Source organism: Mya arenaria, chromosome 8 (assembly GCF_026914265.1).
Source record: "Mya arenaria isolate MELC-2E11 chromosome 8, ASM2691426v1".
NCBI classification, from domain to species: domain Eukaryota; kingdom Metazoa; phylum Mollusca; class Bivalvia; order Myida; family Myidae; genus Mya; species Mya arenaria.
This window is the reverse complement of record NC_069129.1, coordinates 73,949,031-74,204,548: the sequence shown is the minus strand read 5'-3', so window position 1 is coordinate 74,204,548 and position 255,518 is coordinate 73,949,031. Positions and strand designations below refer to the sequence as shown.

The 255,518-nt window shown below is 36.5% G+C and overlaps 7 protein-coding genes and 2 long non-coding RNA genes across 16 annotated transcripts; 4 read left to right on the top strand and 5 right to left on the bottom strand.

Annotated features, from left to right (window-relative positions):
• Positions 1–33,191: 33,191 nt before the first annotated feature.
• LOC128242283 (uncharacterized) lies at positions 33,192–43,832 on the bottom strand. Its single transcript, XR_008262572.1, has 8 exons — positions 43,085–43,832; positions 42,665–42,778; positions 41,404–41,512; positions 40,623–40,751; positions 40,202–40,316; positions 38,942–39,047; positions 38,160–38,288; positions 33,192–37,853 (listed from the first exon to the last, which is right to left on the bottom strand). It is a non-coding gene; the product is annotated as an uncharacterized LOC128242283 (long non-coding RNA).
• A 125-nt stretch (positions 43,833–43,957) lies between these two features.
• Positions 43,958–47,780, bottom strand: LOC128242284 (uncharacterized). Its single transcript, XR_008262573.1, has 4 exons — positions 47,552–47,780; positions 46,648–46,755; positions 45,870–45,995; positions 43,958–45,563 (listed from the first exon to the last, which is right to left on the bottom strand). It is a non-coding gene; the product is annotated as an uncharacterized LOC128242284 (long non-coding RNA).
• Positions 47,781–48,987: 1,207 nt separating this feature from the next.
• On the top strand, positions 48,988–72,397 carry LOC128243008 (sodium/hydrogen exchanger 8-like). Of its 3 annotated transcripts, none has more exons than XM_052960475.1 (16): positions 48,988–49,307; positions 53,853–53,983; positions 55,015–55,095; positions 55,480–55,526; positions 56,028–56,111; positions 56,388–56,489; positions 58,065–58,243; positions 58,600–58,738; positions 59,115–59,220; positions 59,733–59,849; positions 62,264–62,346; positions 64,842–64,953; positions 65,512–65,657; positions 67,916–67,999; positions 70,359–70,505; positions 70,816–72,397. In XM_052960475.1, the coding sequence occupies exons 1-16, from the start codon at positions 49,150–49,152 to the stop codon at positions 70,993–70,995; spliced, it is 1,896 nt and encodes a 631-aa protein (XP_052816435.1). In that variant the 5' UTR covers positions 48,988–49,149; the 3' UTR covers positions 70,996–72,397. The 3 variants fall into 3 exon arrangements, with proteins under 3 accessions (XP_052816435.1, XP_052816436.1, XP_052816437.1); XM_052960476.1 differs by lacking the exon at positions 62,264–62,346 and adding an exon at positions 61,015–61,097; XM_052960477.1 differs by lacking the exons at positions 48,988–49,307; positions 62,264–62,346 and adding exons at positions 49,339–52,911; positions 61,015–61,097.
• A 9,069-nt stretch (positions 72,398–81,466) lies between these two features.
• On the top strand, positions 81,467–84,532 carry LOC128245117 (uncharacterized). The gene is made up of 2 exons (XM_052963354.1): positions 81,467–83,914; positions 84,296–84,532. The coding sequence occupies exons 1-2, from the start codon at positions 82,382–82,384 to the stop codon at positions 84,530–84,532; spliced, it is 1,770 nt and encodes a 589-aa protein (XP_052819314.1). The 5' UTR covers positions 81,467–82,381.
• A 6,352-nt stretch (positions 84,533–90,884) lies between these two features.
• LOC128245121 (calpain-D-like) lies at positions 90,885–106,273 on the bottom strand. 2 transcript variants are annotated; one of them, XM_052963357.1, is made up of 13 exons: positions 106,064–106,273; positions 101,644–102,341; positions 99,894–100,090; positions 99,290–99,473; positions 97,918–98,062; positions 97,501–97,573; positions 96,458–96,583; positions 95,820–95,981; positions 95,305–95,466; positions 93,533–93,720; positions 93,113–93,258; positions 92,461–92,639; positions 90,885–92,094 (listed from the first exon to the last, which is right to left on the bottom strand). In XM_052963357.1, the coding sequence occupies exons 2-13, from the start codon at positions 102,334–102,336 to the stop codon at positions 91,917–91,919; spliced, it is 2,433 nt and encodes an 810-aa protein (XP_052819317.1). In that variant the 5' UTR covers positions 102,337–102,341; positions 106,064–106,273; the 3' UTR covers positions 90,885–91,916. The 2 variants fall into 2 exon arrangements, with proteins under 2 accessions (XP_052819317.1, XP_052819318.1); XM_052963358.1 differs by lacking the exon at positions 92,461–92,639 and having other exon boundaries at positions 91,921–92,094; positions 106,064–106,271.
• Positions 106,274–111,443: 5,170 nt separating this feature from the next.
• On the bottom strand, positions 111,444–159,433 carry LOC128244787 (cleavage and polyadenylation specificity factor subunit 1-like). Of its 2 annotated transcripts, XM_052962866.1 has the most exons (39): positions 159,368–159,433; positions 158,642–158,807; positions 155,544–155,642; positions 149,575–149,747; positions 146,522–146,674; positions 145,787–145,867; positions 145,342–145,511; positions 143,943–144,083; positions 143,522–143,661; positions 142,637–142,747; positions 141,995–142,088; positions 138,554–138,641; positions 138,122–138,223; positions 137,699–137,747; positions 136,825–136,922; positions 136,243–136,398; positions 135,609–135,770; positions 133,506–133,647; positions 132,215–132,384; positions 131,656–131,804; positions 128,682–128,777; positions 127,957–128,029; positions 126,651–126,760; positions 125,960–126,062; positions 124,863–125,096; positions 121,955–122,107; positions 121,457–121,573; positions 120,982–121,072; positions 119,293–119,377; positions 118,810–118,951; positions 118,508–118,576; positions 117,806–117,889; positions 117,223–117,399; positions 115,013–115,079; positions 114,120–114,167; positions 113,636–113,794; positions 113,175–113,304; positions 112,418–112,556; positions 111,444–111,833 (listed from the first exon to the last, which is right to left on the bottom strand). In XM_052962866.1, the coding sequence occupies exons 2-39, from the start codon at positions 158,709–158,711 to the stop codon at positions 111,786–111,788; spliced, it is 4,473 nt and encodes a 1,490-aa protein (XP_052818826.1). In that variant the 5' UTR covers positions 158,712–158,807; positions 159,368–159,433; the 3' UTR covers positions 111,444–111,785. The 2 variants fall into 2 exon arrangements, with proteins under 2 accessions (XP_052818826.1, XP_052818827.1); XM_052962867.1 differs by lacking the exons at positions 155,544–155,642; positions 158,642–158,807; positions 159,368–159,433 and adding an exon at positions 153,675–153,697.
• A 1,941-nt stretch (positions 159,434–161,374) lies between these two features.
• LOC128243344 (terminal nucleotidyltransferase 4B-like) lies at positions 161,375–181,533 on the top strand. The gene is made up of 11 exons (XM_052961056.1): positions 161,375–161,859; positions 167,737–167,860; positions 169,125–169,171; positions 169,881–170,001; positions 170,773–170,868; positions 171,854–171,994; positions 172,708–172,921; positions 173,496–173,619; positions 174,153–174,335; positions 174,514–174,646; positions 174,948–181,533. The coding sequence occupies exons 1-11, from the start codon at positions 161,495–161,497 to the stop codon at positions 175,590–175,592; spliced, it is 2,193 nt and encodes a 730-aa protein (XP_052817016.1). The 5' UTR covers positions 161,375–161,494; the 3' UTR covers positions 175,593–181,533.
• An 8,521-nt stretch (positions 181,534–190,054) lies between these two features.
• On the top strand, positions 190,055–211,801 carry LOC128242868 (serine/threonine-protein phosphatase 4 regulatory subunit 1-like). 4 transcript variants are annotated; one of them, XM_052960266.1, is made up of 21 exons: positions 190,055–190,100; positions 190,180–190,224; positions 191,152–191,263; positions 191,951–192,057; positions 193,191–193,333; positions 194,135–194,195; positions 194,575–194,660; positions 196,591–196,695; positions 197,912–197,977; positions 198,849–199,007; positions 199,259–199,329; positions 199,615–200,489; positions 202,083–202,252; positions 203,484–203,669; positions 203,765–203,926; positions 204,329–204,429; positions 204,982–205,102; positions 206,020–206,135; positions 206,594–206,754; positions 207,323–207,492; positions 209,386–211,801. In XM_052960266.1, the coding sequence occupies exons 1-21, from the start codon at positions 190,094–190,096 to the stop codon at positions 209,398–209,400; spliced, it is 3,039 nt and encodes a 1,012-aa protein (XP_052816226.1). In that variant the 5' UTR covers positions 190,055–190,093; the 3' UTR covers positions 209,401–211,801. The 4 variants fall into 4 exon arrangements, with proteins under 4 accessions (XP_052816226.1, XP_052816225.1, XP_052816224.1 ...); XM_052960265.1 differs by having other exon boundaries at positions 199,259–199,386; positions 202,140–202,252; XM_052960264.1 differs by having other exon boundaries at positions 199,259–199,386; positions 207,323–207,486.
• Positions 211,802–224,690: 12,889 nt separating this feature from the next.
• On the bottom strand, positions 224,691–232,996 carry LOC128242410 (protein snail-like). Its single transcript, XM_052959551.1, has 2 exons — positions 232,457–232,996; positions 224,691–228,321 (listed from the first exon to the last, which is right to left on the bottom strand). Exons 1-2 carry the CDS (start codon positions 232,650–232,652, stop codon positions 227,504–227,506), a joined length of 1,014 nt encoding a protein of 337 aa, XP_052815511.1. The 5' UTR covers positions 232,653–232,996; the 3' UTR covers positions 224,691–227,503.
• Between the last annotated feature and the right edge of the window lie 22,522 nt (positions 232,997–255,518).

The window sequence follows — 255,518 nt, the reverse complement described above, 5'->3', positions numbered from 1 at the left end:
ATTATAAAAGCTTTACCATTTTCCTTTAAAGAATAACCCTAAATAATGGCTTACTGAATACTTCTTAAAATAAAACCCGGGTTATTTCCGACTTTTTATGACAACACCATACATATTATAGTTAAAAGTGAAGGATAGTTTAAAGAGCAGTGGAAAACTAAGTAAAGAAATTTTATCCTTCACAAAATAGTTCTTTGCTCAGGCAATTTCTAACTGAAATTCCCCCCATACAATCAGCCATAAATTAATAATAATACTTACGAGTCAGTTGAAACTGCATTGCATCTTTTTAATTACCAAATTATCCACAGACGACAAATACAAAGAAAGTTTATTTAATAATAACACACAACATCACTTCACCAGATTTTCCATATTATCATAAATTCATTTTAGTAAATAATCCACAATTGTAATATTACTATTATCACTTTTCACAACTCTGGACAGGTATTCAATATTGGTCTTAATAAGATCCAACCACGATGTAGCCTGACTGAAACCGCATGTTGAATGCCTCCCCTGATGTAAGAAATCCGCCAAAAGTAATATAATAGCATCTCTGCTTAAATGACTTCGGTCAGGTGATCGACCACATGACCAAATTGGCGGCAAAACGTTACACCATAAGCCCTAGATTTAGTTACCTACGACTAATAGCATAAGCATAGCAAATCGGTTAAACACAACGAATAAAACACTGATAATGTGTACCATAGTTATTGAAGAGTGTTTTTTATTCCTTTATAAATTAATTCTTAAATCATAATTTTAAGTAGCAACTGTGAGTTAGCAAATAAGCAGCTAAGCAACTAAATATCCTTCAAAGACTTAGCAAATTTGGACAATTAATACTGAGCTTACTATCTTTAAATATTTTATTAAATACAATTTTAACTACTATGCTGTCGTTTGGCATTTTTGTAGGATTAACAAGACCAACAAAGCAAAAAATAGAAAAAAGTCTATACAGGGCTTTAGAAATGTTTTTAATCATCACACCTCACCTAATGAAAATCTTCATCATAGAGTTGCCAATATTACAACTCATGAGCAGGGTAAAATGCATCGCTATTGAAACTTACAAATGTCTGTACGATATATCACCAGATTGTTTGTATTTAAATGAGAAGAAGCTGAGAATTATTATGTATGTAGCCCACTTGAAATTGTAATTGTTTAAGGGAAACAATCCATGAAGACTGATCTTACTTTTTACCAGTTATTGGTTATTGTTTCCCTTAGACCATTATATGTTATATGGTTGGTAGATTTTTTTGGATTTGGGTCAGTTGATTGTAATTATCATTGCTGCAAAGATTTTGCCTCCATTGTTGAAAATGTGTTGCATTGTGTTGGAAATGTAATCATCTTCCAGAGAGCATAGTCAACGTCTCCTCCCTCGATGTATTCAAGACTGGGATAGCGGCTGCTCTCTCCATTTAGACTGTTGAGAGCGATGTTTTTAACCTGTTTTGAACTTTAACTATGGAACCCCCTTCACGTGCCTGCAGAATCATGTATTTTTATGGTATTAGACTATGTCATTGTATGTGTTATGTCATTTTAACGCCACTAGACAATTACTTGACATATGTGAAATATTATATTTAAGTAACGCAAAAAGTATGTTTAATACATTATGTTTATATTACAAAAACAGTTATAATAAATATTGTTACTTTTTTCTATTTTCAGAACCTGCTCTAATGTTATATGGACTACTATATGGATAACGTTTATTCGAAATATATTACATAAAAGTAATCCATATAATTAATATTATAATTTATATTTAATATATATATAATTATATTCGTATAAATAAAATATTTTTACAAACTACACATTACTATACTATGCTGTAATTTCCATGTACATAATGCTACTTACACGTTGCGGTTTAATATGTATATTACTGCTATCCTCAATTTATACTCCTGAAAGAACTTACTATTTAACAGTAGTATATCAAACGATGATGATGATGATGATGATGATGATGATGATGATGATGATGATGATAATGATGATGATTATGATGATGATGATGACGAGGACGACGATGATGATGATGATTGTCTTCTTCATTTCCGTTGCGTTCTTTCAGCTTCTTCTTATGATGATGAAGTTATGATGTTGATAATGGAAATAATGCTGATGATATTGATGATAGATACAACAGCAGCGACCTGTTCATGAAAAGTTTGTTTCTGACGATATACGCCGACTTTAAGCGGCTTGCTTGGCGAGAGACATAAAAAGCGCGTGTGGCGTCGGTACTTTTGTTTACAAGCAGTTGATTTTTTTTAGCATGTTGGATGTATGACTGCCAATGGGAGCATTTGATGGAAGGTTTCACTTTCAAATCCAAATGTTAACAATCACTATTAAATCAATATGTTAAACTGATGACATGGAAGACAATATGTCATAGAAAGAAGATTCACGTAAATTGACTCAAGGTCGTTTAAGGTTAAAGCTGCATGTAATAAAACTTAAAGGTTTCTGTTCTATATAATAATAACAAGGTAATTTCCATAGAGGCCGCACGTAAACTATAGCCTCAATATGATGTCCCGAACATTATTATCACCGGAAAATGAATGAATACAAATAATTTGTGAACATATACCTTCGTAAAGCTTTTGAAAAGATTTTTTGACAAACACGTAGTAAACATGTAAAACGATGGAAGCTTTGACTCGTCGTCAGAGTGTATGAATTCCTTGACTCTTCAGGAGAGCTAATGAATATCTTGACTCTTCGTGAGAGCAGAATAATGCTTTAACTCGTCGTGAGAGCAGATGAATGCACTAACTCGTCGTGAGAGCAGATGAATGCACTGACTCGTCGTGAGAGCGGATGGATGCCTTAACTCGTCGCGAGAGCGGATGAATGCCTTGACTCGTCATCAAAGCGGATGAATGCCTTAACTCGTCGTGAGAGCGAATAAATGCCTTGACTCGTCTTGAGAGCGGATGAATGCCTTGACTAGTCGTGAGAGCGGATTAATGCCCTTACTCGTCGTGAGAGGGGATGAATGCCCTTACTCGTCGTGAGAGCGGATTAATGCCCTGACTCTTCGTGAGAGCGGATTAATGCCCTTACTAGTCGTGAGAGCGGATTAATGCCCTTACTAGTCGTGAAAGCGGATGAATGCCTTGACAAGTCGTGAGAGCGGATTAATGCCCTTACTCGTCGTGAGAGGGGATGAATGCCTTGACTAGTCGTGAGAGCGGATTAATGCCCTTACTCGTCGTGAGAGGGGATGAATGCCCTTACTCGTCGTGAGAGCGGATGAATCCCTTGACTCGTCGTGAGAGCGGATGAATGCCTTGACTAGTCGTGAAAGCGGATGAATGCATTGACTAGTCGTGAGAGCGGATGAATCCTTTTACTCGTCGTGAGAGCGGATGAATGCCTTAACTAGCCGTGACAGCGAATTAATGCCCTTACTCGTCGTGAGAGCGGATGAATCCCTTGACTAGTCATGAGAGCGGATGAATCCCTTTACTCGTCGTGAGAGCGGATGAATCCCTTGACTAGTCGTGAGAGTGGATTAATGCCTTAACTAGCCGTGACAGCGGATTAATGCCCTTACTCGTCGTGAGAGTGGATGAATCCCTTGACTAGTCATGAGAGCGGATGAATGCCTTGACTAGTCATGAGAGCGGATGAACGCCTTGACTAGTCGTTAGAGCGGATGAATGCATTGACTATTCGTGAGAGCGGATGAATCCCTTGACTAGTCGTGAGGGTGGATTAATGCCTTAACTCGTCGTGACAGCGGATTAATGCCCTTACTCGTCGTGAGAGGGGATGAATCCCTTGACTAGTCATGAGAGCGGATGAATGCCTTAAATTGGCTTAAGAGCGGATGAATGTCTTAACACGTCATGAAAGCGGATGAAAGTCTTGACTAGTCGTTAGAGCGGATAAATGTCTTGACTTATTGTGAGGAGAGGGGATGAATGCCTTTACTCGTGGTTATAGCGATTTAATTATTTAACTCGTCGTGAGAGCGGATGAATGTTTTACATGCGCTGACTGTTTCAACATATTCCAGAAAAGTTATTATGTCTATATTGCTCCAAAGTTTTTTGTTCTGTCGGCGAGGTATGTTTTCTTACAGGATTGTATAGTACATTTGTATTCCGACCGAGCTTTAACAAGTAACAATCTATTTCCACTTGAAGGCCAATTGCGATATTTGTTTTAAAATGTTAAAAATATGTTTATTTTTTGATAGCATTCATCAGTAAACCAAGGCTATTACCAGGCTGTCTTTTATTCGAGTTGTTAGCATTATGATAAATAGAAGTTTTAAAAAGACCATCAGTAACATCCTCTCGACCATACAAAAGTATTTTACCAATCCCCGCGTCCTCGCCACAACGACCATTCATTATGCAAATATCTGTTTGTTAACAAAAATCTATAAAAGCAGTACCGTTACTATTGATGTGACCTTTATCTTGAGGAAATCTAGGACGAGATATGTCAACCGTTTAATCGTCAGGTAGTATAGACAGGTCATTATTTAGATCAAAATCAATACAATCGGAGTTATCCGATGTACGGCTGTTAAAATCACCAGACAATAATATATTACACTGACCATCCGTATTAAATTATGATTGAATGCTACAGAGTTTAACAATCCACCAAAAACAGTTTCTAACTGTTAATTAAATCTACCCTACTCTCTGGTACAACATAACACAAACCGATAAATAAATCCTTATCTAGATAGACAATATTGCCGTCAGCCGTATCCATAAAACATTGTCTTCACTTTGGAAAAACATTTTTTTTTATCATTGACATAATTATGTATCTTTTACATAAATAATTATTCCACCGGAATCACGTTTAGAGTTTGTACTTTTTTCCCTATGTAAACAAAAATGCTGAAAGTTACGTACATTGAAATCAATAGATTCAAAAGACCATGTCTCAGTAAGTATAACTATGTCATTATTATCAAATATGGAAATAATTTCAGGACAATGCAGTTTATTGCAATATTTAGACACTAAACACTGTACATTAAGGACGTTTAAGGTTAACCTTCTCCTGCCATTCCTAGCCAGAGTCATCACCTCCTAAGGCCAAAGATTCACCACCAGGGGTAGAATTAATGTTTGTATCCGGAGTGTGTTGTAGGTTTACACGAGCTGAAATTGACTGTGTCAGACATGGACCCGGTTTACGTCTGGTTGTTGATCTATGAGTAAAGGAACCATCCTTACTCCCCGGTTGGGTTTTAGACTTCACAGTTGTGAATTTTGTGACATTTTGTTTAGGGGCGTCCCGTGTTTCATTATGTTTTAAAAGTGATCGAACAACAGTGTCACGTGGCCGTGGAAAGTCGATAACCACGTCCTTTTCGTGACTTTTGGCTCGTGCCGTCGGACGGGTTACATCAGGCGTAATTTGAGGTGTATTTCCGGAGGCATCAGCAGACGGTACACTCTCTGCCGCACGACATTATCTGGCATGACATCAAACGCAGTGTAGGGTGGGTTTGGGGAGGAAGAAACAGGTTTCCTGTCCATTGGCGTCAAAGCATTGTTTGACGTGATGTCACATTCCCCATGTGTGTCCAGTATCGAGAAGTCAACTAACCTGGACTGATTTAGTACAGAGTACCAGTCAGGAAACTCATCTTGAATCACGAGGTTACCACAGAGGAGTTTGGCCGTATAAACGATACGTACACTGGACCCAGGATGTTTTCTGGCGTCAACCGTTTCCTTTGGCATATCTCGATAAATTGAATAACCAGGGCAGTGTTTAAGTGTTTTGGAATTTTGGAATAATATCTTCTACATCATTGTAATTCATAAAGTTTGCAATAATCGGTCTAGTATGGTTTCGCCACATCTTGATGGGGCCTCATCGATGTGCACGAGTAATCACTACTTCAGTTCTATAAATTTACAACGAATGAGCTAAAAACTGCATTAAAAGAGCCGCAATGTCTTCATAACGGACCTCCTTGATCCCTCGAAGATTATTTCGTCTGCCACGTGCAGAAAAATGGTTGTAACACCAAAACAAGGAGCTTATAATTATTCCAATATTAAACACACGACTCCTTTAATTGATGTCGAACATTCGTCGGAAAACCTAACATATCCATAACGGTGTATTCCATGTCGGGCATCAGTCAGAACGTTAACATATGCATTACGATGTATTTCATGTCGGGCATCCGTCAGAACGATAACATATGCATAACGCTGTATTTCATGTTAACCATCCGTCAGAACGTTATCATATGCATTACGGTGTATTTAATGTTAGGCATCCGTCAGAACGATAACATATGCATAACGCTGTATTTCATGTTAAGCATCCGTCAGAACGTTATCATATGCATTACGGTGTATTTAATGTTAGGCATCCTTCAGAACGTTAACATACGCATTACGGTGAATTTTATGTCGGGCATCCGTCAGAACGTTTACATACGCATAACGGTGTATTTCATGCCGGGCATCAGTCAGAACGTTATCACATGCATAATGGTGCATTTCATGCCGGGCATCCGTCAGAACGTTATCACATGCATTACGGTGTATTTCTTGTCGGGGATCCGTCAAAACGTTAACATATGCATTACGGTGTATTTCTTGTCGGGCATCCGTCAGAACGTTAACATACGCATTACGTTGTATTTCATGTAGGGCATCCGTCAGATCGTTAACATATGCATTACGGTGTATTTCATGTTAGGCATCCGTCAGAACGTTAACATATGCATTACGGTGTATTTCATGTCGGGCATCCGTCAGAACGTCAATTTATGTATATCGTTGTATTCCATATTGGGCATCAATCAGAACGTTAACATACGCATTACGGTGTATTTCATGTCGGGCATCCGTCAGAACGTTATCATATGCATTACGGTGTATTTCATATAAGGTATCCGTCAGAACATTAACATATGCATTACGGTGTATTTCATGTCGGGCATCCTTCAGAACGTTAACATATCCATAACGGTGTCTTTCATGTCGGGCATCCGTCAAAACGTTAACATACGCATTACGGTGTATTTCATGTCGGGCATCCGTCAGAACGTAAACATACGCATTACGGTGTATTTCATGTCGGGCATCCGTCAGAACGTTATCATATGCATTACGGTGTATTTCATGTCGGGCATCCGTCAGAACGTTATCATATGCATAACGGTGTATTTCATGTCGGGCATCCGTCAGAACGTTAACATATGCATTACGGTGTATTTAATGTCGGGCATCCGTCAGAACGTAAACATATGCATTACGGTGTATTTCATGTCGGGCATCCGTCAGAACGTTATCATATGCATTATGGTGTATTGCATGTCGGGCATCCGTCAGAACGTTAACATACGCATTACGGTGTATTTCATGTCGGGCATCCGTCAGAACGTAAACATACGCATTACGGTGTATTTCATGTCGGGCATCCGTCAGAACGTTATCATACGCATAACGGTGTATTTCATGTCGGGCATCCGTCAGAACGTTAACATATGCATTACGGTGTATTTCATGGTAGGCATCCGTTAGAAGGTCAACATATGCATAACGATGTATTTCATGTCGGGCATCCGTCAGAACGTCAATTTATGTATACCGTTGTATTCCATGTTGGGAATCAATCAGAACGTTAATATACGCATTACGGTGTATTTCATGTTAGGCATCCGTCAGAACGTTATCATATGCATTACGGTGTATTTCATGTTAGGTCTCAGTCAGAACGTTAACATATGCATTACGGTGTATTTCATGTTAGGCATCCGTCAAAACGTTATGATATGCATTACAGTGTATTTCCTGTGAGGCATCCGTCAGAACGTTATCATATGCATTACGGTGTATTTCATGTCAGGCATCCGTCAAAACGTTATCATATGCATTACGGTGTATTTCCTGTGAGGCATCCGTCAGAACGTTATCATATGCATTGCGGTGTATTTCATGTCGGGCATCCGTCAGAACGTTAACATATGCATTACGGTGTATTTCATGTCGGGCGTCCGTCAGAACGTTAACATAAGCATTACGGTGCATTTCATGTCGGGCGTCCGTGAGAACGTTAACATAAGCATTACGGTGCATTTCATGTCAGGCATCCGTCAGAACGTTAACAAATGCATTACGTTGTATTTCATATCGGGCATCCCTCAGAACGTTTACATATGCATTACGGTGTATTTCTTATCGGGCATCCGTCAGAACGTTAACAAATGCATTACGGTGTATTTCCTGTGAGGCATCCGTCAGAACGTTATCATATGCATATACGATGTATTTGATGATGGGCATCAGTCAGAACGTTAACATATGCATATATGATGTATTTCATGTCGGGCATAAGTCAGAACGTTATCATATGCATTACGGTGTATTTCATGTCGGGCATCCTTCAGAACTTTATCATATGCTTTACGGTGTATTACATGTCGAGCATCAATCAGAACGTTAACATATGCATTACGGTGTATTTCATATTGGGCATCCGTCAGAAAGTTAACATATGCATAACGGTGTATTTCATGTCGAGCATCCGTCAGAACGTTAACATATGCATTACGGTGTTTTTCATGTCGGGCATCCTTCAGAACGTTATCATATGCAGTACGGTGTATATAATGTTAGGCATCCTTCAGAACGTTAACATACGCATTACCGTGAATTTCATGTCGGGCATCCGTCAGAACGTTAGCATACGCATAACGGTGTATTTCATGTCGGGCAATCGTCAGAACGTTATCACATGCATAACGGTGTATATCATGCCGGGCATCCGTCAGAACGTTAACATATGCATTACGGTGTATTTCATGTCGGGGATCCGTCAAAACGTTAACATATGCATTACGTTGTATTTCATGTCGGGCATCCGTCAGAACGTTAACATACGCATTACGGTAAGGGCGTCCATCAGAACATTAACATATGCATTACGGTATATTTCATGTCGGGCATCCGTCAGAACGTTAACATATGCAAAAAGGTGTATTTCATGTCGGGCATCCGTCAGAACGTTAACATATGCATTACGGTGTATTTCATGTCGGGCATCCGTCAGAACGTTAACATATGCATTACGGTGTATTTCATGTCGGGCATCAGTCAGAACGTTAACATATGCATTAAGGTGTATTTCATGTCGGGCATCCGTCAGAACGTTAACATATGCATTACGGTGTATTTCATGTCGGGCATCCGTCAGAACGTTATCATATGCATTGCGGTGTATTTCATGTCGGGCATCCGTCAGAACGTTAACATATGCATTACGGTGTATTTCATGTCGGGCGTCCGTCAGAACGTTAACATAAGCATTACGGTGCATTTCATGTCGGGCGTCCGTCAGAACGTTAACATAAGCATTACGGTGCATTTCATGTCAGGCATCCGTCAGAACGTTAACAAATGCATTACGTTGTATTTCATATCGGGCATCCCTCAGAACGTTTACATATGCATTACGGTGTATTTCTTATCGGGCATCCGTCAGAACGTTAACAAATGCATTACGGTGTATTTCATACCGGTCATCCGTCAGAACCCTAACATATGCATAACGGTGTATTTCATATCGCGTACCCGTCAGAACGTTAACATATGCATTAAGGTGTAATTCATGTTAGGCATCTCTCAGAACGTAAACATATGCATTACGGTGTATTTCATGTTAGGCATCCGTCAGAATGTTAACATATGCATTACGGTGTATTTCATTTTAGGCATCCGTCAGAACGTTAACATATGCATTACGGTGTATTTCATGTCGGGCATCCGTCAGAACGTTAGCATATGCATTACGGTATATTTCATGTTAGGCTTCCGTCAGAACGTTAACATATGCATTACGGTGTATTTCATGTCGGGCGTCCATCAGAACGTTAACATACGATAACGGTGTATTATATGTCAAGCATCCGTCAGAACGTAACATACGATAACGGTGTATTATATGTCAAACATCCGTCAGAACGTAAACATACGATAACGGTGTCTTATATGTCAAGCTTCCGTCAGAACGTAACACATGATTAATGGTGTATTTCATGTCGGGTATTTGTCAGAACGTAGCATATGCATATACAGTGGATTTCAAGTCGGTCATTCATCAGAACGTAAACATATGCATAACGGTGTATTACATGTCGGGCATCAGTCAAACGTTAACATTTGCATAACGATGTATTTTATGTCGGGCATCCGTCAGAACGTAAATTTATGTATATCGTTGTATTCCATGTTGGGCATCAATCACAACGTTAACATACGGTTTACGGTGTATTTCATGTTAGGCATCCGTCAGAACGTTATCATATGCATTACGGTGTATTTCATGTTTGGCATCCGTCAGAACTTTATCTTATTCATTACGATGTATTTCATGTCGGGTGCCCATCATAACGTTAACATACGCATTACTTTGTATATCATGTCGGGCATCCGTCAGAACGTTAACATATGCATTACGGTCTATTTTATAATGGGCATCCGTCAGAACGTAAACATATGCATAACGGTGTATTTCATGTCGGGCATCCATCAGAACGTAATCATATGCATAACGGTGTATTTCATGTAAGGCATCCGTCAGAACGTTATCATATTCATTACGGTGTATTTCATACCGGACATCCGTCAAAACGTTAACAAATCCATAACGGTGTATTTCATGTAAGACTTCAGTCAGAACGTTTACATATGCATTACGGTGTATTTCATGTAAGGCATCCGTCAGAACGTTAACATATGCATTACGGTGTATTTCATGTCAGGCATCCGTCAGAACGTTAACATATTCAAAAAGGTGTACTACATAACTGGCATCCGTCAAAACGTTAACATATGAATAACGGTGTATTTCATGTCAGGCATCCATCAGAACGCTAACATATGCATTACGGTGTATTCCATGTCGGACATCCGTCAGATCGTTAACATATGCATTACGGTGTACTGCATGTCGGGCATCCGTCAGAATGTTAACATTTCCATAACGGTGTATTTCATGTAAGACTTCAGTCAGAGCGTTAACATATGCATTACGTTGAATTTCATGTCGGGCATCCGTCAGAACGTTAACATATGCATAACGGTGTATTTCATGTCGGACATCCGTCAGAACGTTAACATATCCATAACGGCGTATTTCATACCGGGCTTCCGTCAGAACGTTAACATATGCATTACGGTGTATCTCATGTTAGGCATCCGTCAGAACGTTATCATATGCATTACGGTGTATTTCATAGCGGGCATCCCTCATAACGTTAACATATGCATTACGGTGTATTTCTTATCGGGCATCCGTCAGAACGTTAACAAATGCATTAAGGTGTATTTCATATCGGGCATCCGTCAGAACGTTATTTTATGCATAACGGTTATTTCATGTCGGGCATCCGTCAGAACGTTATCATATGCATAACTGTTATTTCATGTCGAGCATCCGTCAGAACGTAAACATATGCATAACGGTGTATTTCATGTCGGGCATCCGTCAGAATGTTATCATATGCATAACGGTTATTTCATGTCGGGCATCCGTCAGAACGTTATCATATACATAACGGTGTATTTCATGTCGGGCATTCGTCAGAACTTTATCATATGCATAACGGTTATTTCATGTCGAGCATCCGTCAGAATGTGTCATATCCATAACGGTGTATTTCATGTCGGACATCCGTCAGAACGTTAACATATACATAACGGTGTATTTCATTCATGTCGGGCATCAATCATAACGTAACTAATGCATAACGGTTATTTCATGTCGGGCATCCATCAGAACGTTATCATATGCATAACGGTTATTTCATGTTTAGCATCCATCAGAACGTTATCATATGCATTGCGGTGTATTTCATGTCGGGCATCCGTCAGAACGTTATCATATGCATTACGGTGTATTTCATGCCGGGCATCCGTCAGAACGTTAACATATACATAACGGTGTATTTCATGTCGGGCGTCCATCAGAACGTTAACATTCGCATTACGTTGTATTTCTTGTCGGGCATCCATCAGAACGATAACATATACTTAACGGTATATTTCATGTCGGGCGTCCATCAGAACGTTAACATATACATAACGGTGTATTTCATGTCGGGCATCCATCAGAACGTTAACATACGATAACGGTGTATTATATGTCAAGCTTCCGTCTGAACGTAACACATGATTAATGGTGTATTTCATGTCGGGTATTTGTCAGAACGTAGCATACGCATTACGGTGTATTTTATGTCGGGCTTCAGTCAGAACGTAACATACGATAACGGTGTATTATATGTCAAGCATCCGTCAGAACGTTAACATACGATAACGGTGTATTATATGTCAAGCATCCGTCAGAACGTTAACATACGATAACGGTGTATTATATGTCAAGCTTCCGTCAGAACGTAACACATGATTAATGGTGTATTTCATGTTGGGTATTTGTCAGAACGTAGCATATGCATATACAGTGGATTTCAAGTCGGTCATTCGTCAGAACGTAAACATATGCATAATGGTGTATTGCATGTCAATCATCCGCCAGAACGTTATATATACGCATATACGATGTATTTCATGTTGCGACCCTCTCGTTTCTATGACGACGTAAAAATATAACCCAGTCTTTTACAATCGTGATCGCAGTTTAACAGGAAACTATACTTCCAGTTATTCTTGATAAATATAATAACTCAACAAGTCCGTATACGTTTAACACTTATTTATTCTTTGTTGATATATGTTGTCCACAATTATTAAAGTAAAGATATTTATGATATTAACAATACGAATATATTTTCCGTATTTTTGGTATCTCGAACCCTCGTGACGCACAGATGAGCGGTTCTTCAAATCTTGCGCTCCGACCGAAAGATGTCAAAACGTTTTTATACCACAGCTCAGCCAAATGAGAACAATTTCCTTATGGTTAGTCGTTACACTATTTCATCCTGCAGGGACAATAAAATTTGCATGGCGTAAATAATTTATAACGTCCTTCCTTCTTAATATAGCCAAACAGCTGGAAATATACTGATTTGAAATGTTAAACAGGAAATATGAGAGGAACCTTTATATCAGCAAATATAGAAAATTTCAATTTCTGCAAATTCATGCAGAAACACTTGTATGTTTACACGCCCCTTTCAAGACAAATAATTAAGTATGTTAATTATTTTTTCCAATTTGCTGAAATTTGTGCGTCGGGATTCGAGATATCATTTAAACAGTATACATCAATTCATCATTTACTAATAAAAGAAGAATTAAATTTCTATTAAATAAATAAAATAACAGCATAATCGACAATCATTGATTACACATCGTATCATTAATTGATGACTGACACAGGCATTATTCATCAAAATAGCAGAAATAACATTGACAGCTTATACATGGAATGTACATAACACACATTGGTAGTTTCATCCAGAGTTCACGTGTTACACAGTTTTTTGTTGTTGTTTTTGTGCAACCAAATCGTCCTGGCAGGTTTAACACACGTGGCTCTCCATGGGATATGCAAATAGATCAAAATTAATAACATGATTATACAATTATATATACAACATCTTCATATCTTACTACACCAATACTTACTTGTTAAATATGCTTGTTTAACTTGTTTGTCGTCCATCCGATTTAACCATTGGATATAATGCAACATATTCAACTGTTTCTTTTAGTGGCCCTGCCATGCCGGCAGTGTTCTCCATTTCCGGAGCGGAAGCAATAGTGCTCGCCACCAAGTTAGAGCCTCCAACTCTAGACCTAGAACCAACAGGCAATTTCCTAAGTATTCCGGAAAACCTACTTGTTCCTTTCCTGCGTTTACACAAACAGTAAACGAAGACTGTTACACCAGTTACCAAGTTTATAACAAATATGGTCGCTAAAATGTACAGTATATAGTTAGGTGAGGACTTTTTCTTATTCAACCCCTCTAAAATCATTTCATAAATCAAAAACTGCATAGGGATATATGTAAATGCGGCTAGCCCTTTTGGAAGGTGGGTATGATTAAAGTAAGGAAGTTTCTTATTGAAGTCTTCCCAGATAGCTAATCTAGACATGTTAATTGATGTCTTTATTCTGCTCACAAGGTCAGTTGTAATTTCATGTCGCATGTAACTGTCATAAACGGCCGGTAGGGCGATAAAATCACTCTCTGCCGTACATTCACAACGTCGAATGGTACAGAAGTTTCCTTAAACGTGTTTGTGATATCGTGTTCAGTCTTTAACGTATTGTTAACCTGACAGGCTGTTATAACGCTATAAGCCATCGGCCGTCGGAGATGTGTATACCTAACGGTAATTGGGTGTTAGACTGTTCGATCTTATTACAATACTGATTGATTTTCTCCCTGTCATTCAAAAAACATTAATAATACACTGTTCTGACAGTGTTGCATAGAGTGGTTTGGCAAAGTGAAAAAATGGCGTATCGGGGCATGAATTTAATTCAATTTCGGACAGTACTGCATAACGTGTTCTCTTTGCGTTTATTGCAAATCCGTCATCATTAATGTCATATTTAGATAAAGTCGTCGTTCGTGCTTTATTCCCTATAGTTACAGTTGTGCATTAAACCGGAATAATGTAAACCTTAAATACGTCATACACCTCGTATTGTTCATTCAACGGAACCTTGACATACATTATTATTTGATTGTTTGCAAGTAAGTTTACCAACTAAAGGAAGGTGATTATAGCATGATAATAAATCCACTACATGATCAAACGGCAAAGAAGTTAAAGAAGTTAGATCTTCTTGAATTTTAGTCAAAATAGATTTTAACTCACTCGGTGATATAAAGGTTAGATGACAATTTTCCTAGAGTTAATGCAGCTAGTTGATTATCGTAATGTTCAGACAGCAACTTAGCCCTTGATAATAAATCACGAACCTCTTGAATCATTAAATCTAAATGCAAATATGTTTGGTAGAAGTTGTTTGTTTCAATCAGTAGTGCTTGTAAATTAGATCCTATAGAATCGAGTTTTAGTCCTAATGTCTCAATGACTTTATTAATGGCATTTCTGTTTTCATTTACTGCGGTTCTAGTCAAATCCACTACTGTAATTGCCTCAGTTCTTTCATGCATGAGTCTTAATTATCTTTGGTGAAGAGTGGCCAAAACTGATTGAATTCATTCAATATCTGAATCTTTTGCAACGCCAAAAACTGATTTGAGAATTGTAGAGCCGAAATCATATAATGCTCTCTTACGTCTCATCCTTACGAATTTGTAAGACATAACTCTATTATGTAATGCCATATAGGAAATATACAAATTTTGTATTTCAGAGTTCAAGCCCTCCGTAGCTCTTACATACAATTCAATAAATTTGTAATTACTCGATGGACGATACTTATTAACATTCTTCATTATAAGCTTCTCCGTTTTATCAATATCTTGCTGTCAAGTATCAAAGAATTGATCGTATGGGTTTAAGTCACAAAATTTATGGTCCATGTAGATTGGGTAAACGAAACCTTGTTTACAGGTGAAAATACCAAGTTGTTCTGAATCGTTAAAATGTCTGTCTCATAACTCAATAATAACATCGTTATTATCGTCGTAGGCCATTGTTCCGTCCTCGTTAGTCCGTCTAGTCCGGTTGTTTTATGGGAGCTAGTCATCATGACCTGTAATAGTTAAGCAATTAAATCTAATGACTCCGCAAAAAAACATTCTCTCTCTCTCTCTCTCTCTCTCTCTCTCTCTCTCTCTCTCTCATTAGATTTATATGTATAGGTGATTCAGTTTTATGACAAACTCATCAACGATTGACACTTGATATCAAATATATATATATGTTTAAATTTTATTTACAGAAAGTTTTTTTTCTACAATATACATGCAAAATTATTCGTCCTAGATGTCCTATATTTTATCATTGTATATTTGGTATTACTTTACGAAAAATAATTCAATTTCCTTTTTAAAAATAAGAACACATACATTTAATAGTATATTGACTCTTTTTTTAAAATTCAGATAATTATACAGGTTGACGGTCACTTATTAGATTTTTCATTGCTTCCATTAGAATAGCAATGGTGCGACTTTGTCTCTGACTATTTGAATCATTTGTATAAGCACTTGATTTTTATCGCTCGGTTTACGCTTCGCTAGGGTGCTAACTCGCTGTAGTTTTCCTTGTTGGTCTGGCTTATTCCGAATTTTACTTACCTGGTTGACCTCCATTTCTTCCATAATCAGGGGTCACCGTGGTATCCCTCTCTTGGGGTTCGGAATAAAAAAAATCGCCTATATCTGAGTCTGGTGAGGGTTGTCGTTCGCGTTTCCGACGAATCTTTAAGATCTTTTACTTTTAATTTGCCTTGTATAGTAATTGCCAAATATGGTTTTAAGAATACTTTATTGCATGTGCGTACTAATGAAGCCATATGAATATCACCTTGCAACGGTATGTATTCCCTATTTATTCTGATTCGTTTTAGGTCATAATAAATTTGTGCATTGAAGTGGCTGTTTCATCGCTTCTGGATCGCCAGGCTTTCTAAGGCTGCTCAATGCTTCACTATGTATGTCATGTTGACCACATACTTAATCATGCCTATATTAAAGACTGTACTATATACTGTGTTTTCCACGCATTCGTGTAATTTAAAGGTATACTTTTCAAATGTCTTACACTGACAGGAACGAACATCACGTTGTCTGATTCCCTCATTACTGTTATTCCAGCATTCGTGTCATTTAAAAGCATTCTATACAAAACATCTCACTCTGACAGGAACGAACATCACGATGTTTGGTTCCCTGATTACCGATATTCAAGCATTCGTGTAATTTAAAGGCATACTTTACAAATATCTCACACTGACATGAACGAGGATCACGTTGTCTGGTTCCCTGCCTACTGATATTACATACAATACTGATAGTGTTAGGGCAGGGAACTCTAGACTTCGATAGTGTCAGGGGGAAAACTCAGACTAGAATATCATGCTGCTAGGAACCACCCCTCGCTGCCAGGAACCAAATTCATGATGCAAAAAACCAACATCACGCTGTCAGGAACAAACATTTCGCTTCCATGATGCCCATTTCACGGACATTAGCATTGAACAGTCAAATAATGCAAATAAATACACACACACGTTTTAAGGGACACCAGTCTTTTTTTCTTTAAGTGTTGTATCGTGTATGATCATGCGATTTAGCTTTTGTATGTCACATTGTCAACGCCAGTTTTTGTTTGAATGCGAGTGGAAAACGATTTATGTTACGCACATCTATTCATAATGTTCAGTCGCTGTGCGAGGGTAGACGGATATTCATGAGCTCATGTTCTGGACGTTTCGTGCAGTGCATTAAAATAATGTAAAACATCAAAAGCTCATAACTTGAGAAGCACATGCCGATGTCATTGCATGACCAGACTTAGCCTTTATCATTTCTATCAGGTTTCATTAAAACACATCAGGAAACAATAACCTGAGCAAACCATGCCAATATAAATGCACGACAATAGTTGTTTTTTGTCATTCCTGTGTTTCATAAAAAACCCTCGAGCAGTTTTGGTGGTATTAAGTGTTAACAAAAAATATTGACATTCATCAGATGACATGCACAGAATCAAAATGTTTTCAACCCTTTTGGGGGAGGACATAGTAGATTATGGTTACTATCAATTCATTGGAAATCTCGGCAAAATATAAAATAATTTAAGTGATAAATAATAAGTGAAAGATTGAAGATTCAAGACACACATAGAAATTTATTCTTGAAAAATTAACATGAGCACGGCTTACAATAGATATTAATCAATTAAAATTTAGACGGCTTATACTCGAACATCACATTAAGAATAATTTCATTTATAAAGAGAAGTATTAGATATTAGGACTAAACATATCGAGTTTCATCTGCACAGTTGTTCGATTATATTTATGTTAAACACAGGGACGGCCAAAGGGTTTTAAATAAAAGGGGACATAACTTATCAGCGCAATTCTAAATGCGCCCCCTCACCCCGGATACCAAATGTTGATTGGTTGGCGCCACGAGCATCCCCTACCTCTTCTGTCTTGTCCGCTAGTGACATATATTTTTTTATAAAGGTCACCATAACCAATGTCCATACCAGGTTTGAACACTCTACACAAGGTCCTTCAAAAGTAACTGCTCAAAAAAACAAGCGCCTACAACTTTTCTAGTCACGATCACCATGACCTTGATCTTTGACCCATAAATCGACATGGTCATCTACTTACCATACTCAAAATTTATATTAAAATCTGGTAGTTTTGGTGGCAGATAAAACACAGCAAAATACATCTGTATTTTTTTTTTTTTTTTTTTTTTTTTTTTTTAAGTGTTTTGCCAAACATGAGTTAAGTATACTATACAAATATGTTCACTCATGTCCTACGATGATTTTGGAATGTACGCTGGATGCACTTTTTTTTTTTATAAAATCTATGTCCGTAACCCTAGCCTAACCCTAGGTGTATTTTGCTTTTAAAATAAATTGCCTGCCTGCCAACTGTTAGCTGTTAACAGGCTGCCAGCTGGCTTCCAACTGTTAGCTGGCTGCCAATTGCCAGCTGGCAGCCGTACACAAGGCGGCTGCCAAAGGTCGAGCTAGGCTCTTCATGGCTAAGTTTAAAGTGGCTGCCAACTGTTAGCTGGCTGTCAATTGCCAGCTGGCTGCCAACTGTTAGCTGTTAACAGGCTGCCAGCTGGCTGCCAACTGTTAGCTGGCTGCCAATTGCAAGCTGGCAGCCGTACACAAGGCGGCTGCCAAAGGTCGAGCTAGGCTCTTCATGGCTAAGTTTAAAGTGGCTGCCAACTGTCAGCCGGCTGCCAATTGCCAGCTGGCTGCCAACTGTTAGCTGTTAACAGCTGGTTGCCAACTGTTAGCTGGCTGCCGATTGCCAGCTGGCAGCCGTTCACAAGGCGGCTGCCAAAGCGGCTGTATACTGTCAACTGGCTGCCAATTGCCAGCTGCCAATTGGCAGCCGGCTGCCAATTGCCAGCTGGATGCCAACTGTTAGCTGTTAACAGCTGGTTGCCAACTGTTAGCTGGCTGCCAATTGCCAGCTGGCAGACGTTCACAAGGCGGCTGCCAAAGCGGCTGTATACTGTCAACTGGCTGCCAATTGCCAGCTGCCAATTGTCAGCCGGCTGCCAATTGCCAGCTGGCTGCCAACTGTTAGCTGTTAACAGCTGGTTGCCAACTGTTAGCTGGCATATCAATTTGTATGGAATAAAACATTGAATTACAAAAAAGAACGAAAATATCTTCCTTCTATAGAGTGTAGTTAAATAAATCACTTGCAACTATTTGATGTGAAAGTAACTGTGTAAAAAGTTAAACAAAGGTATCTTGAAAAAGAAACACATGTGGTTAGAGGTGTGCCAGTTTGTTTGCCCCTGTTGGGCCAATGTAGACAGTGACATTGGTTTGCCCTGCTCACTGGCCGCCGCTTCGAACCTGTATCGTGAATATACCTGCAATACAAAGAATATAAACACTTTTCAAATAAAATTGCTTTCAAAGGTCTTGCGTCATTATTTGTTTACTGAAGTTGATCTTATACTTTTGAAGGATGACAAGTTAAATGCCATGGTTAAAATATGCCATGAGGTATATTTTGAACTTCCAAACGCTTCATACGGTTGCGAGGTTTGGAATAGTATCCCAGTAACACAAATAAACTCCCTTAATCGTGTCCATAAACAATGTATTTAGTCGATTCAAGGATTTTCACGCGCATGTAGATCAGACGTAGCACTAGGCTCTATCGGTATTTTATCTATTAACTACATAATAGACAAAAGAAAACTTGTGTTCTTCGGACAACTCTGCAAACTGGACCCCGCGAAAACAGTTAAATGAATATTTGCGCTGACATCCTGAATTCCTTGAGAATCCAAGTCAAAAAACAGGATTTTCCCCGATTTATATAAAATATTGTGCAAATACAATACTTTGGTTTATGTAAACCAATATCTAGAAAATGGCATGTTTCCAGAAATGTGTACGTGAAAAAACATCGTTAATAAATCTATTTTCGGTGTTGCTAACGCAGAATATCAATCAAGGCTATTAAGTGAAGGCAGTTTGCGTGGTTTTCTGTCTATAAATAATGAAATATCACCATGTATTATATGGATGGTTCAGTCAAATATATCGTGAGCAACTTAAATATTGCAGGACGGTGGCTCTAGCTCTAAGAAAAAAAATTCAGCAGACCTTACGTTACTAAGTGCACACTATGTTCTGATCAAACGTATTTCATTTCAGAACATATTCTATTATTTTGATGTTCGAACGATTCTACTAGGCAGTGCCTTTGGCGAAAATTAAGTTTATTGTTCACAGCAAAACAGTATGATGAATTTTGTCAAATGCAATATTCAAAACAATTATTAGAAATGAGGTCCGGTTTTCGATCATTTACGCTCAGCGACCATAGTCGAGTAAATATTTTCAAGACGGTGCTACGATGGTGTGTTCCCACTTTCCAAACCGCTATTTTTTTCTGTAGAAATTGAGGTTGGGGTTGGGGAGATGTATTGTGTGTTGTAACAATGGAGTTGATAGGTTATAATTGGTGAAATTGCTACACTTTTCTGAAAAAGTTGCGTGTTTGGTTTTCAGAAAGTTGTTCTTAGATTTCATAAAATACACAAATATAGAGCTGATTTTTATTTGCAATATATATGCAAAGCTACAGAAACATGTTCAGTAGCAATAAGTTTAAACATAAACCCGGTTTAGTGGCAATGGGCAAACGCCAAAGACATAGAACACAAAATCACAAACAAGAAACATAGAACAGCACAAAACTCTACAAACAGCACATTGCATAAATACTATATATATATATATATATATTCATAAAAGTTTATATAATAAAAAATGCTATAATATAATAAATATATGGAAACCATAAGAATTGATATTGAATAATGAATATATACTTACACAGCACACTATAAATATAATTATATTCTTCAATAACACATTTTAAATAGTATAAATAAACAACACATATTCAAATATTAAAAATTTATGTATTGATTGATATGAAATCAAAACATATATTAACTTATAATACAAAACTTTTATGCTACCTTTCCACACACATTAACTTTAGTTTTACTAAATAAGCAGCAGCATCAACATATGTTATTATATCCATATGGCCAGTTTTCAGCTGGTGCTTGAGCCTGATGAGTCTTTGCTCCAGCTCACGGTTGACCCGCTTCCCCGGCCGCTGCTTTCAACCATTGGCGTGCTGGAATATCTTGGCCGCGTTAGCAGCCTGTTCTTCCTGGACAATATCTATCAGGGTGTATACATTAGAGTGGCAGTTTAAATCAATTTGATGGTGCCAACCCTCAACATGATTTGTAGTGCGTGAACCTTCATTGTCGTAGTGGATCCCACTTATTCTGGTTTTCAAGTTGTACATGTAGCGATTAAGAACTAGAGCCTGGCCTCCTCTGCTATTCTCAATGAGCCGTATATTTACTATGGCGTTTACCATATTAGGTGGATGATGAATACTGAGGAAACTGACCCTCTTTTTATACTATGCTGAACAATGAGACTTACAGTTAGTTATTCTGAGTTTTAAACTGTTGATTACCAGGAATACCTGCATTTCATTAATTAGGACTCATCCGTATTGTTTCCAGAATAATTATTAATTAATGTTAATAATAATATTTTTTGACAATTTGTATTTTATCTATACCCAATTAAAGAAATTATGTTTATTTTTTATAGATATGCATTGCAAACAAATGACAATTTTATAGTTATATTTTACAACGAATATGCATTTCAAACAGATTGAAGCAAGATATCCGAAATAGAACTAACAGTGAAATAATATTCTGCAAGTATAAAACTTTACGACGGTCATTAAATTTCGGTGCAAGTTTAATGACATATTTCTGTCTACAAAAAACTGCGGACAGAGAGGTTTCATTTTCGCTGATGGTATGGCTAGATTTGTCATTCGTTTTGATCATAATAAACGCACCTGGGTAATATTTCAAAAACTGCTCACAATAAAATTGCTTCAAATAACCTATTGCCTGACACACTGGCTTCCATGTTTTTAATATGGTACAAAACTAGTGTTACGCTGTTATCTGATCTTAATGTTATCCCATCATGCAAGGTGCTTAGGTAAAATTTAATCCATACTCTGAAACAAATTACGTTGTGTCATGAAACTGTTCATACGTGTATGTATCTCTCTCTGCCCCTTGCTTCATCGTGACATCGGGTTTCCGTTTTATCACTTGTTTGATAGCTGTTTTATAACCAACGTTGGGTGCGCTCAATTTGTTTAAAAGTTGCACCCGATAAAGTAAATTTGAACTAATTTCAACTTTATTTATAAATAAGCCACCATGTACATGCGAAAACTTCATCGTTTTGAAACCTGTTGTGCATAATGTATGTAATCCCAAGTAAATGCAAAAACATAATTATAATGTTTAAAGCCGGAATGGATGTTTATGTCAATGAAACTCCACATACAGTTAGATAAAAACTTCTTTCGAGACAATATCCCTTCAATGTAAAGATGTATTACCGGAAACCAATTAAAGGTAATTCGTACACCTTTCAAAACTGAGTACGGTCTTACCTAGTTCAACTGGCAAATAGGTCATGGTCAGGTACCCGCGAGTCCGTTTCGTTTCAGATTGCATGGTTACTATTAAATATTGTATGTCGAGCGATAATGCATATACGGACACACGCGGATAATTGACGAGTGTGTACCAGGGTTAATGCATATACGGATACACGCGATTGGATGGCGAGTGGGTATCAAAGTAAATGCGTATAAGTAATCACGAGGGTAATTGACGAGTGGGTACCAGGGTTAATGCATATACGGATACACGCGATTGGTTTGCGAGTGCGTACCAAGATTAATGCATATACGGACACACGCGATTGGTTGGCGAGCGGGTACCAAGGTTAATGCATATACGGAAACATGCGGGTGTCTGGCGAGTTGTAACTAGCGTTAATTCATATACGGATACAGGCGAGTAATTGACGAGTGGGTACCAAGGTAAATGCATATACGGATACACACGGGTAATTGACGAATGTTTACCAGGGTTAATGCGTACACGGAAACATGCGGGTTGTTGGCGAGCGTGTACCAAGGTTAATGCATACACGGAAACTGACGGTTATTGACGAGTGGGGACCAAAGTTAATGCGTACACGTAAACATGCGGGAGTGTGGCAAGTGGTAATTCAAAAACGGATTCAGGTGAGTAATTACGAGTGGCCAGCGTTAATTCATAAACGGATTCAGGTGAGTTATTACGAGTGGGTTCCAGGGTAAATGCATATACGGATACACGCGGGTAATTGGCGAGCGGGTACCAGGGTTAATTAATGCATATACGGATACAAGCGGGTAATTGGTGAGCGGGTACCAGGGTTAATGCATATACGGATACACGCGGGTAATTGGCGAGCAGGTACCAGGGTTAATTAATGCATATACGGATACACGCGGGTAATCGACGAGTGGGTACCAGGGTTAAAGCATATACGGATACACGCGGATACTTGGTGAGTGGGTACCAGGGTAAATGCATATATGGAGACACGAGGGTAATTTACGAGTGGGTACCAGGGTTCATGCATATACGAATACACGCGGGTAATTGGCGAGTGGGTACCAGTGATAATGCATATACGGGTACACGCGGGTATTGGCGAGTGGGCACAAGAGTTATTGCATATACCGATACACGCGGGTAATTGACGAATGTGTACCAGGTGTTATGCATATACGGATACACGCTGGTAATTGGCGAGAGGGTACCAGGGTGAATGCATATACGGATGCATGCAGGTAATTAGGGAGTATGTTCCTTGGTTAATGCATATACGGATACACAAAGGTAATTGGCGAGTGAGAACAAGGGGTAATGCATATACTGATACAAAGAGACATTTCGAGAGTGTGTTCCATGGTTAATGCATATACGGATACACGCAGTAAATTTGCGAGTGGGTACCAGTGTTAATGCAGGGTTCATGCATATACGAATACACGCGGGTAATTGGCGAGGGTGTACCAGTGATAATGCATATACGGTTACACGCGGGATATTGGCGAGTGGGCACAAGAGTTATTGCATATACCGATACACGCGGGTAATTGACGAATGTGTACCATGGTTATTGCATATACGGATACACGCGGGTAATTGGCGAGTGTGTTCCATGGTTAATGCATATACGGATACACGCAGGTAGTTGACGAGTCTGTTCCATGGTTAATACATATACGGTTACACGCAGGTAATTAGCGACTGTGTTCCAGGGTTAATGCATATACGGATACACGCAGGTAGTTGACGAGTGTGTTCCATGGTTAATACATATACGGATACACGCGGGTAATTGGCGAGTGTGTTCCATGGTTAATACATATACGGATACACTCAGGTAATTGGCGAGTGGGTACCAGGGGTAATGCATATACGGATACACGTGGGTGATTGATGAGTGGGTACCAGGGGTAATGCATATACAAATACACGCGGGTAATTGGCGAGTGGGTACCAGGGTTAATGCACATACGAATACACGCGGGTAATTGGCGCGTGGGTACCTGGGTTTATGCATATACGGATACACGTGGGCGATTGACGAGTGGGTACCAGGGGTAATATGCGAGTCGGTTCCAGGGTTAATGCATATACGGACACACGCGGGTAATCGGTAAGTGGGTACCAGGGGTAATATGCGAGTCGGTTCCAAGGTTAATGCATATACGGACACACGCGGGTAATTGGTGAGTGGGTACCAGGGGTAATATGCGAGTCGGTTCCAGGGTTAATGCATATACGGATACACGCGGGTAATTGGTGAGTGGGTACCAGGGGTAATATGCGAGTCGGTTCCAGGGTTAATGCATATATGGATACACGCGGGTAATTCGTGAGTGGGTACCAGGGGTAATATGCGAGTCGGTTCCAGGGTTAATGCATATACGGATACACGCGGGTAATTGGTGAGTGGGTACCAGGGTCCAGTATTTTAACCCGTACACGTCCTTCTGGTGAAAGTCTTAATGTCTTCAATAGCACATGTTTGAATCTGTTTCAGATCCTTATCTTTTTTATCAAAATACGATCGCCTCAGTTTTTTAATTATTTATTATTCATCTAAGTAATCGGCAACAATACAGTCTATCTTTTTAAAACAGAATATATTTCAATAGACGTTTGTTTATGTTGCTCTTTTAAAATCTTATTTTCGCGAGAAATTGCGAATTTAAGTTAACATAAATACTTTTGCGAAAAAAAACTTTATCTTCGTATTTAATTCATACCGTTTTTACCTGCATTTTAATTACATTTAGACATTTTAAAACATTTAAATCACACACAAAATAGACATAGAATAACAAAAGACGTCACAGTAACTTGACATACTTTTTGCTACTGAACTTGTTTATGTAGTTTTTCACATAAGTATTGAAGCAGTGCATAATCTAAAAGGAACTCAATTACAACTCTTAGTCAAAGCATTTGAATGTAACAATAAAGACCTTAACAACACACAAACAACAAATAGTACAATATAACTCTGATTTGACAAAATTTTAAGTGTGATCTTGATCTTTGAGATAGTAGTACAAATGCGTCGAGTGACACACCTTGCCAGTTGCTCTACAGTTATATAAGTTTGATTAAATTCCCATGGTATACCATCGACCTCCAAAGACCACAAGCTTTAAACGTGACACTCCAACTCATTGTGCTACAATTCTGTGAGGTTTAATTGCATTATCATTAATAGTTAAATAGTTCATAAACTATCACTGTCACAGAGACAGCGTGCTCGACTTACATCGTTTTTAAGATGCAATTATTAGCATTGTATGCATGATCGAGTTTACTTGCATATCGGCCGTGTTTTTCCAGGCATGTGACCAGTGCTGGAAAAGCCCATTTTACACCCCTACCCCCACCTATGTAAGATGAGACACGCGCAACAACGCGCCACTTCTTATTTTTTTATTGTATGGTTTATAAAAGTATATTTTGCCATTTCAATGAAGCGCAATGAAAAATATATGTATGCAAGACTTTTGATTTAAATTGAAAACAAATAATCGTAAAAAACGCGATTTTCAGTCATCTTTAATTACTGCGCTATATGACGTCAGTAAACGTCGTCTCACGCACTTTTTGGTGTAATTGTACGAAAGTTTGTTTTCTGCGTAATATTTTCCACAATTGATAATATCAGATATGCAAGAAAAATATCAATCATGTGCTTCCGGTACGGATAAAAACAATCCGACCCTCGGTCACGCTGCGTGGCTGGTAACTCGGCAAGCCTCGTTACCGGCTTACGCGCCTAGCCTCAGGTCGGTTTTATATATCGTACCAGAAACACATGATATATATTTATAATCTTTCCGAATTAATTATATAGGTTGGATAGTTGCGAATACATGTCTTAAGTTTCAGTGCAATACATGATGCATTTGCTGAGATATTGGCTTGAATGTGGTTGCATGCAAAACCTTAACTAGGAGTCTATCTAGTGTATGTACCAAAGACATGTGTCAAAATATTGTAATATCCCTCCGTGCTTAAAGTGACACTCTTATTCAAAATCAGTACATACACATTTACCAACATATTACAAACATCAGTTTTGAGTGATGAACATTTAACTACTTACTAAATAATGCATTTATGGAAAATATTAATTTCTGATAACAAGAGTCTAGCCCTGAATTTAATAGCGTGTATGTAATAGCTAAAAACGCAAAAAATATTTAATGACAGGTGAATGCTAAAAGATTTAGTGTGATCTTCTATCATGTCATAAGGTAAAAATACCGTGTTTTTGCACCTTTCTTTCAAAAATAAACTCATCCTTCATAAGAACCATTGTTTTCAACATTTATTCATCCTTTTTGATACATTAAAACAATTGTTTAATTGTGGTAAATAAGAGTGCACCTTTAACATAAGTAACGGCGCATAAACGGAAAAAGTGGAAGGACACTGATCGAGAGACGCGAACATACAAACGCCACACGACAAAATTAAAGCCGAGGAACAAACGTCTTTTCTTTATCAAGCCATGGAGATTTACCTATAAGAGTGACCTTGACGTTTGAGGCCGGTTGACGTGACACATTGCTTTTATGTACCGAACACATGTGCCATCCAGCATGCCAAAGATGCAGTCCCGACACGACCAGCTATACTATCTATGCGCATATAAGAAACATTGCATAATGATTAAACTCTAAGTGTGACTCTTACTAAAGTAGGGCCGTGGATCTTGCATGTGACTCAACGCCCTATAAATGAATCAAACACATGTGCATATTTAATTTAAATCCCTTCATAAACTACCTCTTTAAACGCGAAACTAGAAGAACAGTGAGGATAGAATGAACTCACGGATAGTGTGTAATTAATATGCCCACAAGTCGGTTAAAATAAAATATGTGAAAGGTACATGGCATAGAGATGACATTTTTTATATCTTGGTCGCGACTTACTAGCCTGTCTCCACGTCTTATTTTGTCGTTGCTAAGAGTGTCATATTTTGTTCCCACGACTTAGTAATATGATAATTCGTTCTCAATAACAGTATGTTTCGGCCACAACTTAGACATTATTAAGTTGAGGAAAGGAGAACGCAAGTTGTGGCCACGACATACTAAGTTGTAGAAACGAGTTATAAAGTCGTGATCACGGGATAAAATATATTCACACATATCGACTCTATGCCACCGTGAAAAGCATGAAATACTTAGATAAAATATAGATTTCAAAGTTTTACTTTTTAATGCAGATATTTTTATTTTACTTATAACAGAGTATAATTTGATAATAACAATTTAAGTAACCATTTTATTTCAATAATTATGCTAGATATAAAGCAGAACGTTACAATGTAAATTATATGCAGGGTTCAAATTGCACGAAATTATATCTACATATACAAGCATATCGTCCGATTGAGTTTAATGCGATAAATTTTAAAATAAATTATTCGGCCACGCGTATTTGCAACAAAATAGTTCAAAAATGCCAATTTTTGGTAAGTAAAGGGCAACTTAGGGCAAGGGGGATCTAAAGTACATCGAGACGTAAGACTATGGGAAAACCTAAAATACATCCGAAGTTATGCTTCACGCTCAGGATAAAGTGCGATGGACCTATAGTACGTCATGGGGACACATAAAAGACATAAAATCCACTTCTAAAAAGTACTCGCCTACATTGGTCTCGCGTCATTATTTGTCTACTGAAAGTGACCAAATACTTTTGAATGATGACATTTAGTCAAGGCAATAGTAATATACCATGGCTAAAATATACCATAAGGTATTTTTGTAAGAATATGTAATTCTACGTTAAACATTGTTTTTATTCTATTTTGCAATCACGAACAAAGGTACACAGAAATTCATTATTTTCAAAGTGCCTGTTTTATCGGGTTTGTCATCAGACTTGAAGTTGCAAACATTTTAGTTGTCGTCTGTAAAACTAACGGTCCTTAAATTTTGTTGCAAGTTTTATGACATATTTCTGTCTACAAAAAAATCCGGACAGAAAGGACGGTACGGCTAGATTTTGCATCTGTTTTAATCATAATAAAAACATCTGGATATTATATCAAACTCTAAAGAAAATTCAAAATATTCTCACAATCAAATTGCATCGAATAACCCATTGCATGACAGCCTGGCCCCCATATGATATTCTTTGCTTCTAAGGCGAAGATAGTGTTACGTTGTTATTTTATTTTAATGTTATTTTATCTATCAAAAGCGTCATTAAAGCGTCAGTAGCATTCAGTTCATTTCCATATTACTTAAAGTATCGAATGAAAGGTTTAACGCCTTTGTTTTTGGTCTAACAATCGCTTATAAAAGAGGTTCTATATATATTATTGTTACAAAGATTTGTGAACTATGAAAGGTATATAGGTGAAATTTAAGCCATATTCTAAAACAAATAACGTTTTGTCATGAATGTGTTATTACATGTGTGTATGTTTGTCTCTTTGACATAGTCGCCCCTTTTTTCATCGTGACATCGGGGTCTGTTTGTCACTTGTTTGATGGTTGTTTTATAATCAACGTCGGATATGCTCACTTTGTTTAAAAGTTGCACTCGATAAAGTAAATTTAAGTAACTAATCTTAACTTTATATATAAATAAAAAACATAATCTAAGTATAATTATAACGTTTTGGGCCGAAATGGATGTTTATGTCAATGATACTCCACATAGAGTTAGATAAATCTTATATCGAGACAATATCCCGTCAATGTCAAAATGTATTACAGTAACTCAATTAAAGGTCATTCCTATACCTTTCAAAACTGAGTACGGTTTTATCTCGTTTAATTGGCAAATAGGTCATAGCCAGATATCCGTTTTGTTTGAGATGATATGGTTACAATTATGCATTGTATGTCGAGCTTATTCTGCAGCGTTAACGCATATACGGACACACGCGGATAATTGGACGAGTGGGTACCAGGGTAAATGCATATACGGACACATGCGGGTAATTGGCGAGTGGGTACCAGGGTAAATGCATATACGGACACACGCGGGTAATTGGCAAGTGGGTACCAAAGCGAATGCATATACAGAAACACGGGGGTATTTGCCGAGTGGGTACCAGGGTAAATGCATATACGGACACATGCGGGTAATTGGACGAGTGGGTACCAGGGTAAATGCATATACGAAAACACGGGGGTATTTGGCGAGTGGGTACCAGGGTAAATGCATATACGGACACACGCGGGTAATTGGCGAGTGGGTACCAGGGTAAATGCATATACGGACATGCGCGGGTAATTGGCAAGTGGATCAGGGTTAATGCATATACGGACATACGCGGGTAATTGGCGAGTGGGTACCAGGGTAAATGCATATAGGGACACACGCGTGTAATTGGCGAGTGGATACCCGGGTTAATGCATATACGGACACACGCGGGTAATTGGCAAGTGGGTCAGGGTTAATGCATAAACGGGCACTCGCGGGTAATTGGCGAGTGGGTACCAGGGTTAATGCATATACGGGCACACGCGGGAAATTGGTAAGTGGGTACCAGGGTCAATGCACAAACGATACACGCTGGTTATTGGCGATTGTGTACCAGGGTTAATGCATATACGGATACACGCGGGTAATTGATGAGTGGGTACCAGGGTTAATGCACATACGATACACGCGGGTAATTGGCGAGTGGATACCAGGGTTAATGCACATACGATACACGCGGGTAATTGGCGAGTGGATACCAGGGTTAATGCATATACCAATACATGCATGCAATTGGCGAGTGGGTACCAGGGTAAATGCACATACGATACACGCGGGTAATTGGCGAGTGGGTGCCAGGGTAAATGCACATACGAAACACGCGGGTAATTGGCGAGTAGGTCAGGAATAATGCATATACGGACACATGCGTGTAATTGGCGAGTGGGTACCAGGGTTAATGCATATACGGACACACGCGGGTAATTGGCGAGTGTGTACCAGGGTTAATGCATATACGATACACGCGGGTAATTGGCGAGTGGGTCAGGGATAATGCATATACGGACACATTCGTGTAATTGGCGAGTGGGTTCCAGGGTTAATGCATATACGGATACACGCGGGTAATTGGCGAGTGGGTCGGGGATAATGCATATACGGACACATGCGTATAATTGGCGAGTGAGTATCAGGGGTAATGCATATACGGACACATGCGGGTAATTGGCGAGTGGGTACCAGGGTTAATGCATATACGGACACACGCAGGTAATTGGCAAGTGGGTATCAGGGTTAATGCATATACGGACACATGCGTGTTATTGGCAAGTGGGTCAGGGTTAATGCACATACGAATACGTGCGGGTAATTGGCGAGTGGGTACCAGGGTTAATGCATATACGGACACACGCGGGTAATTGGCGAGTGGGTACCAGGGTAAATACATATACGGACACACGCGGGAAATTGGCAATTGGGTACCAGGGTAAATGCATATATGGACACACGCAGGTAATTGGCGAGTGGGTACCAGGGTAAATGCATATACGGACACACGCGGGTAATTGGCGAGTGGGTACCAGGGTAAATGCATATACGGACACACGCGGGTAATTGGCGAGTGGGTCAGGGATAATGCATATACGGACACATGCGTGTAATTGACGAATGGTAACCAGGGGTAATGCATGTACGGATACACGCGCGTAATTGACGAGTTGGTCAGGGTTAATGCATATACGGATACACGCGGGTAAATGACGAGTGGGAACAAGGGTTAATGCATATACGGACACGCGCGGGTAATTGACGAGTGTGTACAAGGGTAAATGCATATACGGATACACGCGGGTAATTGGCGAGTGGGTACCAGGGTTAATGCATATACGGATACACGCGGGTGATTGACGAGTGGGTACCAGGGGTAATGCATATACGGACACACGCCGGTAATTGGCGACTTGGTACCAGGGTCCAGTATTTTTACCCGTCCATGTCCTACTGGCGAAAGCCTAAATGTCTTTGGTAGCACATGTTTTAAACTGTTTCAAAGCCTTATCTTTTTTTATCAAAATAAGATCGCCCTTAGTTCTTTAATGATAAATAACAGAGTATTTATAATGCATCGGCAACAATACTCTTAATCTTACTTTCTCGAAAAATTTCTTGTTTTGCGAAAATAACTTTATCTTCGTATTTTAGACATACCGTTCTTACCTGATGATAAAGGTGAAGATGATAAGTTGTTTTTTATCTATGATGATATAGAGTTATTCAACCTAATTGGTCGATGGTCTTGAACACCTGTTTTAAGTTTGAATTTTATTGAATGAAAGTTATTGAACCATAATTTGTATTTAGGATAATATGGAGTAATGCAACCTGGATTGAATGAAGGGTATTGAAGCAATTAGTGAAAATCCCAACTTGCCCTAAAACTTGAACCGCGCACAATGTGCCCTTAAACTTTAACCTTAGTTCCTAAGTTAATCAGGAGATACAATTTGTATCTAGGATGATATGGAGTTATGCAACCTAATTGTGTGATGTTCGCCTTCTAGTTTTTAAAGATGAATTCCTGAAACAAAATATAGGGTTGAATATAGCATACTTATTTAACTAAGCGTTCAGTCCTTTGATTTTATGAAAATTTTGCTAATTCATGTTATCTTTAAAACCTTTTTGACTGACTCGGAGTATTTTCGCATGTAATGTAATTTTCTTCAAATATTTTACATAGGTAATCATTTGGAAGAAAAGATAAGCAAATATATGTTGCTTTTGAATCAAATCACATGTTTTGGAATTGTTTATGTAGTTCTAGCTCTGATCGGTATGTCTGGCCCAGGGTATACCAATAAAAGTAATTTTATTTCAGATTATCCAAGAGTATCACAGTCCACCTAAATGGTCGTCAAGAAGTCGTTTGACAATGTTATATCTATGATGTCTTGAACGCTCACAATTATAGCTAAACAGTACAATTAACTTAAGGCCCTAAATCGCTCACTTGTGTATTTTTTATATTATAAACGTTCCGTTCATGGAATTTTCAACTTTTGTCAAAAGGTACACGTTATTTGGGGTCTTCGAAACAAATTATACATTGATAATGATATATATACTATGAAAAAAGGGAATCCGATTAAGTTTTTATTTACATAATCATCAAAATCTTCAGACGCTCCATGTCATGATGGGGGGTGGTGGTAAAACCCGTAACCCAATCGCCCGGTACGCGGTATCACTTTCCGATACCGGGTAGGGTGACAATCAGATGACGAATCTCGGTATGGCATGCTATTTATTGCCTAATAAAGGGATAATTATCGGTTAAAGAGCTCTGGTGTTGTCGGTATATTTCATTGTTCTGTTTTACCTGGTTTGTATTGAAGTTTGAGGTATAACGCCATAACTGTTTTGCGGAGTGCAAAATAATACAATATATAATATACGTAATATGTGTATGTAGCTAGATCTTTCGTTTGTCTTGACCGTGGGTTGGGGGGTTGGGTGGGGAGGTTCACAACCACACACGAGCAAACAGGATTCGGATTATTTTGTTTATTACAAAAACACAACTTAAAAACCTGCAATACTACAAAATGCAATTATAATAAACAATTCAAGCAATACAAGATTACATAGTATTAACATGTGGCATAAAATGGTGCACGTGACATGCACGTGGAAAGACAAATCTCAAATCTTTCAATTTGAAATAAATCGTTATTTGTTAAAGTAATGATATACTCATGTAATGTAATTGTGCTTACCAGGTACGCCGTTGTTGCTTTATCTTAATCAAATTGTATAACAAACTTTTGTTTAATGATTGAAATATATTCAGAAATCGGACACTGCTTCATTAATCAACTTGCGTCGAGAAGAGCGTAAAATATCAGAAAGGGGTGTAGAAATTGAAAAGTGCGTGTGTTTGTAAGCTTATTTATACTCGCACTCGGGCCTTGCCCATTCGGTGTGTGCTCCGTTAAGATTTGAGGGTTAAGAGGGTTTGTCATTTTAGGTGGTGCAAATTGCTGTCACTTCTATCTCATGTCACTTATGGCATTTAAACACAATTTAAGTCGTGATGGCGTCACGGCGGGGTCAAGCCATAATGCAGCCAATGGGCGCGGGCAGACCTTGATAAACTCAAATAAACAAAAATATCCCATAGTACCATGAAGTCATGTGACTTTGACAGTTATCATGTGACTGACAGTTGTCAATTGACAAGTATAAATGTAAATACTACTGCAATTTAAAAGTAGGGGAGAAATAATACACCTGTCTACATACAGCAGGTTAAAATGACTCCGAGATTTAAAAAAACTATTTTAACAAAAAACACTTATAGAAATTATGAAGATTCCTGATTCCTTAAACTGAAAGACTTAATGTTTTTAATTAACTAAAACATCTAAATGTGTATTCAAACTACAAAGTTATGTGAACAATTCAAGTTAGATTTTTAAAAATAATTTTAGATGAAATTTTATACGATAACCTTACTAAATAATACAAGGGCTGATACTGCACGGTGAATGTAGACAGACTATTTGAGTATTCTCCCTTATACTATTAACTGAACATATATTTATATTTATAAATACAGTAAAATATCTGCCAGTCAGAACATGCAGATGTACGGTAATAATTATGACTTGAGAAATAAATATAACTTAAGCAAAATCATAGTTTTTACTAAATATGGAACATTGAATACTAAATCAAAGAGGTACCAAAACAAATCCTCAAAGAAATAAATATATGAATTTCAGCACATATTAACATTTTCTACAAATAACACTGAAATAATACACCAGTCAATTGTAACCACGCCTCACCCCCCACCCCTCCGGTCCGGGTGTATACCGGGGATAGCGGGGGATATGGGTCGTGTTTTAACTTCCAGGTGGCCCCGCAATACCGAGTGAATGAGGTCGCTTTTTTTCGCGCCGAAAATAGCGGAGAATTGGGCGTGGCTTTGTACCGGGAAATATTCGTTCTTTTAGGGTTAAAATGTAAAGTTAATACCTACGATATCCCCGGAACCACAAATGCGGCGCGGTCGACACCGGTATTGCTATTGACGTATCTACGTTCCCTACGTGTGGCGACAGTCGGCGCTTCTCTGGTGTGCAGGCGTCAACGTTTCCTAACGCGCGCAACTTTCGCGCTTACAATCAAAATGGCGCAAAAATGCCGTAAAATGGGGTACCTCGTGTCGAAGATGGCTTAGCACCCCTGCACGTGCCGAAGTTAAACCAGGTTTATATTAAAACGTTTTTCTACTGAGCATGTTTCTGTTGTTTATCACATAAGTATTGGGACCACTTTGCCTGTGTAGGGTTTGCAAATACCTACGTGGCGCAAGTTTCGGTGTGCCTGGGACGTGTTTCGGTCACCGGTTTCTAAGGCCGCAAAGAGCGTCCAAAACCGTAGTTTTTCAGCGGTTTTTGCCATACCTTATAATGTAAAGTTAATGCCGACGATTTCTCCGGAATCACTCAAGCGGGCCGGTCGGCATCGGTATTGCCGTTAAGGTATCTCCAATCCCTACGTGGCGCGACCGTCGGCGCATTTAACACATGCCGGGGTCAACGTTTCCTAACGCATGCAACTTTCTCGTTTACGATCAAAATGGTCCGAAAATACCACAAAATGAGTCACCTCGTGTCGAAGATAGCTAAGCATCTCTGCACGTGCGAAAGTAAAGAACAATTTTGCTGTATGGGGTTTGCTTATACCTATGTGGCGCAATTTGTGGTATGCCTGGGACGTTATTCGGTTACCGGTTTCTAAGGCCGCAAAGTGCGTCCAAAACCGGTGTTTTTCAGCTTTTTTTCAATACCTTATAATGTAAAGTTAATGCCGACGATTACTCCGGAACCACACTTGCGGGGCGGTCGGGACCGGTTTTGCAGTTAAGGTATTTTTATTCCCTACGTGGCGCGACCGTCGGCGCATCTCTGACGTGCCGGCGTCAACGTTTCCTAACGCGTGCAACTTTCTCGTTTACGATCAAAATGGCGCTAAAATTCTGTAAAATGAGGTACCTCGTGTCGAAGATAGCTAAGCATCTCTGCACGTGCGGAAGTTGGGACCAATTTGCCTGTATACGGTTTGCTAATACCTACGTGGCGCAATTTTCGGTGTTGCTGGGACGTTATTCAGTCACCGGTTTCTAAAGTCGCAAAGTGCGTCCAAAACCGTAGTTTTAGCGGGTTTTGCCATACCTTATAATGTTAAGTAAATGCCGACGACTAGCATGATGATCTAATTTATTTAGAGAGCTATATTAGTGAACAGGCATCCAATTATGTGCCATTTCATTGAGCTGATTGTTACCAACACCCACACTACAATATTGATGAATACATATATTTAAATATGTCACTGACAGTCAAAGATTATATTTGGAGAAGAGGTATGTTTTAGCACGTACATATAAACCAAACGTCCCTGGTTAAAGAAATGTAAATTTTAGTTATAAAAAATGAGTTTGTAAATACAGTGAGTTAAGAAAGTCTAACCTTTTTCTCAATCTTAGTAAAGTCAGATTCAGACTTATTTATATTTCAAAGAAATAAAATGAAGTATTCGTGTTCTTAATTTTTGCCACTGATCACAGTCACTATCTCAGAAAGAGTCAATTGGAAGCAGACTTAACCCCACCCACTAAAAATAAATGACATTTCCACTTAGTTTCTCATTAGGGGACTTTTTGGACTATTTTATAATAACCCGTATTATTTTCGAGGTCATATCTGTTTGATACTAGCCGAGGTGTTCCGATTGGCGGTTTGGTATCTAACGTTAATGGCGTGAGACCACAGTTATGTTTCATATAGACACTAACCTGGCTTTTGACTTTATGCACATCCAAATTGGAAAACAAGGACATGGCATCTCTAGAACAATTCAAGACACAAAATATAATCACAAGAAAACACCATGTTGACCATTGACCCGACTGTCAAAATTGAGTTCAAATACAGAACCCTTCCGCCAAGGAGTCAATCGGCTATAAACAACTAATTTTCAGACTTCCACAAGCTATGATTTTTTCAATATTTACACTGAAAACTATCAATTTCTGCAATAGAGTGTCAAATTCAGTCAAGTTCTCTGCAAAAAGAACATTTTTTGCTTCTTTTTCATTCAATTTTAATAAAATATTGATACTTGAATACAAGCACTCTTTTTTCTGTATTAACATCCGGATCTTGGTCAACGGGGGGCAGATAACTGTGGTCTTGAGCCTATTTAAGCAACATTTTTTCAGAAACAGACTTCAAAACTCCTAATGTTCAGCTGCAGGCTATATGCAACACATACTGAAAGTTTGGCAATGATATATCAAACACTCAATGAATCAGACAAGTATTAGCACCTGTGGTATTTTCATAAAAAGCAGAAACAGCCATTTCCCTCAAATGTTAAGCCGCAAACCTTTGAAGAGCCATTATTTCCTTATGTATTGGAATCATTTGACCAAGTAAAGTTTTCCTTGTAGCTTTCAACGGTGTCAATAGAACAGCACCACAAAAATGGCCTACCTACTCTTTTAAGATTTTTTTCTAAGCAAAATAAGGTTTTTCCACTTCATCGGCTTAGTGTTTTATATAAAAAATGACAAAGAGCCAAACTGAAATGCCTCAACTTGTCAAAATTTTGCTTTTCTGGTCCAGTTATATACATTTAGGTAACAGAACTGTTCAGTTTAACACAAGAAATTTAGTGATCATGTGTTAATAGACAGTCTAAACAACACTATATGCCAAATTGTTGGCTTCCAGGACAAATGGAGCAACAAAGAAAATGGCAAAAAACACACCAAAACTTAAAGATTCATGACAACTGCTAGTGTTTTCATGTATGAGGTGGCTACATGATGTAGAAAATGCAGAGATAGCATTATTATGCCCATTTTTAAAAATAAAAAAAATACTTTAAGAATCTGTTTTGAAGGCTAGATTTGGCATTAAATTCAGAGTACAGCACTTCACCATTGTCTATAAGATGCTTATTTACACCTGATTTGCTATAAATCTCACTCATTGGAATCATTTACACACAAACAAGTACTACAGAGTTGACTAACATCTTCATTCTTCTGAAATATTGGATTCAGAGCTGCATCTCCTGGATTCAGATTGCAGGACTACCGCCTGGGGAAAAAGGCCACAGCTAACTGCAGCTTATTGGCACATCATGATCTGCAAGCAAGACACAAAAGCAATGTTTTACACAAATAAAACTATCTGCCACTACTGTTAAAGTTTGAAAAAGGCCTGTAAACACTCATTTGAGGCATACACAACCTTTAATATAGTCATAAATGTGATAAATATGCAGAAAAGTTCATGAATTCAAAGATTTTCAGGACAGATTTAATAAAATATATAGTCTTTTGGACATTTTGCAATCAGTTTTTAACAACTCTAAGGTAAATCTCATCTTATTGAGTACCCAGATGCATTTTGAAAGCATTCAAACCAGACATGCTTAGAATTTCTTCTTACTTGGAGATGATATTCCTTTCTTGAAAATCCTTGCAGAGAGCCAGTATGGAAAACCACACGAGAACACAGTTTAACTAGCACTGGTTCTTGTCCATAAAAATTCCTCTGTGGCTACAGCAACCAGGCTAGCTATTAAAATAAGCACAAAATTAGGGTTTTTAAAACATTTATAATGTATTAAGGTTGTGTTTTTTAATGCATGCAGGGAAAAGGCTCTATTCTTTATGAAAGCTGCTCATTTTTTATTTCTTTTGCCTTGAGAAATGTCAAGTTTTCCAATGAATAAACTGAATTATCAGAATAAATGTATGAATTAATGAATATATATGAATGATTGATAGAATGAATTAATGATTTAATGAAAGGTGGCATTATTTCTTTAAAATTGGGATCTCATTGTGTTGCTGTGATTGTTGAAGTAGATGTTTTCTTGTCCATAAGCTGAAAATCATATGCACACTAAATAAAACATCATTCTGCATCCTATGTACAGTAAGTTTTGTTTAATTGCTTATAGAATTTGTAATTAATGTAATGTTTGCTTAAAAGAACAAACAAAATGTGTGAATAGATGCACAATTCAGACCAAAGACTGATACAAGTCAGCAGTTTCATTAGAAAATAATATTATTATCAAAGCCACATCAGAAATGATTGACAACATGAAAGAAATTCATTTAGGAATGGAACAAACAGTCTCAATGGGCTTATTTGACCAAACTTACTCACTTTGTACTTCAGTTTGGATACAATTTTCCATTATATAATCTTGAAGTACTTACAAATTACAGCATGTTGGCAAACACCAAGTACAGCTCAGCCTGATGGGCAGCTGGGGGGGGGGGGCTGTCTGGCTTGTTCTTCAACAGTTCCTTCTGGGTCTGCTTCCTATGTTTAAAAATCCCTCCATTATACTTTGGAATTGAAAGTGAGGCTTTCATTCATTTGTTACCATCATTTGGAACTATTTTCAAACATTAAATTGAAAGTGAAAGTAGTTTGTTGTTTTTTAAAATGTCAAAATATATAAGAGAATTATATATTATTAATTTATATTATGTAATATAAGATTTTAAAATTTCATACTCAAACACAAATATTCTATGGCTAAGCACTGTCAACTGGCCAAATTTCAACCAGATAGCTGTATAAATTAAGAATTTATAACAATTTAAAATAGGCCACCCCTCCAAAAGCTTCCTCTATATCAAAGCAACATTTTTTCAGAAACACACTTCAAAACTCCTAATGTTCAGCTGCAGACTATATGCAACACATACTGAAAGTTTGGCAATGATATATCAAACACTCAATGAATCAGACAAGTATTAGCACCTGTGGTATTGTCATAAAAAGCAGAAACAGCCATTTCCCTCAAATGTTAAGCCGCAAACCTTTGAAGAGCCATTATTTCCTTATGTATTGGAATCATTTGACCAAGTAAAGTTTTCCTTGTAGCTTTCAACGCTGTCTATAGAACAGCACCACAAAAATGGCCTGCCTACTCTTTTAAGATTTTTTTCTAAGCAAAATAAGGTTTTTCCACTTCATCTGCTTAGTGTTTTATATAAAAAATGACAAAGAGCCAAACTGAAATGCCTCAACTTGTCAAACTTTTGCTTTTCTGGTCTAGTTATATACAAAGGTAACAGAACTGTTCAGTTTAACACAAGAAATTTAGTGACCATGTGTTAATAGACAGTCTAAACAACACTTATATGCCAAATTGTTGGCTTCCAAGGACAAATGGAGCAACAAAGAAAATGGCAAAAAACACACCAAAACTTAAAGATTCATGTCAACTGCTAGTGTTTTCATGTATGAGGTGGCTACATGATGTAGAAAATGCAGAGATAGCATTATTATGCCCATTTTTAAAAAAAAAATACTTTAAGAATCTGTTTTAAAGGCTAGATTTGGCATTAAATTCAGAGTACAGCACTTCACCATTGTCTATAAGATGCTTATTTACACCTGATTTGCTATAAATCTCACTCATTGGAATCATTTACACACAAACAAGTACTACAGAGTTGACTAACATCTTCATTCTTCTGAAATATTGGATTCAAAGCTGCATCTCCTGGATTCAGATTGCAGGACTACCGCCTGGGGAAAAAGGCCACAGCTAACTGCAGCTTATTGGCACATCATGATCTGCAAGCAAGACACAAAAGCAATGTTTTACACAAATAAAACTATCTGCCACTACTGTTAAAGTTTGAAAAAGGCCTGTAAACACTCATTTGAGGCATACACAACCTTTAATATAGTCATAAATGTGATAAATATGCAGAAAAGTTCATGAATTCAAAGATTTTCAGGACAGATTTAATAAAATATATAGTCTTTTGGACATTTTGCAATCAGTTTTTAACAACTCAAAGGTAAATCTCATCTTATTGAGTACCCAGATGCATTTTGAAAGCATTCAAACCAGACATGCTTAGAATTTCTTCTTACTTGGAGATGATATTCCTTTCTTGAAAATCCTTGCAGAGAGGCAGTATGGAAAACCACACGAGAACACAGTTTAACTAGCACTGGTTCTTGTCCTTGAAAATTCCTCTGTGGCTACAGCAACCAGGCTAGCTATTAAAATAAGCACAAAATTAGGGTTTTTAAAACATTTATAATGTATTAAGGTTGTGTTTTTTAATGCATGAAGGGAAAAGGCTCTATTCTTTATGAAAGCTGCTCATTTTTTATTTCTTTTGCCTTGAGAAATGTCAAGTTTTCCAATGAATAAACTGAATTATCAGATAAATGTATGAATTAATGAATATATATGAATGATTGATAGAATGAATTAATGATTTAATGAAAGGTGGCATTATTTCTTTAAAATTGGGATCTCATTGTGTTGCTGTGATTGTTGAAGTAGATGTTTTCTTGTCCATAAGCTGAAAATCATATGCACACTAAATAAAACATCATTCTGCATCCTATGTGCAGTAAGTTTTGTTTAATTGCTTATAGAATTTGTAATTAATGTAATGTTTGCTTAAAAGAACAAACAAAATGTGTGAATAGATGCACAATTCAGACCAAAGACTGATACAAGTCAGCAGTTTCATTAGAAAATAATATTATTATCAAAGCCACATCAGAAATGATTGACAACATGAAAGAAATTCATTTAGGAATGGAACAAACAGTCTCAATGGGCTTATTTGACCAAACTTACTCACTTTGTACTTCAGTTTGGATACAATTTTCCATTATATAATCTTGAAGTACTTACAAATTACAGCATGTTGGCAAACACCAAGTACAGCTCAGCCTGATGGGCAGCTTGGGGGGGGGGGGGGCTGTCTGGCTTGTTCTTCAACAGTTCCTTCTGGGTCTGCTTCCTATGTTTAAAAATCCCTCCATTATACTTTGGAATTGAAAGTGAGGCTTTCATTCATTTGTTACCATCATTTGGAACTATTTTCAAACATTAAATTGAAAGTGAAAGTAGTTTGTTCTTTTTTTAAAATGTCAAAATATATAAGAGAATTATATATTATTAATTTATATTATGTAATATAAGATTTTAAAATTTCATACTCAAACACAAATATTCTATGGCTAAGCACTGTCAACTGGCCAAATTTCAACCAGATAGCTGTATAAATTAAGAATTTATAACAATTTAAAATAGGCCACCCCTCCAAAGCTTCCTCTATATCAAAGCAACATTTTTTCAGAAACAGACTTCAAAACTCCTAATGTTCAGCTGCAGGCTATATGCAACACATACTGAAAGTTTGGCAATGATATATCAAACATTCAATGAATCAGACAAGTATTAGCACCTGTGGTATTTTCATAAAAAGCAGAAACAGCCATTTCCCTCAAATGTTAAGCCGCAAACCTTTGAAGAGCCATTATTTCCTTATGTATTGGAATCATTTGACCAAGTAAAGTTTTCCTTGTAGCTTTCAACGGTGTCAATAGAACAGCACCACAAAAATGGCCTACCTACTCTTTTAAGATTTTTTTCTAAGCAAAATAAGGTTTTTCCACTTCATCGGCTTAGTGTTTTATATAAAAAATGACAAAGAGCCAAACTGAAATGCCTCAACTTGTCAAACTTTTGCTTTTCTGGTCTAGTTATATACAAAGGTAACAGAACTGTTCAGTTTAACACAAGAAATTTAGTGATCATGTGTTAATAGACAGTCTAAACAACACTATATGCCAAATTGTTGGCTTCCAGGACAAATGGCGCAACAAAGAAAATGGCAAAAAACACACCAAAACTTAGAGATTCATGTCAACTGCTAGTGTTTTCATGTATGAGGTGGCTACATGATGTAGAAAATGCAGAGATAGCATTATTATGCCCATTTTAAAAAAAAAAATACTTTAAGAATCTGTTTTGAAGGCTAGATTTGGCATTAAATTCAGAGTACAGCACTTCACCATTGTCTATAAGATGCTTACTTACACCTGATTTGCTATAAATCTCACTCATTGGAATCATTTACACACAAACAAGTACTACAGAGTTGACTAACATCTTCATTCTTCTGAAATATTGGATTCAGAGCTGCATCTCCTGGATTCAGATTGCAGGACTACCGCCTGGGGAAAAGGCCACAGCTAACTGCAGCTTATTGGCACATCATGATCTGCAAGCAAGACACAAAAGCAATGTTTTACACAAATAAAACTATCTGCCACTACTGTTCAAGTTTGAAAAAGGCCTGTAAACACTCATTTGAGGCATACACAACCTTTAATATAGTCATAAATGTGATAAATATGCAGAAAAGTTCATGAATTCAAAGATTTTCAGGACAGATTTAATAAAATATATAGTCTTTTGGACATTTTGCAATCAGTTTTTAACAACTCAAAGGTAAATCTCATCTTATTGAGTACCCAGATGCATTTTGAAAGCATTCAAACCAGACATGCTTAGAATTTCTTCTTACTTGGAGATGATATTCCTTTCTTGAAAATCCTTGCCGAGAGCCGGTATGGAAAACCACACGAGAACACAGTTTAACTAGCACTGGTTCTTGTCCTTGAAAATTCCTCTGTGGCTACAGCAACCAGGCTAGCTATTAAAATAAGCACAAAATTAGGGTTTTTAAAACATTTATAATGTATTAAGGTTGTGTTTTTAATGCATGAAGGGAAAAGGCTCTATTCTTTATGAAAGCTGCTCATTTTTTATTTCTTTTGCCTTGAGAAATGTCAAGTTTTCCAATGAATAAACTGAATTATCAGAATAAATGTATTAATTAATGAATATATATGAATGATTGATAGAATGAATTAATGATTTAATGAAAGGTGGCATTATTTCTTTAAAATTGGGATCTCATTGTGTTGCTGTGATTGTTGAAGTAGATGTTTTCTTGTCCATAAGCTGAAAATCATATGCACACTAAATAAAACATCATTCTGCATCCTATGTGAAGTAAGTTTTGTTTAATTGCTTATAGAATTTGTGATTAATGTAATGTTTGCTTAAAAGAACAAACAAAATGTGTGAATAGATGCACAATTCAGACCAAAGACTGATACAAGTCAGCAGTTTCATTAGAAAATAATATTATTATCAAAGCCATATCAGAAATGATTGACAACATGAAAGAAATTCATTTAGGAATGGAACAAACAGTCTCAATGGGCTTATTTGACCAAACTTACTCACTTTGTACTTCAGTTTGGATACAATTTTCCATTATATAATCTTGAAGTACTTACAAATTACAGCATGTTGGCAAACACCAAGTACAGCTCAGCCTGGTGGGCAGCTGGGGGGGGGGGGGGGGGGGGGGGGGGGGGGCTGTCTGGCTTGTTCTTCAACAGTTCCTCCTGGGTCTACTTCCTATGTTTAAAAATCCCTCCATTATACTTTAGAATTGAAAGTGAGGCTTTCATTCATTAGTTACCATCATTTGGAACTATTTTCAAACATTAAATTGAAAGTGAAAGTAGTTTGTTGTTTTTTTTTAAATGTCAAAATATATAAGAGAATTATATATTATTAATTTATATTATGTAATATAAGATTTTAAAATTTCATACTCAAACACAAATATTCTATGGCTAAGCACTGTCAACTGGCCATATTTCAACCAGATAGCTGTATAAATTAAGAATTTATAACAATTTAAAATAGGCCACCCCTCCAAAAGCTTCCTCTATATCATTTAAGCAACATTTTTTCAGAAACAGACTGCAAAACTCCTAATGTTCAGCTGCAGGCTATATGCACCACATACTGAAAGTTTGGCAATGATATATCAAACACTCAATGAATCAGACAAGTATTAGCACCTGTGGTATTTTCATAAAAAGCAGAAACAGCCATTTCCCTCAAATGTTAAGCCGCAAACCTTTGAAGAGCCATTATTTCCTTATGTATTGGAATAATTTGACCAAGTAAAGTTTTCGTTGTAGCGTTCAACGGTGTCTATAGAACAGCACCACAAAAATGGCCTGCCTACTCTTTAAAGATTTTTTTCTAAGCAAAATAAGGTTTTTCCACTTCATCGGCTTAGTGTTTTATATAAACAAGAGCACCGCGGAGTGGGTGCCAACGCTCGTCTGATGAAATTCCAAGTCGAAAAGGGGGGATAACTCAATATTAATTAAAGGCAAAATTATATGACCTGCTATAAACATGCATAGTGTTAATAGGAACACGTGTAGCAAGTTTAATGTGAAAATGTTGAACGGTTTTTGAGTTATGAGGTAAGGTTAAAGTTTTTGGACGACGACGACGACGCAGACGCAGACGCAGACGCAGACGACGCCGACGACGCCAAGGCTATCACAATAACTCGACTTTTTTTCTTCGAAAAACAGACGAGCTAAAAATGACAAAGAGCCAAACTGAAAAGCCTCAACTTGTCAAAATTTTGCTTTTCTGGTCCAGTTATATACAAAGGTAACAGAACTGTTCAGTTTAACACAAGAAATTTAGTGACCATGTGTTAATAGACAGTCTAAACAACACTATATGCCAAATTGTTGGCTTCCAGGACAAATGGCGCAACAAAGAAAATGGCAAAAAACACACCAAAACTTAAAGATTCATGACAACTGCTAGTGTTTTCATGTATGAGGTGGCTACATGATGTAGAAAATGCAGAGATAACATTATTATGCCCATTTTTTAAAAAAAAATACTTCAAGAATATGTTTTGAAGGCTAGATTTGGCATTAAATTCAGAGTACAGCACTTCACCATAGTCTATAAGATGCTTATTTACACCTGATTTGCTATAAATCTCACTCATTGGAATCATTTACACACAAACAAGTACTACAGAGTTGACTAACATCTTCATTCTTCTGCAATATTGGATTCAGAGCTGCATCTCCTGGATTCAGATTGCAGGACTACCGCCTGGGGAAAAGGCCACAGCTAACTGGAGCATATTGGCACATCATGATCTGCAAGCAAGACACAAAAGCAATGTTTTACACAAATAAAACTATCTGCCACTACTGTTAAAGTTTGAAAAAGTCCTGTAAACACTCATTTGAGGCATACACAACCTTTAATATAGTCATAAATGTGATAAATATGCAGAAAAGTTCATGAATTCAAAGATTTTCAGGACAGATTTAATAAAATATATAGTCTTTTGGACATTTTACAATCAGTTTTTAACAACACAAAGGTAAATCTCATCTTATTGAGTACCCAGATGCATTTTGAAAGCATTCAAACCAGACATGCTTAGAATTTCTTCTTACTTGGAGATGATATTCCTTTCTGGAAAACCCTGCCGAGAGCCAGTATGGAAAACCACACGAGAACAGTTTTACCAGCACTGGTTCTTGTCCTTGAAAATTCCTCTGTGGCTACAGCAACCAGGCTAGCTATTAAAATAAGCACAAAATTAGGGTTTTTAAAATATTTATAATGTATTAAGGTTGTGTTTTTAATGCATGAAGGGAAAAGGCTCTATTCTTTATGAAAGCTGCTCATTTTTTATTTCTTTTGCCTTGAGAAATGTCAAGTTTTTCAATGAATAAACTGAATTATCAGAATAAATGTATTAATTAATGAATATATATGAATGATTGATAGAATGAATTAATGATTTAATGAAAGGTGGCATTATTTCTTTAAAATTGGGATCTCATTGTGTTGCTGTGATTGTTGAAGTAGATGTTTTCTTGTCCATAAGCTGAAAATCATATGCACACTAAATAAAACATCATTCTGCATCCTATGTGCAGTAAGTTTTGTTTAATTGCTTATAGAATTTGTGATTAATGTAATGTTTGCTTAAAAGAACAAACAAAATGTGTGAATAGATGCACAATTCAGACCAAAGACTGATACAAGTCAGCAGTTTCATTAGAAAATAATATTATTATCAAAGCCATATCAGAAATGATGGACAACATGAAAGAAATTCATTTAGGAATGGAACAAACAGTCTCAATGGGCTTATATGACCAAATTTACTCACTTTGTACTTCAGTTTGGATACAATTTTCCATTATATAATCTTGAAGTACTTACAAATTACAGCATGTTGGCAAACACCAAGTACAGCTCAGCCTGATGGGCAGCTTGGGGGGGGGGGGGCTGTCTGGCTTGTTCTTCGACATGTCCTCCTGGGTCTGCTTCCTATGTTTAAAAATCCCTCCATTATACTTTGGAATTGAAAGTGAGGCTTTCATTCATTAGTTACCATCATTTGGAACTATTTTCAAACATTAAATTGAAAGTGAAAGTAGTTTTGTTTTTTAAAATGTCAAAATATATCAGAGAATTATATATTTTTAATTTATATTATGTAATATAAGATTTTAAAATTTCATACTCAAACACCAATATTCTATGGCTAAGCACTGTCAACTGGCCAAATTTCAACCAGATAGCTGTATAAATTAAGAATTTATAACAATTTAAAATAGGCCACCCCTCCAAAAGCTTCCTCTATACAGTATCAGGCGTGAGACCACAGTTATTTTTACTCTATGTTTCATATAGACACTAACCTGGCTTTTGACTTTATACACACCCCAATTGAAAAACAAGGACATGGCATCTCTAGAACATTGAGTTCAAATACAGAACCCCCCATTCGGAACTCCTTGGCCATTTTTTCAAAAACAACCAGGTTGTCAAACTCCGCGCAGTGTTACTTCCCTTGCAGTACAGTAATCACTGCCACCACAAGATTTTCATCCAAAATTGGATGAAAACTTTTAATGGCATTTTTTTTAATCATATATATTTATTCTTATATCCTTTCTTAAATAATTACTTTACGCCAGTTGATAGGCATAATATGTTTTATAAAAAAATAACAATTAAAAAAAAACATTCGGAAATGTTCGGTCTTTTTTCAAATTGAAAGCCCTACAAAGTCCATATCGTGTTGAAGGATGTACGGAAAAGAAATCTCGGAAATTTTTACCTGATATTGAACTTAGTTTTTGGATGATTTCGTCTTCCGTTGCATTTTTTCCTTTTATGGAATAAAATCGTTTATTTTCTAAACAAATGAAACATGTTGCTGGAATTTCTTTTAAAGGTGTTCCGTCCATTTTGTAAATTGCAATCACGTGCCGTTTTATCTATCATCACGTGATATTTGTGAAGGCAGTGATTACTGTACTGCAAGGGAAGTAACACTGCGCGGAGTTTGCCAGGTTGTTTTCGATAAAATGGCCGAGGAGCTCCGAATGACCAACCCAAGGAGTCAATCGGCTACAAACAACTAATTTTCAGACTTCCACAAGCTATGATTTTTCCTATATTTACACTGAAAACTATCAATTTCTGCAATAGAGTGTCAAATTCGGTCAAGTTCTCTGCAAAAAGAACATTTTTTGCTTCTTTTTCATTAAATTTCATTAAATTTTAATAAAATATTGATACTTGAACACAAGCACTCTTTTTCTGTATTAACATCCGGATCTTCCGGTCAACGGGGGGCAGATAACTGTGGTCTTGAGCCAGTGTAATAACTCGCTAGTTTGAAATTCATCAATTTGAACGTACCTCATATCATGCTAGCAATTAAGTTACTCTTTAAACCTCCCTTTAGTGCAATCAATGATAGGGGCGGTGATTGCTGGTTTGCACTGAGGACTATTCCTATTCGACAGCGACACGTTAGGAATGAAAAGTGATGTCCCGTTTAGTATTTCATCTATTATATTATATTTTTCCCTCTTCTTTTTTTGGTGGCGGGACTTTAATTTTTATCTGGAGCTACCCATGGGGTTGGCATAATGTGTTGTTGTTGTTGTTTTTTCATTTTTCTTACTAACGAAGGGTGGATATGTGGCGCCTGTACATAACAATGTGATAATGTCGAGATAATTATAACCAACCACACCCGCCCCGGGTTAGATTAAACATTATGAATAGAGAAATAAATACAAATTATCAGATACATATCTTATTAACAAAAATGTACATGTCGCTATATTGCCAGGCAAACCAGAGTGGAGAAGGTAACCAGTCCCAGTATAAGACTCCATGCACCCTTTAATGTAAGCCGAGGCTTCAGTCAGGAAAGTTCTACAATCATTGCTATAAATAATTCTGACAACTTTGTTCTGAGTGACCTATAATCTATTCTTGAATTGATTTGATATACCATTGTACCAAGATATCGATGCATAGTCAAAGTGACATTGTATTAAGGATTTCCATAACATTCTTCTTAGATTCATATCATACAAACGATTTTGTCTATATAAAATTGTTAACCTAGAATTAACTTTACTGACAATATTGTTAACAATAGATGCAGCACTTGGATAACAGTTTATGCAAAGGGGGATAACTGCTGCGGCTTCTATTAATGATAACTGCAACTTAATCGATTAACATTTACCTCTACAGCAATCAAGGATGTCTTTATGCCAATGTTTACTTCCTGTAAAGATGAGGAGAAAATTGTCACAAGCGGCTGTCGTTTTCTGATTGATTTGTTCATAAATATGTTTGAAACATATAAATTATGCTAAGATAAGTCATAACTCTTTAAGCTACCGAGCAAGTATGAAGCTGGAAGTGTTGTTGTTGCTGGTGAGCGTGTCATATGTCAGTCTTGCAGACCCCGCAGATTCCCAGGATGCCGAGGCCACTGACAAGGGAGGCAAAAACACTCAACTCGCTAACGTCATACAGAACGTAATAGAGTCACAAAATGATACAAGGTATAGATCATTAAAACACTGCAAGCCTGGTGAGATTTTGATGATCTGTGTGTTACTGTTAAAATAGAATTAAGTCAAAGCTGACAAGGCATATCTAGGCAGAAGAACAGGAGGATTTAGACAATTCATGTTGTCTAAATCCCACGTCTCCCAGTCCTTGAGCAAGGAGGTTGGTTTAAATATCTGATGTGTAAGAAGCTTAATAAGGGCAGGATTCAAATTTAGCAGTTGCTATCTTGCTAAATGCAAATCAAATTCAGAAAGTGCTAGTAGAATTTTATGCCCACTCCATATTTTTGGGAGTCACCTTTTTCCAAGTTCAAACTTAAGTTATTTAAAAAAAAAATCGGATAAGTTAACAACACCTCCCACAATTGTTTCTGTGATATGCACTTTCTGCAATATTAAATCGATCATGCACCTGTCCCGTGTTTTTCTAAAACCCGTTTGCACATGTGACGTCAAACTCCCAGAATACTGAGAATGTCTGTGGTCAATTCATGTAGATTTTTTAGTTGGTGATGACTTCTCTATTTTCAAAGATCAAATCAAAGTAAGATTCACTTAAATTTACAATACTCAAAGAATGATATGCTCTGCGATTTAGAGCTGCAAGCCATGTGCAGCGTTCCACACTAACAGGAGTCTGGCAGTCTGACACTCCTAAAATTCGGCTCAGACTACCGCATTTTCCATCTATGCAGTTCATTTGACTCCTCCAATAAAAAATCCATTGTACACATAACCCTTTAGCGCATGTATACGAGATAGGTTGACATAGCCCATTAGCAGATGTATACGCATCTGGCCGACCCTATCCACTACTGGATGTAAATAAACGCCCACATAATTCAATAGAGTCATTTCAATATTTCAATTTTGCATCTTTCTTTTTGTAAACAATATCCCGGATGTTTATAAAAATAAAGCTTAACCTTTTGGGTATTGTTTTCCCTTGAAAATGTCTTCTGCTAAAATTAGAAGGTAAATATTTTTCTGCCAATCGCAGGTGTGATATCCCATTGTGACAAAATAAGACCATGAGGCCGAGTACTGTATGGAAAATCCCCCAAATTCATTGTTGTGTAAATCATTAAATATATTATGTCAGTTCAGTTTACCATTAAAATCAATAAAGATTATAATTATTTGAAGATAATATTTTGTGTACAAACAATAGAAACGATAAGGAGTTGAGAAAATGATGAGTAAATTTTCTGTGGAGCTGATTTCCAGCAAGGTTCCGGCCGTAAAATGTATGAGGTAAACGCATTTATGAAAGCGTTTGGTAGTCTAGATGCATTATTCATAACGGAAAAAACATTTATCGGCTTTCTTTTTGTAAACAATTTTATAAGGGGGTAATAAAGTTAAACAGACACCCTGGACTGGATTTCTCTTTTTTTGATAGGGGTAATAAAAAAAAATTACCCTTTGATTTAATGAAATTATGACATTTCAAAGAAATGTTACAATACCATCTTGGAAATACATTCACAGATTAAATAAAATAATTTAATATTTCATCATTGACACCATTTATTAGATAATTTAATTATCTACAAAAAATGTATTCACATAAAAAAGATTTGGCCACAATTATTTGGAGTAATATTGATTTTTAGGTCATACTGCTGTATAAGCTCTTTTTCATGACCCCTAAAATGCCTATACAGATAAGGAATGCTTATCAGTAAGTTGGCTATTGACTGGGAGGTGTAATCTAGCCACTTGCCATTGTGCAAAAGGGTTAAGGAAGTAAGTGACATCACAGACTGGTATTGTTTAATGTTTGTAATATGGTAAGTAAATAGTTAAACCTGTTGAACGGTGTTTAAAAAAATATTCCTCGTAAATTTTAGTTGTAAACAATGTTCATGTCAATGGTAAAATGGAAATATTTTTTTATCAATTTTCGCGACCGGCAGCGAAAAATAGAAGAACTGAAAAAGAAAAACAGAAAGAGTTTGTAATTTGTAGAGAAAGAACATTCAGCAAGCATGGTTAAAACAATTGTTTTGGCTGTTGTTAGAATCTGACCTCTGGATATGAGTTATGAGACTGTTGGGAGCTTTGTCACTGGGTGCTCTAATGTGCGATTGAAAGCCATCAAAAAGCTTCTAAGGGCCATGCTAATAATGTAAGCAAAGAAAATGCAAAAAAAGGAAAAACAATTAAGTTCACCGCTCGTTAATTCAGCTAAACAAAGCTATCTTTGACAGGTAGTGCATTCTGTTTATGAATGCTCACATGGTTCAGAAATAAGTATGGTCCAACACAGACTATGTCACCATGTGCCAAGCTGATATTGCAAAGTTTGTTAGCATTGGCATGACATATAAGGCATGTCAGTGTCTCATTGCACTGCTTGAAGATGACTGTTCCAAAAAAAAAAATTATGTATTTGATAATGCCTCGTTCATTTCCCTTATATCTAATGGCTCAACAGATGCTACCTCACAAGGGGCCAAGATTCTATATGCCAGATCATCAGTTCATGGCAAAGTTATATTAGAATATATTAGACAAATAGTTTCAGTCATGTTCATGTTATTTTTATAAAACAATAAAAGAAAACTTGAATGTGCACTCAGTTTGCTATTCAGAAAAGCAATACCAAATACTCTGTGAAAACATTGAATAAATAGTCATTAGTGCGCCAGCCAGGATTTGAAAAGGGCAGGGTGCTAGGTCAGAAATGGCACTTTTGATGTGCATTAAATGAGCCTTGATGGGGCACTTGCAAGGGCCAATGTTCAACTTATTATGTATGTGAACTTCTTCCAATGCTAACAATGTTACCTCAGCTGTTATCTTTAAGTTAGTGTCAAAAGTATGTATATTTATTAATCATTTCTGGACATTGACTGGCAAACAAATGTTCACACATCTTCTTAAAATTGTCTTTTCTATACCTTTTTACTGCTTTGCCATTAATTTAAAAGGACAATTATTGACCATGTGGTATTGCAACGTTTCTTCCCTGGCTAGCTTGGCCAAGCTATCTTAAATCAAACTACATACCTATTCTCAGACTGCATTGTCCCAAAAATTAAATATGAAATCAGTAATATATACACAGGATAAACAATGATTGCTTACAAAATCAAATGATAAGAAATTATTATTATTATGGTTCAAGAATCAATGTTTAATTGTCCCAAAACCAAGAGTGCTCAAATAGAAACACTACAACACCTACCCCTTATCTTACAGGACCAGCTTACATGATGCTTATAAACCAATCTCACAATATATCAGTGAAACCCACAGTCCACGGACGTCCAAACCTGGAAACTAGAAGCTGTAGGGCAATGCTTCACCTAGTTTCCAATAGTTCAGATACTTCAAAGCTTCCCTATATATTAACGTGATGATCTCCCATCGCTGTCGAAACACGAACTAACCATTTCTACACCTTTCGCTGCTTTTATACCCTAACATTACTTGACCAAAACGGAATGATCCATTATAACAAACCATATGAGTGAAACCATTATATATGACTTATATTACAGACTAAGGGTGTCAAGTTCATTCGTTTTTAGAAAAAGTAGAAAACCATTAAGAGTATAACTTCTTACGTATCAATATGATTTACCAGGTAAGTTTAGACATTTTATACTAAAATCATGACATTAATATTAAATACACAAAATCATCCTACAGAAGTAATAGCAATAACAGCATAACTTGTAAAAAAATCAAATACATATTAAATTTCACTAAAACAGAAATGTATACAGTATACAGTTTTACTGCCATTGAGTTGAAGTGTTTATTTAAGTTGGCAGTAGGATTTGTTATTGATCCCAGAAGTGAGGAATAATGGTCTTTTACCTTTTTGTACATTAATAAACACATTCATCACAAGACTAATTAAAATCAAAATAAAATTGAAAGTCATGTGATTTATGGTAACGATTTTTTTTAAAAAGCAAGTAGTTTTGACAATTTAGCAAGTAAGTTTTGGGCCCACTTGCTTTATTTAGCAAGTGACAAAAAAGTTAAATCTCAACCCTGAAGGGGGCTTATTCTTCTGACTGTTCATTTCTTCTCCTTTAGAGTATTGCACAACAACATTGACCTCAACCTCTTGACCTCTTTCAGCTTACTGTAGTTTCGGGGATGAATTGTGTATAAAAATGGTAGAAGTTTTGTGTCAGTACAATAAAACTTAGCTTATTTCCATGGTAATTTGTTCATGGTAATTATTCATTAAATAGACAAAAATCAATTTTATTTTATTTTAAATATTTGAAGGAGGTACCAATGATTGAATGTGCCTATTTTTATTGCCATTCTTTAAAAAAATGACATTTTTTTTATGAAAGCCTTCAAAGAGTGGCCAAGTTTATGGACCTAACCAGTACACGGATTCTGGCAGTGATATATTTCTCAATTTCAAATATCTTCATGGGAAAATTCCCATTTCCTCTGGGTATGGTTCAGCTTCTCAAAATAGCAAACAATGGTCTCACTGTATCAATGCTTTGATATAGATGATTACACCTCTTTTCCTCAATCAACATTATGAAATTTCAGTGATAATAACACAGAGACTACAACACCAGTATTAGTCCCCAAGCCGCCATCTAGTGGCCACACAAATACAGAAGAGGCAGAAGAGGAACACAAGAAGAGTCTCACAATCTTCTTCATCCTCATTGTTGTTGGTAAGAGGGCTGATGAAGCACATATTTCTATACTCTATGTATCTATTTTAGCTTAAGTATTATGGTATATTAATCATTGATGTTTGATTGTTTGGTACTCTGCAATTTTGAGATATCAAAGTTTGAATTTAATACTTGTTACAAGGATGATCGTCTATGACAGGGATATATGGTTTACTTGTGCTGTTATTAAATTGTAATCTTGTATTTATCAAACATTCACTTAAAACAATGAATGTTTAATCATTACAACAGCTCCCGGTATCTTTGACTATTTCCTACACTGGTGTGTTCCGTGTTTATTTTTTACACTGATATGTATGGTTTTTACTGTAACCCTACACTGGCGTGTAAGGTGTTTACTGTAACCCTACACTGGCGTGTATGGTGTTTACTGTAACCCTACACTGGCGTGTATGGTGTTTACTGTAACCCTACACTGGGTTGTATGGTGTTTACTGTAACCCTACACTGGGTTGTATGGTGTTTACTGTAACCCTACACTGGCGTGTAAGGTGTTTACTGTAACCCTACACTGGCGTGTAAGGTGTTTACTGTAACCCTACACTGGCGTGTAAGGTGTTTACTGTAACCCTACACTGGCGTGTATGGTGTTTACTGTAACCCTACACTGGCGTGTAAGGTGTTTACTGTAACCCTACACTGGCGTGTAAGGTGTTTACTGTAACCCTACACTGGCGTGTATGGTGTTTACTGTAACCCTACACTGGGTTGTATGGTGTTTACTGTAACCCTACACTGGCGTGTATGGTGTTTACTGTAACCCTACACTGGGTTGTATGGTGTTTACTGTAACCCTACACTGGGTTGTATGGTGTTTACTGTAACCCTACACTGGCGTGTAAGGTGTTTACTGTAACCCTACACTGGCGTGTAAGGTGTTTACTGTAACCCTACACTGGCGTGTATGGTGTTTACTGTAACCCTACACTGGCATGTATGGTGTTTGTATGGTGTTTACTATTACACTGCACTCATGTGTATGATGTTTATTATTTTTCTACTTTCAGCAATATGTATCCTAATGACTCATCTGCTACTGATCACAAAGTTTCACTACCTGCCGGAAAGTATAGCTGTTGTTCTTGTAGGTATGGAATCACAAACATGCAGTAGAACTACAAATATTTTATGCAAAAGAACGTTTTGTTTGGGTATTGTTTAATTGTAAAATATATTATGCATACAATGTACATGTATACTGTGGGGTTTATACCAGTGTACTAAGCCACATTAAAATATAGAAGATTTTGGAACCAGGCCTTCTCACCACAAGTTTTCATCATGAAAGAGTGATTTTAAGTATTGGGATCCTTTTATGGAGGCTTAAAGTGCTGCTGATATAGTTACATGCATAAAGCAATCAAAGCATTTTATCTGGTAGCTGTATTTTTTGACGATATTTTAACAACAAGCTCGGCATATTTTTCCTATTATAGGGTGAGCAAATCAGCGTAACTATTTCTCTGTTCCAGGGGCTTTCATAGGACTGGTGTTAAAGATATTTAAACTGGACTGGAGTGTAAGTTATACAGTTTGTTTGCTATCAAATCTCTATAAAAGAAAACAATGTTAACTTTGACTATTTAAACATATTTGATGTGCATAACTGTCAGTCAATGATTTATCAAGCCCAGTATACAGATCTTCTTTTAATCATGTGTTTAAGCAGCTACATGTATCATTAGAGAGGTTGCTAAACACTACTTGGACTGGTATTTGTGAACTACTTTTTGAGTGCTACTTTATCTAGTGAATTTTCTACATTTTTGAAACGTGTAATCAGTATCCTGGGCACATGTACAAATTGTGATCTATGCCTTACAGGAATTAGTAGGCTCATGCAAGGTTAACAGTGATAACATATGCAAAGTACAAGTACAAGTGGTATAACACAACCTCTCAATTATGTATATAATATCTTTTTTTGTCATCTTTCACGATCCTTGATATAAGACATTTGCAACACTTGCTCTGTGACTGTTTGATGGAAGGTGATACTAAATGTCATTTCCCTTTGCAGAAAGAAGAGGAGTTCTCTCCAACCATATTCTTCATCGTTTTATTGCCGCCAATTATATTTGAATCGGGATACAATTTGCACAAGGTATAATCATTTAAATGAAAGGTTTTGTTTCATGGAAATTTGCCATGTATAATAAATGTACTGACTGCTTTGAGTAATTTTTGTTTTTTCTTACAAGTATAACATAGATGGAAATGCATGTTAAAAATTTGTTATGATATTATAAGAAAGTAAAATTATTTCTGTTTACAAGGTTCTTTGAACAGAATGAAAGGTTTTGTTTCATGAAGCTTTGAAAAGCTTTTTGTCAAATACACATGACACCCACATGGAGATAATTTTATATTTTATTTTCAGGGCAACTTTTTCCAGAACATTGGTTCCATCCTGGTATTTGCTATCGTTGGTACTGCAATATCTGCCATGGTTGTGGGAGGGGGAATTTATCTGCTGGGACAGGTAGGATGTACTGCAATATCTGCCATGGTTATTGGAGGTTGATTTATCTGCTGGGACAGGTAGGATGTACTGCAATATCTGCCATGGTTATTGGAGGTTGATCTATCTGCTGGGACAGGTAGGATGTACTGCAATATCTGCCATGGTTGTGGGAGGGGGGATTTATCTGCTGGGAAAGGTAGGATGTACTGCAATATCTGCCATGGTTGTGGGAGGGGGATTTATCTATTGGGACAGGTAGGATGTACTGCAATATATGCCATGGTTGTGGGAGGGGGATTTATCTACTGGGACAGGTAGGATGTATTGCAATATATGCCATGGTTGTGGGAGGGGGATTTATCTACTGGGACAGGTAGGATGTATTGCAATATCTGCCATGGTTGTGGGAGGGGGGATTTATCTATTGGGACAGGTAGGATGTACTGCAATATCTGCCATGGTTGTGGGAGGGGGATTTATCTATTGGGACAGGTAGGATGTACTGCAATATATGCCATGGTTGTGGGAGGGGGGATTTATCTATTGGGACAGGTAGGATGTACTGCAATATCTGCCATGGTTGTGGGAGGGGGATTTATCTATTGGGACAGGTAGGATGTACTGCAATATCTGCCATGGTTGTGGGAGGGGGGATTTATCTATTGGGACAGGTAGGATGTACTGCAATATATGCCATGGTTGTGGGAGGGGGGATTTATCTATTGGGACAGGTAGGATGTATTGCAATATCTGCCATGGTTGTGGGACGGGGATTTATCTATTGGGACAGGTAGGATGTACTGCAATATATGCCATGGTTGTGGGAGGGGGATTTATCTACTGGGACAGGAAGGATGTATTGCAATATCTGCCATGGTAATGTGAGGGGGATTTATTTGCTGGGACAGGTAGGATATCTACCATGGTAATGTGAGGGGGATCTATTTGCTTGGCCAAGTAGGATATCTGCCATGGTAATGTGAGGGGGATCTATTTGCTGGGCCAGGTAGGATATCTACCATGGTAATGTGAGGGGGATCTATTTGCTTGGCCAAGTAGGATATCTGCCATGGTAATGTGAGGGGGATCTATTTGCTTGGCCAAGTAGGATATCTGCCATGGTAATGTGAGGGGGATCTATTTGCTGGGCCAAGTAGGATATCTACCATGGTAATGTGAGGGGGATCTATTTGCTGGGCCAAGTAGGATATCTGCCATCTGCTTGGACAGTTATGATGTGTGTGTGAAGTTACCAAAGCTGAGGAGATGTTGTTGCAGATGTTTGATCATGAAAAAATGTCCAACTGAAGAATTAGTGAACATATTAGATTTTTTCTGTCAAAGCTCTCTCTCAGTAAAATAGAAAAGTTCTCCCCTCAAACGAATTGCAAAGGCTGTGCATTTTTACACAGAAAAACTCAATTTAGGCATTACTTCATTTGTTTGATATGCATTTATATGTGTTCAGCTTATCAATAATTTGTTTTTACATTTATAAGCTTTTAGTTTCTATTAGTATTACCAGTAGATAATATGCAGTTCTATGATTAAAATGATTGATTAAATGGTAAAACTGGAATTGTAATATTTCAGGCAAAAGTTGCATATGAGTTTACAGTAGTACAGAGTTTTGCGTTTGGTTCCCTGATATCCGCGGTAGATCCAGTGGCCACGCTCGCGATATTCCACTCTCTAAATGTTGATACGGTGCTGTACATGTTGGTGTTCGGGGAAAGCATTCTCAATGACGCTGTGGCTATCACTCTAACAATGTAAGTACAGGAAGCTGATTTGGATGTTACATTTTTAGCAGTTTCCTTTTTGCCATAATTTCTTCTTCAATTGTTGGCTTTAGAGGATCTGTCTGTGTGTTTTTGTCTAATTCTTCATCATACAAGATCATCTGAGTAGAAACTTGCTGTTGTGCAGTTAATTTCTCTGTCAGCATAATTTCAGTTGGCATTTGGTCACAACACATCTAATGTTGTATATGTACCACCAACCCGAGTGTACTATGTTATGTTATACAAATACAATATAAACAACATTTTGCTTCATTAACAGTGTGCATAAGTATTTAATTTGACACATGCAGGGCTTGTCATGTTAACTAAGTTTTTGTTTGCAGAACGGTGTTGGAGTTTGAGAACCCTGCGATGGCGGAGGTAACAGGTTCGGCGGCATTCTTCAGAGCCGTGTGGAGGTTTCTAGTCATGTTCTTCGGCTCAAGTCTTATAGGGATGATCTCAGGATTAGTTAGCGCTCTTGTATCCTTTATGAGTGAGTTGAATGGTATGGAGGGGGTGTGGGTGGAAAGTAATTAAGCTTGCAGGAACATGTGTACTTGCATAGCACTATTTTCATTAGGGTAGTGGTAAATAAATGTACTTACACATGTAGGATCAAATTGTTTATGATATAAAAAGGCTAAATTTTTGTAAAAGAAAGATATTGACATGGGTAATTGGGTAATTTGAATGTTTGTGAAAACATAACAGTATTTGGAATTAAATATACTGCATTTTATTGGTCTCTTATCATCAGTGGGAATCTTGATTGCATAACTTTACGTTAACTTATAGGAAACATGTAACTATGACTCTGTGGAAAAGAAATAAGTATTTTCCTTAACAAGTTGATCAGTTACTTAAATTTCTCGACCTACGTAAGACGCCATCATTAGAAATCGGACTGATGTTGGTCTTCTCCTATCTTCCATATGGGCTGGCCGAGGGATTGCATCTTTCAGGTAACATTGAGTGATTTCAAATAGGTGTATGCTTTAGTCTGAATATTAACAAATAAATTAACATGTGTTTGTAAAATGAGTTATTTTGTTTGGTTATTGCCATTGTAAAGGATGGGATGGAGATATATGTCAAGGTTCTACTGTTCTGTCTGTCATGGAGTAGAACGTTTCTGAAACTTTAGCCTGGAGTAAAAACTTACTTTCTGTCTGTCATAGAGCAAAATGATTTTGCCAGCATTTATTTTACAGTACTAAAACACATGTGAAGTCTCAAAGCATGACATAAATATTGACTCTTTACGACATTCTACTATACCTTTTCTTACATTTGGTAACCAATTGTAACTGCCTTTTTTTCATTCACAGTACATGTACATTGTTGTTTTTTTAACAAATTTATATGAAATTGATTATGGACTCAATGAAAGCCATTCAATGATTTTTTAATGGAAAATTGAAAGCTTACCAACAATGCTGTTTTAAGCTCGCTACATATGTTTGTAATTGTGCAGGCATCATGGCAATTTTAATGAGCGGTATCGTGATGTCCCACTACACGCATCACAACCTGTCACCCGTCACCCAGATAACCGTACAACACACATTCCGTACCATTGCCTTCATGGCAGGTAAGTACAGATAGACAAATACATGCATTGTTATAGATATTACAAATTCCTAAGCTAGTTTGTTCTTTTTCAAAGAACAATAGTGAAGATATTTCATAGACTTTGTGCTGTTGTTGCCGTCATCTTGCAAAAACTTGACCTTTGCCATTGCTCAAAAACCTTCCAAGACATACCATGAAATTTGTATATAGTACTAGTGTTAGAGTAGTGAGTGAAAATATTCCTGTGTATAAAGGCCCATAACTCTGGCTTGAATAAGTATCGGGTTATGCCCCTTAATTGTGCAAGAGCATTTGCTACAGTTTGCAGTGCTCCCACAGTCATTCATTTGAGCAGTTTTTTTCTTACATGAACCATGCTTCAGTCTGTTTCTGGGTAGGAACAAGTAATCTGGCTATTTTCATTGAGCTTCTTAGTGGAAGATTTTGACTTCGTGAATTTTTTTCTTAATTTTAAATATGAATCTTGCAAATACCCTCTATATGTCATCGAATTTATTCTTAGGCATTTATTATTGGAACATTTTTCTTGTTGTTTTTTCATAATTTTGGTGTTAATCCATTGTTAGTTCTGTTGAACTTAGAAGAAAAAAAGCATTCATTTACTTGAAATACTCACTAAGATGTAAGAATACTGCACCTTGTGTCTATTTTTGTGTCTATTTTGAGAGGGCATAAAAACTGCCCATGATTGGAATTGTACTGACCACCTGTAGAATGGTGAGAGCTGGACACCTTCACAAGTCTGACATAGGTTTTGATAGATAATAACACCCAGTTAAATTATTCATGTAGCCTTAATGTGAATTACTGTTTGCTGATGATATGGTTCCTGAGGTAATTTGTTTTTTTAATGTAGATAATTCACCCTGTTATTACCAATAATTGCTATAATTAATTTTAGATAAAGAAAAGGAATTATTTTGGAAAATATTCTTATAACAGTGTAAACAGAACAAAAAAAATCTATAAATGTTTACAATTTGTATTCTACTTAATGTTTATTGTTTTATCATATATCTTGGGCCTGAGGCCAATAACAAATTAACTATTGAATTTATTGCATAACACAAGTTCTTCCCTTGGTCACTTCTATGTACGGCTTTGTTATAATGTTATGAACTTTTAATGTATAATTATTCATGAACCATCTGTTTTTCTTTCAGAGACATGCATGTTTGCGTATTTAGGGATGGCTATATTTAGCTTTAAGTTAGTGGTGAAGCCCTCATTGATTATTTGGGCCATCGTAAGTGTCTGATGATGTAGTGGTCTTGCCATTTGTTGTCATGGTTACAGCTCATTGTTGTGTTTTCTTTTTTTTGTGTCACATCACAGGATGTTTTGCTGACAGCCAAAAGCCTTAATTTGGAAGAGCAACAGAAAAATGTTGCACCCAGAATAAATGAAATTTAATAATATTTCAATAAAACATATTCGCACCAAACCATTGACATTGGTCATACATCCTGTGATGCGACACATTGGTTGCTACAAGACCCGTCAGATGGCTTATTAGTGTAGACTTTTGTTTCATTGCCAAAGTTATATAGTCAGTTTTTAATAAATTAAGTATACAAAATTATTAATAGAAATTTAATATGAAATTTCTTTAATTATCGAACAATCATTATATTAGAACAAAATACTGCGCGTAATCAACTGAACAAAGATATTTTTAGGCTAAGTCAAACTGCCGTCTCTTATTCGACTAGTGTAACTATGATTAAATCTGTTTTGTACCCCCGGACTCCCGCCGTATGTTTTTTAAGCAAATCATTTGGGAGAGATCTAATTTTATTTTGGTTTAATATCTTTCTACATATCAAAGCAGTCTGATACAAGCTAATATACCCTTTAAAGTTTAATTACTAGTGAGCTTATTAGGTTTAAAACCAAGCATTATGCCCATTTGCACTTCAGTGAGGTCTATATGTTGATTTATCGACCTGGTTAAGGGATATAATTTTTAACAAAGATTATTATCAAGTTACAATTTTCTGCAATGAAATTAATACGTATATACTTGTAACTTTTGCCTATTTTCCTTTCATGCACTCTTCACTGACATTTTCACTATGTGTGATTTTTAACTCTTGAATAATCGTTTAAAAAAGGTGTTTCAACTCAGACTACCAAAACACCAGTTGGGTTATGGCAAAACTAAATTCAGGGGGCATGTTCTTTTCTACTCAAGATTGTATCGCTTTAAAACATCAGTACTGTGGTTTGTTGCAAACTGTTATTAAAGGAGGCAAATTTTATTATCGCTTTTTTCATTGGCATATTTCTTGTAGGCTCTTTTGAATAAATGGAGCTTATTCTAGAACTGAGACAATCTATGGAGACAAGAAAACAAGGACATGCGTTCTGGTTGAGGGCACATTTACTAACCATGTGACTTTTTGCTTGCAGAAACATGCGTGTTTGCATACATAGGCCTGGCATTTTTTAGTATCAAGCTAGTATTCCAGCCCTCTCTTATAATATGGAGCATAGTAAGTGTGGCGGTTTCTCAATATAAGGATTTGGACATACCGTAATAATAAAGTAGGACACTGCCTTGCTAATAGATTTTAACTCCATATTCACTTGTTTCTATCAGCAAGAAATAACTTACTGTAACATGTAACCCAACACCACCACAATGTGTTACAAAGATACATGTATGTAACAATTTAGTTATAACAATGAAGAAGCTTCCACAAGTATGAATGAGTTGCATCTCACAATGAACCTCAATGTAGACAATATACAGAAAAAATGATTGTGTGGTTGACTTAATAAAGCAGTTAAGTTCAAAATATAATATTATACAAATCATATAGTAATGTATTGAAGTAGCAAAAACAATTAAATATTTAATATCAATTAACATTTTAACATTCAAAGCACTTGCAGCCGACAACCATTCAATCTTCTGGCTTTAACGTGTCATTACAGTCTTAACCCATTGGCTCGATATTGCTTGAATTGATTTCTTTGTTAACTCAAAGTATTTTGGCCCTGGGATATCGAGCCAACAGGTTTCGACTGTATATAAGAAAGAAAAAACACCATTATATGACACAGTTTAATTTTAAAACAAAATGTAGCCATATTTTAAGGCTATGTTCAGCGGTTTTATAAGTCACTATTAAAACTGTAGCCAAAAAAAGCATGTGCTTATGTAATCAACTACAATATTTGTGAAGGCCGAAGGCTTGATCGAAATTAGCACAAGCATACTAGTATTGCACTGGTAAAATGCTTTTTGGGCTTACTCAAATTCTGGATTTTATAAATCAGGGCTTGTTTAAAAATTTGATCTAAAATTATAATCTATATAACTGAGGTGGGCTTTAGACCAAGTCATTTGACCACCCTTTAATGTGATGTTAGTGAACGATTTTTGCATGATTGAATAAACGTTGTTATACGAAGTTTGAGGGGGTATATAGGAGTGAGCTTGTCGGTCGGTCGGTCGGTCTGTCTGTCGGTCGGTCTGTCGGTTTTCATGGTTTCCAGACGATAACTCATGAAAGACTAGACAGATTTGAAATTTGTTTGGTACACAGGTGTAACATCAGAAGAAACAGGTCAAGTTCAATATTGGGCAAGGTCACTGTTACTAAAAATAGAAAAACGGTTTCCGGACGATAACTCATGAAAGGCTTGACAGATTTTAACAATTTTTGGTACACAGGTGTAACATCAGAAGATACAGGTCAAGTTTGATATTGGGGCTGGTGGGGCCAAGGTCAAGGTCATTGTTACTAAAAATAGAAAAACGGTTTCCGGACGATAACTCATGAAAGGCTAGACAGATTTTAACAATTTTTGGTACACAGGTGTAACATCAGAAGATACAGGTCAAGTTTGATATTGGGGCTGGTAGGGCCAAGGTCAAGGTCACTGTTACTAAAAATAGAAAAACGGTTTCCGGACTCATGAAAGGTTAGTTTTTCTTGTCAGCAGTGTTACTTCCAAATTACTCAACAGATTTAAATTAAACAATACATGCATGATAAAAGAAGATGCAGTGTGCAGTAACCTTGGAGTTTTGGCCTCTTTTCAAAGGAATGGTTTGCCATTCCTGTGTCCAGGTGGCATTTGGGGGTATTGGTCACTCCTGTGACAGTTCTAGTTGTTGTTGTTGTATCTTACCTGGTACACTAACTTACATGTTTCGTACACTGATATTGTTCTGTATTTGTGTCAGTTCTAAAGCTTTCAAATTCAAATTGTGTTTAGTAATTAAATTGAAAAGTAAATACTTATGTTAAGTAGACCCGAGTATAGTATAGTATGTAGACTAAAAACTTTTATTAAAAAAATATTAATCTGATATTAATATTAATAAAATAATTGTTGTATACTAGATTGTGTATATCTCCTTGTTTGCATTGTAATTCATATTTTACAGACATGTCTTTATAGTAATTCTGTTTGCAAATGAACTAAGCATTCGAAGGTGTTGAAGCATCAAGTGATCGTGGCTTTTGCTCTGACAAAAAATGCCCAAGTGAATTCCGAATTAAGTGCAACATCTGTCAATCAATTTCACACATGAAAGAATGTTGACTGCCACCGTCAGCAATTATTATATGTATTCTTTTATATAACAAGGTTGATATTTCTATTAAGGGCGGAATGATACATGCCAAAAAGGATCCAAAAATGTACAGCATTGGTTTCATATCAACCAGCTAATTAATTTGTAGCCTTATGTTATGCTCTGAAGTGCTGAAAAATTACTGTTTAAACTCTCTTATGGGGTGGTACAATTTGACTGTCTCCTCATCGCAAAAGGCATTATGATCATGCTTTCATTAGCTCATTGACCAGTATGCTTTTGTAAGTTGATTTGTAAACAGAAAAATTATTAATTTTCTGAATGAACCTTATTTAATGAATACTAGAAAATGTTAGGCCATGTTGATATTTTGAAATTTCAAGAGATAAATTACCAGATTTATGTCCACAATATGCACCAGTGTTTTCTGTGTTTCAGGTGCTGATTCTACTGGGAAGAGCTGTAAATATTTTCCCCCTGTCTTTCATTTCAAACTATTTCCGTGAGCACAAAATCACAAAGAAACAGCAATTCATCATGTGGTTTAGTGGTAAGAATATTTTTTACGTTTAATAATTGGAATTGGTTTTAATTTGGATTTTTTCATCATTTTAAGAAGTTGTTACCTTAAAAATAATATTCCATGCAAGGGCTTCCGTAACTTGTTTGTTGTTATACTACTAGAAGATAACAGGTCTTAGGATTAACCTAAAGACTCTATAACACTTATAACTCGGTATTACTCTTAACTGTTTACATTCAATGTTGAAGAGCCAGCAATGAGGACTTGTATAAACTTGCATAAGCAGGTACAGACCCTGTATATTAACTTAAGAATGAAGCCATTTATTTCATAATTTAAACGTGTTTAGAGTTATTTGATCTTCTATTGTAATTTCTCAACAATATTTGGTCCCTTACCTTACGAGCTATAATACCAAACCTTTTGGCAATTCTGAACAAGTCTACCCCAACATGGAAAGGAACTTGTATATACATTTAAGATACTTCCTATCAATTCAGAAACATTCAATATTTAATAATTTGCATTAATTATGTATATGAATGAGCTGAATAAGTATGTTTGAACTATACCATTTTGTGGTAGGTTTACGTGGAGCAATTGCGTTTGCTCTGAGTCTTCATCTGGAGTTTGAGTCTCGAGAGAAGAAGAATGTGATCGTTACCACGACACTCATCATCGTTCTGTTCACCATTCTCTTCCTGGGGGGATCCACAATGCCGCTCATGAAGGTCAGTCACCATTCAAATCGAGGGACGAAAATGCACGAGGTTGTTTTTAAATAATGATAATAAAGCTGTTTTGTTTACACCCACTAACAATGTTTATGAGTGTTTTTTTTTTTTTTTAGTAATGCACATTTGCAGGTGAAATTGTCAGATTTTGGTTGAAATAAAGAGCAAAAGTACCAACTGTAATAACTTAATGTATAATGTGTTCTTAGTTATTAATTTACTTATTTGAAATCAGCAAGAAATTACCAAGCACATTACTGATATTAGTGGGTTGGACTGCTTAAAGGGGCTGGACACCAGATGGTCCCAGAATGTGCAAATACATTATTTCCACAAAACAAGCCAAGAATCCTCAATTATAAGTTAGTATGAGGCCAATAATACATCAGAATTTAGAGTTTACCTGCTTAAAAATAGCGCAATGTTTTGGAAAAATACACAAAAACTGCGAAAGACGCATTTGTGGTAAGTGATGTTATATATCAGTAAGTAATATTCAATGAGTTGTAGACAACGATATCAATTTTATGTAAGTTTGTGTCAATTTCTTTTTTTCTTGTAATTGCATCATCTTGTGTCTAGTCCGTTAAAGGAATTATCTTGAATGACCTGAATAATTATTTGATGTTTAGCTCTTTTTTTTAGTTCTACTGGCCAAAGGCCAGAAGAGCTTATGCGATGGTAATGTGTACGTAGTATGTTCGTCCGTGCGTCTGTAAACAATTGGTTGTGAACATGATACAGTCTTCAGTTTTGATTGTATCTCGATGAAACTTGTACAGTATCTAGATATCCATTAGAGCTCGGTTCCTTTCGAAAACCAGCCAGATCCGCCCATGCATGCCTAGATTATGGCCCTTGATAGTATAAAAAAATGCTATTGTGTAAACACTAGCTTGTGAACAAGATACAGTCTTCAGTTTTGTTTGTATCTCGATGAAACTTGTACAGTATTTAGATATCCATTAGAGCTTGGTTCCTTTCGAAAACCAGCCAGATCCGATTATGCATGCCTAGATTATGGGCCTTGAAAGTATTAAAAAGTCAGTTTGTCTGTAAACAATTGCTTGTGAACATGATACAGTCTTCAGTTTTGATTGTATCTCGACGAAACTTGTACAGTATTTAGATATCCATAAGAACTCGGTTCCTTTTGAAAACCATCCAGGACTGCCCATGCATGCCTGGATTATGGGTCTTGAAAGTATAAAAAATTCTATTTGAAGCCAAGTCTATTTTTAGCCAAGTCCACATGTAAAGTCACAAATGCTTGTGAAGGTTTGTTCAAATTATGCCCCTGGGGTCATTACTCCCCCCCCCCCCCCCCACGGAGATTGTCCCACATGGGACCAGTGCGGCAAATGCAAACGACCTCGGTGATGTTGTCGGAGGCCCAGGGAAGAGTTCTCTTTTCTTTGTAAGGGATGGAACCCCCCCCCCCCCCCCCCCCCCCTTAAATTGGGAAATGTTAAAAACCTTTTTGTCTGAAACCACTATGCAAATCCTTGCTATTTTGAACAAGGCTTTATTTAGTGGCCCACTACCATGGTTGTTCAAATTATGCCCCTTGGGTCAAAACTGGCACTGCCCTGGGTGTCACAATTTTCCTAGAGACTTATTTAAGAAATATTTTCAAAATCTTCTTGTTTCAAACCACAAGGCCCATACCTTTGATATTTGTTGTGGAGCATTATATGATGTAATTGAAAACATTTGAAATAATGCCCCTTGGGCAAAAGCTGGCCCAACCCCTTTTTACTTACTTATTAAGTTTTAAAGCTACAGTAATGAAATTTTGACCATGTGAACAGTTTTTCAAACAAGCATTAATGTTGTCCTTGGATGTCCTTGACTTTGACCGACTTTATTTTTAAAGCTACAGAAATGAAATTTTGATGATGAGTACAGTTTTGAAAGCAAATATTTTTTACCCTCAGATTACCTTTACTTGGCACATATTAAAATAGTTCATGCAACTAATCTGCTTACAACACTTCCTGTCCTCAGATGTTGAACGTGCAGCGTTTTCAGCTAACCCAAACACTAAAAGTGAACTATATATTTGTTGCCTATTACTCAAACGTACATGCTCTGGATTGAAAATGACCACAAGAGCCATGCCAGTAGAGCATAGGCCCTTTTGGGCCTCTTTTTTTACAGAACTATGATTTTACATTCTGTGATTTTATAAATATGCATGCTGGAGTTATTATCACATCTTGATAGACACATGCACTGAATATTTGATTTTACAGCTTTTAAAAGCAGAGAAAAAAGAGAAAAAGAGCAGACGGAAAAAGACTGACAGGGAAATTTCGCTTAGTAAAACAAAAGAAATGGTAAGTCACAACACTCTTATATGCATATATCATGCCTCCAATATAAATGACGCAACTCCATTGGTCCAGGATTGGTCACGCGTTGACCCCATATGAACCAAAATGGCATCTTTTTTCTGATTCTGATGAATATTCCGATGAATAAAAGAAACATTTAAACATGTAAACAGGTTGTCGACGTGATATATACGTTACAGCATTAATAGGTGACCAGATGTGGGATATACGGGGCGCAGGAAACCATATTCGCTTTGCTCTCACCGGATATGGTTTCCTTTGCCCTCTGTATCCCATATAACACAAAATATACATATATCCTTTTGAGTTAATAAACACAAAAGCAAAAAAATGAGAAAATTGTCAGTGTAATTTTGAGTCATATGAAGACTTGCCATCAATACATTAATTCTTTCTTGCAGATGTTGGCCTTATGTAGACCCATTGACATTGTATTGATTGTAGGATGAATGAATAAGTGCAAGACAGTCATTTAGAATGTTATTTCTAAGTGCCTGCTTTGTCCATTTTTGAAGCCAAAATCGGTTAAAAACAAGGAAATTGATGTGGGCGTAAACAATTTTTCCCTTTTTGTAGCAATACTTTATGCTTATGACCAGTTTTATTGCAATAAATCTGGCTTATATATATGTACATGTTCACATCAATGGAAGCAATGCATAATATTACAATCTGCAACCAAACGAAAATACAATGATAACCCTTGTAGCAAAAAACGCCCAAAAATTCCAGACGTTTCACAGCACTGAGACACCAACAGAATTTCTTGTCTCTAGAGGTAAGGTGCGGGTATAAAATTTGGCTGTGGACGAGGTATTGAAATTGTGATGTTTCATAAAAAACAACTGTTGAAATAAGATGTTGGAGGAAATTTGAAATATTACTGGAATAATTCCAAGATTTTCATGTTGTGGGGTGATAAACATGAAAATAGTGAAATATCAATTTTACATTCAGAAAATCTATATAAAAGTTATATTGAACAAAATAGTTGCTTTAAAAATACATTCACATACAACACATCAAATGCATGCTTGAAATTGGGTAATCATATATAAATGCTGTCAAATTGTTTTAAAATGTGGGCACGATGTTTACTAACATTAATTATTCATACAAATTTGGTATTTCTAAATAACTTCTTAGCTTTGACCTCTTTGGTTTATGTATTGGAGAGAGTATTTGTCAAATTTACATCTGAAACAAGTATCAAAATATGTGAAAATTTAGACTTACTGTATAAAAAATCCTCATAAATTTTTTTTATAAAATCCTCATAAAAAATCTTCGCAAGCCTGCTTTTATATGTATTTTTACAACCAATGGTAGAGCTCACTTCTCATTGTCTCTGCTTAGGACGAATTTTTGTTCCAGCTCATAGTATATGCTTTGTCATGTTCGCAACAACTATCAGACCATTGAAGAGTTGGACTATACACAGTAAAAACATCCCTTGCCATTTATATCATAGGGAACCATCCCTTGCCATTACAGTCATAGGGAACCATCCCTTGCCATTTCAGTAGTAGGGAACCATCTCTTGCCATTTCATCCCTTACCATTTCAGTAGTAGGGAACCATCCCTTGCCATTTCATCCCTTACCATTTCAGTAGTAGGGAACCATCCCTTGCCATTTCAGTAGTAGGGAACCATCCCTTGCCATTTCAGTAGTAGGGAACCATCTCTTGCCATTTCATCCCTTACCATTTCAGTAGTAGGGAACCATCTCTTGCCATTTCATCCCTTACCATTTCAGTAGTAGGGAACCATCCCTTGCCATTACAGTCATAGGGAACCATCCCTTACCATTTTATCCCTTACAATTTCAGTAGTAGGGAACCATCTCTTGCCATTACAGTCATAGGGAACCATCCCTTACCATTTTATCCCTTACCATTTCAGTAGTAGGGAACCATCCCTTGCCATTTCAGTCTTAGGGAACCACCCCTTGCCATTTCAGTCTTAGGGAACCACCCCTTGCCATTTCAGTCTTAGGGAACCATCTCTTGCCATTTCAGTCTTAAGGAACCACCCCTTGCCATTTCAGTCTTAGGGAACCATCACTTGCCATTTCAGTCTTAGGTAACCATCCCTTGCCATTTCAGTCTTAGGGAACCACCCCTTGCCATTTCAGTCTTAGGGAACCATCTCTTGCCATTTCAGTCTTAGGTAACCATCCCTTGCCATTTCAGTCAAAAAAAACATTTATTGCTTTAACTAAACCACTGTTGTTTCACTTCTGATGAATGACCTAATTCAATACTTGCACCTGTCCTTAATAAAATGTAGAATATTACCAGCAGTACAAAAAACCTAAGAAATCATTGTATTTACCCCCAGGGTGACACAGTCGACTCAGAGCACCTATCAGAGTACACAGAGAGTGAGGCGGAGGTCAGTTTTGCCCGCCCATCCCAGCAGACAGGGTTTGTGAGGCTGGACGCACGCTACCTCAAACCGTTCTTCACCAGGAGATTTACACAGCAGGTTTGTGTTTTGTAAAATTAAGCTTGGAGCAAGGTGGCAGTAAGTAAGATGTGTAAAATCATCATTGGCATGCAAAAACATTAAACATCATCCCTGGCCAGAACTCATAAAACTTGAATGAAACTTGGTACCTATGTTGCCAAAGACAATAAACACATGTAAAGCAAAGCACATGACTCTGGCTTCATTAATTGTTAAGTTATGCCCCTTTTTTGAGTACATAAATAGTGACCGACAAATGTTGATGTTTGCTCTTGCGTTTATGAATCAAAGTTCCAAATTTTAAACCTGTTCAAATATATCCCTGCAGGAGGTGAGAGATGCCAAGACTCAGATGACGAATCTCACGAAGCAGTGGTATAATGACGTGCGTGCGGCCCCGGACGAGTCTCTGTCAGAAAACGATGACGACGAAGAGGAGACATTATTCATAAACTCTTCCCGCCACAATTCGGAGAGCAGCCCACAAAATGAGCCTCTTTTACAGTGAAAAGCTTTAATAGAATGTTACGGTTGTTAATGGTATTGAATTATTTACTTAAGTTTTAATAGTTGCATAGACTTAAACAAAAAACAGAATTGTTTATATTATATATACCTGAAGATGCATACTGCTTTGTGATTAATATAACAGTTCTTCTTTCAACATAAACTATTAATCCCACCTGTTCTGGGTTATAACTATATATACATGTACAGTGTACATGTTCGTTATAAGTGTATGGTGCGGTGAATTGGGTTTGTTCATAAAGGTTTTTATAAACAAATATTTTAGGAATGTTTTATTGAATATTTTGAATACAGCAGTGTAAGACATAACATAACTGTTGTATAGTGGATATACATGCACTGTTGAATAAGTTATTTGATGAATATTTAATCAAAAGCTTAATAAATATTAAATCAAAATCACATTATTTATGAAATTTTGAGGTACTTAAAGTTTATTATGGATAAATTGAGGAAGCTGAGTACAAAATAAGAAATCATTTTCTTCTCTAAGCTTTGAATGTATTTAATGTTTTGAACATTGGTTACACTAGGGAAAGTATTTTGTCAATGAGAGGGTTCTTAAATACAAATGTATTCTGGGATTGTACAATGTGTATAAATGTATTTTATTGGGGTATTACCATTGAAGGTATGTATAGATTTGTCTTATCAAATTGAGTGCAGTTGCACAGGTATATAAAACTTGACAATTCAAGCACTACTTGTCGTTTTTTGTTGTTGTTTTCTTGTCATAAACGTGTGCACAAAATTTAATATGATCATGTTTCTTAAATATATCTTCATTTAATGCAGTTTAAATCAAAACTAGAAATAACAGCCCTTGTTTGGTACTTTGGTTAATATTGTTGTTTTATTTTCATTGTTTTAAAATAATTTGCTTTTTAATGTTCTCCGTCATTGTATTTAATAGCTGAAAACTCACAAATATCAAACTGATTGGTGAGTGCTTAAAAGATTTACTGTGATCTACTATGTCTCATAAGGTAGAAATACCATGTTTTCTGCACCTTTCTTCCAAATTGAACTTGGTAACCTTCATAAGAACAATTGTTTTTTATATTCATTCATGCTTTTCGGTATATTAAAACAATTGTATTAATTGTGGATAATCTTATTTGGGAGTGAGAGTGCATCTTAACTTTAAGTGTCAAGCATTATTTTCCTGTCATATGTTTTAATTGTCTGTTGAAATCCATTTCAATTGAGATTTTACCCCGAGGGTATATTGTACTAAGTGTTGTTATTTGTTTTGGCAGAATCATGTTAATATTGAAACATGTTTTTTGCATTTTGTTGTTTTAGTGCATTTAAATTGTTTTATTTAAATGGATATTTATTGTTTCACATAAATTATTTAAAAAATAAAGTATGAACTATCATGTGCTGTTAGTTTTTCACCTGTGTCTGTTCATTACAGTATGCATACCGTGTATTTATAGTCACTCTTGTATTTGGCATTCAGGGGCCAATTTATCGAAACTCTTTTATAACAAGATTAAGCTATAAAGCTCATTATTTTTGTTCTTCTGTGATTTTTGAATTCTTTTGTCTTCAGTTTATTGAAGTTATTTTTTTTTGATTATCTTGAAAAACTATTTTTTATTAATCAAAATCAGGTAAAAGTTAAAAATTAAAACAGAAATAAGCCACTTAAGTCTGTTAATCTGAAGACGTTTTGAGAAATCAGAGCCTCTTCTTCGTAAATCGTTGTATAATCATGTTAAAAGTTTTTCAGTAGTGTTATGCACACCAACTTTGTGACGGTTATGCATTTGAAAACGTTTTTGGAAAGCCATGTTTGGTACAGAAAGTGGAACAAAGCGTTGTTCACTCAAGTTAGGTTTGGGGAGAACGCCACCTGTGGTCAAAAGTGTTGTTCACTAAAGTTTGTTTTAGGGAGAACGCCACCTGTGGTCAAAAGCGTTGTTCACTCAAGTTTGGTTTAGGGAGAACGCCACCTGTGGTCAAAAGTGTTGTTCACTCAAGTTTGGTTTGGGGAGAACGCCACCTGTGGTCAAAAGCGTTGTTCACTCAAGTTTGGTTTGGGGAGAACGCCACCTGTGGTCAAAAGCGTTGTTCACTCAAGTTAGGTTTGGGGAGAACGCCACCTGTGGTCAAAAGCGTTGTTCACTCAAGTTAGGTTTGGGGAGAACGCCACCTGTGGTCAAAAGCGTTGTTCACTCAAGTTTGGTTTAGGGAGAACGCCACCTGTGGTCAAAAGCGTTGTTCACTCAAGTTTGGTTTAGGGAGAACGCCACCTGTGGTCAAAAGTGTTGTTCACTAAAGTAAGGTTTAGGGAGAACGCCACCTGTGGTCAAAAGTGTTGTTCACTAAAGTAAGGTTTAGGGAGAACGCCACCTGTGGTCAAAAGTGTTGTTCACTAAAGTAAGGTTTAGGGAGAACGCCACCTGTGGTCAAAAGCGTTGTTCACTAAAGTAAGGTTTAGGGAGAACGCCACCTGTGGTCAAAAGTGTTGTTCACTAAAGTAAGGTTTAGGGAGAACGCCACCTGTGGTCAAAAGTGTTGTTCACTAAAGTAAGGTTTAGGGAGAACGCCACCTGTGGTCAAAAGTGTTGTTCACTCAAGTTTGGTTTAGGGAGAACGCCACCTGTGGTCAAAAGTGTTGTTCACTAAAGTAAGGTTTAGGGAGAACGCCACCTGTGGTCAAAAGTAGCAATGTCCACTAAATTAATAAAATGAGGAAACTTTATTTTGAAATTGTTGGACGTCTTTGGGTCTTTAACCGGATTCCTAGTGAAGTAATTTAGGCAACTCGCCTTAATGCACATATGGTTTGGCACAATGGGGTTTCTGGCAGGCATATATGGACTTCAGACAGTGAGTGATTCTAGACAGGAGGAATTTCGACAGGTCCGGTTAGAGCGCCAACCAGGGGGAAAAGACTGGCTGGACTTTTTTCCAAAGATTTTTAATACCTTGAACACTTTCGACCCCTGGGATATCAATGACTTTCCTCGTGGTGGAATTCAGACAACAAAATGAGCGTCTTTTTAAATCCCCTGGATGTGTCAGCGGCATACCTCCCACCTCCCCCAGGGGACCAAACTGTGATAGGTGCATAGCTCCGGGATCTTAAAGTGGAATTGTTTACAATGTCAAAGGTTGGTTTTCAATTATTTAATAGAACCAAAACAAAGTATGCATGTACCATCAAGCAAAGTATGACTTATTTTGTGACAAGATTCAAACTATTCCACTATACCGTTTACATGTAATAATTATTTACGATGGGTTTATGAACTTTTCATCATGTTCAAAGTGTTGGTTCAGACATCCGTCGTCACTCATCTATATCAAAATTTGATGGGTGACATGCAATTATAATTTCAAGCGCAATTTTTTTCCACTTCTTCCCCTCATTTTTGGGACAATTAAATGACATGGGTTTCAGACAATTACGTACATTTTTGGCTCACCAGAGCACGAAGTGCTTAAGGTGAGCTATTGTGATCGGTCTTTGTCCGTCCGTCCGTCAACAATTGCTGAAAAAAACATCTCCTCTGAAACTACCAGTCCAAATTCAATGGAACTTTACAGGAAGCTTCCTTGGGTGTCCCTTTGCAATAATACAACAAGGGATCACGATTGATCAACAACAACAGCAACAACACCAAAATGGCTGACTTCCTGTTTTGCTTTAAAAAACATCTCTGAAACTACCAATCCAAATTCAGTGAAACTTTACAGGAAGCTTCTTTGGGTGACCCTCTAGAGAAATACAACAAGGGATTACGATTGAACAACAACAACAACAACACAATGGCCAACTTCCTGTTTTGCTTTAAAAAAACATCTTCTCTGAAACTACCAGTCCAAATTCAATGAAACTTTACAGGAATCTTTCTTGGGTGACTCTCTACACAAATACAACAAGGGGTCACGATTGATCAACAAAAACAACAACAAAATAGCTAACTTCCTGTTTTGCTTTGAAAACCCCATCTCCTCTGAAACTACCACTCCAAATTCAATGAAACTTTACAGGAAGCTTCCTTTGGTGACCTTCTACACAAAAACAACAAGGGGTCGCGATTGATCAACAACAACAACAATCTTGCCAACTTCCTGTTTTGCTTTAAAAAAACATCTCCTCTAAAACTACCAGGCCAAATTTACTAAAACTTTACAGGAAGTGTCATTTCATGACCCTCTACAAAATATCAAAAAGGCATTGAGATTGATCAACAATAACATCAACAACAAAATGGCCGACTTACTGTTTTGCTATAAAAAAAAATCTTTGAAACTACCAGGCCAAATTCAATGAAACTTTACAGGTAGCTTCATTGCATAACCCTTTACAAAATAAAACCAGGCATCGTCATCAGTAAAGATTTGTTTAAATTGCAACATTTTTATTAATGCTTTATCACAGAGTTGTGGCCCTTTGCTTGGGTGAGCGTTTTAGGGCCATCATTGGCCTCCTCTTATTTGTGCTTACGGACTCTTAGTAGGGTATAAAGTTCGGCTAATTTTTTTATCACGTTAAAAATAATCTGAAACTTCACATCATTCTGCCTTGTTGACAACTGTGCAAGTATGTTTGGTACCCAAAATCTCTCTTGAAGCGTTGACTTTCATCACTAGACTGTATTACCGTAGTATAAACTCTTGGATCAGTAATGTAAGAATGTGAACTCGTATAGATTCTACGTGGTATTTCTCCCTTGAAATGAATGTAATATTTTGACTAGAAACAAATAGATCACTTTTCATCGTTGTTTTTAGTTTCGACATTTCGCCGACCAAAAATCCCCCTGAAAACCAAAACACTTATATGACAGCGACCGTTGTGAAAGGATGCGTGTATACAAGGGAAAAGACAAGCTTACGAAAACGATCACTTTTGTGCTCATTTACATGTTGGCTCATACGTGGTTTATGCTACAGTGTATACCCTATTTTAATTCAAACTCATAATAATTCGTTGGATATTTATTTTTTGAGTACGGAACTAATATAAAATAACATTATCTGGTAATATTTCTTGTTTTTATGATATCTTATTGAAGCAATATGCTTTAACCCGTAATCCCGATCGGAATAACTAGCGACTTTTGATACAAAACAATTTGTACGTGAAGGATTTGCCATATCAAAAATCGTAAAAAAGATCCGTCAACGTACAATTATTTGGACTATTTCCTCCTACCAAACATTATTGAATAAAACCGGTGACAGAAAAACGCCCAATAAACTTGCAGGAGGAAGTTAAATACAATTAAATGCTGACCTACATTCTTAAACTGCGTTCAACAAATACTGAATATCAAAAGGAAAAAAGGAACATGTACTCGGGTATATATATAGTTACACATTTTTATGGATACGAATTATAATTAATAACCAATTGCAACTTGTTATGTGAATTTGCACTATATGGCATTAACCCCGTGACTGCTCGCTTTCTGATAAGCATGCTCAATGAACTGTCATAAATAACATCAGCTTAAACATCGCAAACCTGGATAATACGAGAATGGCAACATCAAACGGTTCCGATGACGCTGTTTTTGAGCTAATTTGCGAAACTTGCAAAGAAATTGGTCAGAGTTTACCTGTCGAAGGATTTTGTGTTGACTGCAATGATTACATTTGTAAAGCATGTGTGGATTATCACCGAATTTCGCGCCCTTCAAAACATCATGTTATAAAAACAGGCGAAAACATGCCAAGTGTTAAACCCAGCCAGGCTGCTTCAAAAAGGGTCCCTTTCAAATGTCCAGTGCACGACAAAAAGGAGGCGACATCTTTCTGTAAATTCCACAACCAGGTCTGTTGTGACGACTGTGTGACTACTGGTCATATAGTTTGTACAGATGTGAAGAACATCAGCCAGGGTGCCAAGGGGATCACAGATGGAAAGGAGTTTTTAACATTCTGTGAGAAACTGAAGAGTTTGAAAAAGGTGTACACAGAAAAGCAAAACAAAGCACAATCAAACCTAAAAAAAAAACTGACTTTTATTACAACACTGCCATGGCAGAGTACAAAGATAAACTTGACAAGATCAAAACAAACGACACGAGCAAGCTCAAGACAATCACTAGTACGTATGAGTCGGTGATTGCACAGTTTACCGCTTGGCTGAACGATATTGATTCATGTGTTTCGGACAAGGCGAATGACGATCTGTTCCTTCTGATGTTGAGGACACAGCCACAAATTGATGCTATCGAAACGAACGTAAACGAACTTTGCAGAGACGATGATATCGTAAAGTACGCTTTTTTACCAAATGGAGTATCGCTAGGCCGACTGCTAAATGTGCCTTTCTTAGTGGGAAAAATCAACGTTAAACATGAGAGAGAAACAAAACAATGTTGTATTCATAGCTTGCGAATATCCCAAGATGGTTCTATGTTGATAGCAGATGACAGCAATAACAGTCTAAAAGTATGCCAGCTTGACAATTACAAGATAACTTCACACGCAACGTTCAAGTCAAAACCCTGGCAGATTTGTGTTACTGATGAGATGGAGGCATATGTTTCTTTGTCAAGAAGTAAAAACATCCTCCATTTTAAGTCACCAACTACCGATTTAAGCAACTTCACAGAGATAACTGTAGACGGAACGTGTACGACAATGGAGAAGGTAAATGAGGCCCTGATGGTGCAGTGCGAATCTCCAGCAAAACTGTTGAAGCTTGACAAAGGTGGAAAAGTTGTTGAGGTTTTGTGTGAAGACGTTTCAAACCTTACAACACGCAATGGAGAATCGTTTGTCACAAATCCAAAATGGTCAACAAGGGATCTATCAACTGGTTCGGTCTACCTTTCATGCAACTCAAAAGGATCTATCACTGAAGTCACTGTTGACGGGCGAATTGAATTATTTACCAAGGTAAAAAGCCCCGAGGGTCTTTGTATGGACACGGACGGTTCCATCCTTGTATGTAGCAACGGTGGAAAAAATGTGTTTAAGGTGGATAAAAGCAATCGAATTAACAGTGTTCTGCCGGAGGCGCTGGATTTTAAACCATCAGCATTGGCTTTAGATGCACAAAGAAGATTGTATGTTGGAGGTTACGCCAACAATAACATTTATGTTTTCCAAATCTAACATGGATTCGGTAACTGTCTTGTTGTTCAAATACTAAAACATTGTTTTAACTAAACACACACACATTTGTTCTTAAAATAAATGATACCTACAACTAAACAGTACTCTCGGGACAGATAAGGACAACATATTAATATACGTCACTTAAGGAAGTGTTAAATACAGACTTTGCTATCGAATCGCAAGAAAAAGAAGATTAACAAGAAAAAGGCTTTTTTTTTTGTAAAAAATTACAAAAGTATCATTTTTACAAGGATGGAAAGCGCTTGAAGGACAGGAATAACAGAGATCAGCTGTGCCGGTGTTCTTGAAACATCACAAGTCATTTCTTATCTAAGAATTTCAAATTCCATTAAAATCAAATTTAATGAAAAGTACAAGCTTTTTTTTTTTCACATTACACAACATTAATGAGAATAATTGAGATATTATTAAGTTATCATATTATTTTGACCAGTGGTATACTTTACGTAGGAAAATGACTTAAGTTAGGAAATGACCTAAGATGTTTTATTAGTAACGGCCTAATACATAAACTTAATAATTGTGTATAACTGAAATGAATCACATGTACATTTTTGTTATTTGAAAACTGTCGTTGCGTAAATGTATATATTAAGATCGTGTGACCCTTATCGCAAAATCAATAAACTCTACCTATATTTCCCATAAATTCGTGTTATATCTGTATTAGGCTAGGTCTGTCCGTACGACTCGTGTGAAATGTTACGATCACGTCCTGGTTGTATCGAATATACTTATATCACTGGCATTTGTATGAAAAAATATTAATGCTTTCCGTTTCCTTTAAGTATTTTACCTGATAATAATCAGTAACAACTGATGTACAGCAAATTTGAAAAATACTGCCATAAAATTGGACAAAATATAATTGCGAACACTATCGCCCGATTTAGATCCGTGACCTTTGCGGTTGTTCTATTGTTACATACAAAAACATTTACATCGTGTGAATTTTGAATGATGACCGTTACTAACTCTATTGAAAACAGTGAATTTTTAAACTTGTGTTATATTTATTTGACAAATGGAGCGCAGGTTTTATGTCAAGCTATTTAGAGGTTGCTTGTTCGAAGCCTTAAACATCTTGTGTTTGTATTTTCATTTATAGACATAAATAAATCAGACATAAAAACTTAGCGTTGATATGTTCTTATCATTTAATAATGTAATTAATGATTTATGTCTCATACCATTTATTTTCTTTCATACCTGTTAACAATTTATTACGAAATATAGAACAGTAGTCAGTATACGTAATAGGCAATAAACTCGGGTTTATTGACCAAATCTAGACGAATCTGACGCGTGCACCAACGCACTATGGTTGTTCACACTTGGTATTTATTTTTATAAGTGTCATTAATTCATAACAAGTAGTTACATATAAAGGACAGTGGACGTACATATTGTTTCGACTTTTCTTTTCTTAATTAAAGGGCAATAACACTAACGAATGGTCCAGACGAATCATTCGCGTGCACTAAAGCGCTCGACACACGACACACATTACATTCATTTCTGTCCAGAAGTTAAACAGTAAAGGCTTCCGACGGACGGACAACGCCCAGTTCATGTCCTTCCATCGAAAACTTTCGGCGGAAAATAACCGCCGAATACTTGCTGGTGAATTGGCTTAACTCCTAGTTGGCTACCAGACTGGACGATACACTAGTGGATTGGCTTTACTCCTAGTTGGCTACCAGACTGGACGATACACTAGTGGATTGGCTTTACTCCTAGTTGGCTACCAGACTGCTCCTAGGTAGCTACCATACTGGATGATACACTCGCAGTTTGGCTTTACTCCTAGTTGGCTAACAGACTGCTCCTGGGTAGCTACCATACTGGATGATACACTCGCAGTTTGGCTTTACTCCTAGTTGGCTAACAGACTGCTCCTGGGTAGCTACCATACTGGATGATACACTCGCAGTTTGGCTTTACTCCTAGTTGGCTAACAGACTGCTCCTGGGTAGCTACCATACTGGATGATACACTCGCAGTTTGGCTTTACTCCTAGTTGGCTAACAGACTGCTCCTGGGTAGCTACCAGACTGGATGATACACTCGCAGTTTGGCTTTACTCCTAGTTGGCTAACAGAGTGCTCCTAGGTAGCTACCAGACTGGATGATACACTCGCAGTTTGGCTTTACTCCTAGTTGGCTAACAGAGTGCTCCTAGGTAGCTACCAGACTGGATGATACACTCGCAGTTTGGCTTTACTTCTAGTTGGCTAACAGACTGCTCCTAGGTAGCTACCAGACTGGATGATACACTCGCAGTTTGGCTTTACTCCTAGTTGGCTAACAGAGTGCTCCTAGGTAGCTACCAGACTGGATGATACACTCGCAGTTTGGCTTTACTCCTAGTTGGCTAACAGACTGCTCCTAGGTAGCTACCATACTGGATGATACACTCGCAGATTGGCTTTACCCCTAGTTGGCTAACAGACTGCTGCTAGTCGGCTACTAGACTGGATAATATACTCCAGACTGGGAGATACACTTGCGGTTTGGCCTTCCTCACTAGTTGTTACCAGACTGAACGATACACTAGCAGAATGGCCTTACGGAACTTTTGAAGTACGTGTAAATAAAATATGTGAAATCTCTTCCACATACGACTTATCGTGTAGAAATAACGCTGCGGTTCCTGACGATATCACGTTTAAGTCGAGTATCAACTGGTGTTTTTCAAATTGGTGATTGATATTTTTGCAAATCATTCTTGTTATTTCTATAGATATTAAATCTGAGATATGAACCAACTATGTTTACAAATTAATGTCGTGAATTTTACTATATTGTGAACAGAAATAGCCTATTGTACAGCTAGATTTAACTTTTTGGAATTAAAATGATGTATTAAGAGTATGCCTAATGTAGCTTCACCGATTAATGACGATTTGAACTGATTATCTAGAGCGGTATGTTTCACTCTGTAATATAGTGCAATTTATGCAGAGATAGTTTGGTAAATATTGGATAAGACAGTAATGAGTAAGGGAGAATTTATGGTAAATTTGGTCAAAAGTTTGATGGTTGTTCATTGAAATCAGTAGAGATATTATTCGAAATGAAAAGAAGGGCCACACATTGTCAAGATTGAATAAAATATACTAAAGTAAAAAAGTGGACAAAGTGAAACGTAGTTAAATTTTAAGAAAAGAGGCATACATCGCATTCCAAAATTCCAATCTGTTATCAATATTAAAGAGCATACCATTAACTATTGAATGTGAAAAAAGAAGTTTATCCAGTATTGATCATATTAGAAGGCTGCTTATAGTGTAAATCTTTAAAACTTTATAAGGGATAATGTTACATGATTTTGAAAGCCATGAATTGGAAATTGGAATTATTGGGAGTTTTAAGTGTCTGTTTGGCCTTAGCATTGTGCTTCTTAATATGCTCTTCGTGCTCTTTGGGCAACTTGGCTGGTCCCTGTAATTTCAATTGTACTACTTGAAGAAAGATATTGTGTTAATATAAATTCATTCCTGACTGAACTGTATTTGAACACGGATTACTTTACAACAAATGTCGAATCAACGGAATATGGAAACGTTAGAAGAAAATATTTATTTCAATAAAACGAATATAAAATTAATGAGAACAAACATAATATCATGTTTCCAGCGTATTGTAGTTATACAATTAATTTCATAATGAAAACAAAGAATCAGTGCAGGTCAGGATCAAAACCTGCTTTAATAGTGGTTATATTCGAAGTGTAATAACATACATATACACTCTGAAAATGGAACCTTTCTCAAACTTAACATAACGAACCACAGAAACTGTTAAGTCAGAAACTACACATATTGATAAACATAAATGAAATATGGAAGCTAATCAAGGCAAAGTTGGAAAAGTTGTTGGAGTTATAGAGGTAGCGGAAACATACTCCAGGCATATGATCCAATACACAATTGGTGGAAGTAACACACCAACACAAGTTATATCAGAAAAACACCCATACGTTTTTGATCTGAATTCCGATAAATCAATCAGCCAGTACTGAGAACAATACAGGTTACAATAGTCAGTATCTATTTAACAACGTTTGTGATTACTTCAGCTTGAGAACTCATCCGACTGGAAAACTTTTGTTGACAGATATAACTGGGAAAACAATAGCTTTCGAAGAAGTCTTCGAATTAATATTATTTTTCCACAAAGTGCAAGTTGAACGAAGCGTTAAAAGAGTTTTTCAAAAACGTTTCGGGAATCTTCAGTTTAAGTGGATAATTATGTTGGAGACAAACACAGAGCAACATCTTTCACCTTTCATGAAATCAGCAGCAAATTCTGTGCTACAAAATGTGAATGTCACATTTCTCTTTTCGTATACAGATGCTATCTCATTGTTCATAAGGCAACAGTATTTAGATCAGATCTTTCATCCGTCCAGTAAACGATTTGCCGTTCTTTACATTCACTCTTCAAGAGCTGCATTTGGTACGTATGATATTATTGAGGGTGACGTTGTTTGCAGGAATTCAAGGGATTTAAATATTCATGATGATTGCCTGAGATATAACATTGAGCAGTTCATTCAGGATTGTTTTGGTGAAACAGTGTGGACAAAGTACAGACACACTCACCCCTATCATCACCACAGACTATGTTCAGATTTTGAAGACAATTTATTTAACAGCACATCTCAAAACATAACTCTGGAATGTGCCCACCTCATTATTTACGTTAAGCAGTTTCATAATGTGAAACTACAGGGTGTAATTGCGCAATCACAATCCAGACATGTGACCTTCAACGAAGAGCATAGTGCACTTGTCATACCAAGTAACGTTGTGCAACAACTCAGAGAAGCTGTATTCGACGATATGGCTTGCGATCTTTGCAATGTTATTGTTGACTCATACAGCCATGACCATTTGACTTTGTATATCACAGGGGATAGGTTGAAACACCAACACTTCCGAGAACATCTTAGAAGATATCTTCAAGTTGTCAAAAGCGACATAAAACGTTATTTGATGCCTGAAGGTCGTGCATTCTATACATATGGCTTCACCAGTACTACTCGTTTTGATGAAAAAATACACTTTGATGAGATGAGGATCTGTGTCGATGTTAACGGGGAAGACGAGACTGTCATGTGGCCTTTAAACATTCTGATTAAAAACCACGACAAGATTTACAGTGGTTTGGAAATCATCTGGGGCGAAAGAGCTACATTTTATTCAAACAGGAGGAAACACTCTGAACACCAAGTCCTGTTATTTAGATCAAAATTAAACGCACCTTGTTACATAAATGATGTAAGCTGCCATCATATTGCAACAATAGAGATCCATCCTCCTCCTGAGGGTTGGCCTGATGAAGTCAATTTTCACTACTCATTGGTCTTTACAGATAACGGACCCCGAATCAATGCCACTGATTTCATATCAAAAAAGAAACATAAAGCTGAACTCATCGATAGTAAGTTAAATGTTTCCGCAATTTTTATTGAAGAACCCACTGTTCCAGTATTGAAAGGTGCTGTCTCATTCCGCCCAAACACTTTCGTGAGGAAAGCAGTATTTTCATATGGGGTTATGCACGATCCACGTGCTTCGCAGGGACAGTGTCCGGATCACCTCAGAATAACTATTGAAATTGGGAACTCCCGAAGGTGTAGAGCGTTCCACAAAATCATCAAAAAAGGCCAGCTTCTGCATCATCAACAAGTTTTCTCCATAGAATTCGATTTAATTGTGTTACCATTTTCTACTCCTCAAAGGTCCAGTAATGGTTTCCCAGTTTTCCATAAACCAACAGTAAGTACTGAATGATGGTTTTCAATGCTGTGAGGAATGCAGTCATTATTGTGAAAACATGCTTTTATATGTACTGCAATGATGTAGCTGCACATAGGCCCTGTACTGCTTATAATTATTGATGGTGTTGGTTGTTTAGTCTTAAATGAGCAAGAACATGTCTCAATGCACACATAAGTAAATAAAGGGGACATTGCTGGTGTAATTATGTAACCAAAGGCGGAAACCCCGATTCGATTTTCTATATAAAAAGGTAAAAATACATTCAATTGTGTATAACCATTAAAGTATTAGGGATGGGTTAATGATTCATTGTTCATATATCAGACACCTTTTCCGGGTAATATAGAACCAACTCTATATTTTAACACCTTTTTTCAGTTGATCCTTGAACTGTATCGCACCCAAATGAAGGATCCTATGTTGAATTGGAGACCAGAGGACGACCAGTGTGAGTGGGTCGCAAATATATGTAGCATACCTGTGGATGAGGGAGACCCCTACCACAAGGGCATACGTTACGAGTTAAAATTGATCGTGAAATATATAGGACTTGAGTTTGTTGTTACCCGTAAGGATACAAAGGAAATGTGGAAGAATACAATTATAGAACTATAAAGTGGAAGTGATGTAATTACAATGTTTTTGTTTTGCGTTTAAGTTGTTCCGCAAATATTATATTGTAATATTAAAAATGAGGTTAAACCGAATATTTTAACATTGTGTCATGATTAACAATGTAACAATAGTAATACATGCATACCTAATGAAAAGATGTATGACAATTTTTTTACATGTTTAAAAAAAACTTATACTTTGATAAATGTGTAAATTAAATATTGAATAAGTTTTCTTTTACACTGATGGATATAAGTACTTGCAGTATCAAAAGGATGATTTGAAAGGATCCGAATGTTTCATTTCCATATGTACGTGAAGTTAGCGGCCAAGCGGCCTAGCGGCCTAGCGGCGTGAAGTTAGCGGCCTAGCGGCGTGAAGTTAGCGGCCTGGCGCCCTAGCGGCCTAGCGACGTGAAGTTGGCGGCCTAGCGGCCTGGCGGCCTAATTATTTTTTTTTCTATTTCAAAGCAATTGTTAATGTGTTTTTTTTAAAAACAATGATAAATAAGTTTTAAAAAAAAAAGTCGATCAAGCACTTCAGCGGCCTAGCGGCGTGAAGTTAGCGGCCTAGCGGCCTAGCGGCCTAAAATGGTTTCCTATTTCAAACCATGTATACATGCATTTTCTTCTAAATCAATGACATATGAACTGTTTGAATGCACAAATTAACACTTTGAAGCTATTAGCGATAATCAACATATTTTTTTCAAAAAGTCGATTAAGCAGTCAGCTATTTCAAAGCATTAAACATGCCTGATCTTCTAAAACAATGATATATTTACTGTTTTTATGCACAAATTATCACTCTGAAGCGTTTTTCAACTTTTCTTCAAAAAGTCGATCGAGCACTTCAGCGGCCTAGCGGCCTAGCGGCGTGAAGTTAGCGGCCTGGCGGCCTAGCGGCCTAGCAGCCTAAAATGGTTTCCTATTTCAAACCATGTATACATGCATTTTCTTCTAAATCAATGACATATTAACTGTTTGAATGCACAAATTAACACTTTGAAGCTATTAGCGATAATCAACATATTTTTTTCAAAAAAGTCGATTAAGCAGTCAGCTATTTCAAAGCATTAAACATGCCTGATCTTCTAAAACAATGACATATTTACTGTTTTTATGCACAAATTATCACTCTGAAGCGTTTTTCTTTCTTTTTTCAAAAAAGTCGATCGAGCACTTCTGCGGTCTAGCGGCCTAGCGGCCTAGCGGCGTGAAGTTAGCGGCCTAGCGGCCTAGCGGCCTAAAATGGTTTCCTATTTTAAACCATGTATACATGCATTTTCTTCTAAAACAATGACATATTAACTGTTTGAATGCACAAATTAACACTTTGAAGCTATTAGCGATAATCAACATATTTTTTTCAAAAATGTCGATTAAGCAGTCAACTATTTCAAAGCATTAAACATGCCTGATCTTCTAAAACAATGATATATTTACTGTTTTTATGCACAAATTATCACTCTGAAGCGGTTTTTATTTATTATTTTTTTCAAAAAAGTCGATCGAGCACTTCAGCGGCCTAGCGGCGTGAAATTAGCGGCCTGGCGGCCTAGCGGCCTAAAATGGTTTCCTATTTCAAACATTGTATACATGCATTTTATTCTAAAACAATGATATATTAACTTTTTAAGCACACACTATCACTCTGAGGCGATTATCAACCTTTTTTTCAAAAAGTCGAACAAGCTGTCAGCTTTTCAAAGCATGTGAACATGCCTCTCTTTCTAATTTTTTTTATATATATTTTCTGATTTTATGCACAAATTATCACTCTTAAGCAATTATAAACATTTTTTAAAGAAAAAAATGTATGTATACATGGTTTGAAATAGGAAACCATTTTAGGCCGCTAGGCCGCCAGGCCGCTAACTTCACGCCGCTAGGCCGCTAGGCCGCTGAAGTGCTCGATCGACTTTTTTGAAAAAAAGTTTTAGAAGAAAATGCATGTATACATGGTTTGAAATAGGAAACCATTTTAGGCCGCTAGGCCGCCAGGCCGCTAACTTCACGCCGCTAGGCCGCTAACTTCACGCCGCTAGGCCGCTAACTTCACGCCGCTAGGCCGCTAGGCCGCTAACTTCACGTACATCATTTCCATCCCTTGTTTATGCTTTAGGAAGTAGAGGTACTAAGATAATTTTCATTGGTATCTTGAGGGTCCGTACTTCAGTGTCACATCATATTCGCAATGCATTGAGACGTGAGACGGCGAATAATACCATAGCGCATGGGAGTCCGATTATCAGTATCTCATCATTTTCGCATTGCATTGAGACGACGTGTTGTACCATAGTTCAAGTATTGCCGCCAGAGGATAAATTCGTCAGTGATTCATCATTTCGCACTGAATTAAGACGACGTCAAGTATTGCCGTCAGAAGGTCAGTTCTTAAAGCTGCACTCTCACAGATTGAACGTTTTAACAACGTTTTTATTTTTTGTCTTGAAACGAGTCATTTTTTGCAAACATCAATGGAAACAAGTGACATAAGACTGCTGACAAAAAAAATCGCGGATTTTTATATTGCATTCCAAAAATTAATGTTTTATGCAGTTTTCTTAAACCGTTTGTAACGGTTTAAGCCATTAAACATTAATTTTCGAACGGAAATATGCAAATCTGCGATCTGATCTTTTGTCGGCAATCTTTTATTATTGGTTTGCAGATATTTACGCAAAAATACGCTCTTTCCAAGACAAAAAATAAAAAAAATGTAAAAACGGTCAATCTGTGAGAGTGCAGCTTTAAGAGCCACAACTTATGCGCACTGCATTTAGACGACGTGTACTACCATAACTCAGGTATTGCCTCCAGAGGGTCAGTTCTTAAGTGCCACAACATATTCGCACTGTATTAGGAGGCCGTGTACTACCATAACGCAAGTATTGCGCCAGAGGGTCAGTTCTAAAGTGCCATGTGCAACATTATCGCACAGAATTGAGACGACGTGAACTACCATAACTCAAGTATTGCCGTCAGAGGATCAATTCTTAAGTGCCACGACATTTGCGCACTAAATTAAGACAACGTGTTCTGCCATAACTCAAATATTGGCGTCAGATGGTTAGTTCTTAAAGGGACTGTACTCCATAAATTGAAATAGCGAAAAAAATAATTTCGAAAACTGACATAGACTTGGTATCGATGTGTACAATGCGTTGAAACTTACTAACTGAAGTACCACATAGTTTAAAATGAATTAATTTTTCGCAGTTTTTTTGTATTTTATCATAAAAAAGTTACTAGGTATGTCTACCTAGTAGAATTCATTCCTCATGCGTGATTGGCTAGTCGATGTTATCACGTGATATTACCAAGTTAGGTATACAGCTTAAATATTCCGATTGTTTAGGGTACGTCTTCGTAGCATAATGGATACACCGCTGGACAGCAATTTTGGCGACACGGGTTCGAACCCGGTCTCAGACTTTCTTTTTTTTGGTATTTTTTTACACATATGAAAGCAAAGAGTGGAACATTTTATTAAATAATTGTCCTGAGTATCGTTACAGAAAAAATAAATTGGTGCCAATCTGGTGTACAGTCCCTTTAAGTGCCACGACATATTCGCACTGCATTAAGACGACCTGCTCTACCATAAATCAAGTTTTGCCTTCAGAGGGTCAAATCTGAAGTACCACATCATTTTTGCACTTCATTAAGACGACGTATACTGCAAAAACTCAAGGATTGCCGTCAGAGGGTCAGTTTTTCTGTGATACAACATTATCGCTTGAATTGAGACAACGTTCAACCATAGCTGAATAATAGACATCGCCTGGATCCGCTTTTCTGACTTTCAGCATTTTTGCACTGATGTGAGACGACGCGGAAAACCATAGCCAAATGAATAACATCTAGTATGTCAAGTTTTCAGTGTCATATCATTTACACACTTTTTACACTGTATTGAGACGGCAAATAGAACCAGAGATCAATGTTTTGCGTCATTAGTTTCCGGCCTTCGGTGTCACACTAGTTATATACTGTAAAGAGACAGCATGTAGTACCAGAGATCAATCAATTGCGTCATGAGTGTAACATCATTTTCAAACTGAAAAAGGACGACAGGTAGCATAATAGATTTATTATTTGCGTCATGAGGCTCCGCCCTTCTGATAGCTGATAGAACCACTCTCGAGTCCGCCTCCTTTGTAGGAACCTACTGGTGTCCATTTTGAGAGGCCGTGAGAAAGTACCCCTGGTTGGGAATCGAACTCAAAAACTCTTGTGTGAAAGGCGGACACCTAAACCACTGGACCACTCACACTTTCATAAAAAATACTGATATTGTTGTCAACATAAGTTGGTCGGTATAGGTTACTAGTAAATCAAAGTGAAACAATTACTTTGATACGGAAAACTTTTGAAGTGACAAACAGCGTTTAAAACTTCACAACATAAGGTTGCTATAATGGTTAATGTCATTTATATAAAATTCGAATCCCAACGTTATCAGTTTTATTTTCGTTTTTATTCAATTTTAAAAATTGATATAATTTGGTCTTAAATATGTATATTTAGGTTTACTTATATAAGACCTTTTCTCTCAAACATTGACAAAGAATTTTGTTGTTCCTTTTTTTTACATTGCTTTTCGGCATACAGAGATTAATTAGGTAACAAAACACCCACATAAAGAAATTATTAGAAATTATTAATGATTATATTTTACATTGACTGGAATTTAATGGAAGATTTATTATTTATTAAACAATCCAATAGATAAAGTAAAATAACTTTCTCATCACGTGGCTTGTACATAAATATGTTTTATAATGGGATATTTATCTTAACAACGCCGACATGACCATTACACTATCAAAACACTGTAATATTTTCATGTGTTGTTGGTGGGTAATAATTAAATGCAGACGAAAGATAACCTTAAAAGGGCATAACTAACCATTTTTAATATGCTGTACGACTGCAAGTGTAATACTGTTCAAAGACTTTTACCAGACGATACAGAAGAAACAATCATCGGGCATGCCTATGAAACATATGCATGGGGTTCAAAGTAAATTATTTTTTGCGGAAATATAAGTGAGGGAAATGTTAAATGCGAAACAATATGGCGGGTTATGAAAGTATGCTGGTGTTTTGGGTAGATATTTTTACCTGGTTAGTGAAACTTTATAGCAATATAAATATGCCTTGTCGGAGGCCCGACGTGTAAGCTTCTCTTGTTTTTTAACCTTTGTTTCTTGTAGCCTTAGCAAAAAGTTATTAAAAGTAAAAGCTGAAAGCTTGCTTGTTTACAAAGTGATAATAGAAAATTGCGTGATTAGAAACTGTGTTTTAGTCAAAGTGTACCATTTTTGTACATAATTTAGCTATTTCCATTGAATGTTTGCATTGTTTTGCCATATGAATATCTGCTACATTCGTGGTTTGGCTTCATAAGACAACGTCGTCTTGTAAAAAGCCGATAACAGCAATCTCTCTCTGAAATGGTTTCAACTCAATAGTTGCGAAATAACTTCTTGTGTAAAGTGTCAGTCCTCTTCGTGTAAGTTATGTTTTACAAATCGGAATAAGGTCTATGTAACCTTCTTTGTGACAACAACCTTCGTGTCCATTTTCAAACTACAGATTTATTTTGATTTTTTTATATTAACTTTTGTATATATATTTTGCAAAACCTTATTTAAAGTATTTTATAGACAGTTTATTTTTGAATTTATAAATTTTCAATAACATACAAGATGAAGGTTTTGTTAATGTGTAGCTTTTGGTCCCCTAACCCTATCCCCACCAACACTCACAACTAAAGAAATGTATCTTTGATTTGTCCCTCTTTTTTGCCAATCATTTAAGTATTATCATTAAAAAAAACATCGGCAAATAATGACGGCAAATCTAAATTACATTCTGGTGCTATCTAGAACTGTAAATATAGTACAACGCTGACCCTTCTTCCTGCCTTTGTCGCAAAAGCAAGGCAAGGTCGATGATTGTTCACCAAAATAACATGTTGCACATTGAAATAATATGAAGTAAAAACCTATTGTCTATTGTTAGTAGCAGTGACCTTGACCTTGTCCCTAGGCTTACAAATTCGCATGCAGACTTACGTCAAAGAACATCTGAGTGAAGAGTTATAACTTTTTTCTTAGATAAGTGTGACACCAACTTCCATGCTGCTTTATAATTCCTGTAAAGTTTCACCAATCTATAGAACTTTCGAGATATCGGAAATACAAGGGAAGATCTAAATCCCCCTCTCCATGTAGTTGTGGGAATCAGTCAACACATACTAAGTTGAATTAGGTGACAATAACAACTTTTCAAGTTATATGTCCAGCTTAGTCCAACTTTACACAGGAAACAGAAGCAACCAATACAAACATATATTTTATTCACATCACGTAATACGGATATATAGAATAGAATGGATAATAAAGAATAAGAGAACAACAAACATGTACAATCGACTATATGCATATGCATATTAAATAGCGTCGTTATATGTATTACAAATTTATGTATGTTAAGAGTGTAAACAAGTGGCAGGTTCAAGTCTAGTCCGCGCAACATGCTATGTTACAATAACTTTACACTCAAACTTTTCTTCGGACCAAAATAATCCACTGTTTATTCTTCCTATTACCAAGTTGTTGTTTTTTGCCCCAACAATGCACTGTTTAATCTTTCTTTTTGTCTTTAATCCAGCCATCTCAGAACAGTTGGAATGCAAAATGCATGTAATACAAAAGTTTACACCTTCTAATCCTTCATACAAGGATCATTTAGCCATGCCAAGAGGAATTAAAAACTCTTCATATTGAGTTCATTGATAGGACCACATTTTAAGCTGTATTACCTCCCCTGGGAGTATGATTAAACTATCAAAATATGTCGATCAGAAGTCTCCGTGTGACTTGGAATTATAGTCACTTGTATTTGCTGCCCTTATTGGCGCTTAAAATGCTTCCAGACGTGACGGGATACACGGCTGGGTCAAATATTAATGCAGACAATGGCTGCGGTCGGACCTTTCAAACAACATGCAAAAAATAGTTGGAGAGTTCCTGATATTGCCACTCAGGTGCTATGTTGGACGATCTCCGTAAAACCATATCAAGCTGTAATGATACTTAGTGCACAATGGTGACGATTGTTTTACAATGAAAAACAGTTATTGAATAAAGGTCATATTGGCCATTTCAGCTTGTCATATGCTTAGATCGACACTAATGGACAACAGCGTGTTATCCAGTTATGGATTTACAACATCACTTTCCCAGCAACAAGTCAGGTAACACTAATAATTGAGATATATATATATATAGTCATTATAGTACACAGTACACTCATAATGTTCACACTAATATATATATATAGTTATGGTGAGGTCCATCACCGGAGTAGTATTACATCGGTACTGACATATGCAGTCCGGCAACGGATGGATCGATGTCTGGATCATGGTTTAATCCAGGCTTTCCCCAACAGTCTAGACCGGTGTTACTTGTAACGTTGTATTCTCTATGTTCGGAAAAAGAGCACCCTGCCCGTCTGTCATCTTGTGTATACACCATGACAACTTGTCTGAAAATGTCATAGCAGAATGACATTCTTAATCAAGATGGTACTCTATTTACGGTATAAAGGGCGTGTTTTTAACCATGTTAGATTTTCTTCGGACTTTGATGTTATCATGTGTGACTTCATATAATACAATTTGGGTGATAATGAATATAATTATATGTGTTTTTGCCTTCTAAATCAAAACATTTAAATGCAAATGCTGCCAATCGCTTCTTTAATTCAAATTTTAATTTCACATGAATAATAAAATTGTTCTTTTTTTATAAACTTGTTGAAAGAGAAAGGGAATCATAGTAAACGTTATTCCATCATACATGAACGAACTGGCAAACACAGTTCCACGTTAACTAAAATCACGTGACCGACCTATGACGTGGTGGGATGCTATCTAGCGTAAGAAGTGTGTCTCGTGTTGGTATGACGTTCTTGCTTCTATTACAGTCCAGCTTGATTTGTATTCGTTTGTTGGACATTCCATTTTCAACAACATACATCCTTCCCCACAAACCTTTACTAACTGTGTACATGGTTACATTGTCCTTCAACTACAATTTAAATAATGTTTGACTAATTCGTTGAGTAATTGACTTAATAATGCAAAATAATTAACCGAAGCAATGCCTGTGTAAATAAAGGGAAATTATATTTATTCAGCTCAGCTTAAAAATAAGGTATGAACAATGGAAAAGACGTATAAGTAATACTTGGGTCGGCTTAGCCAGAACGCAATATTGTCACTGTTCATTTTAGTTTTGTATCACTCAGATCTGAATGAGTTCCTAGTAGCTGACTATCAAATACTTCCTAAACCAATGAAATGTACACACGAGCCCCGATAAACAATCCAGTTAAACTTATTTTGTTAAAAACATCGACATCTTCAATTAGGCGGATGTATATTTTGTCCGGTGTAAAAAGTCATTACCACATTAATGACATGTAGTTCTTCAATAATTACACATGGTACACACTATTGCAGCATAGTTTAATCTGAAAACATCTCAATTCAGTCACAAACCTTGTCCATGGAACCATTGCTGATAGCTAGCTGCATGACCACATCGGCAAAAGCATGTTTGTATTTCTTCATACAGTCCTCTACGAAAATGTCCTTGGAGCTATGTATGGACAGCATGAACTTCTTACTTTTTTCTAGACAAGCAACTGCAATGTTCCAGATGAATAAATCAACAGTAACCAAAATGAAAACAAACAGAAAACTCGCTTAACTTCAGAACATTTATTACAATTGTGAAGCAAATCGCAATATCCAAGCGTATATTGCCTCTTTTGCAAGTTGTATACATTGTCTGCATTATCATTTTGTGTTAGGCTACAGCTTAGGGTCTAAATACCATCAACTTATTCATTCGACATAAATCGGGTTGCTTAAAATTAGGTAATGCGCAGATATAAATCGAACATGTTTTCTACGTACTTGACCAGTGGTTGAAAGAAACAGGGACAATGGCGTATTTGCCGGGTTTGAGCATAGCATTGCATCCCACATAGCTTTTCAAATGATGCCTGCTCCAAGTCACAAAACTGCCCACCGCTTTGTCCTCAGTAGGGGACTCTTTAAACACCAAGATACAGAGGTCCGACAAATCTTTATTCTCGCTACCCCTGAAGTGAATAAAAACCAACTCCGATTTCCTTTACAATATATGACATTTTTAAAGCATACATTTCTTTCCTGTATTTACATGTGTTTTAAATTTCTTCGAAATTTTACGGAAGTAAAATCGATCTTTTAACATCATTGACGTGTATCAAAACCAAGTCAGTTTTTAATAACATATTTCATTTTCATCAGAGGCTTCTAAATAGCTAAGCAAACACATTTGCCGAACTATAATAATCATATCAATAACTCACTAACTCACTATTAAGCTGATTTCAGCGCAGAAGGGAGAAAATCGCATTGAATAGATTAGGTATTGTATATCTGAGTTCCCTCCCCTGTAGTATCTTAATTATAGAAATATTTTGCAATATTGTTACAATGAGATTAAACCCAGAACTGTAATGAGTTTACTAGTTTATACATTTGCCGAATCATAATTATCCTATCTACAACTCACTTACTCACCATTTAGCTAATCTCAGCGCAGAAGGGAAAAGATCGCATTGAATAAATTAGGTATTGTATACATGAGTTCCCTCACCTGTAGTATCTTATTTATAGAAATATTATGCAATATTGCTCCAATGTGTTCAAAACCAGACCAGACGGAGTTTTCTTGTTTATAGGAAGGTTTCTAGATTAAAATGAGTGTTTTCCTTTCATATCCGTGTTTTATAAGTTTTTAACTGTTAATATACGCAAAATATTACGCACTCTTACTTTTAACTAAACATGAACTTATTTTATAAATCAAACAATATTCCAGGTATGTTTCACAAACTGATTTTTATTGAAATCTGATATTCTGGTATAGTTTTCAACTATATATATTTCATGGACTATGTTGATTTTTTTTTGGTCTTCTACAAAAGCCTTGAGCTATAGCTCAAGCCAAAAAATAATAATCGACTGAAAACTGTAGCGTATTGTTATACGCAATAGTGGTTCCATGCGGGGCGCCCTCCCCACAAAAATCGTCGCTAAAATAGTTTACTTTTGATGTTAATATCGCAGAAAAAAGGTTATTACATACGTAATAAATGCACCATTTCGAACTAGAATATTTTTTAATGTGTGTGGGGGAGTACCCAAAAAACTGCCAACAATTTAAACTATTTCAAGTTCGGCTCTGATTGGGAGGCGAATTTCAAAAGATTGTGCCCCTAACGTACACCCCCTCTTGCGTCAATTCCTGGATCCGCCCCTGATAAGTACCTTGCATTTTTTTTTTATCTAAGATCGATGTAGCCAATCGGTTATCGTTGTACGAGAAACATCATTTACAACTAATAAATTTAATTAAGTAATACCGTATGATTGACTTAGTTTGATTTTGGATATAAACATTGATCACCTTTCAACGAGGTATTGTGCATTGAACCAATTTTATTTCTTTCAGTTATACAGTAAAGCCCATGATATTTGTATTTTAGCTTTTATTAAAGCGGTACCTATCAAAGTCAATGCATAGTATAAGTCCGGTTTAAGCTAAATTCTTTAACCAGGATAAAATAAACTATATATATTACATGTATATTTCTTCATTTGAATGGGTCATCTCAAATAGGTTAAGTCATATTTACCTATTTCCCTCCTGGTACAACCCTATCTCTAATTCGGTTGTCTCAGCAACTGTCACCTTAACCAGTTTAGGGGAATGACTTGCGTTCTGCGGGAAAACTCCTTTTATACGAACTTCCCGCCAATCTGGACGTACTTTGCACACATCAACACATTGGAAATACCTACAAATATAATTCTGTATCAATATCATGACGTTGTCAATCAGACTATAATTCTTATCACCCATATTTGAAATAGATAATTCGAACAACCAGCCTAGATCTAAACTTTAGCGGGTCGCTGCAAATAATAATATCCACATCCCTGTTACACAACAAAATATTAGGATGTGTTCGTTATCAGACCCACACGACGAACTATTGCCTCTTCATATTGTTCAAAACGTTTGTTGAAGAGCCATTCATCATTTTGAACAACATAGTATCAATATAAATCACAACGAGAAATAGAATTGATATTTCTTTAAGAGCATGGCCCTCGACTTGAGTTTGCCATAAAATGAGATATTCATTACTTGAAGAGATCTTCAAAGGACATCCAAAATACTCCAGGCGTTCCTCCATTGGGTACAAGCTCCATTTTAAACTTAGAATTGACGCTTTGCCACGTGGCTGATTGATCACTCCAATCGCCTTTCCAAGAGTGGCGGCCCCAGGGGTTACGCAGGCGCAACAGTCTGTAGGTAAATTATAAGCAATGGTAAGATTCAATTTCATAAAATTATTGTTCAATAAATACATGTAGTTATATGTAGATAACATTAATCGAACATGCAATGAATTTCACTGTCTCCTAGTCACCAGTTTGCAAGGAATATCCCACATCTCAAACAAATATAAAATATACACAATATGAAAGGAGAAACCACAACATATTTCATAATGTTTTCGTTTTGCCGTGGAATATTGCAAATAAAATATAAGGCTTTAAAAAGCATCGGTGCAGTATTTAATTATCACATGTACACAGAGGAACAAGAAACGTTTAGATAAACACAACCACCGTGACCAATTGTATATTCCATCAATACATAAATAAACTGAATCCGTTCTGCGAAGTGTTTTAGTTCACTTAAAGCCTGTTTGCGTCTCGTGGTCATGCAGACGGATGAACAAATTGTGTATACGGCTATTGCATTAAAAGTGAGCATACTTGTGTCCTTCTATTTCCCTCACGTCAAGAATCGAGTAAGCATGGTTATACACCAGTCCCACAGACTTGTACGAATCCTCGTCTCCGTCGGCTTTCCCCACGCCACACGGCGCCCCCATTAAAAACCTTGGGAGAAGTCAATAAAATGTTATTAGAGTATACGAGATAATAAGTTAGACATGTTTTATTTTTTAACCAAGGTGTTGCTAATGGATAATAATGGGTTGGTAGGTAGGAAGTTAGAGTATGTATGTAGATCGGTAGATAGGTAACTGACGATTACATGTGCATACGATTCGTTATTCAATACAGGTAGTCTTTACAATTATAACTGTGTTAAATTGACATTCATATGTATATTCTATTCTGTATCTGCATTACATTTTAATACTATACACTACATGGCTGTCTCTATAAGTCGCCTTCATGGGTAATCATTGTAAAGTTAATAATAGTTTAAACTTCTTAATTTTACAACGAGTGTGAAACAAGTTATTACAACATTATATCAATTACTCTCGTTGAAACGATGTTTAATGTGCGAGAGTGTGGTCTTGTGTTGTGGGGGGAACCGGAGTACCCGGAGGAAAACCACTTGTCCGACTTGGTGAGTACAAACCAAACTCACATGCGCCCTGCCTAGCCTTGGAATTGAACCCGGGTCGCATAGGTGAGAAACGAGCGCGCTAACCGGACAACCAAAACAAATTAATTATAATGGATGTATACAACAACGATATCTATGGTCACGATTTCTAATAATTTAGAATGTTCGATCTTTATTCAGTAGTACTTTTGTTTTGTGACCGCCTGAAATGTATAAAAACGACTTAATGAAAATCGTTTCATATCATATATAACATACCTGAAAGGAAGTATGATATTCATTAAGTTTTGCGTTTTTAGAATGTTGTGAATTAGAATTGTTGTAAATGTATCATGTGAAGAGCCACCCTCTAGAAATCCTATTTGTTCTAATTAGCTTGAAACTAATTCTATTAAACGAAATGAGCTGCATTAAAGTAACAACCATAAAAAGGTACCTTGTTTCTCTACAACTAAGAAGTCGAGCCCAGATGAAGTTTTTATCAATTGGGTATCCTCGCCTGCTGCTCCCTTCAACAAATAGTAGTTTAGTTGCCATATCTCCTTGTGTGTGAAAGCATTGCATATTTAAGGCATGTGTTTTAAAAATTGGCTACAATGCGCTTTTATGAAACGGTCGCAGAAATATTTGTACGCAAGTTCGTGCGAAGTGATTCGTAGGGACAACTTCGTAAGAAGTTTTAATAAAACTCACAGACCATACACCACTATTGCATATACCACAGAGCAAAAGATGGTTCAATCTGCTACAATACTGTATCGTACTGGTTAGACTCCTTATTAGCACACCCTTAATCTAATGTAAAGCACCAAACAAAAAGACGATGGGAGGTCATAGTTAAATTAACATTTACCTTGTAATGATATTGTCTCACACGGTTCACCAGTCAATATAGACAGTCCTTCAACACAGTGTCCTGCCTCTACCGCTTTGTAGCAGCCATGTAGTTTTGCCATTGCCTTCTCTATCAATGGTACCCACAATTGTCTTCGCTTTGCCTATTTAAATGAAAGCCAGTTGTTGTACACAAAAACCCGGCTAAGTCTTTTTGATATATATGCGAATGTCAGGCGACATTTCCGTTACAAGGCGGGTTCTTTATTAACTGGATGTCGGAGAATTGTAAACAATTAATTTCCCTTTCTAAACAAATGTTTTGGCTTGATAATCGGTGCCTTGTCAATATAGTGTACAGTTAAAGCACTCGTATGCACACATAAACTACTCGTTTGCACAAATAGCTTCTCGTTGCAAAGTTAAACTCTTGTTTGAACAATATAACCACCCGTTTGTACAATTAAACTACTCGTTTTCACAATGAAGCCACTCATTTTTTAAAATAAAAAACTTCTTGTTTTTTTACAATAATAACTGCTTCATTTGTCAAGAATGTACTCTTTCAAACATGGTCTATGTTAAGTATCAGTTATATGTATAATTAGTCGGCGCCCTCTTCCATGTATATAATTATTAGTCGGCGCCCAAAATGTAGCTTGAACGTACGGACCAGTTCATAAATTGCAGGAAAATAGTTTCTTATTTTTCCACGTTGCACGTTAAAGTGTTGTTGTTATTTAAATATTGATTTTAAATACCAACTATTACCCGAATAGATGAATGTTACACGGTACGATTTCCTACGTAGTAATCTCCATTGGCAAGTAGCGACGAAGGGAAAAAAACATTTAGCTTAAGTGTTTGTTTTGCAAATGTCAGACAAAAGAATAAATTCTGAATTATTACCTTAGTTTTCTTCTGTTATTTTCATCCCCGTTCAATTTACTCATAACAGTAAAACAAATGAAATTGTTTGAGTATCATCAACAAATATGTATAACTAACATGTTATCATTGAATAAACTTTTTTTAGTGATCCACATGCATGTTTTTTTCTTCAACTTTTATCGCGCCGACTTTATTCTATGCATCATTGTGTCATATACTGTTTTCATAGATGGGATATACTGGATGTTTCAAATGGATATATTCAAGAATATGATTATACTTAAATCTCTGTGTTTTTATATAAATTAATAAATTAGGTTAATAGCTTAAAATAAATTGGAAATTGCAACTGTTATGTATACTGTCCAAGAACAAATACCGTTTGGTAGGGTCTACAGCAGAACCAGAACCGTGTAACAACCTTCATAAAACAGACAACAGAAGGGTACATCGCATCACAGTACAGTGAGTAGACAATATATTACATCATGTATTGATACCTGTGAAAAAAGGAGGCGTGAATATTGATCGCAAGGAAATACGTCATCAAGCAGAACAATCTGCCAAACTCCATCTTTGCACAGCCTCACTTGATATATCCCTTCCGGACAGAACTCCTTCGTCGGTATTATCTTCTTGATGAGTTCAGGTCGTTCGGCCAGAACGGCCAAGGCACTCAAAAACCTGTCAAAATAGTATTCCAGATACACAGCAGTAAGGCAAAGATATGTTTTAAAAATAAACCATTGGAGTATATTATAAGATTATTCAAATCCAACGACTGCTGTATAACGTATCCAACATTACAACGAACTGATAGTCTATTATATATTTGAGAAGTTTTGTTGAATAATCACAGTACAAATGAACTTAAATATCTGACAATAAGACATAGGTTTAGTTTGAGACATACATGCAGTTATAATATGACATTAAAATAAAAGACTCGAAACCGACCTGTTGCAACATTGCAGTATGATTTTATAATATTTGTATTACTTCTTCATTTTTCAAAATCTTCTTTGGTGTATTCAGTTTTATAATTTTTTAGTTTAATCAGCCATATTCTCAATCGCAGACAGTTATTGCTTAACATTATCTTACCAGCAGTCTCCTAACTGACCCTGAGATATATCGTCTGGCGTAGGCGACCTATATACCACCCATGGTTCCTTGTGATTCGAGACAATCTGCTGACAGCGTAGCCATTTAACTTTGAGTCCTGCAAGTTTGCACTTTGGATCTTTGTATAAAGACCTTGAGTCTGGAGCAAACGAGTCGTCAATAAATTCAACACGATTCTGAAAAAGATATATTTTCATAACGTCACTGTTCAGAAATATACATATGTACACACGCAATAAATCGTTTTATATTCAGTTCATCGTAAGGGCTTTCGTGATATTCGACAGATAAATATGCTTTAGACCCGTTTAAAATCGAATAATGGCGCCATTTATGATAGTTGAATATAGTTGGTTATGATTGCGATAATCAAGTATACGGTTTTGTTTTCACAGTCGGCGTCGACTATATTTGTGTCCAAACTGTAGCCTTAATTCAGGGACTAGTTCATACATTGCAAAAGAATACTTTTGATATTTTCCACGTTGCACGATCAAATGTGAAGTACAGTACGTGTGTTGTAAAAGTTTTTACTTTAATTTGCAACGAAGTTTAAGTATTGATTCTAAATACCAACTTTTTCCCGAATATATGAAGATTGCACGGTACTATTATAAGTATCTTCCATGGCCGAGAGTGTAAGATAGGCTCATTCCGACCCGAGCGTAGGGTGTTTTGCGGAAACGAGGTTTACCGAGTTTCCGCAAAACACCCTGGGCGAGGGTCGGGATGAACCTATCTTACACGAGCGGCTTTGGCAGATGCTTTTTCTCCCATCTCAGTTAAACTTAATTAAGTCAAAATGTATTCTTTTGCTGGAACTCTTTTGTGCTTAATGCAAATAATTGCGTATGGATATGCGATAATTCGTGGTCGTCATGGATATACGCGCAGTGATTCCGATAATGTTAATAGTCAAATCGGTCTCAGTTAAATAGTTCTTTTGAGAGTGACGCATTATTTTTTGAAAGGTGCGTGAAAACTGTTTTATGGTGACATTTGAAGCGAGAAATAGTCAACTAACTAACTAAATATTGCCACAAGACAAGGTTTCCATGACGACAGTCTTCAACAAGGGAGGTAATTACAATGTGGTGACCATTAAAAAGGAGTTCCATACGGGCATGTTATCTTCGCCCGTGGGCAAGAATTTCTAGCCTGGTTAAATGATTGGATTTACTTATCTGAGGTGGGAGAAAACACTTTCTCAATCCCCTACGCAGTAATCTCCCTTGGCAAACAGCGACAAAGGGAGTTTTGAAAAACTAGCATTAAACTTGATTGTTTGTTTTACAAATGTCATTCAAAAGAATAAAGTCAAGAATATTGCCTCACAATGCATAATCATTTTTAGTCCCGTTTACTCATTACTCATAGCAATAAAGTGTGTCCACAAAACAAATATAAGTGTTACTGTATTATCAACAATAATGTCTTTCGAACATATGCATACGTAACATATTATCGATGAAAACAATAACAACTTTTTATTGGTGATCTACATGCATATTTTTTATCTATTTTTATCGCATCGACTTGATGATATGTATTATTCCTTTCATACAGTTTTAGTGATGAGCTAGCAATGCTTTTTTCCTAGAAAGACTGATAACTGTGTTATCGATATTGTATAATAATGTTTTATAATAATAATAATAGATAAACGAATAAATAGACTGTACTTAAATAAAGGGTACAGAAGAATATTTAGGTGGAATCTTGGTGTTACCTTTTTGCAGAAAGAGATTATGTTTCGCCACCTTTGAATCGCCTCATCATCTTCGATTTGTCGCAAATGGCTTGCGAGGAAAGATTTTCCGCCATTGAAGGGATGCTTCAGCTTAATTGTACCACGGAGCCCTTTGTGCGACTGTTTTGATTTGATGGCAGAACCGCATATCTGACAATGGTCTGATTTAGCTGGATTTATAAAAGTGCAAACATGACACTGGCATTCTGACTTCGGCGTGTCTGACTGTTGTTGTGTTTTTGACAACATTTTATCAAGTCCAATAACTCTTCTCTTTCCATCTTTTGCCAATGTTATTGCGTTGTTGTCCGAAGCCATAATGTTGTGATCACCCTGCTTCTTGTCCTTGTCCTTCTGAGTTATATTAGCTAATTGCAGAGTCGGTTTTTCGTCGCCTTTTGTTAATTTATTTTTATAATAAGGATTGTTTGGTAGGTTGTCATTCTTATCTTTATATTTTTGTTGTTTAAGTACTGATTTACAAACGGAACAGTCTGTCTCGGAGAAATTGTCAGCCCAACAAGTCCATGTACCAGATTTCAGGTCAGTACTGGCAGTCTTCTTATCAGAACCCTCGGATGATTCAGGCCTCGATGTTTTACATATCTCGCAGTGAGGCAAATATTCACAGTTTTGAAATGTACACTTGACACACCCCCATTTTACTTCCATGACATCTGTACGTGTATTGAGAAACATTTTAAATAGTGTTCTATAATAAATACAAGTTATAGACATCTACATTACCACAAGATATCAGTACAAAGACAACACTTAATATTAGACATTAATTCTCAAGTAAAAAGTTATTGTAATTTAGGACTAAACTTAAAGCAGATATTGATTGTATAACCATGCACGAAGTTAAATATATAATATATATATATATATATATCAATTATATGTAAGTTTTTTTATAACATAGTATTGTTCATTATAGCATTGCATATATATTACATATATATAATAACCTACATGTGTTAACATGTCATGAGATATATTTCGAGGTACTGCGTCTTAATCATGTTTACACACACAAAAATGTACACGTGTATTTAACATTCTTAAAAAATGTGATGACTGGAATTGTTTATAAATATGCACATGGCATATGGAACTTCTTGTATTACTTTACCCCTGCCGCCTCCTTCTTTTAGAGTTTTTAAAGGTCTGGGTTGACCCCGTCACATCTCCCAGTGTGTCGTAAACAAAGAATTGAAGTCATATAAGAGGAATTTTACCCGCCCCCCCCCCCACCCCCACCCCCACACTCTCTCTCCGGTTGGTAGGGGTTTCGCCAAAGCATGTAAGAGTAATTCTGGACCCGCGAGACTTGCGACGAATGACATTTAGAGTGGTCCCACAGCTCCGACTATTTCATATTTACGCTCTCACCATTTCCGGAGTTCATTTATGGGGTAAGAACTACGAACAGCTATTGGATTGAAAAGGGCTGGTGCATTTACATCAGCCAATATTTATTGAATGATTATATAAATAAGAATATGAGTGAAATAATAAATACAAGTCCCATAACGTTGGGCGTACAAAAAAGTCCCAAACCAAGTCCAACCGAAGGAGGGGAGAGCGCAAGGACATTTGTATGCAATAATGACTAGACAATTATAATCTGATCAGTGAAGCAAAAACTACAAACAAAAATCTAAAATATAAATCGATAAGAGATGATAAGTTCAGAATGAATTACCGAAGTTGACAATGTACAAAACATGTGAACCTATACAAACACGTAGTACAGGAAAGTAAAGAGCAAAATTGAAGTGTAATTTATAATTCCTTGGTCTCATAAATTATATTTGTATAGGGTTTTATATTTGTATGGGGTTTTATTTCTCTGGGCTTGATTACATGTAAGTTAAGAAATAGACCATAATAAAAAATCAACACGTTTAAATGGTCATACTTAGCTTCATGCATCAAGTTATATGCAATGCTCTCTATTTCCTGACTGGTTTAAAGCTGCACTCTCACAGATTGGCCGATTTGACAAGATTTTTTTTTGACAACTTGATCAGCTGAGTTTGGCTTCAGTGTTTTCAAATCAGTCATATAGGATAACACACAATAGAACAGATCTCAATTGATTGGAAAACTGCCAAAATTTGCATTTTTCTTAAAGTGTAAGTAACGCTTTTAGCCATAAATCATCATTTTCAAGCGTAAATATTAAAACCTGTTATCTGATCTGTTATTAGCAGTCTTATTATATAATCGGTTTTCAGATACTCACGCAAAATTTGGCTCATTCTAAGACAAAAAAAATGAAAGGTTGTCAAAACGGTAAATCTGTGAGAGTGCATATTTAACATTTGCATTTCAAGATAGAAATTGTTTTATAAGAAAATGGGAAGATTATGTTTGGTCGCTTCACATTCACGTTAACGGTGCGTATATAAGAGACTGGGCTGGAATATATCTTTGATTATATGATCTGGAAACATATGGGGTGTTTTCCATCCGCCCTTCAAATGATAGTGTTGAATTCATGAGTGCATTAACGCAAAGCCCGTAAGAAGGTCATGATGTCTCTCGCTAGAGTTCATTCGTAAGAAAATATTTTTTCTGCTTCGTCGTGATGTTAAAGCAGTCAATATGACCAAGCGTTGAAAGGGGCCATTACCAAAGAAGCGCGGCCGTGGATTTTATAAGTGGCATTTTAGTGTCATAGGTTTTCTGTGAGTGTATTTGTAGTTATGTTTTGATTTGAATGTTAATTTCTTAATTCTCAAAACTGTGCTCGAGTGTATACATTTCAAAGTCTCTCACATATTTGGTTTTCGTTAGTTTCTTTTCTTCAGCCGTATGATTCAAGGACGCTTATTTTGATTTAAATTCCTATAAATCTACAAAGAAATTATATAGTTATTATTATTACTGTAAAAGTGCTATAATGCGTGATCTGTAAACAAAAGTGTCCATGGATATAAGGGCATTTAAAGAGTCTGATAATATTGTTACTGTGCTGAGTATATTGTGTGCTTCTGTTGTGCAGATTTATTGCTTACATCATGAGTAGTGATGTTTGCTGTTTATGTGATTATTTACTTGTTGGCGGTCAATGTATAAGGGTCCTCTAAGTTTTGTTAAGCTTACTTACGTCTATATTGAGCTTTTGTTTGTTTGTTTAAAAATGGGATCGTACAAGTTTATATTTTGTGAGAGTACATGCTTCTACTAGTGGGACTTATTGGCTGTATGTCACTTTAATGTGTTTTAGTTTCTTGGCTGTGTTTAAGATAGTGTCAATGTTAGAAATGTTATTTTCTGTTGGTCATCGCTTTGCGGATCCAACCCAAACAATAAACATAGTTATCTCCTTTTTGATTGAGGGAGGGGGTGGGGGTGGGGGTGGGGTAAATGGACGTCCGGAGTTCCAGTGCTATTCACTAATGCACGTTAAAGAACCAGGATAGCTCTTACCAGGGTTACATTATGTCTGTGTATATTACTCCAAAAACCACATACGACTTACAACTATTTCGGATCACACGCCGATTGGGCCGAGTGCGAGTATAAATTATCGCATCTCATCATCTATCACACCTTCTAGTAACCTTCTAGTACTTCGAATTACATGAATAACATTTAAACGTGTTAACTTGAAGTAAAATCAACTTGTTAACTTACATTATTGAAAAGTTACAGCTTTGGGACCACTCCAGATGTCACTCGTATGCCTCGCGGCATTATTGATCCAAAACTATTTCCGCGACACCCCACCAACCGGTGAGGTGGGGTTAAACTCAGGGTGTGACGCACGGGCTCGAACCATAATGCAACCATAAGGGCGCGGGCAGACCTTTAAAACTCAAAAAGATGAATGCACCTGGTCGTCAGACTGGTGTAAGTGTGTTATACTAGATTTATTTCCCATGTTTCTATACAATCATGTATATTTAATGTCAATGAGCTCTTTAAAGTGACTCGCTCATGTTTTTGGATCAAAAACAAGTTTTTTCCGGTAATGCGTCTGAAAACACTTATTTTATCATTATTTTACTCTATGATATAAAAATTGCAGAAAAAAATACAGGTATAGCAAAAAAAGTCGTTTGATTTTGGTGGGGTTCGAACCCACGCCGATAAACTCAAGAAAAAAAAATGAAATAAGCCAACGAAATTGCTGAATATGTTGACCCAGCTTTTGTTATTTTTGTTTTTAACACTCCTTCTGATTTGCCACATTTTATTTCGCAATTAAAAAATTGCGTTTAACAAACCATGAGCGAATTACTTTAAATATATGAGTGTATCTTGATTTGGCTGTCCATAACTTCAAGTCAAGAATGTTTAAACAGTGTACCTCAAGGTTAACATATAATACACCATACAATATATAAACAAAAGCTTTGTGAATATGAATCAAATTGAGACATACCTTAGAATTCCTGTAGCTTGTACTGCACCTATAACTTCCTTCAACCAGCATTTTCTGACACTATGAATGTCACATCACAAAATAATTTTCCATGAATATAAACATGTGTGATACCTCATATAACCGTTTAGATATACTCTCGTGAGCCTCTGAACCCGGAAGTAATTTCAGCTGAACCTAGCTAGATATCCTATATCCTAACAAAATTGTGTGGGTTAACATGTTGACAGTTTGCCGATATGATTGTTGTATTTTCATTATAATATAAAAAAAACTATCTTGTTTTTCACCACGAGTACTTTAAAGATTATATTTGATTTCTTCCGTAATAGAATAATATTGTAAGAATTCGGATTGGTTGTTTCATGTGACGGCACATTTGAAGTACAATAACCTGTGATTAATTCAATTCGTTCATTGTTTGTCATGCCAGTAAGTAGACGTTTAAAATTTAAACAAAATGGATCGATTTGCTTAAGCAGGTTTTGCTGATAGTTGTTTTATGTATAGTATTATGGCTTAAAAGATCCGTTCAAATGAAATTATCTGATCTTTTCATAAACGAGTGGTATTCTACTTTAAATACGTCAAGAAAATGTTGTAGCTATAGATTGTTTAAAGAGAATTTTGAATTCGAAGAATATTTAGTTAAAACACCTGCTAAGTTTTTAAAATATTTAGTAAAATTCAGAACAAGAAATAATAGACTACCAATTGAAGTAGGAAGCTGGAACAATATAGAACTGAATGATAGAAAATGCGAACTTTGTGATAAAAACAGTATTGGTGATGAATTTCATTATTTATTAGAATGTAGCTATTTTGCCGAATATAGAATAAGATTTATTGACAGACAATTATACCGATATCCTAATGTTTTGAAATTTAAAGATATTATGAATATCAATCCCAATGATTATCACCTTATCAAACTTCTGTAATAACACGAAGGCGGAGCTCTGTTAGCGGCATAGACTGCCCTTTGTTTGATTTAAAATGGTACAGTAAAAGAAAAGTTATCTTTGATTTAAGTCTTTTTTTAGGAAAAATGTTGCCTTCCGACGTAGCATATATGACGTAGTTTATCACGTGGTACCATGCATGCCATATCCCCCGGAATTTCGATCCATCCCTTGGTCCCCCGCCGGGGGATCAATATCCCCTGGAATCAAAAAAAAAAAAATTTTTTTCTCAAAACTTGCTTAAGGTTGACAGTGGAAAGCTTCAATAATATTATGAGGTTGAATCTCAATGAAGGACCATGATGACTAAGTACAAAAATTATTGAAAGTTGAGTGTATTTCTGTATTTATTCTTATATTATAAATGCAGATATTGCGCAAATTTTCGTCGCGTAAAAATCCTCTGGTGTAATATCAAAATCCCCTGGAATTCAGACCAAAATCCCCTGGGAAGCCTCTCAGAAATATGGCATGTATGTGGTACACACGCACACACTGGTATAAGGGATGAAACCGGACGAGAAAAAGAATACGGCCTGACAGAAGGGTAATAAACAATATTCTTTTGATTCTTCTGATATAAGAGGGGAATTTGATAAGAAGTCAACAAAGATGGTTTCAGCATTTTCCAGATTTAAAAATGTGAGGTTGCAAAACAGTTAAGGAAGCTTGATTTGTCGGTGTCGAAATATAACTCAAATGGCAATTGCGTCATTTCAAATGATTAAGATGTTACGGACGATTCTTCGTCCAAATCTAAACAAATCTAAAAATATAACCCTAAAGTAGTCCAAAGCTGCTGACAGTGTTCAAACACACAAAGATATCCTCATTCTCAATTAAGGTGCGAATTTGTAACACAGAAAATTAGTATCAAAGATTCTAATTTCAATTTACAGTGGCGGGTGAAGTCGAAATCATACCGGAGATTGAATAGGAGAAAAAAGGACATGATTTTTCCTATTACGAAACATGCATTCGAAAGAAACCATTTCCCTCCGGGGCGAAACCCGGCCTGGTTTCGAACCCTCGCTCTCCAAACTTTAAGCCATCAGATAGTGTCGGTGTTGAAGGTGTCAAGACTGTTTTGTTCCTTTTTTCCAAAAAATAAATACATGTTCGCACAAATGATGGCACGCATTGGTGCTCATTTGAAGGCAAGTTGAAAAAGGCACAACGTATATGTGCAGCTTGCCGGATGAAGGACAAGAAAATAATTGAGCATCCTGAAGATATTTGGAAATATAGAGCTGAGAATTTGTCCTCTTCATGTCACTTATTCGTGATTTGAAGAGTTGAAATGTAATTCTGTTATTGGTCCTTTTAAAATAATCCTATATGTGAGGTTATCGTCTTTTTTGGGGCGTTCTTTTTAAAAGTCCTGACATGTCAAATGGAAATACTGACCAGCGAGGTTAATAAAAATAAGATTTTAGTAAAAGATCGGTTATTATCATTAAGATACAAACATTATTAGAGAAATTCAATTTTTATCCGTGCATGTGTGTCAGTGGATATTTGGTAAGAACCTAAACACATTTTAAGTGTTGATAGTGGTTTGACAGTTTATGGAGGAGTTTACATTAGGGCATATTTTTTACTCTGCATACCCAAAGGCATAACACGAACTTCACTAAGTCGTGGCCATAAGTTACTAAGTTGCGGCCCCAATTTACTCAGTTGTGGTCACAATATAAATATAAAAGTGTTGCGGATGTCACCTCTGTGCCGCTGTACATAAGAGCATTAGAGGTGTTAACTTTAAACGTAGTCCTGCAATAGTTACAATGTTTCGTTTAGGATTAGTATTCAACTCATTTTTCACTCTGCATATCCAAAGGCACGACACGAATTTACATATAAAAGCATTAGAGGTTTTAACGTTAAACATAGACAATATTTCCAACATGTTGTTAAGGCTTGTACAAATCATATGTTCAGTGTCCTGTCATCGAGAATTTTGCAGCAACTTTTACCTTTGCCACAGGGGTTACACGTGGACCATATCATCGTCCCCACCTGTAACCGATTGGTATAACACCGTAAGCTAAATATCACGTGTCAACACACCGATTGGAGAACACGGGACGAGACAAACTAGCGACTGGATCTATCATTAAGCTTACTTCGACAGCTAACCCAGTGTTCGGTGTCTTGTAGGTAGAAGCAATGCCCAAATTTAATAACGGCTTGAGTCTATGAGTTTGAGTCTCAAGACTCCAAACTGCACAGTCAATTGTTTTTGTTGGAAAATAAGAATGAGCAAACTGATGAAAAAACAAATAGGTGTCGTGTATGTATGAACGAACAGTGGGTGTCCTGTGGGTAGACTCCAGTATAACGTGTACTTTGGATTGAAATTGGATTGAAGTCAGTACTACTTGTTCTTATGGGTATAATCCAGTTTCAGGTGTCCTGTTGGTTAAATCCAGTATAAGGTGTCCTGTTGGTTTAATCCAGTATAAGGTGTCCTGTTGGTTAAATCCAGTATAAGGTGTCCTGTTGGTTTAATCCAGTATAAGGTGTCCTGTTGGTTTAATCCAGTATAAGGTGTCCTGTTGATTTAATCCAGTATAAGTGTCCTGTTGGTTTAATCCAGTATAAGTGTCCTGTTGGATTAATCCAGTATAAGGTGTCCTGTTGGTTTAATCCAGTATAAGTGTCCTGTTGGTTTAATCCAGTATAAGTGTCCTGTTGGTTAAATCCAGTATAAGGTGTCCTGTTGGTTAAATCCAGTATAAGGTGTCCTGTTGGTTAAATCCAGTATAAGGTGTCCTGTTGGTTTAATCCAGTATAAGGTGTCCTGTTGGTTTAATCCAGTATAAGGTGTCCTGTTGGTTTAATCCAGTATAAGTGTCCTGTTGGTTTAATCCAGTATAAGTGTCCTGTTGGATTAATCCAGTATAAGGTGTCCTGTTGGTTTAATCCAGTATAAGTGTCCTGTTGGTTTAATCCAGTATAAGTGTCCTGTTGGATAAATCCAGTATAAGGTGTCCTGTTGGTTTAATCCAGTTTAAGGTGTCCTGTTGGTTTAATCCAGTATAAGGTGTCCTGTTGGTTAAATCCAGTATAAGTGCCCTGTTGGTTTAATCCAGTTTAAGGTGTCCTGTTGGTTTAATCCAGTATAAGGTGTCCTGTTGGTTTAATCCAGTATAAGGTGTCCTGTTGGTTTAATCCAGTATAAGGTGTCCTGTTGGTTTAATCCAGTATAAGGTGTCCTGTTGGTTTAATCCAGTATAAGGTCCTGTTGGATTAATCCAGTATAAGGTGTCCTGTTGGTTTAATCCAGTATAAGTGTCCTGTATGTTTAATCCAGTATAAGGTTTCCTGTTGGTTTAATCCAGTATAAGTGTCCTGTTGGATTAATCCAGTATAAGGTGTCCTGTTGGTTTAATCCAGTATAAGGTGTCCTGTTGGTTTAATCCAGTATAAGGTGTCCTGTTGGTTAAATCCAGTATAAGGTGTCCTGTTGATTTAATCCAGTATAAGGTGTCCTGTTGGTTAAATCCAGTATAAGGTGTCCTGTTGGTTAAATCCAGTATAAGGTGTCCTGTTGGTTAAATATGGTATAAGGTGTCCTGTTGGTTAAATCCAGTATAAGGTGTCCTGTTGGTTTAATCCAGTATAAGTGTCCTGTTGGTTAAATCCAGTATAAGTGTCCTGTTGGTTAAATCCAGTATAAGGTGTCCTGTTGGTTAAATCCAGTATAAGGTGTCCTGTTGGTTAAATCCAGTATAAGGTGTCCTGTTGGTTAAATCCAGTACAAGGTGTCCTGTTGGTAAATTCCAGTATAAGGTGTCCTGTTGGTTAACTCCAGAATAAGGTGTTCTGTTGGTAAATTCCAGTATAAGGTGTCCTGTTGGTTAACTCCAGTATATTGTGTCCTGTTTTTATCCAGTATAAGTGCCCTGTGGTTGGAATCCAGCAATAGATAGCTGTCCATATTGATTGAACTCAGTATTAGACCTATGTAAATATAATACAGTTGCATGTGTCCTATGGTCAAGGGGGAGGACGTAAATTCATTTCATGCAAACATTTAGTAAGAAAAATGTTTCATGGCAAACAAAATAGCGGATTTAGAATGAAAAGTACCGATTCTGGTACCAATTTTTGCCTGGTAAGTGGATTTTTTCTTTAAATTTTGAAAAAAGAAAAAAAAAAACACATGACATTCTACATGGTCAACTCTTGTTTATTTTATTGTTTGAATACAAGTTAGCACGCATGCCAAGTTGTACACTGCAGTCCCTCTCACACTGACCTCTTCCTGTTCATATTGATATTCATTGGACGGGATGGATGATTCCAGTTGCATTATATGTAGATTTGTTGTACATTATTGGAGATGGGTAATCGACCACTTCCTGGAAAACACTAAGAGACAGTCTAATTACTAATTCAAAAAACACATTAGACTGTTTTCATATTTAATATGCAATGTACATGTACATCAAAACAATAATATCTAAGCTTGAACATACAAAAGTAATACAAAACATAAGTTCCAAACCATAACTGGTCTGATTCCTCTCAGAGAATCTATAACAACAGTTCATGCTGCCTATTCTCAGATTATAATATCCACACAAAATGACGATGATGATTATGATTTAAAATGAGGTGTTAAAAATGACAGCACATTTAATAGATTGTAACATGAGAATGATGCCTGCACAGTTATTGATCAGAAATTTACGGTAATTTCAAATCAAATCATAAAAGCTGCCTCTAGTCCACATATTGAAACAATGTAACCCTCAGAAATGGGCTGTCAGTCGGTCAATTTCCATCAAGTCTTCCACAAGCTGAAAGGAGAAAATAGCTGTTATATTGCTATACTTTCATAAAAACAAAAACTTGCATAGACATATATACAGATATGTTGCAGTGTTTGATGTGTGGATATGGGTATGCATGTTGTCCACAAAACAGGATAAAACAGTTGATTCACAATAAATTACTTTTCCAGAACCGAAGGCTTGAAATTTGAGCCTCTACAATTTGGGGCAATAAGAAATTAATTCTTTCATGTTTTAATGCGTATTTCAATTAAGTGAGAACAGCTCATTAAGCTTATTTTTAAGCAATAATGAGCATTTCACAGCAATATCTAGAATTGAGTAAGATACATGGCAACATGCATGACCATGTCATGTGATTCTTGTTATTTGATGTCATCACATATGACATCACCATAAAAGAACATCATTGAAATGGTATGAGTAATTAACATGCATCATTTTTCCAACAAGCTTTCATTATAGTTTTTATCTTTGCATGGAATATTTATGAAACATGAATTTAGAAAAGTTTAATCAGATCATTTAATAATTAGTTCATGTAGGCCAATATTCAAAAATTAAAATTAGTTAGATTTGCAATACAGTACCTGTTCCACCGTTGTACCGATTCGTTTTGCCATTTCATTTCTCTCGAGAACACTGAGGTGCAAAAACTTCCACAATAGCTCACCATCCAGGATGTTTTTGTGAGAGTTAAACAAATCTATTGCATCAGTCTTCATTGCTCTGTAAAATGTACAATTTGAATTGTCATCAACTTGTCTTTACTGTTCAGTTTGTTATCTATCAACAATATAAATATCTATAAAAGTACAAAAGGAGTCATCTTTTAGTTATGAATAACTGGCACACCGAGTATGAAGTTCCTGTGTGCAAGCGTTCTTAAGTTTTTGAGTGGAAAACATTTTTCAGCCCAAGGTCACCGCCAACAAATATTTTTTCACCTGAATGTTACCGAGACCTTGACCTTTGACCTACTTCTCTCAAAGTCAATAGTCATCAACTAGTCACAACCAAATTCTTGGACCATTAGGATCTTCAGGTATTGAGGGGAAACCAATTTTTTACCTAAAAATTACACGACCTTGACCGTTGACCTACTGATCTCAAAATCAATAGCTTTAATTGACCGCAGAAGCATCGTAATCATGAATAATTTATGAAGTCAAAGCAGACATTTGGTTGGATTACTACATTAAACTTTAGGCAATACGAAAATTGACAAGCATTAAATAAATACTCATACATTATCTAGTTACCTGTATTAAGTTTATTTTCCCACAATTGTCAATATATTATGTAACCAGAATAATAAAGAGTTAGTTACATGAATGGTATATATACCTGTAAGACTTTGGGTTGAGTCCCGCTGTGTGTGGCATCTGTATACTTAGGGCGTTCTGCAACATCAGCAGTCGTCTGTACGTCTTCTCATTGATTGGGAGAAGCAGGCCTATGCTGCCATCCAATGTGGCTGAAATCATATCAAACAGGTTCAATTATGATGTTTATAGCTCTATTTACGGCTATATGTTTGTATTTGGAGCACCATCTTCCAAAAGATTTACAATCATTAAAGACAATAATTAAGAAATTATGGGTTTCAAAACAAATAATATACCGTACAAGTACAAGTTTTTGATAAGTTTTAAACTATCACCAGTTTATTTGAAGTTAGTTAAGAAGATTAAGAAGGTTAGTTTCACAAAATATCATGTCTTGAAGTTTTGACCATGTTTTTTAACAAAGCAACAGGCAAAGTTTATTCATAGATGAGAAGTTATCCAACTTTCAAGCACCCTCACCAAAGTAAGTGACATGTCTCCGCTCCACTGGTCCCGACAGTTTCTTCTCAGTTGATGGATCAGTGAGTTTACACCGAACCCTAAACATCGTGTTTATATGAGATCCTGCGTTGAAATCTGCTCTTCTTATCAGCCTTGTGCCACCATGACTTTCTCGTGCTGAATATAAAAATTGCATGTTTTATGGGTTAACCTCAACATGTAAGTGGGGCATAAAACAAAATGTTCATGTCAAGTTATATGGCTTTGCAATTAATTCTGAGAATAAATGGCAACCAAATAGGAGCCACCAAATGCCAATGTTCTATAGTTCGTTAAAAAGAGACATAACTTAAGGAAAATTGAGCAGACAGACTGCAAAACAAACATGGGTTATTGAACACATTTTCTTATTGCTAACATAGTAATCAGTATCTTGAGATAAATGCGTAAGTAAATCATTTAATACTATGGCATTTACTTTTATAAGTATGAATGTACTTACTTTCTGGTAAATAGTGGTATATTATGATGTTTTTCAATTTATCTGTCACTGAAACAAAAAGTAAATGATTAAGTTTCATGCCTGTTAATTAACAGCATTTCATAAAGGACACCATTACTTGTAAACCAAGAATTAACAATTCTTCTAACCCAGGACACTTACTACAGCATGATTCTTAAAGCTATCAATTTTCTTCAGCAAAAATCTCACTTCAAAGAGATTACAGTAAAATAACTACATGTTGATCAAATCACAGACTGTATAAAAATGTCTGTTAAATTGTAAAAAACTTATTTCATTTGACTGTTTTCAGTATTAACTATTAGAAATGTGTTGGCTGTGAAGACAAAGATATGATAACAATATCTTATTCTTGTCAATTAATTTCCCATGATTAGGCCCCAATATCACGAAAATACTTCAGTCAAATCTCAAACTCAATTTCAACTCGTTTAACCATATTATATCGAATTTATTAACAAAAATATATGTTTTTACAAATTTTTAAACCGCATTCTATCATTGAATATGTTGATAAAAACCTTTGGTCTGGATTCCAATGGAAAATATTCTACAGCAAAAAATATACTTGAGTACTATTCATTGCCTTTTAACAACAACTCAAGTATATTTTTTGCTCTAGAATAAGTTTTCTTTGAAAAATTGTCAAAATCCTTCAATAACATATTCTATGAGAAAATTCATTTTCAAAAAGTATAAAAACATACAAGATTTTGAACAATACTATGCTTTTACGTGTTAAAATGATTTAAGACTGGGTTTGAGATTTGACTTAAGTATTTTTGAGATATTTGGGCCTGGCCTTTAAGCATAAAATGGTAGCTTCCGACTAAAATATCCAATTTTTGTTTAATAAAAAAATGACAACTAACCCGCAAAAGACAGCTGTGCTCCATCAACAACAAAATCTAGAGTGTAGACCTCCAATGGTTTCACATCCTGGAAAGGGAAGTGTAAATGTAACCTATCAATCCTACAAGTACATGTATGTCTGTGAAACAAGTTACCTAGGTGCTGATGGCAATGCCTATCCCATTAGCAAGCTGCAAAAGTAAGCCATGCTCCGCCTGGTCACTTGTCGGAGATGGTTAAGCTCTGGTTGTTAAAGTAATCTATTGGATCATATCATAAACCATGTCACCATGATCTGCCATTATGACCTGACAAAATATGAAATCCTTGGCACGTTAAATTGTTGAATGACAAGCAGTGTTATGTTAACTGTCTTTATTGAATGAACAGCATACAGTTACTCATTATTGATTTGCGTAAGAGATGGATTCAGCTTAAAAATAATACAGTCTCTTCATCAACTTGAGAATCAAGTACCATATGACCTTAAATTAAGCTAAACACTAGTACCATAAGCCATTACCATAGTAGCCTACACTGTATTCAATAAGCAACTTATATTGAACTATATTGAACTTAATTTTAAGATTAGAATCAAAGTCAGGTGATTGGCATATATATGTGATTGCCATATCCCCCGGAATTTCGATCCATCCCCCGATCTCCCGGTGGGAGATAAAAATCCCCAAGAATTAAAAAAAATAAAAAATAAATAAATAAAAAAAAATAATAATAATTTTACATCAGGCAATAATGACAAAGTGAAACCACAGTATGTGAGTGAAACTCTCCAAAAGGAAACTTTTACAACAAGTGATCAATTAATTTGTAATAATTATCAAAGGCAAAGAAATATTACTCTTTTGGAAGGAAGAATTTAATAATATTTATTCTATTCTCTTATTGTCTGAAAGTCATCAAAGCTGATAGAATTAAGCACAATTTTTTTAAAGACTTTGGAGGAAGGTATATTTAATTTAATTGTCTCGAAAACATATTTTTCAATGACGTATTTTGTTCTGCAAGTGCATTACAGTATGACATGACAGTGTATCATAAAAATATGATAAATCATGACATAAAATAATTCTGTATAATGAAAAAGTTAAGAGGTTTTCAAAGCAAACTATATGTGAATACATTTTTTCATACTAAAAATACTTATAATAATATACTAATAATAGGCTGAATGGAATCACTGAAATATGTCTAAGCATAAAGATCTGGGGCCGTATTCAATAAACATCTTAGTAAATATTTCAACTTTTGAGAATTTTGTAATTTTTGACATTTATTATTTTAATTACGCGCTATTTTTCATATGCATATATTGTTTAGACCATTTTTTGCTTATTTTCATATTTTTGATGTACAAACAAAAAGCAAAATTGAAAATTGTTACTAAGATGATAATTGAATACAGCGCAAGATCAATATTGAATACTGGCCCAGATACACTCCTCCTCATAATATCTGTATATTATGATGGGTTTCTGTACATCCATGGAAACTATTATATTATAATACTTGATGTGCTAGAAACTAGTAAACCCTGACCATTGAGACCTACCCTGGATACTTGTGATAGGACCCTCTCCTCAACTAGTAAACCCTGACCATAAAGACCTACCCTGGATACTTATGATAGGACCCTCTCCTCAACTAGTAAACCCTGCCAATAGAGACCTTCCCTGGATACTTGTGATAGGACCCTCTCCTCAACTAGTAAACCCTGCCAAAAGAGACCTTCCCTGGATACTTGTGATAGGACCCTCTCCTCAACTAGTAAACCCTGACCATAGAGACCTACCCTGGATACTTGTGATAGGACCCTCTCCTCAACTAGTAAACCCTGACCATAGAGACCTACCCTGGATACTTGTGATAGGACCCTCTCCTCAACTAGTAAACCCTGACCATAGAGACCTACCCTGGATACTTGTGATAGGACCCTCTCCTCAACTAGTAAACCCTGACCATAGAGACCTACCCTGGATACTTGTGATAGGACCCTCTCCTCAACTAGTAAACCCTGCCAATAGAGACCTTCCCTGGATACTTGTGATAGGACCCTCTCCTCAACTAGTAAACCCTGACCATAGAGACCTACCCTGGATACTTGTGATAGGACCCTCTCCTCAACTAGTAAACCCTGCCAATAGAGACCTACCCTGGATACTTGTGATAGGACCCTCTCCTCAACTAGTAAACCCTGACCATAGAGACCTACCCTGGATACTTGTGATAGGACCCGCTCCTCCTCCTGGTACCTGTACAGGGTAACAGACTTCTGAACATCTGCCGCAAATATCAGGGACTTGAGGGTGACTAGCTGGTGTATGTAGATGTGTGTGTCAATGAACGCGATCCCTACCAGATCATTGTCCTTCAACGTCCACATGAACAGCTGCCGTGATAAAAGGAAAAGTGCTATTAATGAATCATATCAAGAGACAAAAGTTGACAATGTTAACATTATCTAACAAACCACCATCCACACCCGGTGTAAAAACCTCTTTATATATCTGGTTTGGTTCAAGTTGGGCAAATGTTTCAGTGGTCAAAATTATCATATAACCATATTTGGCCAATCAAATTGTTTAAATATGCAAACCAACATTTATGCAAGAAAACAAATGGAAAACAAAATCATTTACAACAAGGTTCAGTCTTAGATTGGTGATCTTATTGATAAATGACATAATGATAAATAGGAATACTTAAGGCAAATAGATAAGTGATTTTTAAAAATGGCTCCTTGTGTTGCAGTTTCAGGAAACTTGGCCTTAAGCTTAATAGTAAGACCTTCTTACCTTTTGTCCAATAGCGGACACGAGGAAGCCTGCACAGTGTGTGAGAGCTGTCACTGGCCCCTTCTGTTCCTTGTCATAGATCACCTGAACAGGGAAAACAAGATTAAGTGGTGCTTTGGAGATATATCAAAGAACAAAGGCACTGCAAGGAAAGCCAACATTTGTCTGTTGCTTGCTATTATTTGGTCAGCCAGGCATATGTGTGTTGATTTAAATGTGCATATTGTCTCTGGGAAATTTGTACCATGTTTCGTGCAAATATCTTGTTCTTTTCTAAATTATTGCCAAGTTTAATAGTTATTTTGCACTATGACAATGCCGACGACAACAATTCAATCAAAATACCTGACTGTACTTATACAGAAGAGAAAAGCTAAAATGGATGCACAGATATTTATAGCGTTTTTTCAGCAATGTTAAATAACTCAACAACTGATAAAAGCAATACCAAGACATCCTTTTATTGTAATCTACACATGTCCTGTTGTTGTTGTTTTTTTCCATTTTTGCAATGGAGAATAATTTTTTTAAAAAGTAGGCAAACTGATGGGACATGCAACAAATTAATCATATTTTCATTGATAATGTTCCGATGAACAGTTTTGTAATTATGCAAATTTTTCAAGACTTCAATAGATTAAAATGTGGAAAATATCTCTAGATTATCTCGATACAATTAGCAAAAAAACACTTAAAGAATACCTTTATTTTGTTTTTGGTCAACGGCTGGCCTGGTTCTGGCACAACTTCAATCACATCGAAGATGATTATCTGAAATAACAACAGCAACTGAATTCAAATCGGAGAGAAGTCAAGTCTTTTTTTAGCTATCATTTCTGCACATGTGTGTCTAAGACTAAGTATTTAAACAATTACTACATGTTTACACATACAAAAAAACTTAATGTATCAATAGCTTTATAGTTATCAATCACAGTAAGACCATGTCAATAACAAAAGCAAGTTTTTTCCGATAATCATTCAGTTTAAACTTCATAGCCTACCCTTCCCCTGCCAAGAATATCTTCCCCCAAGCAGTGGTTGGTTCCTATGGCAATGTATCCCTTGTACCCAGACACGGTCTCCTCAGACTTGAGGGGAACATACTTAATACCGGTCACATGCTCAAACTCCTCCATCTCAATCCTGAAAACAGAAGTACAGACAAGCTTTAGATGTTTTTCTCGGATGCAACAATAAGAGTGGAGATTTTATTACTTTATTCCAGTCTCATTCAGAAAAAAATCTCATTATAATAGATACAGTTAGGCTGCAATCAGAATGATTTGTTTCACATTGTTTGCATATATCAAACTTATTCGCAAGTTTTACCATTTGGTAGTAAGTTCTCTATACATAGTCAAAGGTTTAAAGTTTTAGAGGTCCACAAATATACCATACCCACTGATGTTTGTTTAAGGGACTACTGTTTAATTTCTTATTACTGTGTGCATGCATATAAAGGTTACACAATACCATATACTCACTGAGTGTTGGGTATGACCTCCCAGGAGGTGGGGCTGTACAGCTGACACATAAACTTTTCCACCACCGGGTACACAAACCTCTCATCTAGAAAAGATCAGATAAATACATGTGAAAACACCATTGATGCTCAAAGTGTTTATACTGAGAGTGGTGTAGAGTTTAAGTTATCCCAATTTCACCAATTCTATAGCCTCTTATACTTGCATTTATCTAGGATAAAAATCTTTGGGTGATACATATTGGCTTATAGCTGTCTTAACTAGCCAATATTATGTAGTACAGTAAAACTGCGATCGCTCGAGGTCGCCAGGGACCGAGCCAAAACCTCCAGGGAACCGATGTTTCGAACGACCCGATTTTCAATTTTCCAGTTTGATATGAAATATCTTTCAGTGTATTTTAAGTTTGAAGACTGTTTACTAAGACACCGATTATGTGTTACGTTGAGGAAATCGCTAATATGTTCAAAAGTTGACGTAAAATAAATGTAAAATGCAAAAGGAAAAACAATAAATGAATAAATAGACATTTCTATTTTAACAAAAAAGCACATTTTCGCAGCAAGCAACATTTAAATGACAGTTCATATTTTGGAATTAGTCAGATTTAAGTTTCGCAAAATCAAGGATTGTTGATTGGCGCATCTTGTCGTAACTGTTCAATCGTAATGTGACGTGACAGCGTGCAAAGCGTCTGAAGATCACGGTCAGCATCGGCAGTGAATTCAAAGAACCTTCTGACCACATCTAAATCGTTAACTCCTCGTCATTAACTTCTCATAATTATCATCTCAAATGCCCATATCAACTAATATCGGTCATGCGTTAACAGTGAAAAACGGTTTTTCACACCTTATCAAATTGCCTTTCAACTGTCATTGCAGTTTTTACAACTTGCGAAAATTTTAACACCTAGCAATTGTTTGTTTATTTTGGAACATGCGTTCGGGAAAAAGTATGAAATTATGTCCTCGAGGGAGCCATAAGGTTTTGTGCACGATTTGTGTACTTGGGACCGAGGATATTGCTCGACTGCTCGACATAATTAGGTTTCGATGCAGCGTGGGTATATTTTATATGAAAATAGAAGGAAAAAAGATCGGGACCAAGCTCCGACCTCGAGGGAAAGCCGGTTCTCGAACGACCGCTTGTTTGAGGGAACGCAGTTTCACTGTATAAACTAATATTGACATACAGGAAATAAAATATCATAGACATGAGCTAATAAGTTGAACCTGACATTACAATTCCGAAATAGCTTCATAGTGAGCTGTGTGTGACCTTGACCTTACACAGACATGGCAAAAACAAATGTCTAGCATACTGTCCCCATGAGGTGAGCATAAAATTCATTTGTGCCAATTATTTGATTTGTAAATCCTTCAGCTGCTTTGAAAACATGAAATGGACAGGAAGAACAGCATTTCACCTCTTGAGTCTGACTTTAACCTTGAACCAATTGGATAACTCTGCCCCTTGTATTGATGTGTACAGTTAGACGATGAAGTTTGGAAGTACAAGAAGCACTTCATGCAGATTTATTTTCTTTCAACTGATCAAAAGGCAAATTTAAAACGTATGTTTAAGCTGGAGATATAAATTATGCTTTATGCCATAATGATTACTTGTGGCATGTACGTATACGACACACAAGAACATGCGATGAGACAGAAATCAGCCACCACAAACCTTTTTCAAACACTTCAAACTCTTTATCATCTGATGTTGCCTTGGGCAGTTTGTTACAGATGTCTGGATTATGCATTACAACAGCATATGTCTGTAAATACAAAGGAAAGACCATCTAACATTGCAAACACCCTATTTCTTTTGGCAGGAATTTTTAACAACATATTTCTCTAAGTAGGATTTTTTATTCATAATTTTTGAATATTAATTCTGTATTTTGAATTCTACAATAAACAAATTGTTCACAACAATGCATCATGTAGAAGGCAAATTCAGCTTGTATTTCTTTCAGCTTAAATTTAATCATCTATAAATTATTTCAGCTTAAATTTAATCATCTATAAAGTACAAGAAAGTCTCATGGCTCGGTGACTGTCTTTTGTTGTTTAAATTTATCTTCCTAAATGAGGTGAGAAACAAGTTCTGCAAAACTGGTCCCTGAAGAACATGAATTACGATGAACAAGCATGGTTACCTTGCTGTCCATATGATATACAATGAAGTGAGGCGTGCATCTGAGGGGTACTTTACGTATGGGCCAGGGGGCGTCGTATGTGAGATGGGTGGGTAACACTGAGATTCGCATCTCACCCTGCAAGTACATATATCATTATAGTTTAATAAGCATACACTCATTTCCTAACTACAATTCATGCAAAATTGACATAAATATGTCAAAGACAATTTTTAAATCAGAATTAACCTTTAATTACGTGTATAGTTTTAGTAACTTTTGCAAAGTCACTCTCCTTGGCATGAAGTTGCATGAGTGTGTTGGCTTGTTCTGGTGGAGGAACCTGACTACCTGGCAACTTGCTGACCACAAACCAAACGCACATATGCACATGGGATGCCTTAGTGGGAAGCGAGAAAACTAGCCACTGTGCAAAGCAGACAACCTCATACCTTTTGTGTAGTAGTAAACACATGATACAAAGACTGAACACTTGACAATAATGCAAATACAACTCACCTGCTTATTGAAGTATAGGAACCCCTTGGGGCAGTTTACATTATGGAAGGGGGCAAAACAAGTCACGGCTCCATCGATACCCATTGGGTGGATTCGCAAGGAGCCCCTCTGAGTCATGAACAACCAGTGGGGGTACGGCCCACAGATAAAAACCTGAAAATGACAAGACATTGACCTTTAAACGCTTTTTGATATTAGACCATTATATAAGCTTCTTTGTAAAGATGAGTCTGTTTCAAATCTGTTTAAAAACTGGCTGCCCCTTTTAAAATAAATAGAGTGTCACCTTGGTAGGACTTAAACCCACAACCTCTTTGATTATATGCAGACACCAATATCACTAGACAGCTCAAACCCTGTGACCTTGTAAACATATAGAGTCTGAGGTTATAACAAGAGCTGTCACAGTATGTGACGAATGCCCCCGAATGTGACATTGACCTACGAACAAGGTCAGTACATGAAAAGTTGATCTTGCCTTTATGTGTCAAATACATATGGCAAGTTATTTTAAATTGCCTCTGAACATAAAAAAATACCATCCATACTTGACAACCTACACTGTTATGTCCTTATATTCAGAATTCCCTTGTGAATAAACACTTAGTGTATCTTTCACCTTAGAGGTAGGGACATGGGTCTTGCACACGACACGTCGTCTTCGTATGTGGAACACATGTAGCAAGTGATTTTAAAATCTGTCCATACAAGGGAAAGTAACAGCCCTGACACGACAACCTATAATCTATGTTCTTATATGCAGCACTCCATTGTGAATAAACACTAAGTGTGACCTTGACCTTTGAGGCAGGGACACGAGTCTTGCACGCGACACGTCGTCTTGGTATGTGGAACACATGTGGCAAGTTATTTTAAAATCTGTCCATACAAGGGAAAGTTACAGCCCGGACACGACAACCTATACTCTATGTCCTTATATGCAGCACTCTATTGTGAATAAACACTAAGTGTGACCTTGACCTTTGAGGCAGGGACACGGGTCTTGCACGCGACACGTCGTCTTGGTATGTGGAACACATGTGGCAAGTTATTTTAAAATCTGTCCATACAAGAGAAAGTTACAGCCCGGACACGACAACTTATACTCTATGTCCTTATATGCAGCACTTCATTGTGAATAACCACTAAGTGTGACCTTGACCTTTGAGGTAGGGACACGGGTCTTGCACGCGACACGTCGTCTTGGTATGTGGAACACATGTGGCAAGTTATTTTAAAATCTGTCAATACAAGGGAAAGTTACAACTCGGACACGACAACCTATACTCTATGTCCTTATATGCAGCACTCCATTGTGAATAAACACTATGTGTGACCTTGACCTTTGAGGTAGGGACACGGGTCTTGCACGCGACACGTCGTCTTGGTATGTGGAACACATGTGGCAAGTTATTTTAATATCTGTCAATACAAGGGAAAGTTACAGCCCGGACACGACAACTTATACTCTATGTCCTTATATGCAGCATTCCATTGTAAATAAACACTAAGTGAGACCTTGACCTTTGAGGTAAGGGCACTGGTCTTGCACGCCACACGTCGTCTTGGTATGTGGAACACATTTGGCAAGTTATTTTAAAATCTGTCCATACAAGTGAAAGTTACAGCCCGGACACGACAACCTATACTCTATGTCCTTATATGCAGCACTCCATTGTAAATAAACACTAAGTGAGACCTTGACCTTTGAGGTAAGGGCACTGGTCTTGCACGCGACACGTCGTCTTGGTATGTGGAACACATGTGGCAAGTTATTTTAAAATCTGTCCATACAAGAGAAAGTTACAGCCCGGACACGACAACCTATACTCTATGCCCTTATATGCAGCACTCCATTGTGAATAAACACTAAGTGTGACCTTGACCTTTGAGGTAGGGACACGGGTTTTGCACGCGACACGTAGTCTTTGTATGTGGAACACATTTGGCAAGTTATTTTAAAATCTGTCCATACAAGGGAAAGTTACAGCCCGGACACGACAACCTATACTCTATGTCCTTATATGCAGCACTCCATTGTGAATAAACACTAAGTGTGACCTTGACCTTTGCGGTAGGGACACGGGTCTTGCACGCGACACGTCATCTTGGTATGTGGAACACATGTGGCAAGTTATTTTATAATCTGTCCATAAAAGAGAAAGTTACAGCCCTGACGCGACAACCTATACTCTATGTCCTTATATGCAGCACTCCATTGTGAATAAACACTAAGTGTGACCTTGACCATTGAGGTAGGGACACTGGTCTTGCACGCGACACGTCGTCTTGGTATGTGGAACACATGTGGCAAGTTCTTTTAAAATCTGTCCATACAAGGGAAAGTTACAGCCCGGACACGACAACCTATACTCTATGTCCTTATATGCAGCACTCCATTGTGAATAAACACTAAGTGTGACCTTGACCTTTGAGGAAGGGACACGGGTCTTGCACGCGACACATCTTCTTGGTATGTGGTACACATGTGGCAAGTTATTTTAAAACCTGTCCATACAAGAGAAAGTTACAGCCCGGACACGACAATCTATTCTCTATGTCCTTATATGCAGCACTCCATTGTGAATAAACACTAAGTGTGACCTTGACCTTTGAGGTAGGGGACACGAGTCTTGCACGCCACACCTCCTCTTGGTATGTGGAACACATGTGGAAAGTTATTTTAAAATCTGTCCATACAAGGGAAAGTTACAGAGCCGGACGGACAAACGGACGGACAGACAGACGGACGGATGGTGCGATTTTAATATGCCCACCTTCGGGGGCATAATAAATGCTGTGTATTGAATTTTCAATTTTCAATAAGATTGAACATAGGTTAGTTACCAAGCTCTTACCCCCACAGTACCCGGAGATATCATCGCAACATTAGCTACCAAGCACTTACCCCACTGTAACCGGAGATATCATTGAAGTATCGGAACCACTGTCCCCTTTCATCTTTCAGTTCATCAAACTCATCAATAATCTCCACATCCCCACGTTTCCGGTACTTCACTTTTCTCTCCTTCAGAATGAGGTTATGTTGCACCTTCTTGAAGCGGATCTTCAGGTGGTTGTCAGCCTTTGCTTGGTAATAGGGGAACGCCTCATAGATCAGTACCCCATCATCACTTCTTGCCTGTTGTACAGAGAATTTGCACAATGCACATATATAAAACAATACTAAATAGTGAAAAAAACATGGCCTCCAAAGTTTGCAATCATCTATTATGATTTTCAAAAATCAATTATGTGCTCAGATTTAAACCTTCATTGAAATTAAAATGATAAAATCTCATTGGGATCTTGACCAAAAGCAAGTGTTTTAAACCATTTATGTCATACTTTGTGATTTCAATTTCCAATTAGAGTTTTAAAGTCTGCCAGGCGCCTGGCATATGGGATAGGAATAGGGGTAAAGATGTTCACCAATGTAGGTGTCCCATAAGCCCGGCAGGCTGGCCATTAACTGACAGTGGTGACACTCAAATAAACAGGCACTTAACTTTTTGAAGCAAAGGTGATATTTCTGATTGGCCACTTTTTATAATTCATGGATAGTAGTCAGCAACAAATTTTGACAAATGCTCCTTTTTGTGCATTTCTTCAGGGTTTTTTTTAGATTGATTGATCGAAATAACCACTCTGATTGTTTCCAATTTAGTCCAACATTCTAAATACAAATTCAATATTTTTTTCAATGAAATAAGTCATGACAACTCCTCTTACTCGCTATTAGATTTCCTGAATTGTTCTTGTTAGCTACTATGGAAGAAATTTTACAAGAAAACTTCAATGGCCTTTCTTCATGAATTTGTGCCTTCTAAAATAATAGCTTCATCAGAAACTTCATGAGCTCACAGTAAAAGGCATATCAAATTAATACGGCTATTTCATTTTCTCTAAGGTGCACAAACAATAAAGCCCGAACACATGGCGTCAGCCGTCGAAGCAAATCAGAAAACAAGCCAATCATAAAGCCGATAATCAGTGTTCACCCACCAGTAGGTATGGCCTTGACTTCTGGTGCCCTAGTCCGACAAGCAGTATCTCATTAATGCTGCTCATGTTCTCTGCCTGTATTTTGTCCTGAGCTGTCGATGAACTGCAAAATAGGAACACTGTTTAACCTACATGTACATGAACAACAAACATATTCTGGAATCACCCTAAAGCACTCAATGTAGCTGTAATAGTTTGCCACAAGAAAAATATTCACGAACATAAATAATCATTCTTACTAGCAGTAATGTATTATGTACAAAGTGGACTTGAGATTTTATCACCAAGAACATGAATACGGTTTCAGCTTAAGAGTTATGGAAGGATGCTGCCTGGTGTCCTTTCTTGATAGCACCTTCTGCCCCCATGGAGACCAGCATGTGAACCTTCCCGTCTTCATACAATTAAATGCTTTAGATAGTAAAAATATTTCTTTCTTTTTTTTGTTAAGTCTTATAATAGGAAACAATACATATAAACTTCACATATTTGGCAGTTGAAACCTAAAATTGTATCGGACTGTGAAGAACATTTTCTGTCAAATTATAATCTTCAAGTTCTTCACAGTCCGATACAATATGTAGCATTTACCCTTCGCACCCTTTACCCTTTAATTGCATTGACCTGCCTTTTTTGAAAACCTTGCTAGATCCCCAATTTAAATCAAAAGTGACCAAAGAAAATAACTTACCTAGACCTGCTAGCGTGGAGCTCAGACTGCAGCGTATCCACGAGGACCTTTTGACCAATAGGAAACATCTTCACATAGTAGCAGATCTTGAAGTCTGGCAGGCTCACAATCTACGAACACAAAACGGGCTATGAAGTATTCAAGTATAAATATATGTATGTGCCCAAGAGCCTAGAGGTTGTAATCAAAATAAGACTTAAATGAACAAGCCCCAATTCAAGATAATGCTTTGCCTGAAATATTGCCAACAAGCCCTGCTATAGTAAATCCAGATTTTGAGTAAGCATTTCTAGTGCAGTGCTAGCAGGCTTGTACTTTTTTGACCACTGCAGAGGAAGTAGATTTTGAGTAAGCATTTCTAGTGCAGTGCTAGCAGGCATGTACTATTTTTGACCACTGTAGAGGAAGTATGATGAAAGACTTCTGGGGGATTTTAATAAAATGCCTTCCTAGAATCAGACTTGAGTCTATGTTATCATTGTTAATGAACAGACTCAAGTCTGAGTTCAGACTCAAGACTCATAACGGCAATTTTAAAGAGACTTGTTGGTGAAAACTGCTGTATATATTTCAATGTATTTTCCTCTATTCTTTGCACAGATCATTTTAGTAAGAATGTACTGTAAACTTTTTTTCTTCACATTTAAAATTTCATTTAACTCGAATTGGAGCCTAGTGTCAGACTTGAGACTGTTCGTTAACATGCAACCTTGGGCCATGATTACAAACAGTATCAGGTGGCAAAACTGCAAATCTTCATTTCATTGTTACTTCCATTCTAGTTGAATATTGACTTTTTGAAACTTCACAAATATTTATGGAAAACAAACAGAATAATGATAATTGTAATTTAATTAGTACTTTTTAAAGTCTAGACTTGAACTTGAGACTTCCAAATCATGGCACAGGCACTTTTTTCTTTGAAAATCACACAAACAGAACAGCTGCTCATAAACAAAGAGTGTAATGACTATGAACAACATGATGTATCAATTCTTAATAGATCCATTAAGTTGAATTAACTGATAAAGAGATCGCCCTTAGTTTAAACATTATATATTTTACAACAATTGTGAAGAAAGCTATGATAGCTTGTACTGAGTCACTCTCGTTGGCACGATGTTGCGCAAGAGTGTGGCCTTGTGGGGGAAACCGGAGGACCTGGAGAAAACCTTGTCCGGCTTGGTGACCACTAACCATACTCACATGCGCCCAGGCCGGAACTCGAACCTGGGTCGCCTTGGTGAGAGGCGAGTGCGCTAACCACTGCGCTAACCTGACAACCTTAACATGACCAACTACCTACCTCCAATGCACCATTTTCTCTGCACACTGTAAGCCAGTATGTGATTTTCTTCTCCTTCTTTTGCGTATTTTTTCTGTATATGAAAATTATAAAACAATGCAATTATGCACATTTTGTACGTTAGAAAGCATTTTGGTTCAATCCTTCATAGGTATCTAAATGCCATGCCAAATTCAACTTTTATTTTCAAATGCTAAGTCCCATTTTACATGGGAAACATTTACAAATAAATATTCACATCACATAATGCAATGCAAAATGGCTGTTTAATATAGATTGATTCCGGAAAAAAGAAAAGAGGACAACTCAACAAAAACATGTAATTGAGAAAGAAAAGATTATTTACATCTGCATGTTTAATAGCAACTACATGATTGTTTAACAATGATATGTAAATTACCAATATTTATGCATTGTCCATTAAGTTATTATTTTAATTAGTATTACCATTTTCTTCCTGCTTTATATAACAAGATAAAACAAATATAGAGAATTATTGTTCCAAACTAAATTTATATCGTATACAATTGATTGTGCATAAAAGTGTGAAACCTGACAAATGAATCATTTTAGATATGTAACATTTTTTACATATATATACATTTGATTTATTTTATATCAAAATCAAACAAACTGATACTAAGTCTAGTGTTCTCATCAAGAGGGAAGACTTCCAGCCTTCAAAAACAAAACATTGTGCTCAGGTGAGCTAAACGGCATCTTACCTTTGTTTGTCATCCCTGATGCTGGTGTTGACGGAGGTGTCTAATGTGGAGGTGTCCGCATCCCCATACAGCAGCTCGTCCTCATCATCCACAGTGCTGAAAACATCATGTTTGGGGTCATAGTGTCATAGATAACTCCATACCAGTGTTTCCTCGCTGGGCTTATCATCACCACCCAACTTCAGGCTGGTTTTCAGGGTAATGCTTCACCTTTATTTTACTTATTTTTTATTCATGTCTATATGTTTTTAAATCCCATTCTCATTAAGCAAGTATAAACTACACTATGAAAATATACAACAGGAAAATGCTTTATCCTAACACTATATGAAACACAGTTATAAATGAAACATCTCTTTTTCATGTTGGAAATGACACTTATGTTATTCAGATATAAGATAAAATCATTATTGTGTTGTTGTTTTTCTCTTTTATTCACATTGTGTTTCGTTTCTTATTTAACCCTTAGGCTACTGATGGCGATTTTAAAGGTTTTGCAAACAGCTTGGAACCAGACCAGGCGCCGAGTAACTCGGCGCCTGGTCAGGTTCCAAGCTGTTTGCCACTCAGTCAATATATGCCCAAAGTTTTAAGTAAATTGAAAGAAATTTAGAATAAACCAGACGACATTTTTGAGCAGACGACAATTTACCCAGCATGCAAAGGGTTAAGGTACCAAAATAGGTAACAAAGTTTCAGTCATGTCATGTTTGCTTTTATATTCAAAAGTGTTGTTAAATGTGTTTCATATAGTGCAAAATTCCGAAGATCAACATTCATATTTTTATAAGCAAACTTGACTGAAACAAGAAAGTTTGGGGAGAAGAAATGGAACAGTTACCGGCAACCAAAATGTCATGTGTTCTTTTTGTATTTCAACAGACCAGTGTGTGCATACCACGTGATAAATTGCCTCATAAATGCTGCTTCGGTAGGCAAAATGGAGTAGTAAAGAAAAGTTATCTTTGTTTAAATCTTCATTTTAAGCAAAATAATGCCTTCTGACGTAGCATATATGATGTAATTTATCACATGGTGTACACACACTGCAGACAAATCCTTCCTAAGAATAAAGTCAAATCAATTTGTTACTTATTTTTGAACCTTAAATCGAAAAATAAACACAATGTGAATTAAAGAAAAACAAGAGCTGTCACAGAGACAGCGCGCTCGACTATTCCGCTGCTTTTCAGTGTAAGGATTGAAAAGTTTTGGCGAAACATGCATGGATCACTGTTAGATTAGATTCCAATGCAATACATGATGTGCTGAGATATTAACATAAATGTGGTTACATGCAAAATTTTAACCAGAATTTTTAAGTGTAATAATAAAGGGCCAATATTTGCAAAACACAGTTATCTAACTTGGTTATTCAATTAGGTTGGGTGGTTGAATACCATTGTATAAAGGCTTAATGCAATACATCAAGTAGTTGGTGAGATATTATCCTATGTGTGCTAACATGCAAGACCTTAACCAGAATTTCTAAGTCGCATAATAAAGGGGTAAAAATTATATAATATGAAAGATAGAGTTATCTTTCTGATTTTGATTGAATAAGAAGGTTAAATGGTTGGGAGCCTGTGTGTAAAGTTTCAATGCAATACATGATGTATTTGCTGAGGTATTGACTTAAAAGTGGTTACAGGCAAAACCTTAACCAGAATTTCTATGTTGAATAAAAAAGGGGCAATTATTTGAATTTAATGCAAACTAGAGTTATCTTACTTGGTTATTTAAGTAGATTGGATGGTTGAGTACCATTTTATAAAGTCTCAATGCAATACATCCAGTAGTTGCTGAGATATTAACCTATGTGTGCTTACATGCAAAACCTTAACCAGAATTTCTGAGTCGAATAATAAAGGGCAATTATTTTGCATTAAATGCAAACTAGAGTTATCTAACTTGGTTTATTAAGTAGGTTGGATGGTTGAGTACCATTGTATCAAGTCTCAATGCAATACCTCAAGCAGTTGCTGAGATATTAACCTCTGTGTGCTTGCACGCAAAACCTTAACCAGAATTTCTAAGTCGAATAATAAAGGGCAATTATTTGCATTAAATGCAAAGTAGAGTTATCTAACTTGGTAAATTAAGTAGGTTGGATGGTTGAGTACCATTGTATCAAGTCTCAATGCAATATCTCAAGCAGTTGCTGAGATATTAACCTATGTGTGCTTGCACGCAAAACCTTAACCAGAATTTCTAAGTCAAATAATAAAGGCCTATTATTGGCATTAAATGCAAAGTAGAGTTATCAAACTTGGTTAATTAGGTAGGTTGGTTGGTTGAGTACCATTGTATAAAGTCTCAATGCGATACCTCAAGTAGTTGCTGAGATATTAACGCATGCAAAACCTTAACCAAGGGGTGACGCCGACGCCAATGCTTGGGTGAGTAGTATAGCTCTCCTTATTCTTCGAATAGTCAAGCTAAAAATGATTTTATCTTGAATCTCAACAACATTGGTGTCATCTACAACATGAAAAAGAGATGTTTTATGAATAAATATGAGTGAAGTTCTTCGAAATTCAGCATGTACAGCTTATATACTAGTAGATAACCTATGTCACTACCAAACCTTTTGTATCTGAAAATATATTCAACTCTTAAAAGGGGACTCCATCACAGATTTATAGGGTCAGACAACTAAAATTAAATTGTATGTAGAAGTGAACACATTACTTGTAACAATGGAACGTTGTTAGTCATTACTTAAAAATCAACCAGAGAGTTCTATTCTTCTTAATCATTTGAAAATATAGCAAATTATAGGCTTAAATTTATGAATTTCTGTTAAATCAGTATCTATTAATATCAGTATATGTCAATAACAGTGTGGAGTTTATTCATGACAATAAATAATTATAAAATTACTCAATTTTAACACATTTAAACACCAAAAAATTGCCAACATGAAACCTGTGAGAGAGACTCTTTAAAGTAGCATAATCCCGAAACCTGGTACCTATTCTCCATGTTGAAGACTTTCTCTATCGATGTGTTCATGTTTTCACGATGTTCAGTCCCGGTCACTACCTCGTCCAGCTCTATAGGTGTGGTGGAGAACAGCCCACTCTCGTCCCGGTACGCGCACATTGTCAGTATACGCGGTTTCTACAGGGTAACATGAGGAAAACATCTAGTTGAATTAAAAAAAGTATTTTCTGCACTTATAATGTACAGTACATTACATTAAGTGTATTAAGTGTTAAGAAAAAAAGAAATTGAAATAAAATGCAATACTGCCATCCCTAAAGTGCACATTTGATATTCAATTTTTAAAATAGAATTTGAATTGCATGAACAAAGTATATGTAATGGTAAGGATAACAGCTACAATTGTTAGCTGATTAATTTCTCAAGGAGACAATTAATAAATGTATCATACGTTTTCCAATAAAAATAAAATATCCTTTCTGCAGGTGGTGGCATAAAATGTTGATCAGGTATATTTAATGATTTTTTATTGCATTCCCTTACAAAGACTGAATACATTATTCAGTACAGTGCTAACACTGACTCACATTGGCAATGAGTGGTTTTGTGAGCACAAGCCTGGCCCCTGCCTGCTCCTGTTTCAGCGTCAACATCATGACCAGGCCTTCCTCGCTCATTATCAGGATGTAGGGGTCGGCCACAGAGCAGTAGACTATTGGCGTGCCCATCTCGATAGGAATGTGCTGCAGCTGTTGGACTACAACAACAAAAAATCCCATGTATATTTTTGACACAAGTCATGTTCAGTATCATCTGCACTATCAGAAGATACATACTGTGATATCATTTATATTCGTTGGCATGAAATTTCGTGGTTTGCCGAAAAGTTACAATTTCTTGGGTACTTGAATTCGTGGTTTTTCATTTTTGAAAATTTTTCGAAACTGCGATCGTCCTATAACGTCTGCGTTATCTCCATGCGCTGGCCTGTGATTTCCGTCTTCTACGTCACACGGTTTATGACACTTGCTATTGTGGTACAACATGCCAATTAGTGCATATACCCATGTCCATTATCGATTTAATTGGAAAATAAGGTCATAAAAGATGATGTACCCTGATTATAAATACAGATAGGCGAAGCCATTGAATGCCAATTAGGAATTTTGCAAACTGTGAGAACACCGAGAAGGTCTGTATATTTGAGAAAACAATCCCAAAAGATAGCTGATGTTCAATATTTGTTCACATATTTTTGTTTAATAAGTGTATTGAATGTGTTGTTTTGTACATTGTCACATTGGGTACTCAAAACCTCCAATATAATCGATTAATTGTTTCATTGAAGAACAAAATCGAGAACTGACACTCATCACTCACATCTTGTTAGCCTGGAGATTTTCATGAACAGCACACGTCTAGGCACGCGCTTCAGTCATTTGGTTAATAATACACATTAAAATGATTTGGTTTATTATTTTTTAAAGGCAGATACAATATATTAACAAAACGATGATAATAAGAAATACAGTGAGACGTATATTAACCTGTATACTGCGGCCTCTGTAATGAAAATCTAGAGTATGTACATAACATGGCAATTGAAAAAGTGAATAACGGGTCTATATTTCGTCGGATCTTGAATTCGTGGATCACCCAACCCACGAAAACCACGAACATTAATGCCCCACGAACATTAATGATTTCACAGTAATTTAGTAACAACATTACATTTGATGACACATAATAAGTTTCCTATGCTAAATCTTAGCATCCTTTTTCCATTGGTATAACAGGATTTTGCCAGTCTAATAGCCTTATGTGCATATTAAAATGATGAGAACAATCAAGTAACTTGGGTATCTTGTAATGGCCTACCCCCATCCAGCAGCCGGACTCCCCCAGAAGAGACCTGGAGTATAAACCTTCCTTCTCCCACATTCCCTGCGTAGATGGTGGCCGTCTGTGTGCTAAACCCACTATGGTCAAGCTCCTGTATCTCCTGGCCGGTCTGTAGAATCTGAGGAATAAAAAGGAGAGATAAGATGAACAAACATCAGCAGTAACAGAGACAGCACGCTCGACTATAACGCCACTTTTCAGTGTGAGAATTGAAAAGTTTTGGAGAAACGTGGATCACTGTAAAATTAGATTAGATTTCAATGCAAAACATGATGTATTTGCTGAGATATGAACTTGTCAAATAATAAAGAGCCATTATTTTTTTGCAAAATACAGTTATCTAACTTGGTTATTCAAGTAGATTGGGTGGTTAAGTACCATTGTATATAGTCTCAATGCAATACATCAAGTAGTTGCTGGAATATTAACGTATGAGTGCCAACATGCATAACCTAAACAGAATTTCTAAGTAGCATAAAAAAGGGGCAAAAATGATAAAATATGCAAGATAGAGTTATCTTTCCTGATTAATTAAGAAGGTTGAATGTTTGGGAGCCTGTGTATAAAGTTTCAATGCAATACATGATGTATTCGAATTTCTATGTAGAATGAAAAAGGACCATAATTTGATTTAATGCAAAATAGAGTTATCTTACTTGGTTAGTTAAGTAGATTGGATGGTTGAGTATAAAGTCTCAATGCAATACATCATGTAGTTGCAGAGATACCAACCTATGTGTGCTTACATGCAAAACCTTATCCAGAATTTCTAAGTCAAATAATAAAGGCCCATAATTTGCATTCATTAATTTAGTAGGTTATATAGTTGGGAATACATATCTAAAGTTTCAATGCAATACATGTGTTTGCTGAAATATTGACTTTAATGTGGTAACATGCAAAACCTTAACCAGAATTTTTAAGTCAAATAATGAAGGGAAATTATTTTGCATTAAATGCAAACCAGAGTTATCTAACTTGGTTAATTAAGTAAATTGGATGGTTCAGTACCATTGTGTAAAGTCTCAATGCAATACATCAAGTAGTTGCTGAGATATTAACCTATGTGTGCTTACATGCAAAACCTTAACCAGAATTTTAAGTCAAATAATAAAGGGAAATTATTTTGCATTAAATGCAAACTAGAGTTATCTAACTTGGTTTATTAAGTAAGATGGATGGTTGAGTACCATTGTGTAAAGTCTCAATGCAATACATCAAGTAGTTGCTGAGATATTTACCTATGTGTGCTTACATGCAAAACCTTAACCAGATTTCTAAGTCAAATAATAAAGGCCCATTATTTGCATTATTAAAATTCAAATAAGTGTTATCTTACTTCATTAATTAAGTACGTTAGATAGTTGGGAATACATATCTAAAGTTTAAATGCAATACATAATGTATTTACTGAGATATTGACTTGCATGCAAAACCTTAGCCAAGGTGTGACGCCGACGCAGCCCCTGACGCTTGGGTGAGTTGTATAGTTCTCTTTATTCTTTGAATAGTCAAGCTAAAAAGGGCTTAGGTTCCTATTACATTCATAGTAAGCTGGAGCTTTTATCAACAGTTGAAAAAATCTCAAGACAAGACAAGACAAACATTTTCAGGTTAACCATACATCATTTCATTAAATCATCTTGAATCATCATGCTGGGTCTGGCTATAAAAATTGAAAGTATTTTTTGTGTTGTTGTTTCTGAAAAAGCGCTGACCACTTTTCATGCTGTAGTCAGGTCTGGTGAGTATGAAAAAGGCCTGTCCCTCTGTTTCCTCCTCGCTCTTTTTCCCTCTTCCTGAACACTCCTCTCTCCCCCTTCAAACACACACTCACACATACCATGCTGGAGACAGGCCGGAAGAATCAGGAAGGCGTGTCCATCCATCTCATCACGCTCCTCTTCCCCCTGCTCTTCCTCTTGACCACTCACCACTCCCCCCTTCCAACACACACACTCACCATGCTGGAGACAGGCCTGATGAGAATCAGGAAGGTGTGTCCATCCATCTCATCCTCTTCCCCCTTCTCTCCCTCTTGACCACTCCCCTCCCCCTTCAAAACACACACACACTCACCATGCTGGAGTCGGGCCTGGTGAGAATCAGAAAGGCGTGTCCATCAGTCTCATCCTCATCATCTTCCCCCTTCTCTCCCTCCTGAGGGGGCCCAGTCACAGTCCACATGTTAATGCAGCTTGGCAGTTCAAATGTTGTCACCACCTGGGGACGTATGCTTCGCTGGAAGGAGAAATGAAATTATAACGAAAAGTGTCGTCATATGTGGAGTATTGAACCATTCACAGTGAAATAACCCATTTTGCTTTCAATTCAAGGGTAAAATAATATTTATCTTGGATGAAAAAATATATATATAAAAAAAATTCATACAAGTACAATGTTTATTTTGATAATGATCTCATTCTTTATAAAAGGCACTTTTAAGTACAAAATATCTGCTGCTATGCTTTTACCACTTTTGCTTTTGAAGGTAAAAATATTTCATTCTCATTCTCAGATATATCAAACATATGTGCTATATAGACATTGATGACCAAGCAACAATATATTTGTACTGCTATTCTAAATATCTATACAATTTTGTTACAAAGGTTCCATTATTGACAATATAAATAAAATAGTATCATAAGACTTTGTCAATTGATAATGATTCAAATAATTCACAAGCTCACATTTACACATGTATATATACCTGCAGCACAGAGAGAGCCCCATTCTTCCCATACCCTGATGTAGTAACAAGCTCAAGGTCAGGGTCCACTGTGTTGTTAAACTCCTCAGACAGGAAGGCCGGCTCACCCATCACTGTCACTCCACACGGGGCAATGTTCCAGATGTTGTCACACACCTACCAGGGAAACAAACTTAGTTCATTCTAATTTAGTTGTGCTTCATTGTGAATCTCATCCTAATAGATGACTGAGACGAAAAAGTTGCTTTACCAACAGTGATTTCGCTTTTTAAAAGATCAAAGTGAAGTGAACTTGCCAACATTTCAGAAGCTGATCGTTTAGAAAACATCAAGCAGGCCAATTTCACCTCTTTTCCCATAGGTCATAATCATAATCTGATTCTATCAATACCCCTATCCCCCATCTGACACATTTCAAAAGGTGCCCCTCAAAAAAGTGCACATTGTGAAATCCAACCCACAACCTCTTTAAGTTTAACCTAAACCCCAGCCCAAATAAAGATTAAAGTATTTAAATGAATGGTTTTAATAGAAGTTAGAGAGATACTTAGTTTAACAGAAGGATGTAATTCACAAGCCTACTTCAAACACGTAAGATGTGATGGTAGTGCCGCTGGGGTTCTCGCTGGCACCGTACACTTCCAGCTCATCAAGGTTCTCAACCAGTGACACGTCAGATGCTGCAATATAGACATCATATCTTACAAGGCATCAACATAGTGAAAAATTAAATTTTGTTAATTTAATTGAAATACAGTTGGACATATAATTATTTCAAACAGATCATTCTATTACACATTTATTTAAAAAAATAATTAAAAATACGGGTCAAACAGACAAATCCCTTCAACACACAAGAGGCCAAAACTGGAAAGTGCATGGATAATAATAAAATCCTTTTCATGGTCAGTTGAATAACAACAAGTGTCGTGTTCATTGACATGTGTGTGCGGACAAGAATACATCTTTATTATAAACCCTTCAAAAATCCACACGCAATACATATCGCAAAATACGGTAGTCTGTATTCCACTTCAGTGCAATACGGTCGTATTCCACTCTTGTGACGTCACATCATAACAAATATTGTTGCACCATGTTAAAAAGTTAAAAAGACACAATTAAACAAAATAGTGTGTCTTTAAAATGACATTTATTATGAAAACATGTGGCTTTTAAGTGATCTAGCCAGTAATGTATATAATAAAATGGTTATTAGTGAATAGTACTGGTTTTTGATCTGGAACTCGTGAAATCCAAACCTGCAAAAATCCAATCAAGACGAATACAACCTCCCAGATCAAAACGCAGTACTAATAACCCTATTATATTCCATTAATCCAACATAGAACATGGTTGTAAAATCCAATGGCTTACTTTGACGGACAAACAACATGACTAGAGACCTAGCTGAGCAGGGCTCCTATTCGCATCATGTGACATGTAAATGGCTTACCCATATCAGTCGGCCCATCGGTCTTTTTTTTCTTAGCTGGTGGTTCATTCTGGAAGGGATATACAAATTTACATCAGAATTAAAACCCAGCAATTCTAACAAGGCCAGCAATTTAATATCAGATTTTAAAGTCTAGTTTACATTTTACCATTTCAGGGCTTGCTGGCTTGAGCTAACTACCACCACTGAGACACACTTCTCAATCATAAATTGTAATTTTATACATCTATATAATATATAAATATATAATATAAAATTTAATTTATCCAAACCACTTATGAGAAACTCCATACAGTAATTCTTCACAGAATTGAATTCTAAGTATACTGAAATTCAATTAGAATAGTTTGTTAAATTCAATATCAGCAATTTTTCAGTTTATATCTGAATATCATCATACATTGGACCCCATTGTTCACGTACAGTTTTCTCCTTGTCTGTTGATGCCTTCTCTGTGTATCTAAGGAGGAGGGAGTTACCAAGCCGGGAACCAAGGAACAGGTACCCATCCTCACACAGGCACATCTGTAATACAGGAACACAGGCAGATGGGAACAAGTCACACTCATAACCTTCAAGTTACAATATGAAAGATGCAAACAACAAAGCACACTGAAACATACATGCTACTGAATGGATTAAAAGATGGACAACATCCTAATTGATTATCGCAAAGTATCAGAGAGGTCATTTCAATCGTAGGTTAATAGGCAAAATGTATGCTTGATAGAGAACTGTAAATCTAACATTAAGTTAAAATGTTGCTAAGTCATTTTGGTGGAAAACAAGTGATTTTAAACAAAACTCAATCATTGTTTGTCTCTATCTTAATGTACTTCAAGATGACAGACTTACACAAGTGGTAAGAACACTGGCTGCAGACTTGTCAAAGTTGAAGCTACGGACACTTCTCATCCCATCTACGCATAAGGTGAGTACATACCTAGGAACAAGTAAGAATTAGAAATCAGATAGTTCATTTACATATATCATGAAATTTATAACAATTTTGATGGCCACTATAAAACTGCCATAAACCGTTGAATAGTGTAAACTCAAATTCTTGTTCCTATAAGCATACATAAGTATTTCGCTTTTACAATTAAATGTATACTACCATTACAAGCATAATTAATAAAGATAAATGTGTACAATTTCTACATACACAAAATACTCTAATTGATGTGTACAATATGTTTCATCATGGAATATCTACTGTAAATGAATAAATGTATGTATCATGTTGTTAAAGCATTTGAAAACATTTAAAAAAGACACCAAAATGAACATGTGTATAGTATGATGTAAGAAATTACAAGTTTAAGTAATATCCAATTCCGACACATGCTTCAAATCAATAAATTTAAGAAGTAGTAACTAACCATCTAGAAGATAATGGTAAGTGCAGTGTGCATGGCAACAACATAGCGCAGAATGAGCACTTTCACAAGTCTGTTATTTTCCAGTCAAAAAGGGGTATAACTTAACAATAATTGAAGCCAGATTTGCTGACCTTGTTCTGCACCTGTTTATTGTCTCGGGCAGCACGTGTACCAAGTTTCATTTGAATATCTAAAACAATATTTGAGTTATGGCTATGGTTAAAGTTTTTGCACTATGACAAGGACAAAGACGACGACACTTATGACACCAAGACTAAAACAATTACTTCATCAAAAAACAGACTAAGCTAAAACTGAGATTCTATTCCTGAATAAAAGGAATACAATGCAGATTGAAAAAGAGCATAGCAAGTAGATGTCAATTCTTGTATGTCTGTTTTACCTGAGTAAAGGGCATAACTCAAATGACATTTAAGCCACAGTGATGCATATACACTAAGTTTCATGCGGATATCTTCAATTAAAACAGTTTCGAATATGTCAAATATGAATAAAACAAGAGCTGTCACAGAGACAGCTCGCTCGACTATTCCGCCGCTTTTCAGTGTAAGGATTGAAAAGTTTTGGCAAAACATGCATGGATCACTGTTAGATTATATTCCAATGCAATACATGATGTGCTGAGATATTAACATAAATGTGGTTACATGCAAAATTTTAACCAGAATTTTTAAGTGTAATAATAAAGGCCCATTATTTGCAAAATACAGTTATCTAACTTGGTTATTCAATTAGGTTGGGTGGTTGAATACCATTGTATAAAGTCTCAATGCAATACATCAAGTAATTGCTGAGATAATATCCTATGTGTGCTAACATGCAAGACCTTAACCAGAATTTCTATGTCGCATAATAAAGGGGCAAAAGTTAAATAATATGAAAGATAGAGTTATCTAACTTGATTCAATAAGAAGGTTAAATGGTTGGGCGCCTGTGTGTAAAGCTTCAATGTAATACATGATGTATTCGCTGAGGTATTGACTTAAAAGTGGTGACATGCAAAACCTTAACAAGAATTTCTATGTCGAATAAAAAAGGGGCCATTATTAAATGCAATGAATTTAATGCAAACTAGAGTTATCTTACTTTGTTATTTAAGTAGATTGGATGGTTGAGTACCATTTTATAAAGTCTCAATGCAATACATCCAGTAGTTGCTGAGATATTAACTTAAATGTGGTTACATGCAAAACCTTAACCAGAATTTCTAAGTCAAATAATAAAGGGCTTTTATTTTGCAATAAATGCAAACTAGAGTTATCTAACTTGATAATTCTAGTAGGCTGGATGGTTGAGTACCATTGCATCAAGTCTCAATGCAATACCTCAAGCAGTTGCTGAGATATTAACCTATATTAACCTATGTGTTCCTACACGCAAAACCTTAACCAGAATTTCTAAGTCGAATAATAAAGGGCAATTATTTGCATTAAATGCAAATTAAAGTTATCTTACTTGGTTAATTAAGTAGGTTGGATGGTTGTGTACCATTGTATCAAGTCTCAATGCAATACCTCAAGCAGTTGCTGCACGCAAAACCTTAACCAGAATTTCTAAGTCAAATAATAAAGGCCTATTATTTGCATTAAATGCAAACTAAAGTTATCTAACTTGGTTAATTAAGTAGGTTGGATGGTTGAGTACCATTGTATAAAGTCTCAATGCAATACCTCAAGCAGTTGCTGCACGCAAAACCTTAACCAGAATTTCTAAGTCAAATAATAAAGGCCTATTATTTGCATTAAATGCAAACTAAATTTATCTAACTTGGTTAATTAAGTAGGTTGGATGGTTGAGTACCATTGTATAAAGTCTTAATGCAATACCTCAAGTTGTTACTGAGATATTAACCTATGTGTGCTTGCACGCAAAACCTTAACCAAGGGGTGACGCCGAAGCCGAAGACGCTTTGGTGAGTAGTATAGCTCTCCTTATTCTTCGAATAGTCGAGCTAAAAATTAAGATGGCACCAACGGCCATGACAGTGTGAACACTGTGACAATACCTTAATGATTTGTTTCTAAACAAAAGCCGTCATAAGACAGCGCGCTCGACTACGCCCCTTTGACTTAGAATACAATAATGATGTAATATTACCAAGTTTGATCTCTTTATGTCAAACCTAACTAAAATTATTCGATACATAATGTGACTTTAAATGCTGCCCTCCCACCAGCCCGCCCAAACAGGGACGCAAGTCATTCAAATAACTTGATTTCCCATTATGAAAATGTGGTTAAGAATATACAAATATGCCTTTCAAAAGAAATTATAAAAAAAAATCAAGGGCCATAATTTGTATTTAGGGTTAAAATGGAGTTTCTTGTTGTAAGATGGTCGTAAATAATTTGGAATTTTATTAAGTGCATTTAATGAACGGTATAGAAGTTTTTTTTATTAAAGTCCCAACTTGCCCTTGACTTTTATTTGCCTAAAACTTTAACCTAAGTCAATCAGGGGCCATAACTTGTATTAAAGATATGGAGTTATGTAACCTCATTGGGTGATGGTCCTGAACAATTGTGTGAAGTATTAAGTCAATTGAATGAAGGGTATAGAAGTATTTATAAATAAATATCCCAACCTGCCCTAAAACTTTAACCTAAGTTCCATAGTCAATCAGGGGCCATAATCTGTGTAAAGAATAATATGGAGTTATCTAACCTCATCATGTGATGGCCCTGAACAACTGTGTGAAGTATTAAGTCAATTGAATGAATGGTATTGGAGTTTTAAGTGAAAATCCCAACTTGCCCTAAAACTTTAACCGGACGCCGACACCGACGCCGACACCGACGCCGACACCGACGCTGGGGCGAGTAGTATAGCACACCTATTCTTCGAATGGTCGAGCTAAAAACAGGAAATCACCCAAAGAATAAATACAACATACAGTTCTCCTCCTTTTAGAGACAGGACGATCTTGTCAGAGGAGATGAAGGCTGCCTGGGCGCAATCCAGCGTGATCCTGACATTCTCCTGTGTTCCTGTCACAATCGAACATTTTATGTTGAAGTAATAGTACAACCATCAACATTTCTGCTATTTCTTGTCATCAAAGCCATATGAGTAACACTTTGAAAGGCATGTAATGGAAATGCCCTTTGCAAAAGCTGAATATAAAGACAGTGCCATCATATTGCAATTGACAGCTTATCATATACGGTGTTTCAACCAAGATATTATCTTAGTGTCATGTTATTATCATTTTTGCTATATATTTTAGTTGTATGTTTTTGCTCTATATTTTTGCTCTATATTTTCTATATATTTATGGTAATTGAACTTGACTTAGTCTTGAAATTGAACACTAAGTAAAAGTTGGAGAAAAGAAAAAAAACCAACACATATTGCCAAATGTTATGTTCCTACAAATTTATAATTTTGGTAGTTAGGAACAAATTCTTTAATTAAAACTGCACCTAGGTGACAACTTTACTATGCTTTATCATCCCACTATATATCTTAACACCAAAATTTGATCATTATCATTATAGTAACATATTTTACATCTTAATTTCATCAAAGAACTCACTGAGTGGGAAAGCGCTGCATGTGGCAGTGATGCTGTTGAGGGAGACACCATAGGGAGGTACACTCTGGTTGAGATAGAGCAGGGAGTTAGTTGCAAACACCAACACACCGCCTGCAATACAAAAAACATTGTACATGAACATTAACACCTGACATTCAATGAGGTTGATCAATGCTCAATGACTTTGACCTTCGACCAAATGACCCCCAAAAACAATAGTTATCATCTACTAGCTAATTAAGAATCAACTATCAGTACCAACCAACTTACAAACACTTACAAACGGTACATGTATATTCAAAGATGTAAAATAAAACAAATCTTTAAAAACAAATAGTGACCTTTAAGGATATGCTCAAGTGATCAATAACGTTGCTAAATTTACCTGTGTTTAAATTTTTCATTAAAGTGGTAATATGTTAAACTTATAACTTATATTATAAAGAATCAAAATGTGGACACCAGGATCTGCCAAATCAGAAGGAAACAAACAATATTTCACATTTCCATCAATACAAGGCCATGTTTTAAAAACAAAAATGTTTCTAACAAGGTTATTGTCTTAAATAATTACAAATCTAAAGACCCCTCTACCTCTTTTATTATATCTTCACAAAATTTAAAAGTCTAAAGTACATACTGCAATGAGAATCAGACTTTTGGGGGGAAAATCTGCTTTTTGCACAAACTACCAAAAAAATGTTAAAAAGCTACAAAGATTTTGCATGCCATCAAGCTGATCATACCGAATGTTTTGGTGTAATTTTGTATGATACCTAATAGAAGTGCAAATTAAATTTCATTTGGGCATATAGTTAAAGATTGACATTATTTTTCGATTGGAATAAAGTTTTTAAGTATGTCTTAAAATCTTCTTTTTGTTACCGATAGGTTTGGGCACAGGGAGACACTGTATGCAGTCAAACGGGAGATGAGACATGGACCAGATGATTGGGTGGACTTTCTCAGGGATGTTTAATGATATGGCCACTATACTGCATGTGTCCGACCGCACTGCAACTCGTCTGCAACACATTCATTCCACTTTCTTAAATTGTTACATATAAGAACAAATATATATATATATGTTATATAAACCATTAATATATGCTTAGTTGTTGTTGTTTTTAAATTCTTTTTTAACTTACAAATTTTTTTACTTAATAACAAACCATTGTAAAATGCATGTACTCATAATACAGGTAGTGAAATTTCAGACTCAAAACCAATATATGTTTCTCAAAGTGAATTAAGTGCTTCATTCAAAGACTTTCTCAATTTATTGACCAATTTCTGTATAACTCACCCTGCCCAGGTTGGATATGGCTCATATAGGATGAACACAGTTGGCTCATAATACCCATGTAAAAACTGGAAGTCGAGGATATTTGTTATCTTCTCGTCAAAACTCCTCATGTCAATGATGTATGAATTCTGAATGGGGTATCTGAAGAAGGCAAAATATGGAGGTGACTTTCAATCTGCCATGCTTATGTACCCCATACTGTTAACTATTCAATAGGTTGTTCAGGTTAAAGTAACTCTCTAACAAGGTAACCTGTTACATGAGAAAGCTGTCAGATTACAGGCTGTCATTACTGTTAGAATGCTAAGGTAACAAATAATGATACAAATAAAAAAAATGTCACAGCTTTGAACATTTAACACATCCATCCAAAAAATCCCAAAATGATACTATGGGATTAATTAACAATATCAGTAATACCATTCAGTTATTTCCCAATAAAACCATGCACTTAATTTGCAATTACATGGTGTTGTTATTTCACAATTATGACATAAAATTATTTTACAATCAAACCATGCAAGTATTTCAAAACCACACCATGTTGTTATTTCACAATCATACACTGCAAGTATTTCACAATCATACCATGCAAGTATTTCAAAATCACACCATGTTGTTATTTCAAAATCATACCATGCAGTTATTTCACAATCATATCATGCAAGTATTTCACAATCATACCATCTTGTTATTTCACAATCATACCATGCAATTTCACAATCATACCATGCACACATTTCACAATCATACCATGCAATTTCACAATCATACCATGCAAGTATTTCGCAATCACACCATGTTGTTCTTTCACAATCACACCATGTTGTTCTTTCAAAATCATACCATGCAAGTATTTCACAATCACACCATGTTGTTCTTTCACAATCACACCATGTTGTTATTTAAAAATCATACCATGCAAGTATTTCACAATCACACCATGTTGTTATTTCAAAATCATACCATGTTGTTATTTCAAAATCATACCATGCAAGTATTTCACAATCACACCATGTTGTTATTTCACAATAACACCATGTTTATATTTCAAAATCATACCATGCAAGTATTTCACAATCACACCATGTTGTTATTTCAAAATCATACCATGCAAGTATTTCACAATTACACCATGTTGTTATTTCACAATCACACCTTGTTGTTATTTCACAATCATACCTTGTTGTTATTTCACATTCATACCATGCAGATATTTCACCATCATACCATGCAAGTATTTCACAATCAAACCATAGGGTTATTTCACAATTCCTATGTAGCATCTCAATGTTGCCAAGAACAGCAGAAAACAAGCGAAAAGTAGTTTAATGAGTGATTTTTTATCAAGTAACAGCGACACCGCACTCCTTCCTTCTTTCCTACATTGTACATGTACCTAGTTTTGTGAGCGTGATCATCTCCATCAATCATGACATCGACATCTTCACTGTACACATCCTTCCTGAACGGTAAAACAACAAGCTTTGTGCCGTATATGAGCATGGCTGCACATCGCCCATCAGGGTCAACACGAACTGTCGGCATGGCAACAGGGTCTTGAAAGTCCTGTGTCAGACGTAAGAAATAGGTAAAACAAGGCTAAATTTTATATTACTTTATTTATATTTAATGTTCAAAAAAGTTTTCATTTTACAAGCAGTAACAAAGCATACCTTAATCAAAATAAAAGCTATAGAAGAGCAGCCAAGCCAACTATGACCCAACATCTATGACTGTCAAAACAAGCCATAGAGCAAATAAGTACAACTGTATACATGAATTTAATAATGAAAACCATATGAGCAAAACAGATCATTTTCAAAATAAGACTTAGTACCAACCTGAAGTTTAGTATCTTCAAAATGGTGGAGTGATGTTGTTTGCAGGTCGTGCATCCCTGGGTCATACTCCACAACTGACAACTGCAATACCATACACAATATAACTACATGTATATACTTCAAAATTCAATGTAATAAAACATCAGTCTATGTTACTAGAAGTAACTTTGTAAAGTAACTTAATTTTATGCATAGGCACCCCACAGAAACAGAATTACATGTATATCACATTGGTCGAAATGAGAACAAGTCTACAAACCAAGCACTGGTAATATGCTTTCTGGTTTTGCTCAAATTCTGGATTTTATATGGCAAAGCTTGTTAAACGTTTCGGTGCCGGGCACTAGCCCATGAGTTTGGGCTTGTCTATCAAAAAAAAAATTCCAATGACTAACATTATCATACTTTTTAAGCATTACAACTAACTTCTTAACATTTTTTATTTATTTACTTTTAAAAAAGGTAAACATGTTCTTGGATAATTTATTGAAATATGTTTTTTTGTCCTTAAAATGGAACTTTATTTCATTGTAATTATATTTTATGGACACCACTTAGTTTCCTTCGTAGGATTACAAACTACTACTAAATGTTTATGTCAAACATGTTATGTTATTAATTGCATTATGTAATTAATCATAAAAAAAAACTCAAAACAATTGCAACGTATGATATCCACACATGCTTGATAAATATTTTAACATTTTCATAAAACAGACCATATACCACTCTTACTTTTGCATCGGAGAAGGCGAGGAGGAGGGCATCCCTGGTTGCCCCAGGGAGCCGAACTGACTTCATAGACATCACATTGCCAAACAGGCTGAAGGAAGCCAAGCATTCCAACTTCTGTTTGACACCTGAGTCCTCCTTGTCAGTAGTTGAAGCCTGCAGGAATTAGAATTTTGTGAGAAAAGTTTTCCACCAAGCATGATAGATAGCATTATTTAAAACAATTTAACATTGTAAAAGCATGTTAATTGTAAATTTATTCTGAACAATGGGCCAATTTTTTAGACATTATTAAACTTAAAAACATTGTTAACATCACCATTGTTAACTTTCAAATCTTACTGCTCTGAAAAGTATAATGTTTAATGTTTAATATTTGCATCTGGAAGACTTCTTACACATTTTGAGACAACTGTTTAAACTGCGCTAGTTCAATGGAAATATACAACCACATAAAACGATGTATCACCTTCAAAGGTCAACACAATGATGCCCTTAACATCGTTACTAACTTTAACACAGTTCTGAACAATAGGCCCAATAGTGGCTGTTCAAGTCTAAAATTGCTTTATCTTTAGTCATTACATGGTTATTATTTATAATGCCCATGAATCTACATTGTATATAGTTATAAATGAAGTAACACAGAATACTAAGGCTACATAGTGTGAATTGAAATTATTCTATACAAAATGCACAGCTTAAACTAGAGTTCTGCAAATTGAATATAAATGTTGCTTGCTTGGAGCAACCTCTTTTTGAAATGGAAAAACAATTACATGTAGGACTGATGTAAGTAGAATAATAAGTTTTACTTTTTAAGTTAGTTCAAACATACCAGTATGATCAAATTAAAAAATTCAAGGCCCATAACTCAACAAGAGCTGTTATAAGACAGCGCACTCGACTACACCGCTTTGACTTAGAAAAGAATACAGTAACGATGTAATATGTGCCTGTCAAAAGCAATAAAACAATAATATTAAAAAGTGAATAAGAAATTGTGATGTGACAAAACTGGGTATTTAATGAATGGCAGAAGAGATTCAGTTTCAACTGCTTTCTTCTATTTCTTGTAGCAGTGACCTTGATCCTAGGGGTCCAAAACACAATCCCATCGAAGTCCTCCATTAAGACTTCCTACATATCAAGTTCGGTCACAGTATATCAACCATAACTTTAAGTTTTTCAGTACCAAACAGTAATCTATTTTTAGTAACAGTGACCTTGACCCTAGAGGGCCAAAAGGTTATCCAATAAAATCTCCGCATAAACTTGTCCTATATACCAAGTTTGGTCGCACTATGTCAGCCACTCCTTAAGTCATTCAGTACTAACCATATTTCTATTTTTAGCAACAGTGACCTTGACCTAGACCATAACTCTCGGGCCAAAAACACAATCTCAGGAAAGGTCTTTATAAACTCTTCCTATATACCAAGTTTGGTCACAATATGTAGAACTTTACTTATTATTAGAAAAGTTATTCAATACCAACCATTTTCTTATTAATAGTAACTTTGACCTTGACCTTGATCATAGGGGCCTCAAACGCATTCCTAAGAAAGGTCTTCATAAACTCTTCGTATATACCAAGTTTCATCATTTATGTCAACCAAGTTAAAATTATTCGATACACAAGGTGACTTTGACGCTGCCCTCCCACCAGCCCGCCCAAACAATGACGCAAGTCATTCTACTTAAATGTTTTTCCTTTCCTTCAAAAGAAATTTAAAGAAAAAAAAAGAAAAAAAGAAAAAGAAAAAACATTAAAAAAAAAATCAATCAAGGGCCATAATTTGTATTAAGGATTAAAATGGAGTTATGTGACCTTATTGTAAGATCGTCGTCATTATTTATGCAAAGTATTTACTGCATTGAATGAAGGGTATAGAAGTTTTTTTTATTAAAATCCCAACTTGCCTTAAACCGTTAACCTGCCCTCAAACTTTAACCTAAGTTTCTAAGTCATTCAGGGGCCATTACTTCTATTAAGGAAAATATGGAGTTATGTAACCTCGTTGGGTGATGGTCCTGAACAACTGTGTGAAGTATTAAGTCCACTGAATAATGGTTATAAAAGTTATTAATAAATATCCCAAACTGCCCTAAAACTTAAACCTAAGTTCCATAGTTAATCAGGGGCCATAATTTGTATAAAGGATAATATGGAGTTTTCTAACCTCATAATGTGATGGCCCTGAACAACTGAGTGAAGTATTAAGTGAAAGGAATGAAGGGTATTGAAGTTATAAGTGAAAATCCTAACTTGCCCTCAAACTTTCACCTAAGTTTGTAAGTCAATCAGGGGCCATAACTTGTATGAAAAATAATAAGGAGTTATCTAACCTTAGTATATGATGGCCCTGAACAACTGTGTGAAGTATTAAGTGAATTGAATAAGTGGTATTCAAGTTATAAAGTGAAAATCTCAACTTGCCCTAAAACTTTAACCGGACAACGACACCGATGCCGACGCTGGGGCGAGTAGTAAAGCCCTCCTTATTCTTCGAATAGTTGAGCTGAAAATGAATGTTGCAATTTCGCAGACGCTAGATATATGTGATATATTATGCCTATAAACATCGCTATCCATTTTTGGAAAGACTAAATAAGACATGGTACAGTGTGGGAGCATACACGGTGAATAGGGCAAATTTTAAAAAAATTATGATGACCTGATTGTTGATACAGCTTGGGCGCGATATTATACTCATCAACACTGTAACTAAGTTTAGATAATAATTGCTCAAGAGAATTATGTCAAATTTGACAAATCAAGGGGCATAACTCTAGCCAAGATATTACAAATGCTAAAGTGAGAGCTGACATCAAAATGAAATGCAGATAATGCATGAGAATGTGGACAACATGATCTCGGCATGGCTGCCATTCTACACTCGTGACATAAAAACGTCAGTGTGTAGATCAAGGCTCAAATAGTAAAAATCAAAAGCTTTCGTTTTTCCAAAGATCCAATAACCCTAGAATTCATTGGATCTCTTCCAAATACAGCACACAACAGAATTAAAACTATTCATTGTTAGAAACACTACCTCTGCCTCTGGATTGAGTCGGTATACATGTATCTGATTTACTGCCGCAATGACAAGGTTCTGTTCCTGTCCGTTAAGGAAGTTACAGTAGAGGCAGTGTTCCACACCCGTGGGAGGGTGCAGCTGCTTGTACACTGTGTACATTATATAAACACACAATGTAGCCTGGTTATCTGAAAAATAAAAAAAAAATAAAAATAGCCTTATTCTCATGCTTTTAGAACTGCAGTGTTGGGGAACTTTGTATCTCCATAACAGCAGGGCTTAAATTTCTAAAAGCTTAGAATTATAGCTGATGTACTTTAATTCCACCAGTGAAAAGAAATTCCAATGACAAAAACTGCTGCTGGGCGCATTAAGGCACAAGTTGCACAAGCTTTCAATTGTTTGCTTTGAAAAAGATAAAGATAAAAATGATAAAGCATATATTATGGGTGTGTCAAAACTCGCAGTTTGTTGTTTCTTGATAAACAAAGCACAAAATATTTATTCTTTGTTCATATAATTGCTTAATCAGGCAAAAATTTCCAAACGGAGCAATATTGACCAATTCGACAATTCAAAAGATTCTACAAACATTCTTGTTCTTTTCACTATGTACATACTAGGCTGCATAAAAAATTTTTTATGTAGTTATTGCATTTTAGGCTAATTTAGGTTTTGAACTATTTTAATCACATGTCAAGCTTACCTGGGTTGGTTGAGTAGCTTGGGTGACTTGACATCCTTACTCAATTTTTTACCCACCCCTCCCACCCCCACCCCACACATGGCCATAATAGTCATATATGACAGTTAGCCATTAACAAAGAAGAAGTTTCATCGGTAACTGGTACTTTTGGTAATTCCCCAGTTCGATAAACTGATTATAGCGTTTGATTTATCCAGTTGTTTTGGTGAAAAGGATAATTGTATACATTGAATTGTCAATCATAAGTGACCTCAGCTTACTAATCTAGGCACAAACACAAGCACATTGCTAATTAATGTTGTCACTTTATTGCAATTAAAATTAAATTAATTGCACCATCATTCTTTATTACCAATGGGAAATTGTTTAACTGTTGATTATCAATGTTTAATTTTTTAATTAGGTAGTGCAATAAAGCCTGTTCTCTTGATAATATACTCTATGAGTATTTTACGGCATCAATACCCATCCTAGTATAGTAGGGTGGGCCAAAATAGGGGTATGGTGCTTTCTTAAATGGGAAAACAAAGCGCACAATATTAGCTTTGTATTGTTGTAAAACGACCATGTACCTTACCAAAGTACATGCATGTTCATGCACACATTGTAGTAATATCCCTACAGAATACTCTTAATTCTTCTTTCTTGTTCATTTTCACTTTAGACACTTTCTTTAACATCTCGGGTTGTAATGTCACCAGGGCTCTCACAAGGCTGATTTTTTGGGGAGAAGTCACTTCTCCCACCAGTCAAATTAGGGAGAAGTGGGGAGACTTTTAGGAGAAGAAATACTTATCGTAAAACCTGAGATAAATATCATGCCATGCCAAAAAACTTTTCCCATTAACTATTATTGCTTTTACTAGATGGAATGTTAAAAAAAGTGTTCTTTTATGGCCTATCAAAAGTGTACTTGTCTAGAGTCTCCTTTTTGCAATGTATAGTTTACCTCCAAAAAGCGTCTAAAATAAAAACAGACATTTAAAAACAAAACATTTCAAACAATCAGAATGGCCTTATATATGAGCTGTTATTTAAGTGCAGGGGGCGAATCTTGTTTTGGTACGATCAGGATAGGCTACGAATGTCACATTCAGCTTTGCTGTTGTTTACTTGTCTTTGGTTAAATAAATTTCAATATGCTGACATTTTAAAACAAAATAACATTTAAAATCTCTATCCTTCATTAAAAACCCACTAACACTTAATAATAGAACTAGAAAATCGAGAAATAAACTCCGAAAAATGTTATGACAAAATGGCGGTGACTCGCCGAATCTTCTACTTTTAAACATCGTACAAATGAGGAAAAATTCTGTAAGTAAACGCTATATAAAGCAAATAAAAAGGTTTTGAGATTACAAAACAAATTTTCATTATGAACATTCAACACAAAGACTATCAAATATTGGTCATGAAGTTTTGAGTATTTGATTTTCTTAGCGCCACCGTCTGTTTTTCAATGACCGTCTGCTTCAAACGAAACAATGTTCTAAAAAGTGTGCCTTGTTTTTACACTGCAAGTATCAATTGTTTACTAATGCTTGACAACATTTTTCATCAATTCTTCGCTTTTTCTATCGCAATTTAACAAACTTATATCATTTGACCAGTGTCTTCTCTGATTGGTTAACATGGGACGTTTCAATAATTGGACGATAGACGACCCAATTATGTGATTAGGAGATTACAGATTATTAATGGCTAAATTAATTAAATTTGTAACAACATCGGCATCAAAGATCCACATTTAGAGGTACAACTTCGATGTCTCAGAAAAGGAATAATGTGTCATAAAGAACAGCAATTAGCACCCTGATTATAAGCGTGAATTACCTTTAATCTGACCCGCGGTGATGACGGTCGTGTGCCTTAGCACGCACTGATCTTTGACAGATTAGGAAACGGGGACATTGACCAATTAAATACTTTTAGGGAGTAACTTTGTGATAAACAACGATCTGAATGGCCAGAAGGGCGCAAGGGGGTGGGAAAAATATGACAGAGCGTGTAAAAAGGGGCAATGGGGCGGGGTCAAAAAAGGGCAGGGCGGGCCGCTCTTCCATTCCGCTTTAGCTAAAACACTAGATATATAAAAAAACATGGGTACCATATGAAAAATTATTATTCATCTAAAGCATACATTACTACATACAATTGATACTAAATTTTATTATTTTATCTTATAAAAGTAAAGATATATTATTATTTTCCACATTCAATTATAATTATTCCTTCTTTAAAAACTGTAAAACAAACGTTTTTTATTTGATGGAAACCTGCGCACCTTTCACACTATTAAATGAATTTACCGAACTGGGGATTTACCGAAACCTCCATATATCGTTTCATCACCCTGTTGAAAAACTTTTTCAAGTGTCATAGATCTATTCTCTAGTCTAAAATAAAAGACGTGTTATACGGGATTCTTTCAATCCGTAACGTCTAAACGGGAATGTGCAAAAAACGGGGGTGTTTTAAAATTATTGAAATTGTTTTAAGTGAAGTATTTTATGGTTGAAATTGATCATAAAGAGTTATATTCATATTTTACAATGTAAGTGAAATGTTATTTTGCACTAAACAAGCATTTAATGCATTAAAACAAGTTGTTTACCTTTCCAATAAAACGAAAGTTGACTGACACAGATAACAATTATGCGAAGGGGAACAACTTGATACAATCGTAATAACTCGGCCTCCTCCGACAAAGCTTCGAGATAGACCTCGTTACACAATCGTAACCACTCGGCCATGACCGAAATGTTCTGAGCCATTTAAAACTGTGCCCTGAAGCCTTGCAGGTACCCTTCATGTATATATCGTTATGTTTTGACAGAATGAAATGAAGAAAAGCTGTCAAACTCATAATTATAAGTTGGATATTTATTTTTTGTGTATGAAACTAATATAAAATAACATTTTCTGGTAATATTTCTTGTTTTTATGATATTTTATAGACGCTATATGCTTTAACCCAGAATCCTGATCGGAACAACTACCCACTTTTGATACTAAACAATTTGTACATGAAGGATTTACCATATCAAATATCTAAAAAAATCCGTCAACATACAATTATTTGGACCAATCTATTCTCCAACTGGTAATAAATATCAAATTGATTTCCATTCAAAAATAAAACACAAGTTTTTAAAAGACACTGTTTTATCTTGTAAAACCCTGTTCTTGTTTAAGCTGGATTGTATTTAATGTCAGTGGTCTGTAACCTTCAGTTATTGTATAAAATGCCGAAAGTTTTGACAATTGTTTGGCAGTTTCAAACCATTTAGCTTATATGAATACGCAAATAACTTACATGCACCATCAAATTAGTGATCAAAATAAAATCAAGACATTCACTCTTCAAAATGTCATTTAATTTGACTAACAAATCTTATAAATATACCTAAGAATTTATTTCTCTGTGGACGCCGCCATGTTGTATAATAAATTTTGTACGTAAAAATTGCGATGGTTATATTCAACTAAATTGATTGTTGTACTAATGAACTTATTTTAGACATTTAGTATGTTTGTGAACAAAGCTTATTTAATGCTGCTACATGAATCAATGTGTGCAGAAACCAGTACGGTGGGTTTTTTTAATTGCCAAGAAAACGTTCCCCTAATTGAGATCGAACCCACGACCTTTGGCGTAAGAGGCGGACGCCACTGTCTCACTTCTCAACTGAACAACTAGTAGTGTACATGTAGGAAGATTGATTTATGGGAGGAATCTTGACTTGCCCTCGCTTAAAAACTTATCTACCAGTATCTGTCCGATACAATTATAACGATATTCAAAAGTGTTTTCCTGTTCTTTTCAGACGCATTGTTGCAATCGTTGTAAAATAAATAAGATTAAACTAAAATGCGTAGCAGCTAGGCAATGTGGAATGCGTATAACTATTCCGAGTCCATATATATGTTCTTTTAGCAAAGCAACTCAACGACTAAGTAGCAAAACTAAAACATAACTTCATTTAATTTAATGCATGTACATTTTAAAGGAAAACAGAGTGTATAGTGGGTCTTAATTACAAAACCTTTCAAAGAGTAAGAACCTTTATTTGGCAGCGAACAGGCACTGAGCATTCCTTTTATACCTCGCCGTCAGGTAAATCAGGTAAAAACATTATTAAATAATTATTACGGAAAATGCAAAAAAAAAACAGTTATAGGGCGGTGGATCCGTCGTCTAGCGTAACAGTGTAACACACTTGGCTGTCAATCCAGGGGTCACAGGTTCAACTCCCCGCCTAAACAATAAACATACTTATCGTCTTCCGGGATGTAAATTGGGGTCCCTGTGTGCTAAACACACGCCAGGGTAGCTCTAACCAGCGTTACATTTTGTCTGTGCTCCAAAAAAACTAAAATGACTAACAATCTTATCGGAGCACACGCCGAATAATAAAGGCCAGCATCGCGAGAATAAATAAGCTTACACACCATCACCCAAAAGTTATATGCTTTTAGTTGCCCACAACTCCAAACCAGGGGTATTGCTCAAGGCTCTGGATTGGTCCTAATCTTTATTTCCCAGTGGTATCTGCATGTGCGAATATCTGTACACTCATACAGATTTCAGACCGGGCAATATGTTCAATGCACGTGTCTTATTGTTATTTATCAATACTTTTTAACTTCATGAACGTTATTGTATTTGTTTTAACATAATTCAAATGATTGCAAAAGTGTTTATATATAAACTTTTCTACAAGTCCTTAAAGTCGGTTCTGTCCTATTCTGTTGTCATTGATAAAATCTCATATTCAGCTATGCATATTGATCTGTCAACGCAAAACCGGTGCAGACCTTTTCACTTATTTAAATGACAATTAGCCAATAAACAATACAAATGAAATTTTGCACCTTTCTGTGCCACTAGGGGCTCAACCTCGGGAAATATTTTGGGATTTTTTACTGCGAAATCAATTAAGACACTGCAGCAACAGATGTTTAAAACAATCATGTTCAAAGGCAACCGGCACTGTTTGTTTAAGTCCAAGAGAAAAGGGATCATTCCTCTTTGTAGGAAATGCATGTGTTACCTCACTAAAATTACCTCAATCTTAATTTTAAAGTTACCTTTTTATAGCTTTTTTTCTACTTCAAGGACAAAATAAATAATTTTAAAGAATAACAACTAAATATTACGTTTGCATCCGTATGCACGTATTTCAATAACTTTATACGCGTATTATTGATTTGCGGGTATTTGGGCAAATTATGGTAAAATGTCAGAAAATGACCAAAAAATCACAACACTGACCTTTAGTTTTGTAAATAAGAACGCCCACATCCACCACCGGAAGACACACTGTAGCACAGACGATGCTTGAGTTGTGCGTCGAGCAGGAATGTGTATAAGCTACGAATAAAGCAACCAACTTTAGCTTATATTGGTATCGTAGTTTGGTATTAATATGGATAATATTTCAAAACTTATAAGGAAATGTTGCATTTAACTAGAGATTGCTTTTTTAAAAAAGCGCTTGTCTCCCCTATTGTGTGGTCGTATCTGAGAAGATATAAATGATGGGCAAGAAATTTGTAATTTTTGACTGGAGACGAACCAACAGTGAAATTTGGTTTATTCACCCGAATTAAATAGTGAATATCTACTGCGACCTTGACCGTTGATCTACTGATCTCAAAATCAATAGGGGTCTTCTACTAGTCATGACCAACGTGCATACCAAGTATGAAGTTCCTGGGTGCAAGCGTCTTGAGTTACTAAGCAGTAACCGTTACTTCTCCTCAAGGTCACGGCGACCTTGACCTTTGACCTACTGATCTCAAAATCAATAGGAGTCATCTACTAGTCATGACATAACTAGCATATCAAGTATGAAGTTCCTGGGTGCAAGCTTTCTTTAGACCGGAAACTGTTTTCTTTACCTCAAGGTCAGGGTGACCATGACCTTTGACCTACTGATCTCAAAATCAATAGGAGTCATCTACTAGCCATGACTAACTAGCATACCAAGTATGAAGTTCCTGGGTGCAAGCGTTCTTTATTTATTGAGCGGAAACTGTTTCATTACCTAAAGGTCACGGCGACCTTGACCTTTGACCTACTGATCTCACAATCAAACGGAGTCATCTACTAGTCATGGGCAAACAGCATACCAAGTATGAAGTTCCTGGGCCTAACGGATCTTAAGTTATTGAGCGGAAACCGTTTCTTTACCTCAAGGTCACGGCGACCTTGAGCTTTGACCTAGTGATCTCAAAATCAATAGGGGTCATCTACTAGTCATTATCAACTAGTGTACCAAGTAAGATTCCTGGGTGCAAGTGTTCTTTACTTATTGAGCGGAAACCGTTTCTTCATCTCAAGGTCACGGCGACCTTGACCTTTGACCTACTGATGTCAAAATCAATAGGATTCATCTACTAGTCATGACCAACTAGCATACCAAGTATGAAATTCCTGGGTACAAGCGTTCTTTAGTTATTGAGCAGAAACAATTTTTAAGCTAAAGGACACCGCCAACATATCGTTTTTCTATCTGAAGGTAACCTTGACCTTTGACCCTATGATCTCAAAATCAATAGGGGTCATCTACTAGTCATGACCAACTAGCATACCAAGTATGAAGTTCCTGGACCCAAACTAACTTTAGTTATTGAGCGGAAACCGTTTCTCCATCTCAAGGTCACGGCGACCTTGACCTTTGACCTACTGATCTCACAATCAATAGGGGTCATCTACTAGTCATTACCAACTAGCATACCAAGTATGAAGTTCATGGGTGCAAACGTTTTTAAGTTATTGAGCGGAAACCGTTTCTTCACTTCAAGGTCACGGCGACCTTGACCTTTGACCTACTGATCTCAAAATCTATAGAAGTCATATACTTGCCATGACCAACTAGCATACCAAGTATTAAATTCCGGGGTACAAGCGTTCTAAAGTTATTGAGCAGAAACCATTTTTAAGCTAAAGGCCACGGCCAACATATCCTTTTTTGACCTGAAGGTAACCTTGACCTTTGACCTAGTGATCTCAAAATCAATAGGGGTCATCTACTTGTCATGATCAACTAGCATACCAAGTATGAAGTTCCTGGACCCAAAGGATCTTTAGTTGTTGGACGGAAACCATTTTATCACCTCAAGGTCACGGCGACCTTGACCTTTGACCTAGTGATCTCAAAATCAATAGAGTTCGTCTACTAGACATGGCCAACAAGCATACCAAGTATGAAGCTCCTGGGTGCAAGCGTTCTTTAGTTATTGAGCGGAAACGAAGTGTGACGTACGGACGGATAGACTGACTGACGGTAAGGGCGAAAACAATATGTCTCCCCATTAATGCTCGGACAAATTATTGCCGTCTGCTAGTTAGGCATTCATCCAAGTTCTGTTTTTATATCAAGACGAAGTTTTCGTTACGCTGCAATTTGCTTAAGATACTGATATGTATACACCAATCCTATTGTTCAATTATTATTTTTTTAAATATTAATTGCTTATAAGTTTAGGACTTATTATGTAGTTCACGATAACAATTATATAATGAATACTCGTTGAACATGTTGCTTTGTGAGGAAGAATTAAAACTTTAGTTGGATTGTTTTTAAAATAAAATACACAGGTTAGTGACCATTTTTCGTCTGTACCAATCATTCGCAAACGTCAGCAATTCCAATAAGATTATTTCTCATAAAATAGATGTTTTGTGTTGAAGTGAAACTTGGTCCTGGGGGAGGGGGTCAACGTTTGACTTCCGGCGGGAAGAACCCGAGTGGTGAAAGATGACGAAAGGAGGAAGACATGTGATATATGTGACGAATACAAGCCAATGCGATTACGGAATGGAATTATAAATGCATAATTGCTTATTGATTAATATCATGTTAAATATACAGGAAAGGTAGCTTGTCATATAACATCGTTGTATTAAAGGGGCTATACACCGTATGATGAAATAACGAAAAATTGTTGAAAACTTACATAAACTTGGTATCGATGTGTACAATGCATTGAAACTAACTAACTGAAGTACCACATAGTTTACAATTAATTTATTTTTCGCAGTTTGTTCGTATTTTTCCATTAAAAAAGATTACTAGGTATATATACCTAGTAGAATTCATTCTTATGCGTGATTGGCTAGTCGATGTTAGTTATATAGCTTAAATATTCCAACGGTGAAGGGTAAGCCTTCGTAGCACAGTAGATACAACACTGGACTGCAATTTTGCCGCCACCGGTTCGAACCCGGTATTTTTTTTACAAGTATGATATCAAAGAGTAAAACACTTTATTAAATAATTGTCCTGAGATTCGTTACAGAAAAAAAACATTTTTTTTTTGTGCCAATCTGGTGTCTAGTCCCTTTAATATGTGTAACAAAGTTACCTCTAACCACTGTGTGCGTTCTTTTTTCCAGGTGCCTCAGCTGTCCAGCCAACATGTGTTTCACGTGCATACAACATCACCGCCTCATGCGGATATGCGTCGACCACAACCCCCACAAACTGAGGAAAATACAAGCTCAAAGATGTGCCCACGCCGCCAAGCAGCGCTGTAACACAAACAGAAAAGATACCTGCATTTATACTGCAAGGCATGTACTTTCATGTACGAACTGCAAACTGACGAGACACGAGGGCCGCAATCTACGGGATGAGATTGCTTTGCAGAGGGAAACTTTTCCGTTCAAGCTGAGTCAGATGAGGGCCAGCTTATTCGTGTTAATACAACTCTTGAAGCAACAATTGAAAGAGCTCGAGGAAAGTAGCAAACAGTGTGTGCTTTCATACAATGTCAAGGGAGCGGTGGAGAACATTGAAAATCTAGCAGAAGATAAAAAGGAAAAAAACCAGATAGGTTTAGCACTAGGCATGTCCAAACGTTAAAAAAATAGAAAAGAGCAAGGGGTCAAATAGAGATGCACGCAAAAAGTGAACTACCAGTACTGCGTCAAAGTTCAAATACAACATGAACGTCTGGTGAACGTTTTTTGCTATGATATGACCATTCTGTATTGAAAAGAAAATCAGGCAAAACATTTCAACCGTTGTTTGGGAACAACCTTCAGCAAGGACTGAATGATGAAAAGCAACATTTCTTAATTCTGTTTACCTTCATCGGAAACGTGGTCCGCACTTCAGGTACGTGGCTTCTCACAGAGCCTACTGATATTCCGCTGGCTGACGGGATCGGGCACTGGGGAAACCATAGTGTGTGGTGTTGGCATATGCACGCGCATCCAACCACCATTGAAATGATTCGTATTATTAACCACACGAGACGAAAAAAGACACTAGACTGGACACCTGGCTCCAATATCACGAAAATACTTAAATCAAATCTCAATCTCAGACTCGACTCATTTCACCACATAAAAGCATGGTATGATTTAAAATGTTGCTTGTTTTATACTTTATGAAAAAAATGGAATGTATTGCTGAAATGAAATGTCAATTTTTCCAAAAAAAATCATATCTAGAGAAAAAAATATACTTGAGTTATTATTAAAAAATAGTGAATTGTACTCAAATTTTTTTTTGGCTGAATATATTTTCATTGAAATCTTGACTGGAGGTTTAAATCAACGTATTTTATGATGGGATGCGCTCTTATAAGGTGTAAAACATATACGAATTTTAATAACGTTTGATTTTATTTGCTTAAATGAGTTGAGACTGAGATTGAAGTAATTTCGTTATATTTGGGCCTTGTCAGAGATAAAGTCAGACGGCTTGTCGTGAACCCGTGTCGCGTCGCCACGATCACCAACGGTTCAATCGTCTTATACTGGGTAAGCGATAAAGAGGGCCACAATGTCGTCTTCGGGTATGATGGTAAAGTGTGGAATATGCGTTGATAAGAGTCAAGAGTTCCTCTTACGGGACGCAAAGAGTAACTTTATTTGCGTTCAGATCTGGCCATCAAATGGCCCTACAACTGACAGTTGATCGCATGGGGACCGTCGTGGCTGAATGTCGGGAATCAATTAAGATCAGCCAGTCCCATATAGTGTAAGCGCGTTTGTTGTCCTTACTTTTTATATATGTCCCTGGCATGTAATTATTATTGGATCTACGTGCCATGAATTCCGCCTATCAAAATGCATCTTTGCATTTTACCTATTCAAAAGCTTTCCGGAACAGTCAAAAACGGCATGAACATCTAAGTTTAAAACCTCTTTCGCGGCTAGATTTCTGACCAGGGCCGGTATTCATAAAACATCTTAAGTAATTTCATTACTTAAGTTATATTCTTCAGGTAAAAGTATCTCACTTATCATAGTTTGGTATAATAAACTATATATTGTCTTAAATACTTTATTTGCATTGATTTGGTTCACAATATAAAATATGTAGATATATAGATAGATATATCTATTTCTGAGTAAGAAAAGCATATACATCAATATTTAAAAACAAACAAAATAACATGAATAGTAAATAAAACATAATACATACATGCTATTATAAATAGCCATGACAGGCACATCCGGCCAAGGATGACACAACAAAGAGAAAACCCTTATTTCCATTGTGGTCCTTTGTTTTGGCGGCATCGCATAGGCATTGCATAATTTAAATAATTAATTGGCTGTAATTGAAATTGCACAACTGTATTAAAAGTAAGTCTTAATGGATTAAAATAAATATTACAGAAGGACTATTATAGTATGAATATGACGGTATGCAGTACTAATAAAAATTCGAGCTTAAGTTAAAATTACATATACCGAAAATCTTTGAATAAATAAATGAAAAAAAATAATATATATATATATATATATATATATATATATATATATATATATATATACTGATAAATCTATATATCTATCTATAAATGAATTAGACATGTATATATTATATGTTAAAAACACTAATTCTTTTCTTTAAATTTTACTAAGAAATTGACTAAACTTAGGGTTTATGAATACCGCCCCAACATTCCGTAATGGGTTTCAAGCCCCCATTAAAGGTTGTTATTCATGAATGATAAAACCACAACAAAAACATTTCCACCACAACGACCCGGTTATTTTCCACCATATCGTGCTAAAAATATTTTTCGTTCAATCTTTAAATTCTATTTTTAGCTTGACGTACGCATGCGCAGGAAGACCATTAATTGTGAAATTCGAACATGCTGAGTGTAGCATCTTGACAACTTTTAACCAGTTTTTATGTGAATAAGTTTAGTGGACAGTGTATTTGAATCATATCAAATTTTGAAGCAGGTTGCATGGATCCAAGAATTGCTTGGTATCCGCCTGAACAATTGGGATTGGCGCATGATATTTGGACCAGTATCTGGGAGGCAGAAATAGGCGTGGACAACATGTCCCTAAACAATTCAAACCCTAATTTGGACCAGAGACCTCAGGATTACATTCCACTTGACAATTCGGGCAATATTGATCATAAAACTGCAGCAAACAATCGTGAAAACATTTTAAAAAATATACAAAACCAGCACAAGAGAAAAAGAGACAACAAGGCGAGTACGTACTGGCTAAACCATTCCTGCTACAAACATCATTTGAGAGACGGAGGGCTAACACCATGGAAACCAAGGGAAACGAGATATAGTTTCCCAGGACATATAGGGTAAATGTGGTTTCATTCATTTTTATTCTTTTTAACAATAATTTTCAAAAAATGAATGAAAAAGTAAGGTCAAGGTCATTTTACATGAGCAATTGGTTCCCTGCTTCGATCATTTTTTATTAAAATATATATTCTGAACAACTGTTTCATTGTGTTAATTATCACATAGAACTGTATTATAAAATCTGTTTCCATTTTTTTCCATCCAATGCTTAGTTTTCTCATGTACCAATAAGTCTCAATTTTATAGAATTACATAATTTAATTCTTTGTTACAGTATGGAAACGGGTTCATTTCTACCCAGAGACAAACTTAAATATTTTTGAAAAATAAACAGAAAAAATACCTTTTATTAACTTTTAATCCTTAATCAGAAATATTCACTGTCATAGTAAACTGTTATTAATTATACATAATAGTCTTTCAGTTCTAGTAAATACTCATGTTTGTGGGTATTTAATGTGAGGTTATTTTTCATCGATTTGAAACATATGAACCAAAACCTGGAACATTCTGGACTCAATTTACTTAAATAAGTAAAACTCAAAGGGATGCTCAATTTACTTCTTTATCATACAAAACTTCTCCAAATATAGAACATATGTTCGTAGTCAGAAATGGTAACTGGACTGAATTGACTTGATATCATGTCAAATGTAACAATTGCCTGTGATCATAATCAGTAAATTTAGTGATTGATCAATATGGAAAGTGTGTCTGTAAGACTGAACAAAGTAATATGTTTGGTGCTGGAGAACAGAACGACCCTTAAGTTGAACCGCTGACCTTACTTTTTTCCTTAATTTTGGTTCAAATAGAGAGGACTTACGGGTATGAATTGGAGTGGTCTGATAATGGTGATCAAGAATCTTAACGGATCTGTTCAGATTTTTTTGTAGAACTGATATAACAAAATAAGAGCCACCTTGATTGCTTCATTTCTTCAAGCTGTAGTTTTAAAAATGTTTTCCACCTAAAAGTTTCACCTGAAATGGAACCATATCCCCAAAATAGGACATTTGTAGAATATTTACACACCTTTCATCCACCTTCCAAGTATCATGTCAACTGTCAGAGGATTGGTACAAAAGTCTGTGAATCGGGATGATTCTTATGATTTTCTTTTCGTTTTTGTTTTTAAATTATGTCCTATGTTTTTAAGCAGTTTTAACCATAAGAGGTCAAGGTTGCGCAGTAGCATTTCATTTAAAACTATTGAGTAAGACCGTTTAGCTAGTTATTAAAATTGTGTGTAAGAAATGATTGATAAGCTAATACAAGTTAATGTGGAATAAATTGGATGTCAGATATTTATACATTTGTCAATTATTTGTAGCTCAGATGTGCTCGGAATTGAAGTTACTAGTCTGTTTTCTGGATAAAGGTTTGAGCGGCCAGAAGAAATATCAAAACACCCTGTACTCTCATTGTTGTTTTCCTGGTAAACCAGTTCTTATAGCATCAATCATCATTGGTCAGCTGCCTAAGATTTTATGTGAAACTACTTATGTTTTTATGTGACAAGCTTTCTTACATGAATCCCGGGGTTCATAGATTGTGCAAAAAAAACTCACTGTGCAGCTATGTTACTAATCAGGTTTAAAAGCATGCTGCAGAGTGCCAGTCAAAGCCAAACTGTAAATAAAAGCATTGTTTTACTTTAGTATACTATACATACAGTCAGAAGTTGTAAAAAATACATGCTTGTGAAATTTGATAAAGGCCATGTTACTTAATTTAGAAAAGGAAGACAAAACCGACCTACCTAGCCTATTTTTCAGACATGTCACAGGAACATATTATGTTCTAACATAATTTTTGTTGGCATATAGTTGGCAGACAATTTGCAAACTTATCTCTACTGTCATAACTGTATCTGTATTGAATTTCTTTTGACATGGAATTTAATTTAGTAACGTAGGGGACAGATAGATAGGTCTGACACTGAAACAGGTACCGGGAATAGACTGACCCAGGTAATTTGTTGGTTGTAAAGATATTTGATATCTGAAACTTTACTGTCCTGAGATGCTCAGATTGCTGGATGAAGTACTGAATGTTTGTCACTAAAATTTCAATAAGTTTTCAAAAAATTCAATTCAAGTTTGCAGAATTGTAGAACACTTTTAGCTCTAAGGTTTAGGTCATTGCAGCAAGACAGTCATTTTTGGTCTACCATTTATGTACCAATATAAATGAGATTTAATTCAATGAAATACAAATGACTGACCAGTCTGGGACATTCGTAACTTTCCTGTTAACAGTTAATAAGAAATAAATAGACATGGACTATTTAGTGCTCTCTATAAGAACCGGCTGCCGGCCAAAATAGAGGGCTCAAATGACAATTGGGCCGGTTCAAATTTGGAAAACTAAATAAATTATAAATAGGATAAAAAGTAGCTGGTCGGTTACTTTACATTTTGAGACGGTTCAACTGAAACTTATTGAGAACCCTGACTGTTAGTTTCTTAGAAGAAAGACATTTTTACTTGAGAATCCTGTGTGTGTATTTAAACTAAACGATACCAGTCTTCAAAATTATACTTTGAATTAACAAGTCTGAAAACTAGTGCTTGGCATGAAAATGTTTCAACAAGCCTTGCAGTATTTACAAATTGTAAATGATTTCCAGACTTGTCAAATTTTGAATTTTTATACTGCAAGGCTTGTTTTGTAACAATATAACATTGCAGGGCTTGCAGACTTGTTCATATTTCGACCCCTGAGATACAGATATGTTTTAATTGCAAATTCTTTCATATATGTAAGCAGAATACTTGTACAGTAATTGAAAACTTATTTGTGTTTCAGAGACTTGAGCTTTTATGTTCCATATTGATGGCAACAAGTTCAAACTCCCAATTTCAAATTCTTGATGGAAGCCTTGTGTATATAATTGTTACTTATAACTGTAACAGACATTCACACACACTTAAGAACAGTTTAGTCAGAATGACCTTACTGAAGAAGCTGTGGGTTTCAAGCCTCACAAGAGGCACTTGCTCAAAGCCTCTCAAAAAGGATGTCCCAACTGGTTTTCCAAACAGACATGCAGAATCAGCTTCTGCCTGTCTTCACGAACAAACTAAGATAAATTCATAATACAATTGAAACTACAATACATTGACAAGCTCAGCCAATTTTAAATCTACTGTCCATACCTCTTTTAGAAATTTTCAGACGAAAAATAATGTTTTTCCATATGTATGTTGTTTGTGATGTAATCTCATTCAACAGGCATGATTGGAATGGCTTTTCTCCTGAGGCAAGCAGTGGGCTGTGCTTGGAAACATGGCATGTTGACTTGCTGGGAAAGTTGGTTTCACAGGTGGCAGAAAATAAAACTATCTGCTGTTATGAGTATTGAGAAACTGTGTTCTTTTCCTTTAATAGGGAAAATAGGTTGCAATCATAGTTCTATTTTTTGTATTTAAACAAATCCTAGCTTCTTGTGGCCGCACATCCTCAGGATGTGCCTGCTTTGAATATCATGTACCTAACAATCTGATGTACTTTAATATCGCTTCACAAAAGGTGCTTATTAAAATCATGTTGTGTATAGTGGTGTATATTTTTGACAATTTTGGTCAAATCCCATAAATTCATTATCTGACAGTAAGTCTGAGAACATGAAGGTTCTTCTTGTGTGGACAGAAGAGTTTGTGTGTGGCTGTTGAGGTAGCCAGACTATAGAAAGTGTAGGTGGCTGAGACAAGCACAGAATCTCATGCAGAGAATTTTGCAAGTACTAGTAGTGCATATTCTGTAAACAGGTTGTATTTTATACAAAAAATGTCATTTGTGAATACGAATACAAATTTACACATGTTTCTTCAAATTTGATTTCATTTACACATATTTGTTTAAAAAAAATCCTAAATTCAAAGACTGGTATTGAAACAATAAACACCTCATATCATCTTAACATTTTAATAACATAACAAATTACAAAATACTACCATAAAAAAGCATCATTTTTTGTTCATTTATTAAAACACTATCTCAAAGTGGTCTCAGACTTATAATGTGCATTTTATAAACTTTCATCAAGTAAAAGTAACGCATTTAAATGTAATGAACTTGTACATACAGGCCTAGCCTTTAATTTGTACAAGTCTTTACCATACTTCTGGTCCCATACATGGACTTCAGTTTTGATTATTAGGTCAGCATGTACTAGTCTAAAGATAACCATTGATAGTTTTTAAAAATGTTTTTTAAAATTTCAGTGATTTTTTGTTTTCATTTTTTGAAAATTATGTGTACATGGTGAGCTATTCTTATCAACAGCGCAATTATATATTGATTTCAATTCCTGGTGTAATACCAGCATGTGAATACAGTTACAACTCACTTCTGTCAATGAATGATATGATGACGATAGTGAAATATCTATACGCTAGATTAAACTCTACATTGATAACTTTACATACAAGTCATAAGTATAATGTTATTAATGAATGCAGATATTTCTCATTCATCTTCCCTTTACGTCATAGCTATCACGACTTACTTATTTTGATTGTATGTTAGAATGGACAATTTAACCTATAAATGATATGTGTTCTTACTAATCTTCACTGTCACATTTAAACATTGTAGTCATTTTATACTTAAAATTTGATGAGAAAGTTGTTCATGTTTTCATTTTAGAAAAAATAATGGGTTTTGGCATATTTTTTTCCTTTACAGGCAAGGCTCCCAAGGTTTGGTTTCATGCTACATCTAATGACGACATATTTATAATAATACATAGTTTTACTGTAAGATGCACAATGCCCATGTGATAATAATTGTGGCTTACGAAGGCCCTGTTAAAATCAATTTGTATGGAAAATGTGTCTTAAAGATATTGGCAATAAGCTATCACAATTGATTAATAAAAAGAAGATCTGGATAAATGAACTATGTAATAGTTATATGACATGGAGTGAATTCTTAATGATTAAGAATGGGTGGAGTGAGCCTAGCGAATTCATTAAGAATTCACTTCAGGTCATCTAACTGACGTAGAATACAACCTTAATGGCTGATACATACAACCTTAATGGCTGATACATTGTCGACGCAAAATCTGACGCAGGGAGTGTGTATCGGATGATTGGCAGTAGGCGATCTTTCTAAACACGTGCGGAAGTTGAAATTGTTAATGATTAAGTCTACTACTGTTTGCCTACATGTATCTGCATTGGCTGAAAATGTAGGTTATATTCTAAGAGGGCCTTCAATATTTGAATTAGTGATGAGTGAAATACATATATTCCATGAGACTGTATGGGGATCTTTACCTTTAAATTGTACATTTTCCTTTGGCGAGCATGACGTTTTGACAATAAAACCAAGAGGGAAATACAGATACAGATTCTCATAAAAGTATGTAGGAGGAATTAATTAAATGAAGACTTAACTGTAGAATGAATCATCTAGTCACCAATATAGAATATAAGTGCCAGTATTTACAATGTACTTTTGGTTTCATTTGATAGCTTTAAAGTTGATTTTTGTGGTTTATATAAAACATTGAAGCTAACAAGTAACTTTTCGTTCAGAGCTTCAGTCAAGGGCAATATGTTGGTATACTCCATTGTAAAGGTCTTTGTTAGTGTTCTGTGATTTTAATTGTTTTTATGGAGAAAATTAAAGCCAAATATCACTACCCTGGTTTTTAAGGATTTTTTTTCACCCTCTAGTGCCAAGAATGGTAATTTCCTCAACTTAACCTGTTTGTAATAAACATTTATTCACTATGCATCACCACATTGGTGTATCACCAATGTTCCTAAAATGAAGGCCATGGCAGTATTTGTCCTCCCTAGAAGCACAAAAAGATGTCAGTAATGTAAAATACATGTTTTATGTTTTGTCTTTTCCAGGCTCCATGAGGAGATTAAAGACTTCTTTAACTACATGTCTCCAACACCGGAGGAGGACAACATGCGGTCCGATGTCGTCAAGCGCATTACCGATGTGATCAATGAGCTCTGGGATTCTGCCAAGGTAAGCAGATTACTCTCCATTCACACTGGCATGATTCTGTCGAACAATCTGATATTCTCAGCTGGCTGCTGTTAGTTTTTAAAAAGAAATGCTGTAATTATTCCATTATAACTGATGAAAGACCTTGAATTATATGACAAGTAAATATAACAACTATTATAAGCTTTAGATCATATTGATCAATATTATTATATTAATTTACCCTTGCTAAAAACATCACTATCTGTTCCAAGATTTAAAGTGGAAAAATTTCAGCCACATATTAAGTAAAATAATCATGTTCTTATTTTCCAAATTTTAGGAAGTGTCACGCTTATTTTCCCAATTGAAAATGGACAGGCAGTAAAATTATTTTAACTCACATTTTTATTCCCTAACAAAAGGCTAGGGAATATAGTAATGGTAGACTAGGCAATCTTGTCCAGAGCATCACTTTAAAAGTCTTGGAGGTATTGACGTCAAACGTGTAGTGCACAAGAACCATTACTCTGGCTTAAGGATTGTTATCTTGACTATTCGAAGACTAAGGAGGGCTATTCTACTCACCCAGTGTTGGCATCTGTCAGCTTAGAGTTTTAGGGCAAGATGGCATTATGTTATTCTTTATAAATTATGTTTGTTGATCACCTTTTTGAGCAACTTGGCATTTTCACCAATAACATTCATTGAATTGAATTCATACTTCACACAGTAACTGTTGTCCAAGGCCATCACACAATTGGTTTACATAACTCCATATTATCCTAAATACAAAATATGGCCATTGATCAACTTAAAAGTTCAATGGTTTAAGTTTAAGGGCAACTTGATGTTTTAACCCAGATCTCAAGCATTGTTCATTAAATGGACTTCATACTTCAAACAGTACCTGTTCTTCAGGACCATCACAATAAGGTTACGTAACCCAATATTTACCTAAATATAAATTTTGGCCCTTGATTGCCCTTTTTTCAATGTTTTTTCTTGATTGTTGCAGGAGATATGGCAGTCGATGACTGCTCTTGTTACAAACTGCTTTAAACCTTGTGGCCCCTAATATTTGACAGCCTGGGAGACTGCTGATATCGCATTTTTGCACATTAAAATGATAGAATGTACTTTAAAAGATATATTTGGTACCAAGGGGTTAGACTATATAAAATAATTAAGCAATGTGTAAGCCTTTATTTAGAACTGTTGAAGAAGTCAATCATTTATTGTGTGCTTGTACTTTCATTGGTCTCTGTATACTGTATAAAACTTATTGTTTTGTCTTGAATTACAGGTAGAAATCTTCGGTAGTTTTCGGACAGGCCTATATCTGCCAACAAGGTATGTAAATTTCTACTCCATTGTGAGAATTCTAGACAGGTTAAAAGTGCTTTTAAATATTATGTAGCAGAGTTTTATTGTGCCCAGACTTAACAGTTTACTCTTGTCAAAGTATAACTGTGAAAATACCTCGAGCCATGTCAGTCATATTTTATTAGGTGTGCATGGAGAACTTGTTGACATACTGTATATAGATTTTCTGCTAATAAAGAAATCATGGAAGATGTAATCTATGCTTACAAGGATGTACAAAAAAAAAGATCCTGTATAATAATTTGTTGTGCGTCATACTAAACCAACTTGGTTGTATGTGCATGTACATTTATTCTTGGTTTCCATTTATAGACAATTATAAAACAATCTCTGCAAAAATAAGGCCAAATATGCACAATGTTGTGGTTCCAATTAGGGTTTTAGCCCGGTTTTAAAAAGAGCAGGGTGCTTTAGACATACTTCAAAAGGGACCGGGTGCTGAGGGTGAAAATGTCACATTCTATGATTGTGTCAGAACTTGAAAATGATTGATTTGTAAAAAAAATCACCATTTGTAATGGGGCCAGGGTTGAAAAAAGAAAGTAAAATTATTTTTGGTGAGTAAACAGGGCCAAATTTCAGTAATATTGATCTGGTGGTGTTTGATCTGGTGGTGTTTTAAGGGTTGGAGAGATTGACCTGTTCACCCTTGTCCATGCTGTATATTAAATTTCAGTGATATTGACCTGGTGGTGTTTGGTGATTGGAAAAAGCTTCCCCTGTTCATCCTGGAGAAGGCCCTGCTAGAGAAGGGCATCACAGACAAGGAGAACATCAAGGTCCTCGACAAGGCCTCCGTATGTAGACATAGTCTTGCGCATACATTATAACAATATTTAATATATTTAACATAGCACTTGTGTGGCAGCATCTTTATTCTCTTTATTTATCATTTTATTCTTGCCACAAGAGTGACTTTAAGTTAGCTCAGAGACTGGGAGGTTATTATACAGAATTGCAATCATAATCAATTTAATACGAGAATTGAGATAATATGTTTGTCAATACATACATCAATCAAACTGGAATATAGTTTCCTTAAATGATAGGGCTGTAGCTTTATTTTTTCTGCCTTGACCTGTAACACTTTTGCATGGTCAGAAAATGGCAAACAAACAATTTGGTATTTAAAATGGCAATAGTTTTATATGGACCCACAAAGGCTAGGATATTTTCCCTAAAAAAGGAACTGAATTTGTTTGTACTGTGATTATTGTGTGGGTTTATTCTGATCTTTCTCAAACTCATTAATCATACATCATGTATTGAAGTCCAGTTTCTTGAATTCATAACAATCCAAATATGAAGTTGAAATCAATACATGAAGTAGTGCTGTTTGTTGGCAAAATGCTGAAACCTTTTCATCAAGATTCATATGAAAAGGAAGTTGAAACACTTTATTCTATTTATTGATAATCCTGAATTTATACATAAAAGTCATGTCCTATAATCAATAAAAAGGGTTTCTGTCTGTTTTCCCCATTATTAAGTATGATATTTTCATCAGATATTTATCTTTAAGACCGTCATCTCTATTTATTAACATACCCTATCTCGTGTGTTTCCAGGTGCCGATTGTGAAGCTGACCGATATAAAGACTGACGTGAAGGTTGACATCAGCTTTAACGTCCATAACAGTGTGAAGAGTGCACAATTAATCAAGGTAGAATTTGCTACCATAATGATATTTTCTATAGCATAACATAAATCTCCAACTCTTCAAATCTGATATTATTGCAAATTAATTATAGAGACAAAATGCATATATATATATATGTATATATATAACGCTTTATTGTCTCAAAATTATTAATATATTCTGTCATAAAGCAGCCCTTATGTTCAGTGTGTGTATACCACGTGATAAATGACGTCATACATGCTATGTCGGAAGGCAAAAAATTGCTTAAAATGAAAACTTAAATCAAAGATAACTTTTCATTTACAACACTATTTTAAATTAAACAAAGGGCAGTCTATGCCGCTTAAAGAGCCCCGCATTTGTTTTAATACCAAAATTTGATGAGGTCATTAGTTTCATCAAACACTTGGACAAACCTGTTTCCAAAATAATGTTTTGACAGTGCTCCGTCAGATGGCCGTATTGTGAAAAGGTTTGTCGAAGTGTCTTAAGAAACTAAACTCACGATCAAATTCTGGTAAAAGACCAAAGGTGGGGCTCCATAAGCAGCGTAGACTGCGCTATGTTTTATTTAAAATGGTGACAAAATAGTGAAGTTATTTTTGTTTAAAGTCTTTTTTTCAAATCAAAATATTGCCTTCCGACGTAGCATTTATGACGCAATTTATCACGTGGTATACACACACTGATGTTGCCATACTTGAAGTATTTATGAACGCCTGTTCATAGAACAGGACATCTTATAGCTTCACTTTCATCGCGGGTAGCGTCCTTCCAGTATGTTTTCCAATCAATAACTTGAAAAGCATTTGTCAAATTGTATCCAAATTTGGACAGAATGTGTATGGGCATTATATCTTGGAAGGAAGATTTTTAATAAATATTAAATAAATCATTGAAGAATTTAAAGGGCAGTATAATGGAATATTGAAGATAGAATACTATCACAAAAGCTTGCTTCCAATACCAGTATATCATTCACAGCACATAACCATTGTTATTGCAGAAGTTCATGAAGGAATATCCGATCCTGCGTTACCTTGTGCTGGTTCTAAAGCAGTTCCTTCTACAGCGAGATCTAAATGAAGTGTTCACTGGTGGAATCTCCTCGTATAGTCTCATTCTTCTCACCGTCAGCTTCCTGCAGGTGATATAATCTAGTATATTAAAATAAGGCCTTTGCTATAATTTAAGTCTAGGGCTAAGGAAGCCATTTTTCAAAGAAAAAGTAAAAGCATTTCCATGTTGTTTGCAGCAGTATCATTGTATAAAACCTTGGCCAAGAGATTCACATACAACTTGATAAACATGTGTTCAGTGAAAATTGCTTATGTTGAGCTAGTCCCCTAGATCTAGCTCAACTGTTTCTTGAATTATGCCCATTGATAATCGGAGAAAAACGGACTAGCATTCTCATCCACTTGCAGTGCTTATGCATGTTTGTTATATTCACCTCTCAAGTGGCCGATTAACTTATGATCTGCAGTATTTCTAACCAGATTTGAGGCAACTATTTTAGCTGCACCCTAATTTATATAAACGAGCACATAATAAAATATTTCAACTTTACAAGAAGTTAGCAATGATTCGGTTAATCCTTTTGTTAACTTAAACAAAGTTCTGAACAATCAGGCCATTGAGGATCTGTTTCTGAACTTCATGCCTTCATGAAGTGTCTGTGAAAACTCGCTTTCAAGTTTATTAATTTTAGCAAGCATAGTTCAATGACGGAGTACAGATTTTACCTTTAATGAAGATACAGTTAGAACTTTCAATGTCTGTTTATTATTTTGTGTACTCTTAATGCAAAGGGAACCGTACATAGCTATTTTTACATATTAGATGCTGTTGCTATTCCAGTTACACCCACGTGAAGACGCTACAGATCCAAACGTGAATCTCGGCATCATGTTGATAGAGTTCTTTGAGCTTTATGGGAGACATTTCAATTACCTCAACACTGGAATCCGTATCAAGAACGGTGGTGCTTATGTACCAAAAGAGCAAATAACAAGGGAGATGGACAACGGTCATCGGCCTTCCATCCTGTGTATAGAGGATCCTCTCACCCCAGGTAGAAACTTAGACAGGCTTATTACACATGGGTTATAGTGGTGATAGAGGCTCTTATGATAAGACATTGGTGTTAGAATCAAAAGTTTCTCATGTAGTCTTTGAAAGATTAGCTGTGATAGTTATAGAATCAGTGAAAACTAAATATTTAGCAGAATGATGTGTAAAGGGCTTATATATATTCTATTTTAGGCATTTGACTTCAGGCAATGTAAATGCCTGTTATGTTTTGCTTCAAATGCCCTCTATATAATTCAAATTAGGTCAAATCATTGCATTAAAATGACTTGTAAATTATAACAATGGTCATAACTAATTAAAGCCTGCAAGCGCTGCACCTGTTATTGCTGTCGAGGCTTTCACTTTTTTTAAATTTTATACTTGATGGCCAGCACTAGCTAAGGAATTTAGGCTTGTTCATCCAAAGTCTGACTGTCCAATGCAAACACATTTGATAACCATATTTTAGTAGACAAGGATTATTCAACTTATTTAGTAAAATAAATGGAGAGCTACCAAGGAATATAAATTAGAATATATGTATGCAATAAATTTATGTGTAATGATAATTTCAGGAAATGATATTGGTAGAAGTTCCTACGGTGCCATGCAGGTGAAGCAAGCATTTGAGTATGCCTACCTGGTACTGAAATATGCCCTTGCACCACAGAATGCCCACCTCCTCAAAGGAAACCAAAGGTAAGACAGGTTTTTTTTATGATCATTAAATTTTATATAAAATTTTAAACCCCTGGCGCTTGTTTCAATAAGATGAATTATTCATAAACCTTATGCTGCATTGGAGTGCTCAGGTACTTTGGTACCTTAAAGAAAGAATCTATGGGATGATTTACTTTATACAATATTTTTTATTGAAATGCAGTTTAAGCAACTAAAAAGGAAATTTACAATCTTGAGCCTTAACATCTTTATTCCGAAGGGGCCATCGTACCTCTACAGGGCAGTATGAGGTATTAAAACCCTCCAAAGTATGAAATCACTCCTGGAATTGACCCCCAAATTTAAGCCAGTAAATGATGGTTGTATTTATAAAATCAGTTGATCACACCTTATTATGTCCCATCTTGTTACTACTGTCTCTTCTTATGCTGTGATGTAACCATAAATATGCATTCTTCCATTGAGGAAACAAAGATTGCTTGAGTATAAATATATGAAAACATGTAAAAATGTGGTTGTAAAGATATGAGCACGTCCTTTGTTCTCCTCAGCATCCTGGCTCGTATAGTGCGTGTAACAGACGAGGTGGTTGAATACCGACGGTGGATACGTGAAGCATTCCCACTCTGTGACAGTCCGCTCGCCTCCATCCCCAGTGAGCGCACGTACGCAAGTGTGGCAACGTCTACCAGCAGCCCGCGGGGAAAACAACCTGATGAGGAGAATAACAACGAGTAAGTAGACAAACTATGTGTCGAATTGTAAGGTATTGTTATTGCCATTCACTGCCATATTGTAACTTTAATCTGAAAAATATCTATATGTAGTCCCATTTTATTAAAATGATTGGTTGATAGATATATTTGGAAAAAGGTGATAAAAATCTTTACCATGTGTGCTGTACATTTTCAGCCCAGAGTTGTTGGTATCTGATAAGCTGATAGCTGTAGAGGAGCACTCGGACTCGAGTGAGAACAGTTCTATGGATCCCTCCTCCTCATCCAGTGCTTCTACAAGCTCGAGCACCAGCCTCGCCAGCGAGTCGGTATGTATAAACATGGGAAAGAAGTTTTATAAACTTCCCTGTTTTTTAAAGGAAGTATTTATTGTGATAACCTTGTAGTCATGATTTCCAAAGGAAATTCGTCATGTTATAGTCTTGTTTTTATCATCATTACATGCAATAACTAAAATGTTCACCAAAGAACAAGGCTTTAAAAATTTACAAAGGGGATTTTGAAAACGTTTTATAAATGACATTGCACGTTGTTCTTGTTTTTAAATTTACCTTTAGCAGCATGAACAGTACTATTCACAGTATAAGACATGTTTTACATGTATTTCAGGATTCAGAAACTGAGGCAATATCGAGCGAGAAGAAATCTCGGACACCAAGTGGTGGTGGTAAACCATGCCGCACCATAGTTAACAAGGAGTTTCACAACAGCAGAGAGCAACTGAAGCAGCAGAACCACCTGGGCAGTCCCAAGAGTCGGGACGGAAGCTCTAGTAGTGTCTCATCAAACCGATCCTCAAACGCTGCACCCATGTACCCCCCACAAACTGTCACTAGTAACTATAGCAACAACTTTCCCTACTACGAGCATAATCAGAGGAGAAATAATGACTCCGGCCATGGTCACGGTGGTCAAGGACACAGTGGTGGTAGTAGTGGTCACTACAATGGTCAATACAATCCGGACATGTCCAGATCTCAAAGGGGTGGGCAGGGTAAACACTACAGTGGTGTGAACAGATCCCATGGTCATGGTGGCCATGGACCGTGGGGACAGTGTAAAGGGGGCGTGAAATCAAAACCTAAGACGCGCAAAAATAGTTCAAGCAGCAATAAATCCCCTAAGGATGGCCACAAACATTCGTCTGGTCATCAATCATCTGGTTCTAGTTCAAAAACAGCCACGCAGGGTTCCAGTTCAAATACAGCCACCCAAGGTTCTAGTTCTAACACAGCCACGAATGTCTCTAGGTAACAAATAAATTGCATCCTACTGCGGTAGGGACTGTAGTGAGTTTTATCTGTAAATAGTAACTGTTATATCATTGCAAGCAGAAAGCAAGAAAAGAGAGAACAAAGGAGATATCCACTTCATCAAGTAAAAAGAGTATAGATATGTGGAAACAATGTTAAAATCAGGGTTTTTTGCGTATTAAATGAGAAATTTAACAGCATGAAAAACAGCGTGAAAAAACAATGTTTGAGAAACAAAAAAATAGTATTTTATTATCAAATTGTCACAAATCATTTCTAATTTGTTCATTTGTTTATGGTCATGTAAGAGTGATATTTAAATCTCGGTGTGTAGTTTACACACATGCATTTCGTTGGATTGAAGGAATTCTCATTATATATTTTATTTGCTCATTTTAGATAGGGTTGTCACATTTACATATTTTAAATTTGCCATGATTGTAAAAAAAAATACATTTTAAACAAAAAATAAAAATTCAATATTCTTTCTTTTTGAAATCTCATCTTGTCAAATTATAAATAATTGCATGATTTTGTAAAAATGCCATGTGCTTTTGTTAAAAAGTGCTGCTATTTTACCACGGAGAAAAAAATAATTACAAAATATCTTGTCTATGATGATGATGTGAGGTGTTAGCTATACCATTATGTTCATCCTGTTTCTAGTCGTATTTTTTCTGTATTAACTTATCATACTGAGACACTAGACCCTGTCTCATGGATATTTAAAGTCATTGTAATTATCATTTCATACAACAATTAACACAAACCTGCTTTACATTCAACCGTTCAACTGACTAATAAAGGGATTTTGTTCCATAAATAATCAATAACATGTGGTTGTTTAATCCAATGGATTATTTCACCACCTCTGACAAATAACCTGACAAGAGACAAGCTCCCATTTATGTCATGTTGATTAAGAACTCTGCATGATTTGGATATGACGCAATTAGTGTTCAATGTTTTACTATTGTTTGAAATGTTTTCTTAGATACAGGTATAGAATCTACAGCAAATGTGTAAAAAGTGTACATGCAGCTTTAAATCACCAGATATATAATGTACATGAATAGCTGTATTTGAAGGGAATGATTATTTATACGAAACTGTGAAACTCATAACTTATGTAATGTTTATGTTGCCTGATACCTTGTAAATATAAATCCTGTAATTTATTGTCCGTAATTAATTTTTTAATTCACTATATGTTGAAGGTGTAAACTGGTACCAAAAATTAATTATTAAAATCTTTTGAATCACTTCTATTTAACACATTAAAATGATTCTATGCAATGCTCTTTGCTAAGATTAGTGTCCTGTAAACCTGATTATTTCAAATTGTTTTTAGTTCCACTGTTTTTGAACGGAAAAAATAAGTTATTGTCATAGCCTTTGCCTCCCCATTGTCATAGTCATTAAAACAACTACCTCGGCCATAACTCAAAAAACATTAAAGACGTGCATCAACTTGAAAGCTCTCACAGATTGAACGTTGGACAACTTTTATATTTTTTGTCTTGGAACGAGCCAATTTTGCAAAAATCCATGGAAACCAGTTTATAAAACTGCTGACAAAAAATAATATGGCAAATTTTATGCATTTTCTTAAACCGTTTAAGCCATAAAACATTGATTTTCAAATGGAAATATGAAAAAACTATGATTTGATTTTTTGTAAGCTACCTATATCAATGGTTATCAGATATTTACGCAAAAATTTGCTCTTTCCAAGACAAAAAATAAAAAAGTTGTAAAAATGATATATCTGTGAGAGAGCAGTTTTGACAACACAAGTTACACATGTCTAGCAAGACTCATCACTCAGGGTGGAATGATTTGTGAGTTATGCCTCGTGGCTTACAGAAAGATGGACGAGCAACCGTCTGCTTTGTGCACTCGTTGTTGCTGTTTATCATGCAAAGCACAGTAAGGTGATTTTGATTTTATTTTATTGTTGAATGCTCAACTATGTTTTAATTTGCTGTGAATGTGTTTGATTATGGTTGAAGTAGTATGTGTTATCTGTTTTTTGTGAAGTAGACTAATTTTATGGATAAAAATTATGTATAGCATGTTAGAGTTTTAGCTAAAGAGTTTAGGAAGGGTGCTGCACACGGCCTCTTTTTGGTAGCAAACCTCATGGAGACAAGCAGGTGCACCATTTAGTATTCCTAGAACTGAACGCTTAAGATATTCTTATATTGATTTTGTTTTATTTAAAAACTTATAAATATAATATATGAATTCATTTTGAAGTTATAACCTTAAAAACTCTAAATAAACACAATTTCTAGTTTCTATCATTTTCTGTCAAATTAAAAATATTTCAGTTCCTCACGTCTAATATGATGTGCTCTTTTCACCCATAGCACCATGCCCATTTTGCAGCACCCTACCAGCACCTTTAAATACTGGCTAAAACCCTTCAAGTAATTGAGAAACATTACCTTATGTATGTGTATTTAAGAGCAAAACTGTTTTTGTCCATCATTTAACGATTTTGTGATATTTTTGAACTTTTCATTTTTTAAATCAATCATTGTTTAATATGTTTAAATTATTTTGTATGAAAGAAATGTAAGCTATTTCTTTTCAGTATATATGAAAGATGTTGCCTTGTAAGTGTGAGATATTTCTTCTGTGATTGAATTCTTTTCCCCAAAAATGCACTTTACTTTTTTCTCAGCAAATAACTTGATAAGTGTATATGTATATAGAACATTATGTAGCAATGCGTATTCCGTTGTCAGACGCCATTGCCGGCATAGTTTTTATTTATATAGATGAATTAAACATTTACCATACAGAGTTAAGCCACATAAAAGACTTTTGCCTTTGTATTAGTTTTTGTTAAAAGTAAGATGATTTTCAAAGTCAGGGTTCTCAATAAGGTTGAATTGAACCATCTCATATAGTAAACAAACAGCTACAACTAATTTCCACTTAAACAATCACTCTTTTGCCTAGTTGAACCAGCCTATTGCAATTTGAAGCGCCATTTCGTCTATTTTACTGAGGTTCTTATTGAGAACAAGGCAGTGTTTCAAAAGTTGCACAACTTTGTATCTTATTAAGTTTAACATTAGTGTCATACACAAATGCTGACTCTGAGTCACCTCCGTAAGCAGGTATCACAGGTATCACGATAGCCAAAGACTTTTTATTGTTTTAGGACAAGGTGCCATACCTTCCATTATCTCATGCTAGTAATGTGCTTTTATCTTTGTTTTATTGCTTTGTTGTAATTGTTACATGTAGCTATATTGCGCAATAATAAAGCATCTTTTAGATTCCCTAGTGCTAGACATGGCCTAAAAGGACTGTGATGTTGTGTAAATGGCAGGAAATCTTACTTTAACTAGCCTTATTCATTTCTCCTTTGGGTTCGTCCTGTGAAAGTAGTTCTAAATTGTTGCAGTACCATGAAAGATTTTACAGCATACACTTATGTGTGAGTTTTTTTGGAGAGATTATATACATGTATGTCTATATATTGTAATAGTTGAATGAAAAAATGAACACATTGTATTGGACTGTCAAACTTTATGCAGGGACATATGAACACAGGCAGTGGGGCAATAGTGAAATCATCTTTGGCCACACAGCATATATATTCATAACTGTGTTCACTGGCAAAATGGGGGAATATTTTTTTTTTACAATATAAAAACAACTGCTCTTTGGAATCAACACCAATCAACACTTTTTATGGGTTTATAAATGCGTTACTTGTTATTCATATGTTCCTGGTTAGAATCATGATACAAAGTCTTTCAAATGTATTAGCGCATTTCACTGTATCAGTAGGTCTTAATCCAGTGAATATTGCAAGTTAGTATTATACATAGTTATTTGTCATATTCTGTGCAATACTGTTTGTCATGAAATGATGTCCTCTATCGACATATGTTTCGTAGATGATGTTGTGTTGATTATATTTTGTGTTTATGTTTCCATGGAATTAGCAATAGCTGAAGGCATGCAAGGAAAAAATAATGGCATTTACACACAAAATCAGTCTTTCATGAGTGGGATGATAAGAGCACATGGTTGTTTAATACAGTATTAGGGTAATCCATCCATCAGTAATACAAAATATTGCTACTGGTAAAGTTTTGTTAAAATGTCAAGTTTGAATATTTTTTCGACATTATTTTATTTATGAAACTTAATCATATTAATTTAATTGCTATACAATAAAAATAAAAATTACCCGCCTTTTATGTATCCTATCATAATAGTACTGTTATTATGGCGTTATTCAAAAATGTAAACATAATATGACAGTTAATCAATATAAATTAAACATACCAATAATCTCATGTTAATATCTAAAGTGCTCTAACACATCTTTGCATCCTTACGATGGATGGCTTACCTTAAAACAAATTCTTTACAGTTTAAAAAATCCTACATTGTGTAATTTTATTGCTAGTAGCATACCAACATGATGTATTTTTTGCATTTATTGTAATACTGTTAAAGTTTTCACTTCTAAAATATGTTACATGTAGTGAACTTACAAGATATTGTCTTATTGTTTTCAGTTATTTTTACTTTCTTTTAAATGTATTTCATGAACTAATTTCACATAGATGCTCTTATCATTTCTTGAACTATTTTAGTCAGTCATTAACCTGGAATACAAAGAAGAGACTCTTATTATTTCTTGAAATATTTTAGTCAGTCATTAACCTGGAATACAAAGAAGAGACTCTTATTATTTCTTGAAATATTTTAGTCCATCATTAACCTTGAATACGAAGAAGAGACTCTTATCATTTCTTGAACTATTTGAGTCCATCATTGACCTAATTGAATATAAAGAGACTCTGATCATTTCTTGAACTATTTGAGTCAATCATTAACCTTGCATATAAAGAAGAGACTCTTATCATTTCTTGAACTATTTGAGTCCATCATTAACCTTGAATATAAAGACGAGACTCTTGTCATTTCTTGAACTATTTTAGTCTGTCATTAACCTTGCATATAAAGAAGAGACTCTTATCATTTCTTGAACTATTTGAGTCCATCATTAACCTAATTGAATATAAAGAAGAGACTCTGATCATTTCTTGAACTATTTTAGTCAATCATTAACCTTGCATATAAAGAAGAGACTCTTATCATTTCTTGAACTATTTGAGTCCATCATTAACCTTGAATATAAAGACGAGACTCTTATCATTTCTTGAACTATTTTAGTCCATCATTAACCTTGCATATAAAGAAGAGACTCTTGTCATCTCTTGAACTATTTTAGTCCATCATTAACCTTAAATACGAAGAATCCTTTAAGAAGAAAATATACATTTTGAAACTCTGAATTTGAATCAAGTATTTTAATAATGTATTGCTTAGTAGTTTACTGCTAAGTTTTATACATTTTACTGGATTTAAATTGATAGGAAATAATTATTACCCTCCTTCAAATATTTTACTCTGTTCTGATTTTTCTTTTATCTACCAAGCTCTGTTATGGACATTTTTACTTACAAAACTGTTATTTCAACATTTAACTGACATTCAACAATAACCATAAAGTGGTTGTTGGTAGTCATTTAATTAAGTAACCCCATTAGGTTTAAGATTAAACTTAAAAAAAACATCATTTGTATCTGAAGGAGCGGAAGTTTAAAATCCCATAGTGAAACATGAAGAAAACTAATATTTATAGATATAAACAAACAGAAAGTAAATGTTAAAGTGACATATATTTCATTTTGAACCTTAGTTTTTCATTATTTCATATTAGAACATGTTGTATATACTGCCATCTCATGTGCTGTCTGCACAGTGTCATGTGAACATTCAATAATTTGACATTAATTGTATCTGTTGACTCAAATGTTAAAAGATTGTGATGTAAGTAAAGAATAAAAATCATAAAATTTTGTAAAATGTGACCAAAAAAAATAATAAAATAAAAAACTTGACAGCTGATTTATGTGTTTTTTTCAAAGAAGGCCCTACCAACATGCAAACGATGAGAGTCGGATGCTTAAAATGAGCTAATAAGCAAATTGGTGAATTGAATATAGGGTCAAGGAAGCATGAATTTTAGCAAAACTCTGTAAAAAATAATGAAACCTGATTTTTTCTGAAGACTGGTTTATTCGGAGGATGTCGTTGGGTGAGCAGACGTCTGGACTGGTATTCATAAAACATCTTAACTTCTTACCTCATTTCTCAACTTGAGTCTATTTCCTATATTTTTCATAGTCAAAGAAAAGTGTAAGTGTTTTAATAAGAACGTATTTATTTTTATAAAATCAATGATAATAAAATAGTTCAGATACTTATTGTAGCATCCGATAAGTGAGATACTCAACTTATGAAAATGACTTAAGTTTGGAAATGACTTAAGTTTGGAAATGACTTAAGATAATTTATGAAAACTCTAGTCGCCAAAATTGAGGTTTCCGATTTAGTTAAGATAAAAAAGATAAAACTTGGTACTCGCATGGAGACGGAGGATGGGATTGCCCTGATGGGGTCAAGGTCACTGTTACTAAAAATAGAGAAGCAGTTTTCATGTGATAACTCTTGTAAAACTGATTTAGAATGTACCCTTAATCTAACTTTAAATTGAGTTCTGCTTATAGTTTTTTATAGAATGTGAATACATCTGGCTTATGTTGGAATTGTAATTTGGAAAAGTCACTTAAATTTAATGGTATTAAGGTCATAATTGCTGCTACTAAAAAGTAGAATATCCAAGAACAAGGTCATAGATAATATGAATAGACAAAACGTTTTTTACTCAATCAATGAGATGTAGATACCAGAAGCTTGGTATGAAGGAGGCTCATGTGAAATGTTCCCTGGGATAGGACAAAAACGGTTTGGGCTCAATATCTTGAATCAATTTTGAAAACAGCAAACTATTTTATGAGGGGTTGGTTATAAAAGGTGAAAAGCACTGGTGGTATTTAGAATTTTAGACAGCCAAAACTTTAACAGTTCAAATGTCCTGATTACACTTACTAGTAAACTCTTAGGTATGAGATTGGTTGTTGTGAGCTCACAGTTTTGCTGTAGCATAGATTGATATTCAATAGTTGCTAATGGTTGTACGTATACACACCATGTACACATAAAAAGGCTGCACTAATTAAAGGGCAACAACTCTTGTAAAACTGATCTGGTCAAGCCAAATATATATACTGTTGTTTTATACACTTCACTTATGCGCAACATAACGAAACATTTATTCAACGTTAAATGTTATAACGTTTAATAATCATTGGATGCCTGCCTAATTCACCATATAACACGGTTAGATTCGTACCTTTCCCGACGTTTTTCTCATAAATTTGCAACCAATTAACTCAATGTCTTTTGCCGGATGATATCCAATGATTTCTGAACCATAATTTAGAATTAATCAAATGAGACTGTTAAAAATATTCGTTTTTTCTTTGATATTAAAGTTAAGTTGATTATAAGCGATAAACAAATTTTGTAAGGCATAGCGGGATTATTGTGCAATGTGTTTTGCGTCCTATTCCGGTTTCCATTCTTGGACAAAGGTTATACCCAAATATTAAAATGATTCAACTATTTCTAGATTTGTTTTATTCAAGTTAAAGGAACATGAAGTATAATAAAGTTCTGTCAATTAGCTGCATAGCAAAGACCCCGGACAGACAGTTCTAATTTAATTTTAACAGTTTGGTTGTTATTAAGTGAATGGCAATTACTCTTTAATTTGCCCGATCTTAACGACTCTTGCACCGCCGCACTGTGGTGTTAACACTTCACATATACGTTTCATTCAAGGTTTGGTAGCATTTTTCTTGCGTTTATCCTGTATGAACGCAGTATGACACGCGAGCAAATTCCATGAAGCGCATTAGCGGTTCTTGGTCATTAGCTCGCTTGCCCTACTGCGTTCATAACAGCATAAACGCAAGAAAAATACGACCAAAACTTGAAAATATATTTACAAAAAATATTCATTGCGATTAGAAAATAGCAGTATCTTCTGCAAATGATTATGTGTTCAAAAAGAAGTGTAACCGACAACATACGTTTGTACAAAGGAACAGCCGATTTTTGTAACGGCGTATATCATTGGTTAAAAGAGTTGCACTTTTTCAATCAGAGCGCATTATTGAAGTAAACAATGACATCATGTATTCATGCGTGTGTTACAATATGAACGTTTTATCTATACAAAGGACTAGGCGAATGTAAATATTAGGTTTTGTCGACTAGTTATGGATATATATAGACACAGTTGCTCATTTCAGTAATAATTGTCCTTTTAAAACATAAGTTACACACCGGCGTATTTTAAAAGACCCGTCCCATGTTCCGACGACCTTTGTCATTTTCACCGCTAATTTTGTGTCGGAAATTATCAAGTCATTTACGTTTCTTCTGATCACATTGTCTTTATACGATGGCGTTTTATGCGGCAACGTTGAAATCATGATGACGTTCATCATTTTAATGTGACGCGGTATATATTCCAGGGTTTTGGTGAAGGGTAATTATCCGTAGGAGTAATACTGCACTGTTTCAAATAGTTCATATGTACAAAGTTGCTCCTAGAATTCTTTATGAAGCGGCCCCCTGATCTTTATTATTTGCTTCTGCCGTACGTATTTAACGTTGAGTTGCACAAAACACACACTTTCCACTGGTTTTGTGTTTGACGTATACGGACTCAATTTTATTTCTGCCGTACGTATTTAACGTTGAGTTGCACAAAACACACACTTTCCACTGGTTTTGTGTTTGACGTATACGGACTCAATTTTATTGAAAAGGCTAAGTCAAAATTAAATAACTGCGGTATTTGTGGTGCGTTTTCATTGGCTGTGAGTATATGCCCCGTTCGTTTCACCAGCACACTTGGTAGGAATTCGTTTTTCGGCCGAGGAATAAAATCGATGTGTTGTCATAGCTTTGGTTGTGGTGGACCTGGAAGACGTTTGAACCCTTGGTCGAAATATGCATTGTAAACATATATATATTGTTTAGTAAGAAACAGAAATAAATTAAACACTCATTTTGTAGCAAAGTATGTTTAATAAAATGTTCAGTTACATGTTTTTTTTAAATGAATAAATAGTTCGATTTTTTTAACTGCGATGGGAAAATGCTGAGAACGTATTTAATGTGGAACTGGTAAATTTGTCATTAAGGCCTTTTTCATCTAACAGGTTGAAGTAGGTAAACTAATATTCGTATTGACATACAATTGTTGATATTCTTCATAAGTATACTAAAGAACTGCCTTCTGTATGTCATGTTCCTGCAATAAAATACATGTTGTATATATGTGTCGGTTTTAAAACAATACGTACAGACATTTCATATCTAAACAAATTGCCAGTTAATTTGTCTGTTACATGTGTCTAACTACAGGGGCGGTCCAGTAATCGACGTGAAAGGGGGCGTAATTTAGGGAAGGTACCCTTTTCACTTGCGCCCCTCCCTCAGAAACGAAATTTATTTGGTTTAGAGTGTTGGCAGTGCCCCCCCCCCTCCCCCCACCCACCACCCACAAGAAAATTTTAACAATTTCTAGTCCGAAATGGTGCATTTTGGGCGTATTTTATTTCTTTTTTAAACTTGGACGATTTTGAATCCGCTAGTGAACTATAATATAGAGCCATAAATAGCAATTAAATAATAACTAATCCAACCATTGGCAGAATCATGCCCTTGTTCCATAAGAGCCCCAACATCCACCACTATGTTTGATATCTGATTTGAGCCTTTCGAGATGTTGGTAGTCATTTGTTCGCACAGGCCGAAGGACATGTTGGGAGTCCGTAAGAAAGCACACGTCTGTGATGAGCACTGTACACATAGTGACATGTATATATTACGTTCTACTGACTTGAACACGATTTCTTGGGCGACGGGATAGCAACAGTACATGAAAAGAATGCACACATTTTGTTTCAATGCACAAAGTGAGTTTGGTTCGTGGTCACCAAGCTGGACAAGTGGGTTTTCTCCAGGTACCCACCCCACCCCCACCCCCACCCAAAAATAAAAACCACACAAACACGTACATCAAAAGAAGACCACACACTCGCGTAGCATCGTGCTAACGACGTAGTATAAGTAAATTGGGCTTCAGGATCAAAACATATATTGACATTGTACTCTCTTAACCCCTCCCCCCACCCACCCCACCCCAACTACCGATTAGACTATCTACAGATGTAGTTTGAACTTTTGCGAATGGCATACGAGTTGGAAACACCCCGGTACGCATTAGATCATCCGCCAACGTGCTGTAATTAGTCGCAATTGTCCGTTGGAATGCCGTGTCTAAAGGTTGTGTATTCTTTAATAATGTTGAGACAAGGGCTATACAGCGCTCTAGCTAATGCAGGGGTCCATCGTAACGCAACTTATTTTTGAATCTTAAGTGAGGGGCATGTTGGATGCGGAACTAAATGGCGGGATGTTTGAGTATTTTGGTGAGTTTGAAAGATATTTTGACCTGGTATTTAAGTAAATTTATATCACGTTTGTCGCAATATAAATACCCCTAACCGGAGACCATGGTATAAGCTTCCCTCGTTTTTTTAAACCTATGTTTCTAGAGGCCTTGACAAAATATATGAATGTATAAGCAGAACGAGTGTTTGTTTACAAAGTGAAAATGGAAAAATGCGTGACTTGAGACGGTGTTTTGTGGCAAAATATACGATTCTTGGACATGCTTTAGCTAAATTTGATTGAGTCTTGCATCTATTTCTATACGACGGTTTGTGCAGTTAACATGGGTACTATATGGCCATTTTAAATGCCTTTAAACACCTTTTATGTTTGTCGTATATATTTGGTAAAATAGTATCAGCTAGACTGACATTTTAATTGTTTTTCTATTTGCCGTAATTATATGAGTTCTATTACCTATTACACGTAGAGTTCTAACATTGATTAAAAGAGTAACAATTAAATGAGCACATGTACATGAAGAGTTAGAATAGTATACCGTAAAAGTGAATTTGGTAGGTAATTTTGCATAACAAACAAGCGAGACGTTCTTATCGGGTAGCAAATTGCTTTTTGTTACAATTATCAACAGTTACAGCTCGTGTCTTATTTACAATTATAATAACGCATTATGATTCTGCAGCGAACAAAAACTGCATAAATTTCCACGGCAAACATAGAAGGTGTTTAAAATGTAACTTATGTAGGTATTTGCTAAATGTACTTATATACAATAAACATTGTTTAAACCAAACATACCAACATACTCAAACAATCCACCATTTTGTTCCGCATCCAACATATATGTCCCTCACTTAAATTTCCTCAAAAATATGTTACGTTGGACCCCCGTTATGTTTCCAAAAATGTATGGACATTCGCACGCGGTCCTAACGGATTCACAGAGTTTAAGACCTTACGGAGACACTGAATAAACTGCCCCTATTGCCATTCATCTGCTCTTGTCATCAAACAGGTCGTTAGGGAACCGCGTAGGGTTAGCCTGTCAGACTAGGGATTACAAACCCACATTCCCGAAGATTTTTTTGGAAATAAACAAAACTATGTTAACCGTTTATTATTACGGAAATGGCTGAATGCGCGAACATTCGCTTTTGTTCAAAACATCAAACGAAAACAAACAAAAGTTTGAGCATATATTAGTTCGATGTTATATTGTCTATTTCATAATGAATCTTTATAAAATGTTTTACTGAATCACGAGAAAATAATAAATGTCCAAGAAACTTTGCTTGTTCATGAAAAAAAGTTTCATCACTCAAACATGAACATAAACTTGATATATGGTTTGCTTCTTAGCGTTTTATGATTGCATATATTGCCAGATAAAACAATTATCTAAACATCAAACAGTTAATGCCTTTAATTCCTTCATGTAAAGCTGCATTTTCACAGATTTACCGTTTTGACATCTTTTTATTACTTTTGTCTTGAAAAAAAGTTTAGCGTAAATATCTGAAAACCAATGATATAAGACTGCTGACAATAGATCAGATCGCAGTTTTTGTCCATATTTTCGTTCAAAATAATGATTTGATTTTTATCATCAGCATGATCAACACTGATGCAACTTGCAATCTGATTTTTTGTCTGCAGTCTTATATCACTGGTTTCCATGCATTTCCGAAAACAAGAGGCTCGTTCATGTCGTTCCAGGTCAAAAAATAAAATAAGTTGTCAAAACATCCAATCTGTGAGAGTGCAGCTTTAAAAGAATACCATCATTTAAATATGTTCACGACGAGGTCGATATAAGGAAATTAATTAAGAATTGGCAGTCCATCGATCATGAAGGGCCAAATTAAATGATGACATGGTGACTGATAGTGTTGTGCCGATGATCGATTATAATCGACAATTGATCGGAAAGGCCTACGTCGGCGACAATCGATAGTGAAATTTAAACAATCGATTATAGAAACAAGGGACGTAACCGCTTCCGATTACCAGTAAAACATAATTATGTCATGAAATATTTATTGTTTCTGGTTAATGCTAGTTAATGTTGAAATGTTAAAGTGTTTCTAGTCTATGTTAAGTTATCAAGTCATATTCCTATCAAATCAGTAAGTCACTACAATTCCTTAATACAAATTGTCTTTGTAATTTAATTGCTAAAGGATTGGTTCTCAACTTCTCATGTTTGTGGTTTAAAAGTGATTTTTAAAACATGTTACCGTTTACTTCATATCATGTAAGAAGTTAGTTTTCTCAGTTTTCTTTAAAAAAAGTTCTTGTAAAACACATAAAATATTCAACTACTTGTTGTTCTTGTTACTGACTGATTATAAAAAAAAGGAATGTATATATACATGTGTACACATTCTTTACAAGTGTTTTATTTTACACCGTGATGTATACAATACTAAATGTTAGACAAATATAAGAGCTTGACAGTCAGTGTGGTCTCATGTTCTGTAATAGTAACTTGTTAACACTAAAGGATAGTAGCGCTCTGAACAGATAGTAATTTATACAAAGATCGAAATGTACAAATTATATTGTAAGGGAGCATTGGTGCTAAATACTGGTGCATGTACTGTATCTGTATGCCTTAAATGATGACCAAAGGTAACTAAATAATGATTAAATCGATTAATAATCAATCATTGATCAGTTTCATAAACCGATTATCGATTGTATTTTTTCTGTCCGATTCCCAACACTAGTGACTATGTTGATCCATATCATGCAGGGCGCACGCGTTAGAACTGCTCGTAAAGACCATACCTGTAACCGACGGAATAATAAAGCGTGTGTCAGTTTCTGCTATATCTGACATTATTATGGACCCGCTAGATTTATCGAAATCGTCGTCAAATCGGGGATATAGTAGATCCCTTGGATTTTATTTGAAGAATTATAATAATTTGTTATAATACACCAACTCAATAAATGTTCTGCCCCGAAGTGGTGGTGGGGTGGGAGTGCACACACAATAACTGTTTTAGACAGAATTACTAGTATGTCAAAATCCCGGGGTCTGGTCAGGGTAAGAGTACCATGCAAAATAATCAGTCACTGAGTATCTTTCCGGGTTGTGGTCTCACTGGGTATGTCGAACCGTCCCGTCCGCTTCATTTCACCCTTGGGACTTGGACAGAGTGTAAATGTTTCAAGATGTTTAAATCCCATCCCGACCTTGATGTAAATTTGTCAAAATCTCCGGCCGGGTCGTGAACCTACCATGCAATAAAAACAACAACTTGACAAAATATGGTATCTTTTCATGGATCATTCGGGTCTGACTCTCACTGGGGAACGTCGAAACCGTCCAACCAGCCCCCCCCCCCCCCCCCCCCCCACCAAGCAATAATAAAAACATTCGGTGATTTTCTGTGCTGTACTTCCGACTTCCGCATTCTCACGACTGACAATGTCGTACAGCGGAATGGAACTGTGTCACAGTATCGGAAAAGGGTCAGTTGGCTGAACTAAGTTATTGTATAATTATATCTGATCTTTATAAAGTTCTAATAAAATTAATTCAATTGCTTCATTTTCAGTTTAAACAGGATAAATGGAGTTAACAGCGCTTACAGTTATTAAAAACCCAAACATAACAATAGCAGAACGTTATTTCATGCTATATTCTACGAACTATTTTTTAGACGCATTAATATAACCAGACAACCATCTGGCACGCTTTGTGACAATGTCAATGATCAAAGCCAAATCAATTAATTGCCGGATAAGATTAGAAACCGAAATGCTTAGATCCCACTGAATCGAAAATATATAACAGTATGCCGTACTCAACATCAATCTATTACGAAACGACACTTGTTAAAATTGATTTCACGGGAAAACTCGGTAGAAAATTATAATTCATGAAATTATGCGGACGAATATTTTAGTCGCCATGAATAAATTAATGTTCGGTAGAACCCGCCAAAAGCCGAAACTTACCGAACGTGAAAAATAATCGTGACCAATGAAATTAAAGCAATTTATCGGTACTGGCCAATGAAATAACTGCATCACTACCACGAGGCCTTTTCCAATATGGCGGGTGAGTCCACCTCACATTATTTATTTCGTCGTATAATTTCACTTTTTGACCACAATTCATTATTTTTCTGTGTTTTCAGATATAGACCTATATCAACAAGATAGCGACGATGGCGCAGAAGACGGTAAGTTTTACTCTTATTTTATAATTTGACCCTATGACACCCACGAAGATGCTGCGAAGTAAAAAAGTGTGTCACCGTGCTATACATCATTATACTTTCATATTTTACAGCTATTTGACGCATTTTTAAACTGAAATAAGCCCGTAATATTTGTCCATACATATCTCTGTCTTTGTTTATGTAAAATTTACTCGTAAGCCTTTTGCAACATGGAAAACCCACGTGTGTATTCTCTGAAATTTCAAACATGACGCCAAGGTTGAGCCAGAAGTCGATAACCATGATATTAGAATGGGTCACGTGACCGATTGGGCCAAGCGGAAAGGGGTTCCCGCCGAACTGTTGTAGGGATTTTCGGCCCTTTTCTTTAATATCAAGTTTATTCTTCGACATTCGCCAATTACTATATTCATTTTATTGATTAAATATTGGAACTTGAGTCACATGTGAGTAAGCATTAATCCAAGGATAACTAAGCGTGTGTATTCTTGGAAAGTAGGTCATGTTGTTGTTGATTTTTTTTTACTTCTTGTCTTTAAGGCATTTGTGTTGAGGCTTTCCACATTTACATGCGTCTTGATTTTTGCATTCTATTTTTGGTTGTTCTACTAACTGTTAGATTTGATCAATGAAAATGTAGAGTGGAAGCAAAATTGAAACCTTTTAAGAAGTCCTTTGTTTGGAATGGAACTATTTATGGCTTTATGCATTTCATGACTAGAAAAAAGGAGTTTTAAAAGTAAGAATATTAAGATCTTGTACTTGGGTAAATATTTATATAATATCAGTTTTTCTACAATATTGCGACTATACCATGCAGAATGATGCAATCACTTGAGATGATGAGATATGCAATGGTGCTGTTTCTTTTCAGTTCTGTTTAATAAATCTGCTTGTGTGAGTAAATCATTCTTTTTGTACATTTAGGGTACGGCCTTGACGACGGACTTGATTGTGATGAGCCGTTTGGTGCGGACGATAATTTATCACCATTGCAAAAGCTAGAAAAGTACATGGAAAGCGATAATGTTTATACAAGGTAACATAAGTTTCATTACTGTTACAGGTGATTAGCAGTGAAGTCTGGTTGGTGGAGTAGTTTCTCAAATTTAGTCTGTTTTTAAATATGGCAGGATGTAGCCGAGAAGGGATAGTTTGAAGAGTGGAAAGAATTTTAAAAAATACAAAACTGACAGAAAATATTAAAGAATGTGTTTCATTTTAGTAATATAAGGTTTCAACTGCAAATTTATGTAAAGTCTGTATGTAGTTATATTCATTCTATTATGAATCAAATTTTGATAACTTTAAGTATTTAATTATAAATGCAGAAAGGTGTACCTGCTGGTCTCCATTAGGGCAGAAGGGTGCTACCAAAAATGACATGGTGCAGCACCCTTTCATTACTCTTTTTGCTAAAACGCTTTAGTTACATTCTCACTGAGGCATCCAGGGTTAATTTCAAGGCTTGGCACATAACTGATATTTTCCAAGCCTGACAAATCAGCTTTTCTGTCTACAGGGGTTCAACCACAATGTTCAAACGTCATCTTGTGTTATGTGCCGACAAAAGATTGATATAGTGTTGTAATGTATTCCGCACAATATATATTTTTAAAGAAATCATCTTCAACCATTTATTCTCTTGCACATGCTTAATTTTGCAAGCATCGTTTGTTACTGTGTCTCATTGATAAATATTTGTGCGTCTGAATTCGCATTATAGACAAATGGTGGCGAAGGGATTGTTGGACACGCTCCGGGCAGTTGGGGATTCAGAGGAGCAGACAACAGCAGTGCTCACAGCGATGGTCAAACTTTCTGAGGATTCAGGTATGCTCAAATCTATTACTGTTAAAAAGTGTTCCAATTTGTTTTGAATTTCAAGTCATTACTTATTATAAATTAGCAGGGTTTGTTCACATTTATCCCAAGTGCACGGCCTCTAAACGCCAGCTCCACCACTTAACGGTGGTTCAAAGAAAAAGAGCTGTCAACACTTTCGTGGTGGAGCTGTGCCCTATGTTTACATGAACAAACGTGAGTACGACTTATATTTTATAATTTCATTAAACGGACATATTTCGAATATGTGGTACCGTGTAAGAACACTTCTACTGTAGGCTGGTTACTATTTTGTTTCAATAGTGTGCAAACTGTGGTGCCAGGAGCTTTTCTCCCGAATCAGACTTGTGCAAATTTTGAGATCTGATTGCATAGCAAGTACACATTGGTGCTTACACACCCCGTAAGAACATTCTCACGCATGCAACCAAAACTGTTATGTATAGAACCTATGCCGGAACACAACAAAACTAATAAGAACTTCTTAAATAGGAAAAATGCACATATTTATAAAAGTGGTGGCGCTGTTGCCCTAGTGGTGGCGCTATCGAGTATGTTTTGCGCTACAGTAGAAGTGTTCTTACACGGTACCACATTCTCCGATTTTCGAAATATGTCCGTTCAATGAAATTATCAAATAAAATATAAATCATACTCACGTTTGTTCAGGTAAACATAGGGCACAGCTCCACCACGTAAATGTCGACAGCTCTTTTTCTTAGCACCACCATAAAGTGGTGGAGCTGGTGTTTAGAGGCCGTGAAGTGTGAGTCTTGCAGTCAAATTTAGCATGAGATGAAGGGAGTAAGAGTTGTTTAATGCTATAGTTGTGGGCTCGATCTCCATGAGGGCTATATCATAGGGTCTTCAAATGGACATTATTACATTTCTTCTCAGTTATACAGATAACAATTAGATTACAATCAAGCTTTATAAAGAAAGTTATATAAATTTCATAAAATAATGAGAAAAACTGCAGGTAGTAATACTGATGGGCCTGGAAAATGTGAAATATATTAAAAGCCTGGACAGACATTTTCAGTTCTGCTTGATTACAGTTACAGTGTATCGCAGAAGATAGAGCAAGTGCATGCTCTAAATGATATGTTTTGATATTTCAGATCCAATAGTTCGGTCAGAGCTGATGGAACAAATACCACACATAGCTGTTTATTGTCACGACAATGAAGACATTTTTCAAAATGCCATCTCTGTGTATATTTTGCCAATGGTTGTGCGCTATCTAGATGATGCCAATAACCAGGTATCATTTCATTTTGGAAAGTTTTCACATTCCATACAGTGGTTTTTAAGTATAGTTCAATATGACCATTTTCCAACTTGCTTGATGTGAGCAATATGGAAAAAAATGACTTATAACTTAGGCTTAGTACAGACACAAGTACTGTTATGTCTATATCAGTCTATATCAGTAATTTCAATACTGACTGGCATTGAAATTTAACTTATGGACGAAATTGCCCGAATTCTCTCACTAGTACTTGCATCAATTTGCCAAGCTGTGCTATACAAAATCCACATTTTAGAGGGTCCTTGAAAGCATTTTAACTGCAGGGCAAACAGGATTTGCATATGTATTTTTTAATGAAATAAAATTATTTCCTTTAGAATGTGATCAAGAATCCCCATATATCGCTTTAAAAAACACACAAAAAGAGCAAGATATTTATCATTATGTGTATTATAAACAAAACTTATCAATGCAATGTTTCTGTTTTATAACAAATGCAACTAAATATGAAACATGACTAGCTTAAGTTCTTGAATCCGACCAGCAAAGTGTTACAAATATAAAGTTAGTTTCAATTCTTATCAATACTGTTTTCAAGGAAAGTAGCAGAGGTGTGGTCATAGCATTGTGTGGTTCAGTATTGATGTTATAGTCTTAAAAATTTCACCTGAAAGTGAGAACTGACCTGAGACTTGGACATCATGTCAGTTCTTTACACAGATTGGTGACCATTGACATTATCCAGGCAGAATTTATTTTTTTATTTAGCCTGCTTCTGTTTTGTAAATGGTAATGAACAAAAATGCTTTTCAGGTTCGTAAAACTAGCCAGGCAGCCTTGTTGGTCTTGCTGGAACAAGAATTAATCACCAGAGGTGAGTAAATAGCTTTCCATTAAAAGATCTGAGGTGTGTGTATAGGCCAAATTTTGCAAATAAAGGACTTTAAAGTTTGGGGAGAGAAGCAATGTAATATGTGAAATGTATTTTTTTGCATTCATATAGGCTTTACATACAAACATTCAGAAAATATGACATTTTAGGGTTTTATGGAAGCTATGAATAAAAATAATAATTTGCTCATAATCCAGACATCTTGTCATATGTTACATTTTTCATTCGTACAGTGCGCTTGTTGTAAAATTGTGAATTAACATATTTAATTTCTTCATTGATAAACATATTTAATCATTAACTGTGGTTTATGCTTTAAAAAGCTGCTCACCTGCAGTAACATTCCCCTGTGTTCCTACAGATCATATAGAGGAACAAGTGGTTAGTGTGATTCTAGAGTTGGCTGGAGTGGACAGTCTCGATGAGTATCGGACAGAGGCAGTAGCTGTAAGTACTCGCACATTGTACATTCTCACAGGCTTGTAACTAACTGTGTAGGAAAAATGACAGGGGTAAAAGAATGAGTTCCATGCTATTTGTAATGTTTCTTGGAACTTGTTTACTCACACAAAATGTACTGCAAGTGAACCCAAGGGAATTTTCCTTCTTAAAATAAACATTTGATTAAAAAAAATGAAACAAATTTGACTATTGAAATTGATGTACATGCAAATGATTTATTTTTGCACTGGTAAACACTTCAATGAAGTAATAAAGCTGTAGTATTAAGATGAATATATTCCAAGTTATACAATATTCCTATAGAAAATTTTCTGGAAAAATGAAAACACTGGACCTAATTTGAATCTGGTTTGAAAGACATGGGTAGTGAGATGTTGACATCAATCACCTTGCTACCTTGTCTTTTTAATCATGTCAGATGCTAGTTTAAGGAAGAAATCTAGGCTGCAATATCTGTGAGAGATCAAAGACAGGAAAGGCCTATCACTATGGTCCCAGTGGCTGTTATGCATTGTTGTTGCCTGTATCACAGCCTGCTTGGATCAGTAGGGGCAAGTCTCAAACAACCAGTGCTGCACCGAGAAAACATGGGACAATTTCAAAATTAAAGAAATTGGTAAAAGACTGTTATAGTGTGAATGTGGATGCAAATCATTGATTTTGCATACAACTAGTGTTTTACCAGACTTCATAGCATGACATTCGAAGAACTGTCAGGTTAATTGCATGAACTAATAAGTGGAAACAGCAAACTGATGAAAATGCATGCTCAGAGAGGAGGTTATTGGAGCCATCAAAGTGACTGTGGCATGTAGATTACAAATCATATCACAGCCAGCTTTGATGAGCTCTCAATACCGCTAACCACCAAACATAGGATCATGGTCACAAGAGCTTCAACCATATGTTGCAAATGGATGTGAAGAAACCAGGATGAAATATTCAAGAGAAGAACATAATAGTGAATGCTTAGAATGATGTAAATGGTGCTGATACTGAAAATTGCAAGACAGTGAAAGAAGCATTGTGTTGAGGCTCACAGAGTGGGTGTGGTGTGCTGTTGTTCCTCATATCACAGCCAGCTTTGATGAGCCTTGCCATGTGCCAGAACTGCAATAGTTGGTTGGAACTTCCTCTTTTGGACTACAACATTCTGAAATGACAAAAAGGAGTGGGAAAACTGTATAGATGGAACACTTTCATGTTATGTTTTATATATAAAAGTGTACATCGAAACAGACTCTTGAACCAAAAATGGAGTGTGGAAAACAATTGTTTACAACCTTGAATTCATTTTTACAAGGGCATGCTTTCAGAATTGATACTGAGGGATGAAGATCAAGTTGATGAGTTGAGCCATCTAAGTGGCTTTGATGTGCTGAATGATATTCGTATCACAGCCAGCTTTGATGAGCTTTACCTGCAACAGACACTAAAATAGGATGATGATATAGCAAGCACAGGATTGATGGAAGAATATCACGTATTTTTCGATTGTCGTTTCAACCTCTGAAATATTAGTATCCTATTTTAAAACAACATGTCAGGCTTTGGATGAACAAACCAGGTTTATTTCACTACTCGTAGCTTGTTTGGACATGGTTGCAGATAACGTAATTCTAACCTTTTCAATGTGTTGGAGCTTTTTGATGGCATTGCCGTTGAGTCAAAGTTGTTGTGATTTGTTGATACATTCATATCACAGCCAGCTTTGATGACATGGCTCTCCATATATGTTACCTTCAGAAAATAAACACAAATTTTTGAAAGAAACATAGATACTGATCAAGTACCTTGGCCATGTTTCAATGAAAAATAACCGTTCAGGACCTACTCTTATCATAATAAATGTTGAATGCATACTTCATCGAAGCCTTTTTTGTGAGTCTATGAAGCCTTTGTTGTGTGTTTGTAGTTGATGAGCAAGATGGCTCCCTTGCTGGGCAAGGATATGACAGAGCGGGTTTTCCTGGACAGGTTCTGTGAAATGTGCTGTGATCCGCTGTTTCATGTTCGAAAGGTATGTTGCTAATTTGCATCATAAAAGAGGATGATAAACACCTGTCTATGTTTTAACATTTTCTTTAGTTTTGATAACTTGCTTTTATATTAAGTCTTTAATCTTTATGCTTAATTAACTCTTCTGGTGCTGCATTGTGAATTTTTTATGCCCCCACAAAGTGGCGGCATATAGGGTTGCCCTTGTCCGTACGTACGTCTGTCTGTACGTACGTACGTCCCGAAGATTGTTTCCAATCTAATTCTTGAAAACCGTTTGTCCAATCCTCACCAAACTTTAAACACATGTTTGTGACCATAATATCTTGATCAAGTTCGATAGTCATGGAAATCGCTTTAGTCATTTAGGAGTTACGGCCCTTTTTTGCCAAAAATACTTCAAAAATATATGTTTCCAATCTAATTCTTGAAAACTGTTTGTCCAATCTTCACCAAACTTTAAACACATGTTTGTGACCATAATATCTTGATCAAGTTCGATAGTCATGGAAATCGCTTTAGTCATTTAGGAGTTACGGCCCTTTTTTGCCAAAAATACTTCAAAAATATATGTTTCCAATCTAATTCTTGAAAAGTATGTGTCCAATGTGGATCCAACAAGTTTTTTCCTGCCTGAATGGCGCCATATAACCTATACAGTCTTGCGATGCCGTAAAACCCAACTCAACTCAACTTATCCTATATGTGCAGATTATCCTGAATAATCATTATGGCTTATTTTCTGTGACAAAAAATCGAAGTGGGGGCATCCGTGTCCTATGGACACATTTCTAGTTTTTTTCAATTTTAGCTCATGTTTTTATGAAAATAAAAGATGCCATTATGTGTCAATCATTGACATGCAAAGCTTTAGTCACAACTTGTTAATCTGTTGAACCCGTTCACATCACAGGATATACGCCCAAAAGTTTAAAATCTCCATTAAAAAAGCCTTGTAAATCAAACAACAACAAAAATACCATGGTAACAATATCTAATTTCTGCTGCAGAAAAATGGGTTAAAAATACTGGATGAAATATAGAATGATTTTCAGCATAATAATCTGCTCCTGAGTGTCATTGTACCACAACTGACCAAAGAAATTGTTGGGAGTTATGTCCCTTGATCAACATGTGTTTATTGCTAGCTGTTTTAAATTTATGACGAGGGCTGCATTTGAGAATATCCATATTGTCTACTTGATTTCTGTTAATGGAATGATGTTGTTCTTATGTAGGTCTGCGCAGCTAATTTTGGAGACTTCTGTTCTGTAGTCAGTCAGCATAGTACAGAAAAGAAATTGGTGAGTTGAAAGGGATCGAAGTTTTGTCGTGGAATATTCTAAATGCACTTTAAAAACCAGTATTGGTATATGTTTTGATGTCTGAAAAAATGGCGTATCTTTGTTAAAGAACCACTAGTAGTTTAAGATATTTAAGGAATGAATTGCGGGGTTGATGTCATTATCAGGGTATGAACGCAATTGGGCTGGTCTAAGTGTGTGGAGTCCAAAGGACTCCACGCGTACTTTGACCAGCATAATTGTGTTCGTATCCCAGATAATGACATTATATATATTTACACCAAATGTTCATTATTTTATTCAAGAAACGTTAAAAAAATGCTTCATTTCATTTTGGATTACCTTTTAGTAATCATTTCTTACCCATTCTGTAAATAGGACGACTCGACTGTTACCGGAAACATTTTTTTCAAATGACGTCACCATAACGCGGGAAAAGATCAACCACTTGAAATTACTTTTAAACGTAAAATTGAAACACTTGGCAACAAAACATTCAAAATATAATAACCTAGCACTTTCTAAAATGTTGATTTGTATTTTACGGGACCTGCTGACACAATACAAACAATAATGAGATCAATAGTTTTCATGTATATTGTTATGCGATGAATTGTGATCCGAACATATCCGAAGATGTTGCGTTCATCGATTGCTGAAAGACAGTTCATTTAAGGAATGGAAGTTGAGGTGTTAATATTCTGATATATAATTTACATTTGAACTTCTGCTTGAGCAATTAATATTCTTGCGTTCATTTGGTTAAAAAAATCTGGTTTGTGTGTTGAAACCTTAAATATTGATATATATTTTTATTTTATTTTACTTATATAGCATTCAGATTTCACAGAGTGAAGATATTCTCTTGCAGTTGCCAAAGTTCTTCTACTTGTGTGAAGATGGTGTGTGGGGTGTGAGGAAAGCATGTGCGGAATGTTTCATGACTGTCTCGTGTACATGTTCATCTGATGTGCGGAAAGCGGAACTGGCACATCTTTTTGTTAGTCTTCTCTGTGATCAGTCCAGATGGGTAAGTCTCACAGATCATGAGATGTTGTTGGCTTAAGTCTTTTTAAGTTCTCTTTCTTCAGAAGTTGTATGATGTCTGATATTCAAGTCACCAGAACTACTGTGGCATTGGTCTATATTAAAGCAATTGACCATTCGCCAACTATTCTGGGTTTGATTGAAGTTGTTTTTATTGTGATGATCACTAAGTAAGACAAAAAAAAATTGATGAGGTTTAACCTGCTTGCAGTTCAGTTGTTTTTATTTTTGTAGGTACGAATGGCTGCGTTTCAGCAGCTGGGGCCTTTCATTTCGACATTTGCTGACTCAGATAGCACTGGAATGTATGTTGAAGAAGATGGAACATTAGTTTTCAAACCAACTGAGAAAATGTTAAACAGGTTATTATCATTACTTGATACTGATTTCTCAGTATCCTATCAAACTTTCATGCAGATTTTAATTATGAGTCTAAACTCTTGCATCTTGTGTTGTCATGATCAATTTGAGCATATGCATTTTGAGAATTGCTACCTATATAAATCTTTGAACAGAATTTACAAAATTGTAGTGATTGTGTAAATGGTTGTTTGTTGAAAAAGCGTTGAACATTAAATGTGAAATTTCAGAGGAAATGAGGATGAGGAAACTGTGGTCTCTGAGATTATAGACTGTGATACCAAAACCCTGCCTGATCTCATTCCTGCCACAGTGTCAGAGGGGAACCAGTCCAGCTGTGATATCACTGCTAACCTCTCTGCGGTCGACAATGACAGCACATCAGAGAACAACGCTGAAGACCAATCTGGTGAAAGTGGTCCACTAACTAGTTTTATGGACATATCTGAGGAACAAGGCAGTAACCAGTCCGAGACTGGAATGGTCCAGCGAGACGATAACCAGTCAACGGAAGAGAAAAGAGCCGAGTTTTATTTTAATAATGAACCTAAAGAAACAGTTAAAGAAGATGAACCAAATGAAGACAAAAGTATATCTGGTACAGATGACAGTGCTCAAAATAATTCTAACTGTAATAATGATAATCACCAAAAAGATATTAATGTTGATGTAGAAGAATCATCAACTGATGTAGTTAAAACGAGTCCAGAACAATCAGAAAGTAATGAAAATAATGTTGAAAGAACATTAGAAACTCAAAATGTAAATATACAGGTTGACAGTACTAGTGACTTTGATTCCTTTAATTACTGGCGTACACCAATACCTGCTGTAGAATTAGGCTTAGATATACTTCAAGAATCCAGTACAGATGAAGAGCTGCAAGCTCGGAGATATTTCGCTGATGACAATGAACAACATGCTGACTTGTGTGCGGCGCTGTCAAATACCCTGGATGACTTAAGTGTCTGTGATAACCAAGCCACATCTGTGATTGAACATTCCTCCCCGGAATCAAATGAGATTGATCTGTCCAATATAGCTCCGATTATGCCCGAAGGAGGGATGGAAACAACCATGCCAGTGATTGATGGAGTCATACAAGGTACGGCACTTCAACATGTAAATTTTACTCTCATTTATACCATGTTTTTACAGTTGGCTGTTTTTTGTTGTTATCTTAAGAACTATTCAGAAGTTTTTGCTTGTTATCTATTGCATGTTTTTGTGGCCGATAGGAATATGACACATTTATGTTGAAAGTAACTTTTTTCTGTATGCAATCTTGCCATTGAATTCCATTATGTAACTGTGAGTAGTGTAGAAGTATAATTTGAATGACTTTATTCAGAAATGTGTTGTTTTCTTATTCATGACATAATCAGTCGGTTGCTTTGTTTCAGCATTTGCATGATATATTTTTACCAAGCTCTTCTCATTTTTATCAACTACGGGGAAGACTTGAATAGCATCACTTATAAAGATTTTATGAGCACTTTTTCATAGAATTTTGTCAGTTTAAAGTCTTTGTAGTTGTTGAGATGACTTACTGTTACGCCCTCAGCACCTTTTAGATAGTGAATGAAAATGCTTTGTTTTGACTTAAATTGCAAATTCCCATTTTTCTTCAAATTAACAATTCTGCTATAAAAAGACAGAGATTTAGTTGAAGACTTCAACCAGGTTTGTTCCCAGTGTTAAAGTTTTTTCTCTCACTGTTTTGTAAACGATTGTTTCTGATTGTGAAATGTGGGTCATTTTGATCAAAATTGGAAATTCGTCCAATTTTGCGTAGAAATGAAAAGAATGCTATTGAAAGTAGACAGAAAATAGAAATAAAAGAGAGGAGTTTTGATTTTAAGATTTCACCAAATACATTTTCTGTACCCAAGTTTTGGGGGTTCTCATATTTGTATTGCGATGTTTCGACATTTGGAATTAAGCCAAATTTGTCCAGAAACTCCCTACATATTTTCACATCAAAAAAAGTTTCTCACAAAAATTTGCACTTCAACGAGTGTTTTCTATAAATATTCCTATGAAGAGTATTTTGTGATGTTACAGGGCATGTTCACAGAATATGTTCCATGACTTTCAAACAAAAGAAATAAAATTGACAAAAAAAGAAGAAAATATTTCACTTACCTATTAAACAAAAAACTTGACATATGACCAGAAACACAAAAGGTGTTATCTACATGTATTTCTGTTGACTCCTTTATGTCTGTACATAATGCTAATATTGGTGAGGAATTATCCTTTGCTTTCTCTTTGTTTGCTGTTTATGTGTTCTTTGTTTAAGGTTGAACCTCTTAACCTTTTTATTTAAAGCTAAACATATAAGTATGCTAGATCATAACCATAATAACCATTAGAACTTCTTTCTACTGTCCATTTATCTGTTTATTATTTATAAATCACTTAGTTCTTCATCATTTTGTAAACAGATAGCTAATACTTTTTCTAATATTACCTAGCTAATTAACAGTCCTATGAACACTACTATTAAATTGATGTGACTTAACTAACATTAATTAGACATTTTATCTTAATTCTTAATATCAATGTAACTAAATGTCTCTGATTGAATGTGTGTTTATTAACTCGATATAACTGTGATGTCATGTAACTCTGAACTCTCACGTCGATTTTGTGTGGATACTCTACTAACCATCTCCCCTTGGTTTGTTTATTCCAGATTTTAACATTGGCCATATAGACAGTAATCTCCTGCTGTCCCTATTGCCTCTTGCAGATTTGGGCTGTGGGGAACACACCTTCACGTACATGGACAGTGATTTTTCCGCCATGTCCCCATCTAGTCTCAGGGATGTTCTGCTCGATGATGCTACTTTAGCGCAGCAACAGGTAGAAAAGATTGTGTGTTAACTAGACATGACATGTTCTTGAGATTTTAAATACAATAGGTAAAAACAATAATCCATGCACACTGGCATTGTTTAGTGATTTCATATACAATACATAGAAAAGGTTGTGTGAGCACACTGGCATTCTGATCAGATTTTAAATGCAATAGAAAGGTGGTTTGTTTTTATGGCCCCAAAATTGGCATATTAAATTGCACTCTGCATCCATCCTTTCTCATTTCTGTGTCAAGGCATAACTTTGTCTTGCCAAGTGGGTTTTGAACTTACTACTAACTAGTTACATAAATTTGTTCAGTACATAAGGAGGATGTGTTGTGTGCAAGACCTGTGTCCCATCCTCAATAGTAACATGTAGAGGTGTATTTTTGTATTGATTCCTTCTGTCTTGAAAACAGAAACAAGATGAGATAAAGGTGCCTAAAAATGTTAGAGGTCAGTTAGACAAATAATGGCAGGTCATAACCAATAATTTAATAGATTGTTATAACAGTGCAAAATGCCTACAAATTGTGTTTTAAAAGAATTTTTCATGCATTCACTGATCAATGACTTGCAGGGACCAACACTTACGGAAAAATGATACTCCTTATTTTATCTTGGACTCCCTTGTTTTTTGGTATGGGGGTCAGTAATAAAACTAAGGTTTAAGTCTAAAAAGAATGTTTGTTTTGGGTTGCCAGACCCTACCTAATAAAATTTCGTCGAGAGATGAATATAAATATATAAAAAAAATCATTTTTTTACACTGCCATTAATTTTTGACAATAAAGCTTCATATGAACAATATATATACAGTAGCTTTTGTAAGACATAGCATTTTTTTGCAAGAAAATGATATTTACATGCATTATATTTGAGAGAGAAAATCATTACCTAGTATTTTTGTGGATATAACCTACAGTATAACCTTCAACAATTATTTTTTAATGTCTAATATTAAATGCTATTTTTCAAGTATCAGTTTCCAAAAATCAATATTTATTAGATAATTGCCTTCAACCAATTAAATACACATTTTTTTCTTTCCAAAAGATAAAGTGAATTGCCATGTTGAGAGTATTTGAGTGCTTGTCTTGTGTTTTGTATTTTACGGTTGATCTGATTAGATGATTTAAGGTAAAATAGATTTTTCTGGGCATGTTCCGTTTCTGAAGCAAGAAACTTGCTTCACAATTTTACAATAACTCACCTGACAAGTTACTTTCTGTTAGAACATAGTGCCGCAGAGTCTGTTGGAGAACTACCTGGGTATGATTGACCCATCCCGTGCACAGACAGTGGACACAGAAATCACCAAGTACTGTGCATACAACTTGCCAGCAGTTGCATACACACTCGGACGGGAGAACTGGCACTGCATTAAGAACTTGTACGAGACATTGGCTGCAGATATGCAGGTACAACATTTAAAAAAAAAAGTACTTTTATTTTAGTGTATTTTAAAGCCAACACTGTCTTTAAAAAATTAATTAAAAAATAATATACATTTTAGTGGAAAGTGCGCCGAACGCTGGCATTCTCTATCCATGAGCTGGCCCTGATTCTTGGCGAGGAGATCACACATCGAGATCTGGTTCCTGTGTTTGACGGCTTCCTCAAAGACCTGGATGAAGTACGGATAGGAATCCTGCGACATCTGGCCGATTTTCTACGGGTAGGTGATTCAATGCATAAATTGAAGTAAATATGTACAGCCAACTGGTAATAGCTCTTGAAGATAAACATATTTTTGCTAGATCAAAGCATTTACAAATGTTAAGAGTATTGTCTGAAATGAGACGGATCTTGCATTTATAGATATATTTGTGTTTGTTTTAAAGCTTATGCAATATATGAAACTTTGGACCACTAAGAAGTTATTTAAAAATATGCAAGCAGGTGTTTTTCATTTTGTTCATGTAATTATTGCCGAAGCATGCACTGGTTCGCAGTAAAATATGATGAAATGATTCAAAATAGACCAGAAAGGATTTTAACTTGTAATTATTTGAATATATATACTGGTAGTGACTCAACTGTGATGTAATGCCATTACTTGTACGTTGTCATTGTTCAGCTCTTGCGGCGTGATGTACGGAGACAGTACCTGATCAAGATTCAGGATTTTATGAACGTGGACAACAATAGGAACTGGCGCTTTAGGCAGGAGGTGGCTGAGTGAGTGTCCTCCTTAGTTTTTCTTTCAGGTGGCAGCAAATTGTATAAAGCTTTGTTAAGTTGTCAGCAAAATGTCCACAGAGTATCTTTTTGCCAGTTTGCACATTTAAATTATTTGATTGTTTATAAGCAATTATTGGAAAATTATTAATTAATTTATAAAAAAATTGCCTAACTAGGACAAAACCAAAGCATTTATTGTTTTAAACTGTTTTGGCCTCTGGAGGGGTAGAAGTGTTTGCCTACAATTAACACATTGTAAATTGAAATGAAGATCGTGTTGAATTTTGGTAATTATATAAAAAAAATCCTAAAGATTAGGGTGATAAAGGGTGATGACATTGTATTGAACACAACAAAGACTGGCATCACAATTAAACATACACAAGGCTACACTCACCTAACACTTTATCATTTAAAAGTTGGTTGTTCTGGCCTACTGACTGATGTTTTATAAAGCAAACATGGAATATCTGTATAGAACTGGGTTATTAATACTATTACTAGGACATTAAAAAGTGTAGTTTTGCAGAATTGGCATTTGTCTTTCAGACAGCTTGTGTTAATATCAGAGCTATATTCAGCTTCTGAGATTAGCGACCACTTGTTACCCATGGCCTTGTCACTGGCAGAGGACAGAGTAGCTGAGGTTCGCATAGACGCCTACCACCTGGTGAGTGTAGAATCTTATTCAGTCCATGGATATTTATAAAATGCAGAAACTAACTTAAGATCTTATAAGCCATGCTAAAAACCTGCTTCAAATTATACTTGCTAGTTGATAGTTTTGATGCATTATTCAGGGTTCGAATTTAGCACTCGCACACTCGCAAAATGCGAGTTTAATTAAAAGACACTCTCAAAAATTTGCAAGTTCAAATTTGCAGAAAGTGCAATCCTCGATATATATGTTTTTGTAGACTGGTTTTTCGTTTCCATTTTTGCCGGTGGTATTTAGCGATAATCGTATCGAGACACAGTCTGTATAATGATGAAAAGCAAAAAGATAAGTTTTTTTACGCGTGTTGATTTTAAAACCGCAGACAGCTGATGGCAATGATAAACCAGTTCCAAACAAAGAAGCCAAAATGAAATAATTTGTCCGTTAAAACTGTTTCGATGTGGAAGAGGGAGTTGAACATTATATTGACCCTCAACACAGATGACGAAAAGAACGTTTTCAAAATATTTCGCACATACCAATACTTGCCTAATCAAGACTTCCTCAGTACGCAATGTCAGTGTTTCATATATGATAATATTGTTTAATGTACAATTACATGATCTCTCATTAAAACAATTACACTATACCTTCAACCACTGTTTTTCATACTATATATACTTTTGCCTTGCAAACACAAAGGTTTGCCTTAAAAAAATATGAGTGAGTGTCTGGTTTTGCGAGTTAAAAATTTTAGCACTTGCAAAAATTGTGAGTGTCAAAAAAGTTACAATCAAACCCTGTTATTGTAACAATGTTCTTTAAAACATTCTCTATTCGTTTGGCAATATCAGATGGTGATCATTTTTTTACCCTCCCACCTGATTATTTATGTGAACACACATACTAAATACCTTACCTGTTCCCAGGTTAGTGTGATGATCAAGCGTATGCGTATGGAAGGGGACGAAAGACTTGTGCAGTACCTCATCAACCAGCTCATTGGCCGCTTTGCCCACAACCACAAGTGGGCTCGCAGGCAAATGTGAGTAAACTGTATTGTTAATCAGCCAGACTTGGCTTTCACGAGTTCATTTGATTAAATCTAGGAATAAAAAATCATGGGTTGGAAACTTCACAGCACCAATCTACTTAATTTCAAAAAGTGATTTTTATCACATAATTATTAAAGAATGTTGGTGTCTCAACTTGTCATCTTTTTATTTTTGGAATGTTAAGAAGAAGAAAAAAGCACATTTAAAAACAACAGCTTATGTGGTTGAAGCCTAACAGGACCTTTTTATTAAAATGAAGACTTGAACCAGTCCTAAAACAACTGTTTTATGTGTATTTTAGTCTGTGAAATTCCCTATAAATGTTAATTTACAGGCTCAAATGGCTTAAAAAGTTCATAAGTTTTTCTCTTATAACAGTTATAACAATTCTCTGAAAATAATGTAGCATCCACTTTGTGTCATAGATGCATATCTCTTGTCTTTACAGATTCACTCAGCTGTGTTTGGGTATGGTTCGGGAAGAGTCATTGACACCGGAGCAGTTCGCCCAAGAGTTGCTTCCCCATCTTCTTCACATGGTGAATGATCAAGTGCCAAATGTCCGCATTACCCTTGCCAAAACCATGTACGCCTACATGGCCAATGAAAGTATGTGAATTCAGTCGCTAATCAGGACTTTTGTACATTTAAACGCAGGGTTTTGACTCGAAAGGAATGCTCAAATTTCTTGTGTTGTTCTCAGAAGGTTAAATTATGGTACTTTTTAGAAATGATGTTCCGATGATCGATAATAATCGAAACTGGATTGGTCGGCCTGAAATCTGCAAAAACTGATTGTTTTTGGTTATAATGGATCATCGAGAGAAAAAAATAAATAATAATAATAATAATAAAAACAAAATGTTAGTGTTCTGATGTTATCTTTAACAAAATGGCTGATGAAAGCCACAATGAGCATGAAAATGAACTATTTTTACACAACAACACATAATAATTTCAATCATAAACACAATGCATATGCATATAATGATTAATACTGTACATGAATTAAACTACAATTCAGGTACTATCTCGTATTTAAAAAAAACAAAAACGCTTGTACTATCGATAATGGGTTACTTGAGTGAAATCAATTATCGATAGTAAAATTGGAACCGATTTCCAACACTACTTTTTAGTGTTATACCTACATTGTCATCTATGCCTTATTCTACAGAGTTCAGTCAGTATGAAGAGCATCCATGTGGCCAGGAGCTTGAAGAGGGAGTGTCCAAGCTTCAGACTGACCAAGACCGAGATGTCCGCTTTTACTGCTCACCAGAGGCTTACATGGAAACACCTGCGTATTCCGATGATGGTAACAGCCTCTGTGATTATCAGGTATGGGTTAGTAACATTTTATTATATCTTTTCCTTATAGCTACTAGCTAAACATGTTAAACATAGTTTCTATTTTGTTTGTTATAAACTCCATTATTAATATTTGGTAATGTTCAATAATAATAGACTAGATTAATTATATTCAAGGAATGGAGACATTTCAATCAAGATTATACTTGTTAACTGAAATTATCTTTGTGTCACTGTTTATCATTTTGCTATATTTGAGTGAAGTAAACTTGAGACAGTATTAAGATTGAACATTTAAGTATATATTTAGGTGTTGTCAATTTTGACAAAACCGATTTCATATAATTGAACACCTATAATCCTGATGTTTTGCAAATGAGCTTAACAAAGCATACACTTGAAACAATAAATAGAATCCGGCTCACAATGTTATTTTTCAATGGAAAAGCCATCCATTTGTACTTCCCCAGGAGTGGCTTCGAACAGCAAGATTTCATAGTATATAAATGGTTGGTTAATGCAAACTGTACATGTATGGATACTTTGCTTTATGTCATGAGCCTACCTCTTATTTATTTAGTAGTTAGTTCCTGGTGGCAAGTGAAGGTTCATGCCAAATCACTGATGAAAAATGTCTGTTTACATGGATTTGGGTGGACGTACAGCCATGATCATTCATTGCATGAGCCATCAAATACTCAAAACTGCTAAGATCATTTGCCAACAGAAGTATCGACCAAAGATATTCAATAAACAAAGCAACAGTTGAAGATGTACTCATTTTTATGTAATTTGCATTTTGTATGCTCTAAATTGTTTGTTTAAAGCAACCAAGTGTTTGTTGAATACTAATTTAACCAAATTCAAATTAGTGATACACTTTTGTACTGTACATTTGATAACATAATCATTGCAAAAGTTGAAAGGAAAGAACAATGACAGAAGACGTCAAAAACTGTCTTCGAAATTTGCTTTCACAATAACTCAGCAAATTGGGCTGACTGTCTTTAACAATTTACCTGCCTGAATAATGCATGTTATGTAGACTGGTAATGCTCAAAAAGACAAATGGTTACGTATAGAATCATTTTACACCAGCTTAACATCCATCTACTGTCCAATATGATCAAAAACTCGCCCTTAAGCATTGCTTCACACTGGTGTTTTATGTTTTTCTTATTCTCACCATGTGCATTTCTTTTATTCAATAAACTAGACTGGGCCCTATCCACAGAATTCAATTTGCATAAAAATGACACAAATTGGAGACTAAATAATCATGACCTTGCTACCTTTATAATTATTGGTTCCCATCTGATCATTATATGCTGACCTCGCACAAAGCTCTATTCTATAAATGGAATATTGTAACCTTTGGAGAACTATATGTTCCTAAAGCTCAGAAGCGGATGCCGGAATTTGATGTTCGGCTCTTTCAATACATAATGTAGTATACTTTCAGTATACTTTCATGTGAAAATTATTGTCTATAAAAAGGACATAAGAAACCAGATTTCCACCTCAAAATTCACCTGCTAGTCGGACCACTAAGTTACTACGAGTTGCTGCCCAAGCAAAGACTCCAGCCACAGGTGGTCAGGCGGGTGCTAATTTAGTAGACAGCAAAAATCCAACACTTTTAAGAAGTTGAACTTCATATGGAGTTCCCAGTTCTTTTTTAAAATGAAATACTTGAAAAACCGTATGTTTCATAAACATCGTAATATAGATAATTTCGAACTTGGCCATAAATTGAAAAAAAATACAATAATTTAAACTTGTTGTTTGGGTGGGTTGAACTGTGCCAATTCCAAATGATATTTTTTTTTAGTTTCCCCATTGAAAAAATAGCTTAATTAATATATTTTGTTAGATGAACTTGTCTGCTTTTAAAGTTACAAAAGTCTTATTTGCAACATTTTTTTTCAGCTTTCTGGATTGTAAAGAGCAGAAAACAAGGAGAATGAATATATGCAACATGGCTGGACCATATCTAGAATCAACAATGAAGAACGGCTGCCTGGAATATGAGGACCAAATACTTAAGACGATTTTTAATTGATTTGACATTGCTGTTACATAGTTGAAACTTTCAATAATAAAGGGTATTTGCATTATTCCTTAGTCAGAAATTTTAAACTAGTCTTTCAGTAGATAAGGTTTATATCTTGGTTTAACCAGACCTGTATAAATGGGGACTCCTGTATGGAATACAGATCATGTGTTTGGGTCCAAGACTAATGGTGTATTGTTGCTATTTTAATCTTGAAATGCAAGTGAAAAAAGAGTATGTAAACTCCCTGCTGTAGAATAAACATCCGATTCTAAATTTCCTTTGAATGTCTTAAATAAAATTTGAATGTACTGAAAGAAGTGATTTTCTCACCTAATAAAAGCATCTTGCTATGACCAGTACATAAATGATGTCTGTTCTGAAGATAAAGTGCTAGAGAAAATGAGACAGAAATCTACATGGTTGCCTTTGATATACGTCACTGTGATTTTCATTTATAAGCAAATGCATAATTGTGGTTTTTGGAAGTGTTTTTTTCTTTTCTTTTTTATAATTTGTGTTGTAATGAAAACCATGATTTTGATATAATCAGATCAGACTCAGTTTTATTTAAATAATTTACCCGTTAAATTACATTGTTTAAAAACCTGGTCTCTTGGTGGTCATAACCGAAGAGTTCAATATTGTATAGTATTAAAAAAAATATTTGGCTGATTCTCCGAAGCTTTCCCGCTGAATGTGTTTATAGTTTGATGTTGACACAAAATATGCCAAAATTTTATTGGTAAGTGTGTGTTTTTCTCTTTCTGTGATACTTTTGTATGTAATTCCTGAATGATATTTATTTAACATGTGCAAGTTACTTAATACTGCTTTGTATAATATGCACACACTGTTGATGCCTCAGAGGATAAAAATGCTCAACGAGATTCAATGTATCAAACAAGGGGGACCACTGACTGACTGTTGTTTATGCTCTTGTATTTTTTTTAAGTGGAAGCTCCTCTGTGCCTCTTTGTTTCAAGTTTGATTCAGCATTCATGAATATTTTTAGTTTTATGACATTTACGTGAATGTGCGACTTAATTGATTTTGAGACATTTACCTGTGACATTTGTCTGTGTGTGTTACCTAAGGAATTATGTGATATATATCTGTATGTGTTCACGTGAGGAATTATGTGACATTTGCCTGTATGTGTTACCTAAGGAATTATGTGACATGTACCTGTATGTTAGTTGTTGCCTATGGAATTATGTGACATGTACCTGTATATGTTACCTAAGGAATTTTGTGACATATATCTGCATGTGTTCACATGTCAGAGATATTATGTGACATTATACTGTTTGTGTGACTTAATGAAATATGCTAATACACTCATGTGATATCTCTTGCTAAACTTGTCTATTGTTTATAATAATGATTTTACCGTGGTCCGTGTTAAACTTGAGCAGACTTTTGAAAAGCATTTTTTTTTTATGATTTGAATCATTTCAATTCATTCTCCTTGTAATCAATTCAGTCTTAAACTAGATGGAAGGGAATAATTCTATGTGTGTATGTAGTTGTTTATTGAGGGATCATGTCTTTCAGTTTTTGGTGCCAGAATCGTTGTTTTTAACAAGATATTATTTATAAAATTGTTTGTGTGCAGATAAACGTGAACTAAAGTCAGTTTTTCACCAAGATGCGGAAGTATTGAGTGGTTGTCAGTTTTAACTTGTTTATCAACAGTTCAAAATAAAAGTTCATATTGAAATCCAGATTATTTTACTTTTAACGGAAACAATTTAGTTAGACAAGGATGAAAGTTAATAGACTCATTATGTTTTGATTTAAGGTTATTAGAATACATTTACCAAAATAAATGGACCTACACTAGATCACTGTTTAATTCGGTATTAAAATGCATTCTAACATTGTAACCTTTGAAACAGGTTGTGTTTGAATTTATATTTTCTCTATATGAACCAGCTAAGTGTTTGAATTTATATATATTCTACTGACCCAGCGCCTGTTTAAATCTACCGATTCACCTGATTAAAATCTTAAAAGGCTGACTGTTGAATTACCAAAATAATTGTACGGCATATTTGAAAAATACTGTTGTCCCATTGGACAAAATATAATTTCGAACACGTTATAAAATTGATGATTTTGTAATGCTGCTTATGTGCTGTAAATTAATTTTATGGTGTGTTATTTTAATATAGAGCTGTTATATAGCTATTTATTTTATTCTATTATCAGATTATATAGGAAAACTTGTAATTGAAAAAATGAATTTTTCAAGAAAAAATCTGAATAACAATAAATGTACTGAATGGAGGTATGTTTATTTTATTTGAATCCTAATATAGTGCCAGTTAAGTGTGTCCTGGTTAATCTGTTCATGGTCAGATTATGAATAGTCGTTCATCGCTCCAGGTAGCATCATGCTCGTATGATATCCTCTTCTTTCATCGTTACCAGTGCCGTTCATGGCCGTGATTACTTATAATCGTTCATCGCTCTAGTAGCGTTCATGGCCATTATTGATAATACTCGTTCATGGCCGTAATTTTTAATGTTCTTTCATCGTTACCAGTACCGTTCATGGCCGTGATTATTTATAATTGTTCATCACTAGTAGCGTTCATGGCTATTATTTACAATACTCGTTCATCGCTCGAGTAGCGTTCATGGCCATTATTGATAATACTCGCTCATGGCCGTATTTTTTTAATATTCTTATATCGCCCCCAGTATCGTTCATGGCCGTGTTTATTGATTTTAAGAAAGTATCTTATAGTAATGATAGAAGGGCCTCGAGGAAATAAAACTGATAGAAGGGCCTCGAGGAAATAAAACTGATAGAAGGGCCTCGAGGAAATAAAACTGATAGAAGGGCCTCGAGGAAATAAAACTATCAATACATTTTTGAATCGGGCCAACATGACTCGTGCTCAATACGATCACTGTTAAATCACTCGCATCAGGTTCCCTTCAGACTCTTGTTTAGTCTTTTTAATTGAGTTTTTTTTCTAGGTAATCTTTCAGCATTCAGGGACACGTTGTAAAACATCATAGCACAACAATTATTCACGAGCTGCCCCCTCCTCCCCCGTAATCGGTCAGTCACAGCTCGTTGCATTTTTCCTTGTCCGAATGATAACTTGAAAACTACTGGACGGAATTTAACCTAATTCAAACTTCATACGACGATAGAACATAATGAGAGGAAGTGCAGTGTACAAAAACCATAACTCTGTTTTAGCTAATTACTGAGTTTTTTTCACTTTGCTTCTTTTCCCTGTCTGGAGCATTACTTGAAAACTACTGGATGGAATTTAATAATTCTTAATACAATGGTAAAGCAAAACGAGGGGAAGGGCAGTGTTGAACACAAAAATAACTTTATTTCGGCGTTTTACAGAGTAATTGTCCTTTGTTATATATTCTTGCCCAGAGCATAACTTCAAAACTATTGATGGGATTGAAATAAAACTTGGTATATAGATAGATGGCAATGGGAGAAGGTGCAGTGTACAAGAACCATAATCCTATCAAGTTTATTAAGGTAGCACACCCCAAAAATGAAAATGACAACCTAAACATGAAATTGTTTAATTTCAATGCTTTAGCACAGGACTACGAATATTTTGAGTGGTTCAAGATAGCGGTTCGAATCCAACCAGAAGTATTTTTCTTCTTTTTCAGTAGCTAACTCAATGAGAGGACGTGCAGTGTACAAGAACCATAACTCTATCTCAGCCACAAATTGTTGCCATTTGTTACGTTTTCTCGTTTACAGCATTACTTCTTAATGACTCAATGGCGTTTAATTAAAAAAAACACACATTCGTTTAGCTTGATAAGTGGATATCCAGTGTGCAATAAACTCTTATGTGCCTCTTTTCAAAGAAATATTTAGCCATTCCTGTGTCCAGGCGGCAATCGGGGGTATGCGTCACTCCTGTGACAGCTCCAGCTTTTCTTTACTATCAAATGATCAAGCGTAATAACTGTTTACAGACGGTACTAAAATAAATGAAGTTCCAATTTGTCTGCCACTACAAACGTGTTTCAAGCAATGTTTATATTTTGCGAGTCGACTGTTTGACGTTTTCGCTCTTGCGACGCCGATTTCCTGCAGTGTATTTGGTAGACGAACGACAAAAAGGCTATTATTCGTAAAGGAATTTTACTACAACTGTAGTTGATGCATTCTTCGGATGCTCTTTTATATTACTTTGAAGTTGATATAAATCAGAATTGAGAATTTGAGAACGCGATCCGATAGATCTCGATGGAAACAGGTTGTAACGCGGAGGAATACGCGATAAAAGCCAAGTCGTACACCTCTGATGGATCACGTGACTCCACAAAGATTTGTTCCAGCGTGGGAAAACTTTACCGTTACCTCACGGGATGCTTATTTTTTGTTTTGAGTCAAAATGCTTCTTCCATGGATGTATCAGTCAGTATACTACACGGCACTATATGCCGCGTTGGCCACGAATTTGCACAATTGTCTGAATCGTTTGTCATCTTGTTTTGGAATTATTCCTTGTCCAAATCCTTTGACTCCTGACACGTTTGCTTAGAAAAATTAAATTAAGTTAAAATATATCTGATATCCGCTTTTGATCTTATACGGGTTTTAGTAAATAAAGAACAAACCGAATGACTTCCTCAAATTTCAAATTCTTAACCTGGTATTATTTTGACGCGATACTATTCTGACTTGCAAAATGTAATGCACCACTCGTATTTCGATCTTTATAATATTTACAGAATTTGCCAGATTGGGTTTCCCTCCAAGCATCTCACTGTTAAGTCTAAATTTTTTCACACTCTTTAGGGGACAAATTGTCATGTAAATTATTTTAATTTAACTATAAATAACAGACGTTTATCAAACTTCTGCTTTGTATACACATCTTCTCGGTCTTGTTTCTCAGGAAATTATACGGGCGCTCTATTTGATTTGCAGTGTAACGTGCAGCACGTGCTAATGTAATTGGTTCCCTGCAGCGAGTACCATGCCAGAGGAATGAAAACCAGTTGAAATTAATATCAAAACTCGTAAAGTCTTAAGCATTTTACCCATCAGTTTCCTTGACAGATATTGAGTAACACAACGGCGTCTCGCGGCGAAAAAATGCCGATTTTTATGATAATACCGACAAGAAGTACGCATCATTTGCTGAAGGTTATTTGTCTTATACACTGTTAATAATGATACGAAACTGTTCATGATGATACGAATTACTCATAGAGCTTGTATCTTATTACTCCAATGCTTTTATGCTATTTTGCTTTTTATTATTATTATTATTATTATTATTATTATTATTATTATTATTATTATTATTATTATTATTATTATTAAGGTAGTACATTTGACAAAGCAACTTAATTTCGGTCTAACATATCATGACGATATGCACAATCAAATTGATCAAGTTGAAACAATTAAACATGGCAAATCAAATGTCGGATGCAAACATAAAGTTTGCCGTCTTTCCACATTTGCTCCTGTAAGAATGATCCGGATCTGCACGATTTAGGTTGTCCGGTAAGCGTAGTGGTGAGCGCACTAATTTCTCACCCAGGCGACCCTGTCGGGTTGTCCGGTAAGCTCAGTGGTAAGTGCTCCTCACCAAGGCGACCTGGATGTTCGGTTAGGGCAGTAGTAACTCGCTTCTTTTTACGGCGACCCGAGTTGTCCGGTAAGCACAGTCGTTAGCGCAGTCGCTTCTCACCAAGGCGACCAGGGTTGTCCAGTAAGCGCAGTGGTGAGCGCACTCGCTTCTCACCAATGCGAGCTGGGTGTCCGGTTAGCGCAGCGGTACGTGTACTCGCTTCTCACCAAGGCGACCAGGGTTGTCCAGTAAGCGCAGTGGTGAGCGCACTCGCTTCTCACAAATGCGAGCTGGGTGTCCGGTTAGCGCAACGGTACGTGCAGTCGCTTCTCACCAAGGCGACCAGGGTTGTCCAGTAAACGCAGTGGTTAGTGCTTTCGCTGCTCACCAAGGCTACCCGGGTTGTCCAGTAAGCGCAGTGGTGAGCGCACTCGCTTCTCACCAATGCGAGCTGAGTTGTCCGGTTAGCGCAGCGGTACGTGCACTCGCTTCTTAACAAGGCGACCCGGGTTGTCCGGTAAGCACAGTGTTACATGCAATCGCTTCTCACCCTGGCGACTCGGGTTGTCCGGTAAGCGCAGGGGTAAGTGCAGCCGCTTGTCACCAAGGCGACCCGGGTTGTCCGGTTAGAGCAGTGGTAAGTGCACTCGCTTCTTACGAAACACCCGCGGGCTGTCCGGGAAGCACAGTAGTAAGCGCACACGCTTCTTACTATGGCGACCCGAGTTGTCCGGTAAGCACAGTGGTAAGCGCAGTCGCTTCTCACCAAGTCGACCCGAGTTGTCCGGTAAGCGCAGTCGCTTCTCACCAAGATGACCCGGATTGTCCAGTTAGCGCAGTGGTACGTGCACTCGCTTCACACCAAGACGACCCGGGCTGTTCGGTAAGCGCATTTGTTCGCTTCTCTCCCAGGCGACCCAAGTTGTCCGGTAAGCGTAGTGGTAAGCGCACTCGCTTCTAACCCAGGCGACCCGGGTTGTCCTGTAGCGCAGTAGTAAGCGCACTAGCTTCTCACTAAGGCGAGCTGGGTTGTCCGGTTAGCGCAGTGGTTAGCGCAGTCGCTTCTCTCCAAGGCGACCTGAGTTGTCCAGTTAGCACAGTGGTTAGCGCAGTCGCTCTCATTAAGGCGAGCTGAGTTGTCCGGTAAGCGAAGTGGAACGGCATTCGACTATCACACAGGCGACCCGGGTTGTCTGGTAAGCGCAGTGGTGAGCGTACTTGCTTCTCACCCAGGCGAACTGGGTGGTCCGTTGAGCGCAGTCGTTAGAGCATTCGCTTCTCACCCAGGCGACCTGGGTTGTCCGGTAGGCGCAGTGGTTTGCGCATTCGATTCTCACCAAGGCAACCCGGGCTATCCGGTAAGCGCGGTGGTTTGCGCACTCGCTTCTCACCAAGGCAACCCGGGCTATCCGGTAAGCGCAGTGGTTTGCGCACTCGCTTTTCACCAAGGCGACCCGGGCTGTCTGGTAAGCGCAGTGGTTAGAGCACTCGCTTCTCACCAAGTCGTTCCGGGTTGTCCGTTGAGCGCAGTCTTTGGTGCATTCGCCTCTCACCAAAGCGACCCGGGCTGTCCGGTTAGCGCAGTGGAAAGTACACACGCTTCTCACCTAGGTGACCCTGGCTATCCGGTTAGCGCATTGGTACGTGCACTCGCTTCCCACCAAGGCGAACCGGGCTGTCCGGTTAGCGCAGTGGTACGTGCACTCGCTTCTCACCAAGGCGACCCGGGCTGTCCAGTAAGCGCAGTGGTAAGTGCACTCGCTTTTCACCAATGCGACCTGGGTTGTCCTTTAAGCGCAGTGGTAAGTGCACTCGCTTCTCACCAAAACGAACCTAATTGTCCGGTAAGCGTAGTGGTCAGTGCACTCGCTTCGCACCCAGGCACCCCGGGTTGTCCGGTAAGCGCAGTAGTAAGCGCACTCGCTTCTCACTAAGGCAAGCTGGGTTGTCCGGTTAGCGCAGTCGCTTCTCACCAAGGCGACCCGAGTTGTCCGGTAAGCACAGTGGTTAGCGCAGTCGCTTCTCACCGAGGCGACCCGGCTTGTCCTGTAAGCGAAGTGGTGAGCGCACCCGATTCTCACCAAGGCGAGCTGAGTTGTCCGGTAAGCGCCAAAGCTGTCCGTTTAGCGCAGTCTTTAGTGCATTCGCCTCTCACCAAAGCGACCCGAGCTGTCCGGTGAGCGCAGTGGTTAGCGCAGTCGCTTCTCACCAAGGCGACCCGAGTTGTCCGGTAAGCACAGTGGTTAGCGCAGTCGCTTTTCACCGAGGCGACCCGGCTTGTCCTGTAAGCGAAGTGGTGAGCGCACTCGATTCTCACCAAGGCGAGCTGAGTTGTCCGGTAAGCGCCAAAGCTGTCCGTTTAGCGCAGTCTTTGGTGCATTCGCCTCTCACCAAAGCGACCCGAGCTGTCCGGTGAGCGCAGTGGTTAGTGCACTCGCTTCTCAACCAGGCGACCCGGATGTCCGGTTAGGGCAGTAGTAACTCGCTTCTTTCTACTGTGTCCGGTAAGCGTAGTGGAAAGTAGACACGCTGCTCTCCAAAGCGACCAGGGCTGTCCGCTTATCGCAGTGGTACGTGCACTCGCTTCCCACCAAGGCGAGCTGGGTTGACCGGTAAGCGCAGTGGTCAGTGCACTCTCTTCCTACCAAGGCGATATTGGTTGTCCGGTTAGCGCAGTGGTTAGTGCACTCGCTTCTCACCAAGCTGGGTTGTCTGGTTAGCGCAGTGGTACGTGCACTCGCTTCTCACCAAGGCGACCCGGGTTGTCCAGTAAGCTCAGTGGTAAGTGCACTCGCTTCTCACCAATGCGACCCGGGCTGTCCAGTAAGCGCAGTGGTCAGTGCACTCGCTTCTCACCAATGCGACCCGGGCTGTCCAGTAAGCTCAGTGGTAAGTGAACTCGCTTCTCACCAAGGCGATATTGGTTGTCCGGTTAGCGCAGTGGTTAGTGCACTCGCTTCTCACCAAGCTGGGTTGTCTGGTTAGCGCAGTGGTACGTGCACTCGCTTCTCACCAAGGCGACCCGGGCTGTCCAGTAAGCTCAGTGGTAAGTGCACCCGCTTCTCACCAATGCGACCCGGGCTGTCCAGTAAGCGCAGTGGTCAGTGCACTCGCTTCTCACCAATGCGACCCGGGCTGTCCAGTAAGCTCAGTGGTAAGTGAACTCGCTTCTCACCAAGGCGACCCGGGATGTCCGGTAAGCGCAGTGGTACGTGCACTCGCTTCTCACCAAGGCGACCCGGGCTGTCCAGTAAGCTCAGTGGTAAGTGCACTCGCTTCTCACCAATGCGACCCGGGCTCTCCAGTAAGCGCAGTGGTAAGTGCACTCGCTTCTTACCAATGCGACCCGGGCTGTCCAGTCAGCGCAGTGGTAAGTGCACTCGCTTCTCACCAATGCGACCCGGGCTGTCCAGTAAGCGCAGTGGTAAGTGCACTCGCTTCTCACCAATGCGACCCGGGCTGTCCAGTAAGCTCAGTGGTAAGTGCACTCGCTTCGCACCCAGGCGACACGGGTTGTCCGGTAGGTGCAGTGGTAAGTGAACTCGCTTCTCACCAATGCGACCCGGGCTGTCCAGTAAGCGCAGTGGTAAGTGCACTCGCTTCTCACCTAGGCGACCCGGGCTGTCCAGTAAGCGCAGTGGTAAGTGCACTCGAATCTCACCAAGACGACCCGGGTTGTCCAGTTAGCTCAGTGGTAAGTGCACTCACTTCTCACCAAGGCGACCCTGGCTGTCCAGTAAGCTCAGTGGTAAGTGCACTCGCTTCTCACCAATGCGACCCGGGCTGTCCAGTAAGCGCAGTGGTAAGTGCATCCGCTTCTTTTCCAGGCGACGGACTGTCCGTTAAGCGCAGTGGTAAGTGCATTTGCTTCTCATCCAGGCGTCCCGGTCTGTCCGGTAAGCACAGTGGTAAGTGCATCCGCTTCTCATCCAGGCGACCCGGTCTGACCGGTAAGCGCAGTGGTAAGTGCATCCGCTTATCATTCAGGCGACAATTGTTGTCCGGTGAGTGCACTCGCTTCTCACCAAGACGACCCGACCTGTCCGGTAAGCTCAGTGGTAAGTTCACCCGCTTCTCACCAAGTAACCCCGGGCTATTCGGTAAGCGCAGTGTTTAGTGCACTCGCTGATCGACAAGACGACCCGGGCTGTCCGGTAAGCGCAATGGTAAGTGCACTAGCTTCTCACCAAGACGACCCGGATTGTCCGGTTAGCGGAGTGGTACGTGCACTCGCTTCTTCTCTGGGCGACCCGGTCTGTCCGGTAAGCGCAGTGTTCAGTGCACTCGCTTTTCACCAATGCGACCCAGGTTGTCCGGGAGCGCAGTGGTAAGTGCACTCGCTTCTCACCAAGACGACCCGGATTGTCCGGTTAGCCCAGTGCACTCGCTTCTCACCAAGGCGACCCGGGCTGTCCGGTTAGCGCAGTACGTGCACTCGCTTCTCACCTAGGTGACCCTGGCTGTCCTGTTAGCGCAGTGGTACGTGCACTCGCTTCCCACCAAGGCGAACCGGGCTGTCCGGTTAGCGCAGTGGTACGTGCACTCGCTTCCCACCAAGGCGACCCGGGCTGTCCGGTTAGCGCAGTGGTACGTGCACTCGCTTCCCACCAAGGCGACCCGGGCTGTCCGGTTAGCGCAGTGGTACGTGCACTCGCTTCTCACCAAGGCGACCCGGGCTGTCCGGTTAGCGCAGTACGTGCACTCGCTTCTCACCTAGGTGACCCTGGCTGTCCGGTTAGCGCAGTGGTACGTGCACTCGCTTCCCACCAAGGCGAACCGGGCTGTCCGGTTAGCGCAGTGGAACGTGCACTCGCTTCCCACCAAGGCGACCCGGGCTGTCCGGTTAGCGCAGTGGTACGTGCACTCGCTTCTCACCAAGGCGACCCGGGCTGTCCGGTTAGCGCAGAGGTACGTGCACTTGCTTCTCACCAAGGCGAACTTGGTTGTCCGGTAAGCGCAGTGGTTAGTGCACTCCCTTCTCACGAAGGTGAGCTGGGTTGTCCGGTAAGCGCAATTGTTCGTGCACTCCTTTTTCACCACGGCGACAAGTGTGTCAGGTGGGTACTCCGCCCCCCCCCCCCCCCCCCCCCCCACACACACACACATCACGCAATTGTTACACGGGATGAAGCTTTTATGCAGTCATTATAGGACGCAGGCAGACCTTTATAAACAACAACAACAACGCAATCGTTGTAAAATATGTGTTTGAAACTTTAAACTAATAGATTTGCACAGTCAATATTTAATTTGAACATTTACCAACAACCGCAAATTATAAAGATATCACTTGAGATCAAAGTTTCAAAATAACCAACAACGAAGTCACTTTTGAAATTATCAAAAAATACTATTTGCCACACAAGTTTTTCCAATGTCGCGTATAATATTGGACACGCCACTTGGCACATTTTCGCACCCTTGCCTGGCGCAGAGCTACTTTTATTTTCGCATTTGGGTAGATATGTGCAAAACCACGGCCTCTAAACGCCAGCTCCACCACTTTACGGTGGTGCAAAGAAAAAGAGCTGTCGACACTTCCGTGGTGGAGCTGTGCCCTATGTTTACATGAACAAAAGTGAGTATGATTTATATTTTATTTGATAATTTCATTTAACGGACATATTTCGAAAATCGGAGAATGTGGTACCGTGTAAGAACACTTCTACTGCAGGCTGGTTACTATTTCGTTTCAATATTGCGCAAAGTGTGGTGCCAGGAGCTTTTCTCCCGGATCTGACTGCATAGCAAGTACATTTCGGTGCTTACACACACCGTAAGAACATTCTCACGTAGCAACCTTTGTATTAATTCCAAAAGCGTTAACTTTTTTTATATTACTTCAAGTGCAAAACATACACGATAGCGCCATCACTACTCGACAGCTCCACCACTAGGGCAACAGCCCCACCACTTTTATAAATATGTGCATATTTCCTTTTTAAGAAGTGCTTATCAGTTTTGTTGTGTTCCGGCATAGGTACTATACATAACAGTTATGTTTGCATGCGTGAGAATGTTCTTACGGGATGTGTAAGCAACGAAATGTACTTGCTATGCAATCAGTTCTCAAAATATGCACAAGTCCGATTCGGGAGAAAAGCTCCTGGCACCACACTTTGCGCAATATTGAAACGAAATAGTAACCAGCCTGCAGTAGAAGTGTTCTTACACGGTACCACATTCTCCGATTTTCGAAATATGTCCGTTAAATAGAATTATCAAATAAAATATAAATCATACTCACGTTTGTTCATGTAAACATAGGGCACAGCTCCACCACGGAAGTGTCGACAGCTCTTTTTCTTTGCACCACCGTAGAGTGGTGGAGCTGGCGTTTAGAGGCCGTGAAAACGATATCAAATAAAAGAAAAAATACCGTTACATTTTTATAACTGTGAATGTATGGACCTTTTTACGTTCTGCGCATAAATGATGTGTTTAACACTTGTAATTTCATTTTATTAAAAAAACGGCGGTATTCGTGTTAATTTTCAATACTGGATATGCGATTGCTAACCGGAAGGCGAAAATGCGAAAATGCGCCAAGTGGCGGAATGAGCAAGCGCCGCACTATTTTTTTGCACTTTCGCCTCGTCACAAGGCGCATTTCGCCTCGCCACAAGGCGCATTTTCGCCTCGTTAAATTGTGCATTGTCGGATTTATTCCACCTCTCTCGAAAGTTGGTGCATTTCCGCATTGTTGACATTTCGCCTTTTATCCATCCCACTTGTTTCATTTTTGCGTTTTCGCTCTGCCATGCGGTTGGTTTTGCATTGTCGCCCTTTCTCCGCTAAACGGCGAAAACTCGAAATTGCAGACATCAGCCACCATACTTTTTAACAAACTGTAGTCAACACGCTGTTTACGGATGCTTTATATAATCAGGATTTTCCTTCATTCAGTCACTCAAGAGGTACCAGTATGTAATTCAGATAATTTGCAATGCATTCTCATTTCTAGCATTTAGTACCACATGCAATGGTGTGAGCAACGAACGACAACTCTTTCCAAAAACTGACTTGGTGTACAGCCCTCAAATATTATATGCACATGACCAGTCATGAACCCTGTTAATTTTGAGTTCAAATGTCTAGGTCATGGTGACCTTAACTAGAAAAACAGTTTCGAATCAATAACATACAATCAATGACATCATGTAGAGTCTTTCAACTTTGAATTCGCATTGGTCATGGTATGTAGATATCCTCTATTGATTTGGGGGTTTATAGGTCAGAAGTCAAGGTCATATCAATTTCCGATCAATAACTTGTGACTGACTTGTTCTTGTGTTCCATCTGTGTGTGTGTATATATATATCGGTCTTGACCTTCAGATGACACCATTAGGGAAATAGGACAAAGGTTAAGGTCGTGGTGGCCTTTTCAAAAGAAAGTACGTTTTCCATTCTATCGTGACATACAGAACATTTGATCGTAATACATGTCATGACCATGCTGATGTTGAGGTCAAAGAGTCACGGTTGTGGTGCCTCTTTTATGATGTATGCGAAGGATGACTTACAATTAGGGATAGCTTTGTCCGGCGTCGGCGTTCTCGTCGTTCGCGTCGTCGCCTTCACCGTTTCGTATCCTATCATTCACGTTTGAACGACTATGGGCCGATTGTTCAGAACTTTGTTAAAGTTAACAACGTTATTAACATCATCGTTGTTAACTTTCAAATCAGTATTGCTCTGTAAGTTTCACAGATACACTTATGATTTGCAGTATTCCTAACAAGAGGTGATACAACTGTTTAAGCTGTACTTGTTTTATTTGAATATATGAGCATATCAGCAAATATTTCACCTTTAAAAGTTAACAACAATGTCGTTAATCCCGTTGTTAACTTTAACAAAGTTCTGAACAATCGGGCCTATGTGTAAAGTTTCAAACTTGATGTCGAAAATGAAGATCAAGATGAACTTAACTAAAACAATAAAGGGCGCTTTCATCTCCAAATGATTGGCTGATTAGTAACTTTTGCACGAATTGGTGTTGGCCCTTCAGACTTGGTATGCACATAGGTTATGGTCACTAGATGCTGGAGTCAATATCATAATGTCAAAGGTTATTGTGACCTTAACATGAAAATTATGGGCTCTCCCGATTGGCGTCACAACCGATTGCGGAATTCTAGTTTAATATAAGCAAGTTTGTTTTTAAGTAGTTTCAGGCCATCAATCTCGAAAATTCACAGACAGACGCACTGACCTAGCTGGTACATTACGTTCATATTCATCTATTCTTCTTAAATCCGCTTTTATTTTTTTTAATCTCACCAATTTCTTTCATTTACATGTGAACCAAACCATACAGCAAAACAAAGTTCATGACAGTAAAAGTAAAGCATTGCTTCACCAAACTGTGGCAAACAGCTTTATCATGGATAAAAACGCCCCTCCCCCCAAAAAAGGAAAATATATACAAATTCAACAAATCCCCCCTACTTCTATCTTCATTGACAAGCCAAGTTTGAGTTTAAAAATGCTGATATTCTATACTTAAGGCAACTTAAGGTAAAATCACGTTTGGCATATACCGATATACATCATTTTTGATAGATGCGGAGTTGGTGTCCATGCCCAGTGTGTCCGGAAGGGGAAGGGATGGCCGTTTGGGCGACAGTGCATGAGGTCTCAGGTCGTTCAAATTCTGTTGAGTCAGGCATTGGCTGAGCCAACAGTCTTTCCATTGTTACAGAAGCAGAGACACCCAAATATGAGATATGCTATTGTTCCATATACATCTTGATACATGTATAGGCTAAATGCGGAAAATCTGTCTTCAGCTTTGATTCGTCGAACAAAGTTATACTAGAATCTAGAAAGTACCCATGCATATATTGCATCCATTGTGTCAGTATAACAAACTATAAAACAGTCATTGCAGCTTTTAAAGTCTTGAACTACTAGTATATGGTTTTATGTTTAGCACCAACAGAGGAATATTTGAAGGCTTCAAGGAAAACGTTGCGCAACTGTGGCGAATCGTTATGTGGCGAATCGTTATGTGGCGAATAGTTAGTGATTGTTCTCTACGTTATTATTATTATATGGCGTACTCGCTTCTCGCCTAGGCGACCCGGGTTCGATTCCTTGCTTTGACGCATGTGAGTTTGGTTTGTGGTCACCAAGCCGGACATGTGGGTTTAAACTAATATTAAGTTCTTTGAAGATGTCTTTCCCCTTTAAATTACATTGTGCGGAGGCGAGCTATAACAGAGCTTCAGTGCCCTCTTATTTACAAATGCCCGTTACTTTGATGTCCATGGCTTCTTTTTCTAAGTCAACTACATAATTATGATGAATATAATTAAATATTTATTATTGTTCTACCTAGTACCTACTGAATATAATTATATATCGCTTGTTCAGTGTACCCACGGCTATTCACAATCGCCTAATAACTAGACGACGTCTTGTAGGAATGTTTCAGCAATACTGTATGTATATAGTATAGACATCCTAAAGAACTAAATACAAAAATATCTGCTTAAAAACTCTTCTGTTTGTTTTTAAATCTTTAGGCATTGAACTATTTTAAATATTTTATTGAATAATATTCGAATCAACAACAACACGGTATCTGAGTGGTATCTTTATTTCGGCACTAAATGTCTATTTAAAACCAAGAGATTCATTTGGCTGTAAGCAATAAATTACAAAAATATTTTGTTTTATCTGGACTAAAATAATGGCAAAAAAACGAAATACAGTTTTTTATGACTTACACACATTTTAATGCTTCACCTTTGTATTGTTAAAATACAGTCGTCCACTTTACAAAATTTGAGATAATCAAAGTATGTATTTTTTGGCGTTTTAAACGCAATGATTGAAATATGTGAAACTATCGTGAAATGAGTTTAGAATGATACAATAATATGGTCAGGGAAATATTTAGCGTCGTTACAGACGAGTCGGATGCGTGAAAGCGAGTCCCATGCAGGAATACAGTATATAGTTAAAAATAACTATTAAATAATCATAATTGTATGAAATTGTTATTTTCGTAAACTGCAATTTACGTTTTTACTTCAAGCTATCACAAATAGTAATATGATGTATAAGGAGTTTCTCAAGGAGACTGCTTGTGGTATGAATTGGTCCGAAGTGTTTGATTCTACATCTACTTCACATTAAATATATCGTTAGAATTAATGCACGCGTGCACATCAAAACAAGATTTCACCATGCATTTCACTGACTAGTAGTTAAACGTATAAAAAATTACTTAAATTTAAAACTTCAAAAAAATAAATTTATGTATTTGGAAACAAATAGATCACACAAAAATCGATGTTCCTCTAGTAACCCTACTAAATTTATTACAGCATTGAATTTATTACCAATTTATAATTCAGGAGTCAAATTAGTTCTTTTTTTTTGAAAATCAAAACGCATTTAGATAATAAGCATTTGATATAAAGTGTTACATCACACTGGTAAAACAAAACGTCTATAATGAACAACCTTGTAAGCAACACTGCAAATCGTTTTAAAACACATAAAAACAGTTACTAGGACACTAAACATGGGTAATGATCACAATGATTTGATGGGAGTGAACTCCTGTTGTGGTGTCCATTTGGACTCTATTTAGGCATTTCGATATTTTCTGACATCGTTAAACTGCAGTAATTCATAGTTATTTTATGCTAGATAGTTGGTAGGAGTGACCCCTTTGATAAATCTGAAGATTTTTTTTTTATTTTGGGTTAAGTGTCACTAAATTTTGTACAGGGTCAAAAGCCACCAAAGCAGGAGTTGATTCCCATCAAATCACTGTGGTAATGATTGCCTTAGCTGATTGTAAAAGATACAAGCAAACGGGGCTGAATTAACGTTTTATGGTAAATTATACTAATTAATTTCAAGTAATACAATTGTCTTTGACGTTTCAGGACTAAACAGCTTTTAATAAATCCATTTTTAATTTCATCATGTTAATCCTACAAATAATGCGAACATTTTTTATTCAAGATTATTATTTGTAAATAATATGACTGAAAATGACACCATGGCTACAATTAATGATATACACAATCTGAGATCTTCGTTTGTTGAATAAATAGTGATTAATAAAATACTTAATGTAAGTTGAAAATGCAATAAATAGGTAGCAAATAAATATTAAATACATTAAATAAATATCATTTAAATACATTTCAAACATGTCAAAAATAAATAATATGGGAAAACACTAAAACACACATGAAAACACCAAAAAAAAAGTATAAATAGGGAACTATTTACAAGTATTTACAATGTCAAAAATAGTCGGCATAACACGTAAAATCCTGTTCTAAAACTGTGCGGTGAAAAATTTGTTTCAACTTGAAATCAAATACGAAGCTCAACTTGAATGTTTTTGAAATGATGACAAAATAACAAACTTGAAAACAATGACAATTAATGGAAAACGTTAACCCTTGGATTTGTTAAAAAAATCCGTGTCGCTAAATGATTTGAATTCAACCGATGGATGAAACATAAAAAACAATATAGTCAACAGATGTCAATACAGTTAACGAAATGAGAGATATCCGAGGTTGTTCTTTTCTTTGATCAAAATTTATTTTTGAAAAAAGAGAACGGGATGGTGCTCTATTGGTGTAGCATATTAGACATATTTTCAAAGCAAGTACAAGTTTAACTAAGTGAGAAGACTATTTTCTAGTCTCAATTCTGCATAAAGCCAAACTATTGGACTAAAACCTCAGACCAATCGCACATTAGTTCGCACCATTTATTCGAGATTTCTCGAATAGTCCATTTTCTTTATTGTTTTGACGTAGAACCACTCAACCATGAACGAATGACGTGCGATTGGCCTCTGTCCGACGTCATGCACCATTCTAACATCAAGACAAATGTATAACATAAACGACACGCTATATTAGTATCAATGTGATGAAAACGACTCCAATGACGAAAGTAATGAATTTGATCCCATCAATATTGTAGCACTTTTTGGAAATGTTTTGGTCGATTCATCTGTTCGACACGTGTATTTCTCTCCGAATGCATAGATAACATATGAACACAATCCCTTTAATTGCACGCGGCCTGTCTCATGAACAATTTGAATTAACAACTTAAGACAATTAACATAAATTTATAAGTAATTAGTTATTAAAAAAAAAGAAAAACTAAAAAATACCATATTGGTACATGCAAAAACATGTATAATAAATTAAGGATTTAAATCCAATACTAAATACTAAATAAATAAATACCATTCTACTATGCACCTGTATGTATACGAATACAATAATATTGATATTGATACTCTGGTACAATTTGTTCAAATTCAATTAAAATTTAGTGATTAAATAGCTCGAATAGTAATTGTCTCATTAAAATTGATACCGTCGTTTTGATTTTCTTCATTGCAGCTATTGTTTAAACCTCTGACCACGCATGCACGAGGACTCCTCGTGCTTGTAAAGGTAGCTCTTCAGCGCGAACGCCTTCCCGCACCTGCCACAAGCGAAAGGCTTCTCAGAGGAGTGGGTCTGAATGTGCGCGCGCAGGTTGGACTTGTCAGCGAACGACTTCCGGCACTGTGGGCAAGAGAAAGGCTTCTCGCCCGTGTGTGTGCGGATGTGGCCTTGCAGCAGCCAAGGACGGCTGAACCTTTTCCCGCAGTGCTTACATTCACAGCCCTGGTTGTGCGTCCGCACGTGCATGCTGAAGGCCGGCATTGAGACGTATGTCTTGTCGCAGTGCGGACACTTCCGGGCCTTCTTATCGGAAGCGGTGCGATGGGTCTGTCTATGGCGGGCAAGGTTGCTGGACGTACTGTACTGCTTGCCACATTCCGGACAAACATGGTTCTCATTGCCTGGACACTCGCTCGATGTACTCAGCTGTTGACTCAAGTTGACCGGCTGGGACAAAATCGGGTGAGGGATCGGAGTGAATATCTGACTGATCCGCGGGTATTCGACACCAAACTTGTAAATCGATTGGTCGTAAGTAAGGGCTGAATTGTCTTTGTTATTGGACGATGCATTGTTGGTCATCAAGTCGTAAAGAAAAGAAATATGCTGCTGTCTACAACTGAGCCCGAATTCCATACCCGGCGAGGAGGATCTATTTTCTGTCGTGTAGGAATATCCGCCATCACTGTCGTCTGCGGACGAGACTGATGACGTCGTTGATGACGAAGGACTGATAGCCGGGGACGGGACATGCGGGGCATCGGAACTCTCTGAAAATAAATAAAATTCACTTATTTTAATATTTCCGCTCCTACAAATCACTAACAAATTTTCTTAATTATAGTCTATAAGGCTATAAACCAAACGAGCACGTGCAATGTACGTATCGTATTTGTTTTAAGATAACAAATCTCCCTCCCAATAAGTTTTGAAGCCCACAAATTGCTGTGCTGTAATTTAAAACCCATTACGTTTCCAAAAGAAAGACGCTGCACATTTTAATAATATGGAAAACTACGATCAAAGATAATTCCAAACAGAATCGTTTCTATGGCAACAGAAGATAGGGGAGCCAATGACACGCGCTGTAATCTAGGGCACGCGAGCGGGTCTAACGGTATCCGGTGTCGGCTGATGAGAGACACATGTGCCTTATGATGAAAAACAATTATCGTCTGCTGCGGTTTTGAAACTTTTTTTGCTCTCTCCGTTCATGGCTTCAAGTTTTTGTAAACATACAAGAACGCTGAATGAACATTTTGTCTTTTGGGCGAAACGGTAAGGCCACTTGTTTTAGGGTGTTAATCAATGATGTAACTGTAACAAATCATCATCAGTCATAGACTAATATGTCCATCTTTCGATTTATTACATATAAAATAAGTGTTAACTCCTTATTATTCTCCTTCTTTTCAAGATTTCTGTTCAGTACCTGCAGTATTTTCTGCCCAAATGTTTGATGTATTGTTTAAGTTATACTATCAATACCATTTTCAAGTTATCATCAGTAATTGTTTAAAATTTTGATAACTTGATTTTAAAAATAAAACATCAGTTTGTTAGAAATATTCAATTTGTATTGTTTTCAAGTTGTTTTATTTCATTTGTTCTAGAACTGTTCAATCAATTTGTGTTTAATCTTTATGAATTGTAAAAGAGATCTGGAAGCTATTGGTCCCAGGCGAGATCGACCAAACGTGTACAAGCTGCACACGGTAGCACACGGACAACGATCAGAAGGAATACCAAGACTACGTGTTTCACCCAGCCGACCACTGATGACAAACTCACAGAGATAGTATTAATTCCAATGATTAACCACACACTGTGGTGTGTTATATCGCTAAGATAAGATTATTGTTCATATCAAGACCTTTGGACTGATTTATTGCCTCCAATTTACAAATACCGTTTGAAGTCTCGTCTGATGAGATGTTATGATCAGACTTCCAAACGTTTGCAGAACTCAAATGTAGCAGACGATAAATTCAAACGAAATTCAAGTAGACTCAAAGAAGTGAATAAATAGGGGAAAAATGGAGAAGGTGTCGTTTGACACCCGATAGATGAAATCTTAATTAATCATGATTGAGCAAGTAAGATTAAACGCTTCCTAGCTTCCTAGAAATTAAGGGTGCATTCATGAAACCCGTTCTAAGTCAGCTGCTACTGTATGAACAGCAGATTGCAGATTAAAGGCGAAGACTTCTGGAAATCAAAGGTAAATTGTTTACGAAGCTAATCCGGTGGATTTATCTTTCACACGCCTTGAGTACAAGACAAAAAGTAAACAATGGATTCTGTGACACCGAACGGTTGCTGTTGAAGGCAAACGTCTCCGCAATGGTAATCATGGAAGACGCCAGTAAACCAATAAATCAGTTCAAGCATTTTCCGACGTTACTTGACATAAGATACATATAAACTTTCTAGAACTTATTTTTACATCAACAATATCTTTATCATTATAATTACCGGTATCCTTATCAATAAACAATCCACCTGAGTTTCCTCCATTAGAATGCATTGCGAAAGGCATTTAATAACAATAAATAAAAAGGTAATTCATAAACCATTAATCAAACAGCTTTTGATAAATATCTTTATGCACATTCTAAGTAGACATGACCGGAGTGGACCACCTTGGGTGGATCATTTTGGTCACTCAAAGAATAGTTAAGTCCTGCTGAGACTGAGTAGCTTATCTCAATGGTTCATCTTTATAATGATTATCAAGAACTGTGGTCATTAGAGATAACTATTATAGCGATGCCAATCAGTAACTGATCGAAAGGACCATCACCCCTTCCAGCTTTTTCGTCTTGGCTTATTACCTTTATCTCTACATGTACTCTTGTTAATTTGTATGACTGTTAGTTCAAATACTAGACTGTTTTATTTTATATTAGCCTTCCCGTCTCAACACTTGCTCTTTAAACAGAAATGTCACTTAAAAGTTAAAGCAAATATATTTCTATTTAGATTGTGATATATAACGTTTTTTCTAAAATATTATACCGCAGAAATATTTCTTCTATAAGAACCTTTTTGTGCATCATTGACTAGTAATATCCTCGGCATTTGTCAAATACCCATTGTTTCAATAAAAATATTAGTATCGCCCTATTTTCTCGAATTCTAGTAGGCCTAACAGGTATTTAATATAGCAGCTTATTTTAATTATCCAAAAAACATACTTATATTAGATTTTGATAAAAGAAAAATGCTAATCGTGGTTATCAAAAAGATAATTTCAATCTAAATTCGAAAAACACTTCACGAAGTAAACATCAAACACATTGTAGAAAAAAAAGAAAAAAGTTAGCTTACCTTTATCTTGATATACTAGAATTAAGTAGTTTCGAGAAATTTGGGCCTGGTCATTCGCTTTGACAATCGATGAAAAAAATATTGCCTGGACCTAACCGTTTAATACCGAGATGGGTATAAAGTTGTCCTCTTCAATAGATTTTGTATATCTTTATGATGAGAATCCGTAATGGTTTAAGTCGAATACACTCTATTGTGTTCTGTCCTGTTCCTCTACAATACAGCATTCTTGTCTTAAAATTTGATAAGTAGCTTTATTGAGAAATTATCTGCCGCATTCTTTTTTGTATATATATATTTTTTTTTAATTACTTCATCTACACATTACATCCTGAATGCCGGTCATATTGTATATAAGCTACATCGGTTTCAGATTTTATATTAATACATAACTTTTATTCAAAACCGCATCATATAAATAAAACATGGACTATTTTTGAAAATATTATTTAAAAATTGAAAAAAAAAAAGTTTGGAATCAACGATTCTACTAAGTTAGCTCCATTGAAGATATAGATAAGAATAAATGTTCGTGTACAAGCTTTTAGCATTATTTGTTCCCCATTATTATATTGAAATTTTATAGACCATGCCTGACATTGATTCCTGTACTTGCTTTAATCTTTGGCTGTTGAAGTATTTGAAACAATATTTTGTTGCCATTTTGAATCAAAATTGATCATACAAAAACTAAAAATCATTCATAAAACATCTCTTAATGCGGGATTAATGCAAATGTTAGCCCATACCTTCCATATTCTAATGTCGCATGGTTCCTTCTTGCAATTACCCCACAATAAATGCTTCTTTTTTCGATCACTTTCAAAGGACAAAGAACTAGTCTGAACACATTTATTACAAATAACACAAGACAGAAAAAGCATGTCTTAGATAATAAACCCATAGCATATCAATTACAAGCAAGATAATGGCCTACAAATGCCCTAGCGTAAATGAAACCATAATTAATTGCGCAAATATAATTTTAGATTAATCAGCGGTATCCATCTTCATGATTTTTATAGGCATATCAACACAATGTTGCTCATTTTGTGGAATTTCATTGTTAGCTGATGAAAATAGTTGCAATTCTTGCTTATTCCAAATAGATTTATTGCCAACAAATTAAACACGTTTGAACAGGAATAAGTCCGGAGGATATTTTGGGAGTTATTTTTCAGAATGTTTGTTCTTAACTGAAATATTTTATATATCATTGGCTTTCATGTCAGTTACTTGTATACAGACAGGTATCTTATAATTCATTATTGTACAACGCCATTGGATATGTATTTATATGTAGAAATAGGCGTTAAAGCAAATAAACAAGTTTCAAGTTTCAAGTGATACAATTGTGGAGCTACTGTCAGAATTTACCAAAATACATTGAAATATAGATGGTATTGACATCTTCTGGCATTAACATCGTGCTATCTACTATAATATAATTGTAAACGTTTAACAGGACATACAAGTGAATACCTAGTAACTCGTTAGGTATTTAAACATGTATTGTTACTTTATTATATCCGCTATCTATGCAACCTTAGCAGAGTTGGCAAACTACCGACTCACCTTCGTCGTCGGTAACATCCGTGTATTTACTGTAGTCGGTGTCGACAAACACATCGTCGGATCGGTAAAAGGACGAAATAACACCGTCGTTTGCAAGCCCATGTCTCTGTTGTAGAAGTTTCTGTTCCCGAAAAGTTTCCTTGATCTGTTTCCATATCTTGTACCGTTTGTTCGTCAACAAGAATGCTTTTGGCATTTTAAGCTCGGTTTTGTTATGTTTATTGAAAAAAATCCACAAGAAATGTTACTTCTTTGCAATGCCACAGATAAATGAAGATTTCTACCATTCGTCTGGTTGTTGTAACCCAAACAATGAATCCATTCCAACTGAGCCCCAACAGTTGTTTCCAACAGGTTTTGTTTCGGCTTTCCCTGATTTCTCCGAGTCTGCTTGCTCCTGCAGGGTTACCTATTATCACATGTTGCTCCCTATCAAAGTTAGCTCACCAATGACACTAGAGCATCGGTTTCCATGGCAACGGTCTTACTGCTCCAGTCTGGAGCAGGAACAATATCGCTAACAAGTGTCCAAAGTGAAGCACCCAGTCTAGCGGGGCACGCGCTGCGCTCTGACTGGTTGTTTGTTTTGCTGGAACACGTGCTCGGCTCGCGAGGGGGAGGGTGTTAGAGATAGCAGGCCTTCTCGAATTTCACCCCTGCACATTGAGAAACAGGGGCTTGCTACCCGGGAACAAAGCTGAATATTTTTTCTTTGACTTTAACTGCAGAAATATGTAGCTATCTACTTAATTATGGCTATTCATGTCATGACATATTCATGGATTGTAAGTGCAATGAAACAGTTTTGACAATCTGTTTGTGTGTGTGTTCTTTAAATCAAACCGCACGAATCAGTTCACAACTTTTAAAATGATGCATTTTTCTGTACCAGGTTTTTCAGAAAAATAAAATAATGTATTAACTATTAAACGTGTTTGGAAAGTTGGCCACAGTGACGCATTCCCTTGCCGTGTCCTACAAGTGCAAATGGTTAACCATTTTGCATTGATTTTAGGGCTGTGTGTAATTGGATAAAATGCCACTTTTAAACGCCATTTGTTCACCAGGGCTTATGAATTCGGTTAAAGTGCCTGGAAAACGTGTTAATAATTACATCACCGTTATTGTGCATGTTACTTCCATAAACCAGTCATAAATTCTAACATGCGTGTAATTACTGGCTCTTCTTTACAAATCCTGGGAAAATAGTAGAAAAAACCACGTTTTTGGCACGAGACCAGATTACGTCACATACCACGTGACTAAAAGCAAAAAGTAGTTTTCTATGAATATTCTTGGCAGAATCAGAAAGATGGCTTTTACTCGAACATTATGAATGAAAGTGAGGATTTGTTATGAAATGCGGTTATGGCTGTCAGACGCCAAAATTCTAAGCGTTTTCCCACAAATTTTACACAGGAAGTCATCATTTACGATTTTTATTCTTACAAGCTTCTGGCGGAAGAGTCAATGATTTTTTGTTCCGGAAATTAGCAGACGATACCACTTGTCATTATAGCGATTAAGTATTATTGCCATATGTTGAGTTTATGCGCTTTATGTACTACAGTTTACATGAAGTAGAGTGGTTTATAATTTTCAACTTCACTCTCGATGGTTTGAATGCAAACCATCTGTTTCATAATGGGCGTCACTGCTTTTCCAGCGAGTTGTCTATACATCATCTACAACTAAACTTTACCCTACTAACTGGGTCACTAGCTGTTAGTTGTTACAATAGTATTATTGCTGTTGATAAATAATATATATATATAAACAACAACACCACCAGCAACAACAACAACAACAATATACGCTATTGCGGACAGCCATCATGCATATTCCTTGAATAGTACTACGGCTGTTGATCTTTTGTCTTTTTTTCTCCAACCGTCCTTTTCCATATGTCTGTTCAGAACAAACATCTACGTTGGCGTACGTTTACAACATTCAAATACTATTGGTTCGAGAAAATCATTTTTATATGAAACAATTAAAAACCCATATGCTTGTGTAACCCTGTATGGTTGGAGATCTAAGAAACGTTATGTTTGAATAAGATCAAAAGCTCTCGACAATTGTGACCACATGCGGTACCTTGCTTCCCTGAAACACAATAGGCATTACTGTCTCCTCCAATTTATGAAGATGACATTATTTGCAAACATAATACTCATCCACCATCGTACCTATGTGATCGAGGTGCTGATAGCGGGATGGTTCTCAGTTAGTGCCATTGCAATTTTCTATGAAACGCTTAAATGTATTGTTTCTGTAATTTTCAAGATGTTAATGTCTGAAGTGTCTATTGTTTGCAATTTGAAAGAATTGCAAAACCACCCTTTGTTTAGAACTTCTGCTTTCGCGTGTGGTTCAGATACTCTTCTTAGTACGAAAATGTCACGTGATTTCGAAACTGGCAATTCAATAACTGTGCTTCTTTTTATACACCTATTAGGGTACTAGTAGTTGTCACATTCAACAATAGAACAAATTTACCTTTTACTAATTTTAAAATCCAAATTAATGTGATACTCTTATTCAAAATTAATACATGCCCATGTAACAAACATAACTGTTGAGTGATAAACCTTTAACTACTTACTTAAAAATGCATTTATGAGAAATAATTATTACTGATAACACGATTGTAACCGTTTGTTTAATAGCTGAACACGCAACAATATTAAATGATTGGTGAGTGCTAAAAGATTTACTGTGATCTACTATCGTCTCATAATGTTGAAATACCTTGTTATCTGCACCTTTGTTTCAAAATTAACTCGGTATCCTTCATAATTAGCATCGTTTTCAACATTTATTATTCCTTTTTGGTATTTAAAAACATTTGTATGGATTGTGGAAAAAAAAACTTAATTAAGAGTAAGAGAGCATCTTTAAATGTGGTCGCTGTGGCCATTTCTGAAAATTTATCGTTGAAACTTTCAACAAGGCAATCATTCAGATCATCAACGTGCTAATCAGCCTGGGCTCTATCTTTTGACGCCTGCCAGCCTCACAGTTAACTGATTAACTATAATTTGAAATTAATTTTCCTCGCTTGGCCTCTAGTCAAGGTCATGTAGGAGTCAGCCTGTTTTAACAGAGGTTTTGGAAAATGCATGTGACCATGGAACAGGTTGTGCTACACAATTCGATAAGGTAAACATTATTTTGGGACAGTGGTCATTTTATTCCAAGATTGGATATATGTGCTTGTGTTTGTAAGATTGAACATTGCCAGAAGTAATGAAAAAAAACGGTGTATATGTTTGCCACGAAAATTAAAGGAATAATTCCAGCGTTCAAAACTTATTATGTTTCTGACTAATCACGGAAGGTCAGAAGCCATGGCTTGACAGCTTTAGCACAATAAATATTGCACATAATATACCCAAGGTCCGACAAATATGACGACACTAATTAGCATCACACTTTTAAATTACTCAGCCCAGTTGCTTCTTCTCGGTGCCACTTCAACACCTTATCGCCAAATAACTGTAAAACTGACCGGCATGGTAATTTAATATCCAGACACGAACAGGTGCTCTGCATTAAAACAACCGTTAGGAAGGTGCCAGTAGTCAGGCGGAAAATTTTGACATGCTCATAAACCTAACGAAATATTCACATTTCATACCAGATGAGCAATGTCATGAATTTCAGGCTAATGTTCCAATGTTTGTGTGAATAATTAAAAACGGCAATGAAAGTCTGGCAAACAATAGGAGAGCGGTATAATATGCCTAGCCTAATGAAAAAGGGCCGAATGATAATTGTTTTGAGCATGTTTTTTAAAAAAAAAAAAAGGTCTACGATACACAAATAATTATCATGTATCTTGACATATAGCCTGAAATATGGACATACATTTTCCCCACGCATTTGGTAGGGTTTAGCCAGGTTTTATAAAAATGACAGGGCGCAAGGAAATTGATATAGGATTCAACAGTCACATTTAGAGTGAGTGTGTATTTGTATTTTATAATCATAAGGATAGGAGGGAGCTTCCAAAAAAGGACAGATTCGCGGCAGCACCTTGCCATAACTCTCTAGCTAATACCCAACTTGGTATTAGCACGACGATACATATTTTTTATTCTAAATTAACTTCAAATGAATTAAGCTTGATATATAATTAGTTTCAACCTTGGCAGGCAAAGTATATTTTATCATCGCATATGTCTTTGTGTTGTTCAGTTGTCCGACTGGTGTTCGGTCATCGTGCCGTTAAACAGGGCAGGATAGAGCAGGAGTTCCGGCTCCTTTGCTAGTCATTGTGGCTATTTCTATTACAGTGTACACATTGCATAAGTTGAAATAATTTCACTTTCCGAACTACACATCTGAAACTGTTCAACACCAATAAGTATCATCTGACAACAATCTTGGATCAATCTGCGAACACAAACCTCCACGTCTGCGGCACATTTCCTCGTTACCTTTGTTGTTTTCTCTTGTAATGACCGCATTGTTTACCCAGGCGAGTATCTGCGCGACTGTTGCTGCTATCGGACAGACGGACAGGTGGCGGCCGAGCAGGGCAGCTAATTGCCTCTGATGGGTATGTTCTATCAGCAATAATGATAACCTTGTCGATAGATTGGGCCGCCACAGTGGCTTTCTTGTCCGAAACATGAGTTATTGCTATTATTATGGTTGATATTGCCAGTATGTTTGTTGGAACACTGCGAATCCTTCATAGGAGTAAACAATATATATAATATTAACATACATATTATTTGTTTTCTTATATGAGCAGTTGTCTTTTAAATGTAGTTAATGGAGTTTACATGTGCATTGTAATTAATTTGTAATGACATGCCAACAATGGAAAATGATCAGTATTGGGCAGACGGACTCAGAATGGCACCAATTTAAAGTTTAAACTATTTCTATATTTGTCAACACTGGTCAACAGTACATGACTTTATCGATACCATAGGAATTAGGAAGGAAGATTTTTTTTTATAAAACATTGGTAATGTTAATGAAAAACACAGCCGTTGCCTAAACATAAGTAAGAACGCGAGAGTAAGTAATTTGTAATTTTGATTCAAACATATTTTTAGGGTTACAAATGTAATTAAATTTCTTATCTCATCGCCAGCAATAAACCTTAACTGCATTTCACCTCCTTATCTAAATGGTTATGTAATTATGAAAAAAACGTATCTGAAGTACTTAAAGCTTAATTAATGTGCTAAAACACGTCTTAGTTATCTTATAAAATATAATGAATTAATTTACGTTAGATGCAGTAGAGCCTTAACTATCGTAGATTTAACAATAACAAGCTATGGAGTAGAAGTCCTTTTTGATTGTGACAAGTTTGATATTTTGGAGCAATTTAAAGACTGTTAGAAAAGCATCAATACCTATATAATTTTCTACGTTTGATTAATACGAATTAGAAGAAAATTATTTTCTCTTGTTTATAATGAAATAACCGTCAGGTGGCGTTTTATAAGCACGGGTGATTCGTGCGCATATGAATGTAAAGGTATTCAGTTCTGGAAAACCGTGCACATCGTTTCATTTGATTGTTAAATTTTACAAGAAAAGTTTATGGTAAAAGTTTGCTTTTATTTTGTAATTCCATCATATGAATCAATTTGTTGTTACAAAATAGCGACGTTATATACACTTGTACAACATGGTATGCGGCATGTATACATGCAGCATGAACATGATATGTTTTCTATACATCTTTGTTAAAGAGCTTTAATATGGGTGATGAGGCCCGACATCTAGTGGTACGAGACAAATCGAGTAAATCTGGATGACAAACGGGCAGAGGTTTCTGAGTTTTCCCCAAAAAGAAGTTTTATCTCATTTTTCCTCGGCCAGTCGACCACGTCTGTAAGCTCCATTTTCTGTCAAGCATGTTGTTGCGTAGACAAACTTTGGTCATATTGCAAGTTCATGTTAATCGGTTTCCCAAGTGCTGCTCTGAAAGTTCCAAAATAATAACATTAACATAGTATTGATTTTGATTTTTTCTATAGGAGGTTAAAGAGTGATATTTAGGGAGATGTATTTTCATTGATAATATGCTGGTGGGTACTCTCCAATATAGCCTGAACAGTGAGAGCTGATGAAATGAGAAGGGCTCAGTCGATCAACGTAAACGAAATAAAGACAATTTTGTACAGTTTTGACGCCATATCATTCGTAAAAAAGTCATGTCTGGGTGCAGTTTTGTTTGTTTTTATCCGAGCTGGGTTTGAGTCACTGCACGTATCATATCAAGCCCCAGGGTCCTTAGAGCCCCGTGGAGAAATGTGTTTTACCCATCAAGCCCAGAGAATTGGCCAGATTAAATTGATATCAGATAGGATGAGTGAAAAGATTAGAGAAGTATTAAAGATTTAATGATATAAAAAAGCGAAATGTGTGAGAGTTTCTTACCTACACACTCCGAGGGATTCGGGAGTTCCTCTAACAACCTGGAAACCATCATTTTCAACTGAAGTACTTATATTTCCTGTTAAGATGAAAATAACGGCGCTTTGTTGTGAACCGAATTGCTAGATATGTTTATATTTTAGACTCGAAAGATACCTAACCTGCAAATTCAAACTAGCGCCAAGGGTATACAATTCTCTTAAAATAAATTTGCAAATGTATGGGTTTAAATCACAAGCTAGGTTTAATTAATAATATTGCACGTTAGTTGAAATTAGTTGACACACATGACCCAGATTATACCGATGGCACTTATGCACAATTGTACGTTCAAGCTTGAGTTTTGTATTCCATAGATTATTTATCTATTTAAACCCTTAGTCGTAACTAGGCTTTCATAACGTTTTTTATCTATTAAAAATCATGAACATCATTGTAGTAGTTTACGAATATTATAGAGTTTATATATTTACAGTAAAGATATATATTTCATGATCGCTATATTTAGAGAATTCTTTTAAATTCTATAGATATATTTGTTAGAACTGTGATATGAATATATTAATAAAGTTTATACATCTGTTCCGCCATATATGTATATACATGTATAAGTCATTGTATTACGTTAATATGAGAACGTGTCATGTTGGCATATTTCAAATTTGAATTGTGTGATATATTTCTTTGAATAAACTTTCTTCTTCTTCGTTCAACGTATGTACTGTTTCTAAAATGAATTCTTTTATTGACTCCTGTAACTTTACCAAAGACAGACGCAATATTTTCGCCCGTTCCTTTGCCCTCTTGTTACAATGAACATACAAACAAACAACTGAAGATCTGTCCTCATTGTTTTTGTTTTATCTCAATGGTCTTACTTATCAGAACTAATATTCTATTATCTGATGGTACTTCCATAATGGATCAAACAAAACAACAGGACAATAATTAGGGATAATTGGCACAGCAGGTGCTCCACGCGGCTCATCAGTAGCCTCCAGTTGACTGGTGCTATCGGACTTGTTGATTTCAATAGCGATATAACTAATGATACAAGTATCATGAGTACATTAGTAATAAAGACTACAATAAACATTGTTCTGACTTCACTATTCACTACATCTCATTTGTTCTCGTAGCTTTTGATTGTATTAGTAATAAAGACTACAATAAACATTGTTCTGATTTATTATTCACTACATCTTATTTGTCCTTATAGCTTTTAATAGTTTTGACAAGATTTTCATACTAGGAATTGGAAATAAATTAGATCACTTGCGTTTATTGTTCAAATACGCTTTAAACTGAAGCAAAAGAAAGTGGCTTTCAATGTTTATTTCCCGAGGTAATGCAGTGTTAGACATCGTCCTGGGTTAGTTTATCTGTATCCTGAAGTGTTGACCAGGTGTGTGGAGATGTCTGTCGGCGATTGGGCCGCTATCATATGTATCAAGCCATTGCCTGCACGTCGAAATGGTGCCCACTGCGCTAACTGCGGTTGTGGTTTATGGGCGAGCCTCCGGCAGTGGTGTAGCCAAGTGCAGCGTCATGGTGTTGTAGTTAACAAATAAAATGCAAGTAGGATACATGATATCTTTAACTGTTATGTGATAACTGTTAATGAGTGAGGTGCACCTGTGGTGTCGCCAAGTGCGCAAGGGTGTAAAAGAGAATAATTTAACATGCTTAACACCTCAATTAGTTTCCAATGATTTGAAACGCGGTAACCCCAAAGTTTGTATACAATAAGATGTACATTATGATTCTGGTAGTTTGTGATCATTTTGTGGCAATAAATCATTGGACAAGTGTATGGTTGAGCGCTCGTTTACTGGTTTAACCCCTAAATAATGGGACAAGTGTGTGGTTGAGCGCTCGTTTACTGGTTTAATCCATAAATAATGGGACAAGTGTGTGGTCGAGCGCTGGTTTACTGGTTTAACCCCTAAATAATGGGAAAAGTGTGTGGTCGAGCGCTCGTTTACTGGTTGAACCCCTAAATAATGGGACAAGTGAGTGGTTTAGCGCTCGTTTACTGGTTTAACCCCGTAATAATGGGACATGTGTGTAACTGAGAGCTCGCTAACTAGTTTAAACCCTTCAATAATGGGACGAGTGTGCGAATGAGCATTCGCAATCTGGTTTAACCCCAAAATAATGGGACAAATGTGTGGTTGGGCGCTCGCAATCTGGTTTAAACCCTTCAGTGAGGGACAAGTGTGTGGTTCAGAGCTTGTATACTGCTGTAACCTGTTACCCTAAATCGTCGGACAAGTGTGTAACTGAGAGCTCGCTAACTGGTTTAGGCCTAAATACCGGGACAAGTTTGTGGTAAAGCGCTCGCAATCTGGTTTAAACCCTGTATAATGAGAAAAGAGTTTGGTTATTGAGTGCTCGCAATGTGGTTGAACTCCAAATAATGGGACAAGTGTAGTTTAGCGCTCGCAATTTGATGTAACCCCTGAAAAAATGGAAAAAAGTGTGTGGTTGATCGTTTGCTAACTGGTTTTTACTCCTAATGAACTCATCTGTTTTCGCCGACCTTTCCATGGAGGTAACGTAACATCATAATTGTAATGAAAAACGGTTTCCAGCTAAACAAGTTTAGTTTTTAACTGTCTTTTGTTGTATTGTGTATTGACTGTTAATCAACTTAACACAAATTAAACATAAAAAACTCACAAAGCACCTTTTTCTAAGCTCCTGCAATTTCATTTATTTCCAAAGACGTACAGTAGTATGGGGTCTGCTCTGGGGCTTATCCGACGACCTCAGTGATCTCGATGCCATGACAATGGGGGGGGGGGGGGCAAAACCACCATTTAAATGATACCTTAAAGTACTTGGCACTTAACGTACGATATTTTTTGTTATTTCATTGGAATGAAACTGCCTTTACGTTTTCATAAATCAACGATCGTCTCAAAATGAACAATGACTGGTTTACTGTGACCTGTTCCTCAACAGGTTATTGGCTGTCTTGGTGAAATAAGATCAAAATTTCTTGCAAAGAAAAATAAATAAATGTAATGAAGAAACAAAGCAGAGCTACACCATTGCAACAAAAACAAGTTTGTAGATAAAACCTGCTTCTATCTGATCATTAGAGAAAGGCGTTCAGATTTTTCTAGATCTCCGAAGTGAGTTTGACGGTGTTATCTACCCGTTATTGTCCAAACAGTTTGATTATGCGGGTAATTGAACAGATGTTCAATTTATACTTGAAAAATGATAGATCTTGTTGCCTTCTATCGCAGTTAGGTCTTCCGCTTGTGACTAGATATCGAAACTGATAGAACAAAACTTATCTTAATTTAGTACCAGACCTTTCAATGTTTCATTTTCGGAGATACCTGATGACATATTTATTCTTGACTGAGTATTCTAATTGAGTCATATTGCAAAATATAATATGTTTTTCGATGTAATCTAGAGGATCCATTTCCCCCAAGGTGGTTAAAATAGGAAATCTAGACGTATATCAGACCCCAGTTGTGTAACACGTGTTCAAGACAAAGTTTGATGGAAAATTATTATTTATTCGTTTTGCAGCTGGAGAATATGGTTTATTTTAAGTACAGATTACAAATGAAGTATTACAGGCTTGGGGACCGATGTTCAAGTACAGGCTTGGGGACCGATGTTCAAGTACAAGCTTGGGGACCGATGTTCAAGTAAAGGCTTGAGGACCGATGTTAAAGTACAAGCTTGGGGACCGATGTTCAAGTACAGGCTTAAGGACCAATGTTAAAGTACAGGCTTGGGGACCGATGTTCAAGTAAAGGCTTGGGGACCGATGTTCAAGTACAAGCTTGGGGACCGATGTTCAAGTAAAGGCTTGAGGACCGATGTTAAAGTACAAGCATGGGGACCGATGTTCAAGTAAAGGCTTGAGGACCGATGTTAAAGTACAGGCTTGGGGACCGATGTTCAAGTACAAGCTTGGGGACCGATGTTTAAGCACAGGCTTGGGGACCGATGTTCAAGTACAGGCTTGAGGACCGATGTTAAAGTAAAGGCTTGGGGACCGATGTCCAAGTACAGGCTTGAGGACCGATGTCAAAGTACAGGCTTGAGGACCGATGTTAAAGTACAGGCTTGGGGACCGATGTCCAAGTACAGGCTTGAGGACCGATGTTAAAGTAAAGGCTTGAGGAACGATGTTAAAGTAAAGGCTTGAGGAACGATGTCCAAGTACAGGCTTGGGGACCGATGTCCAAGTACAGGCTTGGGGACCGATGTTCAAGTAAAGGCTTGAGGACCGATGTTAAAGTACAGGCTTGGGGACCGATGTCCAAGTACAGGCTTGAGGACCGATGTCAAAGTACAGGCTTGAGGACCGATGTTAAAGTAAAGGCTTGAGGAACGATGTCCAAGTACAGGCTTGAGGACCGATGTCAAAGTACAGGCTTGAGGACCGATGTTAAAGTACAGGCTTGGGGACCGATGTTCAAGTACAGGCTTGAGGACCGATGTTAAAGTACGGGCTTTGGGACCGATGTTCAATTACAGGCTTGGGGACCGATGTTCAAGTACAAGCTTGGGGACCGATGTTCAAGTAAAGGCTTGAGGAACGATGTTAAAGTACAAGCTTGGGGACCGATGTTCAAGTACAGGCTTGAGGACCGATGTTAAAGTACAGGCTTGGGGACCGATGTTCAAGTACAGGCTTGGGGACCGATGTTCAAGTACAAGCTTGGGGACCGATGTTCAAGTAAAGGCTTGAGGACCGATGTTAAAGTACAAGCATGGGGACCGATGTTCAAGTAAAGGCTTGAGGACCGATGTTAAAGTACAGGCTTGGGGACCGATGTTCAAGTACAAGTTTGGGGACCGATGTTTAAGTACAGGCTTGGGGACCGATGTTCAAGTACAGGCTTGAGGACCGATGTTAAAGTAAAGGCTTGAGGAACGATGTCCAAGTACAGGCTTGAGGACCGATGTCAAAGTACAGGCTCGAGGACCGATGTTAAAGTACAGGCTTGGGGACCGATGTTCAAGTACAGGCTTGGGGACCGATGTTAAAGTACAGGCTTGAGGACCGATGTTAAAGTAAAGGCTTGAGGACCGATGTTAAGGTACAGGCTTGAGGACCGTTGTTAAAGTACAGGCTTGAGGACCGATGTTCAAGTACAGGCTTGGGGACCGATGTTAAAGTAAGGGCTTTGGGACCGATGTTCAATTACAGGCTTGGGGACCGATGTTAAAGTACAGGCTTGAGGACCGATGTTAAAGTACAGTCTTGGGGACCGATGTTCACGTAAAGGCTTGAGGACCGATGTTAAAGTACAGTCTTGGGGACCGATGTTCACGTAAAGGCTTGAGGACCGATGTTAAAGTACAGGCTTGGGGACCGATGTTCAAGTACAGGCTTGGGGACCGATGTTCAAGTACAAGCTTGGGGACCGATGTTCAAGTACAGGCTTGGGGACCGATGTTAAAGTACGGGCTTTGGGACCGATGTTCAATTACAGGCTTGAGGACCGATGTTAAAGTACAGTCTTGGGGACCGATGTTCACGTAAAGGCTTGAGGACCGATGTTAAAGTACAAGCTTGGGGACCGATGTTCAAGTAAAGGCTTGAGGACCGATGTCAAAGTACAGGCTTGGGGACCGATGTTCAAGTACAGGCTTGGGGACCGATGTTCAAGTACAAGCTTGAGGACCGATGTCAAAGTACAGGCTTGGGGACCGATGTTCAAGTACAGGCTTGGGGACCGATGTTCAAGTAAAGGCTTGAGGACCGTTGTTAAAGTACAGGCTTGGGGACCGATGTCAAAGTACAGGCTTGGGGACCGATGTTCAACTACAGGCTTGGGGACCGATGTTCAAGTACAAGCTTGGGGACCGATGTTAAAGTAAAGGCTTGAGGAACGATGTTAAAGTACAAGCTTGGGGACCGATGTTCAAGTACAGGCTTGAGGACCGATGTTAAAGTACAAGCTTGGGGACCGATATTCAAGTACAGGCTTGAGGACCGATGTTAAAGTAAAGGCTTGAGGACCGATGTCCAAGTACAGGCTTGAGGACCGATGTCAAAGTACAGGCTTGAGGACCGATGTTAAAGTACAGGCTTGGGGACCGATGTTCAAGTACAGGCTTGAGGACCGATGTTAAAGTAAAGGCTTGAGGACCGATGTTAAAGTAAAGGCTTGGGGACCGATGTTCAAGTACAGGCTTGAGGACCGATGTTCAAGTACAGGCTTGAGGACCGATGTTAAAGTAAAGGCTTGAGGACCGATGTCCAAGTACAGGCTTGAGGACCGATGTCAAAGTACAGGCTTGAGGACCGATGTTAAAGTACAGGCTTGGGGACCGATGTTCAAGTACAGGCTTGAGGACCGATGTTAAAGTACAGGCTTGGGGACCGATGTTCAAGTACAGGCTTGAGGACCGATGTTAAGGTACAGGCTTGAGGACCGATGTTAAAGTACAGGCTTGGGGACCGATGTTAAAGTACAGGCTTGGGGACCGATGTTAAAGTAAAGGCTTGAGGACCGATGTTTAAGTACAGACTTGGGGACCGATGTTAAGGTACAGGCTTGAGGACCGTTGTTAAAGTACAGGCTTGGGGACCGATGTTCAAGTACAGGCTTGGGGACCGATGTTAAAGTACGGGCTTTGGGACCGATGTTCAATTACAGGCTTGAGGACCGATGTTAAAGTACAGGCTTGAGGACCGATGTTAAAGTACAGTCTTGGGGACCGATGTTCACGTAAAGGCTTGAGGACCGATGTTAAAGTACAGTCTTGGGGACCGATGTTCACGTAAAGGCTTGAGGACCGATGTTAAAGTACAAGCTTGAGGACCGATGTTCAAGTAAAGGCTTGAGGACCGATGTTAAAGTACAGGCTTGAGGACCGATGTCAAAGTACAGGCTTGGGGACATATGTTCAAGTACAGGCTTGGGGACATATGTTCAAGTACAGGCTTGGGGACATATGTTCAAGTACAGGCTGTGTGACCACTGTTCAATGAGAGGCGTTGAACCTTTTCTTGAATCTCAACTTGAGTTATCGTTGTTGTTTTGTCTTTCAAGGTTGTCCCTGAATATTACAGGGTATTGCATAAATAGTCTTTAACAGAAAATGATTGCTATAACATAAGTTTATTGGCGTGTGTTTCCTTGTTTTTACTCTTGTGTAACTGTAAAGAATATCTTATCACACGGCGCTGCTTGCTTCCAGTGTAATTAATCCATTGTTTATTACTTTATTATACACTTGTCATTATTGTAATATTACTACATTACATTAGTGTATTACAATTGACGTTGATCTTATGTCGCCGTACGAAAAAAACGAAAAAATATGTTTTAACGATAAATGAATAACATCTTCATTTTTAGCGACGAAGTGCCGTTCGATATAAACAGTCTAACATCCTTTGCTATTACAACAACAATTAAGCTTGTCGTTTATAAATTATGAAAATAATTTTAAAGTTTATAACTTAACTTTGTCTAAAGTGGCGATCAATATAAGAACCTACCATGTTATATATCACAGTTAGTTTTTAAATACAGGGTGAGTCTCTGGGGATTATGGTATGCAATATCAGTAATAGCTATTGTGTAATAAACTTAAATATTGTTCTTTAGCGAACTGATATAGTTCTGGAAAACCGACGGCAAGTCATACCATGGTACACTTTCTTGAAAAGTCGTTGAGGGTTGGTCAGATGAAAACGTTGAGAGATCATGACAATACCTCACCAATCGCCTCTTCATCGTGTTGTATTGGAACCACTTGCAGACAGACGAGCGACCCGACCTTGCCACTGCGCTTGACTCACCTGTGCCAGGTTACCTGTACCAGTTAAGTCTGATTGCCAGCTTGATTGACGGGAGACACACAAAAACACGGTTAGGTAATCAATAACTCACCAGGTATACTACCAGCTGATCAGCGAGAGGAGGAACTTTCCCACACTCCGACAGAACTCTATAACAAGGTCATGGTGTCTGAAAGAATACCTGAAATTTACAAAATTAATCGCAATTAATTCACGTTAATATAGACATTTGGAATGTCTTAGATGTTTATAGTTACAGTCTTGTTAATTGATAGTTATAAAATATGAAAGGTAAATTCTCAGAATATCAGACTGACGAACAATTACATTGCATGAGATTTTTCCACCTTTAAAGTCGATGGGTTAATAAAGTGCGCTTATTTCTGTATCAAAAGGAACACAAACAAACATTTAATGAACAGGTTAAAGAGACTCAACAGCGATGAACCAATGAGACAATTCCATCAGATATATTCACACGGTAGCCTTGCTAATTCATTGCTTTCTAAAATGTAAATCCGCAAGGAAAGGCTCATAAAATGAAAACCACAAAGCAGATAGCGACACTTCAAGCGATGATTTTGTGAGTGCTTGACACACGAGTCAACTTAATTTTCTTCGTAATAAACACAAGGCTTCTTTAATAGAATAACTTGTTAAAAGAATCGTCCTTAAGTAAATAAAAAATAAAAAAAAAGATGAAAAAGATACAGGCTCACATGGAGTTTTACACGCAGTTTTACATCAAATTGTACATGTAATCTTACGTATAATTGCAGGAGACCACCCGCACAAGATTTTATAAAATAAATGAGCTTGGTCTGCACACCGTTGCAACTTGCAAAATGAAGATGGATATGAATTGCAAACAGAGATGAAAGCAAAATAACTGAGCTCTCTAAAACGTTGACTCTTAGTTTGAAATGTATATAGAGAGTTGTAGAATTGATACTAGAAGAGCATCTAGACTGAAAATTGCAATATTTGAAACAAATAAGAAATACTATTTTTTTACACATCTTTTAAAAAACGAGATAATGATATGACTTCGAAGGCATTAACATATTGCTGTTATTCGCTATAGAATTAACTAAATATGATAGATAAATTCTCAGAATATCAGAATGAAAAACATTTACATTGCTTCCCCAGATTTCCACACGGTGAAGAGGCTAGTGAAAAAGGGTCATGTATAGTTTGGTATTAGTCAATAGCAGTCATTATCAGGCCCGCTTGAGAAATGGTGAAAGTCATCCGTTTATATACAATAGTAGTTCAGAAGTTCAGGTGAAATGATTACAAACACCATGCAGTTATACTTACCTTGCTGTGATGGTGTTGGTTTACTGCCTGCAGATCATGAGAAAACATCGAACAGTTCTTTGTGTCTGAGTCATGCTACATAAGCAAATAAACAAGGGTAATGATACAAAGTGTGTCAGTGATTGGGTTTACATCACCGCAAAGATATTGCTGGAAACCGCACAGATCTTAGAATAGGTGTTCAGTAACACTGAATCCATGTCTGAGTCAGGAACACGTTTGTTCCTGGGAAAATACAAATTTTTAGAAATCATCGTGAGATTTCCATCTATTGATATGTCTAGAACGTAAGAGTAAAACTCATTCCGTCGGTCTGCATGAGGATTCACTTAAGAGTTTGCAAACTTTAGAAAAAACACCACTCTCCAATAGTAATGTTACAAGGGCCACTTCTTAGCATTAACATGTAATGTTATATTGCACTATTCGTTTAGTTTATTACCCGGATTACATTTAACACACTTAAGAAATGATGAATTGTTGCCTGGCTGCAAATAACGGTCTACATGCATTGACACTTAAGTATTAAACAGTATAAAGTCATTGTTATACCTCAAAGTAAGAATCCTAAGCAGCCAAATGTTAAAGACTGGTTATTTCATTGGTTTGTTCAAAGTTAGCCAGACTGTTTATTGATTGGTCAGTATGTATACAATAATTAATATTAACCAATCAAATCATTTAACATGAAAACTGGTCTAAAGATGTGGACATCCTCTACACGTTTAATACAATTGCCTGCGATACTCAAATGTTTCTGTTCCAGAAAATTACCATTATTAAAGGTACCGGAGCACTGTGTATGCAGGATTGCGGTCAGACCGTGAATGTGTTGTTTCAACGGGGCGCATTTGTTGGTTTCAACGGCTACATGCAGCTCTACAATATAGTTCCGTAATAAGATAACGTATTAAAATAAGTGATAAAGTTAAAATTAAGGGTCTTTTTATTCACGATAATAACCGTTACTGCAGTTAAGCCTCCAAGGAACGGTCGGTGACGTTTGTAGTCGGCGCGTGCAAGCAAGACGTTCATTGAGGCCATGCTGCATTTAGTCGCTACTCAGATATTCATGAGTCATGTGAGCAAGAGCATTATCTTCTAAAACCATTATCTTACAATCAGCTCAAGTAGAAAAAAATAATAATGTTAGCAACTGCGTTTGTCATTCGCAGGTACCCATCTATCAATCAGACAATGTTTAGCAAGACATGAGAGGCCGACAAGATGAAAGTAAATGAGAGAAGATTTACTGGCAATATCAGCATTATCGCGTACACCCATCTCAGACAATGTGCATATAGGGTACCCATGAGCAATGGAGCCTGAGGGCAGAGTATCATGACAAGTTTCTTTGTAGATTAGAACTTTGTGTGTACGTGATTCGGCAGACTATTCACAAAGGCTAATCTTGCACCATTTGTAAAATGTTTATGTGAAAAAGAATGTTAAAAATATATATATGAAAACATGATATTTAATGTGACTCGTATGGTAAATGGAAACCTGTACTTGAAAATGTCATTTCGAGAATTAAGAGATCCTATCAGAGGTTATACTAGCCCTCCATGAAATTTTCTAAGATTAAAAGCACAGTCAAGACTGGCAATACCAATGTCGTTTGGACCTGGCTTGGTCGCATCGCGCTCGACTTCGGTATAACGAACATTCGATATAACCGAAATACAAAAGGTGAACGTGTAACTAAAGCCAACACATTCGAAAAAGCCACATTCGATATAACCCGAACATCGAGATAACAGAGTTCGACATAGCGAGTTCCACTGTATCACAGTTTTCGTTTATTTCTCTTTTCGTAGTCCAATAGGATGGACTCATTCACAATAAAGTACAAATTATTAACTTACAATATACGGGGAACTTATGATTAAAGGCTGATATAAGTGGTATCTATGATTACACCAGTGACAAAATGTTTGGAGACTAGGATCAAACAATGAGGCTAAGTTTCTTGCACTGTGAATAGGTATACAATCGACCACGTGACTCGTGTTTCCAGTAAACAGTTGTCTACCTCTCAAAGTGAAGAGCCTGACACTTGAGAAATTGGCACACTATTCCGGTGAGGCGTACTACCGACTGATGTCAAGGTTATATTGACATCAAAGTTCGAAATGGTCGATTCAGCCCAATTAAATTACCTTTTATTGTAGCATTAGAAACTGTTGCTTGAATCACTGACGAGTATCCAATAATGTTATAGGAAATAGCATGACCTTGATTGATATATAGGCTAGTAACATTATAGCTATTTGCAATGGAGGTCACTGATGAGAGATGAAGAGAAATAGTGAGTAATATAATATGATCATTATATATTTCATATGCTTATCTGTAGTTCAATTCGTAACACATATAATTCACTCATTTACGGGTCAACATCTATATTTATCAGAGTTTAAAGTAATCAACAGACATGCACTTGTGTTGATACGAAGCATTGAACTGAATATTTTTCTTGGAAATCGAAGATCTCGATTGATTTGTAGGTTATTGACTTTTGAAAAAAGGAGAGTTCATTAACGATAATAACGAGTAATGGTTGTGAGAAATATCTGCAGATCTCATGCATGTTCGTACACCAGTGTAAATCATGTATTCTACTTATTAACACATGATCATCTACTGTAATGAACAGTCTATCAGTATTTCAAATGAACAAAGAGGACATGCATTCCTCTTTTTAAAGCTGTTTAAGTAAATGCATATGCATCTTCTCGTGAATAACGAGGGAGGCAGGATGGTGTGAATGATTGTTTAAAACATTCACCACTGTTAGTCTATGATCATATTCTTTGTTGTATTTAATAATAACCCTAAAGTAAACTATTTTCAGTTCATGCATCTTTTTTACCTCTCTTGAGTGAGTACAAAGACGCTAGCGCATCTTTTTGCAATAAAACATCGTGAACCGGGGTTATAGTTTACGAACTATTTGTCGTAAGAGCACAATACATCATATTTAACATGAAACACTCTTGCTGTTTTAATTAAATGAACGTGTGTTAGGTGGAAAGAGAGTGAAACATAATAGGGTTTACGAGAACAACGCAATTGAGTCTTGGAATGAATGTCCTTGCAAACCTAGTTGATTACCGGTGCTGTGAAGGGAGCACGATATTAAGAACGATTTTTTTGACATCCGGAAAGAGTTCTACGCCAACTTTCCCAACAGCAACCTTTAATGCACTGGCGATATCACTGCGGTATGGCAAAGGCCCTCGAGAACACATGTATCATGAACATGTTTCAAATATATTAAAACTATTTACGTAATGTATAACTGGAGGATACTGGCGTGGACAGTAGCTATCACATAAATATGTAAGGGTTGAAAGCGATCCAGTGGTATATAGGCGTCCACTTTGGTTCGATCCCCACCAAGTGTACTTTTGCATGGCCTTTAATGATCTAAAGGGACTATTTCATGGTCGGTAAAATGCACTTTTTGTGGATATTTTTATTAGGAAATAAAGTGTGGCAAATCACTAGGAGTGTTAAAACTAAGATACTGACGGCTGGAACCCTTCAACAAAATTAATGTTGATATATGTTAAAATGTCTTTGGAGTCCACGATTTTGAAAAGTGTTAGTTACGCGATTGACCAAAAGGTTGTATTGTGTTTGAAATTTTCACGTGATGCTACCAGTGGACTTCAACAAATGTTAAACCATACATCAAAATTACTATGAGGGTTTGTGGGCGGGTGGAAATTGCATCAACTTTCTATTTCTTTATTGACTGTACCGGCGTGGGTTTACTCCCCACTACAACCAGGTCTATTTATATGGTTTAATTGTATTTGTTTCTGCAATTTCGGTATCAAAGAGTAAAATAATATCATATATACAAGTGTTTTCAGATGCATTACCAGGAAAACTGATTTTTGGTGCCAAAACATAAGGGAATCATAAAGCCGTCTTCACGATCGAGCTAAAATAGATTGGCGTTAACTGAATAATCATACATTTCTACAAGGGTCCAAATTAATAGTAAATTCGGTGGGATGGCCGGGTGGTTCATGGTGTATCGTACTACAGTTCAACGGTTCACTGAGTACGGGGCTCGATCCCCACTAGGAACATTGTCGATGATATGTACTGCTTCTTACCTAGGAATGGTCAATGGTTCTTCATCATATATAATTAAAATGCATCACTCCTTTTATAGCTGTATATATGTTTGTCATAACAAAGGCTTTTAAGAGCCGCTTATATGTTTCTAGCTTATCATTGGAAATTAATATAAATCAGAACCATAAGTACATTTAAAACTTAAAAAAATCTTGGTTGTTTAAACAGATTTACATAAACATACTTACAAAGTCACATCTTACATTGCCAGACTATGTTACATCATGAAAATTAAAGGGAATTCAATACGAATTTAATTATTGCATTCATGATTCATATTAGCGGTCTATAAAAATATTTTAAAAATCAAGGTCCGCAAATATTTAATGTCGCTGCTGACATTATATGTAATTATTTTACAGAAAAAATGCGATAATAAAAAGGGTTTATTGTCAGTTCTATAATGCTGGAAAAATCCGGCATTTACTGACTTTACAGTGTCTGTTTTAAGCGCTGGGCCCAGCGACATGGGAAGGACGTCATGAAAATATGTAATATACTGAAGGATACTTGCTCATAAAGGCCCAACAACTAATGGCTTATCTTTCAAATGGGTTTTTTCGGGAGCATTTGTCACATTTCTGTTTCAGTTCCTGTTAAATTGTGTGTCTTAAACAGCATATATGCTCATAGTCTATATTAGTTCTTCCTGAATGTAGGCTTATAAAACCCGCACCTTATCTGGTCAATTTTAAATGTGATAGGTAAATTAAAATTGCTACAGGTTGAATAACAGTGTGTTTTTTTGCTATTTGAATCATTAAAGTATTTTGATAGGTAACAAGTTATTATTGGATAAATGTTAGCCAACTAACTTTTGAATATCTTTATCAAAACCAAAGAATTAATTGGCTACAGATGGCCTATGTATGTTACTTACTTGATTATAACCCTTATTCAAATAGAACGGTGTGGAATAAAAGCTGTGAAACATGTTTTCCACCTTCGAAAACAATAATTAGATTATTCCTGTATTGTCCTTGGAAATGCATGATCACGAGGCCAAATAATAACTCCATTGAGTATATCAGCCGGAATACTCCTGCAAAGATTGTGTAACTGTCTTGCACATCTGGTTTGAGTCAGAGCAAAATGGAACCACTTAAAGATGTACCGCATAAAATTGCTCAAGCTCTCCTCTTTTAATTGAGAAATTTATGCTGTAGTTGCAGAAATTGGCAAGCGCAGTTAAGAACACCTAATTGCTCGAGCGACTCATTGTTTTGACCCGCCAGCTCCGATAAAAACAATAAATTATGAAAACAAAAATGAAAAAGGAAAGAATGAACCATGTTATAAGTTACATTTAATTGTATTGTTGTGGTAACAATACCATATACGATGTCACCGTGCTGACCATAAACACGATTCTCACTTGACATGGTCCGATTATTGGTCAGAATGAGATTTTCGTAATCAAATACATGCAATAGATTAGTGGTGACAACAAACAGCATAGGCTAATATTTAATATGAGATACAGTTTATGTAAAAGATGTACTGGTAAATGTGTAATTCAACTACTAAAAGACACAATTATACAAACAGCAACTATTAAATCTGTACAATGCAATAGGCCCAAGAATTATGTTGCCATCAAGTTGAAATTGCTAAAAGCGATAGAACCGAGATATTCACTTATAGGTCAACATATGATTTTCAACACGTAGATTATATACTAGTAATGCATCTCTTAATTCCTTCACTTTTATAGACTCCACCTTAATACTTGCTGGTGGTCTTTCACACAGACACGGTTGTACGCTTCCAAGAGAGGCAACTTTCGAATTTTTCGTTTTTTGATACACAAGTTGTTGGTACTGTTTCTGAAAGGTTAAACCTATTGTCGATTTCAATCGTTTATACTTTTAAACATTAACTTACTGCATCGAACTGACTTCGCTTTCACAAAATGAAAAACAAAACAAAAACAATTGACACGTAAGAACCGTGGCGACGACCAAATTTGAACCAATGTGGCATATCTCCAACGGCATAGTCATCTCGTGGTAACGACTAAGTTATGTCGTAGCCCTGACCTATTAACTCGTTCCTACGACTTCGTATGTCATGGCAACGAATGACTGTCTCGTTCCGACGACTTAGTAAGGTAGATGTGGCCATGAGATATATACCAAGTCGTGGGAACGAGTAAGCAAGTCGTGGCCACGCTATACATACCAAGTCGTGGGAACGAGTAAGCAAGTCGTGGCCACGATATACATACCAAGTCGTGGGAACGAGTTAGCAAGCCGTGTCCACGATATACATACCAAGTCGTGGGAACGAGTGAGCAAGCCGTGGCCACGATATACATACCAAGTCGTGGGAACGAGTGAGCAAGCTGTGGCCACGATATACATACCAAGTCGTGGGAACGAGTTAGCCAGCCGTGGCCACGATATACATACCAAGTCATGGGAACGAGTTAGCAAGCCGTGGCCACGATATACATACCAAGTCGTGAGAACGAGTTAGCAAGCTGTGGCCATGATATACATACCAAGTCGTGGGAACGAGTAAGTAACTCGTGGCCACCATATACATACCAAGTTGTGGGAACGAGAAAGGAAGCCGTGGCCACCATATACATACCAAGTTGTGGGAACGAGAAAGGAAGCCGTGGCCACCATATACATACCAAGTTGTGGGAACGAGTAAGCAACTCGTGGCCACCATATACATACCAAGTTGTGGGAACGAGAAAGGAAGCCGTGGCCACCATATACATACCAAGTCGTGGGAATGAGTAAGCAACTCGTGGCCACCATATACATACCAAGTCGTGGGAATGAGTTAGGAAGCCGTGGTCACGAGATACATACAAAGTCGTAGGAACGAGTAAGCAAGCTGTGGCCACGAGATACATACAAAGTCGTAGGAACGAGTTAGTCAACCGTGGCCACGAGATACATACAAAGTCGTAGGAATGAGTTAGCATGTTGTTACCACGAGATAAAGAAGGAATTATATGTCACCTCTACATGTATGCCACCGTAAGGGTAGGATGGAGGAAACTGTTGTATACCATACTTAGTAAAACCAAAGTCTCGACCAAAAGGTTGTGGAGAATCAGTATGGATGTGTTCATGATAGAGTAACAAATGTGTTGGTATGGGTCAATGATTAGTTTGAGGTGAATAAACCATGCCATATATTTGATGTTCCACTTTGATATCAACATTCAACATTTTACGGATGTATTCAAAATATCTTTGTTATACAGATTTATTTCACCTCCATTTAAAAGAAAACTGTACTCCGATAGGAACAGACCGCTTCCAGTATAAACCAGTACAACCTGGAAATCCGCACCTTACTGGTCAATTTAAAATGCGATAGGTTAAAGAAGATTGCTACAGGTTGAACAAAAAGTGTGCA

Excerpts from the sequence above, each read along its gene's own strand:
- LOC128243008 (XM_052960475.1), top strand. The coding sequence starts at position 49,150 with ATGAAGCTGGAAGTGTTGTTGTTGCTGGTGAGCGTGTCATATGTCAGT. Across the intron at positions 55,096-55,479 it reads TATAGCTGTTGTTCTTGTAG|GGGCTTTCATAGGACTGGTG; the intron begins GTATGGAATCAC and ends TCTCTGTTCCAG. Across the intron at positions 68,000-70,358 it reads TTAGTAAAACAAAAGAAATG|GGTGACACAGTCGACTCAGA; the intron begins GTAAGTCACAAC and ends ATTTACCCCCAG.
- LOC128245117 (XM_052963354.1), top strand. The coding sequence starts at position 82,382 with ATGTTGGAGACAAACACAGAGCAACATCTTTCACCTTTCATGAAATCA. Across the intron at positions 83,915-84,295 it reads CAGTTTTCCATAAACCAACA|TTGATCCTTGAACTGTATCG; the intron begins GTAAGTACTGAA and ends ACCTTTTTTCAG.
- LOC128245121 (XM_052963357.1), bottom strand. The coding sequence starts at position 102,336 with ATGGAAGTAAAATGGGGGTGTGTCAAGTGTACATTTCAAAACTGTGAA. Across the intron at positions 96,584-97,500 it reads CTTAGTTGTAGAGAAACAAG|GTTTTTAATGGGGGCGCCGT; the intron begins GTACCTTTTTAT and ends ACTTCTCCCAAG. Across the intron at positions 93,259-93,532 it reads TTCTTTCAACCACTGGTCAA|TTGCTTGTCTAGAAAAAAGT; the intron begins GTACGTAGAAAA and ends GGAACATTGCAG.
- LOC128242868 (XM_052960263.1), top strand. Across the intron at positions 194,661-196,590 it reads ATCGGACAGAGGCAGTAGCT|TTGATGAGCAAGATGGCTCC; the intron begins GTAAGTACTCGC and ends GTGTGTTTGTAG. Across the intron at positions 206,755-207,322 it reads CGCCTACATGGCCAATGAAA|AGTTCAGTCAGTATGAAGAG; the intron begins GTATGTGAATTC and ends CTTATTCTACAG.
- LOC128244787 (XM_052962866.1), bottom strand. The coding sequence starts at position 158,711 with ATGCACGTGAAACACATGTTGGCTGGACAGCTGAGGCACCTGGAAAAA. Across the intron at positions 128,778-131,655 it reads GTCTTCAACATGGAGAATAG|CACTGTGGATGATGAGGACG; the intron begins GTACCAGGTTTC and ends TGATGTTTTCAG. Across the intron at positions 113,305-113,635 it reads GAGACATGTCACTTACTTTG|CCACATTGGATGGCAGCATA; the intron begins GTGAGGGTGCTT and ends ATATGATTTCAG.
- LOC128243344 (XM_052961056.1), top strand. The coding sequence starts at position 161,495 with ATGGATCCAAGAATTGCTTGGTATCCGCCTGAACAATTGGGATTGGCG. Across the intron at positions 169,172-169,880 it reads GGCCTATATCTGCCAACAAG|TGATATTGACCTGGTGGTGT; the intron begins GTATGTAAATTT and ends ATTAAATTTCAG. Across the intron at positions 172,922-173,495 it reads AGAGGATCCTCTCACCCCAG|GAAATGATATTGGTAGAAGT; the intron begins GTAGAAACTTAG and ends TGATAATTTCAG.
- LOC128242410 (XM_052959551.1), bottom strand. The coding sequence starts at position 232,652 with ATGCCAAAAGCATTCTTGTTGACGAACAAACGGTACAAGATATGGAAA. Across the intron at positions 228,322-232,456 it reads GGATGTTACCGACGACGAAG|AGAGTTCCGATGCCCCGCAT; the intron begins GTGAGTCGGTAG and ends ATTTATTTTCAG.